Raw genomic sequence first — 288358 nt, forward strand, 5'->3', positions numbered from 1 at the left:
GAGCTGGCTGGTTGGAGCCCCAGGATGCCCAACCTTACATTCATCAGATCCTCCTGGATTTTCTCACAGAATCATTTATAACCAGAAAGGAATTTTTTTTTTCCCTTTCATTTTTATGACCAAGGTCAGAGATCTTGGGAAGTCAAGACTGACTATTGTCCTTGGTTGAGGGCAATTACCCTCTGAAGGCCTCAAAAGTCATTTTCAAATTTCATTCAAGAAATCTTTATTAGGTGGCTCTTACTGGGTCACGTTAAACACCCTGATCATTTTAGGTGACTTTCTGTGTCTGAGTTTCCTCATCAGTAAAATGAAGGAGTTGAATTGGTTGATCTAGATGGGCGGCTTCCAGCACAAACACTTTGGGATCTAAGGCTTCTTCCCTACTCTTTAGATTTTTTTTTTTCCTGTGGCAAGTGGGATTAAGTGACTTGTCCAGGTTCACATAGCTAGGGAGTATTAAGTATCTGAGGCCAAATTTGAACTTGGGTCCTCCTGACTTCATGGCTAGTGCTCTATCCACTTCATCATCTAGCTGCCTTATACTCTTTAGATTTTATTGACCTTAGGGTCTAATATTCTGTGTTCAAGAGTCAACTTTGACATTCTGTGTTCTAAAGACTCTCCAAGCTCTGAAATTCTCTGTTCTAAGGGTCTTCCCAACTCTGATATTCTATGTTCTAAGCTCCCTCCCAGCTCTGATATTCTGGCCTCTAACTCTACAATATTTAAAGTTCCTTCCTGTTCTAACTTTTTATGAATCCAGAGTTTCTTTTCACATTTTATGACTCCATAGAGCCTTTAATCTCTGTTTAAATATTCTATTTGACTCTCTTTTTATAACAGGCAGGGACCATATCTTGCACACTCCCTTAGTGCTTAATGGAGTGTTCAAAAATATTCCCTGCAAGTCTGCAAGTCCCTGAATGACTGGCTCTGCCCTTGTGACTTCACTTCCCACCTCGTTTCAGATAGCTTTGCATATAAGGTGTGATCTGTGTCTATTTCTATCTTCTTGCTTAATTTTCCTCCTCTTACAATGTAAGGTTTCTGAGGGCAGGTCTTGAGAGGTAGCAGCAGTAGAGTATAGTGTAGAGGACCCTAAACTTGGAGTCAGGAATTTTTGGATTCAAATCCAGTCTCACACATTTACTGACTGGATAATCACTTAACCAGTCCAAGTCTCAATCTCCTTATCTGTGAAATGCAGGGATTGGACTAGATGGCTTTGATGGCCTCTCCTATTTCTAAATTTTCGATTCTATAACTGTTCTTTTGGATTTTGTATTCTCAGAACCTGACACATTACAGGTACTTAATAAATACTCACTGAATAGCAGAAACTAGGCATAGACCAACATTTCACACTTTATAGCAAGATAAGATCAAAACTGGTTCATCATTAAAACATAAAGGATGTTCCCAAAAGCAAATTGAGAGAGCAAGGGATAGTTTACTTGTCAGATCTCTGGAGATGACCAAATAAGTAGAGAACATTGTGATATACAAAATGGATAATTTTGCGTACATTCAATTAAAAAGTTTTTGTACAAACAAAACAAATGCAGTCAAGCTTAGAAAGGAAGCAGATACAGACTGGTTAACTTATAAAAATACAAGTCATTCCCCCAATTGATAATTGGTCAAGAGATATGAACAGACAATTTTCAGATGAAGAAATTAAAGTCATCTATAGTCATATGGAAAAAATTCTTTAAATCACTATTGATTAGAAAAATGCAAATTAAAACATTTCTGAGATACCACCTCACACCTATTGGATTAGCTAAGATGACAGGAAAGATAATGATAACTGTTGGAGGGGATGTTGGAAAACTGGGACACTAAAGCCTTGTTGGTGGAGTTTTGAATTGATCCAGCCATTCTGGAGAACAATTTGGAACTATGTCCAAAGGGCTATCAAATTGTGAATACCTCCTGACATAGCAGTGTCGCTACTGGGTCTGTATCCTAAATAGCTCATAAAAGAGGGAACAGAATCCACATGTGCAAAAAAATGTTTATTGTAGCTCTTTTTGTGGTGTCAAGGAATTGGAAATTGAGTGGATGCTCATCATCAGTTGGAGAATGGATGAATAAATTACAATATATTGATGTAATGGAATGTTATTGAAATACATAGGAGCTGTTGGAATACACGGGAGCCACCTGACAGTGGCTGCTGGAGATCCAATCCAGACCTACAGAATGGATCTCCTCTTGTGAGAGGATGATACAAGGAGACTGAGAGGTCGTTGCTGTTCTCTGACCTCCCTACTGAGAGGCTGTTGTGTTGTCTGACCTCTCTCCTCTTCCCTCTGCCTCCAATTTATCTCATTCCAGTCTACAACACCTGTGTCAACAAAGGCTGCCCTGCAGCTCCTTCAGATGTTATGATCCACAGCTTTGGAGGCTCTCAGAGAATTAACCTGTCCCTTAACAGAATATTACTGTTCCATAAGAAATAATGAACAGGATGATTTCAGAAAAGTTTGGAAAGACTCACATGAACTGATGCTGAGTGAAGTGAACAGAACCAGGAGAACATTGTTCACAGCAAGATTATGTGATGACCTTCTATAATAGACTTACCTCTTCTCAGCAGTACAGTGATCCCGAGCAATTCCAATAGACTTGGGATAGAAAATGCCATCCAAATTCAGAGAAATAAACAACAGAAGCTGACTATGTATTGAAATGTATTTTTACCTTTTTTTGGTTTGTTTTTTCTTTTTTGTAGTTTTCCCTTTTGTTCTGATTTTTTTTCCACAGCATGAGTAATATGAAAATATATTTAAAACAATTGTACATCTATAACTTATATCAGATTGCTTGCTGTCTTGGGCAGGGAGGAAATAAGGAGAAAAATTTTAGAATTCAAAATTTTATAAAAATGAATGGTGAGAAAAATGAATGTTGAAAACTATCCTGATGATTGAGGCCAGTTCCAATGATCTTGTGATGAAAGAGCCAACTATACACCTAGAGAGAGGACTGTGGGAACTGAGTGTGGACCACAACATAACATTCTCACTCTTTTTGTTGTTGTTTGCTTGCATTTTATTTTGTTTCTCATTTTTTGATCTGATTTTTCTTGTGCAGCAAGTTAATTGTATAAATATGTATATATCTATTGGATTTAACATATATTTTAACATGTTTAACATATATTGGATTATTTACCATCTAGGTGAGGGGGTGGAGGGAAGGAGAGGAAAATTTGGAACACAAGGTTTTGCAAAGGTTAATGTTGAAAAATTATCCATGCATATGTTTTGAAAATAAAAAGCTTTAATATAAAAAGAAAACTATCTTGATGTGTTATTGGAAAAATAAAATACTATTGAGAAAAAAGAAGTGCTCACTAATTGGTTGATTGGCAGTTTACAAAGGTAGTTATTTTCTTAATCTAATTTTTAAAAATCAATAATAGTTTTTTTACTTCATCTCAATCTACAGAAAAAAGAAACACAAGAACAAAACTCTTGTAGCAAATAGACATAGTTATGCTAAACAAATGGGCATCTGTATTCTTGTCTCCATTTAACAGAAAAGGACACTGAGGTTTGCAAAAATGAAATGATTTGTCTAAAATTCTACAGGAAAGTGCTCAGAGCTAGACACAAGCCTAAGTTGCAGAGGGAGGGGGAAAACTTCTAATCTTGCTTTGGCTTCCCCAGAAAGAGCAGTGTTCCTGACTCCATCAGGAGAGTTACCTATTTTATTTACCAGGGAGCTCCTTCCCATTTTCCAAATCCCCCTGTCCATATCAGACATGGCCAGCAGGGGGCAGAGAAATACTGGGAGAAGTCATTTTCCCAGGCAGTGCAGGTCCTCGAGGCAGGTGGTTGGGGTGTCCATCTCCTTCCTCACTCCATCAGCAGTTTTGCTTAAAAGGGAAATTAGATGGAGGCCCTGGAGATCCCTGGAGTTCAGGTCCAGACGAGACCTAGTGGCTCATTTCACCAGGAGGCAGAGTCAGTACCAGCTGGCATGCTGCTCCAGCAAGAACCTAGGGCTCTTAGTCTCAAGGGCTGGGCAGTTTCTGGGGACACCTGAAGCTGCCTGACATTTTCTGATCACCAAAAGTTGGTTCAATATGAAGATGAATTTTCTAATAATTATACTTTTCAGCAGGTTATAAAGCTAGAGCTAGAAGAGACCACCTAGTTAACTTTGTCTATCTGATCCATTTTACAAAAGGGGAAACTGAGGCCCAAAGAGGTTAAGTGACTTGTTCAATATGATATAATCGGTAAATAGTTGATGGCAAATCTAGGGTGTTTTGCATCAAACTCTATGATTTCTCTTTGGACCTGGATTCAATATTATCAATGACACTTAGGATGCCAGGTTAACCTTCATTTGTCAAATGAGGGGAGTGGAATAGAGCAGGGCCTCTTAAACTTTTTCCCTTTTTTATCTAAGAAATGTTTTTGTGATCCCAGATATACTGGTACACAAAATAGGTGTACAGGGGGCAGCTGGGTGGCACAGGGGATAGAGCAGCCCTGAAGTCAGAAGGACCTGAGTTCAAATCTAATCTCAGACATTAAACATTTCCTAGCTGTGTGACCCCGGCAAGTCACTTAACCCCAATTGCCTCAGCAAAAAAAAAAGTGTATAAATCAAATACTCATAATAAATCATAATTTTGTGACCCCTCGCTCCCACATTCAGTTATAGGATCCTGTGTGAGGTTGCAATCCACAGTTTAAGAAACCAAGGACTAGGGGGCAGCTAGGTGGTGCAGTGGATAGAGCACCAGCCTTGAATTCAGGAGGACCAGAGTTCAAATCTGATCTCAGACACTTAATACTTCCTAGCTGTGTGACCCTGGGCAAGTCACTTAACCCCAGCCTCAGGGGAAAAAAAAAAGAAAAAAGAAAAAAAAAGAAACTGAGGACTAGATGACCTTTAACTGGCCTTTAATCCTGTGGTCCTACAAACCTCTTTAGGCTACAACTTTCTGACCTGTAAAATAATGGGCTTAGTCTAGGTTACTTTCTGACCTATGAGCTGTATCTACAATGCATAAAGTTCTTTGCTAGTCCTTAGAGTCTAAATGAAAAATGTATGAGACATTTATAAGACCACAAGGAACTTACAGTATGGGTGAAGAGAGGAAACAAACACACAAAAAGTTGTCATAAAAATTAGAATGTTTATTCCAAAGGAGAATGCTATTCACATCTGGAGAAAGAACTGATGGAGTCTGAATGCAGATTGAAGCATACTTTCACTTCATTTTTTCCCCATGTTTTTTCCCCCTTTTGGTCTGTTTCTTCTTTCACAACATGACTAATATACTAATAATACAATAATGACTAATAAAGAAATATGTTTTACATGTTTGCACATATATAACCTATATTAAATTGCTTACAATCTTAGGGCGAGGGGAGGGCAGGGAAGAAGGAAGGAAAAGAGAGGGAAAGATAGGAAAGGAGAGGAGAAAGGAGGAGAGAGGGCAGGGAAGGAAGGGAGAAAATTCAGAATTTTTTAAAATGAATGTTAACATATTTTTAACACATTTAATATATATTGGATTACATACTTTCCATTTTTTTATGTTAGATTTATCCAAAATGGAGTGAGGAATATTGAAGTCTTCTGTCACTATTGTGTTACTGTTTATGTCTTCTTGGACATAATTAGTTCAATTAATGTTTTCTTTATGAATTTACACATTAAGGCAACTAGAGAATTAAAGTTGATTACTGATAAATATATATATATATATAGGATTACTTGCCATCTAGGGGAGGGGATGGGAGTAAAGAGGGGGAAATTTGGAATACAAGGTTTTGCAAGGGTCAATGTTGAAGAATTATCCATGCATATGCTTTGTAAATAAAAAACTTTAATAAAAAAAAAGAATGTTAAAATTTGTCTTTACATGTAATTGGAAAAAAATAAAAAGGAAAAGAGTGACAGAAAAAGGCAGGAAAAAAGGGAGAAAGAGAAGAGGAAAATAAAGGAGAGAGGGAGGAAATCAGGAAAGAAGGAAAGTAGAATGTATATTCCCTGAAGGTAGAGATTTTTTTTGCTCAGTAGTGGACACTTAGGAGGGCAGAAAAAATGCTTAAAGAATGGATTGAATGAGTTTCTATGGCTTTTCTGCCAATCTTCCCCCCCACACACACATACACTCCTACCTCCCTCCTCAGATGGGAAAAAAAAAATCTTTTCTTTCTTGAGTCAAGTCAAGACAACAAACATTTACTAAGTTCCAGGCACTGTGCTGGGAACCAGTGGACAAGCAATCCTTACAGACCTGTTTCAGGTCTCCCTTAATAACAACGGATATTTATACACTGCTTTAACTTTCCACAACACCTTAACTCTCTGTAACTCCCACAAAAGCCTTTCCTGTTTTCTGAGGAAACTGAGGCTGGGACAGGGAGATATTAAATGCCTTGCCCAGAATCACATAACTACTAAGAACTAGAGGTCAGATTTGAACTCCATGTTTCCTTGAACTCTAGGTTTAGGGTAATTTCTGTAAAATGTTAAGCTGGCTTCTCTGGTGGCTTGTGGCTCCCAGCACAGACACTTTGGGATCTAAGCCTCCTTCTTACTATTTAGATTTTATTGACCTTATATTCTAATGGCTTATGGTCTAAGGCCCCTTCCAGTTCTTACATATTATGTTCTGAGGGTCCTCCCAGCTATGATATTCTGTGTTTTAAGACATTCCAAGCTCTGACATTCCATGGTTTTTGTTTTGTTTTCTGAGGCAATTGGGGTTAAGTGACTTGCCCAGGGTCATATAGCTAGGAAGTGTGACATTCCATGTTTTAAGAGCCCTTCAAGCTCTGTGTATTTTAATCCCCTTCTCCCCCCAATTCTGACATTTTGTGTTTTGAGGTTCTAAGGGCCTTCACATCTTCTAAGTGCTCTTCCAACTCTGATATCTTATGTTCTAAGCTCTGATATTTTGTAGTCTAAAAGTCCTCCTAGCTCTGATATCCTGTGTTCTAAGGGCCCTCCCAGCTCTGACATTCTATATTATAAGGACCCTCGCAGCTCTGACATTCCATGTTCTCTGCTTTTGATGTAGGATTTTTTTTTCTTAAAGTGTGAGTTTTTTGTTTCTCTAAAATAATGGTCTCTACCCTGCTATTGTTGGGAGTCACATCCAGAATCATGAATTCAATTATTTTCGTGTCCCTTCATTTACTTTGCAAGGAATATGCATCTGTTTCTGTGATTCGTGACCTCATATAGTTTCCAGGTTAGTGCTACTAACCTAAAGAAGGTCATTTCCTAGTTTTAGCTTCTCCTATTTGCCCACTTGAGGGCCAATGCTCTACAGAAGATGGAGAGAGGTTCTTAGAACCAGGAGGCCTTGGGTTCTAGTCTTGCTTCTGAAGAATATTGTGTGAATTTAAGCATTTCCCATAACCTCTGGGTGTTATTTTATTTTATTTTATTTTATTTTTGAGGCTGGGGTTAAGTGACTTGCCCAGGGTCACACAGCTAGGAAGTGTTAAGTGTCTGAGAGCAGATTTGAACTCAGGTCCTCCTGAATTCAAGGCTGGTACTCTATCCACTGTGCCACCTAGCTGCCCACCTCTGGGTGTTAAGCTGCAGAGAAAGGTTTAGTTAGCTTCTCATTGGTAGAATAAGTTCCCTTACGGGGGAGGTTCTAATGAAATTACAAGGCCAGACTCTTTCTAGAGCTGCCCACTCAAATTGGCCATTTGCTGAACATGTATAAGAAAGGAAGAGAGAAGGTATGGAGCCAGGAAGTGGCTGGGGCAGGGCCCAAGACAGGAAGGCATCTCTGTATCTGCCTGAAAAACATGCATCTAATAGGAATAGACAGCTTGAGAGCCTGGCTTTTGCCAAAACCCTGAGGGCTGGCAGGCTGGGTATTGAAGGCTGCTGAAAGATATGGGGAGATGCAGTGATCTAAGCATTAGTTAAAATGGCCTATGAGGCTTAACAGCAATAGTGGGTGGCCCTGTGTTCCCCCTCCCCCTGCCTCCTCCATCCCAAATACAAGCACCTTGAAAATACAGACTGTCATTTTTGTTTTTGCATAATTTACATAGTATCTGGGAACAATCATATGCCCTTAAATTTTAGTTTAGTTTCAATATTAATAGCAAAACTCTCTTTTGATAGCATTTAAAGGTTGCTAAAGCCTTTCCTCTCAATAGCTTCATGAGGCAGGGAATATAATTATTATTCCCATTTTATAGAGAAAACTGAGGCTTCTAATAATAATAATAGCTAGCAATGTGCTTCATAAACACTACCTCATTTTCTTTCCCCAACAACCCTGGGAGATAGGTGCAATTACTATCCTTATTTTGACCATTGAAGAAATCGAGACTTGACTATATAATAAGTGTCTAGTTGAATTTGAATTCGGGTTCTTTCTGATTCCAGATACATTCCCATTTTGTAACTTCTAGCCAATAAGAAACAAAGGCCCTAGCCTTGATTCTAGGACTTGATTCCTAGAACTTGATTCCAGGTTCATTGTTCCTTCTACTATCCCTTACTCCTCTCTAGGAGTACTACTATTCTATCCTTGATATTCCTGAAAATAATCACTTCATCTTTTTTTTTTTAATTCATTCATTCATTTGTTTGTTGAGGAGGCAATTAGGATTAAATATCACACAATGAGTAAATATCTGAGGCTGCATTTGAACTCAAGTCCATTTGAACTCCAGAGCTGGTGCTCTATTCATTGTACCACCTAGCTCGTCCTAGACATTCCATTTTCTGACTCCATGCCTTTCACTGACTGTTTCCCATGTCTGGAATTCTCCTTTTCTCTACTTTCTTTTTTCAAGTCTCCACCTATATCCTATTCTTTCTTAGTCCCCCTAAATGCAATTTGCCTTCTCTGAAATGATCACCAGTTTACAGAGCATGCATCTTGTTTGTACTTACTCATTTGTATGTTATCTCCCCTATCTGGCTCAAGTTCTGAAAAGTAGGGATTCTTTTTTCCCTTTCCTGTTTTAGGGCTTGTAAAAGAGATTTATAAAGGATTGGATTGGAGAGGAGAAATTCTAGATATAAGGCTTTCTAATAGCTCTCCAAGCTCTATTTCACGCTATTCTGATTCTCTGACATTCTCTGTTATTTGGATTCTCTGATATTCCATGTTCTAAGGGTCCTCCCAGCTCTGACATTGTGTCTTCTAAGAGCTCTCCTAGCCCTCTTTCATGCTATTCTGATTCTCTGACATTCTATGTTATTCTGATTCTCTGATGTTCCATGTTCTAAGGGCCCTCCCAGCTCTGACATTCTATCTCCTAAGAGCTCTGCTAGCCCTATTTCCTGTTATTCTGATTCTCTGATATTCTGTATTCTAAGGTTCCTTCCAGATTGACAGTCTATGAGCTAGCATTCTAAGCCCTGCCGTTCTATGATCTGCCACTCTCTCTCTCGTCTGCACTCACATGCTTCAAGGAGGCAGTCACTTTCATGAAATACTAATAGGACTGCACCAAAATCCCTGGACGTGAGCAGAGAGGGGAGGGGAGAAAAGGGGGTAGTATAGAACAGAAGGCTGAGCATGGAGTCAGGCAGACCTTAATTCAAGCCTCAGACATTTACTGACTGGGTGATCCTGGGCAAGTCACTTAACCTCAGTTTCCTCAAAGGTCAAATAAGAATAGTAATAGCAGCCTACCTCACAGGGTTGTTGTGAAATTCAATTAAGATCATATTTGTAGGGGCAGCTAGGTGGCGCAGTGGATAGAGCAGCAGCCCTGAAGCCAGGGGGACTTGAATTCAAATCTGACCTCAGACAGTTAACACTTTCTAGCTGTGTGACCCTGGGCAAGTCACTTAATTGCCTCGGCATTTAAAAAAAAATTATATTTGTTAAAGTGCTTGGACAATATCTGGCACATTTTAGGTGCTATGTATTTCTATAATTTCTATAACTTCTATAATCGATAGTGAAACAATTGGGCAAGGAGAGAAATTGGAGTTCTGATATATAACTGTATTCCCTCCACTCCCCTTCAAGCGTCACTGAATGGGAAGGAACCTTCGAGAGTAGAACGTTAGGGAGCTCAGGACGGAGAATGTCAGAGCCATGTTGAAGATCTCCCTCGGCCACTTCCTAAGTGTCAGTCCACATTTCTGGTCCTCTCCTCCATCCCTTGAAAACGAGGCTCTGAGGTAGAGTGTCTAAGGTGCCTTCCAGCCAGACGCTTGGCTTCTGTGATTCTGAGCTGAGAGGGGACTTTAGGATGTCCAAGTTAGAAGGAATCTAGGCCTTAGAACATGGAAGGTCAGAGCTGGGGGACACCTTAGTCCCGGTCCCCCACTGACATTGCTCCCGAAACCCAGGGATCCCGAGTGGATGTGGGGCCCCCGAGTGGATGTGGGCCCGTGGGTGGATGTGGGGCCCCCGGCTCCCCGGGTGCCTGCTTTACAACTGCAGGAAATAAAGTTGGCACCGCCCAGCTGAGCCAGGAGGAAATGCGGAGAATTCACCGAGCATTGTTTGTGCTTCCCATGCCCCGTCCGGGAGGAAGGGCAAAAACAGTCCCGTGTTAACACCTTCCTACTCCCGGCCTTCCCCGGGCTCGGCTAACAGAGCGGGTTCCCGGGAGCCTCTTTGCACAATGCTGAGGAACAGGATCCTACGTGATCCCCTTCTCTGCCCTGCCTGCATTCTCCCCAGCCAGCTCCCCAGGGAGAACACTGGAAGCCAGCGACCTTGCGGGTCTGGGCTCTGCTCCGGGGGAAATGGACCTAGCCGAGCGCCTGCGGGAGCGGGCAGTTAGTTCCCTTGTCCGCGGAGTAAAAGCGCCGCTCAGACCGAGTCCTGGAAACAGCGTGCTGCAGCCACTGAGAACTCAGCCCTCACTGCAGCAAACTTTGCTGGTTGGCTCCCCCTTTTCTCCCCTCCCCTCTCTGCTCACGTCCAGGGATTTTGGTGCAGTCCTATTAGTATTTCATGAAAGTGACTGCCTCCTTGAAGCATGTGAGTGCAGACGAGAGAGAGAGAGAGAGAGAGAGAGAGAGAGAGAGAGAGAGAGAGAGAGAGAGAGAGAGAGAGAGAGAGAGAGAGAGAGAGAGAGAGAGAGAGAGAGAGAGAGAGAGAGAGTGGCAGATCTTAGAACGGCAGGGCTTAGAATGCTAGCTCATAGACTGTCAATCTGCAAGGAACCTTAGAATACAGAGTATCTGAGAATCAGAATAACAGGAAATAGGGCTAGCAGAGCTCTTAGGAGATAGAATGTCAGAGCTGGGAGGGCCCTTAGAACAAGGAATATCAGAGAATCAGAATGTCAGAGAATGTCAGAGAATCAGAATAACATGAAATAGGGCTAGGAGAGCTCTTAGAAGACACAATGTCAGAGAATCACTATAACAAAGAATGCCAGAAAATCAGAATAACATAAAATAGAGCTAGGAGAGTTCTTAGAGAATAGGATGTCCGAGCTGGGAGGGCCCTTAGAACATGGACTATCAGAGAATCAGAATAACAGAATGTCAGAGAATCAGAATAATATAGAATTTCAGAAATCAGAATAACATGAAATAGGGCTAGGAGAGCTCTTAGAAGACACAAAGTCAGAGCTGGGAGGGCCCTTAGAACATGGACTATCAGAATAACAGACTGTCAGAGAATCAGAATAATATAATGTTCAGAGAACCAGAATAATATAAAATGTCATTCATATTATGTTAATGGGGAAGAAACTTTTGACTACACAAAGAAATATGATGTAATTCAACACAATTCAATACAATAAACATTTATTAAGCATCCGGTTTTTGTTGTTGTTGTCTTTTTGTGATCCCATTTGGGATTTTCTTGGTAAAGATATTAGAATTGTTGGCCATTTTCTTCTCCAGTTCATTTTATAGACAAGGAATTGAAGTAAAAAGGGTTAAGTGGCTTGCTCAGAGTCACATAGCTAATAAGTGGGTGAGGCTGGATTTGAACTCAGGAAGAGGAGTTCTTTTGACTCTAGGCTGGCACTCTGTACACTATACCACTTAGTTGCCCCAAGCATCCATTAGGCACGTTTATTATATATTCATTAGGGCATAGTGTGGGTAAATTTTAGTGAATAGAGAACTGGCCTTAGAGAATCCTGAAGATCAGCATTTGAATGTTGCCCCTGACACAACTATATGATCTTGGATAAATCACTTAATTTCTCAAAGGCAATTCTAATTAATGCTATCAAGGCAGTGGTAATGACTGATATTGGTAGAGGAAATATTTCACCAGAAGCTCCCTACATTGAGGAATTATAGGTCAAAATAAAAAAATTCACTACGCTCAGTGCTAGGGACATACAGGTAGATAATGAAATTATTTCTTTCTTCAAGTGACTTACTGTTAGCATAAAGAACCTAAGTAAACTTACAGAAAAAATTTACATATATACAGATAATTAAATATTAGGAAATTTGGGAAAGGAAAAAACAGTAACATTTGGGACAATTAAGGAAGTCTTTTCCAGGAGAGATGATTCCCGAGTTGAATCTTGAGCAAGATAAGACTTCTAGGAGATTGAAAAGAGAAGGGAATGTGTTCAAGTCTATGGGAAGGGTATGTCCAAAGACGTATCAATTTAAGCAAAGAGCGAGAACATCAGATGTTTGAGCTGCTTAGGGCTTTAGAACATGGAATGTTAAGAGATGAAGGGAATCTTAAGGAAGCATTTAGCTTGAAATTGCACCACTAGAAAGGTACAGAAATTTTGCCATGGCTGCACAGCAAATTAGCCTCAGAAGCAGAAACCGGTTTTCTGACTCAATGCTTTCCCCCACGTTCTCTTGCTTATCAGAGAAGGGGTATAAATGTTGGGGTCCAGTGGTATCCCAAAAGGGTTGTGATCTGGGCAAATCACACTGTGTACCACAGAATATTGCCACAATTATAGATAAATGTAATTGTAATGCTAATAAGTAACTTGGGTCTCTAGGATGGTATTTCTTGGCACTTTTTACAGTGGTGGGATAGCTAGTGAGGGGAAAAGACATAAAACATGTATAATCTAGTTTTTTTTTAAAAAAGGAACCCCAAATGGGAGACAGGTTTGAATGTTAATTCTCTCATTAACTCATTAGTGATCTTTGCTAAGACGATTTATTTCTCTGGGACTCAGTTTCCTGATCTGTAAAAAGGGGAGGTTGGACAATAGAATCTGATACAGCTCTCCCAGTTCATGAAATTCATATTCCAATGTCTTCTTCAGTCCTGACATTCAGTTTGTTGACATTCTGTTCTAACAATCTGTGTTCTGAAGTCCCTTCCAGCTTTGACATTCTATGTTCTGAAGTTTCTTCCATTTTGGACATATATTTATTATTGCTTTCTGTTATAAGAGAAGGGTGAGTGATATAGTAGAAAGAATGTTGATGTCAGAGTCAGATAGGAAGGCCTGGATTTGAATCCTGCCTTTGACATTTAGTAGTGCTTTGTTGTTATTCAATTGTTTCAGCCTCTTAGTGACTCCAACTAGGATTTTATTGACAAAGATAAAAAAGTGGTTTGCTATTTCTTTCTCCAGCTCATTTTTACAGATGAGGAAACTGAGGCAAACAGTGAAGTGACTTTTCCTGGATCACATGGCTAGTTAGTGTCTGAGACCAGATTTGAACTTCGTTCTTCCTGATTCTACTATAGTACCTAGTGACTCCCTTACCCCACCATAAACAGGTAGGTTGAAAACAGAGAGGTTAAGTGACCCAGAGCAAATCAACTTAATTGGGTTAAGTGACTTCTCCAAGGTCATACAGCTAGTAAGTGTCAAATGTCTAAGGCCACATTTGAGCTTAGGCCCTAGATTCCAGGGCCAGTGCTCTATCCACTTTACTACCTAGCTTAATATTTTCTAAGCTTCAGTTTCCTCATCTCTAAGATAGGAATGATCTTTGTCCTCCTTACTTTACAGAGCTGTGGTGAGGGAAATTCTTTGTAAATCATAAAGTGATACAGAAATACAATTTATTATTAAGATTTCATGCTCTCAATCGCTTTTCCAACACTGCCATTTTACAATTGTATGAAATCTAATTTTATGAGTGTTTATCTCCAGGACAATTTTTGGAAGGGATCAACGTGATTGGGAGGGCTGAGCGCCCTCCCCTTGGTATTTTGAACATAATGGTGGATCATTTCCAACTCTAAAATTTTATAACATTTTAATATTTCTAATTGGGTTGAACTGTAAGATAGACACATGTCCCTCCAGATGGAATTAGAAACTGCAACTCACTAATCCAAGGCCTTAGAAAAATTTGGCCATAAATCTGCTTCCTACTGTGATGCCATTGAATAGCAGTAATCCTGATTGGTCCCTAAGAGATCTCCAGGATCTGGAGCAAGGATGGACACCCATCAATTACTCATGTTTTGGCATCTAGTAAATCCTTCAAATAACACCTAGCATTCATTTATCCATCCATCCATCCATTCATTCACAGAGCAAGTTTCTCAGATTTTAGATGTAGTGGAATGATTCCCCCCAAATTGTTTTGGGCATTTTTCCTTGAGGATAATCATTTTTGCTCACGGAAGCTGTTCAGTAGGACCCCAAAGGCTTCCTTTCTCTAACATGAACCCAGCAGCTTCATGAATGCCCACTGCAGTTCTGCTGGAGGACTGCAGAAGATGCTACGTGCACTTTAAAAGACTTTTTTTTAGGGAGTCGACAGGCACGAGGCAGAAATGGGTCAGCTTTGCGGCAGAGAGTTAACAGGGAGGATGCTGCAGCAGTCACTTATGGACAGGTATTTGCAGTGATGGAAAAGTACTGACCAAAAGCTATGAGTTGGGTCATCACTTAACAATTCTCTTTTACAAACATGTAAAAATTGCTGTGAGCCAAGCAAAAAGAGAGGCAGAGGGGAGTGTTGGGAAAAATTAGGTCCAAGAATTGCCTGGAACTCAAGTTGTCCAGGGTGACCCTGGGCAAAGCATTTAATACCCCACCTCCACCTCTCCTCCAGAGCCAGTGAAACTGCAGAACAGAGTCGGAGAGGCAAGCAGAAAGGGAGTTTCCCCACTTGGCGTCTCTGGACCAATGAAATCACAGAAGTCACAGATCTTGACCAACCAAAAAAATAATGTGCAAAGTACTCAGCTGGAGGGCTCAGCTTGCTTCAAAGGCTCTCCGTTTAGCAAAAAAGAGTTCCTTGGAATACTGAGGATGTTGTGGAAAGAGCAGATTGGAGTTAGATGACACCGTTTCCAATCCCACCAGTGACACTCACAACCAGTGTGGAGCTTTGGACAAGTCCCAACCTCCCAGGGTTTCTAATTCCTCACCTGTAAAACGAGGTTTTGGGGCTAGCTGGCCTTCCAAGTCAAATCAACCAGCATTTATTAAGCCCCTACTAGGGACCAGGCACCGATACAAACAAAGGCCAAAATAAGCTCACAGCCTAATGGGAGAGACAACACAATTGTGTACAAATAATAAATACAGGCTCGTACCAAAAGTTTTAGTGCAATGTCAAGCTACTAAAGCTTCCCAGAAAAGAAAATGATTGGGAGGAGGTGAGTCCAATGAGAAATCTACTAAGTTTATTAAAGCTTAATCTATACAGGATAAACTTGTGCATGACATTTATTAGTGGAAAGTCATTTAATCTCTGGGACCCTCAGTTTCCACATCTGTGAAATGGGGGGAGCAGATGGCCTCCCAGGTCCTTTTTCTGCGGGACCTTAGGCCAGCGCTGTACCTCCCAGATCTTCCGTTTCCTACTCGGTGGAATGAGGGAGTTGGGCTAGAAGCTCTCGGAGGTGTCCGGTTTAGCTCTGAATCCCGCAGCCAATCCCAGGTCTCCCATGCTTTCCTCCCTCCCTTCGCGCTTCTTCTCCCCGCGCAGCCCAGACTCTTACCTATGGGTGCCGGGAGTGACTGTTTCCCTGGACTGTTCCTAAGTCCAGACTTGCCCTGGGGGGGGGGGGGGGAGAGGAAGGGAGGGATAAGCAGAGGAGGAAAAGTGGGAGGGGGAGGAGGAGAGGAAGAGTAGTGGGAGGAGGGAGGAGAGAAGAGAAGCTATGGAGGGGAAAGGACTAGAGGTGAGGTGGGAGGGGGAGTTCTGGAGAGGAGGTGGGAAATGGGGTAGGCCAGCGGGTGCAGTGAGGGAGGGGAGGAAGGAGAGGGGCAGTGGAAAGGGGGCCTCCTCCTCTTCCTCTTCTTCCTCCTCCCTCTTCTGCTCGCCCCTTCCCCCTCCTTCTCTTTCCCCCCTCCCCCTCGGGCCCGCCCCCGGCCCCCCAGCCCCGCCCCCGACCCGGCGCTGACGTCAGTTGCGGCCCGCCCCTCATTGTCAGTCCCGTGGAGCTGGAGCTGCCGGCCGCCCGGAGGAGCCCAGCGCGGGGAGCCTCCGCAGCGCGGGCGGGCCGGGCCGGGGCCGGGGCCGGGGCCGCAGCTGCCCAGGTGAGAGCGGGGCCCTGGGGAGGGCGCGGGAGCCTGAGGCGGAGCTCCTCAGGGGTCTCCGGCGGAGGCGGGCGGCCCGGGACGCGTGGACTGAGCCCGGGAAGAAGGAGCCGGGGCGGGCGCGTGGGGCGCTTGCTGAGGGCGCCGAGCCTTCCTCGCGGGGGCGGTTTGAGGCCGCCAGACTGCGACCACCTGAGCCGGAACTCGGGGCTGACAGTCCGGGAGGAGAGCGAGGCGGGTGGGTGAGTGAGGGGCGGGAGCCCCCCGGAACGGCGGACAGCGTGGGGGGGGGGTCCGGGGGTGCGAACGTGTGTGTGTGTGGTGTGTGTGTGACAGGCTGCGGAGGTGGAAGGGGTCGTATGGTGGGGTTGATCATCCCAGAAAAGAGACGGATTGGGAGGAGACTCCAAGGAGAAATCTGGGGAAGGTGAAAAGCCGAGGAGAGCTGGGGGAGGGGGAGAATCTGAAATGTGGAGGGGAGAAGCGGAGGGGAGAAGCGGAGGTGAGAGGGGACAATCTGAAGTGAGGAAGGGACAATCCGAGGTGAGGAGGGAACAATCCGAGGTGAGGAGGGAACAATTAGAAGTGGAGGGAGAAAATCTGAGCTGAGAGTGAGGTCGGGGAGAATTTGCTGAAGGGAGAGAGGAGGAGAATCTAAGGAGAGGAGTGGGGAGGGGGCGAGCTGAGAAGTTAGGTGGTGAGGTGAGGAGGGAGAGAATCCGTGGAGAAGTTATTCTCACTAGTAGAAATCAGAAGAGAATTAATGGAAAGTGGGAGTGGGAAGTAGGGAAGCCGGGGGTTTGGGGCGGGAAAATGAAGTCTAAGGAATTTGAGGGCGCGGTGATGGTGGGGTCCCCAATCGAGTATAGGGGGTCCTGTGAGGAGGAGGGGAGAACCCTGAGAGGAAGGAAGTGATCATACAGGAAGAGCCCGGGAGATCGAGGAGGGGAGGGGAGAGTTTGGGAATGGGGAAGGGACAGGAACAGGAATTGGGGGTGGGAAGGAGGCCTGGCGGGTCCGCAGAGAATCCCTACTCCCCGCCCTGGGAGGAGGCGAGGGGGGAAGATTAGAGGGGAGGGAAGGGAGTGGAGTGGAGGAGTAGAGTGGAGTGGAGTTCTGCGGTTGTAGCAGCGGCGGCGGCGGCAGCAGCAGCAGCTGTCTGCCCTGCCTGCTGTCCCAGGCGATGCTGGTTTCGGCTTAGACCAATGGGCTGAGAAGGAATTTGAGGCATTTGCTTTGTTTAAGTTGCCAGTAGACAGTCCTTAAAACTAATTAATGATGGAATCTGAAAGGAAATGCGGGGAGAGCTCGGGGAAGGGGCTAATTACCAAGCCGGGCGCCTGGGGAGGAGGCCGGGCCTGCGTTGGGGGAGCACCACCCCCTCTCCCCCCCAGCCCCGAGTCGCTTTAAACTTTTCCGAAGAGTGTGCGGCTTGTCTGCCTGCCTGCCTCCTGCTTGCCTCCTTCCCTCCCTCCTTCTCTCCCTCGGCTTCCCAGAGATCTGTGCCGATCTCCCCACAGGAACCCAGAGGGTAATCATGGCTTCCAGAAGTACAGCCATGAACTGTGGTTTCCAGAGTGAGTGTCCTTTTCCAGAGAAGGGAGGGCGTCTTCAGGGAATCTCATGTGCTTGGGGGCGAGGATTCCAGCTCCTGGGCCCCTCTTAAGTGACGTTCTGCTATCTTGCGGTCCTGGTTAATAGCTTGGGTATGCGAGGAGGACCGGCTTCTTCCTTGGGTCAGACCCCTTGCTGATGCCTGGGGAGAAGGGTTACGTATTATCTCAGCAATGCCCAAGCCGGTTCTCACACTCCGGGGGGCGGACACCCCCAAAGAGGAAGCGCGCTAGACTAGAGAAATACTGACCTGCCATTGCTAGTCCCACCTCCCTGACTCACTCGGTGACCTTGGGGGAAGGGACTTCTGTTGGCTTATCTGACAATTGAGGATAATACTCCCAGGCCCTCCCAGCCTCGTGGGGATGCTATGAGGGGCGGTGTCTCAGTGAGGTACATTTCTTTTACCCACTGACTGCTCTTCAGCTCTCATTAGCTGGCCTAGTTTCAGAACTGAACTCCTGGGAGTTAACTCTACCACCTGACAACAGACCCCAGAGTAGGGGTGTTAGATTTTCGGGGAACCTTAGAGACCCGTGGAATCGCACTCTCTCATTTTTTGTTGTGGCTCCCTGGTGTCCGACTCTTCTTGACCCCGTTTGGGGTTTTCTTGGCAAAGATACTGGAGTGGTTTGGCTTTTTCTTCTCATTTTACAGATGAAGAAACTGAGGCAGACAGGGTTAAGTGACTTGCCTAAGGTCGCACAGTTTTAGGTGTCTGAGATTGCATATGAATTCCGGTCTTCCTAAGCCTTTCCTTTTACAGAATAGGAAACTGAGGTGCTGGGGCAGGGGAGGAGTGACTTGTCCAGATTCACACAGCTAAGTTGAAACTCTGCCTCTGACAGATACAGTGCTCCTGTCATGGCACTACTTTCTGTGGGAGAACATGAGTTGTCATACTTTGCAAACACCTTTCCATCACCCCTTTGTGGGGAGTGGAGTGTTTTGAATGGCTAAGTAAAGTAACCAAGTAGAAAATTCTTCTGTCAGAAATAATTATTTTGGTTAGAATTTCTCCTCAGGGCAGATATGTTTTTGATCACTTTGCTTTGTGGAATTTTCCAAGTTTCTAAAATTAAACTATTTTCCTAAACATTGTAAGAAAATCTGCTTGAGCAGACTGGAAATAGTTTGTTGGGGGGGAGGGGTCTATGAGAACTTGGGGGCATGGGTAAACCAGCAAAAATCTTAAGTTTGCTGGATTGTTTCAATTTCTCAAATACTTTTCACTTTAGCCTTTTATAATGTATTTGTATAGATGTCTAATCACCCCTAACTAAGCTCTTTGAAGGTAGGGAACATGTTCTTATTATTTTCCCTTCCCCCAGTAACTAGTATATTACACATAGTAGTCACTTAACAAATATTTGTTGAATAAATGAATGAGCAGTTTTCCTTGAATTATAGGATGTTAGAGCAGTCCAGGACCTCAGAAGGAGAGAGGAAATAAACATTTGTTAATATGTAAGGCTTAAATATTTTGGCTACATAATGAGAAGACAGAACTTACTGGAAAAGACCCTGATATTGAGAAAGATTGAAAACAAGGAAAACGGGGCAGCACAGGAGAGGAGGTGCATAGATAATGCCTTCGATGCAGCAAGCATGAGCTAAGACAGACTTTGGGAGATATTGGAGGACAGAAGGAACATATATGCTTTGGTCCAAGGGTCATGAAGAGTTAGCCAGATAATATGCTAATTGCTTTTACAGGTCTCTTTGGATCTAAGAGGTTATCTAGTTCAGCATTATCATTTTGCAGAATGAGGAAACTGAGGCCCGAGGACATGAACTGACTTGTCCAGAGTCACACAGATTTCAACCTACTTCGCTTGACTCCAAGGGCTTTTCCCCTTACAAAATAAACTATATATATATATACACACACACACTTTTTTTTTTTTTGGGGGGGGGGGCTCTTTGTGCATTTGATCTAGCTTTCTTTAGGTCTTAGAAGTTAACTTTTCCCCATTATTTCTATCTAATTGAAAAAGAATTCTGGAAATAAAGTGACCTGGATTCTAGTGCTAGCTTTGGTGTCCAGTCATTTAAGTTATCCTCTAAAAAAGGGGGTTGCAAACATATTGCCAGAATCCACAAAATAAGCATTTATCAGATGGCTGCTATGTCTTAGTGTCATAGATTTAGGTCTGGAAATGATTTGGAGCACCTTTGCAGAGTAATTGCATGAAAAACCTACCTTTGTGGAACATCCTATTGGGGAAAATCCACCAGAAAATAATTTTTGTTGAAGTCTTCATGGTTTTGAGTTTGGGGCCATATAGAAAATTGATAGCCATACATAGTAGGCACTTTATAAAATGGCTGGTGATGGTGGTATTCCTCAGATGAAGATGGGATAATCTGAGAGTTTCTGTTGCTTTTATTTCATGTGGTTGGGGGCAGGGTGTGGGTCTATGGTTGTGGGGAGAAAGGTGTTGTCCAACTATTTTTCTTCACTTCAGAGAAGCCCTCTGGGACATTCAGGAACAGAAAGTGAATTCTTTGTCATGTTATGAACCTCTGGGAGCTTTTAAGGCAGTTCAATAAAGATAAGATATGGATCCAGGTGAAGACTACCTGACCAATCCTTAACCGAAAGCAGTGGTAGTCAGTTAACTATTCCGAATAGACTTTGACTTGAATTTTTAACATGTTTTGTGTGTGGGGGAGAGAGAGGTAATTTTTATTTTGTAGTTAAATTTATTTTGTATTTGGTAGGACACTCTTGGTAGGGATTTTAGCTAGTGCCTGAGGCTTTGATGAAATTTACAATTACAAGTGATTGTTTGGGCTGAGATAGTACTAAAGTGACTTGATTGGAGAAAACAGTAGCTCACTTTTCTATCTGGTGATTTAAGGTTTACACAGTACTTTATAAGAACTCTGAAGTGGAGGTAGGGAAAATACATTATTCTCATTTTATGGCTGTAGAAACTGAGGCTCAAAGCAGCGATTACCCATGGTTACCCAGATAGAAATGTTACAACCAGAACATGTCATAAGTCCAGTGCTCTCTTTCATACTTCTAGAGCCCAGTGTCTTAAACTCTGGATCTTGATCCCACTGGGGATCTCCTAACTGAATGTGAGAGAGAAGTTATGATTTGATTTGCATACCGATTTTATATCTATATACTCAGGTCATAAAAATTTCTCAGGCAAAAAAGGGATTGTGAGTAGAGAAAGTTTAAGAAGCCCTCCTAGAAGAAGGGTATCCTTTCTGATGAAACCTATGGATCTCTTTTTAAAACAAGGTTTTTAAATACAAGTGATAAAACACAGGATTATACATGTACATGTATAGGTTGTTATAGGATACTAATATACTAATATGTAACTAATATATAACATCAACATATAATATTTAAATATGCAGCATTGATACAGTTGGTTAGTTGGTTGTTGTCTTTCATTTTTGAAGATGACCAAAATGTCATCATTATGTTAGAGTTATTGTGGGTCCGATTGTGGCTGAACAGACCAATAGGAGCTCAGAATGCTCTGCTACATGTCGGACACAAATAGCCCCCATGAACATTTGGGGAGGATTCTCTAACTTTGTGTATCTCGAGTTTCTTCTGAGCTAATTGCTCATAGAGCACAGAACCTTTTCTGAGGGTACACCATGGCAGTATGTCTCAAATTATTCAATCAAATTTAAAGTTCTTGAGAGAGACCTTGAGAATAAATTGATATAATTTATGCTATAATAGGCAGATATGCTATTAACAATATAATACGAAATGAGACATCATATATAAAATATATATTTTAAACAAGTTCTTGATCCCTCAATTAAGAATCTCTATTCTAGAAAGATTCACTAAATAATTTGAGATATTAAGTTAAAGGTGGTGTGATGAAGCAAGGGAACAGGAGAAACGTAGATGATGCGGGTTGTTAAAGCTCACAGGGAGGGTGTAAGACAAGGAGAAATAGATAGGAACTCATGGAATCTTGGGGGCAGTGGCAATTACTAAAGATGCTTTGCAAATTAATCAGAGAACTAGGTATTATATGTTCCCTTTATGAGCTGTTAGCCTCTAGAGGACAAAGGCTAAGTTCTGATATTTTTATGAAGGACTGTCTCTATTTTTTGACTATTCCAAAATCTTGATATTTAGCCCCTGGGAAGTAATATTTCATAAATGCAGCATTTCAGGTTAAAAAACAAAATGAAAACCACAATATCTTAATTTTCTTAATTTCCTTTTTTCCCCCCTGAGGCAATTGGGGTTAAATGACTTGCCCACAGTCACACAGCTAGGATGTGTTGCATGTCTGAGATCAGATTTGAACTCGGGTCCTCTTGACTTCAGGGTTGGTGCTCCATCCACTGTACCAATTAGCTGCCCTAACATCTTAATTTTCTGACAAAATGGGTGGTTTTTTACCCTCTAATAATTCTTTTTTGATACATCCATAGACTTACTACAGCCTTGCTCCAGAGGAATCTCTAAAATTCCTGTGTTTACTTCTATTCCCACTCCCCATAACTTATTTCCTTCTCTACTGCTCTGTAATACCAACTCACACTTACAAAGGTTTATGACTACAAATTTTTTCCTCAGTATCACTGTTAGGTGGTGCAAACATTGCAGTGGCCACTTATTATTTTTTTAATTATTATTTTATTTTTACAAAAATTTTATGCATAGGTAATTTTCCAGCATTGACAATTGCAAAACTTTGTGTTTAAACTTTTCCCCTCCTTCCCCCCACCCCCTCTGCCAGATGGCAGGTTGACCAATACATGTTAAATATGTGAAAGTATAAGTTAAATACAATCTATGTATACATGTCCAAACAGTTATTTTGCTGTACAAAAAGAATCGGACTTTGAAACCGTGTACAATTAGCCTGTGAAGGAAATTCAAAATGCAGAAGGACAAAAATAGAGGGATTGGGAATTCTATGTAATGGTTCATAGTCAATCTCCCAAAGTTCTTTTGCTGGGTGTAACTGGTTCAGTTCATTACTGCTCTATTGGAACTGATTTGGTTGAAGAGACCCACATCCATCAGAATTGATCATCATATAGTTTTGTTGTTGAAGTATACAACAATCTCCTGGTCCTGCTCATTTCTCTCAGCAGCAGTTCGTGTCAGTCTCTCCAGGAGTGGCCACTTTTAAGATGAAAAATCAGTTTTAGAGAAGCTGCAAAACTTCTCCATTGTCACATACAACTAGCAATTTAGCATTCAAACCCAGGCTTTCTGCTCTTTTTGTATCACTCCTTTGCTCTTAATCTACTTTGAAGCCCCTATGTTAAGGTCAGATTTTAGCTTGTGTAGAAAGCCAAAACAGAATTCAGAGGTACCATTGATCAGCTCTCTCTTTTCCACCCACATTTGAGAAACTTTAAAAATCTTATTGAAAGTAACTTGATCGATTTAAATCATTGTATCATAATAACATTCACCTTTCCAGACACCATTGCTTTCCTTCTGCTGTTTATTTCTTGTTGTCCCGAGACCTCCTGTCCACTTCCCAAGAAACCCACAGAATTTCTCAGCTGCCCAACAGATCTACAAGTTATCACTTGTAAATGCCTGTCCAGTATTCACTATCTTCTCTGTCGGTTATCTTTCTTCTTTAGTATCTTAAGGTTCTGTGATCTCACTGGTGGTGGGGCAGAGATTTGCTCTGACAAACAATAACAGCTCCTCTGAACTTAGCCAGGCTGATTCTCGAACAGCCTTTGAGTAGCCTATTGCCTGACCTTTCTTCGCTCAATAGTGGGCCCAGAGCTCTACTAGTATAGTCTTTGAGAAGCCAGGTGACCTTTATGCTACCATGAAGCATTAGACTCCAATGAGTGAGGAATTCAGCAGAAGTTCCTTAGTTCCTATTATCTTCAGTATACAATTTGCTTGGTATTCAAGGCTTTCACAACTCTTCCTGCCCTGCTCTGATTAGTCACTAACTTTCAATTTTGACCAGGTCATCCACTTATCATTCCCAGAAAGTATCTCATGCTTGCCTATATCATTATCTTTATCTTTTCACTTTTCCCCTGAAGCTTTTCTAGTCCTTTAAAATCTTATCCATTCTTCCCTCTACCCCAGCTCATAATTTATCTCTTTTCAAATTTCTACTGCATTTATTTATTGCCTTTTGCCCCTATCACTCATTTGACATGTCTTTAATGGATTTTTTCACATGCTTATATCTTATACCTCCAAGGAGTTTTTAATTTTCATAATAGTAGAACTTAGCTTCTCATCCATCATCATCTTCCTGAATGTAGTAGGCATTTTCTAACTTTGATCATTGCTGTAATCATCATAAATTGACATTTACTTATCACTTCCAATTTTGCTAAATGCTTTACAGACATATCTCATTTGAACTTCACAAGAATTCTGTGAGATTGGTAAGCACTATGGGTATTATCACCATTTTACAGATCAAGAAACTGAGGCAGATTGAATTTAAGTGACTTGCCCATGGTTAGCTACTCAGTGGTAGAAGTATGAGAACATAGAAGTTTTAGTTCGAATGTGCAGTTTCTATGTGGATACTTAATTTTTGTTGCTTGAACCAGATTAATTATATAGACTTTATATATATATGAGAGAGAGAAACAGGCAGACACACAGAGAAAAGAAACACAAGATAGAGAGACAGAGACAGATAGAGATAGCCTTGGGATAAGGAAGCAAGATCATGCCTCTGACCCAGCCTAGGAGAGAGAGAGGGAGAGAGAGAGAGAGAGAAAGAGAAACAGAAAGGAAGGAAGGAAGAAAATAATTTGGTAATCAGGGATAGGAGATGTGATCTGAGGGAATCAAGAGATTCTACTAGGCAGAGGTTAAGAGAGCAAGTACATTCAGGATGAGAGAAGTGACTTTTATAAAGGCCCATAGGTGGAGTGTTACATATTAGGGTAAGAGATGGTAGGAGAAAAGCTAGCAAGCCAGTTTGGAAAGGAATTCGTGATGGGAAATTATATGAAATAACTGAAAAAGTAGACAGCCCAAATTATGAAGGATTTTTTATTTTTATCCTTGAGGTAATGAGGAACTATTGAATAGTTTTGATGAACTGGTAGTTAAAATCATTGTTGAAGTTGTATTTTAGAAATATCACATTTACTCTGGAAGAGAGAAACTTGCAACTTCCCTAATCTTTTCCTTATCTCTAAAGGGAAGAATTTGCCCCAAATTAGTGTTTTTAACTTTTTTGTGTGTTTTGGACTGTTTGGGTGGTCTGAAGAATAATGTAATTTTCATTATATTCAATATATATTCAAATTATTTTATTTAAAAAAAATCATTGAAAGTAATGCTAAATTTCATTTAGAGTAAGTTAGTAAAAATAAAGATGATAATTCACAGATTCCCTGAAATCTATTCATGGGATTAAAAGCTCTTGGTTTATAGTGTCCCTGAAGTCCTATCTACCTTGATGATGACTCTTTTCTCACACTTCTCTTTCCCTCAGTTGCTCATTACACTCCAGCCAGCCATTCTCTAGTAGTTCACTGTTTTTGTTCTTCCTGTATCCCCATTATCTGGGATGTGCCTTCTCTTATTGAAAGGCTGCCGTTCTTTGAAGGATCATCTTACTTTTACCCCTTCTCTGATCTTTTCTGCTCTTCTCCACTCACCCCAAGTTATGATCTCTGCAGTCACCCACCTTGGTGCTTTCAGTTGTGTACCAGACCTGTCCACAGATGCTCCTGTGGAGTTCTATTATTGACTGTGTGCTAGCTCTGCAAAGCACCTTCTTGGCCAATAAATAAATAAATGCTTGTTTGAGTTATTAATGCTTTCACTGTGGAGCTGTGGGCTAGAGGAGGTGTGAGGTTGGGGTAGGTTGAGGAGGGAGAAGCCGAGTTAGCTTCTTCAGCAAAATGCACTTTATTTTGATGACATCCATAAAAATCTTGAAGCCAAGTTAAGTCTATTTAAAGCTTCCAAGACTAGTCAGTAAATTCTTGCTAGTTTATTCTCTTCCCAGCCCTATGGTAGATTTTTTTTTTTTTTTAAATCTTAGTTATCTTAATTTGAGTCATCAGTTGGAAGATCCAATTTAATAATTTTTCTTTAAAAAAGTATATTTCCATTTCAACATGTCTGTGTATTTTTTCACAAATGAGATAAATATAGTTCTAATTATTAAGCATTAAAAATGTTATATCTAAAGCAATGATTCATCATTCTGATGATCATCACCATTCTTTTCCTTTATCACACTAATTTTATACCTTTATCAAGACTTGGTTATTTTCTTTGTTGAAGTTAATGCTAGTGGTTATTGGCCAATAGGCATATAAATTGTTTAATTAATTGAAACAGTTTCCTGGGGAAACTGAGGCCCAAGGAAGCTGTCTGAGTTCTCTATCCTTAAAAAGTATATCCAGTATAGTTTGGGTGACATACTTATCAAGGATGTTTAGAAGCATGACATCTAAACTTGAGGACTAGGGAACTTGAGGACCTTGCTAAAATTCTAAGATTCCTGAATTCTATTCTTGAAAATTGCAGGAAAAATTTTACTTTTTACTAAGTTAAGCATGTGTATGGTTTTTTTGTTTTTGTTTTTTTTAATTTTAAACTACATTCAAATTGTGTAAAATGTTTTCTGCACTAGATCAAAATGAGAAACTTAGGAGCAAAATTCATTTTTAATGAGAATATTCAACTCAGAAAACTTATTATAGAATAGGATAAAGTTATTAGAATTAGAAGGAATTTTATTACTTATCTAATCTCATCTTATGGATAAGGAAACAGATCTATAGAAATGAAATGACTTGCTCAACTTGTCTTCAAAAGAAAGGCATAAGCTGTCTTCCTTTGTTGATTTTCAAACAGTTTTTCTAAGAATTTAAGACTAGATCATCATTTAGTGACTGAATTTTAAAACATTTCTTGAAAATGTTTTCCTTGAGTGGTTGACACTTCATGCTGAAACTGGTTTAATGAATGGTGTCAATGAAGGTCAATAAGTATAAAGCACCTACTATGTGCCAGCACTGTTCTAAGTACTGGTGATATAATTGATAATTGAGAGATGATTGTTGGACATTTCTATGATAAGCAATCCCTTTTTCAGAGAAACCCTGGCATGGAGGGTGTTTCATCTCTGTCATCTTAGAGAAAATCACAAGAGGCACATTTTAGAGGTCATCTTGTCCAACCTGTTCTTGAATAAAAATCTCTTCTACATGACATCCCTGGCAAGTAGTCACATAGATTCTATTGAAGATATTCAGTGAAGGGGAACCCACTATTTCCTGAAATAGACAATACAGGAAGAAAACTCATTCTTCTTCCCTACACCACCCCACGCTGGTTTGTATCACCTACTTGCCCAAATCTTCTATGATCCAGGCTAAACATCCTTAGTTTCTTAATGTATTCTAGTATTCTATCTTGGGTTGTCTAAATGCATCAATGGCCTCCTTAATTGTCCTTTTCAGAATATGGATTCTTCTTTTGATTATATTAGACACCTTTGGTTCATCACAATAATTAATAATTTTGTATGTTGTAGCAACAAGAATAAGCTAAATATATCAATGTACTGAGAAAAATCACTTCTTTATTAGAGACCCTACATGGAATGTTTCTTTTCTGAAGTCTAGAAAAATGCTTTTTAAAGCATTAAATTAAAGATTAATTATACTCATTCTAGTTCCATTTAGATCCTAAATGCCTGACTGCTATTCCTTTAGAGAAACTAAATCTTTTTTTTAATAGCTTTTTATTTTCAAAATATATGCAAAGATAGTTTTCAACATTCACCCTTGAAAAGCATTGTGTTCCAAATTTTTTCTCACCTCCCTTAGCAAATAATTCAATATGGTAAATATATATATAATTTTTTCTATACATGTTTCCACATTTATTATGCTGCACAAGAAAAATCAGATCAAAAAGGGGGAAAAATGAGGGGAAAAAAGCCTCCAAACAATCACAAAAGAGGTGAAAATACTATGTTGTAATCCATACTCAGTCCCTATAGTCCTATTTCTGGCTGCAGATGATTCTCTCTATCATAAGATTATTGGAATTTGCCTGAATCACCTCATTGTTGAAAAGAGCCACGTCCATCAGAATTGATCATCATAAGATCTTATTGCTGCGTACAATATTCTCTTGGTTCTACTCATTTCACTCAGCATCAGTTCCTGTAAGTCTCTCCAAACCTCTCTGAAATCCTCCTGCTGATCATTTCTTACAGAACAATAATATTCCATAACATTCAGATGCCATAACTTATTCAGCCACTCCACACCTGATGGGTATCCACTCAGTTTCCAGTTTCTTGCCACTACGAAAAGGGCTGCCACAAACATTTTTGCACACGTGGGTCCCTTTCCCACCTTTAAAATCTCTTTGGGATACAGGCCCAATAATAACACTGCTGGATCAAAGGGGATACACAGTTTGATAGCCCTTTGAGTATAGTTCCAAATTGCTCTCTAGAATGGTTAGATCTATTCACAATTCCACCAACAATGTATCAGTGCTCCATTTTTTCCACATCTCCTTCAACATTTATCATTATCTTTGAGAAACTAAATCTTTACAGAAGTTGCTTTACCTTCCTGGGCCTTGCATTTCTAATCTCTAAAATGAGAGGTTTGGATTAGATGTTCTTCCAGCTGTAGATCTATGATGTAGTTTATGATACCATAGTTTTATTCCATCTAGTGGTGACCTATTTGCTAAACTTTTCTTACTAGATGAAGCACATATTGTCTCGTTCCAGAGAACCAGAAAATGATATTCTTGAATCTGTGATACCTTTTAAAACTAGTCATATAAGGTTTTTTTTTTTTTTTTTAGTATAGCATATTTCAGCAAAAGTAAAATTTCAATTAAAAACCAGAACTTTGCATTTTCCTTACCCTGCCTGGCCATTGTAACGTAGAAGTCTCTGGCACTTCTGCTACTCAAGAAATAGAATCTTTGCTAAAGGCTCAAGAGTATTGGAATTGGCCCCACTGTAATCACATAATGGTGTCAAGGAGGAAACATGATCTCCTGCAACTCATTCCACACACCCTTCAGAAAATGAAGCTGTCATTGAACTTGGATCAGAAAATGTTCTCAAACTGGTACCCTGGGAATAGCAAGTTCATGAGGCAGAAGTCTAAACCAAACTCCTAGTCAAGTTCTAGTTTCCAGAAATCTGCACAACAATTAGTGTGAATTTGTGGAAAGAGAAGTTTCCCTTTTTTTTTCAGGAGACTTAAATATCCATGTCTCAGTTGATGAAATCCGTATCTCCCTTCATGTTTTTCCTTGGGATCTACTTGCTATCTCATTGTGCCATTGATTGTACTATAAATGCATGGCAAAAGTCAGTGTTTCCCAAGTACTTTCCAGAAAGTACTTTGTAGTCAGAGAATCCTAAAATTTCAAACTGGAAGACAGGAAACCTTGGAGAATGATTAGTCCAATCTCCTCATCTTACTTGAAAATGAAGAAACTCATGGGGCAGGTAGGTGGCGCAGTGGATAGAGCACCAGCCTTGAATTCAGGAGGACCCGAGTTCAAATCTGGTCTCAGACACTTAACACTTCCTAGTTGTGTGACCCTGGGCAAGTCACTTAACCCCAGCCTCAGGAAAAAAAGAAAAGAAAAAAGAAAATGAAAAAACTCACCCAGAAAGATTAAATGATTTAACCAAAGATTTGAACTAGCCTCCTTTCCAATTGTATTGGTCATCTCTTCCACATTGTAGTAAGATGATGCAGTGGATAGAGTGCCTGGCTAGGAGTCAGGAAGACTCATATCTTCAGGTTCAAATCTTACTACCTGTGTGCCCCCCCCTATTTGCCTCAGTTTCCTCATCTGTAAAATGACCTGGAGAAGGAAATGGCAAATCAGGACAGTGTCTTTGCTAAGAAAATCCCAAGTGGGACTTATACAGAGTTAGACGTGACTGGACAATTACAGCAGTTGCTCTCCATATTCTTTACAGAGATCAGCATTTCTTTAAAAAACAAATTATCTTCCTTATTTATGAACTTAAATATCAACAAACGTGAACATTTCTATACATAAAGAACAGAGAAGAGGACTGTATATGAAACTGAATATCTTTTCTCCCTCCCCTCTCCCCAACAGCTTGAGAAATAGAAGCCCCCAAGCATTTTATCCAAGGCCAAGATGGAAGTCTGGCTTGGCCCTGAGCCCAGGATTTGTCTTTGACTCAGTCTTCTGCCCTAGACATGTTGTTATGCTATCTTTCCCCTTGTAATTTCACCTTTGTTCATTCACTTGGCACATGAGCTGATAGGATGCACAAAGGGCATAAGTAGCCATCATGAACTGGGGCCTGGTAGAAAAGACTGAAGATTAAGATTTCTTATTTTTGGATCAGAGATCCCCTTGATGTCCCCTTGGACAGGCTGGCAAAAAGCCATAGGTCCCTTCTCAAGTCATTGAGGAGATGCTAAATTTCAGTTGAAAATGAGTGAAAATAAAGATGTGATTTTCTTTTCCCCTCAACCAAGTTCAAGTTTATAGACTCCAAGCTTTGAATTCTGGAGTAATTGGCAATAGAGTCACTTGAGGACAGGTCAGAATAGAAGTTGTGGGCAGGGGTGGGGTTTGGCATCTCACTCCCATCTCACCAACTGAGGAGGAGAAGGGGATAGCTCAGAATGTAACCTCGAGGATGTCACATTATTTCCTTGGTGTATTTTTCCTTATCTGAAGCTCTGAGCTGCTTGATCTGGGTAGCATTTCTCCCCTTTTTACCTTTCCACAGAAGGGAGATGTCCTTGCAGCCTGAGGACTAAAAGGAGAATACCCTAAGCCTTTCCATAGTGTGCCTAGGGGACTTCCCCAGCCTGGGCTTCTCTCTTTTCCAAAAGTATTGCTTAGAAGCAGAGTAATGATGGTATTTGTGTTCTGTTTTTCCTGTTGTGCTAACAGTGGTGACCATTACCTCCCAGTGGAGTGGTTCCCCTTCTCTTTAGGCCTCAGAACTATGAGTTAATCATGGAAAATACCTTCACAGCTTTATAAGACTTTTCATTTTTACCATTATGTCTTCATTACCAAGATGAATTCAATTTAATTATTACTAAATATATAAATTAATTTTAAACCATATAAAACAAATGAATAATTACTTTGATGAGTAAATTTTCTGTAGTGTGAACATAACTTTTTCCTTTGAGCGGGAAGGGCAACAGACCATTAGCCTAGAACCCAAAGAATACTTTCTTATTTATTGCTAAGGTCCTTCGAATTTAATCGTTGTGGAAAGAACTGATTTTTTTGTGGTTGTATCCCCCCACAAGGCCTAGCACAAGCCATTATTCCATGGTAGGCAAATATTTGTTGGGTCATCTTGGCTCATCCACATGCTATGACCTGAAAACACAGAATTTGAGAGTTACAAGGATTTTCAGAAGCTCAAGTCCAATTTATTTCACAGAAGGAATGTTTACTGTGACCTACCCAGTAAGAGGGTCATGTTGCCTCTGGAGGTCTCAGTTTTGTCATCTGTACCAGGAGGTGTTATACCATCCCTGAGTTGCAGTAAACCTTAATGTATTAATTTGTTCACAATAAATCATTCTTCCCCTCAGGTTCTGCCCTGATACCTCAGGATAGCACTGAGGTAGCCTTGGGTTCCTGGAGCCTGTGCCAGGGGAGCAGAAGCTCTGGCAAGTCTCACCAAACTGGAAGGGTTTAGATTATGAACTTCAGGAGAAACTGTGTCTTGCTTCCTTGGAGCAGCCTCATTTAGCGCAGAAAGACTTATTACTAGTGAGGCTGACTACATGGGGATAACTTTTTTTTTTTTAAATAGTATTTTTTTCCCCAAAATATATGTAAAGATAATTTTCAACATTTTGCAAAATCTTGTGTTCCAAATTTTTCTCCCTCTCTTTCCCCTCCCCAAGACTGAAATCTGATTTTATACATGTGCAGTGCTTCTAAATTTATTTCCATATTTATCAGGCTGCACAAGCTGTTTTTTTTTGCATTTGATTGTGAGGTTTTATGATCTAGTACATGGTCAATTGAGTGCCAATTGAGGAAAAGGTATATTCTTTTCTATTCCCATTCAATTTTTTTCTAAGATATACCTAACTTTTTCTAAGATCATACCTAACTTTTCTAAAATTCTATTCTCCTTAACTTCTTTTTTGGTTATTTTGTGGTTAGACTTATTTAGTTCTGATAGAGGAAGGTTGATATTCTCCACTAGTAGAGTTTTGCTGTCTGTTTTTTTTTTTTGCAACTCGCTTAACTTCTCTAAGAATTTGGATGCTATACCTTGGTGCATATATGTTTAGTACTGATATTACTTCATTATCTATGGTATCCTTTAGCAAGATGTAGTTTCCTTCATTATTTCTTTTAGATCTGATTTTGCTTTTGCTTGATCTGATTTCAGGATCATTAAAGGGGATGACTTTTTCAGAGCCACAGAAATTCCTGATTGATCAACTGTTAAGCATAGAGAGTATACTGTCATTCAAACTGGTTGTGGAGTCCTCACAAATATAATAATAATAATAATAACAATAATAATAATAATAACTAGCATTTATAATATAAGGTTTTCTGAGGACTTTATAAATATTCTCTGATCTGATCTTCACAACAACCCTGATAGGAAGGTATTCTTATTAACCTCTCCCCATATAGATGGGGAAATTGAGGCAGACAGGTTAAGTGTCTTGCTCAGGGTCACACAGGTAGAAAGTACCTGAAGCTAGATTTGTACTTGTCTTCCTGCCTCCAGGGCTGGCACTCTAACCAGTGATATCTAACCCAGCTATCTAGGTTGAAAACCCTGATAAATGTATGATAGATAGTACCTTGAGTTTTATAAAATCTTTAATCACTTTGGAGTCATTTTTAAGCATAATAATTTTGAAGTCTTTCTTGAATAATCTGAATAAAATCAGTTTTTCAAGGACAAATGAATTGTGTCAAAAATTGCTTATATCTCCAAAATAGCAAATAACAGAAATAATTTCTTTTTGACTTTTGCAATAAAATTTGTCAGAAGATGAAGCATTATAGGTGAGAGTCTGATTTGAATATTTAGATAACTTTTTGCTAATGTATGATTCACTTACATTCATTATACCAATATAGTATGCAATACTAAAACATGTAATTCACTATCATATTCATAGTGTTACTATAAAGTAGTGGGAGTGATTTTTTCTTTTTTTTTTCTTTTTGGAAATATGTCAGAGCTTCTACAGCCAAATGTGTGTTGTTTCTTTGGAAGGACTGACATTCACATGGTGCTGCCCTAGCTCAGCATTTTTGGAAATCCCTTTTGGAAAAGATTTTTGAAGTCTTGATTTTTTGAACAACCTCAGTGCTGAGAGGTCATTCTTTTTTGAGTGTGATTTTGAACTTTGGAAATATCTAGGAGTCACAGAAAACAGGATTTGGGAAATAAGTGGCTGATAGTAACTGACATTTATATAGTTCTTTATGGCCAGCCAGGACAACTGGGTGGTGCAGTGGATGGAAGGCTGGGTCTGGAGTCAAGAAGACTCATCCTTGTGAATTAAAATCTGGCTTTATACACTTATTAGCTGTGTGACCCTGGGTAAGTCATTTTGCCCAATTTGCCTCAGTTTCCTCATTTGTAAAATGAGCTGGAGAAGGAAATGGGAAATGCTTCTTAGTATCTTTGCTAAGAAAACCCCAGATGGGGTCATGGAAAAGTCAGATATGACTGAATAATCACAAATACGGTTTCTAAGGCAATTGGAGCTAAATGACTTGTCCAGGATCGCACAGTTGGACAGTTAGAAAGTATTAAGTGTCTGAGGTCAGATTTCAACTCAAGCCCTCCTGATTTCAAGGTTGCGCCACCTACCTGCCCCCTATCACAAATATTTTTGAAAGGAAATTCTTAATGACTGATCATGACTGGTAAAACAAAGAACCAAACCAGTTGTGATGGTTAGAAATGAAATTGAAAAAAAGTTAGCTGCTTACAGTGTGCTAAGCACTATGATAAGCCTTTGGAAGTACAAACACAAGCAAACGAGCTCTTCCTTCCCCTTGAAGAGCTTACTTTCATATAGGGACAGACAGTATAAATGGGGGGAATAAACTAGCACCATAACTTGGACCTAGCCAAAAAAATGGCATGAAAGGTAACCTGCTCAGATGAAGTAAAAGCCCTCAGAATCCAGGGTCCCAGAGCCAGAAGTAGTTCTGCTAGGAGGAAAACAAGGAAGAACTGGAGTAAGAAAATGAGACTGATTTTTTTTTTTTTCCCTCTGTTAGTCTGTTCCAAGAATTCCAAAAATATTCTGAGCAGGGTGCCTTGTTAGAATGAGCATATGGTCTCCTTTGAAGGATACAACATTGAGTGAGTGCAGAGCATTTAAAAATCCGAGAAGACTGGTTTATACCCCAGCTCTGTCAGATTTTGGCTATGTGGTCTTGGGCACGTGATTTCTTCTTTGGAAGGGTTAGTTGGAAATGGTGTGACCTACCTGAATGGATTAAATAAGACTATGGACAGCGCCCTTCTGTAGAAGGTGCTCTGTCCCTTCTTTTCACACTTCATTATCTCTTTGTGGCTCTTCTGGGTCCACTTGAATCTTTCTCTTTTTCTTTCCCCTGAGACAATTGGGGTTAAGTGACTTGCCCAGGGTCACACAGCTAGGAAGTGTTAAGTATCTGAGCTCACATTTGAACTCAGGTCCTCCTGACTTCAGGGCTGGGGCTCGATCCTCTGCTCCAACTGGCTGCCCCTAGTAGCCTTCTCTTAAGGAACTTCTCTTGGCTTAGCTAAAATGGTCCTCAGAAAACAGCCACGTCATCTCTCGATATTGAAGCCTTTCTAACTTGGTAGATGCTGTTAGAGCTTGTCTTCTGCCGAGGTACATCATGTTAATGAATGAAAAAAGCTTCATCATGGCACCTAAGTGGAAGAGGATACTACATGAACTAGATGGCCTTTTCAGGGCCCTTCTAGAACTTAGTGACAGTAACTTTAGACAAACTCCTTGGATCATGTTATTCTATTCAAGCACTTTCCACTAGAATGAATGGGAATTTAAATTTGAATCTTGCTTAGCTGTGTGCCTCCTTCAGCCTCAGTTTCTTTAATTATAAAGATGATAATAATAGCACTTAACCTTGCTGGGTAATTGTGGAGGATCAAAATGAAATAACTTATGGAAACACTTTGTAAACCTTAAAGTACTCTATAAATGATGACTATTGTGGTTATTCTTGTTATCTTCATTCTTCCACAATTGGGCCCTAGAGGAGAATTTTATTGGATTATTATTGTCTTCCATTATAAATAGCTGGTTTTTTTCTTTCCCAAAGCTAAGTTGTTTAGTAAATATATATTAAGCACTTGCTGTATATATGATACTGTGTTGGATATTAGAAACATAAAGATAGGTCACAGTTGCCATTCTTAATAAGAGAGAGCAACTGTTTATATAGGTAACTATGAAATGAGGGAGAAAGTGACAAAATGTCAAGAAGAAATTAAGGGGATGGCTAAGTAGTGAAGTGGTGGATAGAGCACCAGCCCTGGAGTCAGGAGGACCTGAGTTCAAATGTGGCCTGAGGCACTAGCTGTGTGATGATGGGCAAATCCCTTAACTCCAATTACCTTTCAAAAAAAAAAAGAAATTAAACCTCTCTTTTTCCCTTCCCCCCCAAAACAAAAACAAAAACAAAAACCCATGAGGAATTTGTGGAGGTGCAGGGGATTAGGAATAACTTCTGGGAGGAGGAGGCGGCATCTGAGCTGGGCATGAAGTAATTGAAGGATGTAAAAGTCAGTTACATGCAGTCATAGATTTGGAGCTGGAGGGGTCCTTAAAAGTCATTTTTTAAGTGAGGAAATTGAGACTCAGATATTAAATTATTTGCCCCAAACCCCAGGTATTAAGTGGCAGAGTCAGAATTCACACTTGTGTCCTGCATTCTTTTGCTCCCCTATGCTGTGTACCGTACAGCCTTTAGGTGGAGACTGGGGATGTGACATGAGAGTCTATTTTCCAGGCATGAAAGGTGATATAAGCAAAAGTATGGAGAAAAGGGAAGGCAGGATGGAAATGGGAGAGAAGAGGATGAAGTCCATCATGTCTGGAGAGCAGAGAAAGTGAGCAGGGAATGATGTGTATGATATAAAGACTGGAGATGTAGGTTTGAGCTGGATAATGGAGGGCCTCGCTACCAAGATTATTTGTTTTAGTCAATAGGGACTCTGGAAAGTTTAAATGGAATAATATAATCCATGAAGTGTGCCTAAAGTCACTGTCACTAAATTCTAGAAGGGTCCTAAAAAGTTCACCTAGTTCGTGCAGTATTTGAATTTCCTACCAGCTCTGTCAGAGAAGTTGACCAAATTTCGTTAAACCCATTTAACGATGAAATAGAGGCTCACAGAGGAAGGGGTTGTCCCCTTGATCCATCTCCGTTGAGTGGTCCAGCTCCTACTTGAAGACTTCCAATGAGAGGCAATTCTTCTACTATCCCCTAGGGAAATCTCATTTCACTTTTGAATAGCACTAAATATTAGTATTGCTTTGCACCAAACCTAAATTTTCTTCTATGTAACTTGTACTCATATTCCTGCTTCTGACTACTTCTTATTAAGCAGAACTAGTCTAAATACTTTCTTCAAATAAAAGATTGAGCTAAATCTCCTCAGATTTTGTTCAAAGGGGATTGCTGCCTTCTTTCATCCTTTTTTTTCCCTCTGAAATTTAGTTTCTCAAATGTCATAAATTTCATTATATGTGACCCATTCCTCTTTGAACTGTTAAATCTTTTGCGATCCATAATCTATATGAAGGATTAGGACAGTCCTGTAGAGGTCATCCAGTCACCTAGAGCTGTAAGGGACTTCAGAGGCCATCCAGGCCAACCCCCTGTCCTACAGATGGAGAAACTGAAGCCCAGGGTATGGAGGGACTTGCTCAGGATCACACAGGTTAGCAAGTGGTAGAGCCAGGATTCCAGTGGAAGGCCTCTGACTCTGAAGCCATTGTACCCTTTAGATTTTTTTCACTCAAAGTGTTAGCTATCCTCCTTTGTGTCATTAGCAAATTTATTTGGGCAGCAGCTTGTAGGATAGCTTGGAGGGGAGCCAGACTAGAGGTAGGCAGAGAGCTGTTGCAGTAATCTCTGTGGGTGCTAATGAGGGCCTATATCACATTGGGGAATGGTTTTTATGGTGGTTCTAGGGAGAAGGACATGTGTTCATGACCAAATGAACATTGTTTTGGAAAAAGCCTTTAATGTGACTCATATTTTTATGCCACATGTGGTTATTTTTTTAAAAATCACTCTTTCTTTGATATCCCAAAAAGCATAGGAGAAATGAACATCTCCAATGTACTGATAAAATCTTCACCCAAGTAGAGATGAATTAAAATGGCCCCAGAGAAAGGCAAGTTTTCCTTGTCCCATTTCATCTTGCAGCAGCTGGATGGTGTGGGGAAGGAAACACAGTGACCCACCTTGGATGAGTGCATTCATTGGCTGCCTGAGCATGGAGAGCAGCTGGTCTTGTTTAGTTTTAAGGTGACTAAAAATAGTTAATTTCTGAGCAAGATGAATGGAATTAAATTTTGGTCTCTCAGTCTCTCAGGTTGTCTTTTTCAGAAATGTGTTCTGCTCCCCATTGCGTACTTGTGGGACACTGGTCTGATAAAGCCTATTCTGTTAATACAAGTGAATGAAACTCATTTCCATTTTTTGAACTGGAACCCTTTTCTGAAGATTCAGCCATGAAGACAAGCTAAGTCTCTGTTCTAATTAATTTAGTTTTGCACTGGAGTCAGGTACTGCCTTGCAAAACAAAAAATGGATGAAATTGTTTTGTTTCCCAGTAAAGGTAGAATGCTATTTAATAGGCTTGTTATTATTACTTTTTTTGTTCACACTTGTGATTTCATGGGAGATAGTCATGTGCAAAAAGGCTGTCATTTCTGGAACTGCAGGTTTGGAAACTCTTCATCGAAGCAATGGTAGTCTTAGATGGTTTGCCTGGGGCACTGAGAAAATTAAATGCTTTGGTCATGGTTACTTTGTCAGTATATTTCAGACCCTCATCTAACAGACTGCTAGCCTCCCTTTTATGTATTTTGCTTCTCCGAAATGAAACTAAAGGCACAGACCCAAAGGTTTAGTAGTATTTGGACTGGTGGTCCTAATGGAGATCTCTACAGCTGCTGGGTCCCAGTATACTTTGAGAGAGGATGTGGGGATTAAAGTAAGTGTTGGGATAAAGGGAGTTTGAGCATACTCTGAGGTCTTGAGTAGAGAGCTTAGGTCATAGGCCATAGTGGAATAGAAAATTCCAAGCACAGAGAGAGATATCCTTCTCAGCAAATACAGTAATCATGATGTCTTCCTTACTCAGAACCATTCTGTCAGGTAGGTAGTACAAGTTGGATCAGGTTACCCAAGAGATAAACTAAAGTTCCAGGCAGATGAAGAAGACTTAGATGATGACTTATCAGCCATGTTGTACGAGTTCATCGGATGAGAAGGCTTTTAAAGCCCCTTACAGCTCTGAAACTTGCTCAGATGCCCACAACAAGTAAATATAGATGAGGCAGGGTGCAGGGGATAAGAAGAAATGGAGTTAGAGCCCTGACTCCTCTGCTGTATCACCAGGAGCTGGCATTTAGGGTTAGAGTTACCCAGGTGGTAAAGTTGATAGAGTGCCTGAGCTGGGGTCAGAAGACTCATCTTCCCAAGTTCAAATCTCAGATACTTACTAGTTGTATGAGCCTGGGCAAGCCACTTTATCTTGTTTATCTCAGTTTCCTCATCTGTAAAATGAACTGGAGAAGGAAATGGCAAACCACTCCAGTATCTCTGCCAAGAAAACTCCAAATGGGATCATAAAGACTCAACAACAATAACAGCATGCTAGATACTGGTGAGCCATCATCATTCTGGCCCTCAGGTACTTCATATTCTAGTTGAGGGATAGAGATGGAGTCATGTGAAAATTCTCTAAGAATGACACACTACCTGACTGAAGGCCAAAATGAGTGGTAGGAGGTCAGAGTAAAACGAAACATTGTGGGCTGGAGTCATTGGGAAGAGCTTCATGAAGGGGATGGGATTTCAGTTTTGCCTTGAGGGATGGCTGGAATTTTATTAGTCAGGGAGAGTAGTGGGGAAGAAATTCTAGATTTGGGGAGAACTAGGAACAAAAGAAGTTGGAATGAACTGGTTGGTGTGTCTATGAGGCGATGAGCACATGGGGCTGCCTGGAGAGGGAGGGTTAATATTTGGAGTAGTGGGTGATAAGATTAGCTAAGTAGGGAACTGGGCTCAGATTATGGAGGGCCTTGAGAGCAAGACTGAGCAGTTCAGACTCCTTAATGTTTGTAATGGAGAGTGATGAAAAGCAAGGCTTTTAATGAGATTAAGCTGACTATTGTACAGTTGAAGAGACAAGAGGTAGGCAGTCTACTTAAGAAGTTATATTAGAATTCAGTTTTCAAGATGATAAAGTTTGGGTTAGAGCAGTGATCAGTAGAAATAGGAAGGGAGATATTGAGGAAAATGATAACTTGGACATTGGGGATGAGAGAACAGTTAATGGTAATTCTGAGGTTATGAGACTGGGGGGAATGGGGAGTGTTACTAACAGCAGATTTGCTATCTCTGTCCTCTGCAGTAGCATTTTGCAGCCTGACTAAATTCTCTCTCCATCTTATTTTGGTCCTGATTTAGTCATGTGTCCATCCCTTCCTTCCCCTCTGATTACTCCTGTGAGGGTTCCTGGGTTTGCCTCTTTTATCCTTCCCTTGGTGAACTGTTTCATTCCCCACCCATCCAGCCCTTCTTTTATATTAATATTCTTTTCCAAATCACCAGGGAATAAGCCACAAGTCGAGCCAGGCTTCCAGTTCTTGTATTATCCCTAAACAGACCACTGCATTTTAAAGTTATCAGACATTTATGAAGGCTACTTAGTATCATATAAATATCTACAAGTGGTTGCTGTATGTAAATATGAGAACAAGATTGGCTGCCAAATGGAGAAATGTGGGATTGTGTGTATCGCGTAGGAATTTTCATTTACTAAAATTTATCTTTGTTAACTAAGCAGCAGTGTTAGTGTGTACTATTGTCTGGACAGCTTTAGGTTGATGAGTTCTGTAATTTCTTCCCACCTCCCTCCCCCATACTACCTCTACAGTGATATAAGAGTGTTTAATCTCCTGCTAAATGGTGCTTAGGGACGACTGAATGAGGTAGGAATTCTGAGGGAGGAGGGGCTGCTGAGGGATGGGGTGATCAGTGCTGGATCTGCTCAGTCATGAATGAAGGCTGAATATTGCTGAGAGTGGATCGGAGCCTCTCCAGTCTAGTTTCACGTGTTTGTGAAACACGCAGGAGATGTTAGATATCTGGAATTGAGGGAACTTGGGTTTGAATTTGGCCAGTGCTGCTCTCTCTGCAGTCTGTCTCCTGAGATTATCATTTAACTGAAACTACTCTCCCAAGTGGTCTCTTCACTGCCTAATCTAATGGGCTTTTCTCAGTCCTCACTCTTCTTGATCTCTCTGTAGCCACTGATATTGTATCATTTGCTCTTTTCTTAATAGATTCTTTCATGACATTGTTTTTTGTTCTCCTAATTGTCTAATTTGTTAGAACTTCCTCCAGGTTACATCTGCTAGTTATGGTTGTGAGACCTTTTCCTGTTCTCCCTCTATACTCTTTTTTTTCTTGGTGATCTCATCAGCTCCCATGGATTCAGTGATCATTTCTATGCACCTAATTTTCAGATTTACTCTAACCAGCTCGAACCTCTCTCCTGATCTCCAGTCATGTATTTCCCACTGCTTATTGGACATCTTGAACTGGATATCCCTTAGACATCTTAAGCTTCAAAATGACTTACCTCAAGCTTAGTTTTTCCCTTGAACCCTCCCATGGAGAACACTCCCATCCTCCCATTTGCTCCATCTTGCACCCTGACTCCCTATTGCCTCTCTGCCTCCAAATAGCCAATCTACTGTTACCAATTCTACCTTCACAAACTCTCTTGTACCTTCTCCTTGATCTTGCTACTAGTGAGCATGTAGTCTCTCACATCTGGAGTATTGTAGCAGGCTTTTGGTTGTTTGGTTGGACTCTTGCTTGCAAATTTCTTCCTCATTAGCTGCCAAAGTAGGCTTTCCAAAACTCTGAATCTGTCACCATCATTCCCCCACCCAGCCATCTAAATAAAGTCCAGTAGTTGTTTATTACCTCTCAGATAAAATACAAGATGGCTTTTAAAGTCCTTTGTGACTTGCTCCTTACCACCTTTCGGGTATTATTAAACCTTTCTTTCCTCCTTTTCTGTCTGGTGACATGGGTCTTCTGGCTGTTACTTACCCAAGTTAAGCCATCTCCCCCATTCCATCCATTTTCACTGGGTGACTCTGATGCTAATTTGCTCAGTCTTACTTGAACATAGTTGTTTATATATTGCCAGCCCAAGTAGAATGTAAGCTCCTGGAAGGCAATGGCCTGGCTTTTGCCTTTCTTTGTATTCTCAACACCCGACACATAAGTAGACCATACTTTCATTCTCTGTAAAAATAGGTAGGACTAGATGGTCTCCAAGGTTTTTTCTAATTCAAAATCCCATGATTCAACATGCTGAAAAAGACAGTAATGTCTACTGAGTTTGCCTGTACTTGTATCCACTTTTTTGAATGCTTTAATTCTATAAACAATGATTAAGAACCTACACCCATCTGTAAGTGCTAGGAGGATGAGGATATAAAACACCATCCACGAGTTAGTTCCCACTTTTGATCCATATTTCCTATTTCCTTTTGTGCACTTGAGGATCTAACACCTAAAATTGACAATTTTTTATTTCTAAAAATGTACACTCCATCATATGTTTCCAGGCATTTCTATGAACTGTGGACTCCTAGACCAGGGCTTCTTAAACTTTTTCCACTCTCCTTTTCACCTGAGAAATTTTACTTGACCTTTAGTATGTAGGTATATAAAATAGATACACAAATCAAACATTTACTGATAATAAATCATAAAGAAATTTATTTAATTTATTTTTAAATAGCTTTTTTTATACAAAATATATAGTTTTCAACATCCACCCTTGCAAAACTTTGCATTCCAAATTTTTCTCCCTTCCTCTCCTTCTTCCCCCTTCCCTAGACTGCAAATGATCTAATATAGATTAAACATGCAATTCTTCTAAACAGATTTCATTTTTCTCATGTGCAAGAAAAATCAGGTCAAAAGAAAAAAGAGAAAAATATAAGCAAATATCATCAATAATAAAGATAAAAATACTATATAATGAGTCACAAACTTATTTTAAAACAATTCTTTATATTATATATATGTGTGTGTGCATAAATATAAATACTGTTACCATTTATTAAAAATGAAAGCAAATTATGCATTAATAAATTGGATGTGCTTATTTATTTTTACATAAAGAGTTAATCTTGGCAGAATATTTGATACTTTTTACTATTGCCAAATTTTTTTGAGAACTTCACATTCATTTACTTAAGTCACAACCCACAGTTTAGGAAGCTTTGGCCAGGTCTAGACTATAATTCTTTATCTCCACCTCAGAATCCTTGTTTTCTTTCAAGGTTCATCTCAGGTATGGAGTCATTTCCTCCATAACATCTGTCTTCCCTGGTATCCACTTGCCCTTGCCTCCCATTATCAGTGCTTACTTCTTCCTGCATTTTCCCTTTCTGTAATTGGGTACATGCTGTTATCTTTCCAATAGAATATGGTCTCCTAGAAGGTAGGAACTGCTTTTTGTTTTCATCCTTGCATAGCAGACCTAGCATGGTGCATTTAATAGATGCTTAATAAATACTCATTGGATTTTGTCAGATTTGTTGCAGAGCTTGTCAGCCAGTCTTGCAGATATCAAATATTTTGAGTTTCTTTAAAAAAAAAAAAAAAAAAAAAAAAAAAAAGACTCATTGGAGAAATTCAGCAAAATGTTGTTTGTATTGAAACCAGACTGATTAAATGAAATCCCTAAAGAAAAACATTTGAGAATGCTAAGTTAGAACAAGTTGGAGAATTTGTCTGCAATTCTCAAATGACCCCAATTTTGTTTCATTGATTGAAGTTCCTTGTTTCCTCTAGGGTGGGGATTGTATAGGTGTGGTTTGTACGTGTGTACATTCATGTATATGTTAGAACAAAGTTCTTTTGAACCATTTCCTGGGACATGGCTATTTCTTATTTTCCTCACCAGGATTAGGGTTCTCTCTAGTCATGATCTTCCTTGCTGTGGGTTTGAAGGTTGATCCTTTGGGTCTGTTTTTGCCCTTCTTTCACCCTATTTTCCCATTGAATAATAAAATGGGTATTGGATTTGGAATCTAAGGGTCTTGGTTGGAATGCTGACTCTTCTAGTTGCATTTTATTTTTCTTGGTCTCATTTTTTTTAAATTAAATTTTATTTGAAAAAAATTTACCAGAGTTCATTCACTTTTCATTTCCCCACCCCCTTCTCCTTATTTGAAAAAAGAAAATAAAACAAAGCCCTTATAACATGTATGATGAAGTAAAAACAAATTCCTTCATTGGCCATATTAAAAAATAAAATGTATTTCCCAACTTGTACTCTTGAGGTTTTTTCCGACCTGTAAAACAATGCTATGATAATAAATGTTATGGTAATAGATGATGGGGAAGGTAGCTCCCATCTGTTGATTCTATAATCTTGTGACTAAAATTGGCTGGACGTTGATCTCTGATCATTCTGTGGCCTACCGAAAATATTGGGTGGGCTTGGCTGGCATGGCGCCACTAGTGGGCCTCCCATAGGGCTCTCCCTTTTTTGGGCTAAATTACTACCATTGATTGGACTTTTCTCCTCCTAATCCCACTGTAGCCTTCAACATTGCTCTGGTAAACATTGCATTGTACAAATGACATTTTTTCTCATGTCTTGTGTTGTGATGTCTCGTGGAACTGATGATATGGTTTGAAATCATTAGAGAGCGCTCCCATATGATTTTGATTATATGATTTGTATTTTAAATCAACCATTTAAAAATAAGCATAGGACTCCAAGAAATCAGGGCAGGTCTAAAGAGAAATTTCTCATGTCCTAGCTTGATTTTTTTTTTTTTTTTTTTTTTCAGATTTTTCAGAGAGTTGAGCTAGATGATTTTAAGGGGCCCTTCCATCTGTCCTATGTCCCATGACCCAATGACCTTAATAGGAATCCCCTCTGTAGCATCCTCGACAAGGATCATCCACCCTCTGTTAGAAGATCTCCAACAATTAAGAGCTCATTATCTCTTCAGAAAAGCCATTCATTCAGTTTGTACTGTTCTGATTTTTTAGGACAGTTCTCTTTAGAAAATGAGATAATATTTGTAAAGTGCTTTACAAGCCTTAAAAGTGTTACATAAATTGCTAGTTATCATCATCATCGTTATTAAGCTGAAATATGCCCTTTGTTCCTTACAGGTTAGAGGCTATCATCCCCCAGCTCAAAATCTTTCTGTGGTTCCCTATTGGATTCAGCGCTCATTTATTACATGTCTGCTATGTGCCAGCCTTCCTGCTAGGGGCTGGGGATGCCAAAACAAACTCCAAACAGTACCTGCCTTTAAAGAGCTTATGTTCTAATCTGGAGGATACATCACACATACAAGTAAGTAAAGAGGAAATAGGTTCAAAGTAACAAAGTAATTTTTTAGTGGGGCAGGGATTGGGAACATGGTATGTAGGGATAGAGGAAGTGATATCTGAGCTGTGCTTTGGAGGAAACTGGGGATTCTGGGAAGTGGACGAGTACCACTTGTGCAAGGACGTGGAAGTGGGGGAATGGGAATTGTGGGGGCATGAAGGGTCTAAGATGAAATAAAATTGGAAAGGTCAGTAGAAGTCAGATTGTGACTGAGATAAAACTACTAGTCTATTTTCTCTAAGGTAACTATTTCTTAGTTTAAAACTTCAGGCCTTTTTACAGTTGGGTGCCTGGGGTTCCTTTGTTTTCACCCCTAGTATCTAGCACTGTGCTTTGTACACAGTAGGTGCTCAATAAATGCTTGTCATAGATGAAGCAAAGGACTCTAATTCCTTTTCCATATTTTTTTGAATACTTTGAAGCCAGCCATCATGTTTTCAGTTAAACATTTCTAATACTTTAGGTGATGGTATGATTTTCTGTTTCCTCATCACCCTTCAAGGTTCGATTAGATGTTACCTCCCACAGGAAGCATTTCTTTATTTTCCTTCCCCTTCTTAGAATGCTCCATTCAATCAAATCATTTTATATTAATTTAATTGTTGCATGTTGAGTCTCTCAGTAATTCACAATAGGCACTTAATGTAATACTTATTGAAATAAATTGTGTTCAGATTGGGCAATATAGCATTTAGGCAAAGCTGTGGACAAACTGGCAGGTTTCCAGAAGATATCTTGATATCTCTCCCTTTCCCTCCCTTCCTCCCTCCCTCCCTCTCTCCTTCCCTCCCTCCCTCTCCCTCCCTCCCTCCCTCCCTCCCTCCCTCCCTCCCTCCCTCCTTCCTTCCCTCCTTCCTCCCTTCCTTCCTTCCCTCCCTTCCTTCCTTCCCTCCCTCCCTCCCTCCCTCCCTCTCTCTCTCCCTCTCTCCCTCCCTCCCTCCTTCCCTTCCTTCCTTCCTTCCTTCCTTCTCTCCCTCCTTCCCTCCCTCCCTCCCTCCCTCCCTTCCTTCCTTCCTTCCTTCCTCCCTCCCTCCCTCCCTTCCTTCCTTCCTTCCTTCCTTCCTTCCTTCCTTCCTTCCTTCCTTCCTTCCTTCCTTCCTTCCTTCCTTCCTTCCTTCCAGAGAGGGCGAAGGGGAAAATGGGCTGAATGACCCTTAAATCATTTATTTCAAGCAGTGAGGCAAGGAATCTCACTTTGCCTTTGTCATTAACCTTTTCTGGCCTCATTTTCCCTACTTAAAAGTAGGTGTGGGATATGATCTCCACAGTTCCATCTCATATTCCATGTTCTGTGACTTCTCACTTCTATGGCTAAAGGAAAATTTGGCTTGGTCTGTTTTCTAACCTTTGATTCTCAACACCAGAACAACATTGGCAACAGAAGTCCTGGGCTGGGCAGTCTAGACATCTGGGGATTAGTCTCAGCTTTATCACTGACTCATTATGTGACCTTGAAAAGTTATTCTCTTTGCCTCTCAGTTTCCTTCTCTGTAAAATGAGAGGAATTGATTTGAATGATCTCTGTGCTTTCCAGTTCTGACATTCCTGTAACTAAGGTCACTTTCAGCGCTACATTCTGAGGCTGCAAGTCCTAGAAAAAAAAGGAGTGGTGGTGGATAAGTACAACTAGCTGTGATATTTTATATGGATTATCCTAGCCACTGAGTCCTGCTTTTTTCTTGGCCTCCTGTGGGTGTTGGACGTGATAGTCTGTGAGGGCCCTTCCAACTCTGAAATTCTGTTGTTTTTTCAATAATAGCCTCCTATCTTTTGTTCCCCCCCCTAACTACCCCCAAGTGAATTTCCCTTCTACATAGATCTACCCATCCTCCTTAGAAAGTTTCAGTGAATTCCTAGTACTTACCACATTAAGGGCACTCCTTTGGCATTCACAATCTGGTGCTGTTCTAATGTTCCAATTTTTCATAATTTCCTCATGTTCCTGAGCTCTCTAACCTCCATTATTTGTTCATGCTGCTATCCCCTGTGCTTGGAATGCTCTCCTCTAATTATCTGCTGAACTCCTATCCACTTTTTAGAGCAGTTTAAATACTGCCTCTTTCATGAAGTATTTCCTGATCCTCTCTTTTTCTAATAATCTTTCTCCATCTTTCCCTTCAGAAAGCATCTTATTCTTTACAACATACTTTTAGAGCTAGAAGGAAACTTGGAGATCATTTAGTTCAAACTTCTCATTTTACAGATGGGGAAACTGAGGCTAAGAAAATACAATAAAGATGTTATATATTACTGGCCATCTAGGTGGTACAATGGATAGAGCAATGAAGAAATTGAGGCTAGGGTCCTACAATGGAGATGGGATATATTACTGGGCAGCTAAGTGGGTACAGTACATAGAGCACTTAGCCTGGAGTCAGGAAGGCTTGACTTCAAATGTGGTCTCAGACATAGTTGTGTGACGATGGGCAAGTCCCTTAAAGTCTGCTTTGCCTTGCCTCAGTTTCCTTATTTATTTTTTTATTTTTTGCTTTTTGGGGTTAAGTGCCTTGCCCAGGGTCACACAAGCTAGGAAGTGTTAAGTGTCTGAAATCAGATTTGAACCCAGGTCCTTCTGACTTCAGGGCTGGGCTCTATCCACTGCACTACCTAGCTGCCCCACTTTCCTTATTTGTAAAATGGCCATAATGGCAGCATCTTTCTTCCAGGATTGTTGTGAGGATCAAATGAAAAAATTGTGAAGTGCTCAGCACCATGTAACATGTGCTATATATACATGTGAGCCATCACCATCACCATTATTGTTACATTTGGTGAAAAATAAATGTCTCTTATTTGTCTCATGTCCCCTTTTCTGAAAAAACAAAACAAAACATGGCCTGTATCTACATTGCTATCTTTCCTGGCATTGAATATACAGCAAGTACTTAGTAAATGTTTGTTGAATGGAATTGAATTCTCTTCCTGCTGCCAGGGGAGAGCCCACGGAGAGGCATCCTAGGATGTAGGATATTTCAGGGGCCCTCCCGTGAGAATCCAGCAGCCCGGCCAGCTGAAAAGGCACTTTCTGAGGGTATCAGGTTCCCTGTGAGCTAAGAAAGCAGCTTTAGCATTTCCACCTGGAAAAATGAGCCTCCCAGATGGTTTGCTGCTATTATGTGGGTTGCTCCAGGGAACTGAATCTGTTGGTGCTGCTTTTATGGGATTTCTGTTTTGTGGCCGGGGCCAGACGGCAGGCAGACTGCCCACCGTGTTTCCGAGGCATGTTTTTCAGGTTCTAAGGAAGTGTGAATCTGTTCTCCTTGGTTTCCCCTCTCTCATAGCTGGCAGCACGGGATTTTGCTGCAGTATTCCCTGCATGGGCTCTGCATCGCTGCAGAGGCTTTCACTGCCTATCTCTAGGATGAAAAGGGCTTATTAACCCTGCCCCTCCTCCAAGCTAAGTCTGCATCTGCAGAGATGAGGGGTTGTTTTTTTTTTCAAGTTCTCCTCTCCATTTTCCTCTCTTTTCTTTGCTCAGTTCTCTCTCCTCTCTTCCTCCCTTCTTTTCTTTCCCCCTCTCTCTCCTCTACTCAATCTTCTCTCCTTTCTTACCCTCTCCTCTCCCTCTCCTTCCAAAATAATTTTGGAGAGGAGTGTGGCTCTATATCCGGAGATAACTTTGATTCAAGGTCATGAAGGGATCCAAGGACATATAGGGAATGAGCATCTGAACCCCAATCCTGGCTCTGCTGCTGCACATTTCATAAATGATTTCCTTACTACACCCTGTCAGGTTGCTGGTGAGGGTGCTATTATCCTGCTTTTCACAGGTGAGGAAACTGAGGCTCATAGAAATAAAGAGAAAGCCACAACCAGAAGGAGGCAATTAACAAATAATTATTTAAATGCCCATTTTTGAGGTGAGAAAGAATAAAATGTCATCTCTGTCTTTAGGGAAGAGATGATGACATATACATATAAGTACAATAATACAAGACAAGAAGTGATTGGAGCACACATCATTTAGCATATAGTAGGTGAGATGCCTTTGTTACAAATTGGCATAAATCGTGATGCTTGCCTTTGAGCTTACAGTCAGTCAGGATGCATTTATGAAGTATTTACTGGGTGCCAGACACAGTGTTCACAGTCCACTTGAGGGGTCAGGTCTAGAGGGAAGTTAAATAGTTATACAAGTTGTTGTGTGATAACTGCCCAATAAGAATTATGTTTACTATGTGCTTTAGTGGTGGGAGAGATCCATATGGACTGGGTTGTTTAAAAGGAGTTCTTAGAAGAGCTGAGGTTTGAGCTGGGACTTGAAACATGGCTAAGAGGAGAAGAAAGGATGTTCCAGAGTTACATGGGGATGGGAGGATGAAAGAAGCAAAGACACATCATTGAGGCTTCATGGGGTGTAAGGGACTTGTCCATCATCACGTGAAACAGAATTTGAATGCAGATTTCTGAATGTAGCCCAAGTCTCTTTTTAGTTTTACTTAATATTCAACATATATTAAGGCTTTTGGCTTCTCTTTTTGGATTCCATGGCATTTCTGTAGTAATGACTATACCATCTCCCCTTCCCTCTACTTTCTTGCGTCCCTTTTCATATCGTCTGTCTTCCTTATTATAATGTAAGCTCATTGGGCAGGGGTGCCTTTTATACTTAGCACAGTATTTAGCAAATTAAGAATTTAATAAATATTTCCTTTCTTCATCCCTCCACCCTTTTCTTCCTCCATCCATCTATCTGTCATCCTCTGACCATCTCTTCCTCCATCTGTCCATTTCTTTCACATCTCTCCTTTTCTTTTTGCCTCTCTCTGTTTCTTTCTCTGAGCCTCAGCAATTTCATCTGTAGACACAAGACTCTGGGAAGGACCAGTAATTTCTAGTTTGGGAATTCTGTCCAAAAATGTGCATAATTACCTGTCTTTGTTTTAGTATTATTAAAAAATGAGTTTTTGTATTTATATTGACCATAAGCTACTTGAAGACAAGGTTATATCTTTTGGTGTCTTGTACAGTTTTTGCCCAGACCTATGATTTAGGTGGTTTAGTGGACAGAATGCTAACTTGAATCACAAAGAATTAAATTATTCAGTAAATTATCTTTGTAACTCTGGCTAAGTCATGTAGCCTCTCTGGACTTCAATTTCCTTATTTGTAAAAATGAAGGGTTGGATTGAATAGCCTCTAAGTTCTCTCCAACTCTGTATCTAGAATCTTACAATTTAATCTGGGTGTGAATTCTTGAAATGGAAACTCTCTACTGATAAAAACTGGCAACTTGACTAATGTGGAGCTTTAGAGAGCTATTTGGGGACTCTGAGAGGTTGAGATTAAGTTTATGCTTCCAGTATGTGACAGGGAAGGATCTAAATTAATGATTTCCCAACATAAACGATTTGTTTTTACACACAATAAGTGCTTAATAAATAAAAGTGTGGGGGGCAGCTCGATGATGCAGTAGATAGAACACTACTCTCAAGTCAGAAGGACCTGAGTTCAAATCTGCCTTGACACCTAATACTTACTAGCCGTGTGACCTTGAGCAAGTCACTTAACTCCAGTTGCCTCACCAAACAAACAAATAAAAAATAAATGTGTGTTGAATTGATTTGGTGTCATTTGAAAATGGTTGCTTTCTCATCCTTGCTGGGTTGCCAGCAAAAAGTACTGGATGAAGATGATAGGTTCTCTTGCTTTATAAAATGTCCATGGAGCTCAGTACCTTTCTAAGTGCCTTAAAGCACAAGCTGCTCAATGCTATTAGAATCTTTGTGAGTTTAATAGACTCAGTCTGCAAATTTGAGACTGCAGAACTGCAAAGAGAGATCAAGGTTCAGTTTTCCATCATGGTATCAGCTCTCACCATGTCTGGTGCTCCTTATCTCTTGTATTCCTACGGACTCAGGCAACTTTAGACTTGGAAAGTGCCCTTCCAGGTCACATGGCTCATCTTCTTGCCCGATGCATAAATCCACAAGTGGTCATCCCCACCATAAGATGTCCTCCAGGAATAGGGAAACACATACTCTTATTTCATATTTGAACATTGCTCATTGCTAGGAAGTTGTTACATTGAAAGGAACTGCCCCTCCCCGTGACTTTCATGCTTTCTGTAGTTGTGCAGGACAGAAACAATTCTTCCTTTTTGATGGAGCCATTTACCTGTTCACTTACTTGCCTCTTCTCCAGTCTGTAGTGTGTCTGATGTGTGATCAATGTTCTTAAATTTGTGTCTTCTCTACTGAGAGAATCTTGTAAGAGTTATAGGGTTAAATTAGCTTCAGGGGCTGGAAAATAACAACATTCATTCATAGTATAACCAAACTCATGTAGGCAAAATTGCTGTTGGAATGCAATGATATTATGGGAGGCTGACAAAGCAACATTAATGAGAAGAAGACTTTAGTGCTTGTTTTTGTTTTGTTTTTGGTGCTGGGCGGTTGGGGTTAAGTGACTTGCCCAGGGTCACATAGTTAATACGTGTTTTGTGTCTTAAAATCTGATTTGAACTCAGTTCCTCCTGACATCAGAGCTGGTGCTCGATCCACTGTGCTACCTAGCTGCTCCTTTGGTGCTTATTTTTAAAAAAAATTTTTTATTAATATTCAGTTTTTTATATCATCATAATTATTCCAAGTATCCTTCTTTCCTTCCCAAAGTATCATATGGCAAATAGTATTTGTTAAAGAGAGAAAAAAAGTAGCACAAATACTCGATACATTGAAAAACTCTGAAAACATTTGTAACAAGTCATGTAAACTCCCATCTCCAGGAGATATCTTTTGTCTTTCTATTTAATTCCTCCTTAATCTTTATAATTTTGTAACATCTGTTCTTCCCATTTCCATTGTGGTAGTCATTTTCTTGGCTCTGCTTACTCCACTTCCCATCTGTTCAAATTTATCTTTCTAGGCTTCTCTGGAGTCCTTACATACTTCATTTTCCAGTAATACTCTGCTTCATTCATGTGTTACATTTTGTTTGGCCATTCTTTAATTTTAATTGGTGGGCTTCTACTTTGTTTCACAAAAAGTGCTCCTATTAAGTATTTTAGTGTATATTAGGGCTTTTTTTTTGTCAGTGATGTTATATATACATGCCTTTTATGCTTACAACGCATTTTACATTTATCATCTCATTTGATCCCTGTACCAGTCCCCAAAATTGGTAGTACAGAAATTCATACTATACCTGGTAGTAACCAACTCACAGGGATGTTGTCGGGAACAAATGAGATGATGTATATAATGTATATATAGTGATCTTATTTTTTATTATCTCCCATATTTTACATTGGAGAATACTGAGGCACAGGGAATGACTTTCCACAAGTCACAATTAGTTTGTGGCTAAGTCAGGGCTCAAACCCAGATCTTCTAGATCCAAGGTCAGTGTTATGCTCACCATACTGTCCTGCCCCCTCATTTCTTTGGATTCCATACTCCTCCTCCTCATAAAAACTTAAATTTGACATGTATTTGATACTCAGATTGGTGCCATGGTAGCAACAAAAAATAACAACAAAAACCCTTGAATTGTTTCCATTCTGTCAGTAAAAGGAGATGGGCTCATGGAATTGGAAGGAGGCGAGGAGATAGTTTTTTCCTGCCCACAATCATTCAGTTTTGGATATTTCAGGAATTAGAGGGCAGTTTAAAAAAAGAAACTGGAGGGAAGAAGTAAACAAATGACTTTGTTGGATGAGGAAAGTGCCATTCATTTATCCAGTGAGTATCCAGTGTGTATACCCCATCAAAAAAACATTTATTAAATGCCTGCTGTGTGTCAGGGACAGTGCTAGGTACCAGTCTATATAAATAAGAGACAAAAATGAAACTGTCTCTGTTCTCAAATAGCTTCTGCTTTGTAAAAATGAGAGCTCACATTAAGTCTCAGAAAGTTTAACATCTGCTTTGCTAGACAGTTTCCATCCCAAGAGTTCTTGAATATGACTTTGTAGATCATTGGTGAATTAAAACAATGTATACACATAATTACTGTATTGTGTGTGTGTGTGTGTGTGTGTATACACAAAGTATAGTGAGGGAATTTCACCTTGAGGAGGCACTAGTTGCTGAGGGAATCATGGAGGGCAAGTAGAGTTTGGGTGCTGAGGTTGCATTTCAGATCTGTGGGACAATCAGTGCAAAGAGATGGGAGATAGAATGGTGTACATGAAGCACAGAAAGAAGGCTAGTTTTCTTCGACTCTAGATTGAATGATGGGGAGTAATAAGCCTGGTGGAAAGGCAGGATGGAACCAGGTAGTAAGAAGTCCTCAGATGCTAATTAGCTGTGTGATCCTGGGCAGTCATTTCATTTTGTCTGCCTCAGTTTCCCATCTTTAAAATGAATTAGAGAAGGAAATGACCAACCACTTCAACATTGCCAAGAAAACCCCAAAGGGGATAAGGGAAAATTGGACACGATTCAACAACAAGAGCTTCTTGAACAGGGGACCTATGTTTAGGAATGTCACTTCGGCTGCTGTTTGAAAGATGGATCTGATGGGAGGAGACACTCCTCTTAATGGGAGCCTGGGGCAGCCATTAAGAAGCTATATTGCTAGGTGCTGTGAGGGATGCAAAGAAGCCTGATCCTTAAGAAGTTTGAAGTAATAGGACTCCATGACCTGGTTCAGTTTTCAGTAAGGTTCAGTAAGATAGTAACAACTATCTTAGTTCTTAAGAGAGGAAGAACATAGTAGTCCTGGCCCTTGTTTTAAAAGGCCAGCAAGTTTAGTGCAAAGGATTCTGGACTTGCAGTCAAAATAATTGGGAGCAAATCTCAGTTCTGATTCCTGGAGAGCTGTGTGACATTGAACAAGTCACTTTACAGAATCATAGTTGCAAGGAGCTGATAAAGCCATCTAGTCCAACCTCTCTAGGAGGCCAGGAAAGAGTAAGGAGTCAGTTCTCCCGCCTGCCAGGCCAGTGCTCACCTCTTCTCTTGAGCCTATTAAAAAAAGGGATGCTGAAGCTTGTCCCGTCAGTGTCCACAGCTTTTGTGAGCACTGAGGAATATGAGTTATTTATTACTGTTAATAATAAATATCATTCACATTTCTAGAGTGAAATGTGACCAAGGAGATTTGTTGAATGGGGAAAAGCTATCATTCAATATTCATTCTTTCATTGTTTGTTAAGTACTCTTCTTAGTATACAGCAGATGCTTGGATGCTGAGGTCATATGCCCACTTTGTCTTTATGTAATAATAATAGATTTATTCTTAAGGAGAAGTAGTAATAGCTTATATATCTATGGCTGTTTACCTGTAATAAGTTGAATAGGAGGCATTAAATTAATGCTCACTAAATTGTCAGGAATACTTGAGGGTTTTCCTTTTCCCTTAAGGAATGTACTTAGTTGGAGGAAAAGCATAGATAGATAGATATATCAAACCTTATAACGTTTACGCACAGAGTGATTCCCAGACACTGAGGCACATCTGAGTCTCTATGGCTCCTTTTTGGAGTTTTCTCGGCAGAGATACTAGAGTGCTTTGCCATTTTCTTCATCTGTTCATTTAACAGATGGAAAAATTGAGGCAAACAGGGTGAAGTGACTTGCCCAGAGACACACAGCTATACATGAGGTAGACTTGACTCCAGGCCTGGCGCTCTATCCACTGCACTGTCTAGCTGCTCCATTGAGGCAACCTGGATAGGAACCTGAGAGTGTCAAAGGAAACACCTCCCTCATACCTGAAAGGAGGCGGGTCTTGAGCTGAGCAATGAGTTGAGATAAGAAGCACATCTTGGAGTCTGAGCTGAGGAGGGGGTGGGGCGTTATAGATGTGGGAGGAAAGCCAGAATGGAATGAATGAGGAATGACTTGAATGAGGAATGACAAGTGGGGCTGTAGTCTATAGGCAGTAAACCTGCATGTGTTAAGTGCCTACTGTGTGCTGGAGTTGCTGAGTGCTGGAGATTAAGACTGCCCCACAGGAGCTTATAAACCAATGGGGAAGATAACATTCCAAAAGAATCCAAGATGGGGAGGAGAAGGGGTAAGATAACTGTTTGAGACCTTAGTGGGGAAAGCAGAAAGAAATGGGGAGACTAGGGACAGAACTCCTTCCTGAAATGGAGAGTTGGAATTCATGGTCCCACCCTCCCCTTGGGAGAGGCAGAGGATATTGATATTCTTCTGCCCTTGCTAGGGCCCTGGTGGAGAAGTCACTCTGAGAAGTCCCAAAGTAGTGCAGCCAGTCTAGTGGTTGGAAAATTACTGAGACAATAGTGGATCCTCAGAAAGTGAGAGAGACCTTCCTAAGACCATATAGCTAGAAAATGATGGAGTAAGTAGAGGCAATTCTAGGGTCTGAAATGGGAGTTCTAAGAGTTCAGCTCTCAGGATTCTTAACCTTTTTTGGGTGTCTGAAACCTATTTGGCACTGCCTGGTGTAGCCTAGGGATTCGTTCTCTAGGTATACATAAAATAAAATACAAAGAATTACAAAGAAAGTCAAATACGGTTATCAAAATATTTCAAGGAACAAAACCAACCCAAGTTTCCAGACCTCAGGTTAAGAATCTCTGCTCTAAATTAACCCTTTCAAAATTACTGGTCTAGCCCTTACCTCCGGGCAGTTAAGTTTTTATTCCCATTTTACAGATAAGACTACTTCCAAACCCTTGATGTTAAGCAAAATCCTGGAAATTCCATTTCTGAACATAAAAATCCCAAGGTTGTTTTTTGGAGGGGTGGGCGTAAGGGGCAAATTTTTGTCAAGCCATAAAATGAAGAGAAACATCTATTGTATTACATCTAAGGCATTGTGAAGGAAGCACTATACCTTCTCCCCTTCTCTCCCCAGTTCAAGAAGTATAAAAATTAGTTGGAGAAAGAAAACTAAGGAGGTGTATACCATATCTTTTCTTTCTGAGGATAAGCTGGTTGCCAAGTTGAGAGTAGGAGAAGTTCAGGAGTTTGAGAAGACTAACACCTGCCTTATAGGTGTGGGCTTTGTGTCAGCCTCTTAGTCTCTCTGTAGTTGATGTGTCTGGGACATGATTTAACTTGCTCCACATCCAAATCCCTGTAATAAGGAACTGCATTATTTATAACGGGCCTCTCCATGCTGGTGAATGCAGGGTTTACTTGGCTCCACAGAGAGTTGCTGTTTTTTCTTTCCCTTACTTTTGGTCTGTCCCCCCTCAGATTGTTGATAGGAAAGCATGGCACCAGGTCCCAAGGCTTTTTTTTAGGGAGAGGTGAGCAGTGTAACTGCAGAAGTTCAGCATCACGCAACTTGTTAGTGGTTGGGACGGAGCCGCTCCCTGTGGGTTTGTATTGAAATAGCATTTGCCTTCTCTCCACCGGGGTCATTCATTCTTGGTTCGCCATAAGTCATTTGGTGTATCTAGCCTTCAGACTTTGTCTCAGGTTCTTCAGTGTAGAGAATTCTCATTGTTCTGTGATGATAAATGCCATCATTGGCACAGGATACCATTTGGGGCTTGGTTGCCTTTGGCAGTTTCATGATTCTTGCTACTTAATTGCAGTTTGCTTTCAATTAGAGTTGGACATCCAGGATTGAAAGTCCAGGGAACAGAGAAAGGAAGAGGAAGAGGGCTGAGGTTTCATGAACAAGTCTATACTATTTTTTTTTTTTTTCAGGTTGAGGATCTTGTTTTGATGTGAGGAAAGGAAATTGAGGAATTGAGACAGAGTTAAACAGTTGAACAGTGAAATGGAGTTCTAAAATTATGACCCATGCTTTTCTAGGTTATGGAGAGAGTTGCTGAAGGGACTGTTTGACTCTAAATGGTAATTCTTTATGGTTGTAAACACTATATAAATGTCAACTGCTATTATTCCCAAATAAAGTATACATCCTGGCAATCAGGCGCTCTACAATCTGGCCTGTCCCTACCTTCCAGCTTTTCCTTGTGCGACTTCCCATCTATTCATCAGCCATCCTGGGCTCTTTGCCATTCCCCAGTTTCTTCCTGCTTCTTTGTTCACACTGTCCCTCCTGCATTCCTTGAATGGATTCCCTGCCTATTGAAATCCAGCTCAGATGCCACCTTTCCCTGCCCTCTCCAGCTGGAAGGGATCCTTTTCTTCTTAAATTTTTCAACAAGGGTGAGAAGTGACTTGTCAGCTCTTCCAGTTGTCTGGAATGGGGTGGGAGGTGGTTGGACATGGTGAAAATGGGGTTCCGTGAGGGTCACAATCCAGTGTCCTCCGTTATACACAGTGACTTAACATTTAAGTCATGGTGTGTGTTTAGAGGTGAGGGGCTTGACATAATGGGGATTTTTCTCATAAATCCTGATGGTTTAGAGCAGCTACAACTTGGCCCATTTTTCCCCAGAGAAAGAACTCAAGATTCATGCTTTTTTTCCCACTGTAAGAGCTCGAGAGAGCAGTCACATTTCTTTGGGTATTGATTTAATCTTTGGCTTTAATCTCTGTTTCAGTGTGTCTGCATCAATATTTGTTGATGAAACAGCAGAAAACTGATCCCTCTTCTCCTTTTCTCCATTGTCTGGGGTCAGCATCACAAATCTTGGGAGGAGGCACTTGGAGAATGATAAAACTGCATTTTGTGTGGGGTATTTTAACTATTAAAGAAAAAAGCCTTATAAGTAATGATGACACATCTATTCTGTATTCTATAACATGAAACTTGACTAATAGAAAAGTCTTTGACAGTGAATGGTATATTTGAATTAACGGGATTTCCAAAATATTACTATTGAGGGCATTACCATGTCTTCCTACTATTCCTCAGCGACCTGTTCTTTCCAAGATGCCCTCTCCCAAACCCCCAGTATCCAGTTTGTTGCCAAATCTTGATTTTACTTTCACAAAGTATTTCTCATGCCTTTCATTCTTTCTGCTCATATAGCCACCACTCTGACGCTGGCCCTCATGATCTCCTTGCTTTAGGTCAGTCAATCTGTCCTCCATTTACCAGGCTTCCTATTAGTCTTCCTAAAACACAGACATGACCATGTCTTCTCCCAAGTCCCAATTTAGTAAACTCCACTTGCTCCATTTCTCTGCCAGAGTTAAATATAAATTTGCTTACCTTTAAAGCCCTTCATAACCCATTCCCTCCTGCTTTTCTAGTCTTTTTATACTTCATTCCCCACATATACTCCATGATCCAGTAACACTGGCCTCCTGTGGTGCTAGGTGATTGAACACCGAGGAGAGAATGGAATTGAGAATATGGAATATGGGAGAATCGTTCGGGGCAGTGACTAATATGTGATAGGTGCGCTATACATTTTTCTATTTGAACTGAAGGGGAAAAGCCTCAGTCTATGAGTGAGAGAATTCTAGGTGGCACCCCAGTAACTAATGACTTCATTAGCTCCCCTTTGTCCTCAGTTTCCTTGTTATCTCCGGTATTCATTGTCAGCATCTGGGCCTGGTAATTTCTTGGAGACAGGTTTCTCTCAGCCTCTCTATTCACCTGTAATTCAGGGCTATACTCAAATGTCAATATCTTGCCTTCTGGGAACTATCACTGATGTTCCCTTCTCCCAGAGGACTATTTCCTGGATATACAGAAAGAACTCTGGCTTAGGTATGGTGAGACCTGAGTTGTAGTCTTGGCTTGATGACTTTGGATAATTGTTCATTTTCCTTGTCTGTCAAATGATGTTGGACTAGACGATCTCTAAGATTTCTACCAGCTCCAAAATCATATGGGTCTATGTTTTGACAGAATTGTAGAGCTAGACTACTATACTCCTTTCAAAGGTGAGGAAACTGAAGTACAAGATGCAGGAAATGCTTTATCTAAATTTTCAGCTAGAAATGCAGTAATTAGTCATGTTATTGGAGACTGAAGTTTTATAGCTCTGCTTTTTGGGGGGACACCTTTCAAAAAAAGAAAAAAAATAGTTCATTTTTTGGGATAACCTAAGTGTATCCCTGCTTGAAAGCAGGAGGATGGAATACTGGATCAAAGAATTATGTGTTGGGAACTAAGGTGTTAAAAAAAAAAATTTGGAAAGGCAGGAGGGAGCTGTGAAGGGCTTTGATTGCCAAACATTTTGTGTTTGATCTGGTGAAGAGTGTGTGTTTTGATCAGACCTGACTGAATGGAAGATTGATTGGAGTGGGAAGATACTTGAGTCAGGCAGATCCACCAGTAGGTTATTGTGATAGGTATTGGTATCGCCTGGGCACTTCAGTAGTGTGAGGTCATGAGGGTCTGCTGGGGATGGGAGAGTCAGAGGAGAAAAGGTCTAGTTAGGAGATGCTGAAGGTGAAACTCATAGGCCCTACCCACAGTTTGGAAATAAGGGGCAAGAGGTAGTGAGGATCCAGGATGATTCCTAACTAAGTGGTGAGCCTGAGAAATGAAAAGTTCCTCTATAGTAATAGGGAAGGTAGAGGATGGGGAAGAATTGGGGGAAAGATAATGAGTTTGGATTTGGATGTATTGAGTTTAGTATATCTGTTAGACATCTATCTTGAGAGTCTGAAAAGCATTTGGAGATGGGAGATTGAAGATCCACAGTGAAGTTGGGGCAGATTTGAGAACCATCAGCATATCCAAAGGGTGATCAAACTGTGCATATCCTTTGATCCAGTAGTGCTACTCCTGGGTCTGTATCCCAAAGAGATCACACATATTGGGAAAGGACTCACATGTGCAAAACTGTGTTTTTGTGGTGACAAGGAAATTTGAGAGGCTGCCCATCAACTGGGGAATGGTTGACTAAGTTGTGGTATTTGAATGTAATGGAATACTATTGTTTTATAAGAAATGATGAGCAGGCAGATTTCAGAAAAAGCTGGAAAGACCTGATGCTGAGTGAAGTGAATAAAACCAGGAGAACATTGTACATAATAACAGCAACATTGTGCTTGATCAACTACCATAGACTTGGTTCTCCTCAACAGTATAGTGATCCAAGACAATTCCCATGGACTTGGAATGGAAAACAATATCCTTATTCAGGGAAGAGAACTATGGAGAGTGAATGTAGATTGAATAATACTATTTTCATTTTTTTTTTTCTTGAGATTTTCCCTTTAGTTCTGATTTTTCTTTCACAACATGACTAATATAAAGATATGTTTAAAATGATTGTACATGTATGATTTTTTTTTTTTTTTTGATATCTTGGGAATGGAAGAGGGAAGAGAAAGATGGAAAAAATTGGGAACTGAAAATCTTGCAAAAATGAATGTTGAAAATTATCTTTACATGTCATTGGGGGGAAAAAAGTTAGATGGTAATTAAATCCACAGGAGCTGATGAGATCATCAAGTAAAGTAATATATAGGGAGAAGAGAAGAGGAACCAGGAATACCTGTGGTTAGAGGCTGTAATCTGGAAAAGGATTCAGGAAAAAAGGTGGAGAAGGAGAAGTTGATGGGTAGGGTGAAAACCAGAAGACAAGAGAATATCAAGGAGAAGAGGGTGACCCACAGTGTTAAAAGCTGAGAGATGTCGAGGAGATTGAACTGAAAAAAGATCATTGGCTTCAACTCCTGAGAGATCACTAGTAACTTTGGAGAGAGCAATTTCGGTGGAATGAAAAGGTTGGAAGCCTGATTATTAGAAATTAAAAAGAGAGTGAGAAAAGAGAAGCGGATGTCTGTTGTAAATGGCCTTTTCAAGGAGTTTAGTCAAAAAGAGATGTAGGACAATAGTGAATGGGGATGGAAGGATCAAGTGAAGATTCTTTCAGGGTGGGAGAGACAGACATGGGCATGTAGAGAAGGCATCAGTCTCTAAAGAGAGAGATTGAAAATAAGTGATAGATTGAGGATATGGATGGAATTCTGATGGAGATGGTTTGGAATGGGATTGCTTCAGCAGGTAGAGAGGTTAGCCTTCTTAAGGAGTAGGGCCACCTTTGTTATGTGAGATAAGAGGTGAAGGAGGAGATAATGGTGGAAAGTATCTGAGTGATAAGAGATGGGGAGAGGAGGAAGCTCATAGCAAATGGCCTAAATTTTTTGGTAAAATTATGAGGGAAGATTTTCAGCTGAAAGGCTTTGGGGAGTCAGAGCCATGAGAGTTTTGAGAAGGAGTGAAAAGGTTTGGGAGACTCTCTGTGGAGAGGGAGTGGATGAGGGATATAGTGAGTAGATAAGGGAAGTATTGTAGGATTGTCCAGCAGCAGTGAAAGCCCAATTGATCTTGTGTAACATAAATTTATGATGGACCCAGTCTGTGATTTTCTCCATTTTTGTTCAGTAGCATGTCATGCATGTGGAAGCAAAGGTGGTGAATTGTGGGAGTGATCCAAGGCTGAGAGTTGGCAGGACATAATCAGTGATGAGAGGGCTAGGGAATCAACAGAGGGGAACAGTGGAGGGTTGAATTGACTCATCAAGGAATCAAGATGGGGAGAAAAGGATTGTGGCTAGTGCAGGGGATCGATCCCAGTAGAGTTTGTGCTGGCTCCAGACCTGGATTTTGCCTCTCTATTACTTAGCTTGAAAAGTTGAAATATACCTTGGGTGGTCTTGGATACAATTTTTGTGGATGAATGTTTCTATGAATACTCATTTGATAGGTGCCAGTTGTGGTTTTTTTTAGGGGGTAAGGGTGTGAATCAGGAGAGAGGGCAGATTGTTGGAGGTAAAAATGACCTTCTATTCTGCTCTGTGGGAAGCACATTTTTCTTCATGCTTCAGGTACGCACTGTAGGCCTGACAGCTGTATTGTCTGGGGCTGGAGTGGGTGGAGGCCACACTGCAGCTATCTTTGAGAGATGTTGCCAAGAATGAGGGGCTATAAGGAAGTCCACAGTTCATCATTAATTTTTTGTATTTGGAAGCCAAGCTGGCTCACTGGGTGTGTGTACAGGGGAGGGCTAGTGGAAGCCTGGGAGTGTTTTGGTTTGGTTTCGACTTGTAAGGAAGGCCGTCCCATTCTTTACTTTCTGTGAGTATATGATTTGAGGAGGCTTTTTGAAAAAACAATTGAGGGATTGGTGTACATTAACTTTTTACAGGACAATATCGAGGGAGTCTGGCAGGAAAGTCATTGTCTTTGGGGTTAGAACGGGACAGTCGGAGCTTGTCTCTACATTGCCCTGCATGCTGCCACACTAGCCGTGAGCTGGGACAAGTCAGGAAAGGTCTGTGTCCCCTTCTGCTCAGTGAAGGATGGTCCCTAGGTTATTATATAGAGCGAATAACCTGATTTCTGCTACTGGCACCTGGTGTTAGGGACTTCAGAAGTCTTCCCGTCTGATTCACCTCATGTTACACATGAGGAAATTAGGGGTGAGGAAAGTTAAATGAATTGCCCACCATCACTAAGGTGGTGTCTCTGGCTCCAGAAGGGGAAGGGAAGGGAATAAATTTTTATATAATGCCTACTATGTGCTAGGCATTAATACACAATAGTAGGGCAGCAAAGGGGTGCAATGGATATAGGGCAGTGTCTAGAGCCGGGCAAAATCATCTTCATGTGTTAAAATCCAGCATCAGACACTTAACTAGCTGTGATCCTGGACAAGTCACTTTACCTTGTCTGCCTCAGTTTCATTATCCATAAAATGAGCTGGAGAAGGAAATGGCTAAACCACTTCAATCTCTTTGCCAAGAAAATCCCAAGATGGATCATGAAGAGTCAGACATGATTGAAAAGTGACTAAATAAAATCAAACCAAAATATTCCGTCATTTGATACAACAACATTTCCAGGTAGGTACTGTTATTATTATTATTTTACAGTTGAGGACACTGAGTCAAATAGAAAGCAAGTGACTTGCTCATAGTTATATGTCTAATGAAACAAGATTTGAACTCAGGATTTCCTATTGTACTATTTTTCTTTTTCTTTTTAATTTATTCTGTTTTGTTTTGTTTTGTTTTGTTGTTGTTTTTTTTTTTTTTTGCTGAGGCAATTGGGATTAAGTGACTTGCCCAGAATCACACAACTAGGAAGTATTAAGTGTCTGAGGCCTATTTGAACTCAGGCCCTCCTTATTTCAGGGTTGGTGCTCTATCTAGCTGGTCCTGTACTGTTTTTCTAAGGACATTCAGATCCAGAATTTGAACGAAGCTTATGTGACTCTTAGCTTTTTTTTTTTTTTTTCCCTAATTTTTTTGTTATTTCCATCTGCCAGCACATAGTAGATGCTTAATATATACTTGTAGTTTGATTTCCATTGCTCTGTACTGGGAGCTGAGGATGGTTCTGGGGAGGAAAGAAAACATAGGTCAGTGAGTAGCACTGAATGGAAATGACCTACTTCGTATCTTGGCTTGGACCCATGAGGAGCCATCTTCCATGAGGACTGCAGGCCATCCCCTCCTCCTTCCCACCTAGGCCAGCTCTCCTTTTCCCTCAATTCTCCTTCCAGGTTTTTCTCTTAGCTTTTAGTGTTTCTTTCTCATGCTGATTTTATTCTTCCATGCTCAGCTGGGATCTTTTGAATTGCTGGGGCACAGTAGGTGCTCAGCCAGGATCATTTGAATTGCTGGAGCACAGTAGGTGCTCAGCTGGGATCTTTTGAATTGCTGGGGCACAGTAGGTGCTCAGCCGGGATCTCTTTAATTGCTGGAGCACAGTAGGTGCTCAGCCAGGATCTCTTTAATTGCTGGAGCATAGTAGGTGCTCAGCTGGGATCTGTTGAATTGCTGAGGGAGAGATGGGACAATCTTGGCTCCTAGTCCCAGGCTGGCCTTGCCCTGTGACGGCTGGAATTGGAGATCGTTTTCTCCTGTGTTTTCTGAATCTCCTGCCGGCCTGGTGGGTGGGGCCCCTTCCATTCCTGCGTGAACCCCAGGCAGTTTCCTGACTTCCTGCTCGTGCCTCGTCATGCCCAGGATTTCTGCCTCCCCGAAGCCCGGCCCTCCTTCCTGCCGGGGCTCTGCTTGAGGCCTGGCCCAGCTCTCTGCGCTGTACGTCTGGGGCTTGGAACGAAACCGAAGCCGGCAGCGTTAGCGAGAGTGGGACTCTCTGGGCATGTGCGTGGTCCTCGGCCTTGGGAAGGCGGGAAGCCGGGCTCCAAGGATTTGGGGAGATGGAACCTCGGGGAGCTGACGGTGCAGAAACATGTGTGGAATGTGCCTGTTTTGATAAATGGGCTATTTTTAGGTTGTAGAAAAGGAGCGGTTTCATCCATATAGTGGAATCTTGCAGTGGTGTTTGTAACCTAAACTAATCAGCTTAGGTTCTGCCAGAAAAGTATCAGGTGGCTGGTTCATTTCCTCCTAACCTTTGGTACCAGCCAGTTAACCCCTTCAGCCCAGCTGCTTGGAGGCCGGTCCTTTTTTTGGCCGGTTGCCCTAAGACATCCACGCAGGATTTTTGTGAGCCAAGGGGTACTCCAAGGATGGAATGAAATCTTTGCCTTATGCATGAGCAGGGCCATCGAAGGAAATCCGGGGTCGTGTGGAAGCAGCCCTGGATTTAGGCAGAGTGTGGTCCTTCACCATATCTGGTCTCAGTTTCCACCTCTGTAACATGAAGGACTTGGATAAACTACTCGCTACTTTGTACCTCTGGCACTTCACAAGTGTGATACATGGTGATTTCTAAGGTCTCAGCTCATCTTTCGATGGTGAGACTTGTCAGGTACCTTCCTAGCTGCCATTCCCCTCTTGGCTTTTGCCCCTCCCCCAGTACTCAGTAAAAGTCCAGTCTGCTTCTTAAAGTCCCATCTGTTAATTCTTTTTCCCCCTGAGGCAATTGGGGTTAAGTGACTGGCCCAGGGTCATACACCCAGAAAGTGTTACTTGTCTGAGGTCAGATTTAAACTTAGGTCCTCCTGACGCAGTTAATTCTGAATTGCTGCTCACTGTTCACCCTCCTAGTACCTTATGGGAAAAACAAGGGAATAATCCGGAGGATGTAGAGATTAGAATGGAATGAGAGGCAGGAGATACTCAAAACCAAACAAAACCAAAGCCTGAAGAAGAAACAAACAAGTGGAAACCAATATGTCCCGCACATAACTCCCTCCCCGAGTTTGAGAGGCTGTGTGGTCATTTGTGTTTATAGCTTCCTGCCGGGGCAGGTCTGCCTCTTAAATATTTCTGTAATGCTTCTTCCCACACAGTGGTGAGGTGCTCTTAGCAGGCAGCTTGTGGGGGTGTGGCAATTTGCAGCCCCAGGGGTCCTTCTCTCTAGGGTGGCCCTGTGTAGTGTCCAAGACTGAGTCTGAAAGAGCCCAACGATGGCCAAGCAGCCCCTATGTAGTAGTAGCTGATGGAACTTTCCCAGCTCTGCGGGAAATGGGGATGGGGGGTTTGTGTAGGGGAGGGATTCCTGTTCTCTCTCTCCTGAGCATTACAGATAGAGGTCTCCACTTTCAGGTTATTTTTGCTGGCTGCTTTTCATTAGTTTTCCCTGATAAATTTGCAAGGCAGCCCCTGGTGGACAGGGACCTATTTTTTTTTTGGGGGGGGGGTGGGCATTATTTATATCTTTGGATTTTCAGCAGCTAGCCCAGTGTCTGAAACACAGGTAGGGGATATGGATTGGGCCTGGGATTTTATCAATTTAAAGAACAGAATTTCTGAATGAGAAAAGCTATTCTTGCAGGTCAGTCAGAGCCTTTTCACAATGTATATTCTTAGAGGCTTGCCTAGAACACAGAAGCTTGTCTAGGGCCACACAACCAGTATGTGACCCAGGTGGGACTTCTACCCAGTCTGCCTCGCTCTGAGGCCTGTTCTCACCTGCAATGCAATGCTGGCTGGTGCATATGGAGCTTTTCACAAATGCTTATTAACTGAATGAAGGAAGATTGTGTGGATATTTGTATAGCAATGCACAAACATTTTCTGGAGCTTCCATTCTAGACATAATCTGAAGTATTGTTGAAGACAAAAAAAAAGGCATGAGGCATTTATTGGCCCCTCCTAGAAACTCAACAACCTAATTAGGGAGACAAAATGTGTCACTTTGGTCTGACTCAGGGTTCTATCAGGCCTTGGTTTACCTGAACTGTATTTCCCCTAACCCCAGGTACATTGCAGTGAATACAGGAGATGCTTTAGTGAATGTTTTTATTGGATAGAGGTTACAGCCTTTCTCCAAACAAGTTTGCCAAACTTTAGAGTAGTTATAATGGATATTATTTTTTGGTGTGTGAATATACACACTCTCTCAAAAAGATTTCAGATGAAAGGGTATAGACCATAGTGATCATTCTCTTATACATTTAGGTATTTCTTTGTACCTATTGCAATTATGTCCTTTTAGTATATTGCTCTGATGTGTTGGAGGTTCAGTATAAAATGATGAGCTCAAGGAGAGCAATTAGCATGAAATGGGGTTTGGTCACAATGGCCATTTTCTTTGACAAAAGGTAGGTTTATGAGAAAAGGTTTATTTATAAGAGGAGGTTACAGGCAAAATGAAGATATCAAGAATGATAAATATGAAATAAATTTGGGAGAACAATAGGGTTACCAAGGAAAGGAGTTTGGAAGAAACCATTAAAGGAATATATCTTGAGGTGGGAGTACTCTACTGATTGGCAGGGATTTAGTACCCTAAAAGAGTTAGCTATATGAAGGAAAAAGACATGAGGCAGCACACTGGGCTGACCCAAGAGGGATTCAGCAAAGAGGGTTTGGCCCGTGGACAGATAGATTTATAGGAGACATTTAACTTTAGGGGTTTGACGTAATTTGGATTTCTGACTCCACACTGCAAGGTAGAGCTACCCACGACTTCAACAGGAGGTGGGAATGTAAGGTTGAGCTGATCCTCAGCAGTGCCCTTCCCTGCTTGCCTCAGGGAGTAATCTTAACAGTACTTCAGGCTTTCTTTGCCAACCCCACTCAGAGATCCAGGACTTCATCAGTTCAACAACCATTTTTTAAATGAACCTTGACTGTCCATCGCCTTTCCCCACTGCCCTACCACCAGCTTCTCAAAGCCAGAGTGAATTTTTTTTCCCCTTTTGAACTTTGATGTCATTTATTTAATGTTCATTTAAGAACTATCTTAAACACTTACTGTATGCTAGCTCTAGGTCCTACTTAGGGTCTATGGATAAAAATATTAATTTAAAACTTAAGTCTGTGTCTTCAGAAGTTTATATTCTTTTAAAAAAATTAATAGTATTTGTTTTTCCAATTATATGTAAAGATAGTTTTCAATATTCATTTTTGTAAGATTTTGAGTTAGAAATTTTTTTCTCCCTTTCTCTCTTCTCTCCCCCCTCCCCCAAGACACAAGCAATCTATATAGGTTATACATGTACAATCATTTAAAACACATATCCATATTAGTCATTTTGTGAAAGAAAAATCAAAACAAAAGGAGAAAACCACAAGAAAAAGCAATTTAAAAAGAGAGATCAAAATAGTATGCTTCAATCAACATTCAGTCTCAACAATTCTCATTGTTGAGAAAGAACTAAGTTCATTACAGTTGATCATTATGTGATCTTGTTGTTACTGTATACAATATTCTCCTGGTTCTGCTAATTCTATTCTGCAGCAATTCATCTAAATCTTTCCAGATTTTTCTGAAATCAGTCTGAAAAGCTTATATTCTAATGGAAGTTAAAACATATAAAAATAACTTATTTGTAGTGAGATCAGAGCAAAGATAAAGGCTAATGTTTTGGAAGCAGACCATGTAGACCAAGCTCTCTCTTTTGGCAGATAAGGAAACTGAAAAGTTTAAGAGAAATTTGAAGTTAAGATAACTTTCTTTAAGAACTGGTCCTAGAAAGGAAGGAATCAAAGAAAACTTTTAATGGAAGAGGGAGCCCTAGAGTTGTAGAGACAAAAAGAGATATGGCCTAGATTGTGTTATAATAGGCGGTCAAGAAGGACAAATACATAATTATTAAATGCTAAGGATCATACAGGCAAAATGCTATGAGGAATATGAGAAAGGGGTAGGGCTCAGAGAAGACTTCACTGAGCAAGTAGCAACTGAATTGGACCTAGAAGGGTGTCAACAGCTGGAGAAGAAATGAGAGAGAATAGTCCCACTCAGACAAGGAGTTGGCTTTGAACAAAGGCTTGGAGAGCAAAAACTTGGTTGGGATGTAGATGAGAGGATGTAGGGAGGAGTGTGAATTTTGGACTAGACAAATAGGTTTGAGCCTGAGTGTGGAGGGTTTTTTGAATGCCATGATCAGGAGGTTGCTGCTTGATTTGGTAGGGAATGAAAGGAGATTCAATGCTGTGTCCTATCAAAAGCAAATATAGTTTGGGTAGAATGGAGTAAAGACGCCTAATGTATAATAAGCTTAGAAAGACAAACTTTTCTCTTCATTTCAAGAGGGTATGTATGACTAAAAGAAGGTTTGTGTTTTTTTCAAAACTATTAGCCACTGATTAGCCAAGGGAATGATATGGTTAGATATGAACTTTAGGAATGTTGATGTTAATTCTTGCTCTACCACTCCTGAGTTCATTGTCTGACCGCAGAAGTCATTTCTCCTTGCAAAGGAGTTCCAAAGGACTGGGTAAGATGGTGGTACCATGAAAAAAAAAAGATCATAGGATCCTAAAACATGAAATTGGAGGTGACCTTTGGCTTCTTTAAGCGCCTGACCCCTTAGTATTTTTTTTTTTTTTTTTTTTTTTTTTTTGCCGACGCAATTGGGGTTAAGTGACTTGCCCAGGGTCACACAGCCAGGAAGTGTGAAGTGTCTGAGATCAGAAATGAACTCGGGTCCTCCTGACTTCAGGGCTGATGCTCTATCCACTGCGCCACCTGGCTTGGCCCTCCTCTCCCTTAGTATGTTTTAAAGAATTGTTTCTTAATTGATTAATTGTAAGACTTCTACTTCTAGTCCAATCCACATCATTTTACAGATCAAGAAACTCAGAGCCCAGAAAGATGAGGTGACTTGGCCAGGCAGTATAGAGCAGAGCCAGGATTTGAATTCAGTCTCACTGCTGCTTGCATTAGAATATTTTGAAGAATCTGGAAGAATTTCCAGGAGGAGTCTCAGAAAGTTCAGTAAAGGGTGATAACAACAGCTCAAAGCTATGGGCCCTCACATTACTATATCCATTTTATAGATGGGCCACAAGAAAAGGTTAAGTGTCTTTTCATAGTATTTCATCAATAAGTTTAAATAAACTAGGATTTTACTATAAGTGTGAGAACTGGGCAGAGGTAGTTAAAGGGCTTATAAGTCTGTAGGTATTCTCTTTCCTCTTCCTCATCCCCATTGTACAACACTTAATCTCAGGGTCAATGAGAAGACCCCTAATACCTTTGGTCCTTCACTCTCTTTCTTCCCAGTGGTTTTGCACCTATCTGAGCTAGTCTTTTTCTTTCTTTTTTTTTTTAAATTAATTTTATAATTATAATTTTTTTTGACAGTACATATGCATGGGTAATTTTTTACAACATTATCCTTTGTACTCACTTCTGTTCCGAATTTTCCCTCCTTCCCTCCACCCCCTCCCCTAGATGACAGGCATTCCCATACATATTAAATATGTTATAGTATATCCCAGATACAATATATGTGTGCAGAACCGAATTTCTTGTTGCACAGGAAGAATTGGATTCGGAAGGTAAAAATAACCTGGGAAGAAAAACAAAAATGCAAACAGTTTACACTCATTTTCCAGTGTTCCTTCTCTGGGTGTGGCTGATTCTGTCCATCATTGATCAATTGGAATTGGGTTAGCTCTTCTCTATGTTGAAGATGTCCACTTCCATCAGAATACATCCTCATACAGTATCATTGTTGAAGTGTATAATGATCTCCTGGTGAGCTAGTGTTTTTCACAGGATATCATGGATCTTAAAGATCATCTAGTCCAATGCCCTTATTTGACAGATGAGGAAACTAACATCCAGAGAAGTGAAAGGTTGCACATATTCAGTGGCAGAGCGCAGAATTGAAACCCAGAGCTAGTCGCCTTTCTGGACTTAGTGGCCAGTTGTGCGCTATTTTAGAGAGAGATGGTACTGAAGAAATGGGAAGGATCTTTGTATCTGTGCAGAAGCAGTATTCAAACTGTAAACTCCACATGCCCTTTTTATTAAAGTACACTGCTCTATCATGATTACAGAGTTAAGGGGTAACAAAGTCATGACCTAAATTCAGCTCCTCTGACTCTAGCTCCAACGGCTCTTTATCCTTTGTTGATTTACTGATGGGAAGGAGAGATGACAGCAAGTGGTAGGGATGGTGTCCCCTTCTCCTTGTCTCTCTCCCATTTGGAATGCTCCAGGGGACATCCAGGCACAGATAGCTCCTCTTTGAGTTCTGAATACCCACTGTCAATATACTCAATCTAGATTCCATAATACCCGTTACCAGACTTTCCTTAACCTGCAGTTAGATTATAGAAGATGACTAATTAACGAGAGGCTCAAGGGATCTGACCAAGAGAGACAGATTAGGACTTTGTTTCCTGATAGAGAAGTTCTTCATTGATCAGAAGAAGCTATTCATTCTCCAGTTGAGCAAAGCTGGAAATTAGAAAACAGATCATAGCCCTTCAGCAGCTTTATACTTCATGAGAAAGAACTTTAAAGGGATTAAGAAATGAAATCGTTGTGGTGTAAAAGGAGGAAATGTTAAAATCCTTCTGTAGGCAGGAAGCTAATGAGTACCTGGACACAGCCTATAATTAAAAGTAGAACTAGATTGGTTTCCCAAGGGGAAGAAGACAGAGAGCCCTGGGTTGATTGTTTTAAGAGAATACTGGGGTTCTTCTAATAACCTTCATGCTATTCCTACTTGGTGATAGGTTGAAGTCATGGCCTTGTTCAGTCATGTAAAAGTAAGTTTCCAGTACCCAGTAGAGTTTTTATTAGTATAGATGGATGGTTTGATGCCCATTGGAGTGGACTGAGAATCTGCACTCTTCATAGAGGACTGAACATTTAGGGTTTGTGGGTAGGAACTTGAATAGATCTGACGTCTACCTCATAGAGTGAGGGTGGGAGCAGAGCTAGAAAATAGAATATAGGGTGTCAGGGCTGGATGGGAACTTAGAACCTTGTGTGTTGTAAAACAGAATTGTTATACCTAGCAGGAACTTCCAGTGTGGAATGTAAGTGCAGCAAGGGACCTTAATGATCCCTGAGTCCAGAGAGCCTTAGTTGAGAAATAGATTATCAAGCTCAGAGAAGACAGGTGGTGGTTGAAGTTGACAGAATGAGGTGAGGGCAGCAGCAGTTTTAGCACCCTAGTCTCCTGACTCACAGGCTGTTGTTCTTTTGGTGTACTGTGTTGTCTCTATAAAGAGCCCAGATCATCCTGCATTTGTCCTTCCCCTATGTGAGAATGATAGTTCCGTGGTCACGCCTTCTCTGCCCAATCTACTTAGCAATATCAGTTTCTCTTTAAGCACCAGAGGCTCTCCATCCCTTCTACCATGAAGTGAAAACTTCTGGGTTTGGCATAGAAAGTCCCTCCCAATCAAATTCCAACCCTACTTTTCCATTCTTACGACATATTTCTTCAGACATAGCCTAGCCACGCTGGCTGTCTTGTGTTCCTCACATGGAGCTTCTGTCTCTTTGCCTTGCATGGGTTACATGCCTGGAATGCTTTCCTTCTTACCTCCCTCTTTCACAGAATCCCTAGCTTGCTTCAATCTTTCCCAACTTTTTGTGACCCATTGTGGTTTTCTTGGCAGAGATGCTAGAGTACTTTGCTGTTTCCTTCTCCAGTTCATTTGACATAATGAGGAAACTGAGGCAAACTGGGTTAAGTGAGTTGCTCAAATTTACACACTTAGTGTCTGAGACTGGACTTGAACTCAGGAAGATGAGTCTTTCTGACTCTTGGCTGAGCAATCTAGCCCTTGCTCCCTTCTTAGCCTGGCCCCAAAATTATATGAGGTCCCTCTAATTGCCAGTACTTTCCCTTCTGCAAATTACTTGTAATATGCTTTGTATACTACATTTGGTACAAAATACAATGAGTGTGTTACATTATTGTGCATTTTGTGAATACTTGAATATACATTTACATGCTATTTCCCCAATGGAGTATAACCCTACTGAAGACAGGGACTTTTTTTGGGTCTCTGTATCTCCAGTACCTAGATATTTGGGGGAACAAGGCAGTGCAGTGGGCCTAAAGTCAGGAACATCTGAATTTATATCCAGCTTCATACACACACTTAGCAACTACTAAGTTACAATCCTGGACAAATCACCTAAACCCCGTTTGCCTCAGTTCCTTATCTGTAAAACTGGGATGTACCAGAGAAGACAAACGGCAATATCTTTGTCAACAAAGAGCTGAACAAGACTGAATGACTCAGCTATCTGGCCCAGTTCCTGTCACATAGTAGGCACTTAAAAAATGGTTATTGATTGAAGACTGTATTTTTTTGTTAACCAGTGCTGATTAAGAGTTAATTATTAAAAGGTGGATAACTTTGATCTTACTAAGAGAGGTGACCTAGTGTCAATAAATTCAATTCAATCCTATCTAAAAGCATCTTAGCTTTTTAAAAGCATCTACTGTGTGTAGTCCACTATACTATGAACTGGAGGTGTACAAAGAAAAAACTAAAGCGATTTCTCCTTCCTCTCTGCCCCTCCAACTGAATTGAATGACTTGTAGATTCTTTTTTTTTTTTTTTCCCTTAGGCAATTGGGGTTAAGTGACTTGCCCAGGGCCACACAGCTAGGAAGACAGTAGATTCTTTAACTAACCTTGAAGGCCTCTGTGCCCAGAAATATGAGATACTGACTTTATGATTCAATTAAGGAATTAAGCCATTCACAAATTTAAAAAAAAAAAGGCATGAGATAAGATTAAATAACAAATTGCGTGACAGATAATTAGCATAATGGTAGATAATAAGAATAATTTTTCAGTGACATGCAGCTTGGTATAGTGGATATTGTGCAGATTTTGGAGTTAGAAAGCTCTGGGTTAAAATTCTGCCTCTGATAACATAGTAACTGTGTAACCCTGGGCTCTAAGCAGCTTTCTAAGGCAAGAGGTTTTGATCCTTTTTATGTCTGAGAAAGTCCATTGAACCCCCTCTCAGAATAATGCATTCAAATGCATAAAATAAAATGCACCAAACTACAAAGGAAATCAATTATGTTGTGACTCACTTATCAAAAAGTTCATAAGGTTAAAGTTAAGAGTTTCTATACTGAGAATTCCTGCACTGATAAAGTCTAAGGTTCTGCCTTCTCTCATAGTTGTACATTCCAGATAGGAAGGACAAAAGGAGTGAGAGGGGAGATCATTATGTTAGACGGTCAGAAGAGAAGGTTTGTGGGAGGTGGGATAAGAGAGGATCTGGAGCTAGGAAAAGTTGGGTAAAGTTTGTATTGGCAAAAAGGAGGAGAGTCCATCATTCCAGTCCCTTCTGTCCTCCACTGTCTATGAAGTCTGTTCAAGATCATGCTTGTTGTTTCCACGATACTATATCCATCTCTTCCTCTGCCGTTCCCTTTTCCTTTTGCCTTTAATCTTTCCCAACATGAGGATCTTTTCCAGTGAACCTCGTCATCTTATTATGTGGCTAAAGAATTTAAGCTTAAGCTTTACTATTTGACTTTCCAGTGAATAACTTGAATTAATTTCTTTCAGTTTTGACTGGTTTGTCTCCTTGTTGTCCAAGGGACTCTTCCAAAAGTCTTCTCCAGCAACAGATTTTGAAAGCATCAATTCTGTGATGCTCAGCTTTTCTTTTAGTCCACCTCTCACAGCCATGCATTGTTACTGGAAAAACCAGAGCTCCGACTACATGGACCTTTGTCAGCAAGGTGATGTCTGCTTTTTACTATGCTGACCTGATTTGCCAGAGTTTTCCTTCCAAGGAACAAGCCTCTTTTAATTTCATGGCTGCAATCGCTGTCTGCAGTGATCTTGGAGTCCAGGAATATAAAATCTGACACTGCTTCTGTTACTTTTATTTGCCAGGAAGTGTTAACCTTCAAACCAGCTTTATTCTCCTCATCAAGAGGCTTCTTAATTCTTCATTTCTGCTATCAGAGTGGTATCATCTACATATCTGTGACTGTTAATATTTCTCCTGGCAACTCTAAAATCTGGTTTTTGATTCATCCAATCTGGTATTTTGCATGAAGTACTCTGCATATAAGCTGATTATATAAGGTGACAATATATAGCCTTGTATTTCTTTTCTAATCTTAAACCAGTCAGTTGTTTCATATTCAATTCTAATTGTTGCTTCTTGATGAATTAGAACCAGTCACTACCAACCTGGTCAGGTTATAAAAATCCACATCTCTAGCAAAGTAGGTTTCTCATATCTAAGACACTGGCTTGAGAGTTATTGTCCACTAGCTGTGTGATCTTACTAACCCCAATTGCCTCAGAAAAAAGAGAGAGGGAGAGAGGGAGGGGAGGAAGAGAGAGGGAGGGAGGGAGGGAGAGAGAAAGAGAGAGAGAGAGAGGGAGGGAGGGAGAGTTATTGTCCACCAAAACTATTTATAAGGAATCGATAAAATGATCAGAGGAAGAAGGAACCCCAAGCCTTAGGTCAACACAAGAAGACAAATACTTCATTCAGTTCCCCCCAAAGCCTCCCTTTAAAGAAGGTGCTGAATGTCAGCCACCTTTTCATTTCTGACCACCAGCTCTGCTTGATTTCAGCTTCACTATCCTGCCCCTGCACTGGGTACCCTTTGATAGCCACAGCCTCCTCTATACCTTTTCAAGTTTTCTTTTGTGTATTATCTGCCCCTCCTAGATTGTAAGCCCCTAATGGGCAGGGATTGTCCTTCTTTTCTGCATCTCTAGTGCTTTGTGCTACAAAGTAGGTTATTGTCAGGTACAAAGACACTCTCAAAGTCTCTCTGAAGAAACAGTAGTATCATTTGTGATACGTGGGAGCTACTGGCACAGTTCTGCCCAGACTCTCTGCTCCACAAGCAAAGGGGAATCATGGGATGTACAAAACTAGAGCCAGCTCTGTCCAGATGTTCAAATTGTGCCTGACCTATGGGCAGACTTAAAGACAACTCAGTCATAGCCATACACACTGTACCTTGGTCCCAACATTATGATATTATTGGTTCTTTTTTAAGTCTTAAGGACGCACAACAGCAGCTATTAATAAATGTTTATTGTTTTGCTGTTGTTCTTGGTACTTGTTCTAGGAAAGGCTCAGTCCTATCAGCTCCACCCTCTGTCTAGTTTACCCTTTCTATTCCTCATCACTCCTGATCATTCTGATTTATAATTTCATCCCAGAAGACCTCATTTGATAAATGGGAAAATGAAGAACCCCAAAAGAAGGACCAGTTCAAAGTCATTGAGCTTGTCAGCAGCACAGTGGAGATTTTAATTCAGATCCTCTAATTCAAATGTCAGCAAATATTTATGAAGTACCTACAATGTGCTTATAGAACTTATTCGAAGTGTGGTGGGGAGGATGTGGGAAGATGACAGAATGTATTGGAGCCAAAGTTAATAATCACTGTTCCTGTTCTCTCCTCTGAATTTCTGTCTCATTTACCTCTAAAGGTTTTTATGGTCATAAAATGAGGTGATCAATGGGAAGGTGTCTTGAGAATTGACATAACAAATTTCTTTTCCCAGCTAGTTCAAAGGAAAACTTGAACTGAATATTAGTTTGAGAAAAAAAGAAGAGTCTTAATGCATATTGTTGTTTTAATACTTTCTAGTTGTTCAGTTGAATGTGAACCAAAGCTCTCTCTGCTTCTCTGGATTATTTCCATGGCAGGGGGGCAGTGAGTGTACATTCCCAAACCCCTCACATTTCTGTATCTCTATAGATAGGCTATGTAGCACAAAACTGTTTTTCCTCATAACAAGTGGTTATGATCCCCATGCTTCAGATCGGGAAATTGAAGCCCAGAGGAGTTACATTGACTTGTCGTCCACAGGAGATGTTGGAACTCTTACTTGGACCGAGGGGTCCTGATTCTGAGCTGCTGTGCTCCAGATTTGCTACCATTCTCAGATTTCAGAGATTCACAGATTTTTAGCGCTGCAAGGGACCTTGCAATCTGAACCAATGTAATCCCCAAACAGACAGAGGAGGAAAAGTATTAGCAGAGAAATGATGCCTCCTAATCACACTGGGGGCAGAACCCAGAGTTCTCCAGCCTGCCTGTTCAGGGTACTTCCTGTTTAGACTTGAGCTGATGTTCTGCTTCTCCATTTAGCTGGTCCTGTAACACTGGGGCATGTCTCTATTTCTCTGCTCTATGTCCCCTTCCCCCCATATTCTGCCTTGGAGAGCCTCTCTCTTTGCCTTTGGATGATGAGGCATTGCAGAGTTGCCAGAAGGCATGGGGCAGCTTCTGGGAGAGAAAACAGAGCCAGCCTTCTCCTAGGGCCCAGGAGAGCTGCTGGGAACTTCCTAAGGCATTTGCCACTAGGTTTCCTTCAGCTCCAAACCCTGTGTAGGAACCAGCCCCACCCATCCTGTCATTCAGCCTGACTCTCCAGCCTGGTTCTTTGGAACCACTGCTTAAGAGTAGACAAACCAGTATACTCCTTTTGCTATTCCATCTTGCCTTAAAGATTATGGAGGAGAGACTATTCCCCATTTCCCCCTCTTTACTCCTACCATCAGATACGTTTAGGGGCAGCCTTGACTCTGCTGTGATTCCTATTCAATCATCCTTTCCCCTCTTCTGCAAAATTATAGAAATCTTGAGCAGAAAATAAAACATCAGGGCTAGAAGAGATCTTAGAACATAGAAAGGCAGAGCTGGGAAGGGGCAGAAAAGGCTTCTAGTGTAACTCCTTCACAGGGAAATTAAGAGCAGCATTTACGAGGCTTTCCATTGTCTTCTGCGAAATTTCTTCTCCACAGAAGACTGGCATCTGTGGTTTATTTGAGGGGACTCATTTTTGTAGACCTGGGAAAAAGCAAGTGGGTCAAGTAGGGCTCTGGGGCATCTGAATTGCTTGGTGCTTGTCCCAGTGTGACAACACTATTTCAATCCCCTTCCTTGTATAGTTTCACTTCCTTAACAAGATTCCTCTCTGGAGTCAAGAGAAGAAATCATTAAGCAATTGGGTGGAGGATCTGAGGGGAATGGCCCGTATGACTCAAGATGTACAGTTTTGACCTTTTTCTGAGGTCCAAAGTAGTCTGTACAACTGGGATTTAGGATAGAACCCAGTCTTGGGTAGGTGTATTTGTGGGAATGCTACCTTATTATAGTTATATTGTTCATGAGTAGATTCAGTATTGAAACTAGTATACAGCAGGTGATTTCTAAGTGCAGATAGTGGAAGTCTATATAGAGTAGACCTTTTTCACTGAATGATTTCCTTTTTCTTTCTTTTTTAAAAAAGAACATCACATTTAAGAATGTACTTGTTTCTCTTAATTAAATTATAAACTCCTTAAGGGCAGGTCCTGTTTCACTCTGCCTTTGTATCTATCACACATATATAGTAAGTACCTGGCACTCCTGGAACATGCTTAACCAATACTTGGTGATGGCTTGATGCAAGAGATTTGAGTTCTAATCCCGTGTCTGCTTTGCTTTGTAATCTTGGGAAGTCACTTTCCTTCTTAGAATTTCAATTTTCTTCCCTAAAATGAGGAGAGCCTAGATTAGATTATTTTTAAAGATCCTTTCAGTTCAAATATTTGATAATTTCTGTGAAACTAAAACCTGGGGGCTTGTCTGAATAGTTTCATTTCTCCTAAAAATTAGTCCAATTTGAAGTCCCTCTGGGACCAAATTCTGACACAGACCCCAAGAATTAAGCTTGAACCCTTCCCGACTAAGAATGTTGTCTTGGGAGATGGGTGATTAGGCTATTAGTTTTGTGGGGGGTTTTTGGAGAAAACCTATGGGATGTATTATCATGCTTTTTAGTGAGGGAAGTGCTATTTCCCAGATTTTCCCTTTTATAAAGCATAATAAATAGTACTCCCATACCTCAAAGAGTAGCCCCGGAAGGAAATGTGTGAAAAATAATTTGAATGAGGATTAATAGGATCGTAGCTTGATTAATAGGATCTTGCTTACCCTGACTAGAAGCCCAGATTAGGATGAGTGACTTGCCTAAGTTCACTGAGTCAGTAAGCATTAGAGATGGGTGGGATTCGAATTTAGATCCTCTGACTTGAGAGTGTTGGGAATGATGTTGGTGATGAGGAAATTACCAAGGACGTGATCAGAAACTTCTCCTGGTTAGTGCTGAGGACTGTTTGGTGCTAAGCCAACAGCTTACTGGTAGAATCTCTAAATAGTCAGTTACCTTTGCCCAGAGGAAACTCTTCTTTCTTTGGCTACAGATTCTAGTCCCAGCTTTTTGCCAGTCTTCCCACAAAATCGCTTCCCCTGTTTAGGCCCCAGTTTCCTCAGTTCTGAGATGGAAGGGTTGGAATAGAGATTCCTTCCAGCTCTAAAAATTATATCCTATGATAAAATTATATCTTGTACGTATAAAAATTATTCTGTAATTCTAAGCCATCTGCAAGCGAAGATTGTAGATTGTTATTATGGCCCATCTCCTCTGCTAAAGCCTGCTCTGAGCTTGCCTTATTAACTGGGTGCTGAGGCAACCAGAACAAGGTCCCCCATCTCCAGTCCAGGAGTGCTGGGAATGAAGAGGCCTGTCCAGGCACTCAGCAAGAAGGTAAAAGCTTCAGAGGTCATTAATTGCAGTTATCAAGGACCATAAAGAAGGGTGAGCAACAGCAGAACAAGTACAGCTTGTTATCAGAAGGATAGAAAAATGAGCTTATTACGGTTACATAACCAGCTTTTCCTGAGAAAACCTAAAAGCTTTCTGTATTCTACCTCATCCTATGAAAATTGTAGTTTTGATCTGAAGGAATAAATTTATTTTTAAAATATGAAGATGATCTCTTTTTGACTAGGACATTCAATTTGTGAGACATAAGGACCTTCAGCTACTTTTAAATTTATAGTTGTTTACTTTTTACAAAATGCTTTTTGGCCGTTTTGTTTTGTGTTAGGTCATGAGAGGCAGCCTAATGAATCGGAAAGTGAAAATACCGTGATTTGAGGTCTGGTTTCCATACTTAAATTTCACACTAGCTGTGGGGTTTTAGATAAGTCATTTAACTTCTAGGCCTCAGTTTCCCTGCTTATAAAATGGAAGTATATCAGCTACCTAAAGACCATTGTTGTGAGAATATTTCATAACCATACTTAAAGACCTATGGAAACATTGGCTGTTTTTATTACACATTTCTTACATTTCCAACCAATTATTTTGGGAAAAAGTCTTAATTTCTTGATTTTTTTTTTTTTTAATAGGCAAGTTACACCAAATTAAACTGATCTCCATATTTTAATGGGGTTAGTAGACTAGTGGGTTAGGAGAATGCTGTAGATATTATTTTATCTCCTTTTTAGCAAGGACTTTGATAGTTACTTTTGTTCTTAAAGAAAAGGTTGGATGATGGTACAAATAGGTGGATTTGGAATTGGTTGAATAGCTGGATTCCCCAAAATGATCCATTAATGGTTCAAAGACAATCCAAAAAGGAGGCTCTCCAGAATTTGGAGTATTTTAATATTTTTTCTCAATTACTTTGATAATGGCATAGATAGCCTGCTTAGCCGCTTATTCGGTCTTGTCATTTGCCTTATTGATCTTCTTTCTGTTAATGCTCTGTCTTGGAAAGCTCATCAACTTCCATGTTTTCAACTATTTGCACATCCTCTCGTATTTGTACATCCAGGTCTCATTCTCCATCTCTGTCTCAGTCTCTCTGTGACATATTGCAACCCTTCAGTAGAATATAAGCTCCTTGAGGGCAGGGGGTATCTCAGTTTTGTCTTTGTATCCCCAATGCTTAGCATAGTTCTTTGCAAATGCTTGCATACTTCATAACAGTCATGATACACACAAAAAAGACCTTGATACATAAAATATTGGATCTTCTCTAATAAAATGAAAAGTTAATAAGGATGGAATGAACTAAGGTTCAAAAATCAAACTTTGAAAGTATAAGATGGGAATTTTTTTTCCCCTGAGGCACTTGGGGTAAGTGACTTGCCCAGGTTCACACAGTAGGAAGTGTTAAGTGCCTGAGGTCAGATTTTATCTCAGGCCCTCCTGACTTCAGGGCTGGTGCTCTATCCACTGAGCCACCTAGCTGCCCCTGGGGAATGTATTATTAAGACATCAGTTATCTGGAAAAGATGTGGGGGTGGGGTGCTGAATGTTTAATGAAACAGCAGTTTCAGGTGGCAGCCAAAAATAGTCAGTACCGGCTTTAGATGATAGGTCCGTAGTCCTCTGCCGTAGTCAGGCCTCATATGGAGTATTGTGTTTAGTTCCCGCACCGCAGCCTAAGAAGGACCTTGCAAGCTGGAGTACTTCCAAACCAAGATGGTGGAGAGGCTCAAGGCCATCTCCTGTGAGGACTAAAGAAAGCAGGAATCCTTATTCTAGATTAGGGAAGATTTGGAGAACATGGGAGCCATTTTCCTACATTTGGGGGCTGTCACCTGCAAGAGGGAATTACCTTTTTTTTTTTTTTTTCTGGGTCTCAGGAGTAGTGAACAGATACTCCAGATTTTGTCAATACACAAAATTTAGGTTCAATGTAAGGGCATAATATGCCTGACCATTAAAATTATCTGAGATGGAAAGATCTGCCAGGAAAGTGATGCTTTCTTCTTGGGAGGCCATTGCATGGACACAAAGGGATCAGGTTAGGGAAATATGTTAGAGGTTCTCCTTTTCAGGTGCTTGATCTTTGGCCGAAGTTCTTCCAGCTCTGAAATTTTGTTTGCTTATCTCTCCTAGATTCCTCCTTGTAAATGGGATTTTCCCAGAATATGCAAGTAATTGTTAAATAAAAATGACAAAATATGAGTATTATTTGATATCTGCCTCTTTGTGATATTCCCTTTTGTGACTTGTTTTGTACTTAAGGGTCACATGGAATGTGTCATCTCTCTCCTACTTGAATGACTTTTATATCCTGGAAGGCAACTATCAGATCCCCTTGAAATGCTTGCTGTCTTCTCTAGATTGCACATCTCACTTTCTTTGTTCATTCATTGGATTGCATGGTCTCTAGCCTCATCATCAGCCTGGTAGCTCTTCTTAGGACATGATTCAACCTGCCCCAAATTGATCACTTAGAACTGAATTCAGTATTTTATATGTTGTCTGACCAGGACAGAATGAAATTGGCAAATTTCTCCCTTGTTCCTTCCCCTTCTCTTCCTCCTCTATTCTCCTCTTCTTTCTTCTACCTCTCTCCATCTTTCACTTCCTTTTCCCTCCTTCCTTTTTTCCTCTCTCCCTCCCTCTCTTCTTCTTTCCCTCCTTTTCCCCGAGTTTCACACCTGTATTACCAATTGTCTGCTGGAAATTTCAAATTGGATGTCTTAGAGACATCTTTAAATCAACATTTCTAAAATTGAGCTCATCACCTATTCCCCCAAACCTTACCCTCTTCTTCTTTTTCTATTGAAGGCACACCAATGTTTTAGGCTTATAATCTCAGCATTACTCCTCGACCTTGTATCCAGGCAGTTGCCAAATCTTGCTGTTTCTGTATTCATAACATCTACCTGGTCCAACTCTCTCTCTCCACTCACACGGCCACCACCTTAGTTCAAGCCTTCATCACCTCTTGCCCAGATTATTGCAACAACCTCCTAATTGGATTCTCTAACTCAAGTCTCTCAACACTCCAGTCCACCCCACACATCGCTGCCAAAGTAATTTTCCTCAACCACAGATCTGACCATACGACTCCTACTCAACCGAGTCCAGAGGTTCCAGAGTGAAACACATACTCTGCTGTGCTCTGTTTTTAAAATCCTACACAATCTGAACCCAACCTATCTCCACTCTGTCATGCAACCAAAGGACCTTTGTCTCTTCTCTGCTCCTCATGTACAATGTTCCTTTCTCTTTGCTTTACTACTGGCCATCCACCACACGTGGAATCATACTGTCTTTACCTCTTCCACCTCAATGTGTCTCTCTCTTTCCTAATATCAGTTGTGAATGCCCTCCCTCCAAATGACCTTGTTTCGAACTGTCTGGTATGTATTTGTATTCATTAACTTTATATTTATACATGTACATGTCTTCTCCATTATAATATAAGCCTTTTGGGAATCGAGATCATTTCATTCTTGATACTTGTCTTCCCAGGGCCCATATGATCTTTCCTAGATTAAAGTGGGAGAGTACAGTATTAGTTACTGAAGAAACTGCAAAAGACACCTGAGAAGAGGGTGAGATGGGGCTGTGTGAGGGTAAGACTAGGGGAGAAAAGGAGATTTGGATCTGAGGCTATGGAAGGATACACCTTCTTTGGAGGGGTCAGAAGGTGCTCGGGTAACGTTTAACTCAAAGTTAATTCAAGCCTGTATCAAGCACCATGTTTGCACAAGATCCTGGTGGTGCTGGGAGATTGGGGGGTAAATAATGGGAGCATTAAAGACTATTAATTAATGCATCTGATGGCATGTGCTGTCTAGTTGGGGAGGAATCGCTTGCAGCTCCTACAGAGCCTGGAGGTTTTGATAGCTCTGTGGGGCTCCCTCTTACAAGTCCGGAAGGAGAGCTGAGAGCTTCAAAACAAACTAGGACTTCTGTAGTTCCTGTTTGCTTGCTTGTTGGCACTGCATCCCTTCCTGTTTTGAAGGGAAAAGACCCCTAGGCCATGCTTGATCCTTGGCTGAGCAGCATGCCAGTGGTGGGGGATGGTCAGAGCCTGGGTGTACCTTTCTGGAAAACCAGATCCAAACCCTAGCCCATGGGAGCCCACAGGGACAGATAACACTCCTGCAGTTGAACTGTTCTGTGCACATGAATTGGCTTCTCCTGGTATCCCAGTGAATTGGGGTCTTATCATAGAATTTAGAATTTCAGGACATCTTTGGGGGAGGGGGGGTTGTCCATCTAGTTCAGCCCCCATCATTTTAAATTTGAGAAAACCAGTTTCAAGAGAGTAGAAACTTCCCCCCAAGGCCACACAGATTGTAAATAATTGAGCTGGGATTCATTCTTGGGTAATATCACAACTTCCACAATGCTGAAACTGGAAAGGTATATCAGGAACCACTCATTCTACCCAGTGCCTAAAGAAGAGAACTTCTACCAGCATCCTCAGCAAGGCTCATCCTTTCTTTGCCTGATGGCCTTCAGTAAGGAGGAGCTCATATAAGAAGTTAAAAAATAAAGTAGTTGGCACTAGCAGTTGGAATTAGGAAAGGGTTCGTGTAGGAAGGTTGTACAGGATTCCTAGGAGGAAGAGAGATTTTCTTGTAAGGAGGGCACACATTCTATGGCAAGGGAGTATTGTACATGAGGAGCAGAGAGAATGAGGGGGTCACAAATTACAGGAGGAGGAGAAATATTCAGTGAGGCTGGAAAGATATTTGAAGGCAGGCTGTATGGGGCTTTCAAAGCTGAACACAGAAGTGACTATGTTTTATTCTAGAAGCAACAGGAGGCCCCTGGATGTGGTTGAGTAGAGGAGTGATCTGGTTGGATCTCTGGGTAAGGAAAATTACTTTGGCAGTAGCGTGTGCCACTGGAGTGTTGAGAGGCTTGACTTGGAGAATCAATTAGGAGGTTGTTGCAATAATCTAGGCAAGAGGTGATCTGAACCAAGGTGGTGGCCGTGTGAGTGGAGAGATGTTGTGAATACAGAAACAGTAAGATGTGGCAACTGACTGGGTCTGGGGGGTAAGAGCAGAGTCAAATAATGCTGAGATTAGGAGCCTGAGACACTTTGCAGGAAGTCTGGAAGAGGGCAACTAGGGGAGCCATAGCATATAAAGAACTCGGGCCTGGATTCAGGAAGACTCAATCTCTGGGTCATAGTAGAGGGCCTTTCTGAGCCAGTGTGGTTCCTGACATTGCGTGACCTTGGCCCTCTTCTTGCCAAGATCAGAGGCCAGACTTGCAGACAAGAAAAGACTTGTTCCTCACCTTGATTGTTCTGAGCAAGGGGATCTCTCCAAGCCATAGGTATTTAACTCATAGCTATCATCCACATTTTTAAAATGCTTCAGAATTTAAAAAGGGCCCAATGCCTCTGCAGTGATGAAAACATTTTTCATGTCTTTTTTATGAGTGAGAAAACAGGGAGTTGGAGTGAGTGGTACCTGGTTCCATAGCTGATTAAAGGTCTGAACGGGGATTTAAATTTAAGCCTCCAGTGTCCTTTCCTGTAGATTGTGTAACTTCTTCCTCTGGGTCAGGAGCAGAATTACTGGAGTCCTTCCATCTCGGCCACCAGATAATTATATGACTTCTCTCTCTGGATCTCAGTGTCCCATCTGTAAAATGTGGGGAATGGACTAGAAAGTTCATAATCTCCCTTCCAGCTCTGGTATAATAATGATATGGATAGAGGAAGCCTTATATTTGAAGAGTACTCTGTACTTTATAGAATATTTAACATACATCACCCCATTTGGTCTTCACCACAATTTTATGAGGCAAGAGTGAGGGGAAATATTAGCCTCATTTTCCACTTGTGGAAATTGGGATACTTTTTTAAAAAATCATTTATTTTTAATACACATTGCTTTATGAATCATTTTGGGAGAGAAAAATTACAGCAAAAGGGAAAAAACCAAAAACCCCAGGAACAAGAAGGGAATATAGCATGTGTTGATTTACATTCAATCTCTATAATTCTTTTTCTGGAGGCAGATGGCATTTTCTGTCCAAAGTCTAATTGGGATACTTTTGTATCTTGCTTAGGGTATTTAAAAAAAACCCAAATATATAAATTTTTCTCCAGTATATTTTTAATTATTTTGTTAAATATTTCTCAATTACATATAAAACAATTAACAGTTATTTTAAAAAGTTTTTGAGTTCCAAATTCTTTTTTTTCCCTCCTCCCCCCTCCTTGAAAAGGCAAGCAATTTGATATAGATTATACATGTATGGTCATGCAAACTAATTTCTCGATTAGTCATGTTGTAAAAGAAAACAGACCAAAAAGACAAGAAAAATAAAGTTTAAAAAAAAAAAAGCATGCTTCCATTTGCATTATGTATCAGTTTTTTCTCTGGAGGTGACTAGAAATTTTTCAGCATAAGTTCTTCCAAATTGTCTTGAATCAGAATAGCTGAGTCATTCACAGTTGATCTTTGTGTGATATTGTTCCTATGTACAGTGTTCTCCTGGTTCTGCTGACTTCACTTTGTATCAGTTTATATGTCTTCCCATGTTTTTCAGAAATCATCTTGCTCATTTCTTAAAACACAATAATATTCCATCACAATTATATACTAACATTCGTTTAGCCCTTCTCCAATGGAAATCCTTTCAATTTTCACTTCTTTACAGTGAAACTGCTTTAAATATTTTTGTATGTGTATACACACACACACACACACACACACACACACACACACACACAACCTTTTCCTTTGGTTTTGTTCTGGTTGATATAGACCTAGTAATAATAATATTGCATGGTGCAGTGGATAAAGCACCAGGCCTAGAGTTAGAAAGACCTGAATTAAAAACTAGCCCTGCACAATGCAGTCTTCTCATCTATAAAATGAAGTAGAGAAGGAATGGCGAACTACTCCAGGATCTTTGTCAAGAAAACCCTAAATGGGGCCATACAGAGTTGAACGTGACTGAACAATATCAACAGTGCTGGATCAAAGGGTGTGCATACTTTTATATATAGCCTTTATTCTCCAGAATGGTTAAATCAATTTACAAGTCCACCAACAATCCCTTAGTGTCCCATATTTTCCACATCTCCACATTTGTCATTTTCCTTTTCTGTTATATTAGCCAGTCTGATAGGTGTGAGGTGGCACAGAATTGTTTTAATATGTTATTTCTTTAATTGATAGTGATTTAGAGCATTTTTTCCCATGACTGTAAAAAACTTTGATTTCTTCTGAAAACTGTCTCTTCATATCTTTTGACTATCAATTGTGAAATGATTTGTATTTTTTTTTATTAATTTTATAATTATAATTTTTTTGACAGTACATATGCATGAGTAATTTTTTTTTTCTTATAACATTATCCCTTGTATTCATTTTTTTCAAATTTTCCCCTCCTTCCCTCTACTCCCTCCCCTAGATAACAGGCAATCCCTTACATATTAAATGTGTTACAGTGTAACTTAGATACAATATATGTGTGTAAATCCAATTTTCTTGTTGCACATTAAGTATTGGATTCCGAAGGTATAAGTAACCTGGGTAGACAGAGAGTAGTGCAAACAATTTACATTCACTTCCCAGTGTTCCTTCTCTGGGTGTAGCTGTTTTTGTCCATCATTGATCAACTGACACTGAATTAGATCTTCCCTTTATTGAAGATACCACTTCCATCAGAATATTTCTTCATACAGTATTGTTGTTGAAGTGTATAGTGATCTCCTGGTCCTGCTCATTTCACTCAGCAGAATGATTTGTATTTTTATAAATTTGACTCAGTTCTCTACATATTTAAGAAGTGAAGCCTTTATTAGAGAAATCTGCTGTAAAATTTCCCCTCTTCCTCCTCTTCTACTTTCCTTTTTAATCTTGCTTCATTGGTTTTGTTGTGAAAGAATTTTTTAATTTAATGTAATCAAAATTATCCATCTTACATTCCATAATGATCTCTATCTCTTGTTTGGTCATAAATTCTTCCCTTATCTATAGATCTGGCATGCAATTTTTCCCTCATGCTTCCCTAATTTGCTTATGGTATCACCCTTTATGTCCCAATTATGTACCTTTTGACCTTATCTTGGCATATGATGGGAGATAATTGCTCTATACCTAGATTCTGCCAAATTGCTTTCCCTATTTCCCAGCAGTTTTTCCTCAAATAGTGAGTTGTGAATTAGGGGGATTTTGAGGAAAGAGCACGGGAATATCTATCTGTAATCTCAGGATCTGACTAGATTATGGGACAACCAGGTAGCACAGTGGATAGAGTATCTGGAGTCAGAAAAATTGCATCCAAATCTGGTCCGGACACTTACTCGCTGTGTAATCCTGCACAAGTCGCTTCTGTTTCCCTCAGTTTCTCTCAGTCATAAAATAAAGCTAATAACAGTACTTATCTTGCAGGGTTTTTGCGAGACTCAAATGAAATAATATTTGTAAAATACTTAGCACGGTTCCTGGCACACAGCTATGATGATGATGTTAGGTAAATCATTTAACCCAGGTTTCCTCTTTGTAAAGTGAAGGAGTTGAAGTGGATGGTCCATAATGTGACTTTGGAGCGGTTTCTTCCAGCTCGCAGTCCTATGACCACTGGAAAAGCACCAGGCTTTGGAGCCCAAGGAGCTAGGTTCAAATTAAAAAATAAAGCTTCTCATACTTCTTTTTATTACTTGAGTCATTTAATGGTATCATAGTATTGTAGTTTCAGAGCTAGAAGAGAGCTTAGAGGTCAGCCTGTCCTTTCCTTTCATTTTATAGGTAAGAAATTCAGGAGCAGAATGGTGAGCTTGCCCAGCATTTCACAGGGTCAGTAGCAGAACCAGAATTCAAATTCAGGTTCTCTTGACTCCAAACCCATTGCTTTTTTCACTGGCTAACAATGCCTCTCTGATTTCTTCATCCATCAAATGAGGGTATTAAATTAGATTATTTCCAAGATAGATGCCCTTCCAAGTCACATGATCTTAGTGCTCACTAACACCATATCCCCTTCTAGGGAGATCAGGATAATTTGGGTTCAAATCTCACTTCCTTCAGATATTAAATGTGTGATCCTGATTAAATGTAAAAACTGAGGGGCTTAGAACCCAGTGGCTTCTAATGGCTTTTCCAGTTTTGAATCTGTGGAACTTTGACTGCTGTTTACCCTAAAGTCTTCTTGGAACTTAGCTAGGTTCTTCCAGTGTCAGGATAGTTATAACTTGGTCTGTTCCCTCTTTGAGGATTATTCCTTGGCTCCCTGGAGGACTTTCTCTGTCATTTTGGAGCAGTCCACACGAGTCCGATGCCTTCTGCTCACTATGGCTCTCTCCTCTCTTTCCCACCCTCCCCTCTCCCCCATTTTTGGTGGCTCTTTTCAGGTCAAGATTTAGTCATCCTTGGAAGTAAGGATTAAGCTTGCCCAAAGTAGCTGCCAGGAGCAGGCAGAGGAACCTTCTGCGTCTGCAGAGCTCCAGGGAAATTAGATGACCTAGATGGTAAGTGTGCACAGCACAATGAGACCTGGACAAACCGGTAGAATGAAGGTGGCTTCTCATAGGGCTCCTTTTCTCCGGCTGCTGAGTGCCTTTCTGTTGAGCCAGCCCTGAGCACATTAGTTTGTGGAGGTTTTGTTTTGTTTTTTAAGTACATTTGACAAGTCACAACTAGTCCTTCTGACCAGCCTCCTGTGGGAGAGCAGCGTTACTTAGCAGAGTCCCGCTGAGTAATGGTTGGGTACGGCCAAGGAATCAGGAGAGAGATAGGAATCGGGACCGCCATTGTTCCTTCCAGCTTTTTGCTGTTGTCAGTGGCTGGCACGCTGGGAGGCATCGGTATGCAGCGGAGGGATCGCTTGCACCTGGTGTCAGAAGCCCTGTGTTTGAGGGCTGACTCTGCCACTTGCTATTTGTGCCCAACCTGTGGGGGAGCCTTCCGGGCTCCCATTGTCTGCTCAGACACACTGTAAGCCTGTTTTTGGGCCCCAGCATCATCATGTCCTTGGTCCTCTTGGAGAACAAAGGACAACAACAAAACAACTCATGTCCTTCTCTCTTAGGAGGAGGTTGGACTAGATGCCCCTTCTAGCTGTGTATCCTACAATTTTACAATCAGTTGGATTTTTGTGATGATTTCTAAGATCCCTTCTGAGTCTAACTTTCAATATGTTTTGAGGTTCCTTCTAGCCTTGACATTCTGTGATTCTGTGATTTTGATTCTGCATCCATCAGCACAGTCAAAGCAGTGCTGTGTCTATTACATAGTAGGTGCTTGATAAATTTTGGTTGATTGGAGGCAGAAATCAGGGAAGATCTTGGAAGAAACCAGAGAAAATGTCTTCCTTTGGAAAGTGATTGATCATAAGGCATCCACTTCATGAGAGAATCTGTCTCCCACTTCCTCTCCCCAGCCATTGTGCTTTCTAGCAGCTATGATTGCATTTAGGATCTTTGAATCAGAACCATAGCTGAACTCCAAGGGACTATCTTGGAGAAGAGTAGAGAACATTCCGAAAGCTGTAGTTCTGGCTTTCCTGTCCCCTCCCTTCCTTCCTCTTTCCCTCTCTTCTGTCCACTTTGCCTTTCTTCCTTTCCTCCCTCCCTTTTTCAAGAAGACTGACCCTAGGCAAGTCATTTAACCCCAGTTGCCTCAGGAGAAAAAAAAGGAATAGGGACTATTACTTTGAAAATCTTTGTATTCCTAGCTTCTAATACAGAGGCATGTGCACAGTAGGCACCAAATTATCATTTGTTGAAGTGATAGACCTAGAGTGAATGTCTTTGTCAGGGTATCTCTTGATTTTGGCTAGGCTTTTGAATAATATCTGGGGACATGATGAGTTGACCTGAAGGGGACATCTCTGGTGGTGTCATTCCCTAGGGAATTTCCCTCTTTTATTCCACACCTTGAACTGAGATTTAATTGAAAGTAGTTTAAATTTGAAGAAGTGAAACTGAAGACAAGAAATTGAAGACGAGATTGGGAGGCAATAATGTGACATTTGATAGAAATAAATAAAGTCCCATCTTTAGATTAAAAAAACAAAACAAAACAATAAAACAGCCCTGAGACAAGATGGGGAAGATACAGAATAAGAGCAATTTATGTGAAAAATTCTGAGAGGTTTTATTTGAATTTAAAAACACATCCCTAATAGTCTGCTGACCTCCAACCACTGCAAACCTTAGACTTCCTTTTCTGTGTTATCTTCTTCTACTAGAATACAAGCTCTTTGAGGGCAGGGACAGCCCTGTTTGTATTTGTGCTCCTTGTTGCTTCTGGGAAGTGATACCTTGACATGCAAGTGTGTTGGATTTAAGTGAGGGAGAGTTGTGCAGAGTTGCCATCCTCACTTTCTCCTCCAGTGCATCTAGATCTAGTGACAAGGTCATTACATTTTTTAAGCTAAGGTCTTTATTAGGTCTCAATTTGAGAAGTGCCTAGTGATGAGGTCCTGAGTAAGAGACTGAAGATCTGATAAAATTACTCCCTGAAGCAAGCAGGGAAGGGCACTTAGGGGGATCAGTTCAACCTTATAGTCCTACCTCTGTGGTGATCATGGGTAGCCCCACTTTGCTGTGTCCAGCCAGAAATCCTACTTGTGTCAGACCCTTGAGACTCCCACCTCATGCCATATTCCTTTAAAGGATTCTTCCAAACTCCTTTCCTTAGTAACCCTAATACTCTTCCCAGATCTATGTCATGGTCACCATTCCTGATGTCTTCATGTAATCTCTTCTCCTAAGCAATCTTGCCTTTTACAAAGAGAACGGCCATTGGGAATTCTTCACTTGACTGAACCTAATATCTGATCCTGAACAGCAATCTCAGTATTTGGCTCTGAACCCCAAACACATTATTTGGTGCTTGAAACCCTCTGGCCTTCTCCTTGACAAAAGCTAAGAAATGTGCACCCCGATATTTTTTCCCTACTCAGTAAGGCTTGTTGACTGACTGCTTGAAACAGAACCCTTCAAAACAGTTTCAGTAGTACCTGCTCTATTCTTTACCTGTCCCTGGAGTCCCATCTGCTCCGGCGGAAGCATGTATGGCATGGGTCTGTTATTGATCTTTGTGTGTGTGTGGTCTGGCTCTTGTTCTCGACTTCTGCCATTATGCGTATTGCTCTCCTGCTTCTGATTTCCTCACTCTGCATTACTCCATTCAAGTCTTCCTGTATTTTTCAGTACAGTTCTCGTTCATGACAGCACAGCAATATTCCATTCTCTTCACAGGCCCCGATGAGCTCAGTGTCTCTCTAACTCTCGGACACCTAATTTGTTTGCAGTTTTCAGCTGCTACAGAAAATGCTGCTATAACCCTTTTGGTATCTAAGAGACACCCAGGTTTTGGCTGACTAGAAGGCAGTTTAAATTGGGATGTGTGAGCCAAAAAATGATGCAATGTGAATCTTCGTTATTATAAAGGTAGCATGATTGCCTAATTGCACTTAATCCTGGCCAGACCTCACCTGGACTTTTGTGCTCAGTTCTGGGGCTGCAGTTTTGGGGTGACGCTGGCAAGTGTGTGCAGAGGAGGCCAGCCAGGATCTGCAGATGTTTTAGAATAAAGGCTAGCATTTATATAGCATTTATTCTGTGCCAGGCACTGTGCTAAGCACTTTATGATGATTATCTCATTTGCTCTTCACAGTAGCTCTGGGAGGCTGTTATTAGCCCCATTTTATAGATGAGAAAACTAAGGCAAACAAGCTAATTGACTTGTCCAGGATCGCACAAAAAGTATCTGAGGCTGGATTTGAGCTCAGGATTTTGATCAAACTGGGAATGTTTAGCCTAGAAAAGATTTGCCCCAGATAAGAAAGGACATCTTCCAACATTTGAAGGATGGTTATTAGACCTATTCTTTGTAGTTATAGATAATAGACTAGTTCATGTGGTTGGAAACCAGGGAATTGGATTTTGGCTCATTGGCTGAAAAAAACTTGCTAACAGAGCTGTCCAGTGGTGAAAAGGTAGGTACTAATTCTGAGACTCTATGTCCTAGATTCCCTGGGATGGCCCAGATTTCAAGGAAAATAAGTTTTACTTTCAATGAGAATTCGTAAAAGGAAAATCCTTTGTTAGATGATGTGTCCCAATTTTGATCTTGAATAATATGGTCCCCATTGATAGTGAGTGACCTTCACCAAGGATGGGGCAAAGATGGGCTCTGAGCAGGAGGATTTGTATTAGAGACTGCTCAAGGTCCATTCCAGCTGCGTGAAACTTTCCAAGCCAAATACTAATTGCCACAGGAGGTTCATAGAAATAGAGGCTCACGGGTTCTGGTTTGGAAAGGAAGGATTTTGGAGGTAATTTTGGCCACAGCTTTCCTTCAGCAAATGGCTGTTGTTTCTCCTTTGTTCTCTAAGAGGTGATATTTCACTTGCAAGTGAATTGGATTTAAGGGAGGGGAGGGCTCCAGCCTCACTTTCCCCTTCAGAGTCTCCAGCTCTGTGGCCCGACAGAGATCAGGATGGTTGGAGATGGCTGTAGATGCAGTGGGAGGCCTTGACCTTTTTAAGCTTATGGCCTCTTACCTACTTAAAAAAACCATATCAATCAAACCCTTAGAGTTTCAGGACCTAACAGAATCAATTGCTATTTTTGTTCTGAGTCATCTAAACCCAAAGGGCGACCCAGTGGGACTTGGGCTGGGATCTCTTGTTAGCCAATCAGTGACAGCCAGGTGATCTGGATTTAAGGCCTGGTCAGCAGCTCTATTTGAATCCTGATGGTCTTTATCAAAGCCTCTTTTTTAAATGCTGTATTTTATGCATATATTGAAGCCATCCCTCCCAAGACAGCCCATTGCCCTTCTGGACATGGCTTAGGAAGGCTTTTCCTTATAAGGAGCTGAAATCTGTCTCTCCATAATTTTCACTCATGAAGTCAGGGTGAAAGGAATGACACATTTTCTTAACCCCAGAGACCAAATGGGAAAATCCCAGAAGGTTCTGCTCTCCCAGAGCGCAGAACAAGCTCGGGAAGAAAGTCTGGAGTGAGAAGGCAGCCAAAGGCATTAAGGCTCATCACCAGGATGGTACTGCTAAGAAGAGAACCAAAAAAGACTTCCCCCTTTTTCTTTGTCTCAGAGCTGGAAACAGGCCAACTGGGACTGGGGCAAGAACTTGGGAAGATCCCTAAGTGAGAGATAGACACTCTCAGGGATGTCCTTAGAGGCCAGCTCCAGGTGAGTGCCCTTTAAATTCTCTCTCTCTCTCTCTCTCTTTCTCTCTCTCTCTCTCTCTCTCTCTCTCTCTCTCTCTCTCTCTCTCTCTCTCTCTCTCTCTCTCTCTCTCTCTCTCTCTCTCTCTCTCTCTCTCTCTCTCTCTATATATATATATATATATATATATATATATATATATTTTTTTTTTTTTTTTTTTTTTTTTTTTTTTTTTTATGAAAGTAGTGGGGATGGAGATTTTGGATACTGGGCAATGACTCAATGAGGCAGCTGGGAAAGAAGTTTGCTCCTCCCTCTGGTGGTAACTGGGCGTGAAGGCTCACAGAACACATCAAGAGCTCTAATCTCATAGCTCTGGAAAGAGTGTGAAAGGGCTTTCTTCCCACCTTCCTGTGAGGGAGCTAGTGGGGTGTTAATGGTATCATGAAGAAATCGAGACTAGGCTCAGCTAGTAAAAGAGCCTTGATTGGCCATGATTACATAGACAGGATTCAGACATGGCTGGAGAAGGTCAATAGAAAGAACATTATAAGCAAGTTCTCACTAGTAAAGTTTGGTGAAATACATGGACTACCAGTTTTGTAAAGCACCAAACAAAAATTATCATAAACAACTCATACGGCAAAATTAGAACTATTAGAGAAGAAATTAGTTTTACATCCCAGGATGCTAGCCATGATCCTCCCCTGCCCTGGAGAATGCCTGTCCAGCCTCTCGTAGTCCCACTCTTGGCTGGCTTCTTTCCTTTACAGGGCTCCCGGGTGCTCATTGTAGCCATATTTCTTAAATATTTATAGAATCACTGAATTTGAGAGATGGAAGAGCCCATGGTCATTATTTGGGTTCTTCATCTTTATCGGTGTCATAGGCTCCTCTGACAATCTGGCAAACCGTAGGGATTCTTTATGGCCTTAAATGTATAAAATGAGAGATATCGGGTTACCATAGAAACTCATTATGCTTAAACAATTTTTTAAAAGTTCATGGAGAGCTCCCCCTAATCCAAGGTTAAGGATCCCTGTTCTAGCCCAAGCACTCGTGGGAGGGTCAACTCTTAGAATCTAGTACCTTAATAGTCATGTTGTCTTGAGCAAGTCATTTACTATGTTTGCCTCAGTTTCCTCCTTGGTAAAATGAGGATAATAATAATATCATCTATCTTCTGGGATTGTTGGGAGGATGAAATGAGATAATAATTGTGAAGTGTTTAGCCCAGTACCAGACACATAGCATTTTTGACTTGTTTCCCACCCCCCCAGGTAAGAGTGAAGGGAGATGTGGGAGTGTAGGTGTGGAAGCTGATGTGGATCTGGTTGCGTATTAATCCTGGGCATCTCCAAAAGTATGGGGAGATGGCCGGAGCTGCTCCCGTGTCTCACTGGTGCTTAATGAGCACTTCTGCTGAGCACAACCTGCACACAACTCACTCGAGTCTCCATCCTCCCGTCCTCCTTCACACAATCACGGAATTTGGGAGCTGGAAGTACGGCTTCACTACCACATGTTCCCCAGCTTGAATGAAATGACATTTAATAGGAATGACATTTAATTGTTAATTATATTAAATGACACTTAAGGACTTAAAATGCTTCCATAAATGCAAGATGAGGGGGAAGTTCGGTTGGATTGCAGTTTGTGTGAAAGTGAACTGCAGGTTTTGAGGATTGGAAGCTCAACATGAGTCATCATTAATGGTACCTCCATCTTGGGCTACATTAGGGGAAGGATTGCTTGCAGGATGGCAGAAAGTTGTAGCTGCTAAAGGGCTTAAGTCCTGCCTGGGAGCTACAATGTGGGATCAAGGGGCAAGGCAGAGCCTCCACTTAGAGATGAGTCACTAGGCTATATCACCCAGAGGGAATATGGGATTATAGTAAATTATTTTTACTTTTGTGAATGATTTGAATGATATTTTGCTTTATTGATTGATCTCTGCTTGTCAGAAGCAAAGTTTCCTTCTGTGTTGCTATGAAAGGTTTAGCCTGGATTTATCTTTCGATTTATTTAAGCAAACATTAACTGTCTGCTGGATTCAAGGTATGATGGGCACTCCCTTTTCTTCCCTCCTGAATCAAGAGAATCCTAGGAGAGGCAGATTCTGTTTGGCAACCCGTGTAATCTGAAAAAATCTATATAAATTTTTGACCCTCCTCGCTCCCCTCCCCTTCCCTCCTTTTCCCCCTTCCCTTCCCTTCCCTCTCCTCCCCTTGGGGTTAAGTGACTTGCCCAGGGTCACACAGCTAGGAAGTGTTAAGTGTCTGAGACCAGATTTGAACTCGGGTCCTCCTGACTTCAGGGCTGGTGCTCTCTTCCCCCCTCTCTATTCTCTCTTTAACTTACAGAAGATAAAATAATGCGTTTCTGAGTTTTTAAACTTTTTCAGTGTCATCTGCTAGCCTTTGGGTGATGTCTACAGCTTCTAAAAAACTCCTCCCTATCTCCAATTCCCATTTCATTTCTTATGTGAGCAGCGACATAGTGAAACTGTAAGGGGAAAGTCGAGATGTGGAAGGGACAGTTGTATTCTGCTGGACTGCAGGAATAACTTGGACTGACTGATGAAGCTAGTGGGGTTTCCCAAGCAGTAGCCCCACATTTTCTGCAGCATCTTATAATAGCCAAAGGGCTGTTTGAGGTCCACGGCATTCCATTAAGAAGAGTATAGTGACCTCCGTCCGGAGCAGAGGAAGTAGTGTTAGTCCCTAGCCCTGACTTCTGCGGAAGTGGAATTTATGTTCCATTCTGGTACTTAGGAAGGTCAGACTAACCAGAGAACCTCTGGGGGTGGGAGGTCAGCCAGAACTGGGAAGGGACAGGAAGGAGATCCTCCCATAAAAAGGGAGAGTTAGCCTGGGAAAGGGAAGACTTGGGTGAGAAGCTGTGAGATTTGTCTCCTTATATTTGCCTGGCTCTCATATGGAAGCGGGATTAAATTTGTTCTGTTTGGCTCAGAGTGGAGCTGAAGAGAGGCAGGTGGAAGTACTACCTAGGAGCTAGAATATTCCAAATGGATGAGTAAGTTGCCTTAAGAGTAAGTTCTTGTCCTGTAGCAGAAGCCAGGTGACTTTTGGGGGGATCCTGGAGAATGAATTCCTATTCAACATGGATTTGAACAAAGGACTTATGAGTTGATTCCCCAAAATTTAGTGCCTTCTGTTGATTATCTACAATTTATCCTAGCTGGAGCTTGCTTGTATATAATTACTGCATTTTGCTTTTCCCATCAGACTTTACATCAGGGACTGTCTTTTGCCTTTCTCGATATCTCCAGTGCTTAGCAAAAAATATAGCAGAAAAAAAGATAGTTCAATACAACAAAACATCACATCAACTGAATCTTACTGTATATGCAGTGTTCCGCAACCATAGCCCCTCACCTCTGCAAAGAAGAGGAAAATTGCATTTTTTTCTGTGGGTTCTTTTTGGCGGGGGGGTGGGATGGGGTAGGGTGGAGGGGCAGTCTCTTTAACCAGCATAGAGAAGGAAGGTGGCTTGCCAGCATAGTATTAAGTTAGTAGAAGGAGCAGATATTATGATCCCAAAGCATTCCTGCCCTTTTTGTCACTAGAACAGAGGTGTTTCCAAGTGGGATTGATTTGCAGGAGAGAGGGGCCTACAAGGAATAAGAGGGGGGCTGCTAAGTTGGAGGGTACAGCAAGCTGAGAGGATAACTTTGAATGGCATCATGGGACTTCTGAGTCCTTCCTCAATTAATTCTGCAGCCAGTCCATAGGACTGTCTCAGGTCTTTCCCAAACTTTGCATGTTCCTCAGCACCCAGCCCATTGCTGTGCACACTGCAGACTCTTATTAAAAGTTTGAATGGACTCTAGGGGGGATGTGGCTGGTCCCAGCTCTCATTTTGCCAAAGGGAGGGTCAACTGCGCTCATCTGCTCTGCGCCCTGATGAGTTCATTTAAGGGGAAAGTGGCTTCTCACAGACACACCCTTCCCACACCCCCACCCTTCCCTGCAGCTGCTGGAACTGGACCTTGTCTTCTGCCGTTGGCTGGCCTTCCAGCCCGGCTGCCCTAGCTCAGTGCCTTTCCTCAGGGGCCTGGGCTCCCTCTGGTGACCATGGGCTCAAGGTGCAGCCCCTTAGCCAGGGTGCCGGGGCTGACTGCTAGGAAGGGCTGTGGCTTTGTGTTTGATGCTGATTTCAGCATTTTCTGCTTATTGGAGCCATAAAAGCCATCTTTCCATATTAAGATTCCACTACTTTTCGAGGGAGGGAGAAACGGAGCCAGGGAAGCCCACCCCTGGCTGCTAGTACCTAACCTCCCCAGCTGCTTCTCTTTTCCTAATTTGTATGTTTTATGTGCTAATCCTGGACATGTCTGTAGAGCATGGATGTTTTAGGCTGTGAGCATCTTCAAGCAGGTTTGATTCATTCTTTGTCTAGCTCCCAGAACCTAACACTTAATAAAGTGATTTCTAATTGATTTTGGTTCAGTCCTGAAAGAGATCACATAGTCTGAGCCTCTCATTTGAAAGATGAGACCCAGAGGTTTTCCCACCCTATGAGAGTTCTCTGATGATAAATTCAGGGTTCTTTCTATTAGTGGGATAAAGATGAAAACGAACAGGTTGTGTGGCAATTTGCTTCTCACCATCTGTAGGCTCAGATTCAAAAATCGTATCTTGTGTCGGGCACCGAGCTAAATTCTGGAGCTTCAGAGGTAAAGCAACATTGTCCCTTCCTTCAGAAGTTAGATCCTAATGAGACAGCATGTGCTTGTTTAAGTAGGCAAAAGTATGTTCAAAATAAATGCAGGGAGAGAAGGTGCTCAGGGATGGGTGGGTCAGGAAAAGCTTCATGTAGAAGGGGATGCTTGAGTTGAGTTTTGAGAGGACAGGGATTCAAAAACAAATTGGGGTGAGAAAAGTATATTTTGTCACTGAGAAGCAGCTTGTGCTAAGGCCTGGAGATAGAGAATTTATTTTGGGACAGAGGATTTAGGACATGGAATGTTAAGAGATAGAAAGAGCCTTAGAAACCGGAAGGTCAGAGGTGGGAGGGTCCTTAGAACATAGGATGTCAGAGCTGGGAGGGCCCTTAGAACATAGGATGTCAGAGCTGGGAGGGCCCTTAGAACATAGGATGTCAGAGCTGGGAGGGAGCTTAAAACACAGGAGGTCAGAGCTGGGAGGGCCCTTAGAACATAGGATGTCAGAGCTGGGAGGGCCCTTAGAACCCAGGATGTCAGAGCTGGGAGGGAGCTTAAAACACAGGAGGTCAGAGCTGGGAGGGCCCTTAGAACACAGGAGGTCAGAGCTGGGAGGGCCCTTAGAACCCAGGAGGTCAGAGCTGGGAGGGCCCTTAGAACCCGGGATGTCAGGGCTGGGAGGGCCCTTAGAACCCAGGATGTCAGGGCTGGGAGGGAGGAGGATGGGCACTGTTCCCATTTTACAGATGGAGAAGTTAAGGAAGAGGATATGAGCATTGGGAGGAGTGTGAAAAGAATGATTATCAAAAAAGAACAGATCTTAGAGATGATTTTGTTCTACCCTTTAATTTCCTAGACTTGGAGACTGATGCCCAGAGTGAGGATTTGTTAGCTATGTGTAAATTTAAGTCAGGTTTGAGGAGTACTGGTACTTGACCAAGAACTAAGACTCTTTACTAGAAGGAAAAAGATCCGTTCCCTCCCCTTTTGGCTGGCCAGCCCCAAAGAGCATGGGGGAGCATCGGGCTTCGGGGTGGCAGCCGACACCTCCCAGACTTTGGCCGTCCCAGCTCGGGCAGCCCTTGCTGCCTTCTGCTTGGCCATAGAGATGGATGGTCCGGCCATGTGAGCGTCAGGCTCCCGGCTCCTCCCCTCTGCCCAGCAGCCAAGGTCCGAGAGGAGCCCTAGCATCTGTTCCTGCTGGGCGGGAGGAATTGCCTTCCTCTGCCCACAAACTTCCTGCCGGAAGCCTGGGGTACTTGGGATCCAGCAGAGCCTTGGAACACACACTCTCTATGACAGCTGCCTCCGCCTCTGCCTCCATAGAATTGTAGCCAATGTCTAAAAGGAACCACTCCTAGAACATGCTTGGTGGAGTGAGGCAAGAAGGGGTTGCCACATAGGGCTCGGGGTTCCTGGGTAAGAGCCGAGGAGTTTTAGCTTGGCTGCCATTGTGGTGCTTCCTTAACTTCTCCATCTGTAAAATGGGAACAGTGCCCATCCTCCTTCCCTCATGGGGCTATTGTGAAAGTCAAGTGACGTAAGAGATAGGAACATACATTGGAAAATAAGAAACTGGTAGAGGTGAAGTGGTTAGTTTTCACGGACTGACTTCAAGGTACGGATCTCTCTCTCTGTCTCTGTCACACACACACACACACACACACACACACACACACACACACACACACTCACTCACCATTAATGAGCCTGTCTCCAGATGCCTTTGCAGTTTGATGGAAGACCTGCCAGAATGTTTGTTCTCCTTTGTGAATCCAAGGTAGCTTGTGCACCCATGAGGAGCTAATGATGGCAAAAAAGGGCAGGATTTATGGAGCACTTTCCGATGTCTTTTCTCCCCAGAGCCTTTCTGGAAGTGCTCTGTCTGGTTTCCACCCATCTTTCCAGTTTTCTTCCATGGAACACCTTTCACTTAAGTTTTCTGCCAAACCCTCCTACCAGTTCTTCAAAATCGGCATCCCAGCTCTTGCCACCGTGCTTTTGCCCAGGCTGTGCCTTTTGTTGAAATGTACTCCCTCCTCTTATCTTCCTTCAAGCCAAAGTGAATCATCTTATTGCCTTTCCCCTGAATACTCGAATTTATCCTTCATCCTATTTGTATGTCAGTTTGCACATTACCCCTTTAAACTAATCTCCTTGAACAGGGACTGAGGGTTTTGCTTTGTTTGGGTTTTTGCCCTTTTCTCCCACACCTAGAAAACACTTGACTTGATCTTAACTCCACGACATTTGAGAACTGACGGGCACGGGAAACAATGGAAAGTTAGGGCTTGCAGGAACTACAGAACATGCAATGGCAAAGAGGGAAGAAACTGGAGAACTTGGAATTTTAGAAGCTAAGTTGTCAGAGCTGGAAGTGACCTTGGAAATCCATTCTCTCTCTTCGACAGATGAGGACAGTGAGGTCCAGAGAAAATAAGTGATTTGGCCAGAGTCACACAGCAAGCCAGTGGTGGGAGTGGAAACGGGAATCCTCGTCTCCCAAGCCCAAGGCCATTCCTGTTGCTGCTATATTGCCAGACCAGGTGAGTTTGACGAATCCTTTTAGTTTCCGAGGGAAGAGTTAGGATTCTTTGGTCCTCATTGAGTTCTTACTCTAGAAGGACTGGCTCTTTCCACAAATACAAACTCAGATGTCAGAATTTTTAAACTTTTTGTGCCTTTCTAGAATGTAGCCTGGGCAATCACTCATACTAGCCAATAGTAACGACTTGTATCTAACAGTATCTCTTAGGTAAGTAACAGTAACAGAAAGCTCCTAGGACAATAATGAACACCTCCTTGATATGCGAAGGTGTGCTGTTTACACCTTTGGCTGGGGAGGGCATTGACTCCCAGAGAGGGACACAGCTGCCAGGCAGGAGATGTCACACCTGGGCTTGTGTTCCGTGATGCTTGGGAGTGTGTATTCCTACAACACCTATTGAAATGATTGATTTTCTGTATGATGGAAAAATTTATTTTTTTGGTTTTGTTTTTAATTTTAAAAATTATTTTTCCCAGTTATATGTAGAAACAACATTTTTTTTTTTTTTTTGGTTATGTATCTACATTTTTTTTTTTTATTACATATGTTGGGAGAGAAAAATCAGAGAAAATAAGAGAAAAAGAAGAAAAAAGTGAATATAGCATGAGTTGAATTTACATTTAGTCTCCATAATTCTCTCTGTATTTGGAAGACATTTTCCATCCATTTATTGGGATTGCCTTGGATCACTGAACCGTTAAGAAGAATCTAGTCCGTCATAGTTGATCATCACACAATCATGCTGTTGCTATGTAGAATGATTTTGGCTCTGCTTATTTCATTCATTCAGCATTAGTTCGTGTGAATTTTTCCAGGGCTTTCTAAAATCAGCCTGTTCATCATTTTTTATAGAACAATAATATTCCATTACTTTATTATACCATAACTTAGTCAGCCCCAGTTGATGGGCATCTACTCATTTTCTAATTTTTTGCCACCACGAAAAGAGCTTCTATAAACATTTTTGCACATATGGCTCCTTTCTCTTCTTTAATTTCTTTGGGTTACAGTAATGGCCCTGCTATCTCCAGCACATATCATAGAGCCTGGAACATAATAGGTGGTTAATAAACCCTAATTTAATCAATTGATTCCTGTGTTATGAAGTTTTTTTTTTTTTTTAACCCAACTATAAACTTATATTTGTTCCTACTAAGTTTCATTTTAATTCAGTTCAGCTCTGTGTTCAGGGTGGTCTTTGTGGATTTTGGCTTTGTTATTTAGCCTTCCATCCTTGTGTTACCCGTGAGGATGCAATGATGGGCCACTCTCAGTCTCTAACTCCTTCTATCCATTGCTGTTAGCCTTAGCTCCAGAAGGGAACCTCAGGGGTGCTTCTGTGATTTAGGGGGGTGCTGCCACCAGGTGGCGGTGACCAGTTCTTCACCCAAACAGAAAATTGAGCAAGTTCTCACTTTGCTTAAAGATGATGTATGGGCAGCCAACTCCCTGCATGTCCTGGGCAAGTTCCAGAGAAGGCTTAAGTCCAACAGTGGAGATGCTGAACTGAGACGGTGTGTTGGGAGGTTGTTTCCTATTCTGGTGGAATCACAAGCCCCCGTCCTGTGCCCTAATCCTCCTGCTCAGAGAACATGCTTCAGAGCAAACTTTTGAAAAAATCCAGGTTCAATTAGATATTTATCTCCTGCCCTGGATCACTTTAAGCTTGTCCTGTTTGCTTTTGCATGGACATTTGGATCACCAGCAGAAGGGGTGGCAATCAGTTTGCTCCCACTGTGCTCCCTCCGGACCCCCCAGGCCACCATTGCTCAGGATCTTGTCCAATTCTAGCTGGGTCCTTGCAGGCTGTTTATACTTATTTGATCCAAGCTAACAGTGTTTTTTTGCCCTCAGCAGCTGTTCTGATTTTTTCCCTCTTACCTGCAGCCCCCAATTCAAGTCCCATTCCATCAGTCAGCAAGCATTTATTTTTTCTTATTATTTTTTTTTCTCTGAGGCTGGGGTTAAGTGACTTGCCCAGGGTCACACAGCCAGGAAGGGTTAAGTGTCTGAGACCAGATTTGAACTCGGTCCTTCTGAATTCAAGGCTGGTGCTCTATCCACTGCGCCCCCTAGCTGCCCCTCAGCAAGCATTTATTAAGCAATCACTAAGTGCTAGGCTTTGTGCTAAACTTCTCCCATTTTCTGAAGGAAAACCAGGCCGTTGGCTAACTTTGCCCTGTGCCCCGAGAAGAGCTGAAGCTGTTGGAAGCATTTTCTTTTCTAATTTCTTCGTTTCTGTCTCACCTCCTCCATTCTGCTCATCTCCTCAGCTCCGCTCACCTTCACTCTCTTTCAAGCTATTCATTACTCTTCCCTTTCATTAGCAAGTTCTTAGAAAATCATTTCTCTCTTATGTTTACATGTATTTATCATCTGCTTATTCCTCAGTGCCACCAGTGTACTACGAGGGGATTCTTGAAGGTGACCAGTCTTAGTTACCAACTGCAATGTTTTTTGTTTTGTTTTTAGCCCTCATTTTCCTTAACCTTTCTGTAGCATTTGGCACTTCCCTCTGTTTCTTTGACACTGTTATCTCCTGCCTCCCCTGCATCTTTCTACTCTCCATTTATTTTACTTAGCTGGCTCATCCTCATCTCCCATCTCCCTATATGGGAATCTCCCAACTAACTGCCTCAATCTCTCTTCTCTTCTATATCCCCTTCCTCAGTGACTTTTTTTTTCCATTCCCATGGATTTAATTATTGGCTCTATGCATTCAGACAGCTCCTAAATCCATGTATCTGGCCCTGCTTTCTTGTATGTCTCTCTGTTTGCTGGACAGCTCCACTCAGCTTCTCCATCTCAGCATGTCTAAATCCTTCACTCCCTAAAACTGACCTTCCTCCCTGTTTCCCTGTTTATTGATAGCACCATTGTCCTTGCAGGCGCCCAGGCTTGAAATCTGACTCGTCTTCCATTCTATTTGTGTGCTGAGGGCTCTCTTATTTGTACCTGTCTTCTAAACATATCGTGTACCTGCACTCATTTTCCACTGTGCTCTCTGGAATGGCTGCTGCATAGTTAATAAACTTGTTTTCATCTTAACCTTTTCCTTTCTCACTCTATTTTCTTTAAATTAAAGCTTTTTAATTTTCAAAACATATGCACTGATACTTTTTCAACATTAACCCTTGCAAAACCTGGTGTTCCATTTTCCCTCCTAGATGGCAAGTAATTCAATATATGTTAAACATGGTAAAAATATGTTAATTCCAATATAGGCATACATATTTATACAATTATCTTGCTGCTCAAGAAAAATCAGATCAGACAGGAAAAAAATGAGAAGGAAAACAAAGCAAGCAAACAACAACAAAAAGAGTGAGAATGCTATGCATTGTGACCCATACTCAGTCCCCACAGTTCTCTCTTTGAGTCTGGGTGTAGATGCTCTCTCCATCACAAGATCATTGGAACTGATCTGAATTATCTCATTGTTGAGAAGAGCCACATCCATCAGAATAGATCATTAGATAATCTTCTTGTTGCCTTGTATAATGATCTCCTGGTCCTGCTCATTTCACTCAGCATCAGTTGATGTAAGTCTCTCCAAGCCTCTCTGTATTCTTCCTGCTGGTCATTTCTTACAGAGCAATAATATTCCATAACCTTCATATACCATAATTTATTCAGCCATTCCTCAACTGATAGGCATTCACTCAGTCTCCAGCTCTTTGTCTCTACAAAAAGGGGCTGCCACAAACCCATGACGTATCTATTTTCTGAGCCTCACTGAGAGCCAGCTTACCCTTTCTAGTACTTGCACTTTTATTCTAGTAGTTGCACTTTCATTCATGCACCTCAGCTCACTGATTGGGGTTAGGCTTTTGGCTCCACTTTGCTACTTTCATTACTTTATCACAGTCACTCCTCCCTCGAGGTTCATTCAATCCAAATTTGTCACTTAGTCGTGATTCTGATATTCTTTCTTCAGTATGTTCATTGCCCGACTCACAGTTTTCCTTTCCGTCCCCTGCCCTGATACTAGTTGATTTCAACATCCATATTTATATTTTGGAAGCATCCTAACTGCCCAGTCCATCAATCTACTTAATTTCCTACCTCATACTGTGGGCAGAGAGGGTCATAGCCTTGATCTTGTCGTCAACAGTAAATATCCTGCTTTCATGTTTATGAACTCTGAAATTCTCTTATCTCATTACCATCTTTTATCATTTTTTATATTTTATCATTCTGTCTTTTCCTTTGTCTTACCGACCCTAACCCTCTACCTCAGCTACTGACAGAGAGGGTCATATCCTTGATCTTGTCATCAACAATAAATATCCTGCTTCCACGTTCATGAACTCTGAATTTTTTTTATCGGACTACCATCTTTTATCATTTTGTCTTGCCCTCTCTCTAACAGCCCCTAACTCATTCTCACTTCCTTTCCTCAGTTCTTTTCCCATCATTCCTGCATCAACCTTCCTTAAATCAAGCTCCTAATGAATCATTTTGACCCTTCACTGTTCTCCATACTTTTTCCTTTTGTCCTGTCACCAATCAGATCTTGCCAAGCCCCAAAGTTGGATTATTCCCTTGCCTTCACTGATCTCCATGTGTTCTCTTAATTTATCATTATTTTTCTTAGTTTCCCCAGCTCTAAAATAGTCCCTGCCTCTTAGCGTTGTGGTGAGGATCAGATGAGAAAATCATTAAGAAGGCCTTAGCAGAGCGCCTGGCTGGCACAAGATAGGTGCTAATTAAGTGTGAGCTATTATCGCCAGCACGGACTCCCTTTCAGGGACCATTTGGCTTATGTGTTCTGAGCACCCTTCTACTGTAATACTCTTTGGATTCAGGTAGAGGGTTCGCTTCCAAACAGGGATCTCTTCCCTTGGCCCAGGAGACTGGACCTGGTGGTGCCAGTGTTTTGGAAGAGGAAATTCTGGGGTTTGCTTTCTGACACATGCCCTTATCATTTTCTTCCTTCAGACTGATGAGGGTCCCGGGCTGCCAGAAAGACCTGTGGATACAAGGAGAGAGTTGACTATTTCAAATTTCGTGGAGCTACACTAAAGAGAAGCCTCGTCATGGCTGAATATTCAGGGTACAAGGAGGTCGCCTCCAGTCGCCACCTGCGGTTTAAGCTGCAGAGTCTCGGCCGTCGCCTCGATGAGCTGGAGGAAGCCACCAAAAGCCTCCAGAAGGCCGAGGATGAGCTCCTGGATCTCCAGGACAAGGTGATCCAGGCCGAGGGCAGCAACTCGAGCATGCTGGTCGAGGTGGAGGCGCTGCGGAAACGGGTGTTGAAGATTGAGGGGAAAGATGAGGAGATCAAGAGGGCAGAAGACTTGTGCCAGCTGATGAAGGAGAAACTGGAGGAGGAGGAGAGCTTGACCCGGGAGCTGAAAGCGGAGATCGAGCGGCTCCAGAAACGGATGGCCGAGCTGGAGAAGCTGGAGGAGGCCTTTGGCCGGAGTAAGAACGACTGCACCCAGCTTTGCCTGAGTCTGAACGAGGAGCGGAATCTGACCAAGAAGATCTCCTCCGAGCTGGAGACCCTCAGGGTCAAAGTGAAGGAGCTGGAAAGTTCGGGAGACAGGCTGGACAAAACGGAGCAGAGTCTGGTGTCCGAGCTGGAGAAGCTGAAGTCGCTGACTTTGAGTTTCGTGAGCGAGAGGAAATACTTAAATGACAGGGACAGAGAAAATGAGAAATTAATCAAAGAACTGACCCAGAAACTGGAGCAGAACAACAAGGTCAACCTCGCGGACCATACCAGGAACGCCTCCACCCTCCTGGACAGAAATGACCTGCGCATTGAGGATGGCATCTCCTGCACGCTGCCCTCCAAAGAAGCGCGGAGGAAGGGCGCGCTGGACTATCGCAAGCAGGGGGAGAACGAAACGAGTCGGAACAAGTCGGAGAATGAAAAGAACCGGAACCAAGAAGATAACAAAGTTAAAGACCTCAACCAAGAAATCGAGAAACTCAAAACCCAAATCAAACACTACGAGTCTCTGGAGGAGGAGCTGAAGAAGATGCGGGCCCAGAACAACGACCTAAAGGACAGTTACCTGAGCGAGCAGAATAAGAACAAGCTCTTGGCCAGCCAGCTGGAGGAGGTCAGGTCGCAGCTGAAGAATCAGAGGGACCTGGAGAACGGGGAGGTGGAGTGCGAAGAGTCCTTTCTGGTTGGCAAGGGCCGGCAGCACGAGAGGCCCAAGTACCGAGGGCTTCTCAACGAGTCCCCCGGCTCCAAGTACAAGTCCCGGGAGCTCTCCCCCCAGCACAAAAGGGGGGAACGGCTTCGCAACAAGGACCACCCTCTCAGCAATGATAATGCTGCTCAGAACAGCAGACAAGGCGGAGGCTCCGGCTCCGCGAGCCGGAGGGCTGCCAAGGCTTCCAGCACCGTGGCGGGGACGGACAACGTCGCCCAGGATGCCAGCTTTGCGGCCGGCTCTTCTCTGAGCGAAGGCAAGAGAACCAGGGAGCAGCCATCGGTGCTGAGCCGCTACCCCCCGGCGGCCCAGGAGCACCGGGTCTTGAAGGGAGCCTCCAAGCCGGGACATGAAAACGGACTGAAGGGGAAGGTGGAAAAGGCGTCCCGAGTGTTTAACGATGCTGGCCACGGCCGCGGGTCCGAGGATAAGCCCAGCAGGACAGAGGGCACTGCGGTCCTGGCGGGGAACAAGGCGTCAAGGGTGAATCGCGTGGTGGCTTTGGACGCCTCCTTGGAAGCCATGCCGGCCAAGAAGCTCCTCAACTCCTCCAGTGGGAGTCAGGCACCTTCGGGCTCGGCCGCAGACCCGGGCCCCTCCAAGGCCACCGATCCTTCGGCCTCGTCCCGGAGGTCGTCCTCCGAAGGGCTGTCAAAGGGCAAAAGGCCCGTGAATGGCCCGGAAGCCGAGAGCAGCCCTCCGAGCATGAAGCCCCCAATTCTATCCAAGCCTTCCTACGCTTCCAGAAGTCAGGAAGACATCCTTCAGGGCTTTGCAGCCCTGAGCAAGGAAGAGCCCGACCCGCCCGTGTCCGTGGTGACGGAGGACAGCGGTCAGCATGAAGCCTTGAGGTGCAGAGTCATCAGGCCCGGCGGTAGAGAGAGACTGGACCTGGAAGATGACCCGGACCCAGACTCCCTCGTCACTGCCAAGCTGGTCAACACGACCATCACGCCCGAGCCAGAGTCCAGGAGGCAGCCCCGCTCCCGAGCCGGCCTGAGAGCTCCGCTGTTCGACGGCGACAGAGACGCCGGGGCAGAGCCGGACCCCGCCAAGCCCGGGAGAAGTGCCGCGGCGGAGTCGCAGGACGCCAGCAGCTCGGGAGGGAGAAGCCGGAGGCCCTTCAGCCCCAGGGAGGCCCTGCGGTCCAAGGCGGTCATCAAGCCGGTCATCATCGATAAGGACGTGAAAGAGGTCATGGGGGGAGTGGGAGCCGAGGCCGCCTCGGAGAAACCGAAGCCCGCCTCGCGGTCGGGGCCAAACAAAGTGATGAGCTGCATAACCATTTACCCCATGGAGGTGAGCGGCCCCCGGGGGGGCTCGGGAGAAGCCCCGAGGGAGAGGCACACGGCCACCAGCAACATCCAGGTGGTCCCCGGCGAGGCGTCCTCGGTCACCAACCACATCAGCCTGCCTTTTGAGATCTCCATCAACAAGAACGATATCACGCGGCAGATCACGGAGGGTGACCACATGGGGGACCTGCCCCCCCGGAGCCGGCCAGAAACAGTGGTCTCCAGGAGCAGTATTACCATCAAGCCGTCAGACTCCGCGGAGAGGAACGGCCAGGAGCCCCCCTCAGAGACCCTCAGGTGGAAAAGCCACCGGCCCTCTTTGGAAACGGAGCCATCCGACAGCAAGCACGTCACCGTGCGCAGCGCCTGGAGGACCAGGCGGGACTTGAATTCCCTGGAAGACCCCCCAGCCCACGGAGGCAAAAATGTGGATCCCCCTAATGCATATACGCAGAGATCTTCCACAGATTTCTCGGAACTGGAGCGGCCCAGGCCCTCTCCCTTTGAGCAGGGCGTCCGGAGGGGGCCGGGGAACACCGGGGATGCCCTTGAGCTGTCCTCCCGAAGAACCCAAAGCAGCCTCACGGTGTCGGAAGTTCTCACGAGGCGCGGCCGGGCTGGGGACTCGAGCCGCCCAGCGGGCCGGGTAAGCTCCCTTCGCTTCCCCTTCCCTCAGCGGGCAGCCGCACTTTCTCTCCCTTCCCAGGAACTTCCACAGTTCTTCCGAGTAGTCTGCCTTCTGGGGGCCGCGAGACTCAGATGGTCGCGCTAGGGACGTGGGTGAGTAGGTGGAGGACGGGTGGGCAGAGGAGCAGAAGAGGCAGAATTAGACCCGCTATTAAAAAATAAAACAAAATCCAAAACATTCTCAATTAACCATAAGAAGAGCTGTCCAAGGTGAAGTAGGTTTAATGGGAAGTAATGAGTTTCCCGTTTTAATGCAAGCCAGGTCCCTGTCTGTCTGGGATGTTAAAGAGTAGGAAATTTGGCCAATGGTCGTCCACATACGGCTTGAGCTTTATTCATTATTAGCCTTCCTCTCTGACCTTTTGTGACTTGTGTTAGTTCCCTTCCCACAGGGTCCCCGACTCCGGTTCGTGGAGCATCCAAGTCCCCTGCCGTTCTGGGCAGCTTGTCATTGCTGAGAGACAGTGGTCCTTGTTCTGAAAGTCATGTTGGATTTTCCATTCCATTATATGCAAATGTCCATTATTTACAATTATTTGTTCCATATATTCCTATAGAGATAGAAATTTCCTATAGAAAAGGAATTTATGGGGGTGATCAATAGGGAACATTTTAAAATCTCTTTCCCCCTCCAACTCCCTCCTCCCTCTACTTATACCCAAGACCTCTTATCATTCACTTTGTTTGAATGAAGGCCGCATGAATCCTGTCCAGGTTGGTTAGGGAGCCACTCCCAAACACCCAAGAGCGGACCTGGGGCGGGGGAGGGAGGAGATGAGTGTCTGCTGCCTGTGCCAGTGCGGACTTTGAAGACTTTGCCTCCCTTCTGGCCCGAGTCCGATGGTTTATTTATTTTAGGGACTTTATAAATGTGGATTTCATTCAAAATGAAATCCGGACCATTCACCCTGTGACTTAACTAGCTTTTGACCGTGGTCCTTAACCTCTTGCTAGGGATGGACTAGAGCCGTGATTGCACTGGGTCCGATAGGAAACCCTAGTACAACTTCTTAGAAAATTGCCCCAAGGTCACCGGGCTACATCCCCTCAGCCAGCACCTCAGGAGCCATTGGCGGGAGGGGCTTGTGCAAGATCACGAGGGGGGCTCAGACCGCCACCCCAAGGAAGAAAAGACTCATCGGTTCTCCTGTGCTCTGCGCTCACGTTTGCAGAGTGGCCGGGGGTGAATGTCCGTCACGGGCCCATTTCCTCATCAGTTATAGTCAACGTGGCTTTCCTTCCCTTTCCAAACAAGGTTTATCTATCTCTTTGGTGGTAACTTTTGTCATCATTGACTTAGGGAGGATCTGGAGGAAGGGAGACGGATTAGGATGAAATGAAGTGGCCGGGGGTGGGGGCAATAGAAAGGGACGCGTCAGGTCTGGGAGAAGAATGGGCGAGGGAGGGCATTAGGGACGAGGCACTCTTCTTCCTGGGGCAGTAGTAACGTGGGGGGCTTCTCTCTGGGAGGGAGAAATCTGATGGCGATGAGGCTTATTCTTCCCCGATCTCCCCGGTACAGGAGGAAGCTGAAGGCAGTAACCCCAACTCCTTTCAGTGGCAGCACAATTGCCTGGAAAGGCCGGAGCTGCCAGCCAAGCGGCCTCCGGAGCTCATGCGGGTTCGAGCTGAAGAACGGGTACGTCGGGCCAAGCACTCCGAGGAGAACTGATCTGACGGGGGTGAGACACTTTTCTGACCTTGTCTGGCAGAGCAGCTTGCTACCAGAAGCCCCAGCACTTGGCTGGCCTGCGGGGGCCTTTGCTCCTCTTCCACAGCAGCCCCCTCCCCTCAGTGCTGAGGTTACTTCCTGCTTTTCCCTTTGGGGGCTCCAGAAGGGCCAGGATTCTGAGTCAGTGGGGGAGGCTTACAGGTGGGCAGTAATCCAGAACGGGAGCCTTGGAGCAAATTGCCACGGAATGAGCCTGGGCTTTGTGTGCCGGGACAAACCCTGGCATTCCGGGCATTAAAAACACGGCGCCTTCTCGGCCCTCCCCGGCTCGCGGGTGGTGCAGCCTGGTCTCTCCGAGCAGCCGTAGGCCAGACTCGGGATCCAGGGGACCCTTGTGCCCTTCCCGGTGCCCTGGCAGGGTTCCCGCCGTGCCTGTCCCTCCTCACCCTCGATCTGCCCCTTTTTGTCTTGCAGGTGGTTCCCGCTCTGCTGGGTTGATTCCCAAGATTCTGACTCTCCTCCCAGCAGAGGCCTCGCCCATGGCCGCCCCGGGGGAACGCCCTGCGACCACCCACCCTTCAGCCACCAGCTGCAAAGCCATCTTCCATCCCTCTGTCCCTCTGAGCATCCTCGCCTTGGAGGTTTTCCCAGCAGACCACGGACAGCAGTGTCTGGCTGGAGCTTGCTCGGGGTCACTGAGCCCGTGCCCCAGGGCGGCGGCCTGGCCTTCTGGGTTCGGGCCGGCTGTGGGCCGAGGGGTCTCCAGCAGGGACGCATCCTAGCCAGACGCCCCCTAAGAGACGCAGAAGGGCCCGTACCCCTCCCCATCCTCTTCACCGAGCACTGGAGGCTTGGCGGCTCGAGTTTGCCTGCGGGATCCCGGGCTGCCTCGGCTCGGCTTCTCAGCAGGCTGTCCTCCCCTCCCGTCTGAGGAGGGGCGCGGCTCCTGAGACCGTGCCGGGCTGCCCCTGGCACTCTCCCCTCCCCACCGCCCCTGGTCAGGACGAGCCTGCCCCATTTGCCATCCCCTGGAGCAACAGATCCAAGGAGAGGCGGCCATTAGTGTGCTGCCCCTCTCCCCGGCCTTCTCCCCTGCCCCCTTTCCCCTCGAGAACCGCACTTTACTGAGTCAATGCAATCCTTGAAGGTTGGCTGGAAAGGGGATTTCTGTGGATTGTAGTTTCCTGTTGCCTCCATCAGCAAAATGAGGGGGGGAATCATGGAGTTGGGGGGAGGGTTGGGAGGGGAAGGATGCAGCATTTTGTTTCCAAATTCCAGATGTTTTTTATTGAACACTTTAGCGACCGGTAGCTTTGTTCGGATGCCAAACTTAGGAGTAGTCAGCCACTGACTTCGTTGGGTTTAACTTTTGCTCCTGCTCAGGAGCCCACGGCTGGGCTCGCCACGTTGGGAAGGGGGCGGTTTGGGTCTAGCTCCCGACCCTTCCCCCAGAATGCCGAGGGACGGGGGCCCAGCTAATGCAAGCGCCTCCTTCAGGGAGGTGGAAGACGAGGGCCATAGTCCCCAAGGTCACGGCTCAGCCATTTCACCCCACTCCGACAGCGCTCTCTTACCCTTGCTGGGGTTTGGGTGGGGGCCCCTTAATGCCCCTTTCATCCTCTTTTGTAAGAACTTTCCTGGTTTATGTTAAGGTTCTCGTCTGGGACCCGGCCGAATGGATCCTTGATTCTCTGGGGGGTGTCAAGGGCACACTTGCCCAGGCTGTGCCTGGGCGTTCCGGGTCCTGGTGCCCCGCAGGAGCCACCGCCATACTTCCATCTCCACGTTTGCCAAATTGGGCTTGTATCCCTTGGGCTGTCCCCCTTCCCCCTTCGTTGCCATAAGCCCTGTCTGACGTGCACAACCCACTCCCTGTCTCCTCACTGACCCAGAAGCGGGACCCCCAGTGGAGCTTCTGGTCTCACCACCTCACAAGCTGCTTGTCCCAAAGCACTCTCCACAAAGCCCGCCCAGGCTGGTCCTCTCCGCTGGCTGGGAGCTCCAGACCCGCTGGCCCCGGACCCTCTCAGGTAATAGCTGCTCAAAGTGGGGGAAGTGGGGGCAGGCGGCCAGCGGCTGCAGAACGAGTCTCGACGGCTTTCCTTGTGTCCCGGGTTCGGAGCTCGCACGGACTCTCGCGTCTCGTGCGTTCAGCTAGGTGCCAACGGTGACGCCCCCGAGCTCAAGGCGCCGCTCGCTGCCGCCGGGGAACCAAGATGCCAGGCGGGAGAGGGACAGCCATGGGGCCCTTAGTGGGACCACCGCCTGAAACCTGAGTGCAATAGGGTTTGATTGTAACTAATATTTCAGGATAAGTATTTCACCTCCCCAGCCCCCAACTTGCACAGTTCCTAGGACCCCTGATAGATTTATTTTTAAACTTGTTGGTGTTGCAGAAAATACCGGGTATAATTGTACAGCTGAGAGTCCGAGGCTGGGCTCCGGGGGCTTGGCACTGGTAAAGACCCTCGGGTCAGCAAATCCCAAAGTTCCGATGCTACATGCTACACCGAGGCATCGCTCAGAGCACCTTCCTAAGTAGCCGGAGGGCCGCGGGACGCGGCCCGCCCCACGCCTTCTCTGGGATGAAATGCCTGCGCGCCGGGGGTCCGGAGACCCGTTTGCTGCAAGTGGAAAGGGACTCTGGCCTGGCAGGGAAGCTGGCCCTTCCAGACCCAGTCCTCCAGTCCGAGATGACTGCTTTTCTTAAATGTTTGGATGAGGAGAGTGGAATGGAACGTGGCGGGAAGCCCCGGGGCATCCTGAAGCGACTGAATCCGGCTGGGGAATCTGGGCGAGGAGCCAGGCTTCCTCCCGTGCCTTCCCTCTGCACCCCGCGCCCACACCTTTGGTCACCGAGATGAAGCTGGCTATGGAGAGTGGTCCTGAAGTGGACTCAGAGTCCTCAGGTGTCCCAGGATGTAGAGAATGACTTGGGTGACAAGGACTTACGGGGTCACTGGACAGAGAAGCCCCTCCGCCTCCAGGATAGATTGCACACACTGCCCTGGTCCGGCACGCTGGGGCTGACACCGTTCTGGCCCCCGAGTCGGGAGCGAAGGGATCGATTCAGTGGCCTCTGGAGGGAATAGCCTAGTGTCTCTTTGGGGGGCCGGTGGTGAGCTTCCTAGGGCTGCTGCTGCCACCTCATGCTGTCACGTGAGGGTCTGAGTCACCGTAGCCACTGGGAGGTTTCCAAAGGCTGCTTCGGAACTGGTGCTTCCTGGCCCCCGGGGGTCCTTAAGACCCCCTGGGGGAACTCCACGGCCCGGCGGGCAGAGGGCCGGCGTGGCTGTCCATCCTGCAATAGGAGAGGTGCTGCATTCTCCCGCTGCTGCTTAGCAGTTCAGAACACGTATGAGTGGAATGTATTTTTAAAATAATAAAATATATTTTTTTGTATTTTAAAAGTTGGGTGGGGTAGGGAGGTAGTCCTATAAAGTTGTTACAGGCAGAAACTAGCCCTTGTTGCTGTGTGTTCCAGTCTCTCTCCAAGTCCACCCAGTCCAGCTAACTCGGTCCAGCGCCTCGCTCCAGGACAGGCCCCCGCCGCTCCTGGTCCTTCTGCTCCACCACTCTTGCTCTAAGCATGTGAGATAGGAGGGGGCCCGGCCGCCGCTGCCGCCCAGGGCCCCTGCCGGAGAAGGACGGAGCAGCAGCCCCGGGCCCCTCAGGTGCATGTTTAGTTGAAGCCCATTTGTCTGCATGTACCCTCTGGCTCTGAAGCTGTCTCTCAGCCCTACAGCACGATATGTAATCAATAAAGCTCTCCAATTTCTATGTGCCGTATGTGTCTGCTGCTTGGTGCTGGGTCAGCCTGGTGACAAAATCCGGGGGGGGGCGGAGGGGGGGCGCAGCGATTAACCATCTGCCCAAAATGCCGTTTGGGGATCAGGGGAGCCAAAACATTGTTTAGTCCAAGGCCTCTGGTTTTGCAGATGGGCAAGTGAAGCTAAGCAGCCTGAAACCCTGGAGCCCCGGATCTGGATACCAGGGGCATTCCTGGAAGCTCCTCCTTCCCCATTTTGCCCAGTCAGCGTGGTGGGCTTTGAGCACTGGAACCCTCAGGTTTGTAAACCAGTCCCATCTGCCATCAAAAGATTACACAATGCTCTGAAAGACTTGTAGGAGATCAGTTATTTAGATTAAAGATGGACAGGCCAAGGAAGGCCGAGTCCTTTCTAATTTCCAACCCAGATTCCCCTAAAACCTGCTGAGGGGGAGGGAGAATAATACACCATGGGGTGGGTCACGTTTAATCCCTCCTGAGCACTGAGTCTGATGTCCACAGACAGCACCACCAAGTGAAGTGCTTTCTGAGGCTCAAAAGTGTGACTCTTGTTTACCTCCCATGCTCGCCTCAGGGCAGTTCACACATTCTGGATGTTGCACTACACTCTCAGGGTGCCTGTTTACTTCACCCCCATGTCGTGGTTGGGTCAATGCTACTGGGCCTAGTCCTACCGTAAGACTCCCCTGACATGTCCTCTTTCTCCTGGATCGTGGTCCTTAGGTTTTCCAAATACATTTTGTGACCTATACTCCTGTCAGACAGGAATGCCAAGTTTGGTGGGGGTTAGTGGAACTTCCCCATCCAGGTTCTGCCTCAAATATCCTGAGGCCCATTTAGTGCACAGAAGCCACCGGAGTGGCAGGCGGGCTCCCTCGTGTCCCCCACCGTAAGCAAGGTGAGAATGGGGCCTTTGTTGGGTGTCACCCTCGTGCCTTTCACCCAGCAGGAGCACTTGCTAATCCCTTTAGGAGGCTGCACATCCATACCTGCCTCCGAAAACTGGCCATGCCCAAGGAGGAAAGGGGCTCATGGCCTTCCGAAGGGTCCTCAGAGAACCATGGTGCTTGGGGAGCAGGCACCACTAGGCTCAAGTGCAGACAAGAAGGAGGGAAATCCAAGAGGAGGATTTTTCATAGAAACATTTATTCTAAAAAAATTAATAAACAAAAAAATACCCAAGCCAAACCAGAGTCAGTAACTCTTTCAGCTGTATTCTGACAGCTGTGCTTTACAGTCCTCAAGCTGAGTGAAAGCAAATCTGTTGTGTGCTCCTTGTGGCCAACCTGAAGGCCCATGGCTCCGAGCCTCACAGACAGACTCCAGGAAGTCTTTCCTGGTGAGATCTACTATTGCTAGTGGAGCTTTGCTTTGCTGAAGCAAATGGACATCCCGTCTAAGGAGAGGCAGTCTCTTCAGCCCAGATTCACATAAACTTCACTTCAGCCTCACATGCTAGGGGGCTGGGGGGTGGGGACCCCAGGGGTCGCCTGGCGAGGAAGCGTGTACATAGCACCTAGAAACTGGTCTGCGATCCGCCCGGCCTCCCTCAGCCCGCTCAGCAGAGCGCCATGGACGGTTGCCGGGTAGTTACGGATAGTGTGCTCACCTGCAAAGAACAATCTGGGAATAGGCTGGGAAAGAGAAAAGAGAAAAAAAGTCAGTTGGCTTTGGGCTCCCAGGCCTGCTGGAGCAAGGCCCATCCCATCCAGGCTCCGAGCCGGCACCGGGTCAGAGACAGGTCAGGCCAGACCCCATCTTCAGCTGGTGGCACAGCCCCCTTGACTCATTCTAGGGCATTAAGGCAAGAGAGAAATGTGGAAACAGAGGAAGGGCTCTCAGATGGCATCTCATTTAATGCACACCTGAGCACTGGCCCATTCTCAAATACTTCCCAAAAGCTTTATTTCAAACTGAGTTTGAAGGCCTCCAGGGAGGGGAAATCAGCCTGCCATGTCCTGTCAATTCTAAAGAGTTTTAAAAGTTAGGAATTTCCGAAAATCTGTCTCTAGGCCCCCTAGTCCTACTTTGGCAGTTTGTGGCTGGAGAACAAGGAGTCTTGTCCATGAAAGTTCTTCAAACACTTGAGAAATGTTATCCTGTAACCTCCTACCAGGTCCTTTCCCCAACTGGTCCTAGTCAGTAAACCAGAACACGAAACCAGCGCTGTACCCAACCCCACTGCAATAGTAACCGCTTTCCTCACTACCACCAGGGAAATAATTCCTACAGTAGCATCCTGTTAGAGAAGAAACCCATGTTCAGAATTTATACCTGTGGTCGGTTGTAAATGAACCCTTTTGTGTAAATGAACCCACCACTTGGCTTTTCTTTCCCCTCGGGCCTTGCTGGCCCCCTGGGATACCGGCTGACACATGACAGACACCTTGCTCTTGGGGTGGAGAGGGCTAATTCTAAGCTAAACAAAAAGGAATTTCTGAGCTAGTGACTTAAAACAAGTTCTTGTGTGTTCTAAGCACACTTCATCTCTCTTCTCTGTAACTAACAGATGCAGTCCCTACGACCACAGCCTGATCTGGAAATGTGTACTCCACTTATTCAGACTACCTGAAATCCTGGACCAGGTGGAAGGGACCTCTGAGATTATTCCTGACAGATGGGCTCTGTGTGGCTTCTCACCTGGGGGGCACCTGGAATAGCAGGTCCTGGAGTAATTGGCTGAGCCATCAAGTCATAATCATTGCCAGATGATCCAGCTGCTACATAGGAGTAAGATCCTCGGGCCCAGGGATCAGCACGCCATCGTGACACCACTGTCTCTTTAGGCTAGGGAGGAAAAGAAAGACTCAGGATCTGATTATTAATGAAAAGAACAAATCAGAGTCAACTTAAGTTCAGTATGAGGTGGAGGGGAAAAGCCTCAAATGTCCCTGAGGGGGAAGGGGGTAAACAGATTCTCTCAGAGCCTATATGAGCATAGGGAGTGATGAAAATTGCTTTGGCAAAGTAATAGAGCCTTCTCCAGACCTGAGAACCTCCTTCTGTGACTTGTCTATGAATTCTCAAGTCCTCATGGGAACTAGACACCATCTGTAAGCATTGGTTTGGCCGTATTTGTGTAGGGGAGGGGCAGTGCCGTGTGGCTGATAGAAAACTGATCCTGGAGGAGCTCTGTTTATGTCCCACCTGTCATATTGGCCGTGTTGACTCCCAGGAAGACACTTAACACTCTTAGGACACCAGGCAACTTTCTGGGACTATGAATTGCAGGACTATGAATTGCAGAGAAGGCCTCAATATATGTGATGAGACCTCACAGAAAGCTGCTGATTCTCATGCAATCACAAACCTGCTCACCTCTCCTCAGACAGCCTTCAGAAACACCGATGGTTTGGGAAAGGGACATCTTTGACCTCCTCTGGAGCACTCTAAGGTTTTTAGATCTCCATGAAGCGACAAGCCAGGGACATATGCTACGCTTCTGGGGGAAGGCATGGTGCTTGCCCATATGCACCCAACATGGGCTGTAGGCTTTAGAAGAGATCACCAATTCAGAGACTCGCCAGTTGTTTCTGAGATTTCTTTCCCAATCAGTAATGAGCACTCCTTGGCAGACAGCTTACCTGAGGCACAGCGCTACTTCCAAAGATGCCTTTGAGGATGGCCAGACAACGGCCAACTATCACGTCATCACTGATGTTTTCCATGATCCCGGCTGCTTCTCCTGCCACAAGGGCCAAAAGGATAGGAGCTGTGGAAGAAAAAAAAGATGATTTAGATCCTTGCCATAAGCTCCCCCTGGAATCATTTTCCCTGCAATTCTTGGTCTTCTCAAACTCAAGGACTACATTCTTGGGGCCCCATCGATTCGCTCCTTAGTAAGACAAAGATGGCTGGCAATAAGCTCAGAGCAGAACTGCCAAGGCCCTAACAGGACTGGAGGCCAGGCTGCATAAAGATGAGGGAAAAGAAGTGGGGAGGTTCAGATGAAGATCTCTTTTTTCCTTATTTATTTACTATTTATTATTATTATTATTATTTGGGGGGGGAGGCAGGAGTGAAGATGCAAGGACACAACACTGACTTTAAATATCTGAAGGTGTGTCATGAATTAAAGGAACGAAGCTGTAGGACAGAGACAGGAGCAATGTGTACAGATGCTGTAGAGAAGCCAGGAGGTTAATGAAAGGAGAAGCGGACACACAATCCAAAAGCAAAAGGGCTGCCCGCAGATCTTGGTGAGCTTCAGTGGGTTGTGGGTTGGAAGAAAGGATCCTCTGTCTTTGTGGTTGTGCTAGGGCTTGGGAGGACGGCACAAGGATTGTACTACATGAACCTCAGAAACAAGCCAGACCTCCCATCCAACAGCAATGTGATGCAGAATGTGGTTTTTACTGAAAAATGAATCATCAGCATTCCAACATTTATGCCCTTGTATAGTAAAGCAGCCTTAGCGATGGCATTTCTGATAATGTTTAAAGCTTTCCTACATTTCACAATAAAACTTAAAACTACTGCACTACCACAACTTCCTAAAGATCCAGTCCACATCCTGGTTCTTTCTAGTCTCATGGCATAGCATGCTTTGCTTAGTTGTTCCTTTCTACCTTCAAGTCTGTAGGCTAGAAGTAAAAAGAGTTGGAGAAAGGCTTCCCAGAGATGAGATTTTTGTTTGGGGCAGAGATGAGAGAGTACTCCAGGATGGGGGATAGCCAGGAGGCCGATGTTACTGGATCAAAGAGCACAGTCGGGGAGTAAGAAGGCTGGAATGGTAAGAGGGAGTCGGGTTAGGAAATGTCAGAGGGTTTTGTATCACTCCTGGAGGCACCATTGGGGGTTTGCTGAGTAGGGAAGGGATCCGGTCGGATCTGGACTTTGAGAAAATCACTTTGATGGCTGGATGGAGGAAGGACTGGAGTGGGCAGAGTCCTGATTCTACAGATCCACCAGAAGTGAGGCGATGGGGGGCACATCCTAGAAATGCTACAAAAGGCATATGGACACGCCTTGGGGACTGCTTGGATTTGAGGCATAGAAAGGAATACAGGGCAGCTTCTAGGTTGAAGGACTGGGAAGATAGTTTCTTCCCCTACAGTAAAAGGGAAGGTTGGAGAGGAAAGCTGCCAAGTCCTCTTTTAGACACATTGAGTTTACTGAGCATCTATTCTGAGATGTGTGAAAGGCAGGCGGAGATGTGGGACTGGAGGTCAGCAGAAGGTTAGTGCAGAAGAGGTCAAGCAGCATAAAGGGAGAAAAGAGGTCCCAGAAAAGGCAATGAAGAAGGAGAAGTAAGACAGGAAGGAGCAGCCCCAGGAGAGGGCAAGGTCCCAAAAACCTGGAGGGAGGAGAGAGAGGGACGCACAGTCCAAGGGGCTGCCGAGGGCTCAGACTGAGGATGGAGAAAAGGCCATGCTATCTGGCTGCTGTTAACGAGGGAGAGCTGTGTCAGTGGGATGCCTGATGGTGAAGAAGAGCCAGAGAAGGCTTTTTTTTTGAGGATTTTCACTAAAAAAAGGCAGAAGAGATAATGAATTACACTTAGTGGGGAAGACTTCAGAGTGAGAAGAGACCTCTGGCAGAAATGTAGGTTCAAGAGAGAAAATGACCTGGCGGGTGAACCCATGTCCTGAATGCAAATCCAGGATCTTTGCCCCACACTAGTGCTCTGAAAAGAGAAGGATGCTTATAGGTAAAACATTGATATAAATGTCCACAAATGGACCTGAAGTCCAGAAACATTTCGAACTGCCTACTCTTCTCTTCCAATGAGAATTCTGTCTGAAATGACAGACATGGGAGCTAGGAAGGCCAAGCATGGCTGAGCGTCTGACTTCATTTCAAAACCAAGTGATGAGACTGCTTGAATTTGGGATTGGAAATGGCTGGTTCAAGACCCCTCCCCCCCAACTTCACTCAGCAGTTCCTATTCTCTCTGAGTTCCAGTCTTCCATTTCTAAGGCCCACGGAATGAACAGGCTCAGAACATTTCAGAGCACAAGGTAACTGGAGAAGAGCCAGGCATTTGGAGCGCATGGTTTTCTGCACTTTATCAACCTGAATTACCAGGCATTTATTTAGAGGAAAATAGCCAGGATACTTCCCATTAAGCCAAGTCATTTAAACTACAAGCTAATAAAATGTGACTTAAGCAGCACCCTGTCTTCAGTGGAGCACAGAACCATTTGTAATTAGCAGTTAATACTGAATTAGAAACAGAGAGCTTCTGTCTTGCTGGCTATGTCCTGGGACAGACTAAACAGTCCTCTCTAGGTTCTATGTAGGACAGGTAGATCCAGAAGTGGGAGACAGCAGAGAGGTGGAGTCTAATCTCTATCTAACAATCAGAGCTGGGTAAGCAAAATGCGCCACCTCCATGAGAGGCCATGGGCACCCTCTTTCCATGGAGGCTTCTCAGTGGAGCCTGTCACAAGAGAGGTTTTTCCCCTGACAGGACTTGGACTAGATGAGCTGGCAGAATCTCCCCAATTTCCCCAGTTCCAATGGGGAACAGATCCCCAATAAGACATGAGCCAAGCTCGGCTCCAAGGGTCATGTGGATTCTGCAGAAGGGGCAGCAGAGGCATGTGAAACAAAGCCAAACTGCTTGTGCCAGCCCTGCAGAAAATATTATCTCGATGAACAAAACGTGAAAGAAGTTACCTTTGTAGAGGTTCCAGAAGAGGAAAAGCTCCCCTCTGCTCGCAGTGGTGCTGCCCACGTGACCAAACAAATTGACACTTGGGTCCCAGAACACTCGGTCAAAACACAAAACCACCTAGGATGACAAGAACAGGACACAAGGGCAGGTCATGGGCGGCCCTCCTTCCCTACACAGGGCCGCAGCCAGTCTGTGCGAAGAAAATGCTGGCGCCCTCGCTTCTGCCCACTCTCCTGTCACCCTGGCAAGGCAGAGCTCTAGGCACAGGGCAAAGGACCTTGGGCTCTGAGAGTTACCACCTCGCTGGGTTTTCCCTATCTGTGAAACAGGGATGCTGCTACATGCTTTATCTCTTCACAGGATTACTGTAGACTGTAAAACTATTACTGTAAAACTAAAATAATCAAAAGTGATTATGGTCCAATCCTGAATATTTGTGTGTGTACTAAGTTCCAGAAGAGCAGGGATCAAGTATTAATTACCTTCAGAATATAAAGACAAGACTGTAATTATCCTTCCTCCCTCTCCTCAGCTCTGAACACTGAGCTCTGCACTCAGTAGTTGAGTTGCAAATGAATGGGAAATCAGGAGGAAGGGGGGGGAGGGGAGTCAGTCTAGCACCACAGGTGTGAGACAGTTACCTTGTTAAGGTTACCAAATCCCATTCTTTGGACTGCAGACGTTTTCCACTCAGGAAGAGGTGGCACAAACTGAACAGCAGGGGGCTGTTGTTTCAGTACACCCAAGGGAAGAGTACAGAGAACAGCATCACATTTATAAATAAAGGTCTGGCTGGTGGAGCGAGTATTCACAGCTATCACTTCACATCCTGCAAAAGTTTACAGAGAAAAAAAAACAAACAAAAGGTGGAGGTGCTCAACATGTAGTGCAAACAGTCCAAGCAGATGCCTGAGTCTAGGAAAAAAAAATACTGTCATTTAATCTAGAGCATCAAATAAATGCTTGACATTGATTGGCTCCTTTTGTTCTGGATAGACAACAAAGGGTTACAAATTAAGTTCAAGGAAAGGTTCTGAGATCAGTGATTTGCAAATTTTGTGATGACAGCTGAAGGAATGTGTGTTAAAAATTCTTTAACAGGCAGCAAACTGGGATTGAGCTCAGGGGATGGAGTCAGGAAGACCCAAGTTCGAATTCAGCCTCAGACACTTAGTTAACATTGTGGCTTTAGACAAGTCAGTCACTTCTGCCTCAGTTTCCTCAACAATAAAATGGAGATCTTAATAGTGCCTAGCTCAAAGAACTGTCATGAAGATAAGGTGAAATAACATTTATGAAGCACTTAGTATAATGTCTGGCACCTAGCAGGCCCTTAATGATAAGAATGACAACAGTAAGAGGGATGTATATGGCTCTCAGTGCATATCAAATATTGTGCTAAGTACTTGTTTCCTTGATGCCCCTTTAATAGTGTCTTAAGCATAAATAATCTTGTAACAAATATATTTTTCCTCTGTGACAACAAGCACAACCATGTTTAAAGCATTAAACACTTGTTTTTGTAGTGGTTCAAACCTTCAAGAACACACACACAATGATTTTGGTATGACAGTAACAGTCATCAAACTGCCATCATTTTAATTCTTATAGAATGCTGCATATAAAACATTTGTAATTATTTTATGACTTTATTAATTTTACATTTATAATTTTATAAGATAAATTTTAATTTGAAGCTTTTGGGGATAAAAGTTATCATAGTTACTGCAAGAACTTAATGAATAAATCTTAAAAAATAAGTGGCATATTAAATTATCATAGGAATTTATACCTTTTGTTTTTGTTGATGTTTGTTATTGAAAGGGGTCTGAGGAGCAAAAATATGTTGGGAATCAATGCACTAAATTACCTAAAGTCAGTTAGCCCAAACCTGCAGGCCTTATCAATATTGAGACCAAATACCGATTAACACCTTCAATGCTGACAAGATCAGAGTAAGTAAGAATGTGGGGGAATGTGGCCACTGGAGAGGTATGAGACAAGGTACCATTTATAAAGAACAAAAAGAAAGCCAGTTTGGCTGGATTGCTGATTTCAGGAGGAAGAAATGGTCAATAAGGCTGAAAAAATATACACGAGGGGTACCAGGGAGACAGTGGGGCTGACTAAATAGGGAAATGGCATGGTTAGCTCTGTGTTCATAGATCAACCAGTGATATAGGAATAAAGCTCAGGGAAGAGAATGGGGCTAGATTTTTAGTTCTATCCACAGAGACGATAATTAAACTGATGAAAAAACAGGTAAGATTTATCAGGAGGACAGACACGAAGAAGGAAGAGCATAGGATGAAACCCAACCCAAACTTAGGAAGCAGAATATGAAGGATGAATCAGCAAAGAAACTGGAAGAGTGGTCAAACAGATAAGAGAAGAACTAAGAAAGAGGAAAAAAAAAGACTATTTTGTGAGGAGGTAGTCTGCTATGAAAAAAAAAAAAAAAGATTATCACTTGATAATCAGAATTCTGCGACAATCTTTTCTAAAAATAAAAGAGCTACAGTGATCTTGGGTGAAAGAAACCACAGCCCCTAGACATGTCCCTAGGCCTTTCCCCTTGATGAGACTTATCAGATCTCGAATTCTGATAGCATCATATTTAAGTGTCAAAATCCTTCTCCCCCACATGATGAAGCAGAGATCTAGATACCTGCATAAAGTAAAGGAAGATATTTTCTCCATTCACTAATAAGTACTAAAACATATAAAACAGTATCAAGAAAAAAACCCCTTATACCCTGACTGAAGGGGACTTACCAGAAGCTGTGTAGCGCACCTGTCGAACTGCTGTATTCAATTTAATGTCAAGCCCTTCTGCCAAAGCCACTGGTACACATGAGTAACCATTCCTCACGGTCAAGTGACTTCCAGTAAACTCAAAATCATCATCCTAAAGTGAAGGCGATAAGTGATACCTTTAGACTTTCACAAAGGAGAAAATGTCCTCTTTTACCAGAGAATAGCCACTTACTTGTATCACGCTCTGCCAATTCTAAAATAACTAGAAGTCTGTTAACTCTAATGGGAGAATTTGTCAGTGTCATTGAAACGGTAATGATGTTACTGGAGAGGAAGTGAAGAACAACCAGGCACCTTAATGGCTCCAGTTGGCAGACAAACTGAAGGCAATAAGAGAGATCTGTCCTCTTTCAGCTAGTGAGTGATACACATTTGTTAGTGGGATACAGCTTCTGAACCTCCTTCTAATAAAGATGGTGCTCTCTCATACAGAGATATCCCATGCATGAGAAGGAGTTATGAGCCAGATAATCTGTAATACTATATCACCCATGGTTTCATTCTTTTTGGCCTTGGAGCATCTTTGGAGTTCAGGTGAGGGGAGCTTCTTGTCCAAAATACAAGTTGACTGAAGTGGGAACAAAATCAATTCCATTCCTGAAGCACACTGACTTCCCAGACAAAGGCGGTACATGGTTAGGAAGACACAGCCTATAACACTTCTCTAACACAGATGTTATCCAAGAACCCCAGTTTATATAATCAGAACAACATAAAGGTTATGATTGGTTTTATTCTTAACTGACCTTGGTCTTTTGAGGATGCCCTTTTATAATTTACTAGGGAACTTAATTATTAATAAAAACATATTGAAAATGGTTCTTACTTGCTTCAGTGTCTCTGGGTGTACAAAATTCCTGTTGGGAGAATATACTCTAATATACTCTATCCTTATTTCAATTCATTGATGGAATCTGAAAAAGCCTACAAGTATCATTTATATAAATAATGTACACATACACATACATACACACCCACACACCCACACACACCCACACACACACCATACATACATATATACGTACATTATTTATATAAATAAGGAGAACCTTCAGGTAATAGAGCATCTGCCATAAGGTAAAGGCTGAGAACATTTAGGTATGATGCCAATAAATAACAATTCAAAACCTATTTACAGGGGGAAACTGATTATGAGACAAAAATGAGAAGAAAAGCCAACATTTTCCTAGAACATTAGGGAAAAGTCCATGCTGCAGGGTGGCCAAAGGAAGGTTCTTTCTCCAGATGTGATACAAGAGAGTCTTTTTTTGGCTGGTTTGTCTAAACAATTACAATCTTTAAAGCAACATATAACACAGGTGACGAATTACCTGGTCCCAATGTTTAAGAGAGAGGGTAGACAGAGGTGTGGCATTAGCAAATTCGAGATTTGCAAAATGCCAGTCAAGGATCTGCCTGTCTCTTGAGGACAAATACACATCACTGCAAAATAAGAACAAAAAGAAACAATGGTTGGAGCGATTCTCAGGTAACTGCCTGATCTTGGTGCTTGGGGCTGACCCTTCAGGAGAATGTCTATTGTTCTTGTCCATCTGATTAAACAGACAAAAATGTAGCCTCGGACAGAGAATGAGAGTCCAAAGAGATGGAGTCATGTCTTCAACTCTCGGGCTCTCCAGTTTCTCACCAGCTGCCTGCTTCTCTTACATGGGTATTTTTGTCCCTAGCACCTGCTGCCTGGCACAGTGCCACTTCAAATATTAACTAGCGAGGGGACAGAGATCCAGGCAAGAAGGAAGACCTGAGACTGACTAGTTGGGTGATCGTGGGTAGGTGGAACCTCCAGTCTTGAAGGGAGAACAGGGGTTATCATACACCTCCCACCCAGGGCTGATGTGAAGAGAAAAGGAGATATATGTAAAGCATTTGGCAAATTTGAAAGGGCTATATAAATGCTGTTATTACTCTTATCTTACTTATTAATTGAGCTATCTAATTCACAGAAGGTATCATGAAGAGCATACTATACTACTTTGCAAATATAACTAGAAATTACAGTGTTATTTTCTTTTATAATAAGCCACTTGTTATACACTTCATGCATACTTCAACATAAATGTATGTAATAAGTATCATTCAGTCAATTAAACTGGGGATTAAACAAATGCTAATCGAGAGACACCACAACTTTTTATCTTCTATTTTCATAACAAAACGAAAACCCCATATTCTATCATTTCCTTTAAAAATCTATGAGAGTGAAAAAAAGTTAAGGCCACAAGTCCAAGCATTAATGTATACACAAATAAATACAAATGAGCCATTGGCCTTGGAGTAAGAAGTGACTGGATCTGAGGAATGCTGCCTCCTTTACAGAACACGGGCCCAACGCTCTGAAAACTACTGTTCTGCTTATAGCTTCTCAGACCATAAAACACTTTGGCCACATGGTGCAGCACTCTGTGAACATGGGCCCTTACCTTGGAGGGTTGGCTTCCAGTTCTTGTAGCTTCTCTTCTAGTTTTACTTGTGTTTCTGCCAGTTCATCATATTCCTAATCAAATCAAATACAAGCACAGTTTATCACTATATTCTCAAGAATTGTCACTTCATGGACACTGGCCCTTCACAAATGCTGTAACTGAACAATCCAATACTGAGTAACCAGTCATCCTTGCAGGGCTGAGCCACTTGGCACTGGGCAAGGCTGTTCCCTCACTAACAGTCCTATACTTGGGTAGAACTTCCCAGTGATCAGCACAGACGATGATGAATGAATGCTTACTGACTTGACTTGAGCTCTGTTGGCACTTCCTTTGAGAACTCACAGTTAGGGCTTACCATGGGAAGGTTTTTACAAAAACTATGGTAAGATTATCAATTAGTGACTTCCAGTAAACTTACACAGAATATAACAACTAACAATAAGAGCTAGCTATTATCTAGTTAGTCAGGAGAGTAAAAGTCCTTGGTTAAAATACTGTATTGACTGCTATGACTATGTGAAGTCAACGTTAATCTCATTACTGAGCTTATGATTAATTTACAAAAGTTACTTAGTTGTTGGAGAGAGAAAGTCTTGCCCTCTAATTTAATCAGAAACAGGCTGGAACTAATGAAGGAGGTAAGACCAAGCAAAAGATAAGATGAAATTGGTATAAATTTAGAAGAGAAGATGCTAGTGGATAAGAATAATAAAAGAGTAATCATATAAGCCTGGGTAAGTCATTTCCCTGGTCTGTATTTCTTACAGGTCTCTGTTTCCAGTTTGATAAGGCTATAAATTGGAGTAGGACTAAGGTCAGGGAAGGAACAGACTGAGCTTTTGGGGGTTGAGGGAGCTAAGGATGGGACAAAAGGGGTCTCATCTCCATATCATGAAATATTGCCAAGTTTCCCTAATTAAGCTTAGGGGGTCTGTTATGTACCTTGCACAGTGCTGTGAGATCCCGGTGTTTGCTTTTCACAAGGAATTCTGCGGTAATATCTCGAGGTGGCTTTACTTCAGATGCTTCTTTATATTGCTGATGCAGCTCTTTAATCTTTTCTTTCAAATTCACCATCTATAAAATAAAATTGTTGCAGAGTGAACTGCTACATCCTAAGGTCACCTAACTGATGGTTAGGTTTTTTCAGGTTGGCAAGTGGAGACTGGGCAACTTTTGGTCGCGTATGTCAGAATGGGGGCTCATTTTACGATCTGGATCAGGAGGCTACAAAGGTTCCTTCTAAATCTGAGTTTACATACTATAGGTCATGACAATTTTAAGTAAGTCACGACAAAGAACCTCACCTTATTAAGAAGTTCTTTCAGTTCTTCCTGAGTCTTTACTATCTTCTTCCAATGTTCGATCTGCTCATCTTTCACATGCTTCTCCTGTAACCTAAAGAAAAGATCAGGAAACTAAGTACCCAAAACAGTATTCAACTCAGCATGGGGCTTGATGCATTTTAACATTCAATTTAATTGATAAGATCTTTGGGTAATTCCAGGAACTCTTTCCCTTTTCTTTTTCCTGATAAACCATTTAGGAGAAATTTAATATATGCTGAAATATTTTAGTGAGTTTTGGGGTACTACTCTGAAGATTTCTTTTAAGTAAAAATAAAGTTTCAGGAATAAATAGCACTTAGATCACTTTCTTCCTTAAGATAGATAGAGCTATTGTTTTTGTGTGAAGGATAGGCAGTTTGAAAGTAATCCCAGAGAGAGAAGGAAAAAAATTGGTTATGTGGTTTGGAATTTAAATTTTATCCGAAACTCAATTAGCTGCTTCTTGCTCAAAAAAGGCAAAAAAAGAGGGCTCTTGTCTTTTTCTTGACCATGAAAAGAAAAAAAGCTTGCTTAAATCAGGAAGCAATTCAAAGATGAATAAAATTTAATTAAAGAATAAAAAGGGGGATTTAAACAGAAAAGGGGTTTAAGAGAATACCCCTGGGCTCCTCTACCATTCCCACCATTGCCTGTTCTGGATACAGGGATTAGATGTTCACATTAATGAGGTGGGTAGGAGTGAGAGGTGACCAAGAACTAGGAATGCCTTTTGGGAAGGCTGATGTGTTGTATTCTCTTCTCTAAAATATTATGTTCTATGGGAGCAGTTTTCTTGGGGAGCTTCTGGAGGCAGCCTTTGTTTTAGTTCAGCATAATCACCCCAAACGCAGCCAGGAGCTAAAGTCCAAATCATTTATTGTCTCCTTCAAAGTCTTGTCTCTTTTCCTGGGGCCCAGTTAGCTTTAATAGAGGCCTATCTTTCTCCTTGGTTCCAAGAGCTCCCTCTGAATGTCTCTGAATCCAAAGGTTTGTCCTCAGCTTCCAACCAGCACAAAGGTGGAAGTTGGAATGACTCTTGATTCTTCCTCCAAGAGAGTGGGCTTGTGGGCTTCTGACTTATGAATCTTCCAGAAGTCCAAGAGCAGGCTTTTTTTCCTAGTGAGCTTGTCAGCTCCTCCTTATATATGCTCTCTTAAAGGTGTGAATCTTGTGGAATTATAGTAAGTACTAAGTACATGTAAATTAGAGAATCATTATCTCATCAATTCCACTCTGAGTACCTTGTTTCAAGTTCTGGTCCATAACATCTCCTTGTAGGATCAGATCAACCATACTGAACCATGCTAAATTAGATAATTACTGTCTTTATCAATTTCAGTGAATCCTAACACTGATGTATAACTTTCAAAGCTTTACCTAACAGTATTAATTATTTAGGTAAAAGAAAAACAAGGTCATCAAATAAAATGAGAAAGAAACCGCGCATTTATAAGCTCTTAGGAACCAAGAAAAGTAGCAGCATTGCAACTTATCAGGGTTGTGTAAAATTTTGTGCTAAACTGCAAAGGAGAAATTCTATGGAATAAAATTAGTTATTTGGATAGTTTGGAATATGATTAGGAACATAGTACTCTGCCTCTGAAAGACCATTCTGGGGATGTATTTTCCAGTCTCTGGAATCTTGTGAGCTCCAAAACAAGGAGATTGAAATGAGAGGCTGCTACCTGGAATCTGAGGGTGCCTATCTTTTGCCTGGGTTAAAATTTAAAAGCTTCAGGGAAAGACAGAGTGGGGATATGTTATTAACACAAAAGGAAATGAGATGGCTCTTTGGCTAATTTTTGAGAGAAAATAAAAAGTTTATGGAAAGGTGAAAAGATATGGAACTTATGGAAGTTCACTTGAAAAGTGAAATAATTGTTAACTCTGGGCTCTACTTTTTAAAGCACATCTAATAATTTAATTTACATAATTTACACAATAAATAAATAAATAAATAATTCTGGAAAACTGACATTTAATTTTGTGGTTGTAATTTATATTGGGCTTGGCTGAGATTGTCCTATAACTAAATTATGACATGGTAATATGCGTTTTCCTATTAACAGTGGCATCAAAATGCAAGAAAGTATGGATCAGGTCTGAATTACATTCTAATCTCAGAAATTTATTAGACATGATCTTAAATAAGCTATCTTATCTTTGTTTACTTCAGTTTCCTGATCTGTAAAATAATAATAATAATAATAATAATAATAATAATAATAATGGCACCCCCTTCCCAGGATTGTTGTGAAGATCAAAATGATTTAATGACTGAGCCATTATAAAACTGTTAAGTAATTATTATTTCATTGATTGTACAATGAGATGACTCTACACTGACTTTTAGATATGATTAGTATGTCCCAAAAGTGATAAAATGCACGATTTTTAAATATAGGACCTGTGGAAATGCTATGGGGTGAAATGACCTCATCTTGACTAAAAAAGTTGTTTCATGTTTTAAAAACGAGATTGCTATGTTTCTAAATTGTGTTATTTTGTGAAATTTAAGAAACCTTTTCAGAATGTTGTTAGACAAATAACTTCTCTTATAATCTGGCTGCTGTTAGATTATGAATTGCTGCATTTTGAAAAATCTAAAATTCTGAAATTTGAGAAGCCAGAATCAAGAAAACAGGATCCCCTTATCCATTCCTTGTCAAAAAAGGAGAGGAGGGAGCAGTTAGGTGATGCAGTGGATAGAACACCAGCACTGAAATCAGGAGGACCCGAATTCAAATCTAGTCTCAGACATTTAACACTTCCTAGCTGTGTGATCCTGGGCAAAACACTTATTAACTTCGATTGCCTCAGAAAAAAAAAAAAAAAAGGAAAAAAGGAAGAGGAGGGGAGAAAATTACTTATAAAAATTATGAAAACAAAGTGGTTTAAAGATGTAATTTCAATACATTAATATGAAACTAACAGATATTTGCTCTATATCTGAAACCCCAAAATGTGATTAGTTTTCATTTATAAATAAAGGATAAGTAAAATATAAATATTAGGGAACCATGAGAAAATTAATATTCAAGTGAAACTTTGTTATCTGAGGTAAAATTGTTTTGAGTTTTGATTACAGGATTGGTTATTTGAATTGTCATGAAGCCAAGAGTATAAAATGGTATGTGCTGAAGCCTGAGAACTCATACAGATTGTCTCTTTGGGAGAAGTTGAGATGACTTTGGAGTAGCCTAAGGCAGGAACCTCTTGACTCTTGTTTTCCCATTATGTTATTTCTTTTCTGAAAAGAAAAATTTCCTACCTGTTAAAATCTGAACCTTGCTTTTGATATTCTGTGAATAATATGGAGCTTTATCATCTGAAGAGCTGTTATAACTCATTCCTGGACTGATACTGGATAGCTCTGAGTTGCTATAAGATGCAAGTATGAAAAACTTAAAGTTTTAATTTGTTTTTGTGGTTAAATTATAATATAGGGATGATATCCTGGGGGAAGGGAGAATTAGACAAAAAAGACTAATATGATTACATTATTTGCTCTAAGAACTATTTACATATGTATATGGTTGACTTCCAAATGTACCTAAATTGGAAATTCTGGCTTTATGTTCTAGTAACAAATTCTCAAAATTAGATTAAGGATTTTGCCACTAAAATAGCACTGATAATTGGGAAAGAAAAAAAAAAAAAAGAAAAAAAAAAGAAATTATCTTCTTATAATCTAATAATTTTAAAAGACAGAAAGTTTCATTTCTCAAATTATGCTCTTAGGCTTTTTTTTTTTCCTTTTTCTGCTGAGGCAATTGGGATTAAGTGACTTGCCCAGGGTGACACAGCCAGGAAGTAGTATTACATGTCTGAGATCAAATTTGAACTCAGGTCCTCCTGATTTCTTTTTTTTTTTTTTTTTTTTTTGGTTTTTTTTTAAATTTTATAATTATACATTTTTTGACAGTATATATGCATGAGTAATTTTTTTTATATAATATTATCCCTTGTATTTATTTTTCCAAATTTTCTCCTCCCTCCCTCTACTTCCTCCCCTAGATGACAGGCAATCCCATATATTTTACATGTGTTACAGTATAACCTAGATACAATATATGTGTGTAAATCTAATTTTCTTGTTGCACATTAAGTATTAGATTCAGAAGGTATAAGTAACCTGGGTAGAAAGACAGTAGTGCTAATATTTTACATTCACTTCCCAGTGTTCCTTCTCTGGGTGTAGTTGTTTCTGTCCATCATTGATCAACTCGAAGTGAGTTGGATCTTCTTTATGTTGAAGATATCCACTTCCATCAGAATACATCTTCATACAGCATTGAAGTGTACAGCGATCTTCTGGTTCTGTTCATTTCACTCAGCATCAGTTGATGTAAGTCTCTCCAAGCTTCTCTGTATTCGTCCTGCTACTCATTTCTTACAGAGCAATAATATTCCATAACCTTCATATACCATAATTTACCCAACCGTTCTCCAGTTGATGGGCATCCGTTCATTTTCCAGTTTCTAGCTACAACAAAAAGAGCTGCCACAAACATTTTGGCACATACAGGTCCCTTTCCACTCTTTAGTATTTCTTTGGGATATAAGCCCAATAGCAGAACTGCTGGATCAAAGGGTATGCACAGTTTGATAACTTTTTGGGCATAGTTCCAAATTGCTCTCCAGAATGGCTGGATTCTTTCACAGCTCCACCAACAATGCATCAGTGTCCCAGTTTTCCCACATCCCCTCCAACATTCATCATTATTTGTTCCTGTCATCTTAGCCAATCTGACAGGTGTGTAGTGGTATCTCAGAGTTGTCTTACTTTGCATTTCTCTGATCAGTAGCAGGTCCTCTTGATTTCAAGGATAGTGCTCTATGCACTGTGCCACCTAGCTGCCCCGGCATTTTTTTTTTTTATAAAGTTTCTTATATAACAGGTACCACATTTAAATCAAGATAGAAACAGTAAGGGATTGAGATTCTCTGAAATTTCAGGTGAACTATGGGTTCCTAATTTGATACTATTCTCATAGCTCTGTTGTTAATAGGTTCAAAATCATGATAGTTTTCATCATATGAATTAGCATTAAAAAACCAAATTTAAAAGACTGTACTAAATTGTATTATCGGCAGATTTTAGCAAAATTACCCAGGAATCCTTGGGACTGGAGCCTTCAGTGCTGTTCTGAGAATAAGGCCTATTCCTGAATCCACAAAAAAAAGATATTTCCAAGGACAAGACAACTACCTGGGACATTTGGGATTCAAGATGAAGTGATTAAATAGATATTGGGAGTGAGTTACAAGGGCACAAAGAGATTTGATGTTATTTTAAAAATTGATCATCATTGATTTGCTTTGACTTTTTGTTTCATGGCATTTATGTTTGATGAGGTGGTTTTTTTTAAGTCTTCCTCAAAATTAGTTCATTGCAAATATTCTAAGAAGTTTGATCTATGAAGCTGATTTAAACCTATAAAGTCTACTTAATAAGGTTTGTAATATATCATTTTTATTGTACTTAGACTGGATGCTTCCCAATGGTCATTTCTTTGTATGCAATGTTGATTGTGAGCACAAGCACATTAAAAACCTCATAAATTTGGCTAATAGGTAAATGATCTGTGGGGGAAAGAGCCTGAGTCAAAGGAGAAGGGGGAGGAAAAAGGGAATTGAGAGAACTTTGGGAATTGTATGACTCAAAATGATTGTAGCTTTGTGAAACAGATTCCATTTTGAGACCTAAGTTAGTAGGAATTGAGTGACATCCTGATTCATGTCCAGAAAAGTCTACTCGCTTGCTTTCCTCTTCCCAACTCTTGAAACTCACTCATCCCCCTCCCAGCTGAGCCCCTAATCTTCCTCTAGTTAGAAACCAGATTTCACCTGCCATATTATGTACTAAGAGCTATGCTAAGCCCTGGGATTACAAAAAAAAAAAAAAAAAAAAAAAAAAAAAGAACAAAAGTAATGACAGTCCTTGTTCTCAAAGAGCTCATATTGTAAAGTGCTTAGCCCAGTACCAAACATAGAGAAATTGCTATAGAAATCTTATTTTAATGATGGTTATTGTAATAGGTGAGACATGTAAACAACATGTAAGTACATACAAAACATATACAAAGCACACAGAAGGTAATAATGGAAGGTACAAGGACCTTGGGGAAATAGGCATAAGCCTCTTGCAAAGGTGAGTCATGTGCTAGGTTATATATGGAAGAAAGCCAGAGAAATCAGGCTGTATACACGAGGGACCAGCACATTCTAGGTATGTTGGAGCAAAGGCACAGAGAGAGGAACAATTCTATATGCAAGCAATAGCAAGGAGGACAGTGTGAGGAGAGGAATAAAATGTATGAAAACAGGAAAGAAAGAAAAGGGTCAGATCATAGAGAATTTAAATGTCAAAAATGCTTTTATTTGATTTGAAAGGCAATAGGCAGTCACTGGGGCTCACTAAACATCAAGGTGATGTGGCTTAAGGCCTACAGATTCCAATGGGAACATTATTATCATTGATTTTAAAAACAAAGTCCAGGCTTATTGTAATTTCATTTCACATAGGACACATTCAATAACCAGCCTGGTTGAAATATGTGCATAGGATATTGTCTACCCTATGTAGATTTAATTTTTCAAAACATAAAATATTGTAGTGTTGTGATATTATGTTAAAATAAAAATGTACAATAGCTTAAAAAAAAATAACAAATAACTGTTAGTACCAGCTCTGGACACAGAGCTCCGCCCTTAGCACAAACAGTACTTGGGGCCTCCTTGCCCAGAACTTCCCCCACTACGCCAGCCCCCTTTCTCCCATTGGTGAACGCCTCTGGGAGCTTCCAGGTGGAGCAGGGAGTCTGATCAGCTATCTTTTATTTCCCTTCCTGGTTTTGCTTTTGACCTCAACACCATGCAGTCTTCCCAAGGCAGGTACTTCTTCCCACCCTCCGGCTCCATTTAGCTCCTTTGAATGTGCTGCCTTCTCCTAATGGGGTGTAATCTCCTTGAGAGAAAAGACCGTCTTTTCTCCTTGTCTTTGTATCCCCAGTGCCAGGTACAGGGCCTGGCACACACTGGACAAGCACTTACTGCTTGCTGCATGCCCAACAACCTCTATGAGGTAGGCAGTAGGAATAAAAATTTCCCCTCATTTTATAGAGGAATAAGCTGACCTGCTCAAGATGACCCAGATAAGTGGGGGAAGCAGGATTCTAAGTCTGAGAACTTCTTATCCAGTACCCCATACTACTCCTCTAGGTACTTACTGGATGACGACCTCCAGGGCTTGACCAAGTGACACAGGCTTATTATTGAGGACATTGAAGTCTAGTTGATGACTGAGGTAGGAGGTGGCTTCCAACAGTCGATTAAATTCTTGTTCTACCATTTCATCTTTTTCTTTTGGAACCTGAAAATCCAAATAATGGGGTTTGTCCTCATAATGGAGAAACCATAAACAAACACAAAACTGTCCATAAAACATCACAAAATCAGGAAAGGTTAAAATGCATAATCTGGAAGGGGTAAATTTGGTTCAAGTTTATTTTCTTCTATCATTCCATTAAATTAGATTATGAAAATGCACTGTCTGTCTCTGACATCCCCCTTCCAGAGATGGGACTCTACCCAGAAAGAGGGCAGGCCAAAAGATTTCCACACGTGCTAACGGGACTGTTACATGAAGCAAGGCTTGCACTGGAGCTGGCATGCACTGGGCTAAGCTGGCATGCAGAACAACACACAGGGAAAGCCCCAGAAAGCAAAGGATGTAAAACCAAGGCCTTGGAATGTTTCAAAAACGTTAGGTTCTTGCAAAGGAAAAAAAAATGGTAGGGCATTTGGAGAAAAGCTCCAAGAATTTTGGAAACCCCAGCCTGCTTCCTCACAGGATTTCAGCTGAGGTGAGGAGGATGAAGAGGGTGAACAATGGCTGTTGACGGTGGAAGAACAAGGGTCTTGGAGTTAGGACACATGGGTCTTGGTTCCCATCCCTGCTCCTTGCCTGGGAGCAAGTCACAGAGGAGACACCTCGACTTGCACTGCCTAGCTCACAAAGTCATTGGGAAAAGAGTGCCTTTGTAAACTGAGAAGTACTTTTTAGGTGTGAGATGTTCATTAAAGGGCATATCAGCATTTTCTTTGTTTTTTCCTTTCTGACATCAAGAAATGTATACTGGAGTTAACTTGTCCCAAGGTCTTCGTGAGTACTTAAGAAAATGATGACTGAAGAACCTGGAGGACAGGCCCGGCAGGCACAGAGGCAGAAGGAGGGACCACCCCCCTCACCTCACCCCATCATGGGAAAAACCCTGCTACCCCCTCTTGCATCTCATGGCACTCACAGGGCTAATGTTTGCCCTTATAATGAACTGACAGCAGTTGTAGCCACGGCACTTAGTAAATGACAGCTACAAGGGGAAGAGCAGGCAACTTGGAACCAGCACTTTTGGCTGTACAACCTGAACCCCCTTCCTGTTGGAAATGCAAGTTTGGAGTTCTTTGCTGACAACTTGGCTGGTGTTTCAGGGTGAGTGCAGCCTTCCTTTTTAAGTACAAAGACTAAAAGGAGCTTCTGTAGTTGTTGGAAAGGATGTGTGAATGTGAACGGTACAATCAGCTTTAATCAATAAAGAACCATGAAATGGGATCACCAATGCTCCCTAGTTCAGGTGCAACTTCTTTATTCTTCTCTTTAAAAAATCTTTTTTTTTTTTTCTCTTCTAAATGGACCTGACTGTTTCAGAAAACTGGGATTTATTCCCTTACCAATTCACTAAGTAATTCTGGACCAATATTTTTATGGGATATAATGAAAGTTGAGCACCAAAGGAAAGAGAAAGAGCTAGAATTCTGTTTCTGGACACCTAAAACATGGCTGATTCTGCAGCAGGTTTAGAGTTGGCTGGGCAACATCAAATCCTGGAAACAGTGCTACTTCTAAAGGCCCTTCCAGGACAGCTTGAGAAATGAAGCAGGGCAGGGTTTAAATGTGGACATCTGCTTCCTCAACTGTATTACAACTGGTTGCCCACTACTCCATCAAGCTTTTTGAGGAGAAGGGAACTCCTTATGAGTAGAACAGATTATACTCTAAAATTCCTCTCAGGGATTCTATATTAAGTTCTAGCTAAATTTTACATTTTAAAGCTACTGCCAGCTTTGACACTATGTTCTAATTTTCTTTTTTTTTTTTTCCCTGAGGCTGGGGTTAAGTGACTTGCCCAGGGTCACATAGCTAGGAAGTGTTAAGTGTCTGAGACCAGATTTGAACTCGGTCCTCCTGAATTCAAGGCTGGTGCTCTATCCACTGCGCCACCTAGTTGCCCCCATGTTCTAATTTTCTAAGATTTTGTTATTTATATACCATAATTTGGTGGACCTAATATTATTATTTACTCAATCTAGAATCATGGAAAGAAAATAGTTGCCTTTGTCATTATCATAGTGGTTTTTAATATGAGAAATAATTGAAATCAAGAATTGTCTAGAGAAGCATTATTAAGGTGATTTTTGCCTTGAGTTATCCATATCCTATTCCATTATCATGGAATAAGTAAGTGCAGCACAGCCTCATATTAATACTGAAATAACTTCCTGCTTCAGTTCCTATAGGGCCTGCAAAATGCTATATGATATTTCCGTGCATGCTAGCTAAACTTGTGAAAACTTTTCAAGGAGAAATCTTCTTAGGCAGAGAGTTTGTCCCCAAGGTGTTTCAATGGAATTACTCAGCATCATGAAAAAGCTAACATTCCAGGACCTTGCATCAAGAATTGTGTTTTTCAAAAACCAACTGGTACCTGAGTGGTCAAATTTCCATAGCTTGTTATTGCTTCCTCTTAAAAAAGGAAACCTCATTCACTTGTGACATTTTTGCTGGGAATGTGAAATCCTCATCAAAAGGATGATGTGGTGACAGAAACAGAAAGGCTACATCCTCAAATGCCTCAAAAAATGAGGCATTTTCAATACAAAGATATGCAAACAGTAGCGATTAAAGCTCTTCCAGTACAAACTGGATGAAATGTTGCTTTAGACAAGCTTTAATCTTTGCAATTGGGATGGCAGTCACATAGGACAAGAAATACTGAAAAAGTCTTGCAGCACTCAGGATCAATAACTGGGCTCGAGGGTTTGTGGTTGAGAAATATTTAAAGGGACACTGTCAAGGTTAATGGGACCAAATTTACCCTCTTTTTTTTTTTTCTCCCCTTCAAGTGATTGCTAAGTTTGTGTAATTCATTATACTTTCTCCTTATGTCTCCCCACCATCAAAAAAAAGTTGACGCTTACATGCGCTCAATAACAAAAACTCAAATAGTACTAGCCCGACACTCAGGAGCAGCCCTACAACAACAAACCAGCGTGAATGTGGGATGAGGAGGAACTCTGGGAGGGAAACAGATTGAAATTTCAAGCTTCTAATGGGTTATTATAAACAGTGAGGAAAATGATTTGAAAAAAATTATGAAAAAAAAAATACCTTGACAGTGTCCTTTTAACCATTGCAGCAGAGAGAGAAATAAACTGTAAATAACAGCCCAACAGCCACGTCAAGTTTAGTTTTGTACATCAGCAGTAAAATTAACAAGTTTAAAAAACACACAGCATGACAGAAGCAGTCTGTTAGCCGCAAAAGCTGTGAACAACCACCAGGGAAATAAGGTGTACATTATATATATAAATATATGTATATAAACTAAAATGGAAAAAAAAAAATGGAAAAGAAAAACAAAAAAGGAAAAAGGAGGAAGGGGAGAAGTCAAGACAAAGAAATGGCCAAAAAGGAAGGCAGTCTTATAATTAAGGAAGGAAGGGTGAGGGTGGGTGGCAAGAAGCACTAAAGAGTAAGAACAATGCAGGACTAAATAAAACAATATATTAAGGAATAATGGGGGGGAAAAAAGCAGATGACAGACCAAAAAGATTGCTGCCCCATTGAAATAAACACTACAGGATGACATGTCTGCATCTCTAGTATACCAATATAAACATGTGGTTTATTAAAGCTTTGAGAAAATGGCATAAACAATATCATTCATGAAATCAGGACCCACTAATCTTTGCCACATCCAGCAATCTGAAGGAATGGGAAAAAGGTATCCTCAAAGAGGCTTCATATGCTAAATTAAATCTTAAGGTCAAATTGAGAATATAATTTTGAAAGATCATCAAATGGACAGATGGTATCTTGGATCTCGTTTTCTTTTAGGACATGTAGATTCCTATTTCTCCCATCTTAGATCAATTTCTAAGGTAGGAGAATATTTATTTAGGAATGAGCTGACAGTGAAAAGAACTTCAGAGACTACTAAACCCAGGCTAAACAATTAATCTTTAACTAACTAAATCTCTCCAAAGGTTCATTCCCTCTATGGGATTAGAACTCAAGGAATCAATACAGAATTATTCCTTTTCCCTCAATAACTTGTGAGAATTTGTATAATTTTTATAATTTCACATGAAATGTTCATTGTAAATACTTCAAAAGTAGAAATGTTTGACACAGTAAAATTCTTAGCAAAGCTTGATTAAAGCAAAACCTACAGGACCTTCATTTTTAAGGATAATTCCTAATCCTCAAACTATTATCTTAAAAAAGGTATTATAATATAAATGACCTTTAGAGATTCTAACTTTTCAAAAATAATTCAAAAACCAAGTTCTGGCTACATCACTTACCAGAGGTTAATTAAATGATCTCTTAAGTATGATAACTCATTTAAGCGGCAGTTCTAATGTTTTTAATTTTCCTATCTACTTGACTGAACCATAGTACCATACTTAACACTATGGACAACGAATAGGGGAGTAAGATCAAATCTTACTGACAACTTGCTCTACCATGAAACTAGCTGCTCTAATGGCTCATCATCATGTTGTATGAACAAAATACTATTGAGACAGATACATTGGAAGAATGAAAAACACAATGAGCCACTGAGTAACCAATCATCACATATACATTCTCTCTCTACCTCTCCCCGTGTCTCTTTGTTTTGTCTGTTTCTGTCTCATTCTCTCTCTTCTTTCTTTCTTTTCTCTCTATATCCTCTCTTCTCCTTCCTTTCTCCCATCTATCTTGTCTTTTCCCTTTATTTCTGTCTCCGACATATACTTTCTTTCATGTGATCCCATTTTATAGCCTAGAGAATGTTACAGTTAATGAATTCTAAAGACATATTAGTCTCACAATTATATATGTCTTGATACTTTGCTTAAGGACTAAGTATAAGTTAACTATGAGGTCTAGTCCACAAGCCTGAGAAAGCTTTGTTCTTGTTATAGATTAGGTTAGAATGATGGAGAAACCGAGGAAAAGGAAGCTATTTTATTTGCCTTCTTATCTCTGAAAAGTTCATTCTATAGAATTATACTTAAGATAGCACACAATTCTTTCCCAGATTGGAAAACCCTCAGTTAAGAAGCACCTTCAGTGCTACATATAATGGGGGTGACAATAGAATCTACCTCTCAGAGAGGTTGTAAGGATCAAATGAGATAAGATATATAAAATGTTTTGCAAAACTTAAAAACACTATATAAATACTAATTATTAGTATTATAATTATTATTGCACACATCAGCTTATTACATGAAATCTGTTTGTAAAGTTGAATGAGTATTAGAATTCACTGCATTGCACTCTAGACAAAATGATAAATAATTAACAGAAAGAAGATTCAGAGGGAGCTTCTGATAGGCCAGCATAGCTGTGAGGTCTACTAGTACTAAAATGGAAAGGAGCTATCATGTCCAGTATTAGCAAGAATGAAGGGAAGGCAATTTCCATGCACGAAGATGAGACTATGCCCACTGGGCACAGGTGAATAGAAGAAGAGGAGCAGTGGGTTGCCATCTTCAGGTCTGGTTTAAATAGAGCAATCTGCAAACATGCCCACTATGGACCAAAATCTGGTGGGCTCCAATTTCCTACTGACCATGCTGCTTCTAGATTTCTCTGGGCCTATCCATCATGCCTTCTTTCAATGCAGCAAACTCATCACTGGGAAATTTCATTATGCTACAAGACTGAATCTGCCTGATTCTCACATCTCATTAGGATCTCTTCTCTTTGTAACTGCCTCTGATTGCAGGGTAGAACATAGATTCTAAAGCTTCCATTTGAAGAAGTCTTCTCCCTATTTCCGCACCAACTACAGTGTTTTTGGAGGCCTTTATCATGGTCTGACTCAGGTACCTGTGCCCCCTGAGTTCCCTTTCCTTACATTTCACAGCTTCTTTTTATGCACTGTCTTCTTCCATTAGACTATAATGAGGGCAGCGATGGTTTTTATTGTTATGTGTATCCCTAGATCTTAGCACAGTGCCTGGCACATATGGGCACTTAATAAATACCTTGAAGAGATGACATTCCATTGATGAGAAATAGGGAGGAAGGCAGAGATGGTGGAGAAAATAAAATGGTCACATAGCTACTATATCTATATGAATTTATTTGTATGGGATCACCAAAATCAACAAGGAAAAAACAACAGATTTTGAGGGAAAAATCCTGGATATGAATAATGACTCTGTTACTTAGCAATAATGTGGTCTGATCAGGTCATCTAACTTCTCTAAGCTTCATTTTCTCATCATTACAATGAGGAAGCTGGCTAGACTGACTCTAAAATTTCTTCTGACCCTGCTTCTGAAATGAGGGAATTAAGAAAGATCTTAGAGGAGTAACAGTTGAGCTGAGTTTTTGAGGAACTTCGGGGCTCCACAAAATAGAGAAATGAGAGCATATGTCAAGCCTAGTATGGTAGAAGAAATATCTGCTATGGCTCCAGTCTGTCTCAAGAACACTGGAAGTGAGAAAGAATCATGTACAAGCAATCTCAGAAGGCAGGCTAGAACCACTCTGTGAAAGGAGTTCAATGCCAAACAAAAATGGACATATTTTATTCTAGAGGCACTAAGAAACTACCGAGATCCCCTACTGAAGGGGAAAATGGAATGACCTCATTAGATCTGTATTTCACAAATATCTATTTAGGTACATTTGGGGAAAATGTATTGGAGAAGAGAAAGGCTAGAGGCAGAGAAACCAATGAAAATCCAATTATAATAACCCAGCACCCAAGAAGTGATGAAAATTTGAACCAGGGTGGTTGTAGGTGACTGAAGAAATAGGTAGGAATGTAGAAATAAGCCAAGACTTAGATTGTGAACCGAAATAATTATAAGAACGGTGGTATTCCCACCAAAAAACAAAGTTAAGAAGAGCAGGTTTAGATGGTAAAACAATTGGTACAGTTGGGATATACAGAATCTGAGTTACTTATGGCACAGCCATGTAGGGATGTAGAAACACAATGAGATAAAAGTATATAGTGAATCACTAGTACAGAGATGACACTTGACTATATAGAAACCAATGAAATCACAAGAGAGAATAATATGGGATGAAAGAAGAGGGCCCAAGGTGGTACTTTGGAATAAAACTATACACAGGAGACAGAAAATGGTTTATTATCCTATAATGGAGACTGAGAAAGATTGGATAGGGAAGAAAGGAACCAAGAACACAACAATGAGCATTAACTTTCTGACAGATACAAATGAGCACGGACAAACTGGACTAGATCATAAAGGAAATTAGGCTTGAAAGAATGCTATGAGCAAATGAAAACAATAGTAAGACAGCACTTGTCATTTATTTTTAGGCAACCAACACACATTTATATTAGACAAATGCTACAGTTAAGACTGAGGTATTAACAAATAGTGGGCTTGAGATAGGTAAGTACTGCTTTGTAAATCTACCTACATGCATTACTTGGCTCCTATTCCATCCAAAATATAATTATGAATCCCAAAATATAGTCATAAGAAAAAGAAGCTGAGAAGTATACTAGGAGGCCCGGGGGGTGGAGAGCAAGAAAGGAAATGGCAGAGCCCTAAGACTTGGAGGTTACAGTTGTGAAACACTATTAAGTACCTGACATTCAGGATATTATACCATAACCAGATATGTATGTATGTTTATGTGTATAAAATATACCCAAATGTATTTCTATTATGATATACCCTAAATAAGAAGTCTATCTTATATCCCAGAAAATGGGAATGACTTATACTTTTTTATACTTCTTTTTTTTTTTTTTTTGAGAAGTAAAAAAGTTCCACCACCAATATTTCCTTGAATAATTTCCAATGGAAAGAAAGTCATTCTGAAAAGTTCTGTTTGTTCTTGACTTACAGCTTGTCCATTGGCTTCATAAAGTGGGCATTTTTGCTTGATCTTGGCCAATTCCATATTTACTTGTTTGCTGACCACAGCCATTGGATTCCCTCCTGGAAAAGAACTTCACCAGTTAAGTCTGGCACATTCACAAAAAGAACAGTAAAAGAGATTCCTCATCCATAACTACATCAGGCCTGATTACAATTAAATACAGTGTCTGGCAATAAGCAAAGGCATCTAGTAAGAACACAAGTTCAACTACAAAGATCCAGAGCACAAGATGACAAAATCCAAAAAAACAAACACTCCCCCCCAAAACACAAAATAACAAAAAATCAACAACAAAAACCCAACCCAAAATAAAATACCCCCCCAAACCAACCAAACAAAAAAACCCAACCAACCAAATAACTTCCCTCCCCCCCACAACTTTATACAAGCTGGAACCATGAGACAAAGCTAATAATATGAAATCTAAGAAAGAGGTAATAAATGTCAAACATCTTGCACTTACATTAAAAAATAATTATCTTAGTACATGGTCTGGTAAGTGTGGCTAAGGGAAGAGCTGATTACAAGTCAGACATGAGTCCAAAGCATGATGCAGAAGACCAAAAAGTTAGTGCAACATTAAAATGTATTATTGGCAGCATGTTTGGACTGCATTATTAGCAACCCAGCGGCTCCAGCAAGTGAGGTAATAATCCTAAAATTCTCTACTGAATAAACTATGACTGAAAGAATACACTCAACACTAAAAAGGAACACTGACAAACTTGAAATAGCATGTGCAGAAAGGAGATCAGGATGGTGAAGAGCTGATAAATTATGTCATAGGAGATGAGCTGATGGAACTGGAGGTGTTTATTCTGAAGAAAAGCCTAAGAAAAAATACTATAATTGTCTTCAAGCATCTGAGAATTTAATATGTACAAGATGGATTAGGCCTTTCATAGTTCCAGGCAACAGAATTTGAATTGGTGTACCCCAATTTTAGGAATGCATATTTTTGTTCTGATATAACAAAGTCTTTTCTAAAATGGGAATGGATCCCTAAAGAAGTCCTGAGTTTCCTTGTGCCAGATGTGTTCCAGCTATCTTCCTGCTATCTGAAAAGCTACAGGAGGAGTTCTTCACTTTTGTTGTGTCATGGTCCCCTTTGTCTGACGAAGCCTAAAGGGCATTTTTCAGAATTATGTTTTTAAATGCAAAAACAAAATACATAGGATCACAAAGAAAAACATCAATATTGAAGTATAGTTATCAAAATATTAAAAAAAAAAAAAAAAAAAAAAAAGTTCGTGAATCCCAGGTTAAAAATTCCGATTTACAAGGAAAATCCCAGAATAAATTAAAGGCTGGATTAGATAACCCCAGTTTCTTCCAGCTTTCAATGCTTTATATTAAGGATGGGCAAAAACAAATTTCAGAATCATCAGTAGACTCCATTTGACACTTTCATGTTGATATGACCGTGGAGAAAATATTTAAATGTTTTATTTTGATAAATACTTAGAACATAAAAAGGAAAAAAATAAGCCATGTTTCATCAATTAAGTTCTCTTTACACATTTATAAGCATTTACTCTATAAGTGAAAACATGGAAACTAATTGTATATATAGATGTTTTAATGTAAGGTCTCAGATAAAAAAATATATATATATATGTATATACATATATATATGAAAATTATCTCATATTTGGCAAACCACATTATACTGGATAACAATTTAAAAAGACTCACTCACCAAGACCTGTTACCACCATGGCTCCAAGATCAGCTACATAATTTCCTTTGCGAAAGGTAGCTACTCTTCCACCCACACGATCCTGGTTTTCAAGAATTAAATCACAAAATAAGCAATGGAAATTTGTCCTCTTGCCTTCTCCCCTCTACTTCTCCATCATATTAGCTCCCCATCTTCTATAATACTGAATAAGATGTATTGTTAGTAATCTTTATGAAATAAAATAAAAGGGCACTAAACACACAGAAATGAATCAGTTAAGTTTCATCAGGCTAAGTTCTATTTTGTTTGCAAACAAGGTGTAATATAAGAGGCTGTCTTATTATGGAATTTTATAAAGCAGCCAGAAAAAATAATTTAAATATCATGAAGCCACAGGTTAACACAAGATTTAGCAGTTTCTCTATTAAAGAACTGAAGGGCTTGGAATGATAGTCTGGAGAGCAAAAGAAATGAGGATCACAACCAAGAATCACCTACCCAGTAAACTAAGGGATAATCCTTCAGGGAAAAAAATTTAATATAACAGAGGCTTTCTAAGCACTCCTGATGAAAAGACTAGTGTTGAATAAAAAAAATAAATCTGACTTTCAAATACAAGATGCAAGAGAAGCATAAAAAGGTAAATAGGAAAGTGAAATCAAAAGGGATTCAATCAGGTTAAAATGTTTATATTCCTACATAGAAAGATTTACCTGTAACTCCTAAGAATTTTATCAGTATTAGGACAGTTAGAAGGAGTATATCTAGAGACATAAGCCTTGAGTATAAGTTGACTATAGGATAATATAAAAAAAAAAACCTAAATTAAATTAAGGAATGAGTGAGAGGCATGTACTGGAAAGGCAGAATTAGGTAAATTATCTCACATAAAAGAGTATGAAAGAATTTATGTAGTGGAGGGAATTATAGCAGGATAGGCATGGTAGACACCACTTAAACCTTCTCTCATCAGAACTGGCTCAAAGAGAGAATGAGAGGATAAAGAAGTCTATGTTACCTATAGGGAAGGGTAAAAGACACAAGGTGGGCAAGGTAGATTTGAGGAAGTGGTAGTGAGAAGAAAAACATTTTTGAGTAGGGCCAGGTTGGGCTGAGAAGAAGAAGAAAAAGGGAGAATGAGAGGGAGAGAAGAGAAAGAGAGAAATCATAAATTAAAAAGATTTTTATGGAAACTTGCTATAAAAATCTTTTAATTTATGATTTCTCTCTTTCTGCTTTTAAGGTCTCATTTTTCAAACATAGAGAGAACCAAATCAAATTTATAAAAAATATACATCATTCCCCAGTTGATAAATGATCAAAGGCTATGAAAACAGGCAGTTTTCAGAAGAAATCAAAGTTTTTTACAATCTTATGAAAGAATGCTCTAAATCACTACTGATTATAGAAGTGCATATTAAAATTCTAAGGAACCACCTCATACTTACCAAATTAGCTAATAGGACAGAAGAGGAAATTGATAAATGCTGAAGGGGATGTGAGAAAACTAGGACACTACAGCACTGTTGGTGATACTATGGATTAATCTAACCATTTTAGAAAGTAACTTGGAACTATGCCCCAAAAGTTATAAAATTGTGCATACACTTTGATTTAGTACCATTACTATGTCTTATCCCAAAAAGATTAAAAAAAAAAAAAAAAAGAATTTATATATACAAAAATATTTATAGCAGCTCTTTTAGTGGTGGCAAGAAATGGAAATTGAGAGGATGCCAATTGTGGAAAGGTTAAACCCATTTTGGTATATGACTATGACAGAATTTTTATTGTGCTATAAGAAATGATGAGCAGGCAGATTTCAGAAAAATCTGCAAAGATTTATATTAATGGATCCAAAATAAAGTGAGCAGAGCAGAGCACTGTATACAGTAAAAGCAATACTGTACAATGAACAACTGTGAATGACAACTTTCTCAACAATACAATCTGAGATAGTATGGAAAGGCTTAAAAAATGCTGTTCACTTCCTGAGAAATAACTGATGGAATTAATATAGATTAAAGCACTTTTTTTTAACTTTATTTTTCTTGTTTGTTATTTTCTTTCACAACATGATTAATACAGAAATATGTTTTGCATGACTACATATGTATAACTTATCAAATTGTTTATCTTCTCAATTGAGAGGAGAAAGGAGGGAGAGAATTTGAAATTCAAAATTTAAAAAAACAAATGTTAAAATTTTTTATAAGTAATTGAAAAAAATTTAATTATAATACCCATTTCCCTATTGCTTCTTGCCTCTAGCTATGTCTCAAACCAAAATTCTTACCCGGGCTTCCAGAAGTGTGACATCCATTCCAAAACTCTGTAATTGGCGAGCTGCTGCCAAGCCTGAGACTCCTGAACCAATAATAATAACTTTTCCTGTTTTTTTAGCTAAAAAGAAAAACATTAAATGAAAATTAAAACAAATGTTACTATTCCAAGTTTAAATATGTCATATCAAATTAAGTTTCTTTTATTGTTATAATCTATAAGAGCTTAAAATGCCACATTAAGAGGGATACAAAAAGAATCAGAATTGTAGTCATAGGTCTGGGGTTAAGCTTGGCTCACCCACTTGCCATATGTAACAATGTCCCATATCCTCTTTGGGGCCATTTTCTTATAAAATAAAGGGGATCCAAATCAATGACTTCTGAAGTCTCTTCCAGCACTAAAACTATCAATTGTTCAAACAACCATTTTTGAAAAACTACTGAAAAGCAGCTGCAGTTACTTGGAACTTATAAACCCACAGAATCTTTAATTCTGGTGTTGGGATTCACATTTACCGATTATCGACCTTGTTGGGGTGTGTCCCCCCCCAGTTCTCCTCATCTGATAATAAAGTGTTCTCAGGCTTGTTAAAAGTTCAAATGGATGTCCCTAAAACATTAATTCTAACAGAGCCTAACAGGGAACAAAGTCTGAGACAAAGTGTGCTAGAACTGAAGAAGGGAGAGATCATTTTTGCTGGAAATCAATTCAGGTTAAATCCCTTTGACCTCCCATGGGGTAGTCCATTAAATTATTGTTTCAAATATAAAGTAATGCACAACTGTGCCTATTTTGTGACAAATGTTGCTAATATTGTGTCATAGAATCTTAAGCCTGGAAGGAAGCCCTAGAGCTTTGCCTCAGATTTGACAAGTAAAGCCCCAAGAAGAGCAAATAGCAGCAGGGTTGAGGAGGCCACAGCAGAGCTGGAATCCCATTTCCCTCAGTTGATGAGGCTGCTATACTCTCTCAATGGAAATGGTCGCTTTAGCTTGAGGGAACTTCCAAAGAGGTGTTGTACTCTTTTTATTTTAATTAACCGAAGAGACAAAATCAATAGGAAAACAGGATTAGCCTGTGAGAGCCTGTAAGACATTTTTTCCCATCATGCAGTCACAAAGACAGGAAAGATTTCTGGTAAAGTGCTCATGTATTACTATTGTTTTGGACAATTTTGTGAGTTTTAAATCAATCACAAGGCAACTGTGAAATTTGGGGAGTTCACAGGCAAAAAATGAAACAAAAATGATAGCTGTTATTGTTGGATCATTCTTTTAAAGGGACAGGAACTAAAAAACAAAAACTATATTAGGCATGTTAATATCAATAAAGCTTTAATGTAAGAGATGAAAAACTTTAGAAGAAAGGTTCAATACTAAGGGGATGGGAAAAAAATTACATTTGGAAATGAGAATGATAAGAAAAGAAATGACATCAATAAAATCTTTTTTTTTTTTTTTTAATATAAATCCTTTAGCAGAGACAACACATACACAACACACACACACACACGTACTTTGGATGAAACTTTCCCTCTGTACATACTATAAAGGGGATGCTCAAAATTAACTCCCAAGTATTATAATGAATGCAAAATATCACAATGATTAAAAAAAAAATTCACTCCGCAGGGGTTAGAACCAGTAAAGTAAATGGTGCTGCCTCATATTATATACATGGTTCTACTTTTAACTAGGTTTATCTTTCTGAAAATTTCTATTAAACTATCTTTAATTCCAATATCTATCTCTGGCTCCTCAAAGTCAGAAACATTTGTTGTCTCTAATAAGATAAAAAAGGAGTGAATCTCTCTTCTAAAGAGTTAAAAAAAAGTGTTATTGACATCTTTTATTTTTATGTTATAATCATTTCAATTTTAAGATTTCTTTCCTTCCCCTCCCTTTAGTAGTGAACTTCCACTATGAAGGGTTTTTCTTGTACCATACTGTTTAAAAGTTTTACTGATATTAGAGTACCTAAGAGTCTTTTTAAGTTCTTTGGCACATGTTCCTTTAAAAGGATGGTGTATTACTTTCATAAATGATCCAATAGTAACAGCAGTTGTCATGTTTCTTTTCTCGAATGGAATTTTTAGAGCCTAACACAAAGTTTTAGAAATATGTTTTCCTACAATAATGTGACTTGGGATGAATTCACAGATCTACAATGCTTTAAAATTTATAAAGCATTTTCCAAACTCTGACCTGTGAGGTGGGTAGCCCAGATATCACGTCCTCTCACAGATAAAGAACTAAAGCTCAGAGAGGTAAGAGGAGTCTTGCCCAGGAAAGTTGAGATGTGAGCCCAAGTCTGACCTCAGAAGCCAGAGTTTTTCACTTTATACTACAGCCACTAATTGGCTTTGACAGCATTTCATCACATGAGAAAATGAATGTGAAAATACTGTGCACTATACAATGTATTACATATGAATTTCTATGTGGTATTTCCTTTCATCTTGTATGTATAACCAAGAAATCATGTGGTTTGCTTTTCATTGAGCAGTTTAGTCTCTGACAAATATTGTAAAAACTGCATAAATTAGAAACAAATTGCATAAATCTGAAACAAATACTTTTCATTGATTTTCAACCAAAACTTCTGAATTTAACTTGATTTCCCTATATTTGGGAAAATATCACCATCATGACATATATCAAGGTGGAAGCTTAGACAGCAAGGGTTTAAAATTCATGCAAGAGCAAAAAAGCCTCAGATGTACAAAGATAATTCATGTGCTTTTAATCAAAATGAATTCAGAATTTCCCCAATGTTTTTCACAAAATTAAAAGATAAATAGGGAAAAGGTTGGCCTTTTTCAACAATGAGGTGATTCATGCCAATTTGAATAGACTTATGACAGAGAGAACACCACTGCATTCAGAAAGAGGACTATGGAGAATGAATGTAGATCACAATGTAGTATTTTAGCCTTTTTGTTGCTCTTGGCTTGCTTTGTGTTTTTTTCTAATTTTTTTTCCCTTTTTGTTCTAGTTTTCTTGTGTAGAATGTGGAAACATGTAAACAAAAATTTCACATGTTTAACATATATTGGATTACTCGTTGTCTAGGGAAGGGGATGGAGGTAAGGGAGGGAGAAAAATCTGTAACCACAAGGTGTTGCAAGAATGAATGTTGAGAACTATATATGTATTTTGAAAATAAAAAGCAATTATTAAAAAAAATTAGTGTGAAAACAAAATAGTTTAAACAACTAATAATTCAACTTCATTGTAATTTGCTGGTTTCTTACCTGGTAGGGGTTTTATTCTCTTGTAGATGCCGAAGTTGATAAGACCATGACGTTCTAAATAACTGTGAACTCTATGAACAAGAACAGTATCACCTAAAGAAGGAATAAATTAAAAATAAAATTTACATGCCTTTCCTGATTCAAAAATTACAAAACCTTAACTGGAAGGGATCTCAGAGGCACAGTAAAGTCCAACTTATATTTGAACAAGAATACCCTCAACAACACACCAACTTTTGTTTGAAGATTTTCCACAAGGGAAGTCTCTACCTCTCACTTGAGGCAGCCCATTCCACTTTTGGATAGCTTTAATTACTGGGAAGTTCCCCTCCCCCCTTTAAAGCAAATTTTTATTGAGGTCTTTTATATCAGTATAATTTAGTCTAGTATCTTTCCTTCCCTGAAAGTCATCTCATATACCAACTAGTATTTTATAAACCTCCTCCAAAAAAATTAGGAGAAAAAGTAGCACAATTGATCAATACACTGAAAATGTCTGAAAATATGTGTAATACATAGCATTTCTGACCTCCCACCTCTGCAAAGGGGTAGAGGTATCCTTTCATATCTCTTTTTTCAAACCATACTTGTTCTTAATAATTCTGCAACATTCCTTTTTTATTTTGTGGCTCTTCTTTCCATTTATACTGTTAATTAATATGTACATTGTTTTCTTGACTCTAATTACTTTACAGCCAGTAAAGTAGATCTTCCCATACTTCTCCCAATTGAGAATTTCTTACAGCAAAGTAATAATCTATTATGTTCACACATCACATTTTGTTTCCAATTACTTGCTATTGTAAAAAGTGCTTTAACTAACAAAACCAATGTTGTCAAGATTAGAAAGGAAGCAGAAAGCTGGTAAACAATCTTTACAGCCATTATTTTTGACAATGGCCTCATTTCTAAAATATATAGACAACTGACATGAATTTATAAGAATACAAGTCATTCCCTAATTGATAAATGGTCAAAGAATATGAACAAACAATTTTCAAATGAAGAAGTTAAAACCATTTCTAATCATATGAAAAATGTTTTAAATCACTACTGATTAGAGAAATGCAAATTAAGACAACTTTACAACTCTCAGATTGGCTAAGATGACAGAAAAGACAATGATAAATGTCGGAGGGGGAGTGGTCACTTTTTTCCTAGGAATCAAACTCAAAGCTTAATTAAGGCCTCTAATTGTAGAACTCATTCTTTTCTCTCTTCTGAAAAGTGAGACTATGCCTGTCTCTTAAAATACTATCATACCTTTCATTCTCTAGACTTTCAAAAGCTAACTCAACCTACCAGTTTTTTTCACTGCTCTGGAATGTAGTTCATCTGAACCCGATTAACTGAATTTTTCAAAGGCAGTTCTCTTATTTGTTTACTTATCTTGGGTATAAATTCTCTATTTACTCATTGTTTTTCTGTCTTTTACAGGCCAAAGATGATGATTCTTGGCAATAATGATATTGATGACACTGATAAAGCATTTTAAAGTTTGCAAAATGATTTACCTATAGTATTTCATCTGGGTTAAAAAAAAAAAAGAGAGAGAGAGAGAAGCAAAGTTGGAAATGAGCAGGTCCCTTTCTTTTTATCATGAATTACACTGTCTCTTTCACCTTGAGCAGTAGCCTTATCACTTCTCTGATTATCCTTTTTATAATATAATTTCAAAAACCTTTTTTGGTTACTCTTCCCATTTCCTTGGTAGTCTTGGCTCATTCAGGGCAATTGTGCCAAGCCTTGATCTGCTTCCTTTGTTTTCTGTCTTTGTTTCTTCTTAAAAACCCCCAGTTACTGACTTTTCTGTTGATCCATATCAATCTCTTTCTTTTCTTGTACAATGTCAGTGTTTTTCTTACTTTTCAGGATTTTCTTCTTATAAGCTTCATATCCTTCTCCTCAGTTGACTTTCCATGGAAAATTCTAGTACACAGGATGCTAAATTATCTTTTCATGTCTGCTCTCTCTCATGCCAGAGACTATGTCTGGAGTTCTTTATCATAAATTATATACGAAGTGGTCCCTGCCCCTCAAGTTTCCCACCATGGATATCTCAGTAACTAATTTCTATATGTTAGTGAGGAGATCCAGAATAAACTTTTTTCCTTTTTTGTTCTTTTGAGGAATAAATTTATCATTACAGGAAATCAAGAAAATATACAATTGATACAGATCTTTTCCACTTCCCTCCTTTCTTGTCTTCTTTCAAGTTTCATTTTAAATGCGATTGGAATGATTCTCCCTAATTAGGCCTCTCATAAAATTTCCCACAAACTCATCTCTTCCCTCTACTTCTCAGGCTATTTCATGAGGTGATGTAGATAAACCTCGTCTGTTCCCCTCTTTTCTGTACAGTTCAGGTTATAGTCTAAATAAGTGTTGCTCTTGGCTGCCATCTTTACCTACCTTGTAGATAAGTTTGTCAAAGTAATCAAGTGTTTTTCTGGCTGATGTTATTTCTAGGCTCCTTTTAATATCTTTGTTGTAGTGATCAATTTACATTAAATTTTCTTAGGACAAGGTAATAATCTTTGTCAATATGTGCTTTTTGAATTATCTGCCATTTTTTGGCATCATCAGCATGTATAAATAGGTCCTATGTTGAAGTTGTCCGAATTATCCACTATATCTTTTTTCATTTTTATTCTTTCTTCCATTTTGATACTGATATTAATCTTTGCTCTAACAAGTTGAGACAATCAATTTTTCCCTCTCAAATTACCTGGAGATTGCCATGCCTACCAATGACTAATGTCTATCACTTTTTTTTTTTTTTTTAAATCAAGATATTCCTAATAGCTAAGTATACTCTTTATATATATGGGCCCATGTTGGTTTGTTTTTTGGCTTTTTTTTTACACTTAATGTATTCTACCATACCTTTTGCCATTCTTTGCTATGCCTACCTTTGTATGGAAGTCACAAAATATTAAAAATATACATTAGTTTGGAGAGTTTTACTAAATTCTTCATAGAACTTTCCCACTTATGCATCCTTTGCAACAGATAACTGACAAATAAGTTGCAAATATTTTGATGGTAGCCTTCTTACAAATACTTATCATTAATACTGCGTACGTAATGGCCCCAAATCCCAAGACATGTTTCTTGTTGCCCCACACATGTTAAACCATCCCCCCCCATTTCAATAAGAACTTCTAATCCATTTTGCTGCAAAAATATCAAGATTATTATGATTTAGTTCTTTTAATCTGTGTCCACTTGGTGAAAGGATAAGAAAACAGTTAAGATAATATCAATACATGATCTAAAAACTGTGATTTTTTTTGGTATTTTCTATCCTGTTTTCCACCATTCTACTAGAAACAGAAAGAGATAAATAAAACTGAATGCTTATGTTCTTCAGGCACAACCTTTGAAAATCCAGGGTCATCTCCACACCTTTGTGAAAGTTATTTTTACTTATCTGCTTTCTTGTGTATACAGTATGCCTTTCTAGAACCATATTCCAAGCATGGGCGCCTCATCCTTCTAAATCTCATTGATACTCTTGAAATCAAATTTATCTCCCCGGATCTCTAATTTATCTCGCCTATTAGGCACAAACATCAGAGGTCATAGGTATTATTACTAGTTCTTTTCTTGGATTTTACCTTCCATGAAAGCTCAATAACACTTCTATTTCCCAAAAAGCACAAGCTATCCATGCTCACTTTTTCTCCAAATGCCACTCCTGACTCAAGAATTTTCAACAGTGAATCACTCAGATACCTGTTTCAAGATATCTTCAAACACATAAAATGTTGACTTCATGTTCAAAAGTTTCTGAGCCAAAGAACATAAATATTAAACAGAAGCAGGAAAACATAAACAAAATAGCAAAGATAAAAATATTTGGAATTTTCTTGATATTCTTAAACTGAGAGTCTTAAAGAGAATCAAAAAGAATTTTTTTTCCTAAGAGAGTCCTAAAGATTTCAGTTACAGAGAGGCACTACAACTTCTTTCCTGTGACCAAATGGAGATCTAAATCCCTTTGAAGAGAAAAAAAAAGAAAAAAAAAATTAAAAATATATAAAAAAAAGTTGTACCAAGTCCATATTGATGGATAACTATCTCCTAAAATAACAAATGTACATCTGATACATAGTCATTCTTATGGACAAACAGTGGCTTTGGATAGAACCCAACAAGTTGCAACAATAACACATATTTATGTCAATTAGGTTACTTACTGTTATAAGGTGCTTCTAATTGCTGTAGAGTAGCCTCAAACGTCAATTGAATTTTTGGATTATCCAACCACAACTGCAACTGCATTTAAAATAATACAATACAATTTTCACAACAGAAATATATGTGCAAAACATAAACACATAAATTTTAAATCCTTTATCTCAATTTAGTTATTTATCTTAATTTTGTTTATTTAGTTGTGGAAGCCCTTCTGTTATCTATGTAAGCAGATCGTGGCTATCATCCAAAAAAAAAAGGCTTCTGTACTTCTATTAAATGGCCTATCATGCCGAGATTTGGGGCAGTAATATATCCTAAATTCCTAGGGAAAACCTGTGTGAACAGGTTTATCTTCTCTCAAAGTTTTATAACGGTGACTAAAAGTCTAAGAATATTCACCTCATATGTTACTCTTCATACTTTAAAATAGCTAAATAACAATAACACTAGCTCACATTTCTTTACCATTTTCTATATAAAATACTTTATAAAGTAGGTAGTGTCATTATTCACATTTTATGGATATGGAAACTGAAGGTCAAAAGTAAAGTGACTTGCAAATTTTAAAGTTACACAAAGTAATTTGAGTCTGAACAACTAAGAGAAGTTAAAGGCAGATTCAGATAGGGCTGAAGCACCTATATAGAACAGGGACAAAGTAATCCCAAAAGAAAGGCTAGAAGGCCAGAAGGTAGGATGGACTAAGTTTTGGACCACAGTAAGTGGTTCAAAATGAGCTGCTGGAACTGAAACATCTGACATTGTGTTATGTAATCTTATCAGAGGTTACACCCTAAATTCTGGTTCAATTGAACTTATACAAAATGTTTCACAACTACTACCAACTGTACAGAAGTTTATCAGTAAAATTTTGTTTTTAAAAAATATTACAAGTCTAGGAAATAAATTTCAAAAAAAAAAAAATCTATAATTAATAGTCAAAGTGAGCTGTTTAAACCTCACTGAAGTTAAGCAATTCCCTGATCATATAGTTATTTAAATGTCAAGAGAGGACAGCTAAAACTAGGTTGTCTTATCTCCTATTTCAACACTATTCATTATGCCTGATTCTCTCTCCAAGTTTGTAGAAACAAGTTATGATTTATGGTTAAAGTCTCAGTAATTACCTATAGTATTTTAAGTATATGTGATACCCATTTATAACATTCTTTTGATTTTCAATTTAAAATACAAAGAAAATTTTCCCCAAATATGTTATCAAATGTGGAGAATTCCATGCTTCTTACAGTTAGTGGAGAAGATTTAGGGAAAAGGAAGAAAGCAAAGAAGTAGTTCACTCAAACGCAATTACTTTCTGTTCTCATTTAAGCCACAAAGGGACAGTAAGTTTCTATACTTAATATTCAAAGTAGGGATTAAAGGCAATCTCTTTGGTGACATAGGTCACTTAAGAGATTCTAAATTGGCATCTTGGCATACTTACCAAATGTGTAAGATGAAGCTACAACATGATTATTCTGCAACTCACCACCAAATTGCAGTTTTAGAATGCTCGCCTGTAATAGTGGATTCTAAACACTGATAAAGGCCTATTAGAAATACTATCCCAAAAGACTCGGAGGGAGCCACTCTGAGCCTAAGTTTTCTCATCTATGCAAATAAGTGTTCTTTAGTTTCTCCCAGTAGTAAACACTAGGATTCTAATCTAATTCTAGATTAAATATTAAATTCTAAGACATTAAATGTGTGACCACATACGACAATAATTGAGACTAATTTTAAACCAATACCAGGTCAGGGAAGGTTCTAAATGTCACTTCTCTTCCCCTGAACCTGAATACCAAAGATATATATATGTGTGAGATGCCTTCTACCCTTTCTTAATTAAACATTTCAGAACTTACTGTGCGGTTCCTGATGAACAGAAAAACCTTCTGGGTTTGCTGTGGCCCACTAATAATATCGGGAAAACAGGCAGCTTCTTGTGATGTCATCCGATCATGAGGGAGTCTGCTCTGGAAAGCTGCACCCTCCACACCTAGCAAACAGAGCAACAGAGTTCTAGAAAACAGGTAAAGATGGACAATTGCTAGAAGACAATGATTGCTTCTCAAGCCCTTTCTCTTGGTAAAGAATCCAATAAAGCTCTCTGATGCAGTCTACGTGGACTTTGTTTAATTTTTTTAAATCTAGCTTGCTAACTTTAGAACTTAAAAGTTTCTTATTAATATAGCACTGTTTTAAGATTTAAATATAATTGAGATTACACAAATATTTAGATATACTCTCCTAATACTTGATAAACTATAAAAACGTGGGTCAAAGGTATAATAGTTGTCTCTAAAGGAGGGGAAAAAAAGCAAGGTCCATGGATTTTGAGCCAAATTTCTAACATTCAAATAAATTTCTTCGTGATGTCAGTAAAAAGCGAACTCCAAAGAGAAAGGACCAGAAAAAAGGGAAAGTAGACTAACTTAGGAGGAGAGAACAGGTAAAGAATCTGTAGTGAAAATATAAGCAGCTATTATATTACATGCCTTCTGATTAGTTAGTTTCCAATGTGAAACACAAAGAGCATTCTAGGTTTCTATTGTTCTAGGAACCATCCATCAGCTCCCATCTAAGTCAATCCGGGCAGTAAGTGAGAAGTTATGCAGAGTATTACAACAGAGAGAGCAGAAGAAAAAACAAAGAATTTACTATTTTCAGCCAAAAAACTAATTCTCCTCTACTACAGACTATAAGCCAGAGATCCAAGGAAAACATTTCATGAAGATGCTTGAATAATTTAAGCAAGCTGAAAGTGTAATTTGACATAAAAGTTAAGAATGATTTCAAAGCTTTTAAAAATGAAATTTTTAGAAAAGGTACTTAATCTTAGCCAAAAGGCAAAGTGATATTAAAGTAATTATGTACAGGTGACAAAACAGGACACTGAAACAAGAGGCTCTGAGGTGAAACAAGACTTATTTCAATTGTTCAAAGCAACACAAGTTGATATGCAAACATCAAGGAGCCGAAGCAATAGTTTCAAAAGGTGCAAGCAAGTTTAGGGGGAAAAGAATAACAGATTTAGCTAGGACACATGCTGATAAAATACCTTGGGATATGGGGGAAGAGGGTGAGGATCCAACAGAGACATTCAATGGAAACAATAAAGGTACAAAGAGGCCAAGCAAGCCCAATTATGCAATGTGAGGACTAGATGCGAGCAAGAGCAAAGATGCACAATCAGAAACACCCCATCTTGGAGCCAAGGAAACAAGACCTCTCTTTACAGCACTGATCAGACCACTAACTTTAGTTTATATATGGGTGCCATATTGTGAAAATGGACATCCCCAATAGTCCAACCAGCCTAAATGATTAAGGACCACAGAGAGTCATTCCTTAAGGTAAGAATGTAAAGACAAATCTAAAAGAATAGTAGAGATAGCTGTGCAAATCATAGAGATAAGTTGGAAAATTAAGCTGAAATTAAAGAAAAAGAAAAGCTGAATACAGCAAAGGGGAAATACTTTAGAAAATGAAAATTATAGAGCTTTAGTACTAGAAGGTAATGAAAGAAAACATTCCAAGAACATCCCAGAAAAGTGGACCACATATAATTTAATAGTTCTCTTAATTGCCAATATATCTGTGAAATACACCATATAACTGAGGCGAACATCAGAAAGTAAACTTTTGGAAGGTACAGACTGGGTTTTGCCTTTTTTTGGACCTGTGGTGCTTATTATTAGCACAATACCTCATATAGTAAGGGTTTAATAAATGCTTATGACTGGCTGAATAATAGAAAAACAAATGGTGGTCCCTTTAAAAACAAAACACACCATTTACCTTAGTTTAATTACAATTAGCACCTGGTTATAAATTACTTTCAAAATATCTTTAATAAAGAGCATTTATTAAAGATAGCCTGAAGAAGTTACAGATCAGTTGTAGCAAAATTCGTCTCTATTTTTATCATTCTGCACAGCACCTAAATGAGCACATACTAATGCTTTGCAAATGAACTGTCATTTTAAACAATGCAATACTGATTTTCAAAATGCAAAATTACCTTAACAAACCACTGCTGAGTCATTCATTTCCTGTAATTTGGTTTGTAGAAAAGCAAACAGTAATTAGAGAATAAGAATGTAATCCAGAAACCCAGATCAAATGACTGGACATCTAGCCTATGCTTCTCAGGATGTCTTGAAAGTGAGGTAATATATACCATTTCAGACAACCTAACTCATTTATGCTTTATTAAAGACTTCCTAGGCTGTATGTAAATCTTTAAGATGATGATAATCATAAACATAACTAGTGTTTAATAGCACCTTAAGATTTGAAGAGAGTCATATATGGTGTCTCATTTGATCCTCACGACAACCCTGTGAGGAAACTGAGGCTGAGAGAGGTAAATGACTTGTAGCTAAATGTCTGAGGCTGGACTTAACCTCAGGTCTTCCTAATCTTCATCTACTATGCCTCCTAGCCACCTATCAAATTATCCTTAGTAAAAAGAAGTGGGTTGGATTTGATGTCCCTTCCAGCTCTAGTATCTTATCACAAAGAAGCAATGGCAAAGATCTTCTTAAAGTGATATCACCTGGCTCTGAAACAGGCTTTTATACTTACACTGTAACAGAATCTGGCATTCTGGGAATTTAAAGCAAAAAGATGCCTAACAAAAACAGGAAGTCTAACAATTGCTCTATGCTCTTCCCAATCCCAGCTCTCTCGAGATTCAGCCCATGAAAATGAAGCCCCTTTAATTATCCAGTTCTTACCTACTCCAACTAGGAAAAGTAATTAAATACTGAGAGGAATAATTATGATTTTTGCAGGTAGCTGAATTAAAAAGGTGAGAATAAAGAAATGGATTCTGTTACTCCCTTAAATGCCTTCTAGATTCTGATAAGATGCAAGTAGCATCTTTAATAAATAGGCAGTAAGAAAAAACAAGCAATGTAGTCTTGTCTTTCTTGAGTGAAAACATAAAGAACTGATTTAGAGTATTTTAAATTCAGATTATCCATAAAAGACTGTAGGCAGATAAGCTCATCAGTGGCATTAAAAATTTGAATGTAACTTTTAACCATTCAAGAACTGAAGGACATTTACTTAAATATACCTAAAACCAGACCACACTAGCCCTCAGAATGGCCACCCCCCCAAAAAAAAACTCACACTATTTATATGTATTGCAATCTTTCCTATTTAGACTAAGCATGATTTCTACTTTTCATTAATCTACAAGAAGGTCTGCATTAGAAGACAGAAGACTTGGAACCCAGATAACATGATTATTAGTTGTGTGATCCTCTCTCTAAACCTCAGTTGCCTCAACTGTAAAATGAGGGTGTTACTAATTTGCCTAATAACAAGGGATTGTATCAAAAATCTTCAGTTCTCCTTGCCCTAAATCAGTGATTCTGTATATTATATCACTTGATGCTCATTTACAAGTGCCATTTTGAACAATATTCTAGGCCACTTAGTGAGCTCAACTGACTAAGATCAGGGTACTGATGAGATGGTCTGGGCTTCTGGGGTCCCCTCAAGAACTAGTTAGCTTCACATAGAAGACAACTCATGGCTACTGTCAGCAATGCCTTCCACAATGGGGAGCCACTGCACACAGGCATGCCTTTGAACACAAGGGAGACCAAAGAAGAAAAGTGGATGATTCAAAGCAACCACTTTCATTAAAGCAAAACCCTGAAAACTCACATTTTCATGCTAGTGGAACGGCAGCATCAAATTCCTTAGTTTTCCTAAGTTATGTTATGGTTTGCCTGACTTTATAAATTGTGTATATTCATGAATACATTCATGAATGGAGTAACATTAATTTTCTTTTCAAGATAGTAACTCAAAGGACAATTATTGATTCCCAACATCACAAAGAAGATTTCATTTAGAACCTTTTCAATTCTAACCATTCTGGTGGATCTACTTGCCATCAATCCAGACTTTATGAAAGGTATTTTAACTTCTACAAGATAAAATCAAGAAGTTGGATGACTATCAACCTTCAGAGCTTTGGGACATAGTCTATGAAGAAGTTGAAGGCCAAGTCAACATTCTAGAGCTGTCATGTGCTAATTCTCTTGCTATTCAGAGCCTTTTTTCTCTACTCTCCCTCCATCATAAAGTTCTCCTCTGATGCCTCATCATAGTATGGAGGTATCCTGTGGTTCTCAGAGCCTAAGGCAGCAGATAAGTTTTAGTAAGTCCTATTATCCTAGAAAAGCTGCGAGTATTGGCAGGATGACAGATGGTATGCTTGATGTCCAAGGACCAGCCCAACTAAGTTTGGAGAGGCGCATCACCAGGCTGGCTACAAGGTGATGAATTTTTCCAGTAAAGTTAATTCTTGAAGACCACCTATTGAGCTGTAGATAGCTGTCATCTGTGCCAGTGGAGGGAGTACCCACACCAACAAAATTATAGATCCCTCAAGTGTACTTATCTTCGATCCAAGAGAGCAAAACATGAACTCCCACAAATTATTTAAATGCAATAACATTTAATAAAAACCTGAAAGCAGAGTGAATAGCTAGCAAATGATGAGCTCTGAAATTTTAAATACCCTAAATTCTGCAGAAGTATCCATATGAACAGGATCTGGAATAAAATGCCTCAGGAAGGAAAGGACAAATTTTAGAGATGCTATCTTGAATAGATCAATGCAGCAAAGGTTAATTGTTCCAGGTTGTAGACTCATGGATCTGGCACCTTGGGAAAACATTTTAATTAAAGCCTCTACTTTCCCCTGGTAGTAGGGCTTTCATACTGCTTTGGTCTGAAAGGAAGAGGAGAATTACTGGTTGAGTTTTTTTGGAAGCCACTTTTGAGCAAGCGAAAAGCAAATGTTTAGATAATACAAGTAGTTGTCATGTGATACTTATTTAGTATGAGTACCTAATGCCATGAAATGAACATCCAATTTCAGAGGGATGTCATTAGTCTACACTTCATAGTCATACCTCCAACTAAAAACTGGACTACCTCTCTCCTAAATTAAGGATTTTCAAACCTGCAATTTTTCCTGCTTGTTGAGTTTTTGTTCTTATTGTTGTTTTTAAAGGTCCCAGGACTCCTAAAAATGCATTGCTTAGTACTACTGGAGAGATTCTAGGGAAGAAGGACCAACAATCTCCTCAAAACAATGAAGAATAGTGGAGGGTTGAGAGATCGGCCTGCAGATTTCTTCTGTCTTAGCTACTCTTTTTTCCTGTGATTCTATGTGACCCCCATCCTGCTCTGCAGGTCAATATATTTCTCTTGTACCTCTTGCTAAGATCTGAATACTCAAAGGCATACACACTTGCAAGCATCAATCCCTGACTTGGCGGCTCTTGCTACAAAGTGGCAAGCATCAAATGCCACCCTCACCTGATGCTTGGCCGTCTCCATACCCTCCAGAATTGTCGTCTTGAAGTCCTCCTGCTTGCCCTGTGGAAGGAAAGAGGAGAACTCAGGGACCTTACTCCATAAATTAAATTCATATCTGGACAAAAAGGCCTAGTAGCTGGTGATTCAGGAGTTCATCACCAACTAGTAAACCCATATTCAGCAAGTTCCTTCTTCTGGAATCATGGTCCAGGGCATCACATTGTAGTCTTCCAGATTCTGATCCATGTAATGGCAACTTTACACATTTGGTTCTTGTTGGAAAGGCAGGAGTACAAAAGTACACAGTATTTCTAATGCCAAATACTTGTAAATCAGTCTTACTTAACAGAGAGGGGATTTGGGGGCAGGAGAGGATGTTAATTGTTTTTAAAGACCCCAGTAAAAGATTAAAAGAATGGGTATTATCTGAGCTCTAGGGACCTACGTTGCAAACAAAGCAATCAACTCAAGAATCCATGAAACTAGCTAAAAAGAATCAGTACAAAATAGTCTGCAAAAGACTGAAAGATTCTCCCCTTCTCTTCAAAATGACTCAAAGCAGAGGCCATGGGGCATAAGACATTCAGATCAAAAAACCTGATGCTACAAGTGTGTCAGTATTACTTGCCATGCTTTAGAATATACCCAGCAGAATTATGTGCCAGAAAATTGTAGCTAGAAGTTTAATCTCATTCAGTATGGGGATAAGTGCTAGAATCCTGTAGAAACATGCACCAGTTTATGAAAACAAGTCTTGATAAGAGTTTGGCCTGATGACTAAGCAGAACAAGTAACTTCAAGAGATGTGTCAAGCATACCAAAAGGATCAATTGAAAATTTAGGGAAGATTATTTAATTAATACCAGAATTTATTACCCCCCCAAAAAAAGAGATGTTTTAAAGCTTTTATCTTAAACTTCTGTCCCTCTGGATAACACTGAAAGAATCAAGTTTAATGTTTGAAAAACATTGAAGTGCCACTCAAGTGCTCCAAATTTTGGTTTATTTGATATATGTTATTGGAAAAGAAATGTTCCAAGTTGGAAATAGAATTGATTATTCAATATTAAACAGAACCTCCTTCACATCAAGTAGATTTCAGAATCTTCATCCTTAGGTAAAAGAAAGGACTTATAGAGAGGATGATGACTAGCTGTTATCCCTTCAGTGATGATAAAATAAAAAGTAATGGGCTTAAGTTGCAATAATAAAGACCTTAAATTAGATATAAGAATTTTATGACAGTGACATTAGAACAGGATGAGAGGGAAAAAACAGTATAAGTCTCTAAAAATGAGAGATTTTATTTATTAAATTATTTGTGCACATTCTTGCCCTAAAGACTTCCAAGTTCTTTGACTGTATAATTCCCAAGTAAATACAACTTTGCCCACGGCAATGAAATGCATCAGAAATCTATCTTACAGTCATTGTGGCACTTGAAAAGAGCATGAAGTTATTTAGTAACTGAAAACACCTCACGCAAATAAAGCTATAAGTTCATCTTTAAAATATATAGTGCCTATATAACACATCTGATTTAAATATTAAGTAAAATTAACTCACAGGAAACTTATTCTTAGAGATTTATTTCTGCTGAGTTAGTTCTCTTTAGTCCCTGTTAGAGACCAATTAAAACAAATAAACAAACAAACAAAAAAATAAGATTTGATATACTTTTGTATGGACATTCCACATATAGTTCCCAAGCTTTTAAAATGAGGCAACATTTGTGTCTCAGAAAACCAAGGCTGGGCAGCTCCTACAGGTCCAAAAATTTTTGGATAATTTCCCAAATTTCCCAAGATCTTTCTTAGACTATCCAGCAGATGAGTTTTTCCCTATCTTTTTGCCTTTTCTTTCCCTATATCTCTATGCTTTCCCCTTCCTCTTTTCTTTAACTAATTAAAGGGAAAATTAAGTCTATTTTCTGGCATCAGCCATAATATTTTAAAGTTTTATAATCCCTGTTAACTTAAAAAGTAGATGAGTGAAATTTTATATCATTTTTCTAAGTACCTATCCCAAATGTATTGAAGCTTCCTTTTAGTTTGCTGGGTCTGTGATATGTCCTTTCCTAATTATTTTTTCCTCCGTGGGTCAGTGGTACTTAAGAGTAATAGGAATATTTTACTCTTGATTTAGTTGTTATGAATAGAAAATCAACAACTAAAAATTTGAAGGAAAAGGAAAAAAGGAAAGATGCTTCAATTCTGGTTCTGAAGAATAACAAAACCATAAATTTAAAAGGCAGTAAGGAATCCTGTCTTCTGATTAAAGAATAGTAGTAATGCCATGATCATTAAAACAACATTCAAGTCTTCTGAAAAGATAAAAAGTAAGTAGATTGGAACACAACTTTCTTTAAATAAAGAGAAGAAATAAAAGAGAATATATAACATGAGAATTGTGAAAAATAAAATGAGAGAACATAAGCAGATTTATCTTTGTTTTTCCATTTTATAAATTTAAGGTTTCCATCCAATTTAATTCAACAGGGAATTTTTATCAATACTATGTGTAAGGCATTGTGCTAGGCTCGAGGAATAGAAAGACAAAAAATTAGAAGAATCAAAGTACACATGTTAGTAGTAAATACAAAGTAATTTCAGTAGAAAGTACAAATAACTGGACATCGGCAAAGAATGAGCTATATTTTTAAAGATGCTAGGGATTCTATTAGAAATGAGGAAGCAGCCCAGTCCAGACAGGAAGGAATTACTTATACGAGGGAAAAGAAGAAGATGCAGGGTTATGTATGATAAACAGCTAGTGGGTCAATTTAACTAGAATACAAAGTACATGAAGGAGAGGAATATAAAAATAAGACAGAAAAATCAAGCTAAAGCCAGACTGTGATGGATTTTTAAATGTCGTGCTAAGGGTTTTGTATTCTGTCCTGGAAGGAAAAGAAAACCACTGAAGATTTTTAAGGCCTATGACCGATTAGATTTGTATTTTAGGAATATCAATTTAATAGCCGTCTACCTCAATTCATTGTTTTATCTTGTTGTTTTTGTTGAATATATAGTGCTTTAAAAACATATAAATATTTCCATTCACTTGTTAGTTATGCTAAGAATATAGATTATGACACATCTATCTGACTAGCCAACTAGCTTAGTATTTTCTAATAAAGACATGAAACAATGTATTGTAGGCATGAATGGTTGTCCATCCATGAAGCCAAACAGCAAAGCTCAAGGGGGGGTGCCATTGAAATTTCTAGCTTTCCTTTAGTAACCTATTAGAGTCATCATTCATGAATGTGAGTAAATACATTTGGAATCTATTTACATGTTCACTCTGATATCGCTTTGAAGTAAAATTTTCAAACATTATGTGCTGTGCCCTTTTGTCATAAAATCCTCTTGAGCTTCAAGTGAGTTACCCAATTCTATTAAATTACAATTGTAAATTGTGTTCACCCAAATATACCCACATCATTAGGGATTTCAATCATGTCCCTTCTGTTTTCCTTGGTCCAGAAAGAAGTCTTTTTAGTCTGTTCTTCGGTCTTTGTGATCATTTTAGGTGTTCTGTTATAGATTTATAGATCTAGTATTTCAAAACAATGCTTCCACCAGAAAGAGGAACTAAGGAGTTGCAACAGTAGGATTTTACATAAGGATGATATTACTTGCTTTTTGCTCCCATTGTTTTCCCTGAGAAGGAACATCATCTTGGATATCTTCCTTTAGGAGCATCAATGGATCAATATCTCTCAGAGCTATGGATTTCTTAGATTCACTTCAACTTAGCAAGTAAGAAAGAACTAGAAGGTACAGAGGAATGCTTTATGTTTATAGAGGGAGTATTCATATCAAATCAATTAATCAATCAGCCTTCATTAAGTGCTTGTTTGCCAAGCACTGTTCTAAGTGCTACAGACACAGAGCCATAACAGTCTCTGACCTCAAAGGGCTTACAGTCTTTGAAGAAATCATGAAAATATTACATTAGGCATGAAATTAGGACTTACTGGTTTGTAGCTCCCTGTGTTAAATTTGGAACCTTAATCACACTGGAAATTTGCTTATTGCTCATTTTAAAAATTAAAAAATTTTGACCAATTCAAACCACCAAGTTTCTTCAAAATTCTTGGTTCTATAAAGGGTATTTTCAGTAATGTACATAAAATACATAGAGGACACTTAGAGATTAGAGGTCAAATCCTCTAAAGGAAGATGGGTAATGTCAAGTATATCTGTAGACTTACCATTTTAGCATTTAGATAGAAATGCTGGATTGTTTCTCAAAACCTTAACAAAGATTTTCAAGACTTTTGAAAAATATCTTACAAAGGCTGCATGCATACTTATTAGAGAGTTGGCCTTGGAACTAGGAAGAACTGGTTTCAGGCCCTATCTCTGACACAATACTGGCTATGTGAATCTGGTCAAGTTATTTACCATGAGGTGCTTTAGACTTAAGGAATAAGCAAACTAGAGGCTGTGGATCAAATCCCGCCTGACATCTGTTTCGTGCTTGACCAAACTTAGAACAATTTTTACATTTTAAAATGAAGTTTTTATTATACTTTAAAATGCAAAAACTATCCTGAGCTCATATGGTGGGGGAAAAAACCAAAAACCAAAACAAAACAGTCAGCCAGTTTGTCAACCACTGCTCTAAACAATTCTGAAAGACTTAAGTTTCTGAGAAGGTGAGGATCTGTATTAGGAGAGGAAATTTTCCTTTTCTAGGAAATTCTATATATCAATGAAATCATAGGTCCAATCCCTATCAGAACCCTTTTAAGATTTCAATACAGCAAAATTTTCCTTTGCACAAAATGAAAAACAAACATGTCCCCATATTTTCAAATCTGATTGATGGATTGGCAGAGGTTGAAATTTTAAATATAATGCTAACAATTCTAACAGCTAAAAAAAAAACCTGCTTCTAGCAGGCATTTAGAATAGGTGCTCAAGACAAATTTAATGAATTACAATTTACATTTGTACTCTGTACAGGGTAAATGAAAATAAATGAAGTAATGCTAGAGGACCTAGTTCAAATAATGGTTTTGCCACTATCTATGGGACCCTAAATAAATGCCCTCAAGCTTCTTCATCTGTAAAATGAGAAGACTGCATTAGATAATCCCATGAGTTTCTTTCAGTTCTAAATCCACAAATCCTAAAAGTAGTACTTAAAAAAAGATGAAATGACTATACTCTGCAGAGAATAGACTTTATAGTAGATAGGAATCATGAGTTTGGGGTTCAAATCTCACCTCTCAGTCTGTGTAACAAAGAGCAAGTTATTTTACTTCTTTAAATCTCAGTTTCTTCCTCTTCAAAATGGTGACCATATCATCTGTACTGCCTACTTCTCAGAGCTGCAATGGGGAAATCAAATGAATGTAAAATGTAAATGTTGAAGCACTACATGGTTATCACCTTTTACTTTAGGAGGAAAGAAAGACTAGAAGAAGGTGAGTATTCAAAAGCCACTGGAATAATCTAGACTCACAGTATGAGAGCCTAGGATAAAATGGTAACAATGGAAATGGAGCTGGTAGTACTCAGCAAAGTGAAAACAAAGAATGAACAAGAAGCCTTGGTGCCAGAATGAATCTAGATGATGAAAGGAAAAGAGGGGGAAAAAAAAAAATGGGAAAAAGGACTTACAAATAAGCAGAGACTTTGGGGGATGAGGGATAAGATGATAATAAATTCAGTTTTATATATGCTGAGTTTGAGAAGACTATCAGTAAATTCAATTAAAAGAGAGTCTTGCAGGCAGCCAGAAATACCATATGAGAATTACCATAAAAGGAAAAGGGTGTTGTTATAGATTTTAGAGTTATTAGCTCTGAGGAGGTAGCTGAATGTGAGAGAATTCCCAAAGAAAAAAGCTCTTTAAATATGCCCAAGTTTCCAATAGAGTCTACTATTCTCGGCATCACCAAGAACCATGGCATGGCAGGACTATAAGCTTGCAAAGTTCCAAATATAAACTGGCCATCCTAAGTGCAGAGAGACCTGAGACCACACTACTCCCCAACAACCAATCTTTGGGGGCTTTGATTGCCTCTAGTATAAACTCCTCAATTACTGAAAGTTTCTAAGCCAACTTAGACTCATTTCTCATATTCTACATTTCAGCCAAATTGGTCTCTAAATTAATTCTATCCCTCATCTTCTTGCCTTCATGCATTACCATGAACCTGAAATGCTCTCCTTCCACACCAAGCTTTCTTAGAATCCCTGGCTCTGTTTGATCCCCTGATCTTCTTCTATTTGCGAGTAATCCTCTCAAAACCTCATATTTACACCATGAGCAAGCAAACCATCATAATCACTGTTCCTCAAAGTACTCAGATGTAGGAGAAATTGACATTCAAAAGGGGTCAGAACGCCAAAACAAAAAAAAAAAAAAAACAAGAACAGAACAATATAAGTATCAAGCATGAACTACTAATCAGGAGAAACTCTGATCACAGGACCTAAGAGTTGGAGCTAGAAGGAATCTCACTTACGAGTTCACTTATTCTAACCCTTATTCTAGAGTGAGGGAAACTAAGGCCCAGAGAGGGGAAGTGATTTTTGCCCACAGACTCACAGGCAATGGCAGAGGAGATATCTGAATATTAGCCTTCTCACTCCAAACCCAGAACACTCCCTCTCTCCCTCCTTTTCTTTCTACTCTCATTCCCTCTCTCTGCCTGCCCCCTAAACTGTACCATGTTTCATAAAGAAGATAGTATTGAGTTGGGATAATGGGATAAACAGGATTTCAACAGAGGAGATAAGAAGGGAAAGTAGTAGTGAAGAATATACTCCAGACACAAGAGATGGCATGAACAAAAAAACAAAAACAAACAAACAAAACACTTCAGGACTGACTTTTTGTATAAAATTCCTGTTTTACTTTATTCTTGCCTTTTATCTGTGGCAGGGTTTTTGTTTTTTGTTTTAAATTAATAACCACTTTGTTTTGGTCAGTTTCATCTTTTCGAAGTATTTTCACATGTTCACAATTATTTCACTTGTTCCTCACAATTCTGTGAAGTAGAGATGAGTAGTCTCATTTTAAAGATGAAAAAACAAAGAGATCCATCTCATAGGTAGTTTATAATAAGGCAAGTCCCCAAACTTGCCTTTCTCATTTCTCTTAAATCCAATGTTCCTTCCACTGCAGCATGAAAAAAAAAAGAACACTGAAATCCCAGGATACTATATTTACTAAAAATATTAGCTCATTTTTAAATCTTATATTTTGATTTAAAAAATGAAATAGCTAAAAAAAAAAATGAAATCGCTAAATTAAATCAAATCAAGTAAACCAACTTCACTAAGCTAAATAGCATTCTCTCCCAAAAAACAAAGATAAGGCTTTAGCACATAAAGCATACATTTATTAAGTATTCATACTGATTTCACCTTTAATAAAAGTTTTCAGAATTTCATGGAAATCAAGGTGATATATACAAAAGATATCATTAAAAGTAATTTATTTGCAAACTATATACAAAAAGGGCTTCAGTGAATTCAGATAAATTCTCTTTTGAACTCACTGGTGCATGCCTCTATATACCAGCTTTATACTTATACCAGCTAGCTACACTAGCAACATAGACAAAATCTAATACTTCAGATTAGTTGTTTACTGTATATGGGATGTTTTATTATAATCCCCCCTGTGAGGAAAGAGTGAGCAAGTTTCTCTTCAAATATATTCTAATTGCTTTTCCTTTACTGCGCAGACAACCATAATTTACAATAAAGAAAAGAGTTCAGCAAAACCAGTGAACATATTTTTTAAAAAAAGTGAGAATCGACATTTTAAAAGGTTCTATAAGGTTCTACTGCCATGGAGTTCCCTCCCAATTTCTACAGAGGAATAGTAGAAAGGGCCTTCTCATTTCTTTGGGTTCGAAGTAACTCATTATAATTTTGCATCATTCAAGTTTCATTGTTTTGTTGTTCTATTTATATTATAGTCATTGTACATACTTTTCCTTGGTTTTATTTTCCTTGGTTTATTTTTTCAAATAAGTCTTACCATACTTCTCTATATTTAATTCGTTTGTTTCTTACCATATAGCAATATTGTTACATTAATGTAACAAAATTTGTTTAATAATTTCCCAGTCAATGCACATTTGCTTGTTTTCAGTTCTTTGCGATCACAAGAGGTGCACAGTCAATATCTTTTTTTCCCCTTTTTTGCTAAGGCAATTGGGGTTAAGTGACTTGCCCAGGGTCACACAACAGGAGATGTTAAGTGTCTGAGGTCACATTTGAACTCAGATCCTCCTGATTTCAGGGCTGGTGCTCTATCCACTGCACCATCTAGCTGCCCCTCAGTCAATATCTTGATGCCTATGCTCATTTTTAGTTCCTAACAAGAGATTCTCTTGTCAAAAGTCAAATATATGATCATAAATTACCTTTGTTTTTAGTCTCAGGACTAGAGGACAAGAGAAGATGGGGAAAGAAGGTTCTGCAGAGGAACACTAGAGTATAAGGCAAAAGCCAAACCAAACCAAACCAAACCAAACCAAACCAAACAAAGAAGAAGCACAGTAAGGTTCCAAAACTAATATTCATGTGAAGTATTAAGTAATTAATTCCATTATGAGAACAAATCTGCACCAGCAGGATGATTTAAGCCCTTCTGATTTTAATAGTGTCAGGCAAGAGAAATAAATTAGGGTATTTGTCATTTGCAATTCTCTCCCTGAAGAAATAGATGTTAAAAATTATCTGAGGCTTTGGCATAGGGGTGGCTGACTTGCACAGGAAAAAAAAAAAGAGCAGCATTCTTTAAACCTGAATACTTCTTTGCCTTCTAAACTATAGAAATACTTTCAAGTTGTTTTTGTGTATGTGTGTGTGTTTTAAAATATACTTGAACCTAAAAAACTGTGGGATTAGAGACATTATTGAACAAAAATCTCTTTGTACTTAAAATTCAATTCAATAAATATTGTCTCCAATGTTGTTTTTATTGTTGTTCAATTGTTTCTACTATTTGATTCTTCTTTAAGACTCCTTTGGGGGTGTTTCTTGGCAAAGATACTGAAGAGGTTGGATAATTCCTCTTCCATCTCATTTTACAGATGAGGAAACTGAGGCAAGGTGGGTAATGTGACTTGCCCAGGGTCACAAAGCTAGTACATGCCTGAGGCCAGATTTAAACTAAGATAAGTTTTTCTTGACTTCAGGCTCAAGGTTCTATCCACTGCAACATTTAATTACCCAGTCTCTTATATGCCAGGCACTATATTAGGTGTTTGGCATATAAAGACAAAAATAAAACAAAATCTCCGTTAAAGGAATTTAAATTTCATAAGGAGAAAACATAAGACAGAAAATTAAATAAAAGCTCTACAGTCATTTCTAGGGAGAAGGCACTAGTCACTGGGGGAAGAGTCAGAACTGGCCTCCCATAAGGGGCACTAGAATAGAGCCCAAAGGTAGCAAGGAACTCTAGCAGACAGGTGTAGGAGTAAGGGGAATGAAGTACATTCCAATCCATACTAGAATGTCTGGGCCAGGGTAAGGGAATGGGAATTGGGTCACATACAAGGTACAGCAGGCAGACCAGTTTGGCTAGGGATGGGGATGAAATCCTGCGTCAGGCACTTCCTAGATATGTGACCTATGCAAAATCTTTTGGTAGTTTCCTGATCAGTAAAATGATTAGACTCTATGGCCTACAAGATCACTTCCAGATTGAATCTATAATCCTATAAATCTGCCTTTCATCCCAGAAGAAAGAAGCCTTTGGAGTTTCTTGAGTAGGGGTCAGACCTACACTTTAGAAAACCAATCTGGCAGCTGCAAGGAAGATAAATTGAGGATGAGAGAGTAGGAGGGAACCAAAACAGGAAGCTACTGTAGCAGTCCAGGTAAGAGAGGGTAAAGTCTCTTTGGGGGGGATACAGGGACACAGTTGGATAATTCCTCTTCCAGCTCATTTTGTGGAATATTGTGGAAGCAGAACTTCAGTCTGATCAATTGTAGGTAGCCAAATAGCAGCAAATGGCAAGTTGAGATTGAAATTCAAGAGAAACAGGAGCTTAATATGTAGATTCAAGTCATGAAGCATAAAGCCAATAATTGAACTCTTGGGAACTGATGAGATCAAGACAAAGCATAGAAAAGAGGATTCAGGACTAAAATTCTTTGGTTTATTTCATAAATAAGGATGGGATAAGGAGGATGAAAAATGATAAGAGGAGTAACAGAATTGAATAATCTCTCTTCCTGTCCTTCCCCCCCCCCCAAAAAAAAACAAAAAACAAAAAACAAAAAACAAAAAAAAAAAAACCTCACAACACAGAGAGTTGCCTAGAAAGAAGAGGTAGTTAATAGTTAATAGTGTCAAATGATACAAAGAAGTCAGAAAGAAGGACTGAAAAAAGGCTTTTGGATTTTTTTTCTTAAATCCTATTTTATTTTCAGTCCCCAATTCTCTTCTTCCCCCACCCCTTGAGAAGACAAGAAATATAAAATACATGAAAAATATGAAGTCATGCAAAACATACATCTCCATTAGACATTTCCTCTCTCTCCTCCTACCCCCAAGCAAGATAAAGAAAGAAGGAGAAAAAAATATTATGATTCTTTCAGCACTGAGTCCATCCATCTTTCTCTTTCTCTCTCTGGAGGTAGATAGCAAATTTTGTCTTGAGTCCTCTCTATGGTGGGTCAGTTAGTTGTTAAATCTTTCATACTATAATAGCTTTTGAAACATAGTTCCAAATTGGTCTCCAGAATAGCTGGACTAGTTCACAGTTCTACCAACAATGCATTAGTGTACCCACTTTCTCACAAACTCACCAGAATTTGTCATTTTCCTCTTCTATAATCTTGGCTAATCTGATAGGTGAGGTGGTATCTCTGATGCTGTTTTTATTTTTCTAATTATTAATTTTAGAGAATTTTTAAAAATGTGATTACATTTTAATAGCAAAAGGCCATTTGATTTCGCAATTAAGAGACTACTTGTAACCTTAGCAAGAACATTTTCAGTTGGATAAAGAGCTAAGAAGCTGTAATGCAAGGGAAAGTGTGAGATAAAAATCAATTCCAATAGAGCAGTAATGAACTGAACTAGCTACACCCAGCGAAAGAACTCTAGGAGATAACTATGAACAACTACATAGAATTTCTAATCCCTCTAATTTTGTCTGCCTGCATTTTGGATTTCCCTCACAGGCTAATTGCACACTATTTCAAAGTCTGATTCTTTTTGTGCAGCAAAACAATTGTTTGGACATGTATACATATATTGTATTTAATTTATACTTTAACATATTTAATATGTATTGGTCAACCTGCCATGGGGGGGGGGGGAGGAAGGAGGGGAAAAATTAGAACAAAAGGTTTGGCAATTGTCAATGTTATAAAATTACCCATGCATATATCTGGTAAATAAAAACTATTAAAACAGTAAAAGAAAAAAAAAGTGTGAGGTAAGAAAATAAGCCACAACAATTAGACATGTTCCCCACCTCCTGAATTTAGTTATGAAAGAAATAAGACATAGGATAGTAGCTTAAGGATATGATATGATCAAGTGAAGATTTATTTTAAGGATGGAAGCGAACTGGATATGCTTTTAAGTAGAAAAAGGAATATAGAAAAGACTGAAGAAATTCAAGGAAAAGTTATAATTAATCAATAAACATTTATTAACAGTTAAAGGAAAAGGGGGAGGGAATAAGCATTTATATAGATCCCACTTGGTATCAGGCACTGTGCTAAGCATTTTACAATATCTCATGTAAAATGCTTAGCAGATTTTACAATATTATCTCATTCAATTCTCAGAACAATCCTTCAAAGTGGATGTTGTTATATTAACCTCATTTTGCAGTTGAGGAAATTGAGGCAGACAACAATTAAATGTCTGAAGTCTTATTTGCTCTATTCTCTGCACCACATAAAGGCCTTTTGTACTGAATGTTCTCCTGTTTCAAGAGGAGATGGGATCTAGGGCAGAAATAGGGGCTATTGCAAGACAGTCACTTCCTTACTCTAACACTGATACAAACAAGGAGCTCAAGGGATGATATTGAATGATTGAGAAGAGTTAAGTTAGTGAAGAATGGGAAAAAAAAAAAATGAATCAAAAGATTTCCAATCCTTGGTGGTGATTTCCAAACGTTAAGAGGCTACCTAAATTTTTAAACCTTTCATCATCTTTGTTATGGAGAATCTTGAATGTAGAAAGTACTCAAATACTGGTTGAATAAATACAAATATTTTAATAAGGATAGTTATTGCGATGAAATTTAGCCATATTTCAAGATTTATATCAACAAATGATTGAAAAAAAGTCTACCCATTTTAAAAACAAGCTCAGTTTAAAAACAGTTCAGTATTTTTCTAATTCATACTGGACTTATCCCTAAAAATAAATCCAGGTTACTGATATTTTTATTTATAAATAGTACTAGTCTATTACATGGGGAAGTAATAAAGAAAATAGATTATATAGGATGTTTCTGAAAATTTGAAATAACCAGATCAGTATAATCCATCCACGAAATAACATTGTGAGAAGCAGATTCACTCAACAAAAATACTAAGTGACTACTATGTACAAATAACAAACAGTGCTAGATTCCAAAACTGAGATTTTAAAAAATGACAAATAGATGAAAGAGTTGAAAAGGGATCTTCAAAAGCTAAACCTCCCATTTTGCAGATGAGGGAACTGAGATGCAGAAAGGTGAAATCACTATAAATGTCTGAATGAAGCCAATGGTGTTTTTTTGGGTTTTTTTTTTTTTTTAAATGCTGAATTATCTGTGAATTTATTGTCTCTAGCTGACCTGAGATGGAGATGGTAATTCCTGTCTCATCTGGTGTAAATGCAAAGAGATCTCTGGCTTTTTAAGATTCCCTAATATAATTTTCCTAACCATTAGTTAAACCATATTCTCTCACTTCTATTTTATGCATAGTAATTTGCTAATCATTGAGAGGCATTAGCTTGTGAATTACATAGGCACTGTGAAGACCATCTTAACGTCTACTACTATGAAATGAAGTAACTGACCAACTCTTTATAATTCAGTTTCCTGCCAGTAAGACAAGTATTGTTATCTCTATTTTTATACAGGAGGAAAATGAGGCTCAAAGGTATGTAAATGAATAGTTCACAATCACATAGTTGGCTCCAACTTAGATCAGATCAGATCAGATCATCCTCCTCCAAGTCTGATTGGCTAAGTACCACAGTGGATAAACCTACCTTTTCTTGTTTATTTGGATTCTTTTTCCCAAGATCTAAAGGGGAAGACAAGGAAGGGGAAGGTTCTAGAGCGTGTAAATGAAAACAGTTAAATAAACCAACCATAAAGTAGAACAAAAGTAGGCCAGTCAAGTTCAGAAACCCTCACTCAAATTTCTACATAAGCCTTATGCCCTCACATATTCAGGTTTCACTAGAAATACAAGGAAAAAAGTTTTTATAAGAGGCCTCATGAAACCATCTGTTCCTCCCCCCCTCCCCTAATTCAAACTAAAACCCAGGACCCACTAAACAGCAAATTTCCACAGCCAGGAAGATGTCCAAGAAGAAAGAAGCAATATCTATGAAAAACAAGATCAATTCAAGCAGCTTTTGTATAAAAATCACAATTATAGGCATCCATTTGAACTTGGTTACTATAGTAGAACCTCACTTATCTGGACTAACTGAAAGATAAGTCTGAGTTTAAGAAAACTCTTCAAGAAATCCAATTTTTAAGTACTTTTAAGTGTGAATCAACAAAAATAGACTCTTTGAAGAAAAAAGACTCTTTTATTATTAATAAAAGTTCCTGCTGGAAAGAAGTACACATCATTAGCATATCAAAACACTAGTAGGCAGTATAGGTCTCTGCTCAGTAACTATCATTGGGCTTTTTGGTCCTATCTGGTGATTTCATCATAGTAACATGTACAGAAAAGTATATTCACTATAATGATGTAAAATTTGGTATCCATAATGGAGTTGTTTAGCAAATACTTTAGAGCTTATACAATGATCATTTGAGGTAAGAATTTTTCCAAATAGTTGCAAGACTGAAAAAAGTGACAGATTAATGAGATTTTACTACACTCTGAAGTATTCACTCAAATTCAAAGGCAACTTAAGACTCTGAGACCAGAATTCAAAAACACTTTCATCAACAAAGAATAAGGAAGAGAATAACTGTTTTAAAAATCACTTAGACATAGTATAAACAGAAAATTCAAAGTCCAAAGTACTGAAATTAAAAACAAAAATATTTAAGAAATAGTGAAACTACTTTTGTATAAAAGTAGCAATTTTAAGTACTAATAACATAACATCCATTAAAACTACAATTTTACAAGAAAGCTACATGCAAATACACACCAAAGTTACTAAACCGTTAACATTTTAAAACAAAAGATTCATCTTATTACTGAAGACTTAAAATAGTCATATCAAAAACATGCATGCAGAATGACAGCAAAGAATCTTCTGAAGCCTACATCAGCACAAATGTTTTCATATTTTATGAACAGCCTGCTCAATATCTCTACCTGGATCATCTGCTGATGTCTAAATTCAACATATTTAGCCTTAAATATCTTCTCTCCCAAAGCATTTCTATCTTCTGACTTCCCTGATAATGACACTACTATTTTGTCTCCAGTATACTACATGATGATCTGACTCCTCTATTTCTTATTGAATATCATATAATTGTTTACACCTCCCAAATCTAATCCCTTTGCTCTGAAAAGGGATTGAATCTGCCTACATGAGAGGTTCTTATTACATAAACTACTAAAGAAGGTTTCTGGGCTTATAGAAGACTTTTCTTCAGTCTCCTTTTCAGTTCACTTGCATACCAACACTGTTGGTACCATCCTAAAACAACACAGCAAGCATGTCACTTGTGGCTGCTAGATAGTGACATGGATAGAGCACAGGTCTTGGAGGCAAGATTCAAGTTTACATCCTGCCTCAGATACTTAGGAGCTGTATCACCCTGGACAAGTCACCTTACTCCCATCTACCTCATCTGTAAAATGGAGGTGATACTAGCAACTATTTCCTTGAATTGTGAGGATGATCAAATGAGATAACATCTGCAAAGTGTCTTGGAGACCTTAAAATGCTATAGAAATGCTAGTTATCATCATCATCCCCACCATCACCACTATATTTCTCTACTGCTAAAAAAAACCTTCAACAGATTCCCCACTGTTAATCAGATAAAGTCTAAACTCTTGTTATTAAGAATACCCCAAAATAACAGTAATTTGGGAAGAGGACTGAATTACAAATCAGGAGGCATATGTCCTAGCCTCAGTTATGTGTGATCTTGGGCAAACCCCTTTAAATCTTCTGGGCCTTAGTGTCTATATCTGTAAGAGAAAGAAAGCTACACTAAAATCCCTTCCAGCTCTAAAAAGCTTACCAACTCTATTTCTATACAAATCTGCTTCAATCAAACTAGGCTATCTACTCACAGTCCCTTAATATATTTTGTGTTTTTCTAACTTAGTTTATACCATTCTTCCTGTCTACTACTACTTCCTTATTCAAACCTGTTCAAATTCTATCCAACTTTCAAGGCACAGTGCTATATTTAGGATCTGTCTGCTATTTGAGCAAAACTCTGTACCTCACATAATCTTTGTTTCTTTGTCTATAAATTGAGGGGGTAGATTCCAATAAGACATTCTCTACAATTTCTTCCATCTTTGAAATGTGTGGTGGCTCAAATCCCAAGCCTCAAGAAAGTCTTATCTAACCAGTTACGTTGGAAGTATTTACTCCTTCAATTGGTACAGTACTATAAATCTAATCATCTGGGAAATAATATTAGCAATTATCTTTTAATATGCTATATCTTAACTTCTCAACTAGAATAAACTAAGAGACATGTTTTTTACTTCTCTGTATACTACTCTACTTGTGTATTAGGTAATGGGTGAGAAATAAGTGCTAAAAAAACAGGAAGAACACATTTATTGGTGAGTTCTTCATTTACTGGTACCTAAATCTTTTCAACAGAAACATTTTCAATATTATAATGAATATTAAATGAAAACTGATTTGATATTTAAAAAAAACATGCTTAGTGCAGTGCCAAATATAGTAGTTTCCTCAAGTAATACTTGCTAATCCACTGAGATACACCTCTACTGGGAGAGTGATACAGACTTTAAGAAGCTGCACATGAATAAAACTGTGGATACAGTTGAATTCAGCTCTGGATGGCCTTGGGAAAATGAGCAAAATTAGGATCAAAGGAGGCTTAGGTCCAAGGTGCTTCAGAACAGATGGCTCAGAGAACACTCTTTTCTTGAAAGAACCAGTTATCTCTTTCCTGCCAAAGCCTATGGAAAAGGTTGTGGGCCTGGCACAGGTAATCTTCAAATGTAAAGTCAATTTTCCTTTGTTTTGCTCGTAGATTATCTACTTCATTAAGCACATCCAGTAAAAGTGTAAGACCCATGCAGTTCTCAGAACCCCATTCAATCACTGCATGCTTTTTGTTATGTTCAGGAAATGTAGGTCAATTTGATTATCAGTCTAGGCAAAACAAGATCATTTGCTACAAATCATAATATAAATGGACATTATTTTGTATTTTCATTGTTTATCAGTACAGATTATCTATGGTTGGTTGAATTTGCAAAGTTAAAAACCGAAAAAGAATTAGGATAATTGAAAGCAATCAAATGTTGTTGTCAGTATACTCTTCTTTGACAGACAAAAGAGATCCTCACTTAATATATGCAGCTTCATTTTTCATTAACAGCCAAAACCTAGATAAGGACTAGTAACTGTTTCAGCTCTATATCCATGAGAATGCTTATATTTTTATACTTCTTAACTACTAACAGGGTAAAACAAAATTTCAAGTATAGTCCTGAGAGTCCTCTGGGATATTAAAGAGGCTCTTTGTAACTTTTTCCAATAATTATATTTCATTTCAAAGTTTTGACTGACAGCTCCTAAGAGCTAACTTATTAAGGTCCATAGGCCTCTCTCAAGTCATTTATCCCCAACAAATGACTTTTGTGGAAGCTGGTCGGATATATAGCTAGGGGTTCAGAAAAAGAAACCAATTGTACTACTACCACTTGAAAAATCTCTTTTATAGGGGCAGCTAGGGTGGCGAAGTGGGTAGAGCACCAGCCTTGAATTCAGGAAGACCGGAGTTTAAATCCAATCTCAGACACTTAACACTTCCTAGCTGTGTGACCTTGGGCAAGTCACTTAACCCCAGCCTCAAAAAAAAAAAAAAAAAAAAAAAAGTCTCTTTTACTGAGATGACACTTCGAGGCTGCACGGAAAATAATTTAGTACTTTTGTTTTTCTTCCCAGGTTATTTTTTAATTTCTAAATCTAATTTTTCTTGTGCAACAAGAGAACTGTATAAATATCTTCACATATATTGTATTTAACATATACTTTAACATGTGTACCATGTATGGGACTGCCTGCCATCTAGGGGAGAGGGTAGAGGGAAGGAAAGGAAAAGTTGGAACAGAATATTTGCAAGGGTCAATGTTGAAAAATTACCCATGCATATGTTTTGTCAATAAAATGCTATAATAATAATAATAATAATAATAATAATAATAATAATAATAAAAACTGAGCTAAAAAAAAAAAGAAAGAAAACTATGCATTGATTTTAATTATATGTTTTGGTATCTCATTCAACATTAATAATGAATGTTAGCTCATCAATTCTTTGGTATCAGGAAGGACAACTATTAGAAAAAACACAAATTTTTTTTAAAAAATCTAATTGAAATATTATTGTTAATATCTTACTAAAGTCATATTTTTAAAAGAAACATTCAAGTTAGTCATTTATCCTCTAAAATAATTAAACAATTTGATTTCACTGTGAAAACAATAGTGTTCTTTCACAAAGAAATAAAGTCTTTTCCTTACAGATTGGATAAATGAGGCATAAAGATGAAATGTTTAGGCTTAAGGCACATTCTGAACAAGTAAACCAGGACTTATATCTAGTTCTCTGAACTCCAAATCCAGTTTCCTTTCCATGCTGCCAATTAATTTAAAGGCTTCTCATGCCCAAGAGCTCTTTTAAGAGAGATTATAAGAATAACCAATCTTTTCAGAACCCAACATTCCTCCAGAACCCAATACTTTTCACAGCTGAAAATGAACCTGAAATCAATGGAAACAAAGGCTTCCTTAGGGTTGAGAATCTGGTCAGATGACATGCTTGCTATTTAAGTACCAAAAGTCAGTTTAACATATGACTAGATTAATAATTCTCAATTGAGTAATAAAAAATATCTGAACTACAAGAAAACATAGAACATTTTTATTTAACAGAGGAGAAAAACCTAAACAAAAAATAAACTCAGTTTAAAAAAAAATTAAGAATCCCTGGAAACAATCTGCCACTATTCAAAAGTAGCCACTATGCCCGTGGTGTAGGAATGACAGAGAACATGATGAGAAGTATTTGGGTACCCTGGCAATTCAGGGAGGCTTCCAAAAATCTTCCAGATGCCAAAAGCGGCTGGAAATGAGAAATGAAAAGGCTAATCTTTGATAAAAGAGACTAAAAATCAGTGGTGTATTGGTACTGGGGCTACTGTGAATATAAGGAAATTCAAGAAAGGCCTTTGTAATCAATAATAATTCAATAATTATCAAGATGCTTTTAGGGTGGAAAAAGCCACCACATTGAAAAAGATTTTTAAAAATTGTTTTAACTTTTCCTGAAAACATCTTAAGCTAAAAGAACCATGACTTCATACCATCAGAACTTAAGGCAGAATTTTCTATAATTGCCAGGGTTCACTAGGAATGTAAGGGTCCCCTTAGATTCCCAATACTTTGTATGTGACTAAGGTTCACTGAACCTAGACCTAGACACTGGAATGTGCAATAGGGTCTTATCTTGACACTGAATATAAGGCATGACTTCCAGGATATTTCCCACTGCATGCTAGTCACCCCAAGCTACACCATAAGTGTCTAGCGAGGTGCAGAGCTTAACTAGAACAATGTTAGACTCATTACTGTCACCTAAAGTTATTCTGTATCAGGGTAGCCACCACCTATATTGACCTTCAGATTTGTCCGGGGAAAAAAAGCCCTACATTTTTTGAAAAAACCTCAAATACAAAATGTTTTTATCTTCTACCCTCCCTGTATCTTCCCCCACTCACACCTACAATAAAACAATTATCAGACTAGTCCAGGCAACAGCAAAACTGCTATGATGATTCTAGCAGATAGGTCAAGAGGGGTGCTTAATTACATATGAACTTAGGTAAATACCCTTTAATACCCTTTAGGCACCACCCCCACCTGCAAAAAAAAAATGAGATAAAAATCAGTAATGGCTATTACCTTGCTTTCTCTATACGCTTAAGACATTTATAAGGTCTTGATCGCAATACAATCTTTCAAACTCTTTGAATCTGTGGCAATACTGATTATTTTCATTATAAGTTCATCTCCTTCAAGTTCTTTATTTTTTTCTACCATTTTCAGACTTCTCGTTCTCCCAGTAGTCTACCCCTTCCCCAATGCATACAAAGACACATCATATCAAAACCAACGCTTTATGGACACAGAGTCATAAAGACAACACATGACAAGAACCTCACAGCATAAGTAAGAAATCAAAGACGGGGACCTAAACAAGGCCAGTCATCACATTACTCCATTAATTTAAATACAGACGAAATTTGCTTCTGCAACTCACCAGATGGCTCTTCAGGCTCACTTTCATTCTCCTCCTCTGGAGGGGCTTGAGGAGGAGGTGGAGGAAGCTTCTTTTCCTTCTCTGCTTTAGCATTTCTTTCCTCTTCAGAATAGTACTCATCTTCAGAAAGGTTAGCCAAGCTCTCATCCATTTCTCTGTACTCTACCTATATGAAGACCATGTCAGGGAAAACAAGGTAAAACAGTACCTCAATTAATGCACTCAAATTTTAAGTACAACAAATTAGAAACCAGGCTTCTATCTATTAAAAAAAAAAAAAAAAAAAAAAAAAAAAAAAAAAAAAAGAACCTCCCATTAGTGCATTATACAGCACAACATTGTCATAATTTCATTCTCATAAATTCATTTATTCGACCAATTACATTTACTGTGTCTGCTATGGAGAAAGCTCTACGTTAGATGCTATTCGAGACATCAAAAGGAAGGACCCACTGGTTGCTTCATATCCCATCTGTCATTTTTCACCTCCAACCATAGGGGATCATTAATTGGAGGAGATATAAATCCATTCAGCTTTGAAACTCTCTGAGACTGATCTGATTTGATTGATGAATGAATGCAAGACAGTCTAATGGTAAACAATCTAAATAAAATGCACAATGAAGACTTTGAAATCTGAAGTCAACTGAGATAAACTAAAGAAAGACTTCTCAGAACAATTTCTATGGGTGCAAAGTGCTTCAAATTCACTTCTTCCACAATCTCAGTCCACCATGATCTTTCTGTCTCTGCACTCCTATTATGTTAGGATTTTTACAAGATGCTAAGTCACTGGAATGAATAGAATACTTAGAATCTTTCTGTATCATAAATTATATTGCTTCCTGCAAAAGTTCTTCTATCTACCTCTCCAACTCGATCTCTTCCTATTCACCTAGATGAACCCTTTGCTCCAGCCAGTCAGTGCAGAGCTAGCTTTACAAAGAGATTTGGGAAGCAATTTCATATTTTATTATCACATTTGATCCTCAAAATAGCTCTGCAAATGTGGTAGGTAGGAAAAATGGCCAAAACAATTGAAATACTCATTGAATATACCACTCCTCATAGCTTTGGTCACATATTCATTTTGCACTTACATTATAGGTGTTTTCCTATATAAATTAACGTCCCTATTCTACCATATACTGGCCAACATATGTACCTATGTATATGTATATCAAATCTTGCTTCCTAAATTAGATGGATTTTAATTTCTTTGAGGGTAGTGACTATCTCTTATATGCCTCTTAGCCTAGCACCTAAAAAACTGTATTTCACATAAGCACTACAGAAAATTCTATAATACAACTGTGTTTTACTATTCTCTAATGTGTCATGTTTTTTTCTATATAAATTATAACTCTAAGGGGAAGTACCCTAATTGTAAAGCACCCTTGCCTGTCTCCCAATTCCTCAACAAGTCTTCTCAGATTAAAAAAAGTGTCCATTTTTATGGCACTTTAAGAAATGTAGAAAGAGAAAAATCTGGAACACAAAAATCTTAAAAAATGAATTTTGAAAACTATCTTTACATGTATTGGGAAAATAAAGTACTATTGAAAAAGTATTTAAAAATTAATATTAAAAAAATATAAAGCACTTTCTTCTATGGAACATAGTTGCCATATTATGCCATATTAGGCAACCAAAGTTCAATGTTTTACCCAGGATCACAGAGGTAGTTAAGTATCAGAATAGGGATGAGAAGGCCACTCTTTTCTGACAAAGCAGTGTTGGGTAAGACAGGTCTAACCTTTCTAGAATCTTATTTTCTCATCATACCAAATCTATTTATTTATTTATTTATTTAATTGATTTTTAAAGAACTGGCAGGTAACAGCCCATTTGCTTTGTTCATGGCAGAGGCACCAATAAGAGTTCACATTTACATTATACTTAGTTTTCACAAATTCTTTTGAAGGGATAGTGTAAGTACTGCCTTGTTTCTGTAGAAATGAAAGTGTCCTGCAGGAGAAAGGCCTGGCTCTCTCTGGCCCCTAAAACCACAATCCTTTCAATCTGCCACTAAGTTTGAAGAAGTGCACTGAGTGCCAATGGTTTTCAAATACAGTCAGGGACAAGGAAATGGCGAGCAACAAACCCAAATCCTCCTAGACCAGATTCCCTGCCCCACCATTCACAGGACCAGAAAAGGACTTTTTTTCCTTAGTATTTTTAAAAGATCTGTTTATTTTATCTCTGTAGACACAGTGTCCATGATACCCCTTATACCCTATGTCATAGTAAACTGTCTCATGAGTTACAGTAGATAAAACCCTTCATCACTTGAAGACCAACTCTGGTGATGAGCAAAGAAATATAACCCTGACAAATGTGAATTGATACCACCTCTACTTGTATTGCAATTTCTAGGTCCTGCTTTTAATTCAAAATTAAGAGCTATAACACAAAGAGCATGGGAAAGGAAGAACGAACAATAGATACAGAACGCTATAATCTGGGGTAAACAAACATTATGGTACTTACAATCTAGGTTTCCAATGATGTGACCTCTTTTAAAGACAAGTTTTCTGGCAGTGATATGGAAACCCTCAGAGAAAGCCTTTTACCTTTCCCTCTCCTTCCCAGCCATTGAATCACTGGTTTCCCTCAAGTATCCTCATCATAAGAACCAAAATAACCCTGGGGCTTGTTGGGGGCTAAATGGAAGCTTCTATCTAAGCTCAGGAGTGTCCTGTAGCTTTGAGCTGCAAAGAAGGGCCCTGCATTGATTGGAAGATGCTGTCTTGGGTCTCTAAGCAGAAGGGGAGGAGACACTCACGAGAGGTTTCTGAGCAGGAGATATTTGCGCTGGAGTGCTACAGTGGAGATGTAGAAAAGAGGAAGATGGCTGGTGGGGGGCAGTCGGATTGATATTGAGGGAGAAAGGCTAGTGTGATTTAAGATAACTTGAGTATTCCTTATGCTGAACCAGATGAAAACATGGTTGGGGGAAGACTGCATTTGATCCTTTAGGGTTATTGATCAAGAGAGTTCCTGTACTATAATTAATGGGCCATAGGTTGTTGGAGGCATTTGGATCCTCAATCAGGACTTGATTGTGACTAGTTATATGACACTGAGCAAACCACTTCCTCTTGTTTGCCTCAGTTTCCTTATCTGTAAAATGAGTTGCACTGTAGTACCTTGGTCAAGAAAACCCCAAAGAGGCACCAAAGAATAAGCCACCACTGAACAACAACAACAAAAATCTGACAATGCTCCGACCCAGTAACTCCAAAGGGCAACGAAGAAGCTACCCACCTTTTAAGAAGGAATACTGTACTTAAGATAAGGAATAAAACATTTTTGGCTATGGCCAATCTGGAAACATGCAGTGCTGGACTATACACAACTGTTTGTTAGGATTCTGTTGAGATTTTTTTCCTCCCAAATGAAAGAGGAGGGAGAAAAAAGTACACGCTTACTGAAGAGTTTAAAACCACTACAACCAGATCCTACTGTCCTCCCAAACAGCTCTTTCTTCTCCGCCAAACCCTTTAGAAAAAGCTAACCACCCTCAACTGCCCAGCTCCTTTCCTCTCACTTCTCTGCAGTTTACCAGGGATCTCTTAATTGAGAGACGGATGGTCTTTTTTTCAGTCGTTCTCCACTTCACTGTCCGCGAGTGACACTGCTGAGCACTCTCCTCCTCCTGACTCTTTCCTCCTCTCTGGCCTTCACAACATCACTTGGTGTTTAGCAAAGTCCTCTGCTGGCTCATCACTCATGCCATGCCTCCTAATCCTCCCTAAGATTCTGTCCTGGTACCCAACTCTTCTCTCCCTAACCTGGCTCTCCGGTGAGCCCATCAGTCGCAATGGCTTTTAATTATGTAGATGCAAACTCACAGCTTCAATCCCACATCCTCAATCTGCCCTCCCGGACATTCCAAACCCAGCAAGTCCAAAAGAAAGTTTCTCCAGCTTCTTCCTCTCCTTCCCCCACCCACATTTTCTACTCCCTTAGTTTCGCCGTTACTTCCCCTCCCGGCCCTCGAGCCCCCACTCCACCGCGGGTCCCTTCTCCAAAGGCAGACTCTGAGGCACGGCGCTCTCCAGGGGGTCCCCTCCAGCCTCCAGCCAGAACGGAGGCTCTCCTTCAGTCCTTGCCAGGCTCGCTGGGCATTAGGGGGGCCCCCTCCGGCTCCCTGGCTTTGTCCCTCCCGACCCGGCCTCCTCCCTCCCTCACAGTCGCCCTCTTGCTTCCAGGCCCAGCCCAAGCATCCCCTTCTGTGGCCTTTTCTGCCGCAGACACCCTTCTCTCCCCTAAGGCCTCCCACTGAACGACTCCACATTCTCCACCCCTTTATCTCCGCTTGGACATGGAAGCCCGGCTCTAGAGCCCAGAGCCCGGCCCGGGCCGCTGCTTGCCAAGTGCTCTGTGCTTCTGGAGAACAGCGGGGCTCCATGATGGAAGGGGCGGCCAGGCTTGGGGAGTCACTGTGCTGGAATGGGGGAGTTGGGGGAGGGGGCAGGCCAGACAGGTTCTTCCCGAGTCTCCAAGGCAGAGAGGTGCTGGAGGAGCCTCCATGATTTCCATGGAGGAAGGCTGGGGGGGGAGGGGACATCTCCCAGGACCCCCAGGAGAACTGGAGTTTCCGGGGGATAGCGCCTCCCTAGGTCTCCGAAGGGGGAGGAGGAGTTCTTCACACGGGGTAGGGTTTCTCAGTGGGGGACCCTCTCGAAGGAATCTCCCCTCAGTGGGGAGGCCTTTTCGAGGGGATCTCCATTAGGAGAAATGGGGACTGACTCTCCACAGATCCAAGAGGACCTCTCGGTGGGGGGCCTTCCCTGATAGAGCCTCCCTGGGTCCCCGAAGGGGGAGGGAGAGTCCTCGAGAGCTGGAATGTTCGTGGGGAGGGTCTCTCGGTGGGGAGCCCTCTGGAAGGGTATCCATGGGAGAAGGGAGCGGGGGGAGGGCGGGGGGGGAAGCCTCCCGCGGGAACCACCCTGGGGGTCATGGGGGGATGGCTCAGGTGCCCAGACGTGGGCCTCACTCACCTTGGCCCGCTTACGTCGGCTGGTCCGGCGGCCCTCGGGGGTCTCGGCGATGCCCGTCTCCATGGGCGTCCCGGCAGGTCCCGGCGCTCCGGCCGGCCCGGGCTGCGGCGCTCCGGCGGGGCCCGTCGGCTCCGCCAGGCCCCCGGGAGGCGAGGCCCGCAGCGGCTCCTTCTTGCGGGGCGTACGCTCCCCACCGGGCCCCGGCCCGCTCCCAGCTCCGGCCCCGGCCCCGGGCCCCGCCTCGGCCGAGCCCGCCAGGCCGGTGGCCGGGGGCGCCGCGGTCACGGCAGCTGCCGCCACGGCCGTCGCCGCCTCGGAGCCGTTCTCCGCACCGCCTGCAGCCCCCGAGCCCGCCTCGGCCCCCGAGGCCGCCGCCGCCGCTGCTGCCGCCGCCGCCGCTGCCGCCGCCGCCGCCGCCGCCGCCGCGGCCGCCTTCTTCCCGGTCAGCATGTCCCGACGCCTCACGGACCGCCGGAGGCCACGCGCGCTCGCACCCTACGGTCACCGCCTAACGCCGTCGCAGCCCAGGCCTGCTGCGCGCTCCCGACCAGCGCCGGACAAAGCGTCCCACACCTGGCGGCGGCGGCGGCGCGCACGCTCCAGCACGCCAGGTCAGAGAGCCGACGTGACTGGCTAGAGCGGCAGCGCACCATGGAGAGCGTGCTTAAAGACCAGTGCGTGGAGACACTGTCCTAGAGCGTCCCCTGGCGGCCAGAGTACTCCTCGGGCGCCGCCTAGGTGTTCGTCTCCACGCTTAGTTGCCTGGATTTGAAATTGGTAGTATTGGTGAAACTCGCCCTCGAGGAGCGGAGCTGGCCTGACGCCTACAGGCAGCTGCCAGTCAGCGCGTCCTGAATTCGGAGGGCGGGACTCCAGACTCCGACTCCCGCTGCTCAGATTCACTACAGAATCACCGCGCTCCAGTCTCCGAGGCGCTCGGGTCCCTCCTGGTCTGCACATCCCCGACGGGCAGCGCTGCTGGCCACTGCTTAAGGCCCCGGGAGGGGCGTCGGGCCCTGCTCGCAGTCTCTGTACCTGCAGCCAAACGAGAGTGGGGGCCTGTCCCCTGCAGAGGCCCTGAGTGGGAAACCGGCGGGGAAGGCAGTTAGCAAATAAATCACGCGCGACGTGACTGAGTCCAGACGCGAACAGTCAAGGGCAGAAGTGAAAGCAATGAGGACCATGGGGATTTAGAAGAGGAAATTCACCGATTGCTGCAGAGGAAGGAAGGCACCCCGGAAAACAGAACGGAGACCCGAAAAATGAAGGGATGTAGGACGTCAGAGCTTGCGAGGTCCAAGAGAACATGACGTAACAGACAATATGGCGTCACTGCCGTGCGGACGTGACCTCATAACCAAGAACATCCAGAAACATCGAATGTCAGCACGTGGAGTGCTGGGATATCAAAGTGCCCCTCTGAGGGACATCCCGGGTATAGAACGTTTAGAATATCTGCGATGGAAGTAGCTTCCTTTGGGGTCTGCAGATAGCTTTCAATCCATGAACTAGAACACTAATCTTTAACTGAAATGAACATTTCCTTCGGTTATCTGAAAAAAAGTTCCATGGGCTTCTGGATGGAAGATGGAATCCATGACACAAAAACAGTCAAACTCTCTTTTAGAGCCGCATTCTGTGTTCTAATCTGCATTCTCGCCCGTCTTGTGCCATGGGCCCCGTGGCAGTCTGGAAAAGAGGTGTGGACCCTCTTTTCGAAATCATATTTTTAAATAACTCGAAGGAATTCTAAATTTCAGTGAAAATGAAGATTAATTTTTTCCATTCATATTCACAAACAACTTGAAATTCATCCTTGGATTCCTCCTGCCTTACAGCACAGAACATCAGATCTAGAAGAATCTTAGGACAATGTTTAGTTCAATCCACCTAATCTGAGGAAACTGAATAGAAAGAAAGAAAATGGAAACTTCTGGACGAAATAGAGTGAGATGGACATTAGTGTTGCTGTTGAGTCACTGGGGTTTTCTTGGCAAAGATACAGGAATGGCTTTTTATTTCCTTATCCAGCTCATTTTACTGATGAGGACTTGCCAGGGCCACAGAGCTAGTGAGTGTCTGAGGCTGGATTTGAATTTAGGACGATGGGTCTTCCTGAATGGGGCCTAGCACTCTGCCCACTGCAATTCCAGTGTCATCTGCATTCAGAGAGAGAATTGTGGAGATTGAATGTGGATCAAAGATTGTGTTTTATTTGTTGTTTGTTTCCTTATTTTTTTTCCCTTTTTGAGCTGATTTTTTTTTTTTTTTTTGCTCAGCGTGACAAATGTGGAAATATGTTTAGATGAACTGCCCACATTTAACTTATATCAGATTGTCTGTTGTCTTGGGGGGGATAAGAGGAGTTGAGAAGGAGAAAAATTTGAAACACAATCTTTTTGAAAGGTGACTGTTGAAAACTATCTGCATGTTTTTGGAAAAATAAAATGCCACTATAATCATGCTACATTAAAAAAAAAAAATTTATGTGATGAGCAACTATGATGAAGTCATCATTACCATGGGACATCTACCCTTTGTTGTTCCTGAAGGAAATGAACGAAAAGGGAAAGGGGTAAATAGCTTCATTTCTGAAAAATAAATGAAGAACATACAAAATCACAATCAGAATAGATAAATCTTTGTTTTTCTTGCTTTTTTGCAACATGGCTAATATGGAAATATGTTTTTCATGATTTCACATATTTGATTAATATCACATGTCTTGTCCTCTTAATGGATGGGGAGAGGTGGGAGGGAGGATGATTTTTACTTTCCAGCATGAATTATGCAATTTTTTAGCAATAATTTTCCTGATGATTCTGTCAGTGTGTGATCTTTGTCTAACAACTAATAATATGACATTCTACTGAAGTAATTGGATTATATTCAGGTTGATATTTACTCTATCATTTTTTAAAAAAAGAAAATAGATTATCCTGAATCCAACCAGGTATATGCAAGAAAATAGCAGGTTCACAATAATGCTGGGGTGCAGAGAGGTGATAAAGAGCTGTGGATTATGCATTGGAATTTGGAAGAAATCACTTCAACCCCTTTAGAAGGAGAAAACATGAAAGCCTAAGACATAGACGTAGTGAATTCCCACAGAGATAATAGATAGCAGAGTTGGATTTTGAACCAAGGGTCTTTGATGCCAAAGCCAATGCTGTTTTCTACATCAAAGTTTCTTAAATTTTAAGTCACGAAATTATGATTTATTATCAGGAAATGATTGATTTGTATACCTATTTTACATATCTATATACCAAGGATTGCATAAAAATTTCTCAGGCAAAAAGGGGTTAAAAGCAGAAAAAGTTTAAGCTCTGGTCTATATTATTAGTAACCAGAAAGTCACATGGAGGGGGGAACTAGAAGGCAGGAGGAGTAACTAGTCTTCTCCATAATGGTACAGAGCAACACTGCAATAGACCACACCACTGATAAATATTTCATATTTATTAAAAAAAAGAACTTATCAATGGAACAGATTAGAAGTAATTGCTCAATCAGCACATTTTTTTGAAAATTAACTATAAGTATGGCAGAAACTAGGCATGGACCCACATTTAACACCACATACTAAAATAAGATCAAAATAGGTCCAAGATTTAGGCATAAAGAATGAGATCATAAATAAATTAGAGGAACATAGGATAGTCTACCTCTCAAACTTGTGGAGGAGGAAGGAATTTGTGTCCACAGGAGAACTAGAGATTGATCACAAAATAGAAAATTTTGATTACACCAAATTAAAAAGTTTCTGAACAAACAAAACTAATGCAAACAAGATTAGAAGGGAAGTAACAAATTGGGAAAACATTTTTACAGGTAAAGGTTCTGATAAAGGCCTCATCTACAAAATATACAGAGAATTGACTCTATAAGAAATCAAGCCATTCTCCAATTGATAAATGGTCAAAGGATATGAACAGACAATTCTCAGATGATGAAATTAAAACTATTTCCACTCATATGAAAAGGTGTTCCAAATCACTATTGATCAGAGAAATCCAAATTAAGACAACTCTGAGATATCATTACACACCTGTCAGATTGGCTATGATGACAGGAACAAATAACGATGAATGTTGGAGGGGCTGTGGGAAAACTGGGACACTGATGCATTGTTGGTGGAGTTGTGAAAGAATCCAGCCATTCTGGAGAGTAATCTGGAATTATGCCCAAAAAATTATCAAAATGTGCATACCCTTTGACCCAGCAGTGCTATTACTGGGCTTATATCCCAAGGAAATACTAAAGAAGGGAAAGGGACCTGTATGTGCCAAAATGTTTGTGGCAGCCCTTTTTGTAGTGGCTAAAAACTGGAAAATGAATGGATGTCCATCAATTGGAGAATGGTTGGGTAAATTATGGTATATGAATGTTATGGAATATTATTGTTTTGTAAGAAATGACCAACAGGAGTAATACAGAGAGGCCTGGAGAGACTTACATCAACTGATGCTGAGTGAAATGAGCAGAACTAGGAGATCATTATACACTTCAACAATGATACTGTATGAGGATGTTTTCTGATGGAAGTGGATATCTAAAACATATAGAAGAGCTAATCCAATTCCAATTGATCAATGATGGATAGAATCAGCTACACCCAGAAAAGGAACACTGGAAAATGAGTGTAAACTGTGAGCATTTTTTGCTTGTTTGTTTTTTTGTTTTTCTTCCCAGATTATTTTTACCTTCTGAATACAATTCTTCCTTTGCAACAACAACAACAACAAAATTTGGTTCTGCACATATATATATTGAACTAGGATATACTATAAGATATTTAATATGTATGGGAATGCCTGCCATCTAGGGGAGGGGGTGGAGGGAAGGAGGGGAAAAATTCAGAACAAAAGGGAGTACAAGGGATAATGTTGTAAAAAAAAAAATTACCTATGCATATGTACTGTCAAAAAAATGTTATAATTATAAAAATTAATTATATATATATACATATGTATATAAAGAAAATTAACTATAAGGTTTTAAAGCCTTGAGTCATGTTTTTCTCTGCACCTGGACAAGTAGTATTGTTTAATCAATTAGTTATGGCTGACCCCATTTGGGGTTTTCTTGGCAGAGATACTGGAGCGGTTTGCCATTTCCTTCTCCAGCTCACCTTACAGATGGGAAAACTGAGGCAACTAAAGTTAAGTGACTTGCCCAGGGTCACACTTACTAAGTGAAGTTGAACTAAAGAGCATTTTGTTAAGTGCTAGTAACACAAATTAGTAAACGAACTGCTTAATACTAGGAATAGAAATGCAAAAAACAAAACACAGTCCCATCTCTCAAAAAGCTTACATTCTAAGGGAGAAAAGAATACATAAAAGGAACATGAGAAAAGGAGGGGAGCTTAAGAAGAAGAAAATATGATGGAGGATGATGGAAAGGTCTGGAGGTTAAGAAATGAAGAGATGGCTGGGCTGGGTGCCCTCAAATGGAACACATTATAATGAATTGAATATAGTACTATAATGTTGGATAAACTCAAGGACATTGAATGAATCTTACTCCAAGGAATTGCTAGGGAAAAAATTAGAAATTAGATTCAGACCAATATGTCACACTATCACAATAAATTCTAAGTGGATAGATGATCTAGATATAAAATATCATAACAAAGACAAATCAGAGAAGATTAGAAGATGATAGTTTTCAAAACTGTGGAGAGAATATCTGACTAAACAAGGAAGAGATGATCATAAAGGAAAAAATGGACAATACTGACTCAAAGTTTTCAGTACTGCTTTATTTTTCCCAATTACATATGAAGATATTTTTTAAACATTAATTTTAAAAATTGGGGGTTCTAAATTTTCTTCCTCACTGCCTCACTCCCTCACCCACCCAATAAGCAATTTTGTATAGATTATATATGTGCAATCATGTAAAATTTATTTTCACATTAGTCATGTAAGAAAAAAAGAAAAGAAAGTGGAAAGTAGTATTCTTTGATCTGCATTCAGATTCTATCAGTTCTTTCTGTTGACATAGATAGCATTTTTGCTTCGAGATTGACTCACAAAGTTGAAAAGGTTTTACACAAACAAATTCAGTGTGTTTAGAATTAGAAGAGAAAGCCCTTTGGGGTTGGGGGAGGGATGGGAAACCTTTGAAGCAAATCCATTCTCGAATAAACATCTGAAGATACACAGGGAATTAAAACAAACATCTAAGAACAAAATCCATTTCCCAATAGATAAGTGGTCAAAGGATATCCAATCTACCAACAGCTACATTAAAAAAAAATGTTCCAAATTATTAATAATAAGAAATATGAACATTAAAACCACTCTGAAGGTATATCTCCTACCCATCAGATTGGGAAAGAAGCCAAAAAAAAAAAAAAAAAAAACAAACCAAAAAAAAAAACCAAAAAAACAAAAAAAACCAGTAGAAATTGTTGGAATGGTTTTGGTAAGACATGTAGTTATCTGCAATTAGTAGATCTGGGAATTGGTCCAATCATTTTGCTGGGTTTTTTTTTTTTTTATTATTCTATTCATTTTCCATTATGAACTTCACAAAACTCACCAACACAAACATTTCCATATACAAAGAAGAGCAGAAAAAGACATTGTATATGAAACTGTGTATCTATTATGTTTAAAATACATTTAATATAGTAGTAGAAACACTGATGGTTATATTTGAAACTATATATCTATTATGTTTAAAATACATTTAAGATAGTAGAAACCCTGCCTTCTTTGTCTTTGTCCTTTATGACTTCTTCCACTCTCTTGTGTAGGTCTGTGTATATTTATGTTTCACTAAAACTTTTTTGGGGGAGGTGAGGAATCACTAACTCCAGTTTTCCACTCTTCCTCATAATATTTTCCCTTTCTCCTAAGAAAAGTTCTCTCCCAAAACAAATAAATATAGTCAAGCAAAACAAATTCATATATTGGCTATTTCTGAAAAAAATTACATACTTCATTCCGAATCATTCTCTTTGTCAAGAGATGGGGGCCACATTTCATCATCAGTCTTCTGTAGTAGAGATTGATCCTTGAATTAATCAAAGTTCTTAAGTCTTTCAAAGTTTTTCTTGACAAAATTTTAGTCTTTATACAAATTGTTCTGTTGACTTTACTTAATTCACTCTACATTAATTCATACAAGTCATCCTACAAATTTCTCTGACAGCCATTAGGAATTTCTCACAGCACATTCTATAACATTCATATTTAATAATGATTAGTTTAGCTATTCCTTAATTGATGGATACCTAATTTGTTTGGATTTCTTTGCCACCACCACAAAAAAATACTGCCAAGATTGTTGTAAAAATATTTTTTTTTACCGATTTATTTGAGAGATGTACCTACCAGTAATATAATTGTGTCGAACAGTATGCAGTTTAGTTACTTTTGTTTAGGTTTAGTCAATTTGTTTAGTTAGGTTTAGTCAATTTGTAAAAACAATTATCACATCTTTGCAATGCAATGCTATAAATCAGGACTAAATTTATTGTTTTGTTGATTGTCTAGACTTTAGAAAGTGTTAACAAAAAAGATCAAACTTAAAAGAAATATATTTGCATACATTTCCCCTTCACCGAGTTAAACTTTCACCAGTATTCCCCTTCTTTGATCTAGAAATAGTGCTTATGCAGAAGGGTACAACAGAAGGCTCAGGAAATGAAATTATCACCAGACTGGAGACCTGATAAGTGCATTAGAATGTAAACCACAACTACCATCACTACAACTCCTGCTCCTCCTCCTCCTCCCACCACCACCACCCCACTACTACGGTCGTTGCTACTGCTACTTACTAAATAATTACAATAATAATTGGCATTTATATAGTACATTAACCTTTGCAAAATGCTTTATATCCATTATCTCATTTGGTCCTCATAACATCCCTAAGTATAGATCTGCACTACCTTTCAGAATGGTTGGCCTTTTGTATGCATTCTTTCCTTCTTTCCCTCCCCACCCCCCAGTACAGTAACATTCTATTACATTCCTCTACCACAATCAAAACAGAATTCTGACCAAATAAGAGATAGAAAACATTGTAAAATGTAAAATAAATCACTGATTATATCAAGTTTAAAAGGTTCTGCACAAACCAAAGTAACCTCTTTGGGACAGCAGGAAATTGGGGGGAAATTTTACAGCAAGTATCTCTGATAAAGGCCTAATTTTTAAAAATATATAGAGAACTAAGTTAAATCTGTTAAAAAAAATACTTACCATTTCCCACTTGATAAATGGTTAAGGGATATGAACAGTTTTCAGAAAAAGAAATCAAAGCTATCCATAGTCATATGAAAAAATGCTCTGTCACTATTGATTGAAAAAATTCAAATTAAAGCAATACTGAGTTACTATTCCCCACTTATTAGATTGGCTAATATGATGGAAAAAAAGAATGATAAATGTTGGAGGAGATATAGGAAAATCGAGACACTACTGCACCATTGGTAGAATTGTTGGAACTATACCCAAATCTATATAGCAGTTCTTTTTAGTAGCAAAGAATTGGAATTTGAGGGAATACTCATCAATTGGAAAATGACTAAACAATTTGTAGTATATGATTGTGGTGGAATGCTATTGTGATATAACACATGTTGAGCTTGATGCTCTCAGAAAAACCTGGAGACACTTGCATGAATTGATGCAAAATGAAATGAGTAGAATAAGAAGAAAATTCTACACCGTAACAGCACCATTATGAGATGATCAACTGTGAATGACTTAGTTATTCTAAGCAATATAATGACCTAAGACAACTCCAAAGGATTCATCATGAGAAAGGATATCTCAGAGAAAGAACTGATGGAATCTGAATACAGATCTAAGCATACTTTTAAAACTTTATTTATTTGTTTGTTTATTAATTAATTTATTTATAAATCTTACTATAGGCACATATGCTATTATATAGCAGTATTTATAATATTTATTATTATTATTATTATAACTTTTTATTGACAAAATATATGAATAGGTAATTTTTCCACATTGACCCTTGCAAAAACTTCTGTTCCAACCTTTCCCCTCCTTCCCCCCACCCTCTCCCCAAGATGGCAGGCAGTCCAACTTTAATTATTTTCTTGGATTTTTATTTTGGCCTATGTTTTCTTTTGGAACATGACTAATGTGAAAATATGTTTTGCATGATTACACATGTATAATTTATATCAAATGACTTGTTTTCTCAATGAGGGGGATAAGGAGGGAGGAAGAGAATTTAGAATTCAGTTTTTAAAATGTATGTTGAAAAGAACTTATGATGAAAAAAACTATTTAAATTACCTGCAGAGAAAGAACTGATAAAAATCTAAATTTAGATCGAAGCAGACTTTTTCCTTTTTTTCTTTATTCTATTTCTTCTTCTTTTGGTCTGCATTTTCTTCTACAATGTGGCTAATATGGAAATGTTTTGCATGATTGCACATGTACAATTTTTATCAAAATGTTTGCCTTCTCAAGGGAAGGGAAAGAGGGAGAGAATTTAGAATTCAAAAATTTTAAAATGAATGTTAAAAATTTTATGTCATTGAGAAAAAATTAAATGTTTAAAAAATTGAATACATAGAGGGAGCAGTTTTAAGGAGATTCACTTAGGGTTAAGTGGCAATGCTGGCAATGATTTCTTCATTCAGTAATCCTAAAAACCTTAAGTGAAACCATGTTCTATTTTTTTATCTTACTCTGAAATTTCTTTTGTTTCAAAACTGTTATGAAATAATTATGAAGCAGTTGGAAACTATTGAGGGGAGAGGTCTTTTTTGAGTTGGTAAGAGAAGGCTTGCTACTCAGAAATTTCTGGATTTATCAATAAAACTACATTTTTTACACATTTGATTAAAAGGATTTTTTTTTTCTTTCATGATATGTAATGGGTAATAATTGCATTAGAATTGTCAATAACTGTCTTATCCTTCCTGGATGCTAAACTACATTCGAGTAAGGATCGGGTCTTGATTAAACCTTATAATTTTGCATCCCCTCCCCTAAGTGCCAAGAAAAGGGCTGCATACAATTAGCAAATATTTAATGAATGCTAGAAGAAAATCCTACAAAAGGAAATATGAGAGGAGAATTCAGTTATTCAACCAAACACTTGCTTTGTGTAAGACATCAGGGAAGCAAATGTACCTTTAGCAAAGACCCAGTTGTCAAGGAATTTATAATCTAATCAAGTAGGTCAGAAACGTGACACATCTACTATGTACCAGACACTGTACTAAGTGCTGGACATGCAAAGGAAGACAAAGACAGTCCCTGATTTCAAGAAGGTTATAGTCTAAAGGGGGAGGTAATATGGAATCCACTATATGTACAAACAAACTATATATATAGGATAAGAAGGAAATAATCTGCAGAGGAAAACACTAGAATTAGGGAGGTTGAAAGGCTTCCTATAGAAAGTAGGATTTTAGCATCACTTGAAGGAAGTCAGGAGGCAGAAATGGGGAGGGGTACTGTGTATGATCTAGGAAGGGTGTGGCCCAGCCCAGCCCATGTCACAGAAGCACTTTGTTAGGGATAGGGGGGAGTGAAGAACCAGAGTGGAGATGGGCAGCCACAGAGCCTTCCTGCAAAGCATGCTTCCCTCATCTATTAGGAAGCCTATAGGCAATGATGGATTTATCAGACTCCATATGGACTATTATCGTTTGGCTGCTCAACTACAAGCCAATCTTGCTCCTGGTCCTGATCGTATTGCTGTCGTTTAGCAACTGGTTGGTCAAACAAGACGTCTGGTCAAATAGGACGAAGCATGAGACGGTGAGGGGAAGCTCAGTTGGGGAAGATGTTGGGGATGCTTGAAAAGCAGGGAACGCAGCCAGCTAAGGGAATATTGAGAGGGGATATCTCAAAGGTATGGAGACATACACCTAAGGAAAAAAAAATGCCAGGAGCAGACGGACTAGAGCCATAACTAGTAACAGGGCAAACAGCAAGAAACGCCCTCAAAGCAACCCTGTACTGGGCGAGGTGAAAATAATTAATACACAAAATTTAGACAAATTTAATTGCTCACAAGGGGAAGGGGAATTAGTTGCTACCATAAAAATTCTAGGCCTTCTGGGGCTCATTTTATTCTGCTGTCAAATGAGAGGTTGAACTAGATGGCCTCTGAGATCACTTCTGGCTTTGAAATTCTACGATCTTACACTAAATTTCTAGTGCCCCATGACAAAGCCCCAAGTTACCACATTCTAGTTATGGCTCTAGTGTGGACATAGTTATATTGAGTACAACAATGAACATATCTATTAAGAGAATTTGGAAAGTATTGAATATGGTTGGGAGCTGGAAATAAGCACTTAGAGCTCAGAGGGAATTGAAGATTATCTAATTCAACAGAGGAGGAAATTATGTCTCAGAGAGAGAAAATTATTTGCCAAATGTCAGTGCTAAGAGCCAGGAATCAAACCCACAGTCTCTGACTCCACATCTGTGTTCTTTTCAATACACTCTAGTACCTCCTCTCTGCAAACTCTTGTGCCTGGTGTCCTGAGTGGTGGTGTACATCTTGCCAAGATAGATTGCTCATTGTTGGTAGTCCTTCTGTTAACAGATTTCTTATTGACTTTAAAAAATATTTTTTATTTTATGAAAAGCAAAAGGATCTATCAACTCCTATGTAAATGCTTTTTCTGGTAATTTTGGAAGAGATTATGCCTCTAAGGATGGAAGGTTTCCTACCTGGCAGGTTACTGAGAGGATGGGGAAATGTAAGGAAGAAACACCAACAAATGCATGTTAAGGGCTTATGGGAAACTAGTATTGGATGTGGAATCTACAGTCCCCTGGTTATCCAATCTCAGCAGAAGAACAAAGGAGATCCCTTTAGGTACTCAAGTACAAAATCCTAGCTTCACCCTTGACTTTACCCTCTCCGTCATCCCCTTCCTGTATCCCAGATTGTTGCCTAGTCTTGTCAGTCCTACCTCCTCCACATCTTTTAAATTCATCCCTCCCTTCCACTAATCCTAAACCCTAATCCATCCTCTTATCACTTCTCACATCCCTGCTTCCATAGCTTTTTATCTCTAATTCATCTTCCTTTCAGCTACTAAAATGAGATCCCTATAGCCCAGGTCTGACCATGTCACTCTTCTGCTCCAATTTAATATTTAAAATCTTTTACAATCTGGTTCCAAATTATCTTTACAGGATGATTTCATATCGCTCCTTTTGGCATATATTCTATTTCACCAAAATCATCTTACTTGCTGTTCCCTAAACATGGAATTCTATTTTCTACCTCTTTTCATATGTTTATATTCTCCCAGATCAGGGGTAAGCAATTAAAATAAATTCTCATAGACCACTCTTGACAACTTCAGGAGAATCAAATGTTACTGTTCTTACTGTATGAAATGGCTATGAATAAAGTGTAATTTTTGCTTTGTTCAATCATTAAAATAAAGCAATTCTTGCATTAAAAAAGCAACATAGATCTTGACATTATAAAAGACTTAATCTTATTTGTGGACATTTTGTTTAGCTTTCATCAGCGAGGTGTGGGATCATATAGTTTCTATTACTAGAGAACTGTTAGCCTGTCTTGATGAAGGGAGAGGCTTTCAAGTCACTACAGTCTAGTAGGCAGGAGAACGCTGGTGGGGCACCTTGAAGAGATGAAGTCCAGAAGCTGGTGTCAGGGGTAATATCTAACAGTAAATAGAAGACTGTCAGAGTGAGAAAAGTCCAAGAGAAAAATAAATAGTCACAGGGATGCAAGACCCAGCAGGGAGCAGAAGAGACACAATGTGATGGCCAAGTGTGTCCCCAGACTTGAAGAGTATAACCCACAGGGAACAAGCCCAAAGAGAAGAATATCACAATAACACTGACTTTGCAGTATCAGAGACACATGGGGCCTTTCTATGCAGGTGCCCTGGGTTCTTTACATGATAATCCCATGATAATGTCTATTTGTGAGAAAATATACCTCGAGTTTATAGTAGGGGATGTTCTATCTCTACATTTCTTGCTGGGCTTTTTCATTGATGTTTTTTCCCCTCTGGTCTCACTGTGTCTTCTGACTGACTAGTAAGAAAGAACAACTACATCTGGGGAGAGTTGTGATACAGACCCACAGAGTACCTATGGAGCCACACACAAAAGCATGAGTGCTATGGTTATTGAACTGTGGAGAATCATTTAGGAGAGTCATTTCAGATTTACTGCAAGAATCCTTTAATTTTTTTTATTGGATGATAATTAGAAAAAGGGTTTTCCAACAAAAATATCAATCAAAATATCAATGCTTCAGAGCACTGCATTTTCAAAGCTTAAGCAACATCCTACGCAGATCCAGTAACTGCCCAAATTTCTCTGCCCTGGTACTGTACTACTACATATCCCACCTGTGACATGCTCCAGCCAAGACATAAAAGGTTTATTCTTTTGTGATTCTTCAGGAAAGCTCCCCCCCAAAGCACCATAAAATTTCATACTAAATCCCTTATAGTAGGGATGATAGGCAAAGGCCTGCGCTCCTTTACCACCATACAGCACCTGGATGTTGAGGTCTATGCCATCCCTGTATCATGATCTGCTAATAGTGCTCTGGGCTCTCTTCTGACCTCGGTCATTCCTTTGGCTGGGAAAGGACTTGAATTTTCTTACTCATTCTTGATCATCATCAACATCATCATCATCATCATCATCACTACTACCTCCAGAGGATTTAAACATAGCCGGGTAATAAACTTTTCTCACATGGAAATGAAGCTGGGCCTGGAGACTCCACCAGAAAGATCTTATACATTTTGCCTCAGTTTTCTCTGGATATCTGATATTAAGTGGATGAATATATAATGAAGGGCTCAAGGAAGTGATATAATCCAAGAAGAGAGAGAATGAATCCTTAAGTTCAAGTTTGGCTCCTTAGATGAAATTTGCTACTGATACTGGTGGAAGTTGGTGCTATAGGATGGAGTGACCTTACTGGTCCAAAACTGATCTCACATATAGCATCCTAGAGGACTGGATATGGTCCAGCTCACCTTGGTTTATGACCATGATAGCACTATATCATAACTTTGGACAATGAAAAAGTCAAGAAAGGATATTTAATTTGTAAGAAGTAGATTTTAATGGTCCCAAATGGTTATGCACACAAACCACATGCAAAAGCTCTTCCTGCCTTTAAGAATCTTACAATCTAATGAGGAAATAACATGTAAATAAATATACAATATGCAGAAAATTGGAAATAATGAACAGAGGGAAAATATTAGAATTATTAAGGATTTGGGAAGGCTTCCAAAAAAGATTGGATTTCAGGCGAAGCTCAGAAAAAACAGGAAAGTCAGTAGGTGGAATTGAGGAGAGAGAGAATTCCAGATATGAAGGACAACCAGGAAAAAACACATGCAGAGTGGAGAGATGGAGTGTCTTATCTATGGAATATCTGGGAAGCCAGCATCACTGGCTCAAAGAACATAAGATCTCAGGAAATAAGGTGTAAGAAGACTGGAAATGGAAAAGAAGACTAAGTTATGTAGAATTTTTAATGTCAAATAGTGCTTTTCTGCATTTGATCATAGCATAGGTTGCTACTGGAGTTTATTGAGGAAGAAGAATGACTTGATTAGACTTGTGCTTTATGAAAATCACTGTAGGAATAGAGGGAAAAATGAAAGGGAATTTGTTACCTATGGAACAGGCATTCCAGAGGGCACAGCAGAAAGTCTGGGTAGCGTTAGAATGAAATTTTGGTGTAGGAAGGTTGAGGGAGACGATAATAAGGAGTCAAATGATGGAAAGTAGAGAATGGGATTTGGATGATGACTCACATGGAGTTCAGAGTCACTGGGACATGAAGGTAAATGATCAAATGTGAGGATATTCATCATTTAGTGTAGATTGCCACTCCTCTTTTCCACAGAAGTTGAAAATCAGGCTGGAAGCTCGTACAATATGAGATATATGCCTCAGTTTCCTCATTAAAAATAAACTTTTTATTTTCAAAACATATGCATTCAACATTAACTTTTTTTCTTTTGCTAAGGCAATTGGGATTAAGTGATTTGGCTAGGGTCACACAGCTAGGAAGTGTTAAGTGTCTGAGGCTAGAGCATTCGCTCTTGCAAAACCTTGTGTTCCAAATTGTCTTCTTCCTTACTTTTCTCCATCCCCTCCCCTAGACAGCAAGTATTTCAATATATGTTAAACATGTGCAATTCTTCTACACATATTTCCACAATTATCATGCTGCACAAGAAAAATTAGATCAAAAAGGGGAAAAATGAGAAAGAAAACAAAAAGAAGCAAGCCCCAAAGTGAAAATACTATGTTGTGATCCTCATGTAGTCCTCATAGTCCTCTCTCTGGATGCAGATGGCTCTCTCCATTACAAGTCCATTGGAACTGGCCTGAATTACTTCATTATTGTAAAGAGTCAAGTCCATCAGAATTGTGTATTGTATAATCTTGTTACTGTTATGTACAATGTTCTCTTGATTTTTTTTTCTCTTTTTTTTTAATTTTTTATTTTATTTTATAATTATAACATTTTTTGACAGTACATGTTTTCTTGATTTTACTAACTTCACTTAGTATGAGTTCATGTAAGTCTCTCCAGGCCTCTCTGAAATCATTCTGCTGGTCATTTCTCACAGAAAATAGTATTCCATAGCATTCATATGCCACAACTTATTTATTCATTCCCCAGCTGATGGGCATCCACTCAGTTTCCAGTTCCTTGCCACTACAAAAAGGGCTTCCACAAACATTTTTGCACATGTAGCTTCCTCATTTGTAAAACGAGTACATAATAGTACTTTAAATGAGATATTTGTGAAGGATTTTGCAAATCTTAAAGTGCTATATAAATACTATTATTATTGTCCTCTATTTGGTACGGTATTATGGGACAAGCATTTTTCTGTATGTGGATTCCATACCAGAATCCAATCTGACCACGGTATGGATTTTGAAAACAGATAGCTTAAAGAGATTTTAGCCTTGTCAGGAATCAAGTCTAGAATTATATTCTATCATCCTCAGGGAGACCCAGAACAAAGCACATTGAATACTGTATGTACTGTGTATAGTGCTGCCAAGAATGTTACAGAATTTATACTCCATAAATCTCAATGTCTAGGCAAGGACCAAATTTGCTTAATGATGTGTTTTGGAGTCATAATAGATGGGAAAAATATGGAGACTCATAGTAAATGGGGAAAATATGGAGACTCGTAGTAAATGGGGAAAATACAGAGACTCATAGTCAGTCTATCACTGCACTGAAAAATTGGTTGAAAGAGCCCAGCCAGCTATGGTTTTAATCTGGAAAAGCAGCAATAAGCACAAGGAATGGTGTGTCACTTGAGTTTACTGTCAACATCTTCACTGAGAGGATGGATTTCTACTAAAATTTAGCATGTATAGTACACACAGTAAGGTGATCAAGAAGCTTTTATTAAGTACTTATGGTATGCCAGGTATCATAAGAGTTACTCCCAGGATACAAAGAATAAAAAGAAACATTCAGTGTCCTTAAGAGTTTACATTCTATCTAATAGATGCAAGATGACAGACTGAGGAGAAATCATTTTATCTGAAAAATTTGAAAAATTAAGCAATTTGCCAGACTTTTTAGTGGAGCATCTGTAAAAATGAGGGGATTGGTCTCCATGAGCTCTGAATTTCCTTTCAGCTATCATCCTAAAGGTAGCCCCAGAGAACAGCTGGAACCCTGCAAACACAATCTCTTACACTCCTCCATTTCCTGTTGAGGAGTTTGTCAGACTTCCTTCTGAGTAGAAGGAAAGGCAAGATGGAGAGGTAACCAAATGGCCTTGGGGGAGAAGATCCTGATTACCAGTTGTGGAGAGACTGTCAGAGCCTGATAACAGCTCAGAATGTGCTGACTCATAAGAGGAAGAAACTGGATGTTGCAATCTATCAGAGCTGGGGAACTCGCCCAAGATTCTCCCAGCCCCAAGAGGACCTTTCCTTATACAAGGGGGAGGGATGAACCTCGGAACAGCCCCTTTCTTTGCTAATGCTCCAGTCATGGAGGCTCTAAATAAAGAGAGAGGATATGCGCATCATCTAAGGAGAGTGACATCCTTATCCATTCTCCTGCTCAGCAAGGTTCTCCTGGCCAGGGGATGGGAAAATGCTGCCAGGTGGCCTGGGCCAGCCACAGGCTTAGGCTGAGATCCCGTTTGAGTGTAGTCAGCCAAGCCAGGGATTATTACTTTAGAAGAAATCAGACAACAAGTGGGTCTTCACTCGATATGTGTTTTGTGGTTTATCAAAAGAGTATATATATATATATATGTATATATAAATATATATGTGTGAAAGTCAATATTGCATTATGACTTTATGTGTTTGCTATGCAATATGCTTTTATAAAAATAAATGTATACGAATATTTTTTCTACATCTCCTAAATTTCTTCTTATATTCTTTCTCTGCTCCCTCTCAAAAAATCATTCTTCATGACAAAGATTTTTTTTCAACAAATTAAAAAAAAGAAAGAGAAAAAAAAAGAAACAAAACTGATCAATGCATTTAAAAAAAATCACAATATATGCAGTGTTACACATCTAGAGACTTCTCCCAGCAACCCCCACCCAGCTCTGCAAAGGAATGGAAAGAGCGTTTTCTCATATTTCTTCTTTGGGGCTGAATTTATTCTTTGCAGTTTTATGTAATATATGTTCACAGCTGTGGTTCACAGCTTCTTTGTTCTTTGTATTAGCCAGGGGTATACTAGAGCCAAGTTCTAAAGAGTTGATTGTTGAATTTTCATTTTGAGTATTTTTACCATGGAAATTGACAAAGACTACACATTAGGACTTGGTTTATTATATTAATGATTGCTTAGACTGAAGAAAACGATGGAGAAATGTTAATTATGAGCAGTAAACTAAACAGTGTCATAGATACATTTTTTTTTTTTTTTTTTTTTTTTTTTTTTTTTGTGGAGGGCTGGTTGTTAAACATTTATCAGCACACTCCCATATGTCAGGCACAGTCCAATATGCAATGTTGTGTGTGTTCTCCTGCCATATGTATATGTAATATATTTCTGTAATTAATCTCTGAATTTCATCAGTAGCCCTTTATATATTGCTCTGTTTTATACTACATGGAGATTTGTATCTTTGCTTTGATACAGGATTTGGGTACAGTGAATAGAGCACTGGGCTTGGAGTCAGGAAGATCCGAATTCAAATCTGACCTCAGACATTTATTAGCTATGTGTGACCCTGGGCAAGTCACTTAACCCTGTTTGTCTCAGTTTCCTCATCTGTAAAATGAACTGGAGGAGGAAATGGTAAATTACTCCAGTATTATTGCCAAGCAAATCCCAAATGGGAACATTACTGAAAAACAACGGAACAACAAAAAAAAAAATTATGTTCATCACATGAACCCAAGTTAGAGGTATTCAGTTCTAATTTGAATGCTACATGTTAAGTACTTTTATAACATGGTATTACTTGGAAAGAATGCTGGATTTGAAGTCAGAGTACTTGGGTTTTAATCCTTATCCGACCACCTGTGTGATTAGGGAAGTCACAACTCCTCAAGCTCTCATTTTCCTCATCTATCAAATTAGGGAAAGTTGAGGCAGATAGTCTCCAAGGCTTCTTGGTTCTATGATTCCCTATCACCACTAATTATTTTTCAGTTTATGTTGCTTATTATGTAGGTTTCTAGATATTTGAATGGATACCATGTGATTTATTAGGGCTGCAATTTTTCTCCTCTTCAGGGGAGAATGTTGGGAAACTGGATTTTTTGCTTTCTAAAATACACTAATAAACCCATGCAGTTTTCTGCTGACAATATAATAATAAAGGCAGGAGCAAGGGGTAGGTAGTTAGAAAATAAGGACTTTGTCGCCTTAACTTTTGCTCTAACTCAAACTGATTTTCATAGCAGATCAGAAAGGATCTTGGGAAATTCTAACCCGAAGTCAGGCATGGGACAGAGATACAAAGGTTAAAAGACTTAATCTTATCCTGAAATCACCCTGTCTGTTTTTTGTTAGCTGGTGGTTTCTGGTTTCTGACTATAACTAAAAAGCTATCAGTCTGCCCTGGTGAGGGAAAAGATTTTTTAGTAACAGAATCTTAGCTGACTGAGATAAGTGGTAGATGTCCCTAAAGAGATGAAGTCCAGAAGCTGGTGGTGGGGAACAATACCTAGCAGCCACTAGGAGAGCAGAAGAATGGGCAGAGGCACAAAGAAAGAGATAGACAGGAACAGAGACACACAGAGACAGAGAGAGATGGGGGTCTTGGAGAAGAGCAGCAGAGACATTAACCATGTAATGCTCAGGAGCGTGCTCAGCGTAGAGCAGTGCCCTGCAGAGAGCAAGTCCAGAGAGAAAAGAATTGTGACATCCCGAGAAGATACAAGCGACCCTGCTACACTGGAAATGTGAGGTGACCCTCTATGTCTTTTCTCAATTGTTTGTGTTCTATGTAAACTCCTAAATGAAAGCACTGACCACACATATAACTTGGCTCTGTGTCCTGACACCCTTCCTACTGCTGGGGTGTGTAATTGTGGGAAACGTTGCCCCTGATTTATTGTGGGGGAGACTCTGTTGCAATTTTTCTTACTATGCTATTTAATTTGGAAATAACTGTGCCCTTGGGGGGACAAGTAAAGGTAGACACAGATGGAGGAACTTAAAAGCTGTGGCTTTCAGTGGGTGTGGGTCTCTTTTGGGGAGTTCCTTGTCTAAGGAGGCTACACATATTTAGTATACATCAGGGGTTCTCAAACTACGGCCTGAGGGTCACATGCGGCCTGCTGAGGACGTTTATGTGGGTTATGGAAAATGGGCTGAGGGGCGGAGACAGAGTGGGAGCTTTTGATTTTACTGTAGTCGTTCCTCCCACAGTCTGAGGGACAGGGAACTGGCCGCTATTTAAAAAGTTTGAGGACCACTGATATACATTATAGTATTCAAAAGCCACTAGCATTGAATAGCATTCAAATGTCACCATGGATAGAGCCTGGGCTTGAACTCAAAAAGACTTGAGTTAAAACCTAACTTTAGATACTAGCTCTGTAACACTGGACAAGTTACTTACCCTTTGCCTCAGTTTCCCCAACTGTAAAATGGAGGACCATGTAAAATAATAATAAAAAGCATTTAGCACATAGTAGGTATCTGATAAATGTAGTCTCTTCCTTCCACTCCCTCCACCTCTCCCCCAGCTTTTGTATCTCTTTGAATGCTTGTTGTTTTCCCTGGATAAAATGTAAGCAACTTTTGAGCACTGCTTATTTTTTGTCTTTCTGATCTAAGTGATACAGTAGGGACTTAATAAATGCCCACTTGAATTAAGAAGATGAAGTTTTTTTTAGAGGGCCAAGTTAATTCCCCCATTTGGTACCTCCTGAATGTGGGATTTTTAATCTTCTCAAGCCTTAGCTTCCTCAATTACAAAATGAAGATAAACATACGTGTGCTCCCTATCTTAAAGGAAAGCTCCCTGTGAATTGTAAACTGACAATGAAAATAGATAATCTTTAGGGATCCCATTGACATCATAGATTTCAGGAGTGGACTTCTTCTAGAACAGGGTTTCTTAAACTTTTTCTACTCATATCCCCTTTTTGCTGGAGAAATTTTTATGTGACATTGGCTATATAGGCATAGGTATACAAATGAAACATTTACGATGATATCATAAAAAGACTTATTTTAAAATAATTCTTTGGAATATATATAATTTTATCATTTATTAAAGGTAAAAGCAAACTTGTGTGCTATGACATACAGATGTGCTTGTTTATTTTTACATACAAAATTAAATCTTGGCTCTCAATATTCAACATTGTTGATGTAGAGTATTTTACTGTTGCCAATTTTTTGCAACAATCAGTTATGTAATTCTAGAATTCTAAACCCTAAACCCAGAACCCTAAATGAGCAACCCACAATTTATTTTTATTTTATTTATTTATTTTTAATTAAATTTTTTTTTATTTTATAACTTTTTTTTTTGAGTACATATGCATGGGTAACTTTTTACAACATTATCCCTTGACAATCACTTCTGTTCCGATCTTTCCCTTCCTTCCCTCTATCCCTTCCCCTAGATGGCAGGCAGTCTTATACATGTTAAATATGTTATAGTATATCCTAGATACAATATATGTGTGCAGAACTGAATTTCTTGTTGCATAGGAAGAATTGGATTCTGAAGGTAAAAAATAACCTGGGAAGAAAAAATAAAAATGAAAACAGTTTACACTCATTTCCCAGTGTTCCTTCTCTGGGTGTAACTGATTCTGTCCATCATTGATCAATTCAACCCACAATTTAATAAGCTTTTTTTTCCTAGACCATTTGTCTTTTCCCTCAATTATATGTTATCATTTCTAATCTAGGGAAATCCCTCCAAAAATCAGCTAGAGAAAATGGCAGCTGGGTATTAGGAGATGGCATTATCAACCTGCCACTCTTGTTATACCAAGTTGAGGGGGGTCAGAGTCCCTTAAGGGAAAAGCCCTCTGGGGATTGGACCCAAATCTTATGGAGCTCTAGGAGAGTTATATGTGCATCTTCCCTGCCACAGCAAAGACCCTATACCTCCTTCCCTCTAGTTACTATGGTTAGGCCTTTCCCAGGGCCCAACTTTTTTTTACCATCCTACTTTCTATTATTCCAGGCTTTTATTTAGAATTATAAACTGCAAAAGAGATGCCAAATATGAAAGGAGTTTCCTCACCTGGAAGTTCCCTACACAAAAGATGCTATCCTCATTCCTAATTATAATAGTTAAGTAGGTATCATAGTTTAAACATTAAAAAATAATATACTAATAACAATTAAATGGAAAAATACATATATAACATTACATTCATACATCAAAAAGTACAGAATCACTTTATATGGGGCTCAACAATGAATTATATATAGCTATATTAGTCATCACTTTTTCTGCAACATCTTAATTTAGCCAACTTACAATTTTGAGTTGTTAAATTCCTTCAGGTGTGCCCAACTCTTTGTGACCCTCATTTATGTGTTTTTTTTTTTTTGGCAAAGATACCAGAAGGGTTTGCCATTTTTTCTCAATTACAGATGAGGAAACTGAGGCAAACAGAGTTAAGTGATTGGCTAGGGTCACATAGCTAGTAAGTGTCTGAGGTCAGATTTGAATTCAGGAAGAAGCTGAATCTCCTTGACTTCAGGCCCAGAGCTCTGTGCATTATGGCGTCACTTAACTGCCTCTGTCGGACTGACAAAGTGCTTTCTTCACAATATTCTTGGGCTGTCTGCAGCCTATTTCCCCTCATTTTATTCTTGAGGAAACTGGTTCAGAGGATGCTGGCAGGCCCAGGGGAAAATGGAGCATCTTTTGCCAAAGTGCTTGTATCGTCAGCCTGGGCAAACAAAATTCCAACTTATTTTCAAGTCACTGGAGGTAGCAAAAAAGATGGAAACCTGTAACATCTTTGGCAGAGAAGGAGCAGAATATTATATTATGTTATTGCTATTGAGTCATGTCTGACTCCTTGTGACTTATTTGGGGTTTTGTTGGAAAACATAGTGGAATGGTTTGCTATTTTGTTCTCCAATTCATTTTACAGATGAGGAAACTGAGGCAGACAGGGTGAAATGACTTGCCCAGAATCATGCAGCTAGGGCACTCTCTTCACTGTACCATCTGGCTAATTAGGAGTTGGAGGAAATCACTCAAATTCTAGCTTTGGTAGGATTATGTCCCTTTGCCCTTTCTAAGCCTTTGTCTTTATCTATAAAATGAGGCATTTGGAGTAGATCAGGGGCTTTTAACCTGGAACCTGAATTTTAAAAATAAATATTTTGAAAACTGAATTTTACATAATTTCCCCCTTTATAATCCTATTAATTTTATTATACACCTTCTTCTGAGAAGGAATGCTAAGGCTTCACCAGAGTGTCAAAGGGTGGATCAAAACATTAGGAATGTTAAGGATCCCTGGAATCTAGAAGATTACTGAGGCAGAAAAGGTCTAACACATATGTGTACCTGTCCCAACCTATATTGTATATAGTATATATATATATATATATAAATATATATATATACATACATATATATATATATATGATATATATTGAATATAATATATATTCAGTACATTGATATATATATCACATATATATATATTTAGTGTATTTAGTGTATACATATACACATACATACACATATAAATGTAAATATATGTACACATTTATATTTATAAATATATACTCATATATTTATATTTGCATTTATTTATATATGTGTATATGTATATATATATATATATTTATATCTCAGAGGTGTCAAACTCACTGCTTCTGCTATTGAAAAAGTCTCTGGGGTAGGCTGAACAAGAAATTTTAATAAAATAAATAAAAATACAACACAGCATCAATAATGTTAATTTGTGGTTTTCTATCTCCCCACTGGAATATAAGCTCTTGGAAGTCAGATTCTGTTTTCTCTTTGAATCCTTAGTGCTTAGCACAATGCCCCAGCATATAGTAAGCAACTAAATGTCTGTTGAATGAGAAATTGGTGGATTTTATGTTCTCAGGTCTTGAAGAAGGCCATAACATCAGGGAGGGATGCCAAAACATGCAAGTGAGCTGGATTGAAGCGAGGGAGGGCTGTGCAAGATCACCTGCCTCACTTTCTCCTCCAGAGCCATCTGGGTCCAGATATTGATCATGGAGATGGCCCTGGATGCAGTGGGAAACCTTGGCCTTTTTAAGTTAAAGTTTTTTTCTGGATTTCAGTTTGAGGCAACTGTGGGATTGTGACATTGTATAATAAGTGCTGATAAAAGAGCTAAGTCAGAATTGACAATTTATCATGCTTAAGTAGCCTTTGCAAAGTGCTTTTTCATATCCATCTTCTTATCAGATGCAGCCTTTGCAAAGTGTTTTCATATCCATATTCTCATCTGATGTTCTCAAATGTCCTATGAACGAGACAGGGAAATTAATATTAACATCATGTCATGAAATTGTAATTTGAAATCACACCAGTCAAAGGAGATAGTTGCAAAAGCACTTGGCTCAGTGTGTGGCACTCAGCAGGTGCTTAATAAATGCTTGTTCACCCCCATCCTGACTCCAAGCCTTTTGTAGAGGCCCAGAGAGGACTAATACTTTGCTTGAGATCACGGATGTGGCTGAATGGGGTTTTGTACCTGGAACCTGGAAGCTAAGAGGGGAGAGGTGGGTAGTATATATTTTTTATATTTTTATTTTTTGCAAACAATTGAGATTAAGTGACTTGTCCAAGGTCACCCAGCTAGTAACTGTCAAGCCACTAAAGCTGGATTTGAACTCAGGTCCTCCTGAGGGTTGCTACTCTATTCACTGTGCCACTTAGCTGCCCCCTCGGGTATCTTTTGGACAGTCCCTTTGCTGTCCCAGAAAGCTGTCCTCTCGCTCTTTGCGTTTGTCCATTTCTGGAGAACACACTTTCTTTTTTTCTCTGCTTCTTATACTTCCCAGCGTACATTAAAGCTTAGTCCCAACCCCTACCCTCCATGAAGTCCTCCCTTAACCCTACTCCTAGCTGCAGTAGACTCCACACTGCTGACCCTGGTAAAACTATTTTCTGTAAAAAATTGGAACTCAAACTCTTATAAAAATGAACATTGAAAATTACATGAAATTGGAAAAATAAAATACTATTGAAATAGTTTTTTAAAAACCAACTATCTTCTATTTATTGGAACACTTTTTGGTATTTATGCCGTGTTATTTGCCCCAGTAGAGTACAAAGTCCTCAAAGCTTCTCTATCCCCAGCACAGCGCTTGACACATAGTGGGTGGGCATTTCATAAATGCTGGCTGAATGAATGGGTGGATGAGTTAGATTCAGAAGAGTGAGATTATCCAGTCCATCCCCTTCTTTTTACAGATAAGGTAGAAAGACATTTGTTGATTTATTTAACTTTTCCTCCAATGTCCTTCCTTGGCACTATATTTCCCAACCTATGATTTCATTGGTTGTTCAACAGCTGCCGGTCTTGGCTGACAAGAGCCATGATAGGGGCTGGGTATGGGGAAGGACGTTTGCTCTTCTGCAAGTTCCTTATGAGACTTCCCTCAGCTGTCATCTCAGAATCCATGACCCTCTCCTCCAACCTGACTGACACCTTCCCTTCTTGCCGCTCCTCCCATAGCAATGAGAGTTAACCTCTTCCAAGAGATTTGCATGTTCCATCTCCACCTGCTGCACTTCTGGGCCTGGGGATCCCCACAACGTGCCTCTCACAGGGACCCCCAAGGTTAGGGGTGACGGCATTGGAAGGTGATGATGGAGGGGGGATCCTGAATCTTTCCCTCCTCTTCCTCCCCCCCCCCCCAGTTTACCCTGGATGCCAGAATTCCTTATTGTAGCTCTGGCTACGTCTCTGTTTATTCCTATAAACTAAGCTTTCATCTTTCTGGGGGGCTGGGGCATCTTAGGAGTATGTAGAAAATCCCAAGGTGTCTGAGTGTTCCAACGGCAGCGCCATTCTCACCGCTAAGGAAGTCGACAAGATGCACGCCTGCTTTGCTGTCCAAGACAAGCTCATGGAGCGGCTCATGTTCAACGAGATGAAGCTGAAAGTGTTAGAGAATCAGATGTTCATTGTTTGGAATAAAATGAACTTCAAGAAGAGGTGCCAGAGCCGGGTTCCTTGCTCAGCCAAGTTCCTCTCAAGGCGAAATGCCTTCTCCTCTGCCTCTGGCTTCAGCTCCAATTCCCATGGGCCTTGCTGACTTCCCCCCCTCATTTCCCCCTTTCCCCCAAGTGATTAGTAAAACTTAATGAGAGATGCTCGCCTTCTTTTGAGTAAACTTAAACCTGGCAGGTGATAGGGAGTGGGCCAGGAGAAAGGCCTTCTCAAGGGCAATCCCTGACTATTTTGAGGTCCGGGACCCAGCTGGAGCCCCTGCCCAAGGAGTCCTGGGGGAGATCTAAGGAGGCAGGGGTTTGGGGAGGACAGAGGATGTCCTGGGGAAAAGTGCAGGAAAATCTGTCTGGGAAAGTCCCCTAGAAAAAGGTAGGGAGTTCTGGGGAAAAGCCCATGAGCAGCAATGGGGATGAGTCATAGGAAGCTCTTGTGTTCCGGGGGATCTCCTAGGGAGGGGGAAAACAACAGGGGAGGCCCTGGAGGGACACTAGGGAAAGCAAGACATGTGGGGAGCTGTTAAATTCTGGGGAGGAGGAGGAGGAGATCAGGATGGGAAGCCACTTGGAAAAGAAATCTTCGGAGGAGGGGGAGTGCTCCGGGGAAACGGAAGGAGACTGGAAAGGGGGAGAAGGCTGCTGGGATGAAGACTTGGGAGAAATCCTAGCATAGGGGGTCATAGATTTGGGGCCAGAAGGGGACTTAGGAGTGATAGAGTCCTACCTTCTCATATTTCAGCCCCAGAGTGCTTAAGTGATTTTCATAGGTTTAGAACTCCTGAGGTCAGGAGATCCACCAGCCTGAGCTTCTCTTAGAGCAGGGAGGCCAGGCAGGGAGCATCAGTCCTAGCTGACACTAATATTTTCTATTTGAATGACCTCGGTGTCAAATCACTGATTTTCTCGGATACTCAGTTTTCTGTCTTGGAAAAATCAGGGGATTGACCGAATAGTGTCTGAAATATCTTTCTGTGGTAAATCCTATGATATCTCAGGGATATCATAGTAAATATACTATGTATAAAATATACCAGTAAAATTCAGAAAGCTAATAAGTCTTATTGAAAGAAAGTATATACATATAGTGTATATCTGTACACACATTCACATGTATATATTTTTCCTCATCCTAATTTCAGATCATTCTTCTACTTAATATCTCGTGCTAGAATCCTTCTTTCTCCTGAAGAATTTGGGAATGTAAAGCAGTGTGACACAGTGGAAAAAGCATGAAATTAAAAATTTGAAGTTTGTAAAATTAAAAATTTGACTCCAGGGAAAGGATGAAAACACTTCCTTGCTTCTCTTCTTTGTAGAGATAGGGGACAGTGGGTATATAAAGTCTGACTCAAGTGATTATGCTGGTTCATTTTCCTGACATGCTCTCTCTGTCTCTCACCCTCCCTTTTTCTTTCTTTCTTTCTTTTTCTGTTGAGCCATTGGGGTGAAGTGACTTGCCCAGGGTCACACAGCCAGGAAGTGTTAAGTGTCTGAGACCAGACATGTCCCTTTTTTATTTTTATCTTTTGTTGCAACAAATGATTCGCTGGGTAGAAGATTTTACATATATGTATGTATATACTATATTTTTGTATACTATATATATAGTATATATACACACTTGTACCCACAAAAAAAGGCTTTTGCTTAGCCAAAGAGGCGATACAATTTAATATTTCAGCTCCTTGAGAGTTTTAAAACAGTGAATATACAAAATTTCCAAAAAATGTTACTACATCTACATAAGTACAAAAAATATTTCAACATTTTAATGCTAAAACAAAATTAGTTCTCTAAAACCAGAAGAAAATTTTCTTTAGAGCAATGAAACATATTCAAAAAAGATTTCGATTAAAAATGAAAACTTCCAAACATCCCACAAATTCTAATTTTGGACAGACCAAATTTTTCACCGTTATGCACAAAATATAAGACCTAGAAGAAGGACTCCAGCTTGATACAATTTTGTAGAAGATTTATGGGATAATATGGTCCTAGCTTAGCCAGCTATGACCTGGGTCATAGTCATTTGGCCAGATCATTTCATTAATTCTGGTCTTTAATGTTCTCATCCTTCAGATGAAGAAGCTGACCTAGGGGACCTCTAAAAGTCTGTCCAGTTCTGTAGTTTTGAGGCAATGTAAGAATTTTGAGAAAAGAGGGTAGCTACAAGGCAATGAGAGAAGAGCCTGAACCTTCTCATAGATGTTCAAAGAAAGCAATAAGGAGAGGAACAGGAAGGAACTAAGGAGAATAAGAGGGGGACAAAGATGTATAAAGATTCCATTCCATTCCAAACAAAGGTTGGATGACCACTTGTCCCAGCTAGCATTGACAGGTTTAGTCCAAATGGCTGCTGAGGCTCCTTACACTTCTAAAATTCTATATTTCTCTGACTCCTTTATCTAATATGGGAGCCAATATTTTAAACACACTTCTCTAGACTTCCAGTCATTAGTCTATTATACTTTTAGCACAATTCTTCATGACTTGTATCAAGTCCCACTCAATCTGTATTGGAGTGGTCCTTGTGAAGTTGGGCCATTGCTCAGGGCGTTTCTGGTGACACAAGAGTTCTGACTTCTTGATAGAGAAGGTGTTCTCTTGGTACTTGTGTCTAGAAGACAGGGAGAGTGAAAAGTGAGGATGTATTGGTCAGGATCAACAACTGAGCTAGGAAGAGGTTCGAACTCTGTAAGCTACACTGAGGCAAGACAACTATTTGTCTTCTGAGGATGTTTCTTTGTAGGGACTCAGGTAGCCTCTCCTTGAGATTTTTTTTTTTTTTTTTTTTTTTTTTTTTGAGGCTGGGGTTAAGTGACTTGCCCAGGGTCACACAGCTAGGAAGTGTTAAGTGTCTGAGATCAGATTTGAACTCAGGTCCTCCTGAATTCAAGGCTGGTACTCTATCCACTGCGCCACCTAGCTGCCCCTCCTTGAGATTTCTAGCCAAGGGAAAGAAAGTATCTCTCCTTCCTCCTCCTCAGCAGCAATATTGACTGTATAGATGTCAGTGAGAACATGCATGGTCTAGAAGGATCTGAAATTCTCTCAAATAGGAATGTGCTGATAAATATTTAAGGATTTTTAAAAAATTTGAAAAAATGTAATTCCAACATACTTTTAATTTAAATTTTAAAATGTATTAATATTTTCTTGATCACTTAAGTCTAGATGATTAACACAATGATGGGTTTGTTCTGATTTGATAAAAATAAAAGCCTTGATATATAGCACTCACTAATTCACTATGATTCACATAGAAAGTCAGCTCTCACGGATCTGTTTGAGCTGACTACAGCACCCTTCTCCCTATCTTAAGTCCCTAACTGCCTCTTGTACCTCTTCTGTTTTATGATTCTTCCCCAAGTTGAGAAGACTGAACACTGATATTAAGTGGATGCTTTTCAGTTTGAATACCTTCTCTATCTGCCCAATAAGCATCCAGGATCTCCTTGAACTTATGAGGTAGACACCAAGGCTAGAATCATCCATCTCAGCATCTCTGTTTGGTCACCAGTACTCAGGGAAAGAGATACAAAGCAGAGGAATGAGCCAGAGAACTTGAGATCCAGGTTCCACTAGGAAAGTATCTGTATTCAGGGTCACATACATGTAATTACTCCGGCTGCTGCTGAGGAAGGGAAGGGAAGAGGAACCTCCGTCATCCTTTGCTGGATGTCTGAGGGAGAAGTAGCGGTGGGAAGGGTCTCAATTCAACCTCCAGCTAAGGAAGGACATAGGAGAGATGCAGACAAGGTACTGGACTGAAGAGGGTGAGAGAAATTCTGCCTGAGGAGGAGAGAAGGCTTCATAAACAAAATGGCACCTGAGCTGGGCTTTACAGATGTAAGATACTTAAAGAACACTAAATGAGGATTCAGAAAGAAAAGAAGGGTTGGAGATTTTGGAGAGTCTTAAAAACTTGATGAATGAGCTTAGACTTTATTTGCTAGACAAGGGGGAGCACTGAAGATTTCCAGCATGGGGGGAGCAACATGGTCAGAATTGTGCCTCTGAAAGATCATTCTGACAGTTGCATGAATCGTGGAATGAGAGACTGGAAGGAAGCAGGCTATTGTTATCCTGATGAAAGGAAACAGGGATTTGGATTAGCATGGTGGCCATGGCAACAAGAAGCAGAGAAATAATTGGAGACATCTTGTGTAGGTAGACATAACAGTTTCAAGGCTAGAAAAGAACTTAGAGCTTACCTGGTTTGACATTTTCCTTTCAGAGACTAGGGAAAATAAATTTTGGGGAAGGGAAGAGGATTGTTCCAAGAAGGAGCAATGAATTAGCAGTGAAAGGATAGGGGAGTAGCCACTTGGATTCTGAGGCAAAGGGAGGTGTGAGAAGGAGAGGGGATGGGGGAAAGAAGAAAAATAAAAAATAGAGCCAAGAGCTAATACAACAGGATTAAACAAAGGACTGGAGGACCATTTATGGAGTTTAGATGGCATTCCTGCTCAGATATGAGCTGGTCTAGATGCTCTTTGAGGCCTTTTCCAATTTTTGACATCCATAGTAATTCACCTTTGTCTGGTAATTAAAAGCATTACATGAAAGAAGTGGATGGCACAGGAGATTAGAACATTGGAACTGAGTTCAAATCTAGGCTTGGACCCTAGATGTGTGATCTTGAGCAAGTCACCTAATCCCCATATTTATTCTATTGGAAAAGGAAATGACAAACCACTCTAGCATCTTTGCCAAGAAAACTCCTTAAATAGTATGGTCTACAGGGTCATGGAAAGTAGGACACAAGTGAACAATAGCAAAGAGCTACATACAGGTATCCCCAAAGTCCCACCAATGTAGAAGAAACCCCAATAGTAGTAGAGACCCCAATACTTTTCAAAAAACCCCAGGTCACCTGACCTTGTTACCTTAGAAATGTAGCCTTTGGGAGTAATATGGCACAGCCTTGGAGAATGTGTATGGAAGAAAGGGATCTGGGCCTGAGATCTTTATTCCACCAAGCGCAAGACACAAGGATGTCTGATTTGTCACCTAGAGGTCTGGACATACCTGGACACAAACAACAAATGATGTCATTTACCCTGCTCTGTTCTTTATTTTGTACTCCCCAAATCCCTATAAATTTACCCGATTGCTTCTTATTCTTTGCTATCTTCCTCTCTTGTAAGTTAACCCATTTTAATTAGAATTATAGTAAAACTATATATAGTAAAACTTTGCCTCTTGACTTAGTCTAGAGTGAAGCTTCCAAATTATTTTGCGACACCTGCGAGACTGCGATATATTTTGGGGATTCCCCTGTACCTCAACATCAGGTTCATTTCAAACTCTAGTGATTCAGACTTTTGAAATATTAATCAATCAACATTTATGAAGTATTTACTAGGGGTCAGGCAATGTGTTAAGCAATGAAGAATACAAAAAGAGGCAAAAGATGCAGGATTATGAGTCCTCAAGGATCTCATAATCTAATGGAGGAGACACCCTCACAGCTGCCATTATCACTCTTTTATTTTATAGATAAGGAAGCCACAGACCTGTAAAAAGACCAGTTTTTCTTTGGGTCCTACCTCGGCTGGATTAGCTTTTCTTTTGGTCCTCCCACATAAAGATGAGCCTACTTATTTCCCTACATCATTATTGAAACTCTCCTTGAGACTCAATTGGTGAAGGAGGCTGGTCTAGGCCAGAATTTCACAGGGCCCTAAGGAGTTCCATCTCCATTCCTCACCCTTCATGCCCAATGGCGTGAATAAAACTGGGAAGCTGGGGTCACCAGCATCCAAAGGCTATCTTCACTGAATAACCTAATTGAACCCTTTCTTAGATGTGGATAACGTGTTTTCTTAAGTTTTAAATGAATTACGAATTTCTTTTTTCTAGTATTATATCTAACACTACGAGGAATCCAAGTCAGTCCCAGCTCATGACAGATTCCCAGAGATTAAACTTGCCCACAGTCACACAAAACTATGTGCTGGAGGAGGAATTGGACCCTAAGTCTCTCTGACAATCAGTCTGGCTTTATCCTCATGCATCAGAGGATCGCTCGGAGATATTTGGAGAAATTCAGACCATTTATTGCTGAGTTATTACCTTCTATTTGTTTATGTAGGTGTCTTAATAACATTCCTTTTTTTTTCTTATTATTAATTTTTTTTTTCACATTTTAATAAGGAATTACTGATTCCTTACTATGTGGAAGATACAAAGGGACAGAGTCCTTGCTCTTAAGGACTTCCCAGTATGGTTGAGGACACCACACATAGTCACATGCTCACATACATGCACATAGGAGGATAAGTAAAAAGAAAATATATATCCAATGCCCAATGAGTGGGTGCTGGAACTCTGTCTTCCCAGAAATCAGCCGGAGTCAGGATCACTAAACGTCTTTATTCTGGATCTTTTACGGTCACCCTCCAACGCCTGGTCACGAGTTCGAGAGAGCGTGAATTCCGAGACCCAAGTTTCTCCTCCTCCTCCTCCTCCTCCTCCTCCTCCTCCTCCTCCTCCTCCTCCTCCTCCTCCTCCTCCTCCTCCTCCTCCTCCTCCTCCTTCTCCTCCTCCTCCCACACACAAGTCACTTCCCCCTCTTTGTCTCACCAATCAAGTCAGCACAGAACAGCTGGGGAGGGTCAACCTTCAAACAAGTTGATAGGGAACTGTCCAATTGGCAATTAGTCTCATGTGCTCCATTATCCAAGTGCATTTGCTCAGTTCTAGCCCTTTACAAGCGGGATCGATAATTAACAGCTACAGCAATCCAAGAGGAGTGAAGGAGGACACCACAGGTTGGTACAGTCAGGGAAGTTGGGATTTGAGGTGGAGGTTGAAAGATAGGGAAGGAGGACATCCCTCACTGCCTTTTCCTCAGGAATCCCAGGGGAACCAGAACCATTCATCCTTTTCTCCATTGATAAAATGAAAGGGTTGAACTTCTTATTAAGTGAACTAATGGATATTAGCACACCATATAAACCAAAAAATGATCTACTTGTTCATGGCCAACCACAAGTGACCCCATGGACTTTGTTTTCTTGGCAAAGATACTGGAGTGGTTTTCCATTTCCTTCTGTAAAGTGTCTCCATTTTACAGATGAGGCAATTAGGGGCTAAACCATTTGTCCAGGCACACACTAAGTTTCTGAGAGTTGACTTGAATTTCTGGAGTTCAGACCTGGTTCCCTATCTACTGTACAACCTAGCGGTGCCCTAAGTGTTAAACAGACATTAACAATTGTGATCCTGTTCATTCTGCATTCTAATGTTCCCTTTAGTTCTGACATTCTATATTCTAAGGTTCCATTCAGCTCTGACATTTTATGTTCTAAAAGTTTAGCTTTTAGCTTGAACAGTCTGTGGTCTAAATCCATGTTAGTTCTGATATTCACTTTCTAAAGTCTCTTTTAGTCCTTCCTTCCTTCCTTCCTTCCTTCCTTCCTTCCTTCCTTCCTTCCTTCCTTCCTTCCTTCCTTCCTTCCTTCCTTCCTTCCTTCCTTCCTTCCTTCTTTCCTTCCTTCTTTCCTTCCTTCCTTCCTTCCTTCCTTCCTTCCTTCCTTCCTTCCTTCCTTCCTTCCTTCCTTCCTTCCTTTCCTTCCTTCCTTCCTTCCTTCCTTCCTTCCTTCCTTCCTTCCTTCCTTCCTTCCTTCCTTCCTTCCTTCCTTCCTTCCTTCCTTCCTTCCTTCCTTCCTTTCCTTCCTTCCTTCCTTCCTTCCTTCCTTCCTTCCTTCCTTCCTTCCTTCCTTCCTTCCTTCCTTCCTTCCTTCCTTTCCTTCCTTTCCTTCCTTCCTTCCTTCCTTCCTTCCTTCCTTCCTTCCTTCCTTCCTTCTTTCCTTCCTTCCTTCCTTCCTTCCTTCCTTCCTTCCTTCCTTTCCTTCCTTCCTTCCTTCCTTTCCTTCCTTCCTTCCTTCCTTTCCTTCCTTCCTTCCTTCCTTCCTTCCTTCCTTCCTTCCTTCCTTCCTTCCTTCCTTCCTTCCTTCCTTTCCTTCCTTCCTTCCTTCCTTCCTTCCTTCCTTCCTTCCTTCCTTCCTTCCTTCCTTCCTTCCTTCCTTCCTTCCTTCCTTCCTTTCCTTCCTTCCTTCCTTCCTTCCTTCCTTCCTTCCTTCCTTCCTTCCTTCCTTCCTTTCCTTCCTTCCTTCCTTCCTTCCTTCCTTCCTTCCTTCCTTCCTTCCTTCCTTCCTTCCTTCCTTCCTTCCTTCCTTCCTTCCTTCCTTCCTTCCTTCCTTCCTTCCTTCCTTCCTTCCTTCTTTCCATGAGGCAATTGGGGGTAAAGTGCCTTGCCCAGGGCCACACAGCTAATAAGTGTTAAATGTCTGAAGCCAGATTTGAATGTAGGTCCTCCTGAATTCAGGGCCAGTCTCTATCCACTATGTCATCTAGCTGCCTCTGATATTCTCCTCCTCTCTAAGATCCTTTCTGACATTTGATGCTCTCAGGGCCTTTCCAGCTCTTGAGATTTCATATTCTATGGCCCATTTCAACTCTTAGCAATCTGCATTCCAAAATCCATTTAGTTTTGATTTTCACTTCCTAAGCTCTCTTTTAGTTCTGACATCTTGCTTTCTAAGCTCTCTCCTGACATTCCATTTTCTCAGGTTCCTTCCAGTTCTTGAGATTTCATGTTCCATGACGACTCTGAGTCTGCGTTCCAAGAGCCATAATATTAGTTCTGGCATTCTACATTCTAAGGTGTCTTCTGGCTCTGACATTTTGGATTTTAAGGTGCTTTCTAGTTCTAATATTCTATTCAATCTTCCCAAATTTTTTTTTGGATAGACCAATTAATTAACTTTATTATAAAAATGAATGGATCAAATTCGGTTCTGCACATATATATTGTACCTAGGATATACTATAAGATATTAATATGTATGGGAATGCCTGCCATCTAGGGGAGGGGGTGGAGGGAAGGAGGGGAAAAATTCGGAACAGAAGGGAGTATAAGGGATAATGTAAAAAAAAATTATCTATGCATATGTACTATCAAAGAAAATGTTATAATTATAAAAATTAATAAAAAAATGAATGGATCCAAAAAAATCCTTAGATACTTTTTAAAAAAACATGGCAGAGACACTGACGCCAGGGCACCCTCAAACTCAGGTTTTATAGGAGGGTGTTTCCTCTCCCTCTCCCCCACAAAGATCAAACTTCAATTTAAGGGAACATAAAAATTGAGATGGGAGAGAAAAGAGAGGAAGACAGAGAAAAAAATGGAAATGGAATTAAAAAATGAAAATATTAAAAGTAACTAGACATGCATTGAATGTCACTGCGCCCCTACCTAAGCCTTATGGCAGCTGGAAGATAAAGGGTGGAAGGTGGACTACAGCAAATCTCCCAGCAGAGACTCAAGCAACAGAAGGTAATTTCACCTGAACTTCTATCGCCATCTTGTGACTGAATTCTTGCATGATGCTCTGAGTCCAGCTCAGCCTAATTCCCCCAAGCTCAGTTCTAGCTGTCATCAAGATCTCTGTGTTTGGGGATGGGGCTGTCTCTTAGCTGGACAGAGCTTACTGTGCCAGGGCTGGATATGAGACGGAATATCTGGGGCTCCCAGAATGGGGAGCCTGGCTAGGAAAAGACAGGACAGTGATTTTGGATGCAGACGGAGAGGGATGTGACGGGTCAGTTTCTCTCCTTTCCAGGCTGGCCCGGCCACGGCCGTCTCAGGGCAACATGGGAAGTCATCAGACACAAAGTAATGACAATAAAGGGGTCCATTTAGAGGATCCCTTTTGAAGTTTACAAAGGCTTTGCTTCAAAACAATTGTGATTTGGCTAGTGTTAATATGAAAATCCTTATTTTATAGAGGAGGAAATCAGTTCTCTCAGAATGGAACTTCTGCATAAAGTCGAGCAGCTTGCATCAGGATCTAGATTCGAACCCAGGCAATTTGATTAAGAACAAAGTGAGATTATTTAACCATTTAAAAATTGTCATATCAAGGAGGCTGGCCCTTCCATCCTTCAATCCATGGTCTACAATATCATAAGCTTTTGGGGAGCTCTGATGGCTATATCACAAAGTAGCATGGCTTTTGAAGAGTGAAAGCTGTGGGTGAACCAAGGGCAACGGAGAGATGTCCAGTAGACATCCTCATTAATGATTTACTTTCTTGAAGGTGCTACTTTATGATATAGCCACTGCAGCTCCCCAAAAGCTTGGAATATTGTAGAATCATAGATTGAAGGATAGAAACGTTTTGAAAATAAAAAAGCTTTAATTAAAAAAAAATTGTCATATCAGGAAGTTGACATCTCTCCATTTCCCTTGGTTCACCCACAGCTTTCACTCTTCCAAAGCCATGCTACTTTATGATATAGCCATCAGGGCTCCCCAAAAGCTTGTGATATTGTAGACCATGGATTGAAGGATGGAAGGGCCAGCCTCCTTGATATGACTATTTTTTATTAAAGCTTTTTATTTTCAAAATATATGAATAGATAATTTTTCAACACTGACCCTTGCAAAACCTTGTGTTCCAAATTTTTCTTCTCCTTCCCTTCACCCTCCTCCTCTCCATTGCCCTCCCCTAGATGGTAAGTAATCCAATATATGTCAAACATGTTAAAATCTATGTTAAATCCAATATATGCATACATTTATACAATTATTATGCCGCACAGATCAAAAAGGAAAAACAATGAGAAAGAAAACAAAATGCAAGCAAACAACAAAAAGAAGAGTGAAAATGCTTGTTGTGATCCACCCTCAGTTCCCATAGTCTTCTCTCTCTGGGTGTAAATGACTCTCTTCAGCACAATACCATTGGAACTGGCCTGAATCATCTCATTGTTGGAAAGAGCCACGGATATGAAAATTTTAAAAATTAATCCTGAAGACTAGCCATAGAGATTCCACTTTACTCTTTCCTTCATGGAGTTCAGTTTCAATTTTTCTCATTTTTTGATCCAATTTATCAATTGATCTGGAAGAACTTCCCTGCTTCTTTTTACTTTGGGTATCTTTGTCTGCTTTGACAACCACCTCTGACTAGAAGTCCTTCTGACTTCAAAGCTAGTACTCTATCCACTACACCATCTAGCTGCCCCAACATTTAAATCTAAACACACACACACACAACACACACACACACACACACACACACACACACACACACACACACACACACTAAGGATCTAAGGCTGGATTTGAATTTAGATCCTCCTGATTCCAGGGCTGAGGCTCTTTTCACTGAACTACCTAGTTATCCCTTATTTCTTATTGAGTTTTAACATACATTTAAATTTTTTTTGAATTCTAAATTCTTTTATTTTTTCAGTCTCTCCCACACCCATTGAGAAGATAAGAAATATAATATCAATTAATGAAGATAAAAGCATGTAAAGCACAATGCTATATTAATAAGTCATTGCAAAAAAAAGAAAAGAAATAGAGTGAAAATATTATATTTTAATTTGCACTCAATTCACTAGTTCTTTCTGGGGACAGATTAACATTTTTTTTTATCACAAATCTCCCAGAATTGTCTTGGATTGTTATTGTACATTTAGGCTGAACTTGGAGTTGGAAAGACTCCTCATTCTGAGTTCAAATATAGCCTTAGACATTTACTTGCCATGTGACCCTGGATCAGTTGCTTTACCCTGTTTGTCTCAGCTTTTTCATCTGTCAAATGAGTTAGTAGCAAAGCACTCCAGAGCCTTTCTAATTTTATGACAGGGTTTGAACTCTAAGCATTCTTAATTTGTTTTCATCTGGTCATTGAATGTTAGAGCTGGGAAAGCTCTTAGAACATTTGATTTAGAAGGAAATTTAGGTCATAGAAAGTTAGAGTTGGAAGGGCCTTTTCTTATGACACAGGATCTCAGAGCTGAAAGAGCCCTTAGAATACAAAACAAACAAACAACAAAACAACAATAACAACAACAAAAACAGAGCTTGAAGGGCCCTTAGAATGCAGGATCTCAGAACAGGGAGGGTCCTTAGAACACAGGATGTTACATTTGAGGGACTTTAGAACCCAGGATGTCAGAGCTGGAAGGTCCATTAGAACCCAGGATGTCAAAGCTGGGAGGGCCCTTAGAACAGAGACTATTAAAGCAGTGAAGGACCTTAGAACACAGGTTGTGGAAGATCCCTTAGAATATACAATATCAGAGCTTGGAGGAAACTTAGATGCCATGTAGTCCAGTGCACCCACAGAGCCTGGTAAACAAAGGACCCAAGCTAAGGATTTGCCTTTGGTGACTCCCACCTTCCAATCAATGTCTTTTCCTTCTCAATGATGTCTCCTTCAGATGTCCTCAGGAACCCTCTAGTCCTCAAAAATTGTATCTTATTTAAATCAGAATCATATTCACATAGAAATGTAAATTTAAAATACTGCTCGGTAATTTTTGCATTTAAACAGATACCCAAACCTAAAGGGAAGGTGCTAGGCTTGTGGACTTAATTTTTCAGTTAATTAAATTGTGCTTTATTAAGCTTTTATTAAGCACGCACTATAAGCTAAGCTCAGAAGCTAGAAAGTGGTGATTAAAAGAAAACAAACATTTTCTGGCCTCAAGGAGCTTATATTTCATTAGTTTTGGGGGCATTAGCCATCAGGTAGCAGGAGTCTCCCTTTTCTGCTGCTCTCCATGCTTCCTTATGACCCAGGAAATTTACTAGTCTGTAAGCTAGCAGATTCTGGTGACCAGAAAGAAGGGGACCCATGGGCAGTGGGGTGGAAAGAACTTTGACTTGGGGTCCAGAAGACCTGTCATTTCTAACACTAGGAAGCTTGGACAATCCTTTGGGCCTCAGCTTTCCCACACGTAAAATGGGAATCATAATTTCATCAGGTTGTTAGGCAACCTCTTTGTAAACTATAAAATACAAGAAATAGAAATGTTGTCACTTGTCACCAAAGGACCTGGAATCCAATCCCAGCTCTGTCACTTACTGCCCAGGTGATGCTGAAGGAGGGCAGAGCCTCCATGGGTTTCCTTTAGATGAAGAAATTGGACTAGATAGTCCTTCCAACTCTAAACCCTGTTTCCTGCCTGTCCAAGAAGGCAAGGCCAAAGAGAAAGTAGGCCTGAAATCTCTCCTCCAATTCCTTTGTCAAGGAAGAGATTTCTTTTTTTCTCTTTTTAAAAATTAAAGCTTTTTATTCTCAAAACATATGCATAGATAATTTTCAACATTCACCCTTGCAAAACCTTGTGTTCCAAATTTTTCCCTCCTTTCCCCACCCCTCCCCTAGATGGCAAATAATCCAATATATGTTAAACATATGTGATTCTTCTATACATATTTCCATTTACCATGCTACACAAGAAAAATCAGATCAGAAAGGGAAAAAATGAAAAAAAGAAAAAACAAACAAGCAAACAACAATAAAGTAAAAATATGTTGTAACCCACAATCAGTTCCCACAGTCCTCTCTCTGGGTGCAGATGACTATCACAAGACCATTGGAACCATTGGAATCATCTCATTGTTGAAAATAACCATGTCCATCAGAATTGATCATCATATCTAATCATTCTGGAAAACAATTTGGAACTATGCTCCAAAAGTTATCAAGCTATGCATATCTTTTGATCCAGCAGTGTTAGTATTGGGCTTATATCCCAAAGAAATACTAAAGAGAAAGGGACCTGTATGTGCAAGAATGTTTGTGGCAGCTCTCTTTATAGTGGCTAGAAACTGGAAATTGAATGGATGTCCATCAATTGGAGAATGGTTGAATAAATTATGGTATATGAAGGTTATGGAATATCATTGTTCTGTAAGAAATGACCAATAGGATGATTTTAGAAAGGCCTGGAGAGACTTACATGAACTGATGCTGAGTGAAATGAGCAGAACCAGGAGATCATTATATACTACAACAACAATACTATCTGATGATCAATTCTGATGGACATGGCTCTCTTCAACAATGAGAGAATCCAAATCAGTTCCAATGGATCTATAATGAACAGAACATCCAGAGAAAGAACATTGGGAACTGAGAATGGACCACAACATAGCATTTACACTCTTTCTGTTATTGTTCGTTTGCATTTTTATTTTTTTCTTCTTTCAAAATCCAATCTTTCTTGTGCAACAAGATAAATGTATAAATATGTATACATATGTTGTATTTAACATACACTTTAACATACTTAACACATATGGGACTACCTGCCATCTAAGGGAGAGGGTAGAGGGAAGGAGAGGAAAAGTTAAAACAGAAGGTTTTGCAAGGGACAATGTTGAAAAATTGCCCATGCATATGTTTTGTCAATTAAAAAAACATATAAAAAAGAATTGATCATCACACAATCTTGTTTCTGTATCTAATATTCCCTTGGTTCTACTCACATCATTTAGCATCAGTTCATGTCAGTCTTTCCAGGCCTCTCTGAAATCATCCTATTGGTCATTTCTTACAGAACAATAATATTCCATACCATTCAGATACCATAACTTGTTCAGCCATTCCCCAGCTGATGGGCTTCTGCTCAGTTTCCAGTTTCTTGCCAAAGGGCTGACACAAATATTTCTGTACATGTCGGTCCTTTTTTCCTTTTTTATGATCTCTTTGGGATGCAGGCTCAATAGAGACACTGCTGGGTCAAAGGGTATGCAGAGTTTGACAGCCAATTGGGCATAGAAGGAAGAGATTTGTTAGGGAAGCATAGGCTTTTAATACTGCAAGGGCCCTTAGATTCTGACTGTCTCATTTTATAGATGAGGAAACTGGAGCCTGCAGAGATCAAGTATTAAGAACATACAGAGAGCATCCAAAACTCTGCCTTTTAACTGTAGATGGAGGTCTCTTTCCTTTCTATAACACTGTCTGGAAGCACCTTTCTATGTCTCCTGGATCCTTTTATTCCTGATCTAAGAGGAATTATGGAGGAGAGCTCCTGCCTTGCCCTGTCTCCCCCTCCCCCAGAGGCCTCTGCTCTCCCCTTGGCACTGCCCACACAGATGTCCCTCACTGCTCTCCACCCTCATCCGCACAGCAGCACTAATCTGCCCATCAGGGATTGGACACCTGGATAGCCAGATGGAGGAACGCTGGGGAAAGTCATTTTTTGCCCCTAGCAGAGGACTGGCTCCGGGGCCACAGCGGGATGAAGTCTGTTGGGTTTGCAGAGGAGTAGGGGCGTGAGGGCTCCGTCCTGGTGGGAGCCCGGTGCAGAGCTTCTGATGTCCCTTCATCCACCTCTGGAGGCCTTTTGGGAATGGTGAATTTCCATTTGTGCTTTGGGGGGTACTTGGGGGTTGTTTTTTTTTGGGGGGGAAAGACTGATTCTAAAAGTCTACTGGGGATCAGGAAAGGGACTGGAGAAGAGGGGAAGTTCTGGGGATTAAAGACAGGTGAGAGAGTGTCTGAGAATCTTTCTTAATCCTATGGGCAAATACAGAATAGAGAAATATGGGAGGTTTTTTGTTTTTTCCCTTTATTTAGCTTTATTCTCCATTCTGCTAGATTCAATCACTCCTCTGTCCATGATTTCCTCCTCAGTCTCAATCCTGGCTTTCTCCCTAGCTCTCTGCTCCTGAGTCTCCCTCTGCCCGGTCCCTGCCCTGCATCCTTAGTGCTGATATCATGTCTCTCTCACCCAACCCCTTAGGTTTCTTCATTTCTTTGTCATTACTACCTCCTTTTCAACCTCTTAGGTCCCTCTTTTTTGCTGATTCAGTTTCCCTGCTCACAGAGTGTCCTGGATTGTATTGCTGAGCCCTCTAAGGACTAAGAGCCTTCTTTGGATTCATGGCTAGGTCAAAGCCTCAGGTAAGGAGCCCCTTTGAAGGAAGTCTCACTAACCTGTAAGCCCTCCACTGTGACCCCTCTGAGTAGTTAGTAATAGAACTGGGATATTCTCTAAGCTCCTTTCCAGGAATGAAATTCAATACCCATCTTCACACAAAGGTGGCAGGGCCCTTAGCACATGGGATATCACAGCTGAAAGGACCCTTAGAACTCGGGATGTCAGAACTGGGAGAGCCCTTAGAACCCAGGAGGTCAGAGCTGGGAGGGCCCTTAGAACCCAGGAGGTCAGAGCTGGGAGGGCCCTTAGAACCCAGGAGGTCAGAGCTGGGAGGATCCTTAGAACCCGGGAGGTCAGAGCTGGGAGGACCCTTAGAACCCGGGAGGTCAGAGCTGGGAGGGGCCTTAGAACCCGGGAGGTCAGAGCTGGGAGGGGCCTTAGAACCCGGGAGGTCAGAGCTGGGAGGGCCCTTAGAACCCGGGAGGTCAGAGCTGGGAGGGGCCTTAGAACCCAGGAGGTCAGAGCTGGGAGGAACCTTAGAACCCAGGAGGTCAGAGCTGGGAGGACCCTTAGAACCCGGGAGGTCAGAGCTGGGAGGGCCCTTAGAACCCAGGAGGTCAGAGCTGGGAGGGCCCTTAGAACCCGGGAGGTCAGAGCTGGGAGGGCCCTTAGAACCCGGGAGGTCAGAGCTGGGAGGGGCCTTAGAACCCGGGAGGTCAGAGCTGGGAGGGCCCTTAGAACCCGGGAGGTCAGAGCTGGGAGGGCCCTTAGAACCCAGGAGGTCAGAGCTGGGAGGAACCTTAGAACCCAGGAGGTCAGAGCTGGGAGGACCCTTAGAACCCGGGAGGTCAGAGCTGGGAGGGCCCTTAGAACCCAGGAGGTCAGAGCTGGGAGGGCCCTTAGAACCCAGGAGGTCAGAGCTGGGAGGGCCCTTAGAACCCAGGAGGTCAGAGCTGGGAGGACCCTTAGAACCCGGGAGGTCAGAGCTGGGAGGACCCTTAGAACCCGGGAGGTCAGAGCTGGGAGGGGCCTTAGAACCCGGGAGGTCAGAGCTGGGAGGGGCCTTAGAACCCGGGAGGTCAGAGCTGGGAGGGTCCTTAGAACCCAGGAGGTCAGAGCTGGGAGGGCCCTTAGAACCCAGGAGGTCAGAGCTGGGAGGAACCTTAGAACCCAGGAGGTCAGAGCTGGGAGGAACCTTAGAACTCAGGAGGTCAGAGCTGGGAGGCCCCTTAGAACCCAGGAGGTCAGAGCCGGGAGGGCCCTTAGAACCCGGGAGGTCAGAGCTGGGAGAACCCTTAGAACCCGGGAGGTCAGAGCTGGGAGGGGCCTTAGAACCCAGAAGGTCAGAGCTGGGAGGAACCTTAGAACCCAGGAGGTCAGAGCTGGGAGGACCCTTAGAACCCGGGAGGTCAGAGCTGGGAGGGGCCTTAGAACCCGGGAGGTCAGAGCTGGGAGGGGCCTTAGAACCCAGGAGGTCAGAGCCCGGACAGGTATTAAAGATAATTTGTTTACTCCCAATACCTACTCCACGAGTTGGGTGGAATTGATAAAGAAAGGACCATATTTGCTTTCTGGGAACTTTCTTAAGGACAGATATATAGGGTCTGATAACAGAATCTGGATGATTGGGAGGGATGTCATACTAAGTCTAAGATCTGATTGGTCCTGAGAAGCAGAACCACAATTGGGAAGGGAGGAGAAGGATTCCCATAGTCTGAAAATCACTTTCCTCTTCTGGGTCTCTAAGAGGCGAGAAGCTGCAGAGGACACAGCTGGCAGATTAGATAAAGACCCATTCCCTCAAGAGAGAGATTATCGGAACAAATCCTGGGGTTAGAGCCTGATGCCAGGTCCCTGCTCAGGGGGAGGTGAGGGTGATCCTTGGCAGGACATCAGGACTGACTGAGTTAGTGACCTGTTTCTGCTTCAAGATGGAGGAAAAGTTACCCTCCTCCCCCTCTTCGTCCTATTCCTCCCTCACCTCTTCTTCCTTCTCCTCCTCCTCCTGCTGCTGCTTCTGCTCCTCTTCCTCCTCTCTTCCAACCTCCCCCCCCCCGCCCCCTCCCACAATCACCAACTGAGATTCTATGCTAGGCTGGCCCAGTGTTTAGTACAGAGCAAAGTTTCATTTCATCTGGTGGCTGTGAGTTCTGGGATCCTGGGAAAGAGATGTGGCTCCCAGGTGGGTTTGAGCAACCTCCCCTCAGCCAGTTCAATCAGCTCCCAGGAAACAGGGATGGGGCAGGCTCCCAATAAGCCTCATGGCCTTTCAGTGTCCCTAGAGCAAGGTTGGGAGTGGAGCAGCAGTATGTATGCCATTCCATATGTTTTATGCCCCAGCTCCCAAGGAGCTGCAGGGGACTCCTTGTGATCAAGGTGGAAGGAACTTGGCAGTGAAAATGAACATATTTGGGCTCTAAACTTTGTTTAGCTATGAACTGGCCATGCGATTCTGGGAGTCTGATCACCACTAAGGAATTAAATTGGTTTGCCTGTAACAGGGGGATAGAGTAATAATAGATTCATTGACCTCCAGGCTATCTCTGAGCCCTGACCTCCCGGGTTCTAAGGGCCCTCCCAGCTCTGACATCCTGGGTTCTAAGGGCCCTCCCAGCTCTGACCTCCCGGGTTCTAAGGGCCCTCCCAGCTCTGACCTCCCGTGTTCTAAGGGCCCTCCCAGCTCTGACATCCTGGGTTCTAAGGGCCCTCCCAGCTCTGACATTCTATCCTTCTATGATTCTAAGTCATTTTCCTTGTTTTCCATGAGCATTAGGGCACACAGGGCCTCTGCATTAGTCACACATGGACTCTCACCCCAAAGGAAAGCACAGCAGACAGATATTACAAGAATGCTCGCCTCCGTCCCACTTCCTTTTCTTGCTAACTGGAATGACCTGGATGTCACTCACAAAGAGTAAGCACAGCAGGGGGAGGTCCTAAGCAGCCCAGGAGACTGAGTATACTTGGTGCAAGTTGGTTGAAGGGTATCAGGAGATGAAGGCTGAGAGCGTGGGGAAACAGAGCATGAGACAAACTCCTAATCTGACCTTCACCATGGTTGGCTGAGTGAACTTGGTAAATTAGATGCCCTCCATGGGCCTCAGTTTCTCCACTTGTAAAATGGTTTGGATCCAGGAACCCCTAAGAGCGTCCCTTTCACCCCGGGGTGACTGATTTTTCTTTCTCCAAATTCTACCACTTGTATCTTGTGTGTCTGTGTCTGTGTGTTCATGTGTATGTGCACGTGGGCACATGGGCTGCAGGTCTGTCCAGGATTGACACTGTCTAAGGTGAAGGGAAAGTTCATTCCAGCCCTAGCTGGCTTCTTCTTCCTCCTGTCAGTCACGATGATCGGCTGCTTTCTGTGGCAATATCACCTTCAGAAGGCAGAGGTTGGTGAGTGTGGGGACCCGGGCTCCCAAGAGCCTCCGAGAGGAGGACCTAGGACCTAGAAGTGAAAATAGTCCTGGCTTTGAAGTCAAAGGTACTGAATTTGAATTCTGCCTCAGGTATTTGTTATATGAACTTGGGCACTCTGTACCTCAGTTTCCTGATCTGTAAAATGAGGAGTTTGGAGCAAAGGCTCTCAGAAACTCAATCCAGATAGAACCCCTATAATCCTATGTTCCCAGATATGTTATTAGTAATTTTTGTACTTTGGGCAAATGGCACAAAATAAACCTTCATTTCACTTGGGAGAGAGAGGATGGCTGCAGTCATAGGAGAGACCCTTGGGTCCCATGAGCGCACTCGCTGCTGGAAGGCCGCTGTTGCCCTGGGGAAGAGCTCACTGAGAATTCTGTGATTGACTGCTGATGGGAGTGAGGGGAAGAGAGAGCATCTCAATTGACAGCTTCCTATTTTAACCAACTATTCCTGCTGGGTAGCTACCAAATAGTTAAGTGGGGACTGCAATTGCTATTAATGCCTTCTGAATTTCAGCACCCTGGCCCAAAGTCCCTACGGCACTGTTCTAGTTATGTTTGATTACAGCTCTTAAAGGAATCCTGTGCTTTCTCTCACCCAATCCCCTGCCCCCGTTGACTCAGGGAGGCAATAGGTAGGTGGTGATTTTCTCAATTGATGTTCCCTCCCCCAAATTGTCAGTTCACATATGTGTGCATTGAGGGGGAAAAACAAAACAAAACAAAACTCACTTTAACAATAGATAGAGTTTATTATACCAATGAGATTCTGGATCCAGTCCCTTTCCTTCAGGGCAATCTAAATGAAGTTATCATAACCATTGAGTCCCCCATTCACACCAGTCAGATAGGTTAACAATAATAGTTATAGTCTTCTGCAAGCTCCAAAGGGCTATTCTCACAACCCCACTGGAAGGTAGGAAGATTAAACAAGCATAATTTATCCCATTTTAGAGATGAGAAAACTGAAGTTCAGATTTGGGCATAATTATTTATGTTAGGTAATACCTATTTATGTTAGGTAATAACAAAGACAAAAATGAAACAAAAATCCTGAGGCTTTATATATATAATCCTATTCTTGTCTTTTTTATTTTATTATTTATTTATTTTTTTGCTGAGGCAATTGGGGTTAAGTGACTTGCCCAGGGTCACACTGCTAGGATATGTTAAATGTCTGGTCACATTTGAACTCAGGGCTGACTTCAGGGCTCTATCCACTGCACCACCTAGCTGCCCCAGTAATCCTATTCTTACGGAACTTGAATGGGAGAGTTGAGATTTGAACTCAAGTCTGATTTCAAATCCCTTGCTCTTGCCAGTATCCCTAGTGACTTCTTTGTATCTCTAGGGCTCAGCACAGTTCTTGGCACCTAGTAAGTGCTTAATAAATTATAATAAAATTAGAATTATATTTACATACATAATATATTATTATATTATTTATTTTATTGTTCTAATTTGTAATAATTTACTGTTACTATTTGTAATAAAATTATAATAAAATAGATAAATGTTGACCGAGTAGCTGGCCCTCTAGCCCTCCCAGTGGATGATCTCATTCACTGCCTGGCCAATGGGTTATATTGGAAAGACCCTGTTCCTGAGATCTGAGTTCTTGCCTCTGTCTCTCGCTAGGTGTGTGACTTTGAGCGAGTCATTCTGGGACTAAGATTTTTTCTTCTGTAAAATTGAGATAATAATACTCACACTGACTACCTTGTAGTGTTATGGGCAACTGAATGGCGCTCTACTTGTTATTCAGACTCCTCTGACATGGAAGTGACCTCAGAAACTGTGAGGATGTGTCCCCGTTATCCAGAGCCTGTGCCCCTCCAGCATCCCCTCCCTGTGTTGAAGGAAGCCTTGGAGAAGGTCAGGGTAAATCAGGGGAAGTAATTTATACAATAACCACAAAAACAGAAAGGGATGAAATAAATGATAGAGAGGTGGGGGGATTATGGTTACTGGATGAGGCAGATATGGCCAACTTCTCATCGTTTCAGTGAATTTCCTTTTTGTTACAAAGGAGGATTCTGTTCTGTTGGGCAGAGGGCTCCATTTCTGGAGGATGGGGAGGGTTTTCAGTTGTTGTTTGTACTTTGTTCTCTAAGAGGACTCGGATATCAGGGAAGGAATGCTATGACCTGCAAATGAATTGGATTTAAATAAGGGAGGGCTGGGCAAGGTCACCGGCCTCGCTTTCCCCTTCAGAGCTATTGGGGCTAGAGAGAGATCAGGACGATTGGAGATGACCCAGGATGAAGTGGGAGACCCTGCCCTTTTTAGCTATGGTCTTTAATAGATCTCAGTATGGAGACAGAGAAACAGTGGTCTGGCCAAGAAATTCAGGGAAAGGTGTGTGCAGTACGGGGGAAGCTGGTGCTGAGGGTAGAGGGGTTCTACATGGGAGGGATTTCCAAGGAGTGTGCTCTGGGGAAAGGGGACTATGTGCTGGGCCAGGCTGTGGTCAATGGGAATTTAGTCCCTGTTCTAAAATCGCATCTCTGATCTCCTTAAGGTGGACAAGCTTCTGCAGCAAACAATGCCCACTGCCCCTGGTCTCATGGCCATGTCTGCTGTGGTCATCTACAATGACACTGTGCTGTGGACTGGGAACTTTGGCAAGAAGAATGGCTCTGACAGGGCCTCAGGGCCCCCCACCGAGTATACCATCTACCGGTAAGCTTGCCAGACTTTGGAGTCCTACACTGAGTAGATGGTAGGATGGGGGTAGGAAACAGAGGATGCTGTCAAGGAGAGCAGGAATCTTGGCAGTGGATCTTGAGTCTCAGCCACAAACCTCTGAAACAGAAGAGACTGACATCCTGTGTTTCAAGGTCCCTCCCAGCTCTGACATCCTGGGTTCTAAGGGCCCTCCCAGCTCTGACCTTCTGGGTTCTAAGGGCCCTCCCAGCTCTGACCTCCTGGGTTCTAAAGACCCTCCCAGCTCTGACCTCCTGGGTTCTAAGGGCCCTCCCAGCTCTGACCTCCCGGGTTCTAAGGGCCCTCCCAGCTCTGACCTTCTGGGTTCTAAGGGCCCTCACAGCTCTGACCTCCTGGGTTCTAAGGGCCCTCCCAGCTCTGACATCCCGGGTTCTAAGGGCCCTCCCAGCTCTGACCTCCTGGGTTCTAAGGGCCCTCCCAGCTCTGACCTTCTGGGTTCTAAGGGCCCTCCCAGCTCTGACATCCTGGGTTCTAAGGGCCCTTCCAGCTCTGACCTCCTGGGTTCTAAGGGCCCTCCCAGCTCTGACCTCCCGGGTTCTAAGGGCTCTCCCAGCTCTGACCTCCCGGGTTCTAAGGGCCCTCCCAGCTCTGACCTCCTGGGTTCTAAGGGCCCTCCCAGTCCTCACATCCTGTGTTCTCAGACCCCTTCCAACTCAGACATTCTGGTCTCCTTTCCCTACCATAAGATCACTGAGTATTAAAACTCACTCTAGAGACCATCTGGTCAAATCATGTCATTTTAGAAGAAAAACTGGTGGTCTGGATAGGAGGCATACATTAGCCTCAGAGATCCAGGGCTAGAAGGGCATTTGGCACATCCCCATCATTTTACAAATGAGGAGACTGAGATTAAATAATTTTCCTAAGATCATACAGCTACTAAGTGGCAGAGCCAGGATTTAAATTTAGATCCTTTGATTTCCAATTCAGTGTTCTTCCCATAGACACCTGAGGTTTAGCATGAATCATTTATCTTGCCATTTCAGTCTATACCTGGGAAGCATGTGATAGCGTGGAAAGAACAGAGAACTAGCTCCTCTATCTATCAAGACCTTTAGAGATACAAATTGCAGTTAAGGATCTCCCCCTTATAACAAGCCATGCCTTCTCTAGAATCAGAGGACCCTCATCCTCTTGTTTATTTATAAATACTACAGTAACCAAAGATTTCAAAGTCAACATCAAGTCATAGCCATAAAATATTGAGGAAACAGATTAGAACACAATGCAAAAATTAAGAAAGCTAAAGCTAGAAGATGCCTTAGAACATAGAATTTTGGAGATGAAAGTGACTTTAGAATACATTATGTGTAGATTGGAAGGGTCCTTAGAACACAGAATCTTAAAGTTGGAATAGACCCAGGACAAAATTCCAGAGGAAAGGTACTTAGAACACAGAATGTCACATCTTCGAGGGGACCTAGACCCCAGAAGGCCAGGTCTGGGACAGACTTTAAAATACAGAATGTCAATAGTGGGAGGGAACTTAGAATAGAATATCAGAGATGGGAAGCCCTTGAGAACACAGAATGCCAGATCTGGGAGGGACTCTAGAATAGAGAATGTCAGAGGTAGAAGGGCTTGTAGAACAGGGGATATCAGAGCTGGGAGGGCTCTTAGAACACAAAATGTTAAAGATGGGAGGACCATTATTACACCAAATACCACAGCTGGGGGGAGAAGCTCTTAGAACCCAGGATGTCAGAGATGGGAGGGCCCTTAAAGGTCACCTTGATCAATAATCCCTTCTACACCTGAGACTCTATATGTTATAAAGCAGCCCATTCAGTGGAGTAGAGAGCGCGTACTGTTAGATATTTCTTTCTCACATGAAGCTGTACTTTGTTACCCTGTAACATACACCCATTTCTCCTGGTTCTACCCTCTGGACCAGGAAGAACAATAACAATCCCTCAAACCCAGGATAACTCCTCAAACACCTGAGCACTACTCCTCTTCCCCTGCCTCCCAGTGCTCTCTTCACTAAGCATCCTTAGTTTTCTCAATGATCCTCCAATGATTTTAGCTCCTCCACCTCAGCTTCCTGCAGCCTGTAACGGGTAGCATGGGAGATGGAGTGTGGGGAATAACGGTGCCGCTTCTTGGACAGGATTGCCAGCATCTCCAAGATCTTCCCCACGATCATGCTGTACCGCCTTTGGGAGGAAGGCATTGTGGCATCCCTGGATGACCCCCTGGAACGCTATGCCCAAGGCTTCAGAATCAAAAACCCCCTTGAAACAGGTCCACGCCCATTCTGGGGAAACCTGATGGATGGACTGGAGGAGGGGGCTCTACCCTTCAAACCTACCACAGTAACTCTCCGAAGAATGGCTAGTCAACTTTCAGGTGAGGAGATGCCCTGTACCCATAAACTTGGGGACAGCTGTGGAAATCCAGGAGGGTGACTGAGACACAGTACTGGAATGGGAACATCTTTAAAATGAAGCTAGGCTCAGTGGATGGAGCACTGTCTCTGGAGTTTGGAAGCTTGGACACTTATGCTGTATGACCCTGGTTATCACTTACCTCCTGCCTATCTCAGTTTCCTCAACTGTAAAATGGGGATAATAATAGTATTTACCTCCTAGAGATATTGTGAGATCAAATGAGGAAATATATATAAAGCCCTTAGTAACAGTAGGTGATTTATAAATGCTTATTCCTTTTCTCTTCTTCCTCATAAGTGTTTTTGTGAGGATCGAATCAAGTAACTAATATATGTGAAAGTGCTTTGAAAAATACAAGATATACAGATAATACAGATTGTTGGGAGCTTGGAGTCAGACAGAATCATCTTCCTGAGTTCAACTCCTGCCTCAGACACTTCCTAGTTGTGTGATCCTGGGCAGGTTACTTCACTCTGCCTCAGTTCCCTCATCTGCAAAATGAGCCAGGAAGAAAATGGCAAACCACTCCAGTGTCTGCCAAAAAAAAAATCCTAACTCAAATGAGGTTGGGAAGAGTCAGACAGAACTGAAAGGACAGACAACCTATTCTCTTTCCCACACATTTATGTACGCTTTTGTGGAGTTCCCTGGCACCTCGGAAGAGAAACTGGGGACTGGAACCTAGTTCTCCTGACTTTTAGCCTTTTGCTTTCCTACTAGAAGATATCTGCCCTTCCCTAGTCCAACCACTCACTACTGGGTCTGCTGCATTATCTTCCCTCCCTTCTTCTGCAGGTCTACCCAGGAGACTCCGCTCAACCACCTTGCTGTGGAGGGGGAGCACGGAGGATGCCCTGGCTCTTCTGCAGGATGACGTCCTGGTGGCTGATCCTGGGACCAGGTTAGGGAAGCCCTTCAAATTCTTTCCCTGGGAGAAAGTTCTTCCCAACAGGACCAAGGAGCTTCCTGGGGCTCTTCTCAGGCCCTGGAGGAATTATGCTTGAGAAAAGCATAGAATGTTGGGATGAGGAGGGCTCTTAGAACAAATGTCAGAGCTGGGAGGGCCTTTAGTACAGAGAAGGTCAGAGCTGAAGTAGACTCTAGAATATAGAATTTCAAAGCTGGGAGAGACCTTACAAGAGAGGATATCAGACCTGGAGAGACTTTAGAATAGGGAATATTAGAGCTGAGAGGGACTCTAGAACACAGAATGCCAGAGCTGGGAGGGACTCTAGAACACAGAATGTCAGAGCTGGGAGGGATTCTAGAACATAGAATGCCAGAGCTGGGAGGGATTCTAGAACATAGAATGCCAGAGCTGGGAGGGACTCTAGAACACAGAATGTCAGAGCTGGGAGGGATTCTAGAACATAGAATGCCAGAGCTGGGAGGGATACTAGAACACAATGTCAGAGCTGGGAGGGACTCTAGAACATAGAATGTCAGAGCTGAGAGGGATTCTATAACATAGAATGTCAGAGCTGGGAGGGATTCTAGAACACAATGTCAGAGCTGGGAGGCACTCTAGAACACAAAGTCAGAGCTGGGAGGGATTCTAGAATACAGGCTGTCAGAGCTGGGAGGGACTCTAGAACACAAATGTCAGAGCTGAGAGGGATTCTAGAACACAAATGTCAGAGCTGAGAGGGATTCTAGAACATAGAATGTCAGAGCTGGGAGGGAATCTAGAACACAAATGTCAGAGCTGAGAGGGAATCTAGAACACAGAATGTCAGAGCTGAGAGGGATTCTAGAACATAGAATATCAGAGCTGGGAGGGACTCTAGAACACAAATGTCAGAGTTGGAGGTGCTCATTTCACAGATGAGGAGGTTTAGATTCCAGAGTGAGAAGTAGTCTCCTGCTTTCCCATTTACACCCTTGTGCACCATATTCCAGGTCACTTTGCTCTCATTCCAGGTGTCATTACAGCACCTTGGCCTTTTCCCTGCTGGCCCACGTGTTGACCAGGCACACTGGCATTAAGGACTACCAGCGATGGGTGTCTGAGAACATCCTGGACCGGCTGGGGATGGAGGACACGGGCTTCGACCTCGTGCCCTGGGTTCAGACCCGGATGGCTGCAGGTTTCTATGGCAGTGGGCACCCTGCCCCACTCTATGACCTAGGCTGGTACCGCCCCTCTGGTCAGATGTACTCCACACCCGCCGACTTGGCCAAGCTGGCGATGGTGCTCCTTGGAAGCACGCCACAAGGTGTCCTGGCACCAGATACACTAAAAACTATGCTGACTCCTCTCCTCACCTGTCCAGGGAACTACTTTGCCAACCAGACCGGCACACCGTGGGAGTTCCACGCCCAGCGGGGCTACAGCATCGTCCGGAAGGACGGGGACCTGGATGGCTATGCGGCTACCTTCTCCCTGGTCCCTCAGTTGAAGCTCAGCTTCATCGTGCTCATGGCTGGGCCCCGCCCGCCGGGGCCGGACATGGTGGCCCAAGTGTACGACATCCTCATCCCCGCCATGGAGCTGGCCTTCCGGGAAGTGGAGAGGAGCCTAGCTTCCCCGCCCAGCCCAGGCCCTTACGTGGGCTTCTACACCTATGCTAACCTCACCTTCTACGAGATCCTCCTCGGGCCTTCAGGGATCCTTTGCATGAGGCAGTTTGGGCCCCAGGTGGAGAAGCTGATCCCAGTCAAGTTCCGGACCCTGAAGCTGCATCACCTGCAGGGCCGCGTCTTCCAGATGCTGGTGGACAAGGAGTTCCCCTGCGTCCTGCCTCTGGGGGAGGCCTGGCTCCCCTTGGAGTCTCAGCATGGCCAGCTGCTCAACTTCTATCCCTTTGACCAGAGGGGGCTCTCCCCGGGCTTCGATGCCCCTGGCTTGAACACCTACAAAGTCCTGCGGATGGCCCAGAAACCCGTCTTCAAGAAGGCAACTTGAGCTCCCTCTGCCTCGCCTCTGACTCCTCGGTCTTAGCTGGAACCAGCCAGGGAAATCAGAGTCGGGAGGGAGGGCTCGTGCTCTGGCCCAGGGAGGCCAGAATGGAAGGAAGCGGGAGCTTGAACGCCCCCAGGACGCCTTCGGCTGTGCAGCTTTGGAAAAATTCGGCTCCCTCTCTGGGGCCCAGTTTTATAAGCCTGGGACTAGAGCTCCCCAGGCTTCCTCGCTAATACTCTGGGCTCTTTGATCAAGAAGGGGATCCTAGACCACAGCCAGTCTCCATTTTACAGATCTGCAGGGACTTGGCGGTTTGCTCAATGTTCTATCCAGAGTCATACAAATGGGTCTGACTCCCCGGGGTTGACCAGCACTCCCTTCCTGCTAGAGCTGTTATGTCCTGGTGGTCTGGGACTGAGATGGCCGGCCCCGCCCAGGACCCCTTTGGTGTCGTTGCTAGATCTGACCACCAGGTGGCAGCGTTGTTCCTCGGAGCACTGCTCGGCAGGGTGTCCCCAAAGGTAACAGTAGCTTGAAACTGTGCAAAGATTTTGAAACAGTTTCTCTTCTTTTGTTACATGTCTCTGCCTCTGGGCCATCATTTCGCTCCTGTCCTCGTCTGTCCTGTGTGAGAGGCAGCAGCCAGACTTAATTCACAGAGCCCTTTGTAGAATCCGACACAGCTTTCCATCAAATCTGGGAAAGGGCCGCTTGGGAAGTCAGTCAATAAACATTACTAAGACCTACTGTGTGCCAGCCCTTCCCTCCTGCCACCCTCTCTCCTTGACTCCCCTTTCCCTTCTTTAGGAGAAAAAGCTCTCCTCCCCCGATCCAAACTGGCCCTCTCTCGCGAAAGGCTCCAAAATCAGGGCTTTACACCTGAGTATGGATTAATAATCACTAGGGCTACTCCCTAGAAGTCATTGTTAGCCAGTCAGAAGGGTCTTAGAGCTTGAACTTTGGAAAGAATGGAAAGGGTGTTTAAATAGCCCAGGATAAGGTTCCACAGAGACAGAGTGGCTGATGAGAGAGACAGAGATACACACAGAAAGAGAGACAGAGACACACAGAGAGAGGAAAGACAGAGAGGAGAGATAGAGACAGACAGACAGACAGAGACAAAGACAGAAAGAGACATAGACACAGAGAGAGAGGAGAGATAGAGAGGAGAGAAAGAGATAGACAGATAGACAGACTGACAAAGACAGAGACACAGACACAGAGAGAGAAGAGACAGAAAGAAGGTAAGACAGAGAAACAGAGTCAGAGAGACAGAGACAGAGGTTTTCTTGGCAGAGATAATGGATCATTTTACAGTTGAGGAAACTGAGGCAAACAGGGTAAAATGACTTGCCCAGGATGACACAGCCAGTAAGTGTCTAATGTCAGATTTGAACTTGGGGAAGCTGACTCTTCCTGACTTGAAGCCCGGAGCTCTATCCCCTGTGCTGTCTGGCTGCCCTTAGGTCACATGGAATGGAACATAACAGGGCCTTGTCTGACTCTTTGCTTGGGTTAATAAGTAATCATATTTTTATAGTGTTTCAAGGTTTACAAGAGGCTAATAATTCCATGAAAGAGGAAGAATATATCCCCATTTCACAGAGAAGGAAACTGAGGCCCTGAGAAGGTATGGGATTTACCTAATATCACACAAGTAGAAGAACTGGCAAGGACCACGAGTCTTCATTCTTTGCCTAACCCTGTTTTTGCTGGAAACTTGGGAAGCATCTGGGAAACTCCTTTCTCTGCCTTGGGCCAAGCTAATGGCTTCTACCTGAGGAGTCTAGGTCATCACTGAGGTACCTGGAGCAGTATACGGGCTCATCCTAAGAAATAGATGCTCATGCCCGCCTGAGCACTGGCAAGGGCATCTGATCTCCGCAGAGCATGAGGCTAGGGGCTGGGGTTACTCCATAGATAATGTTTGTGGGGGGGAATGGAAACTGCTGCCAATCATGGCTACCTGGTGTCGCCAAACTGAGGAAGGGCCAGTCATCACAGTCATTCTCAGAAGTGGACAGAACCTGGGGTCCCTCCAGCCATGTCCAGCTGCTACCTCTGATCAGGGAACTCAGGCCTGGGAGTCTCACAGCTCAGCCAGCATATGCCTAGGACTCTGGGAGCCCCCAAGGGATGGGCCGAAGGGCTCAGGGCTGCCTGTAGATGGCCCAAAGCCCCTCAATAACCCCCTTCTGGACCCATAGGCACAGCTTACCATTTCCCTTTGAATTCTGCTTCCTCTCTCTCTCTTGCTCTCCTAATTAGACTAAATGATGGAACCCCTTCAACTGGGCCATCATCATGGAGGAGCTTCACTTAAATTGAATTCACTCACACCCTGCGGTATGTTCTCTTTGAGAAGGAAGGATGAGCAGCTCCAGCAGAGCCCCTTCCCCTCGCTAGTGCAGAGGGTGTGTGTTTTTCTATGAGGATGTTTGTGCAAACGTGTGGTATGGATTATGTGTGTGTATATATGTATATGAGAACGATATGAGTTTATACAGACATGTAAGTGTATAAATGCATGATGTATATATTGTGAGTATGTTTGTTTGAATAACCTTCTTTTAAAAAAATCCATTTCTAGCAGATTCAGGGGTAGCTTGAGTATTGCAAGCCAGGACCATTTTTTATAGATCTTGTTCATCAACAAGCATTTATTAAGAACCTTCTGTGTGCCAGATACCGTTCTAGGTGACAAAAATACAAGAAAAGGCAAAGACAGTTGGGAGCTCTGAGTTTAATGAGGGGGACAACCACCAATGACTCTTTACATAGAAGATGTGGCCAGGGTACATGGGAGGTGATCTCAGAGAGCGGTACCAGCTGGGCTGGGTGTCCGGGAAGGCGAGACTGGAACGGGGGCCTGAAGAAAGCAAGGGAAGTGAGCATCTGGGAAAATACCCAGCTCCCATGTGGGGCAGGAATGAAAAGTCTCCCATCCATATATCAGCGTATGTGGGTATATGTTTATGTGTGTGGATGGGCACGAAATGTGTGTGTTTATGTATGAGGGCCTGGAAGTCTGGCTTTGTGTACGAGGCTGGGTGTGTGTTTGAGAGAGTGTGTGTGGGGCCATTCGTGTGTGAGTCCAAGATGAGGGGGAGAGAGGAGGCTGGGCAGTGAGCAGACTTCAAAGGGGCTCTGGCTGCTGCCTCGGGTGTCTTAGTAATGAGGTGCAGGAGGACAGGGGAGGCAGCAGGGCCCTCTTTGAAGTCTTCCTGTCCTGCTCCCCTGGGCTCCAGCGCTAGGGGGAAATGGGGCATTGGCAGCTGAGCCAGGGAGGGGGACTGGGTCCTAGAGTACCCCAGCTCATGTGGGGGGGAAGGGAGGCGAGAAGGAAAGGGACCAAGGGGGGGAGATGAGAGGAGCCTCAGGACTGGGTAGGCCCAAGAAATGCTTCATCCTGAGGAGTGTGCTCCTTCTCAAGTGGGCTGAGTTCAATTTCTGAGAAAGAGGAGTCTTCTGGCTCTTTTGAATCACCGGGATGAGTGAATGGGAGCCTTAGGACCATGAGATTTGGAGGTAGTGAAGGCTGTAGTGATTCTTGGGAAGGGAGCATGGTTCTAGGGAGCAAGGGCTGGATTTGATGTGGAGGACCTATCCATCTCTGTTCTAAGCTCTATGATCTTGTTCAGTCTCTCTGAGACTCAGTTTCCCTATAGTAAAATGAAAGAGTTTGTACTCAATGCTCTGTGATGTTACTTCCAGCATTAAATCTGTGATCTTATCTAACCTCTTCAGACAGTCGAGGAAACAGAGGCCCCGAGGAGGAAATGACTCGATCAATGTCACACAGCTAGCAAGATCTTTGATCAAAGAAACTTAGGGGGAGAAAATAGGAGCGATGAGTCAGATTTCAGTCTGATATAAAGAAGACCTTCCTAAGAGTGAAAGTGGTCAATGAGTCAAATGGTTTGCCTTGTGAGTAGTGAGCTCCCCATCACTGGAGATATTAGAGGGTCTGCTGTGGTGGGCAGCAAGATAGATTGGGAATCTGGAAGACCTGGTTTCAATTTCCATTGTTGTCGTTGCCCCGCCCTGTCTGACTCTTCATGACCCCATTTGTAGTTTTCTTGGCAAAGACACTGGAATGGCTTGCCATTTCTTTCTCCAGCTCATGTTACAGGTGAGGAAACTGAGGCAAACTGAGTTAAGTGACTTGCTCAGGGTAACTAAGCATTAAGACACATTTAAACTAGGGTCTTCTTGACTGGCACTTTGGGCATTAGGGTTCCATCTAGTGGTCCTAACTATAAGGAATAGTTTATTATTATTATTATTATTATTATTATTATTATTATTATTATTATTATTAATTTTTTCTGTGTCTTAGAGTGTATCATTTGAAAGCTGTGCCTCTCTATCATTCACTGGAGCATGATAAGCTAAGAACTAAGAAAAGATAAAGTGGGATTGGGGTGGGGGCGGGGTTCCCTGCCCTGGGGGAGGAGAGATCAGTGTGAAGTAGGTCAGGAGAGAGGAAAGCAGGATGGGGTTAGGAGGAATTAAGTCCTAGAGAAAGTGGGGGATCAGGGAGGGCAGAGTCTGAGTGTCCCTCGGGCAGTGCGGGCAGTGCATTGGAGAGGATTCAGGAGCTACTGAGAGTGCCCCTGTTGTAGTGTGGCCCACTTGGAGCGCCTGCTTGGGCTGCCAGGAGGAAGGTGATTTCTCTGAGAAAAGGGGCCAGGCCGGGCACTGGTGGGTCTCAGATGGAACAGACTGAATAGCCTGCTGGGCCGATCCTGTGCCAGAGGAACACGTGGCAGGGGGTGAGGGCAATTGGAAGGAGAGGCAGGGGGATAAGGGCACAGAATATTGAAAAGCAGCAGGCGGGTGCTTAGAACATCTGTGAATCTTATTTACCTTGTGTGGACATGGGCAGTCAGTTTCCCTTATCCTCAATTTCCTCATTTATAGAATAAGGAAGTTGGATGGATTGGATGCCCTCCGAGGTCCTTGTTGATCTATGATTCTATGATTTATCGAAAGACATAATACCAACTGACAAGTATACAATAGGTTTCAAAAGCCTTGGTTGTTTAATGCCATCACAGTGTCATCCGCACATTACCTCACCTTAACCTCATAAGAGCCCTGTAAGGGAGGCTCTGAAGAGAATCTGCCAGCCTCTGCTTTGAGGTCTTTCAGGGTGGAGAACTTACCACCTCTTGGGAAGGCTCATTCAACTAGACTTAAAATCAGGGTTCGAATCCAGCTCAGATTCTTAGTAACTGTATAACCTTTGATAAGTCTCCTCTGAAATGTCATTTCCTCACCTGAAAACTATGGATAATAGTAGTACCTTCTTACAGGTTTGTTGTAAAGATCAAATGAGCTGCAATATAGAAAACAACAACAACCTTAAAACCTATTTAAATGTCAACATATTTAGAGTCCCAGCCCTGCAATCAGGACCTGAGTTCAAATCTGACCTCAGACACTTAACACTTCCTCGCTGTGTGACCCTGGGCAAGTCACTTAACCCCAATTACCTCAGCAAAATAAATAAATAAAGGTCAGCATTTTAATTCTATAAATAGCTTAGCACAATGTCAGGCACATAGTAGGCACTAAATGAATGCTTGCCGATTATAAATTGCTTCAGATTACTACATTGTACATGGGCGAAAAATATCTCCTGAGTTGAACCGTTTTGGACTTTATAACTCTTCTGTGTATTTGTCATTTCTGATCTATGTTTATTCTGTGAGCTGACCAGTTCACATTTCAGGAGTTAATACCCTGGAAAGTCATAATCTGAAAAAACCTTGACCAGGATATACTAGTAAATATAAAAAAGAATATATGTATTGCCTGCTTTTCAGTAAAAAATAAACATTTTCTCCATCACCTTCTTAAGTCTAGTCAATCAACAAAACAATAAACCAAACCCTGATGTGGAGCATTTGCCTATTTCTGGGATGTAAATGCTCACCCTGAATTTTTTTTTCTTTTTTTTAGTGAGGTAATTGGGGTTAAATGACTTGCCTCAGTCACATAGCTATTGTGTCAAGTGTTTGTGCTCTATCCATTGCTCTACCTAGCTGCCCCCACACTGAGTATTTAACAATTAGCTCTTGAGATCCAGTTTAAGCTGGTTCCAGCATACTTTGTTCTTGACAGGCTCCAATATTGTGATGAATGACTGAAATTTTCTAGAGATAAATGAAAACTTCTGAATCTGGGTTCAAAAAATCAGTTTCATAAGTACTGAATGGAGAAAGTGTGGTTAAACAGTGGTTTCTCTGGGAAAAAAGCTGGGGATTTCAGTTAATTACAAAGGGCATTTGCGCCAACAGATTTATTTGTTTATATATATAATTAATATTATATATAATATATAATATACATATTATATATACATATATATATGTGTGTGTGTGTGTGTGTGTGTGTGTGTGTGTGTGTGTGTGTGTGTGTTTTATTGCCGGGGAAGGTCATGTTATTAGCTGGGGCTGCATGGAGAAGTATAGCTTCTGAGAGAAAGGAGCTAAGAGTCTTCTTCCCTTAAGTGAGCTACATCTTAAGTAATAGATTTGGTTTGGGGCACCCCAATTTTAAAAAGATGCTGGTAGAGAACACTGGGAGGAAGATCAACTACCAGGAGTGTCTTAGGAGTGTGGAGGCAGCCAGGCTACTGGATGAAGGGAAGACTCCACTGAAGACCACATCTGGGCACCCTAAGCTCTTAGTTCTTGCCTCCACCTGAAGTTTAAGTCCTGCATCTCCCCCAAGTCGCTCTACCTGAAATGCCCTCCCTCCTCACCTCACAGGCTCCTTAAATACTGTACAAGTACCACTTACACTATGAAATCTCATGACTACCAGGGTTTCCTTTTCAAAAGTGTTTGCATTTATTTTGTGTGAACTTTTTTTTTTTTTTAAATTAATACTTTCATGTACATGTGCTTCCTCCCCCAATGGACTTGGAGGTCAAGGACTATTTCCCTTTTGTCACTGCTCAGTATCTAGCATAGTGCTTGCATACAGCAGGTACTTAATAAATGATTGCTGCTTGCTTGATTGTACCACATCCCACTGGAATCTTGGGGGAGTCCTTTGGTCCAAAGAAGAATAGGAAATGAGTTGGGTAATAAAGTTAGGTGCTTTCCTTCCAGTTGCAGGCTGGCATTTCTAAACTTCCAGGCCCTCTTCTGACCTCACTTTCCAAGAAGAACCATAGGATTTGAGACCTCCCAGATATGGGTTGGCCAAGAGCCTCACTGTAAAGAGAAACAGAGGCCCTTGTGGAAAATGGTTGACCCAAGGTCACTGACTGTTTACTGGGAGAGGCTGGTTTAGAACTCAGGTCTCCTGAGTCTCAGTCCAAGAATCTGTCCCTGGTTGGTTTTGCATTTTAATGAAAGGAAGAGTCCTGGGTCCGGAGCTAGGAGACAGCTGTGTGACCTTGGACAGAGCCTTTTCCTCCTCCCCTCAGCTTCACTGAGTTGGGGACTCGGACTAGATTTTTGTCTGAAGCTCTTTTTTAGCTTCTAACGCCCCTGGTTCTAAATCTGGGGCTGAGCTCAGGCTCGGGCTGTTGGGAGAGAGGTTCAGGCCCTGCTGACTCCTGGGATAAGGGTGTTTATGGCTGGGTGGAGGGCGGGAAGGACAGCTGGTCTCCCAGGGAACCAGAGCCCAGAGGGGATTGTGTGGGCTGGGGTCACCAGGAGAGCATTGTGGAAATGAGGGCCCCAGGGAGCTAGGTCTGGGGAAGAGAGGAGGGGGGGATGCATCAAAGCAAGGGGGGGTCACAAGGGTCTTTGGGAAGGGGTTACCATAGCAACCCCGAGGCCTCCGCAGGATGGAAAAGCACCAGCCTGTGAGAATGAGCTTTGTGGCAAGAACACGGATGGATGCATTGGTGTTTAAAAATCGAGATTTCAATGGGGAGTGCTGTGAGCAGGGTCCATGGGCAGGAGATGCTTATTAATGGGGCCCCAGACACAGAGACAGAGTATGTGGGGAGAGGCTGGATGTGGGCACCCCTCTGGTTGGGGGAAGGGCAAATATTGCCCTTGGGCTTGGGCATCATGAGGATGAATCCCAATTCTGCCATTTACTCGCTGTGTGACCTTGATCAATCACTCTGGGAGCCTCAATTTCCTTATCTGTAAAATGAACAAATCGTGTCTAAGGTCCTTCTTAAAACATTCCATGTTTTAGGGTCGATCAATAACTGAATCAATCAACAAAGCATTTATTATGCACCTATTCAAGGACACTGTTCTAGGCTCATTAAAGAATGAATCATTCGTACTCTGGAGAAATTGATACTCTAATAGAGGAGACCAGGTTCCCTTCAGCTCTGACCTTCTGTGATTCTGGGATTTCCCACATGGAAGGGAGTCGACCAATCTCACCGGAAAGGACGATTCGGGCCTCCCAATTTGGCAAGGAGGACATTTGCCACTCCGTTTTGGCCTCCAATTCCATCAATTCTGCTCCTCCTTGACCAGCATCTCTCCCGCTCTGGATACACAGTTTCTGAATTTTGGGGTCTTTTCACTGAAAGTGAGTTTCATTCCTGTCCAAGTTGCTTCCTGTCTGCCTTATGCCATCACCCTAAACATGGGGATGTGGACTTTTGGGACTTGCCCCCTGAGTTTCAATTTCCTAAATGACCTCTCACTTCCTTTCCAGTTATAACCCCTGACCTTTTGCTTCCATTTTAATTTAGTTTTCTTCTGAACCTAAATATCAAAACCAACAAATTTTTTTTATACATAGCACATGATCTGGCATATAGTAGGCACTTAATAAATGTTTATGAATCGATTATGTTTTGGGACAAAAGGAGTGTATTTGAAACTATAATGTGCAGTTTTCTCTTTAAAACTACATCAAATTAAGTATTTAACTTTCAGAATCGTCTTACTTATTTGGGATTCATGCTGGCTTTTTTTGTTTTCTTTCTTTTTGGGGGGAGGGAGGTTAAGGGCAATTCTATCCTCAGTCTGTCTTTTCTTTTTACTTTCCCTCTTCAATGGAAAAAAAGCCCAAACAAAACCATGTAATGATCTATGACCTTCTAACCTTCAGCCTTAAAAGGGAAAATCTTAGGTCAGGATCAATGATACCCAGCACAGATGGTCTTCAAAATAGATGTCCTGTAGTCTTAGACGCAGAAGCCCTGAGTTCAGATCTTCCCACTTACTAGTCATGGGAATACATCCAAATAGCTTCACCTCTTTGGGCCTCAGCTCCCTCCTCTGTAAAATGGGATCGATAATTCTTGTATTACATTCCTCACACAACTGTGAAGAATTTACTTAACGAGCTGAAGAAACATGACCAGTTCGAACTATTAATAAACACTGCCATTTATAGAGGGCTTTAAGGTTTATAAAGCAATTTCTTTACAACAATTATGTGAGGGAGGGAGCATATGAATGATCAACCTCGTTTTACAGATAAGGAAACTGAGGAAAGGTGAAGGAATTTGTCCAAGGTTGCAGAGGGAGTAAATAACCAATAAAATGCCGGTGTCACAGAGAGCTAGACCAGAAAGGAGTCTTAAGAGATTGTTATTGAGACCTTATTTTTTAGATGAGGAAAGAACTTCAGCAAGATGGGGTGAGAATGGAAGGTCACCCAGTTAATTATCATTAGGATTGGGACTGACCCCCAGATTCCTCTGGAACTCAACCAGCTCCCCATCTTCCCCCAATCAGTCAGCTCGCTAGGACTTTTCTTCTGAAAGGAGGCACTGTGTGGCTCTGGACAGGGCTCACGGCCTTAGTCTTTCCAGGCACACTTGTCTCTTGGCCTGACCACTTATAGGTGCCCAGCCTGGGTCTGGGCAGAGACCTGGGGAGCTGCTGCATAAGCCTCTCTGAACATCTGGAACAGCTGCAAGCTCCCCTCACCCCTGGGAGGCATTCCCTAGCCCAGCTCAGCCCAGTTCCTGTGGTCTTTAGACAGAACTAGAACCCAGACTCCCACAGACAGGGGCGGGAGAACCTTGTTCAACCCCCCACCAAAAAGAGATCTCCTCTACCATGTGGCTGCCAATGGTGTATCATTAAAGCTCACCAGGGATGAGGAACTTTCTACCAACCAAGACGGCCCATTCCACTTTGGGCCAGCTCTGATTGTTAGGAAGTGCCTCCCTACAGAGAACAGGAAATCTGGCTCTTTACATCTCTACCCATTGCTCCTGCTCTCTGGGACCAAGCAGAGGGAAATCAACTCTCTTCCATAATGGTGTTTCAGTGTTAGAAAAGATCCCTCTCTCTCTCCCTCCCTCTGTCTGTCTCTCACTATCTCTCCATTACCCCTCTTCATTTCTGTCTCCATTTGTCTCTCCCTTTTTCCATCACCCTCTCTCTTTTCCTCTATCCCTCCTCTCTCCCCTCTTTCTTTTTCCTTCCTCCCCCCTCTTTGTCTGTTCTCTCTCTCTCTCTCTCTCTCTCTCTCTCTCTCTCTCTCTCTCTCTCTCTCTCTCTCTCTCTCTCTCTCTCTCTCTCTCTCTCTCTCTCTCTCTCTCTCTCTCTCTCTCTCTCTCTCTCTCCTCTCTGTCTCTCTGTCTCTCTCTCTCTCTCTCTGTCTCTGTCTCTCTCTCTCTCTCTCTCTCTCCCACCCTCCCTCTCTTTATTTGTTTGTCTCTCACTATCTCTCTCCATCTTCCCACTTTGTTTCTCTGTCTCCATCTCTGTTTCTCTGACTCTCTCCATCTCTGTCTCTCCCTTTCTCCATCTCCCTCTGTCTTTTCCTCCACCCCTCCTTTCTCCCCTCTATTTCTCCTTCCTCCTCCCCCATTTCTGTTTCATCTCTTTTTTCCCTTCCTCCCTCTCTTTCTCTCTCTCTTTCCCTGTCTCCCTCTCTCTATTTCTGTCTGTCTCTCACTATCTCTCTCCATTTCCCCTCTTCATTTCTGTTCCCATCTCTGTTTCTCTGTCTCTGCCTTTCTGTCTCTCCCTATTATTCCCTCTCCCCTTTTCTTTTCCTCCAGCCCTCTCTCTTTCTCCTCCCTCCCATCTCTTTGTCTGTTTCATCTCTGTCTGTCTCTCTCTCTCTCACGCACTGAGGTCTCTTCTGCCCTTTGATGGCTCTCGGCCTCATCTGGTCTCCAGTCCTCCCCGCGTCCCAATCGAGCTCCTTTGATGGAGTCTGCATCTTTCTCAATGACACTGACCCACTGGGTCATAGAGCTGTTTGTCTTCCTGGTGGCCAGCCAGTCCCTGGAGCTTCCTCCTGGGTGGGCTCTTGAGGTCAGAGGGCCCTTCTGAAGCCCTGGGCCTCCGCCCTGCACACACCCAGGGCAAAATCCAATATCAGGTTTCCAAAGGGAAGCCTTTTTTCTTTTTCTTTTTTTTTTTTTTTCCTGGGAAACTGTCCTCTTCCGACGTCCCCACTAACGCAAGTCCAAGTGGGCTCAGCTCTTTCCCTAGAACTAGCCCCTGGCCTTCTCCTGTGCCCTCCCTCTTGCTCCCAAAGCTTGGGCCTCAATCTCCCATGTGTGCACTGGGGCCGTGTGGGAGTCTCTGCAAGAATGGGACAGTGGTGGGAGAGAGAGAGGCTTTCTCCCAGACAGGCTCAGGGGCCACCTTCTTGGAGACGCCTTTCCACATCCTTTGGCTCATGAACACACTCTCCCTCTTGGGACCATTTAGTATTAATTTCTATGGATTGTGGATATATTTGTGTCACAAGTGAACATAAGGTTCCTGAGAACAGGGATGCCATCACTGTTGTTTTGCATCCCAAGTACCTGGCATTCAGCAGGTGCTTAAGAAATGCTTGTTGATTGAGGGATTGAATAAAGATTTGTGGAATTGAATCGATATAGAGTTTGGCTTCCCTCTAAATTCTAATACTTGAAAAAATATTCTGCTTAAGAGAGAGGAGACCCGGCTTTTAATTTGAACTATGACACTTTACTAAATTGCTGAACTGTTTGCCTCAGTTTCCTCATCTGTAAAATGAGCTGCAAAAGGAAATGGTAAATCACTTCAGTATCTCTGAAAACCGCAAATGGGGTCATGAAGTGGTGTTCACAACTGAAATGATTGAACAAGAACCACAAAAAGAGGCACTCTGACCCTTCTTCCAAAGGATAAAGAGGAAGGGATTAGCATTTTTATAGCACCTCCTGTATTAGAACAGGTGGGTGCTATTATTATCTTCATTTTACAAATGAGGAAACTGAGTCAGGCAGATATCCAATTCTCCATGATCCCATTTGGGGTTTTCTGGCAAAGATACGTATTATTTGCTATTTCCTTCTCTAGCTCATTTTTACAGATGAGGAAACTGAGGCAGACAAGATAAAGTGTGTGGCTAGATTTGAACTCAGGGCTCCCTGATTCCAAGCCTGATGCTCTATTCATTGTGTCATCTTCAAATATCCCTAATAGTGTCCAAATCCCAAAGAGATATGGGATCTTTTGAAAACCCTGTGTCCTTGAAGGACCTTCAAATGCCCTCAGACAGCTATTGTGTCTTCCCCAATTTGGACCAAGCACTCCCAGATCCTGTTGAGCCCATCTCCTATGATATTCATGGTCTCTAACCTTTCACCATCCTGCCCTTCGTCTTTTGGATGCTTCCCAGCTTATTGACAGTCCCAGGACTGAACACAAGCCTGCAGATATTCCTGAGCATCTCTGGGCACTACCAGGGCAGGGGACAGAGCAATAGTTACCTACCAGATCTGGGCACTAGCCTTTCTAATTGTAGCCTGAATTGATTATTCAAACCCCAGATGTTCAGCCATAAAATGTTATATTTCTTGTCCTACAGAAGCTGGAAATGTGGGGCCTATCCCAAACTCAGGATCATAATATCTAGAGCAGGAAAAAGCTCTTTAGATACCATTTAGTGCAAGCCATCCATTTTTCAGATGGATAAACTGAGGCTCAAAGGGGTCCAAATGGACTCTAATACACTTTTCCTATATCCACATCCAATAGTCTTTCCATTCTGTCATGTAGCTGCCTTTGGGACCCATTAGAATTATTGAGTAACCCTAAGAAGACTTCCAAGCATGCAGATTTAAAAGACTCCAAGAGAATGTTAGTTAGATATCAGGTTCTGAGGGAAGCCCACAGGTCTGGCTGGGCTGCAAGCTGGACAAACATTTGCCCCACTTCCTGCCCTCGGTACCCTGTGGTGTTTCAAAGAAGTCTGGGATAGAGCCTTCTTTAGATGGATGGAGGACAAAATATCCCCCTTCAGTTTTTCCCTTCTGGCTTCAGATCTTTCATCTGCACTCCTGCTATACAGAGGAGACCCCTCCCCTACTAGACTCTAAACTCTTTGAAGGCTGAACCCATTTTCCATTTATTTTTAGATCTCATCCAATGACCAGAATAGTGCTCCCTGATAGGGACCATAAGCAATAATAATACCAGCTAACATTAATGGGATATTTTAAGATTTGCAAAGGACTTTACATGAGTAATCTCAATGAACTCTTATAATAACTCCATGAGGTAGATGCTATTATTATTCCCATTTTACAGATGAGAAAATTGAGAGTGAGAGCAGTTACATGACCCATGACTACAACAGTGAACCAGTTTTTCCTTATTTCAAGACCAACGATCTATTATTTTATAGTACTTATTCACCACAGAAAATATTAAATAAATGAGGGGTACACTCCAGGTGTCCAAAGCACTTGTCTCACAAGGCCCCTGGCTTTTGTACTTGACATATGGGGAGATGAAAGTCAAGAAAGCCCAAGGTCAGATAGCAAGTATTAATCTCATCTCATGCAAATCACGGAACCCCTCTGGACCTCAGTTTCTCCATCTGTAAAATGAAGACTGGCTGGCCTTTGAGGTCTCTCCTGTTATAGATATAGAGTCCTAAGACTTTTAAGTTTTTTTCTTTCCATTGTACCAAACTGCCAGGTTTGGCTGGGGTGGCTGGGTGCCCCCTCTCTTCCCAGTGATGATGTTGCTGCAGCTACCTGAACTGATGACAAGCACTGGGCTTTCTAGGGACCCTCGATGGCTTGGCCACATTTCACCCTCTTCTCCGTCTGCCTGTCTGGCTCACCTTTCTCGACTGTCCTGACCACTCTGCTCAGTCTCCAGGGAACTCTTACTATTCCACCACAAATGAATGCCCCAACTCTGTTCTCTTCTGCTTGGCCACAGCTCTCCCAGACTCTCGGCCGGCTGTCCATTAATGGACACCTGGGAAACACAGCTCGGCTTCAGTATTAGCCCAAGCTCCCAAACTAATCTTAGGCTACCTTAGGGAAGTGTGATGTTCAGGGTGAGATCACACGGTGGTGATCCATCTGGAGGGCTGTGTCCAGGGCTGGGTACCACATTCTAGCAAGGACATCAATGACATTTCATTGTGTTGGGGAGGTCCTGCTGACAAACTCCCTTCACTTATGCAGATTGGCTACTCATTTGTGACCTATGTTCTCATAAGGTTGCTCCAAGACAATGAGAGAGAAGTACCTGACATTGTAGGGCTAGTAGTAGAAAGAGCAAAGATTTCAGAGTTCTGAGGTCCTGGATCAAATGCTACCTCGGACACTATAATAACAGTCTATCTGGGTTCTGGTTCCTCATCTGTAAAATGTAAGGATTGGACTAGATGTCCTCTGAGAGTCCTTTTAGCTGCAAATGTATCATCCTATTGGTCAGAGGCAGAATCCTCCTGGATGCTTCCCAGCTTTCCAACTAGAACTCCAGTTTTGGAGTTGTCAATAAATTGGGAAGCATCCAGGAGGATATATATATATCCTATGCCACCTAGCTGCCCCGGTATATTTAAAAAACAAAATAAACATCCTATGCATATGTTTCAGTGTTAAATACTTTTAAAAATTATTTCAGCTATCTGCATCCAGAGAAAGAACTATGGAGAATGAATGAACATAGAATCTGTTCACTTTTCCTCCCCCTTTTTCTTTTTTTTTCCTCTTGTGCTTTTCTCTCCCAACATGATTCACAAAGAAATACGTATTAAGGGTCAGCTAGATGGAGTAGTGGATAGAGCACCAACTCTGAAGTCAGGAGAATCTGAGTTCAAATTTGACCTCAGACATGTAACACTTCTTAGTTGTGTGATACTGGGCAAGTCACTTAACCTCAATTGCCTCAGGAAAAAAATTAAAAAAAATTGTGTATTAAAATTAATATACATGTATAACCAGAAAAAAGGAAACAATAAAAATTAACGATTTCATTTGATCTTCATTACAACTTTTTAAGATAAGTAGTTACTATGCCAATTTTACAATTGTGGAAACTGAGGCAGACAGGGTGAATGAACTTGCTGAGGGTCACAAAGCTAGTAAGGGTCTGAGGCTGGATTTGAACTCGGTTTTCCCAACTGCTAAGGCTGGATCCCTGTCCAATATACTACAATGTCTCTCAAGAACAGATGAAGAAAGGTTCAAACAAAGGCCATCAAGATGGTGAGATGTTAATTTAGCCTGGAAAAGAAAGGCCCAGGTCTCCTAGAACCACTGCCTCCATGTATTTGAAGGGTGAGTTCATGGGAGAAAAGTCAGGCATTCTGCTTGGTGCCAGAAGGGAATGGGGGAGAATTGGGGAGGGGGGCTCTGTGGAGATGTAGAGTTGTTCAATGATGTCCCGCCCTCCATGACCCCATTTGGGGTCTTCTTAGCAGAGATGCTGGAGTGGTTTGCCATTTCTTTCTCTAGCTTATTTTACAGATGAGGAAACTGAGGCAGACAAGTGACGTGTCCAGGATCACATGGCTTGTAAGTATCTGAGATCACATTTGAATTCTTGGCTGCCTGACTCCAGGTCCAGCATTTTATTCACTATTCCTGCCATTCTGAGTTGTGCCAGGAGTATGGAGGTCCTGGGTTCCCTCTCTACAGCAGGGGGATAATTATACCCGCTCTACCTGCTTGTAGTAAGGAAAGTTCTTTGTCAAGTTTGGGGTGTTAGAGGAATGGAAAGATTGTGATGCACTTTGGGGCCCGTGGTAGCACAGGAATACTGCTCCCACTGCCTCCCTTGTGGAGCTGTTAGGAGGAAAAGGTTTCCTGGTGTGAATGAGGAGGCTGGAGATGCTGAGTGGCTTCCAGCCTTCTCCTGTTCTTATCTGCCCTCACTCCCCCCCGCAGACACAGGAGGCTCTCGATGCACTTTCTCCTCTTCCCTCTCTAGTCCCCAGAGTTCAGATTCTCTCATTCTCCTACCTCGTCTCTCCCCACTTCAGGCCATTCTTGTCTCCACTGCCAAGTTCTTCTAAAATCTGGATCCGATCACTCCCTCTCCTTTCCTCCAACCCCCACTCAAGGAGCTCCCAAGGGTCCCCTTTACATCCAGGATCTAAGAGAAAGTCTTCTGCTAGCACTTAAGCCCTTCACAACCTGGTCTTGGCCTACCTTAACAGGCTTTCTGCACCTTGCTACCCTATCTGCAGGTTCACATGCTCTCCCTCCAACTATGCTGACCTACTTATAGGTGCTCCAACACAACACGAGGCCTCCTGACTCTGGACATTTCCCCTGCTTGTCTCCCATGCCTGGATGTCCTCCCCTTCTCTTCCTGTCTCCTGGCTTCCTTCCAGGCTCAGCTCCAATGCTGCATTTCACAAGAGGCCTTTTCTGGTTCCCCTGAGCAGCCTGCCCTTCCATGTTGTCTTCATAAAAATCAGTATTGTATATACCCAGACTGCACTGCTTGTTCTATTGGAATATATATTTTCCTTGAAAGTAAGGACTTTAAAAAAACATTAAAAACTTTAGTTATATCCCTAGCACTTAACCCAAAGTGTGGTGCTTAGCAAGTGCTTAATAATTGCTTATTTTTGGTTTGACATTGTCTTTTATTGTGACTGTAGATGAGCTCTGACATTCTCTCTCAGCTGAGATTCATTTTGCATTCTAAGAGTCCTCTCAGCTCTGACCTCCCGGGTTCTAAGGGCCCTCCCAGCTCTGACCTCCTGAGTTCTAAGTTCTCTCCCAGCTCTGACCTCCTGAGTTCTAAGTTCTCTCCCAGCTCTGACCTCCTGAGTTCTAAGTTCTCTCCCAGCTCTGACATCCTGGGTTCTAAGGGCCCTCCCAGCTCTGACCTCCTGGGTTCTAAGGGCCCTCCCAGCTCTGACCTCCTGGGTTCTAAGGGCCCTCCCAGCTCTGACCTCCTGGGTTCTAAGGGCCCTCCCAGCTCTGACCTCCTGAGTTCTAAGTTCTCTCCCAGCTCTGACCTCCTGGGTTCTAAGGGCCCTCCCAGCTCTGACCTCCTGAGTTCTAAGTTCTCTCCCAGCTCTGACCTCCTGGGTTCTAAGGGCCCTCCCAGCTCTGACCTCCTGGGTTCTAAGGGCCTTCCCAGCTCTGACCTCCTGGGTTCTAAGGGCCCTCCCAGCTCTGACCTCCTGGGTTCTAAGGGCCCTCCCAGCTCTGACCTCCTGAGTTCTAAGTTCTCTCCCAGCTCTGACCTCCTGGGTTCTAAGGGCCCTCCCAGCTCTGACCTCCTGAGTTCTAAGTTCTCTCCCAGCTCTGACCTCCTGGGTTCTAAGGGCCCTCCCAGCTCTGACCTCCTGGGTTCTAAGGGCCCTCCCAGCTCTGACCTCCTGGGTTCTAAGGGCCCTCCCAGCTCTGACATCCTGGGTTCTAAGGGCCCTCCCAGCTCTGACCTCCCGGGTTCTAAGGGCCCTCCCAGCTCTGACCTCCCGGGTTCTAAGGGCCCTCCCAGCTCTGACCTCCTGGGTTCTAAGGGCCCTCCCGGCTCTGACCTCCTGGGTTCTAAGGGCCCTCCCGGCTCTGACCTCCTGAGTTCTAAGTTCTCTCCCAGCTCTGACCTCCCGGGTTCTAAGGGCCCTCCCAGCTCTGACCTCCTGGATTCTAAGGGCCCTCCCGGCTCTGACCTCCTGGGTTCTAAGGGCCCTCCCAGCTCTGACCTCCTGGGTTCTAAGGGCCCTCCCAGCTCTGACCTCCTGAGTTCTAAGTTCTCTCCCAGCTCTGACCTCCTGGGTTCTAAGGGCCCTCCCAGCTCTGACCTCCTGAGTTCTAAGTTCTCTCCCAGCTCTGACCTCCTGGGTTCTAAGGGCCCTCCCAGCTCTGACCTCCTGGGTTCTAAGGGCCCTCCCAGCTCTGACCTCCTGGGTTCTAAGGGCCCTCCCAGCTCTGACATCCTGGGTTCTAAGGGCCCTCCCAGCTCTGACCTCCCGGGTTCTAAGGGCCCTCCCAGCTCTGACCTCCCGGGTTCTAAGGGCCCTCCCAGCTCTGACCTCCTGGGTTCTAAGGGCCCTCCCGGCTCTGACCTCCTGGGTTCTAAGGGCCCTCCCGGCTCTGACCTCCTGAGTTCTAAGTTCTCTCCCAGCTCTGACCTCCCGGGTTCTAAGGGCCCTCCCAGCTCTGACCTCCTGGATTCTAAGGGCCCTCCCGGCTCTGACCTCCTGGGTTCTAAGGGCCCTCCCAGCTCTGATCTCCTGTGTTCTAAGGGCCCTCCCAGCTCTGACCTCCCGGGTTCTAAGGGCCCTCCCAGCTCTGACCTCCCGGGTTCTAAGGGCCCTCCCGGCTCTGACCTCCCGGGTTCTAAGGGCCCTCCCGGCTCTGACCTCCTGGGTTCTAAGGACCCTTCCAGCTCTGACATTCTATCTCCTAAAAGGATGCTGGGGTGGTGCTTTTGTACTCCAGTCAGATACCCCCTGGAGACACTTCCTGAATCTGTAGGTCTACCATGGGCACAAGGGATGCCTTGCTCTGCTTTACCATTAGAGGGCGTGCCCAAGACAGACAAGACAAGTCACAAGGCAGTGGAACCATCTGCAGCATCAGGAACCCCGAGCTGGCCCAAAGAGTCTCTGCTGACATTGCAGACTTTTAAGTGGCTGCTGCACTGGCAGAGAGATTCTTGCCCAGGTCTGGCTTGTCAGTGACTTCTGGGTAATTAGGATGGATGTTTGGAGACAATTAGACTACAAACCTGTACCTCTGGCCAAGGAGAAATGATTTGTGGATCAGCCATTTTGAATTAACTATTTAAAAGCCTCCCCCTAGAGCTCTCCTTTATCCTTCCAGGTTGTGTCGTATCTTCTCCCAGTCTTGTCCCTGTCAGACTGCCCTGCTCGCTGGTCCTTTGACATGAAATTTCCTCTCTTACCTTGGGTGCTTTTGCACAAACGGTCCTCCATATCTGGAACATACTTCAGCTTATCTCCTGCGTGTGAGCCTTCCTGACTCCCTTCGTTCCCCCTCCAGCTATCAGCCCTGTCTTCCTGAAGTTATATTACTTTACCCTGGGTTTGTCTTTATTCACCAATGCATAGATGTTGGATTCTCTCAGGAGAATTGACCTTGATGACAGGGAAAGTTTGGGGATTTTTTGTTTTTAAATCACTGGAGTAGCATGATGCATTGCATACAGTTTATCTTGTGGATGACTGAGGGCACCCATGAGGACACAGTTTTTTAAAGGATGGTTACCCTAGAACACCCATCTTGGGCAGCTTGCACCATACTGGACAACGCCAGTGAAGGTAAACACAGAACACAAGCTCATCTAGGAGCTTAATAAATGCTTGTCAAGGGGTTCCAGATAATGTGGCCATAGGCAACTCATGTCATCTCTGAGCCTGTTTCATCACCTGTAAAGTGAGGATGAGAATACTTCCCGGGGTGGAGTGGGAGGTGGGCCGGGGGCCCTATTTTTACCTCCTGTCTCTTTCCTCTCTGCCTTTGTTCATGTTTTTTACTATTCCCTCCCTTTGTCAGCCTGATTAATTTCTGTTTATCCTTTAAAATTCAATTTAAATGCTTCAGGAGCTTTCTCTGATGAGTCCGCTATTCCTTCTCAGGCTCGACAGAATATGTTTGTAACCTTGCAATGTAGCTGATAGTGTAGTATTGTCTATGAAAGGAAAGTCCTTGAGGGGAGGGCCTGGATCCCCAGGATCAGCACAGAACCCAACTTACAGGAAGCACCCAGAGGATGCTTACTGAGTGACTGAGTCTCTGTCAGATCCTCCTCTTAGACTGGGAACTCCGTGAGGTCAGGGCACTACAGCTTAGCCAGATGGTGTATTTTCCAGTGCTTCTTTAGTGTAAGATGTTGTATGTGCTGAGTGCTGAATGGGTATCTGTTGTATCGAACTACAATGCAGTTGATAGGCAAACAAAGCTAAATTATGTATTTTTCACAGTGTTTCTTTAGCGCAGGACCTTGTATATTCTGCATACCGAATGGGTATTCAATGTATTGAACTACAACAAATCAACTGCAGTTGGAAGGTTAGCTAAGCTAAATTATATATATAGTTTTACAGTGCTTCTTTAGTGCAGGATCTTGTATGTTCTGTGTGCCGAATGGGTATCTGTTGTATCGAGCTGCAGTGAACTCCCACTGCATTTGGAAGGCAAACAAAATTAAATTATGTATTTTTCACAGTGCTTCTTTAGCGCAGAACCTTGTGTAGTCTGGGTGCCGAATGGGTATCTGTACCAACTGTGTTTGGAAGGCAAGCTAAGGCCCTTGGCTCAGCTCATCCAACCGCAGGCTCCTGACTTGTACACATGGTACTTACACAGAACAGGGCTCCAATATGTAACTAACGTGTTTATTCCAGTACCATTCACTATACTTGATTGTTCCATCGAAACATCTGCATTTGCTCCTGGGAGGGACCGAGACACGGCAGCACCTGTGCCCTAGCCCGTGGGCCAAGGACGGCCCCTGGGCCATACAAAGCCTTTCTCTCCCGGCCTCTAGTCCGGTCTTAGGCTGGGAGAGACACCCTGGAGAGGGAAGCGGCCTGTTACCTGCAGAGTCTCCGAGGGACAGGGAAGCCCATCTCATGGGGTATCACAGTGAATGATTCAGGTCCTGGCCTCTGACACAGAATGCTCCAAACTCCTGGGGCGCTTCCTCGGGGGGCCCTCCGCTATACTAAACTAGGCTTGCTCTTCTCAGAGCAGTCAAGGGGAATGCTGGTGGCTCTGTCGGACCTTTTCTCTTGGGGGGCCGGTCCCAGAACACTGAATATCAGGATTAGTGACTAAGTTTTGCTAGTCAGTCCCGGGTCCTTCTTGCTTCCCTATTCTTACTCCACCTGCTAATTTCCAAATAGGTGGGGCCGGCACTGACCTAATTTCTTTTTCCCATCCAAGGACATTTTTAAGAGTTGTATCTTGGGGCATGGAGTGATACCTCCTTGCCTGAAAGTCTGCCTGCGTCTCCCCCACCCCAAGTCCTGCTCGGTCCTGGAGTGGCCTTTGCTTTGGTGACATGGGACAGACCGGGTGGATGGGAACCCTACGGGGTAGTGGAAATCATATGTTAAAAAAATCAGGAAATGGGCATATAAAATCTTGCCCTTGGTATATTGCCTAGTCAATAAGTGTAAATGTCCTCCTGCCAGAAGGACCGAGTCCTTAAAAGATAGGAAACGTCAAAGTGTTACTTCATTGTCATTTAAAAAAAAAACCCCGACAAAACAACCCCAACCCCACAAAATTGGTGTAAACAAACCAAGCAACAGGACAAATCTTCCCCGAAGGCAATCACAGCCAACGCTTTAGCACCAGTCACCGATCTGCTCGCTCCCGGACTGCGCCCGAGGAGAAGGAAGAGGTCATTGGCACATGGTGAAGACCCAACTCCAAATTTTGTGCATGTGATATGTATGAGAAGGTGGTGCCGTAGGGTGAACGGAGATGCCCAGGCAAAGGGGGCTCTCACAAAAGCTGTCTTTTGCAAGAACTGGGCCATTGCTTGTGTACGGTGTCCTCCCCCTTTTGTGGGGAGTGGGGGGGCTGTGCCCATCAGCCCCCTGCAAAAACAAAAAAAGTCTTTCTCTCTCTCATTCTCTCTTTTTTGTTTTCCTTTTTTAGTTCGTTAAAATCTTCAAAGCTGAAGAATTCATCAGTTTGAGTGGGGGCAGGTCCACTCTGGGGGGAATGGTTCCTCAGGCCTCCTGGGCCACCTGCCCACTTCAGTGTCCCCAAGGGGAAACTGAGGCCTCATGGAGGGCTGGCTGTCAGGTGATGTGAGGGATAGCAGCCTTCTGAGGGAGAAGAGAAGTTACATGTTCACCTCCATCTTCCTGAAAGCTCCCCTCTCCTTCTGGTCTTGGTCAAGCAGAATCATTCTCTTTCTTAGAGGGAGATGAAGAAACGGCTTTTGGTCTCCAACTGGAAAAAAAACTAAATGAGCCCTTTTCAAAACTGTCACTGCTGTTCTTCATTCATTATTTGTCCTTTAAAAATAGTTTTCATATGGTTTTCCCCAAAATATCTTTTTTTTTTTTCCCCATTCCCTTTTTTCTTTCTTTTCTTTTTTTTCCCATTGCTTAAGTTGTCGGCGTTTCTGATGACTTCTCACTGCTGGAGTGGTTCCACCCGTTGCCACTGTCCTCAGAGCAGGTGGGTGACTCTGTGGTTGGACATAGGACGCTCAGAAATTGGGACCGGGGCACACAGAGGCAAAGGGGAGCAGGGCCGTGAGGAAGAGGAGAGTGAAAGTGGGATGAAGGTCAAACTTCCACCGACTGGATCTGGTTCATTTGCGCTCGCATCACCTGAATACTGTTTAGAATTTTCTTTTGATGACCAGCTAGAGTGACGCCCACACGAAGAATGTCCCTTTGGGGAAGAAACACAAAGATAAGTATTGGATAAAGGAGCCAGAAGGCTAAAATGTGCCAGTCTGCCTTGAGAAGGCCTCTCCCTGCTCTGAACTCACGGCCCTTCTTTTCTGGGCTTTGGAGAAGTTTCTAATCTATATCTGAGCTAGATTCTCTGCAAGATTCCCTGATCAAGAAGCCCAAGCTCGAAGATGTCGGATCTCCTGAGATAGCTCATTTGTCTTGGAGAGCTCTCATTGTTAAAAATTAAAAATCTTCTCAGCGCCTCTCCCACTCCGCACTGCTGTTAATTCTGACCTCCGGGCAGCCAAGCAAGACAAGGCTGCTCCATTTTCCACATGACAGCCTCCAAATACTTGAAGATGGCTCCCAGGTTCCTCCCAAGCCAAACACTGCCAGTTCTTCCAGTTGATCCTTACCTAGTCTGATCTCCAGGTCCCTTACCAGCCTGGCTCCCACTTTTTTGAGTTTTCTAATTTAAGGCTTTGTTTCTGCTGCTGAGTAATTTTTTAGTCATGTCTTACTCTCTGTGACTCCATTTGGAATTTTCTTGGCAAAGATACTAAAATGTTTTGCCATTTTCTTCTCCAGTTCACTTTACAGATGAGGAAACTGAGGTAAACGGGGTGAAGTGATTTGCCCAGGGTCACCCAGCAAGTATCTGAGATCCTATTTGAACGTAGGATGATTATGAGTCCTCCTGATTCCAGGCCTGGGGCTCTGTGCACGAGGGCTCTATCCAGCTGCCCTTAAAGCTCTATTCTACAGTGGAAAGAGAGACTTGGATTTAAAATCCATTTCTGACACTTACTAGTTGTGAAACTATGAGTGACTTCTCATCCATAAAATGGGTTTATTAACACCAGCAGAGCAGCTAGGTAGTAACAATAGATAGGGCACTGGGTCTGGAATCGGGAAGACACAAGTCACTTTAACCTCACTCAGACTCAGTTTCCTCTTTTGTAAAATGGGGATAATAGCAGCACCTACCTTTCAGGATTGACTATTTTAAATATTTTGGAGAATATTTTAAATTCTCTCTCTCTCTCTAATATATATATATATATATATATATATATATATATATATATATATATATATATATATATATATATATATGTATGTATACACACACACACACACAAATGCTATTATTGTTGTTGCTAATGTCCTTTCTAAAAGGAGAACAATTACACACTGCCCACACTTATTTCACGCTTTACAGTCTGCAAGTACTTTCTATGTCCATGATCTTATTTGGAAAGCCGTAGGGGCTTCATTGTTACCTAATACTCATACTATTTTTCGACTCTTCCTGTGGCTATGTCTCAGCTCTCTAATGAGATGCTAAGCTCCCTGGGGCGAGGGACCACTTTTTCTACTTCTTTGTATCCTACTACCTTGGGGCACATGGGAGGTGTTTCATAAATATTTGCTGATTCCATTGCATTGATTGTTTGATGATGATGGGGCCTATGACTTACTGCGAAGGGCCTGGGCTGTTAGGAGAAGGTAGGATTAGGGGTACACAAGGCAGGCAGCTTGCCTAGGGCCCAACACCTGGAGAGGTGTGACAAGGGTCATTTTTTATATGACTTTTTCTAATTCTCTTAATACCAAGAACTGTGGTTCTCTGTGGCTCAGATGTATTGATTCTGCAATCTGTCAGACTGCCTGGGTTCCGGCAAGGGCTCAAAGCCTCCACTGGTCAGCCACAATTTTCCTTCTTTGCCTCAGGTATAGAAACACCTTGTTCTATTTTGTGGTTGGATGGCTTGCACCCTTGCTGGGCCTCCAGATCCTGGACCTGCTTCTCCCTCCCTCCCAGCCCCCCAAGTCCATCTCCTGCCTTTCCTTTCTCTGACCGAGCGATGGCTTCAGGGAACTTGGAGATCTCACCTCTCCTTGCTGCAGATTGCTTTCTACATGAGTAGAGTAAATGCCTCATCGGATACTCAGGTACACATTAGCTACCGGGGCCTGGGGCCAGATCTCCTCACACTCAATTTCCCATTGTAATCTGACCGCTTTCCTAGCTTATTCCTACAACCTGAAGACAGATGGACAGCGGCACATCCCTCTCCAGAGACCCCCACAGAAAGGACTGATCCCCAGAGCCCTGCAGCTGAATCTGAGGAGAAATGAAGAACAAAGCAAAGTAATGAAGGAAAGGACATGGGAAGCTGCTCTCCTCCCCAGACCACTCTGAGCTATGTTATCTCTCTTCTGGGTATGTAGAGAGGTTATGTCCACTGAGAGAATGGGAGCTCCTGGAGGACAGCAGTGGCTTTCCCTTAGTTTTTGTGTTCCCAGCTCTCAGGAAGGGGGTCTCAGTAAGTGCTCTTTGATTATGGGAAGCTGCCCTGCGCTCCTCGCCTCGGTCAGCCACCTGTGAGATGGAGCCCCGAAATGCGTGGCAACATGGCCAAGAAGCTCGGTCCTCCTCAGCACTCCTCTCAGGCCGGGAAGGGAGCAATCACCTGGGCCTGCCTGACACCTTCATCTCCCAGGCTAGCAGCGGGGCAGGCCCACAGCACTGTGCTTCCCAGAGCTGCGAGGGAACGGGGGGGAGCCTGGGGAGGCCCGACACTTACTCCATCATCATCTGGGAGACGACATCGAAGGACGTGAAGCCGGCACTGGCAAAACTCTCCTTGTACTGGCCCATCTTGATGGCCTCCAGCCACTCGTCCACTGTGTTAAAGCTGGTGTAGTCGGGGACCGTGCGGTCCAGCAAGGGGAGGTTGATCCTAAAAGAGGGTCAGAAACAGTCAGTGTGTGGCTTGTTGTGGACAGACCATGGGCGTGTGCCTCTGTGTAGAGATTCACATACATGTAATCTGCACACACGTGTGCAAAATAATGCATGGGTGTCTGTGATACAAAGCACATGTACACGTTTTAAATATGTTGGATATGTGCGTAATGCACACATTGTGTGTCATGTGTGCAAATGTAGGTAGATAAAAAGATTGTATATATGTGTGTATATATATAATGCATATGCATTTTATATATATATTATATATATTATTATATATATTATATATATGTGCATTGTGTATGTGTAAGTGTAGGATCTGCTGGGCTCATCTGGAAGCACAGAGGGGCATGAACAAGTTCCCCAATGGATTTAAAGTGAAAAGAAAGCTCCTAAAAAATGACTAGATCTGTGAAAGACGTGTATGTTGGAAGTGGGGTCAGAAGGTTTGGTCACTTTCCCAACAAAAACTGAGGAAGCCCTAGATATAGTAATATGTATTATATTATAATTATAATATATTAATGGATATTAATATACACACATATGTATATACATGTATGTATGTATATATGTTTTAACAGGTTTAACATATATTGGGTTACTTGCCATCTAGGAGAGGGAGTGGAAGGAAGGAACACAAGATTTTACCAGGGTGAATATTGAAAATTATCCATGCATATATTTTGAAAATAAAAAGCTTAATTAAAAAGAAAAAAAAAAAAAAGAAAAATAACTTCCAGGAATAAGGAAGAGATGTCCCACTCTGCTCCCAGCCCTCATTTGGAGTAATGTGTTTAAACCGAACAACAATGAAATTCTCAGTAATAAAGACAGTTGTATAGTCTTATTAAAAAAAAGCAACATGTTTAGTCCTGGGTGCAAGGGTATGCCCCCAGCTCTAACCCATTCCTGAGAGCCAACTGTTAAATTTTCAGTGTGAGCATTTGTCCCTCATAAATGGGCAAAAGCTGCAAAGCTGGTCTTGATTTATTGTTTTATCTCAACTTAAGAAAGTGGTAATAATGCATATCAAATGTTAAAAGAAAAAAAAAAAAAAGAAGAAGAGCATGGGATCCGAAGTCACAGTCTGGGATCCGGGTCTCTCTTTGACCTATATGACCTTGGACAGGGAGCTCATCCCGCTGTAGGCTGGAGTTTCCTGAATGAAAAGAAGGAAAGCTGGAAGGCACAGTGGACCAAGGCTTAGATTTGGGTCAGGAGGACCTGGCTCCGGCAGTAACTAGTTGTATAATCCTGGGTAAGTCATTTCAAGTGAGAAGTGAGAACAATAATAGCACCTGCTACATAGGAGGTTGGAAGGAGAAAGTGAGATCACATGTGGAGAAGGCTTTGCTTCTAGCTCTGGTCTCCTCCATGGACTCTAGCTTGAATGAGGAAACTTATCCTCCTGGATGGTGACCGCAAGCTGATTCTCAACAATGTTTTAAGCATCTGGAGGGCCTGGACCATGTTCCTCTTCCTGGGTTTTTTCAAAGTTTTAGGTCCATAGTGAGCTCAAGACTATGTGCTGAGATGAATAAGGCCTTCCTGAGTTATACACTCCCTGCCCTGGTAGAGAAAGAACCAGAGTGGAAGGCTTTCATGGTGGAGGGAAATGCAAACTAGGGGCCAGGATATTGGCCTGGGGTCCCTTGGGGGAAAACAAGAACAGTTTAGAATCAAAATATGAAGAGTTGGAAAGGACCTTAGATTAGAAAATGTTAAGAGCTAGAAGTGATGTTAAGCTACAGAAATGGAAGGGCTTTTGAATCATAGAATACCAGAGCTAAAAGGGGCCTTAGAATACTCAGAATATAGACTGTCAGAACTAGAAAGGGTCAAAGAGCTGGGAGGGAACCTGTGGATGCAGAAAATGTGGCTTGGGAAGGATCTTAGAAGAGAGAATGTTGAAGCTGAGCAAGACCTTAAAACAGGGGTTCCCAAATTATGGTCCACGGGCCAGATACGGCCCACTGAGGATGTTTATGTGCCCGCCGGGTTATGGCAAATGGGCTGAGGGGCGGAGACAGAGTGGGAGCTTTTGTTTTTACTCTAGTCCGGCCTCCCACAGTCTGAGGGACCGTGAACTGGCCCCTATTTAAAAAGTTTGAGGACCACTGCCTTAAAACATAGATTGTCAGACCTAGGAGAGAACTTAGAGCACAGGGTGTCAGAGCTGGGAGGGGCCTTAGAACATAAAATGTCAGAGATGGGAGTGAGCTTAGATTAAAAGCTATCAGAGCTCAGAGGCGATTGAGAACACAGGATGTCAGCAGAATCAGAGCTGGATGGGCTCTTTGGACAATGAATGTCTGAACTGAACACACTTGAGAACACAGAATACCAGAGCTAGAAGAAAAAGTTCAGGGTCTCCTGACCCAACCCCCTCATTTTGCAGGTGATAAAATGGAAGCCCAAAGAGTAAGACTATTATAGTTGATCTAGTTCAACCTCTTGTTTGAAGCTTGAGCTGCTTCTCCCACATCCTCAATTGGTACCCATCTGACCTTTGACCTCAAGCGTCAGGGAATATTCCACCTCTCCATTCTACTGTTGGATGACTCCAATTTTTAGGAAAATTTCCCTCCATATCAGAGAAGTCCATAAACTTTCTGCTTTTAATATCTGGAAAACTGTATTACATATAATTGGAGAGAATTAGAGCTGCATATGTACATATCTCCATAAATGGATATATATCTATATTTGGACTCCTTTGCAATCCCAGGTAGTTTATTTTATTAATTTAAAAACATTACTTTAAGAAGAGCTCCTTAAGTTTCACCAAAGGGTCTGGGGCGTAAGAAAGGTGAGGGACCCTTGTGCTATATCAGAGTGGCGTGTGAGCCATACCCAGAGGAGAGGGGCGCCATAGCTTTGAGGCTATTGGGGTTTCGAATCATTTTGTCCAGCGTGTTCACAATCTGCCCAAACTTGGGTCGGTGGTTCCGGTCCTTCTGCCAACAGTCCAGCATGAGCTGGTGCAAGGCGTTAGGGCAGTCCATGGGAGGGGGCAGCCGGTAGTCTTGCTCTATGGCATTGATTACCTAAAAGACAAAAAAAAAAGATGATAGTGATGATCATAACAATCCTTTATAACTTTAAGGCACTGACAGCACTTCCTTCACACCAATCTTGTAAAGTGGATCGTACAAGTTTTATTAACCCCCTTCTACAGATGGGTAAACTGAGGGCTGGTGATGGGAAGTGCCTTGGCCAAGGTCACAGAACAGAATTGATGCCTAAACTCAATTCTTCTGACTCCAGGTTTGATGCTCCTTTCATAATACCAAAATAGTAGAAGTAACAGAGAGAACTGTAAAAATTATTCAATGAACAAACATTTATTATTAAGCTCCTTCTATGTGCAGGCACTGGGGATATGAAGATAAAAGTGAGATAGCTTCTGACCTCAAGAAGCTCATAGCCTTTTGGGGTACAGGATACAACATGTGCCCAGATAAGCATCAATAATAACGGGGCCCCTTCTCTTCTCTACAATAGAATCTAAACTTCTAGCTTTTAAGGATCTCACAATTTGGTTCCAAATTAATTCTCCATCTTTATTTCTCTTTGTTCCTTTTCACCTACGTGAGAGTCAGAAAGGATTACAAGGACCTTCTTATTCTTCCCCTTCATTTTACAGATGAGGAAACTGAAAGTCAGAGAAATCAAGGGACTTTACATAGTTATATGAACCAAGTGAGTGGCAGATGGGACTTTTCCCCCCAAGACTCAACTTCTCTCTGTTTCTCTATCTGACTTCTCGTTGTTAGTGTTTTTTCCATACCTAAAAACTACTCATCCCTCTCAGGCCAGCCTCTCTTTTGGTGTCCCCACTCCATTCCCCACATTATAATACACTTATCTGTTCTATCCTCTTGCTAGCATAGAAGTTTATTGAGGGTAAAGACCGTCTACTTTTGGTCTCTGGAACAGTGCCTGACACATAGTAGGCACTTCCTAGTGCTTGAATGGGTGCAAAGCTCCTAGCATGGTGCCTTGTGGAAAGTAGGTGCTTAATATATGGATCAGCATTCAGTTGTTGCCTTGATCTGCCATAACTAGAAAAATCATCCCTGGATGGTTTGTCCGTTTCTTGGTCAAGAACCTGCAATGGCTCCCTAGTTCTTCCTACAACAAATCCAGCTTTCTTGGCCTTGGATTTGGGGGCCTTTCACAATCAGATTTCATTGAATTATTTCAACCTTACTTAGTTCCCACCACTCTCCGGTTTTTCTCCTTGACTCTAGGGAGGTTAGATGCCTGTAATGTCATAAGCATATTGTGTTCATTTCCTGCTCTAGATATGTGCTTATGTCATTACCTTCCAATATCCTCCTTAATCTTAGCATCTTCCCTCTGATACTACTGTTAATTCATCCTGTGTCTGTCTTGTTCACAGTCATTTTCACATCTTTCTCATTAGATTGTGAGCTCCTTGACAACAGAAATTGTTGTTTTCGATTCTTTGTGACCTCAGCCTTTGGCACAATGTCTGGAACTAGAAAGTGCTTAATAAGTGTTAGCTGAGTGACTGATTACTTGACTTCTGCCCATCCTTCACAATCCTGCTCAGTCCTATATCATACCTCCATGAAGTCTTCTCTGACAACTCCAGTACTTCAGGACTCAGAAAATAATTTTTCTTTGGGCCTTAAGTTTTACCATTTGACTAGATGGGAAATTCTCTGTATTAAAGTTCTTTCAAGGTCTAATATTCAATGTTCTAGAGACACTGCCAACTCTACCATTCAATACTTTGATATTTCTTCTAGTCCTCAAAGTTCTAAGGGCCCTCCCAGCTCTGACCTTCTGTGTTCTAAGGGCCTTTCTAGCTCTGACCTCCTGGGTTCTAAATTTTGGCAGGCTATGATTAAATGTGTGCTAGTCTTGACTCTCTAATGAGATTTTTGAGAGGTGGTAAGGTGCATGGAGAGTACACTAGACTTGAATCTGGAGTTGAAACCTACCTCTGCCGCTTGTTACCTGTGGGACTTTGGGCAAATCTGAACCCAGCTTCTGGATCTGTTTCCTTCTCTGAAAAATAAGGGGTTTGGACTAGCTGGCCTTCTAAGGCCCTTTCTAATCCTATGTTTATGAGCCTATTATTATACCTTCTTGAAGGCAAAGACCAACTGCTATATTCCTTTTATTTATCCCTTACAAAGAACAGAGTTGATGATGCAGCAGGTCCTCTCTGAATACCTGATCATTGTCTGATCACCTGACAGCTGATTCCAAAGCCTCACTCTATTAGATTCTGCCATTTAAGAAAGCAGAGACCTGTCAGTGCAAACACTATCAGGCAACTTGTAGGCAGATGTTGGGCTGTGTCCCGGAAACAGCCAGCATCTGGTAGACACCTGTGAAGGGACTGGGGCCAGAGGCTTTCAACAGTATCATCTCCCACCCCCGGGTATCTGCACCAGCCCCATGACTCTGGCCTCCCCCCCCCCCCCCCCGAGACTGACTGCAGTCAGAAAAAAAATGTGGAATCCCGTTGTTGAGTGTTTTGGGAAAAGATCTTGCTTATTTCAAAGGTTCTGATTCTGTTCCCCCAAAAACTTACATCTTGATTGGTCATATCCCAGTACGGCCTCTCCCCATAGGACATGACTTCCCACATGACTATTCCATAACTCCACACATCACTGGCAGATGTGAATTTCCTGTACTGGATGGCCTCTGGAGCTGTCCAGCGTATTGGGATCTTCCCACCCTGGGGAGAGAGAAAAAAAGAATTGCAAATGTCCAGATTTTTAGTTTTAGAAGGGACCTTCTAGTCCAAAAAAGAAAAAAAATATATCTTACTATAATATACTATGTAAAATTATATAATGTAATATATAATGTTTAATATATTATAAACTATAATATAACTGACATGTGGCCAGCGTACTCTGTTTGAAGACTTCTAGCAAGAGAGAACCCACTATTCCCCACTATCTCATTTCACTTCTGGCAGCTCTCAAGGTTAGGAAATTTTTCCTGACTTCCAGCCTAAATTAGTTTCTTTATAGCTTTCATTCATTGTTCCTGAATCTGTCTCCTAGGGCCAGACAGGCCTCATACATCCTTCGTCCACATGACAGCCTTTCATTGAGTCTTCTCTTCTCCAGGGTAAATACCCCCAATTCCTTTAAGTGGTTCCCTTATTGAACACACTTTCACCACCTACTGAGGAAGAGCTCTAGGTATGACCAGGAAAGAACACAGGGTTTTTTTTTTTTTTTTTTTTTTTTTTAATTTTTTTTTTTATTATATATATATATATTTTTTTAATAATATTATCCCTTGTATTCATTTTTCCAAATTACCCCCCCTCCCTCTATTCCCTCCCCCCGATGACAGGCAATCCCATACATTTTACATGTGAAGAACACAGGGTTTTGAGGAACTCATTCTCTAGGCTTATTTTAAAACAATTCATCAGCCATCTCCCTTTTTTCTCTTAATTCAGATCTAAATTTAAATCAAAAATTATTTTACTTTTCTTTCTTTCTTTCCTTCTTTCTTTCTTTCTTTCTTTCTTTCTTTCTTTCTTTCTTTCTTTCTTTCTTTCTTTCTTTCTTTCTTTCTTTCTTTCTTTCTTTCTTTCTTTCTTTTAGTTCTCTTTCCTTCCTTCCTGTTCTTGTTCTTCTTCTCTTTTTTTTCCTCCTCCTTTTTTCTTCTTCTCTCTCTCATTCCTCTTCTCTATCTACTATTGTTAATTAAAAAAAAAAACCCTAAAGTTTGGAACTTCAATTTCTTTCCTATTACATTTTATATCTTATTAGACTTGGTCCATTTTTCCAGTCTCTTAAAAAAAAAAAAGAGCTTTTTAGTCTCCAGAATGGAATCCATTGTATTGTTAGTTTTGTTTCATCTTCAAATTTGCATTAATTCTATCATTTATCTATCATTCTATCAATCTACTCATTCGATCTATGCATTCATTCAGATCATTGATAAAAATGTTCCCACTTCACGGTGGAAGATACTGGGCATACAATCTAATGGTCTATGTGCTAAGATCCCTTCAAGCTCTGATTTCCCATGTGCTAAGGACTCGTGTAGCTCAGGTATCTGCTTTCTTTGACTTTCACAGCAGAGACAGTCCATGTTCTACAGTGCCTCTCATCATGGATGCTCTCTATGATGGCTATTCCATGATGAATATTCTATGCTTTAAGGTCCTTTTTTGCTCTACATTCTATTCTAGAAATTTTTTGGTCTAATGTCAGCTTCAGTTCCGACATTCTATAATCAGAAGTTCCTTCCATTTATAATTCCTTTATGTCTACTGCAAATTTTCAATTGTACTGAAGGTCCATGAAATTTAGAAACCTAAGGATCCACTGAGTCACTCCGAGAAAAGGACACATGCAGATTTTCTTGTCATTCTGGAGCTAATCTTTCTTTTGCAATCTCAGTTTCCAGTCTCTAAAAATCTACATAAAAAAATAAAAATAGTGAACTTTATTCTCCATCCTGCATATGAGAGGATCATTTGTCAGAAATCTATAGGGGAAACCCTTGTTAGGTTTATGGAACAATGGAAAAAGTGGTTCAATGGTGTTTTTTTCCTGTCTCCCTGATATTGCTGCCCCAAGCTTTGCTAACTTATATATTGCTCTTTAAATAACTATCCTTTCTCTTTGCATTAATTACCGAAGTCATTGTTTCAAACAGACTTTAACATAAATAGAACAAGGTCTCCCACTCCATCCAGGCCATGTCCAGTCGTCCTGGTCTATATCTAGCCACTGGACCCAGAGGGCTCTAGAGGGAAAGTGACGCAGGTGCCCTTGCCCAGCCCTCCCTCCCTCAAATCTAACTCCCTCACATGTCCCGGTATCATCTTCCGTCTTGGAGGAGGAAGGACAAACAATTACCAGGGCACTTGTATAGGTGGGGTCAGAGGTATCATCTTCCAGGAAGCGTGAGAGTCCAAAGTCAGACACCTTGCAGACCAAGTTGCTATTGACCAGAATGTTCCGGGCAGCCAAGTCTCGATGTACATAGTTCATGTCTGCCAGGTACTTCATGCCTGCAGCGATGCCCCGAAGCATGCCCACTAGCTGGATTACTGTGAATTGCCCATCATTTTGCTTTAGAAAAAAAGAGAGACAAAAGCAAAACAAGAAAGGTATTAATCATGGGCAATAGGCCAGGATTCGTAGACTCTCATTGTTAGGAGACTTTCTAGAGATGGGATGAGCCCTGGTTGAACTCGTTCCTGAAGCAGGAATCCCGCTGAGAGCAAAGTTTCTCAAACTGTGGGTCTTGATCCCTTATGGGGTCATGTAACTGAACACGGGGGTTGAGAAAAATGTGGCGACAGCAAAAGGTTTCTGAATGCAGCGACCGAAAATTAATTTAGAATCAAAAGCGTGAATCCGAGGAGTTTCTGGCAGCGCTTGCCCGCATTGTATCGCTTGACTTGACTGCAGCATTGGTTCTGAACACACAATACATGTAGTTAGCAGTGCACATGCACGAAGGCCAGCAGAAACACCCTGGCTCAGGTTCCAGACAGGGCTCAGTGAACATTTCCCAGGATGACATGTCAGGAGTGCAAAAAATTTCAGAAGCCCTGCTCCAGAATATCCCCGACAATATCGTTAGCCCAGATGGGAAATTCATTACCAAACACAATCTACTCAACTGTTGGACAGATTAATTAGGAAGCCTGTCCTCCAACTGTGTAAAAGTCTGCTTCTTTATTCATTTTAATCTATACCCAGCCCCCTTCCACAAGCCTGGAGTATGTGCAATAACCTCCTTTCAGATCTTCCTGCACAACTGACTATCACATAGGACTTTCTCTACCAGATACTGTAACACTTAAACACTGCCAAGGGTGTTACTTTTCCTTTTAATGTGACATTTTGTGTCCTTCCAGCTCTGACCTCCTGTGTTCTAAGGGCCCTCCCAGCTCTGACCTCCTGTGTTCTAAGGGCCCTCCCAGCTCTGACCTCCTGGGTTCTAAGGGCCTTCCCAGCTCTGACATCCTGTGTTCTAAGGGCCCTCCTAGCTCTGACCTCCTGGGTTCTAAGGGCCCTCCCAGCTCTGACCTCCTGTGTTCTAAGGGCCCTCCCAGCTCTGACATCCTGTGTTCTAAGGGCCCTCCCAGCTCTGACCTCCTGGGTTCTAAGGGCCCTCCCTCTGACCTCCTGGGTTCTAAGGGCCCTCCCAGCTCTGACCTCCTGTGTTCTAAGGGCCTTCCCAGCTCTGACATCCTGTGTTCTAAGGGCCCTCCCAGCTCTGACCTCCTGGGTTCTAAGGGCCCTCCCGGCTCTGACATCCTGGGTTCTAAGGGCCCTCCCAGCTCTGACATCCTGTGTTCTAAGGGCCCTCCCAGCTCTGACCTCCTGGGTTCTAAGGGCCCTCCCAGCTCTGACATCCTGTGTTCTAAGGACCCTCCCAGCTCTGACCTCCTGGGTTCTAAGGGCCCTCCCTCTGACCTCCTGGGTTCTAAGGGCCCTCCCAGCTCTGACCTCCTGTGTTCTAAGGGCCTTCCCAGCTCTGACATCCTGTGTTCTAAGGGCCCTCCCAGCTCTGACCTCCTGGGTTCTAAGGGCCCTCCCTCTGACATCCTGTGTTCTAAGGGCCCTCCCAGCTCTGACCTCCTGGGTTCTAAGGGCCCTCCCAACTCTAACATTCCAGGTTCTAAGGGCCCTCCCATCTTTGACCTCCTGGGTTCTAAGGGCCCTCCCAGCTCTGACCTCCTGGGTTCTAAGGGTTCTCCCAGCTCTGACCTCCTGGGTTCTAAGGGCCCTCCCAGCTCTGACCTCCTGGGTTCTAAGGGCCCTCCCAGCTCTGACCTCCTGGGTTCTAAGGGCCCTCCTAGCTCTGACCTTCTGGGTTCTAAGGGCCCTCCCAGCTCTAACATCCTGGGTTCTAAGGTCCTTTTCATTTCATCTCACTCTTCTTTTTTTTTTTAAGCATTCTATTAGAATGTAAAATCCTAAATGTAGGGACTTTCTTTGTGTCTCACTCTTTGTGATTCTATTTAAAGTATTGGCAGAGATTTCAGCATAGTTTGCCATTTCCTTCTCCAGCTCATTTTATAGATAAGGAAATTGAGGCAAACTGGGTAAAGTGATTAAGGTCACACAGCTTTTAAGTATCTGAGTTTGGATTTGAATTTAGGCCCTCCTCACTTCAGAATGGAAAGTTTATCCACTGAATAATTAAAATCTACCATTGTTCCTGAATGGGATGTGCCTGTCTCTTTCTCAGTGGCCTCCACATCCAGGTAACATTTTTTGCACCAAAATGCCCCCCCCCCAATCATCAGTTCCCCCAAGAAGTATGTTATGTCTCCCATTAGAAGTCCCTTGAAGGTTGGGGTTGTCTTTGCTTTATTATTTGTAGGCAGAGGAAACGGGCCCATGAGGTTTAAGTGACTTGTTGGTATCATCTGTTCAGAGCCCAAGGTTTTTGTTTATTTTTTTTAAACTACAAATTCACAGTCTGACTCCTGCTTCAATCTTTGGTCATAGTCAAAGCCTGAATACCTGGGGAGGGGGCACCTGGAGTTCAGCCCCAGGGCCTTCACATTAGGGACTTTGGGCCCACCAACATGTGGCAGCAGAAACAAAGGAATTTAGCACTTAGTGAGAATAATTAGTCAAAATAGCAAACTACCAGACCTGTGCATAGTAAATAATCTGTGAGTCACTGTCTAATTAATTTCCCCTCTTGCTCAGATGAATTTATCTTAATTGCTCCTGGTATTAATTTCTCAGCATGAATTACAAAGTTGGTTTGAGAGGAGTTTGATGCCTTGAGCATTCTTTGTGCCGTTTGCCCAGAGGCCAAAATAACTAGTATGGCTCTCTCCTCTGAGGCCCTACTGGAGCTCTCTTCTCTAGGAAGACTAATGTCTTCAATGTCCTTCAAATATAATATAAGGACCCACTGTTTTGCTCATTTCCCCTACTTTGGAATACCTTTCTCATCTCTGTTCACTTAGCTCAGTCCTATTTGTTCTTCAAGGCTCAATTTAAGCCCTACCTCTGGAGGAAGCTTTCTTTCACTGCTTTCATCCAAAGGGATCTCTCCCTTCTTTAAAATTTAGCAATATCAATGTGGTATCACTAAAATGGCACTTAGCTTACACCGTCACAATAAGTGGCTGTTACTTACTTTCTTTATATATGTGATATTCTGAATTCTAAAAGTCCTTTGAGCTCTGATCTCCTGGGTTCTAAGGGCCCTCCCAGCTCTGACCTCCTGGGTTCTAAGGATCCTTGCAATTCAGCTATTCTCTTCTTGCTCTAAACTCCCATATGTTAATATTCTACTAAAATTAAAGTCCCTTCTGGTAAAATTCGAAGGGATTTCAGCTGTAAGCCTGAGTGGAAGAGAATTCATAGTTGTCTACAGTTGTGAATAACACTTCTCACATCCCTGCTTCCAGTGTCCTGACACTGGTAATCAGTGAAAGAGAATGGGTCAGGAACTCTGAATTCCTGAGTATTTCTAACAAGAATGAAGCAATGACTGAGTATATTAAGAGAATAGATGAGAGCTATTAGTGTGAAAAAATAAGGAGGGATCAGAATATGGCACAACTATATCAAAGCGGCGAGAAAGTGAATTATTTATCTCAGTTTCCTCATTTTAAAAATAAGATGGAAAAGGAAATGACAAACACTCTAGTATCTTTGTCAAGAAAACCTCCGAAGGGGTCATGGAGAGCTGCTAAACACAATCTGAATGACAAAGTTATAATAAAACAAGTGATTTGGCTGTGAAGTAGCATGAATGTGAGTGGATCCGAGCTGCCATTTTGCTTTGACATTCTATGTTCTAGTAGTTTATGGTTGTGGACCTCATTGATTCCCTTTCTGCTTCCCTTCCCTTAGTCTGTGGCCCTGCTCTGCCCTTTCCTACCCGGAGGAAGGAGTCCAGAGAACCATTCTCCATGAACTCCGTGATGATCATGACTGGTGTGCTCTTGGTGACCACGCCTTCCAGGTGGATGACATTGGGGTGGTCAAACTGGCCCATGATGCTGGCTTCACTCAGGAAGTCCCGGCGCTGCTTCTCTGTGTAGCCTGATTTGAGGGTCTTGATGGCCACAAAAATCTCTCTTTTGCCTGGCAGCTTCAGGTGGCCACTGCAGACTTCACCAAATTCCCCTGGGATGGGCAGAGCAAAAGGGAGAGCAGATCACTCACAGGATGGCAGTTCTGCCGTAGTTCCCTCTTCCATGTCATCCCCACTCACATGGGTTTATAGAGATTGTTGCTCTTCCTTCCCATGGACCAACCCAATCTCCTCAGACACAGGACCCTAACCATATTCCCTTCCATTTACAGGAATGAGACCTCTGGGGAAGGAAGATCAGAAGTGGTGTGACAAATGGCCTCCTCATCAAGTTGACTTTGGTCAAAAGGAGAAATAAAGTAGATGATTTGAGCCTGGTCCCCCAGGGACTCTCAGGCCAGGCCAGCCCACCTCCCCCCTAACACCTACACATCTGCTGGATTTTCCCAGCAAGTGAGGGGGATCCCGGAGGGCAGAGGCCACGGGGTCCGGGAGGGCCCCCGCCCACCTACCTGCTCCAATCACCTGCTCAATTTTGACACAAGAGATGTCAATTTCCTTGGCAAACTCTCGAACAGCTTCGTTGGGGTCCTCATAGGTGAAGGGATCAATGTAGATTTTCATGCCTGGAGTCACTGGGAGGGGGGGATGAGATCGGGCTCAGTCACACCGAACTGTGGACACTGACAGACGGATGGACAGACAGACACAGCTGGGAAGGGGCACTCAGCTGCAGGCAGACACTCCTGGGCAGGGCAAAGCCATTCCTGAGTGTCCTCCCAATGCCAGCCTATGCAAATTGGCCAGGAGAAAGGCACGTCCCAGAACAAGAGAGTGAGTGGGGGTGACGAGGAAGGGGGGGAGCTGAGAAGGAAGAGGGAGACTTGAGGAGAAAAGACCAGCACACAGTAAAGCACATGTGTTCATAAGGATTTAGTGCTAGAAAGTACCTGAGAGCTCCTCCCCTCCACCCCTTCATTTTTCAAGTGAGGGAACCACAGGCCACAGTGTTTCACATAATTAATAAATGTGGAGTCAAAATTCAAACCCATTATGTCTGAATTTCCAGATCCAGGCTATTCCCATGATACCCAACTGCCTCCTTTGGTTCTAAGAAACCCGTGCTTGTGAAAGTGGCTGTTAGGAGAGTTCCATGGCATCTGCTCTGATCCCCCCATTCCAAAGACTCTCTCTCTCTCCCCTGCATTCTGCCTTCATTTATTGTTTCTACTCTTGCTTCTCCCATATTGCCTGCTTTTAAGTGTCGGATATTTGTTTGTATATTTTATTATGCAGGGGCTTGTGCTTTACATTACAGTTATACCAAAGCAAATAGCCTTGAAAAATAGATATCCACTGAAAAAATAATTTTAAAAATATTTACTTATTTAAAACTAAATATAAAATAAGAAAAAACAAAATAAAAAGACAGAATAAGGGAAAAAATCATTGTCATGTTCCCAGCAGAACATCACAGAGGATTCAAAATATAACAGTAAATTTCCATTTTAAGAAAGTATATATAATCATAGAAGGGATTATAATCATGACTGTCCATCTTCTCTTTCCTGGAGATTAAAAAAATATTTTTAAAAGAACAACCTACAAGGAAGCAAAGAAAAGATGGATACTCATGAATATAATTTCTTCTATGATTATATATCCTTTCTCGAACTGGAAATTTATTGTTATAGCTTTTGAATTCTCCATGATGTTCTGCTGGGCACATGGAAATGTTCTGTTCTATTTTGTTTTCCTTTTCTGTCTTTTTTTTTCTTTCTATTCTGTTTTTTAAAAAATAAACAGAAAATTAAAATAAATATTTAAAAAAAATCAATGACTGTGAAAGTTATTCCCCAACATCTTTCACTTCAGTTGAAGAAATTTCCTTCTTCATCCCTGCTTTCACCTGTATTCACAATTTCAGGGTTTCTTTATTGTCCGATGAGTCAATTCACTTTCTCTGAGATGCCTTTTTTTTTTCCCCCCGAGGCTGGGGTTAAGTGACTTGCCCAGGGTCACACAGCTAGGAAGTGTTTTAAGTGTCTGAAACCAGATTTGAACTCGGGTCCTCCTGAATTCAAGGCTGGTGCTCTATCCACTGCGCCACCTAGCTGCCCCTCTGAGGTGCCTTCTAAGCCTTCATCTGTGGTCAGTGTTCAGACTCCTGGGTTCTGGCATTCAATGCCCTCTACCACTGCACATCTATCTACCTTTTCAGCTTGATCTCATATTAGGGTCTTAGATTCAGAGCTGCTCCCAGCCCTCTTATTTTACAGATGAGAAAGTTTAATCGCAGAGAGGAAGTGACTTTTCCTCAGTCACACAGTTAATAAGGATTTGAATATAGGATCTCTGACTCCAAATACTTTCCACTGAATCATGTCACTAACCTATAAACTCCCTTCAAATTTGGGCAATTCTATCCACTCCCCAAACCCCTAACACATCCTGCTTCTCTTGCCTTGGTGGATTTTTCCACCTAAGATGGGTAGCCAGGTAGCATGGTGGATAGAGCACTGAGTTCATACCCCTCCCTCAGACAGTTACCAGCTGCATGACCCTAACCAGGTCATGTCATTCTGTTTGTCTCAATTTCCTCATCTATAAAATGAGCTGGAGAAGGAAATTGCAAACCACTCCAGTATCTTTGCCAAGAAAACCCCAATTGGAGTCACAAAGAGTTGGATATGACTGAACAAAAGCCTAAAATAACAATTACAATTGACATTTATACAGCACTTGATTGCTTGCAAATTGATCACCACAAAGACCCTGTGAAGCAAGTACTATGGTACTAAGTGATCCCTTTTACACATAGGGAAACTAAGGGTCATAGTGGTTCAGTGACTTGTTTAGTTACTGTTCAGATATGTTTTCTTTCTTTCTTTCTTTCTTTCTTTCTTTCTTTCTTTCTTTCTTTCTTTCTTTCTTTCTTTCTTTCTTTCTTTCTTTCTTTCTTTCTTTCTTTCTTTCTTTCTTTCTTTCTTTCTTTCTTCCTTCCTTCCTTTCTTTTTCTTCCTTTCCTCCTTTTTACTTTCTATAACAATAGCTTTTTATTTTTCCAAATACATGCAAAGATAGTTTTCAACATTCATCCTTGCAAAACCTTGTGTTCCAAAATTTTTTCTGTCCTTACTCCTTCTCCCATAAGTAATCCAATATATATTAAACATGTGCAATTCTTCTAAACATATTTCCACATTTATTAGATAAATCTTTCTGACTCTAGGTCTAAGGCTCTATCCACCACATCACTAGCTGCCTCCGATTTGAGGCAAGTAGTAGCAGAGCTAGGCTTCAAATCCAGGGCCTTATTTATGAAGTTCAGAGCTAGAAAGGACCTCAGAGATCATCTTGTTTCACTCTTCCATTTTACAAAGGGGAAAAACAGATTTTGAGAAGGAAAATAACTTGCTTAGGATCAGATAATTTGTAAGTAGCAGCCTGTGTCTGAACCTGGGACTCTGCCCCTTGTGAACCCTAAAGCGCTCAGAGAAATGGGAAGCACTATTACTGTATTGTTCTCTGGAGATCCTTGAGGTTTGGCTGGCCGGTAACTTAGCTCACTCTCATTGCACAGATTGGCTGTAAAAGGCAGATTCCTCCTAGAAAACGGCCCTTGGATCTGGGGCTAGCTGCATTCACAGTCAGGAAGCGAGTGGAGACTCTCCCTGGAATAGTCCCTCAGCCTGGTTTTTCCCTTCTTGAATTAGTCCTAGTCAGGCACTGGTGTCAGCTTCTCAGGGAAAAAAAACCTCAAACCTCCCCTTTCTTCTCTAGGTTTCTAGCTTCAGAAGATTTACAGATTCCTCTTCTTGCAAAGGCCTGCGGCTTACCTGCCCGTACCCAGCTCCAAGGCTTTGATCTTCTCTCCCTGCAGAACAGGGGGAAAATCTCTCTTGCTCTAATTGCCAGCCGGGGCTGGGAGCTTGGTGGGTCAGAGCTTGGTGCTAACGAGGCCCAGTTTCTAAATTCAATCCCCACGAGGGCTAGTTAGTGCTATATGGAGAGAAATTCTCTTCCTCAGTCGCATGCCTTGTCCCTGCCTTCCAGAAATCCTAACCGTCAATCCAACTGAAACCCTGGCTATTGGCTGTAATGTGGTCTGGGAGTGGGAGTGGGAAGGCTCCAGGCTAAGCCATCATGACTACTGGAAACATAACTTGAAGCCTGAGTCCCATCTTCACAGACCGTCGGTCCTGGTGAATCAGCATGCTCAGGGCATGGAGCATTCTGATGATGTGAGTGCCTTCTAGAGTGGAAAGTCAATCCAATGTCAATTAGGGGGCTTGGATTCTAGCAGTTGCACTAACTTGATCAGATAATATTTGTACAGCACTTTGCAAAGTCTAAAGCATCACATTTTTTTGGAGGGGGGTTTAGTATTTTTGGTTGTGTCCAGTTCTTTATGACCCCATTCGGGGTTTTCTTGGAAAAGATAATAGAGTCGTTTGCCATTTCCTTCTCATTTTACAGATGAAGAAACTGAGGCAGCTAGGGTGAAATGACCTATCCAGGATCACACAGCTAATAAATAGCATCTGAGGACCAAAAGCCTTATCCATTGTATTCCTAGATGCCCCAGAGTATTATATACATACTGGCTGCTGCTGCTGCTGCTGTCACTTTGCTTCTGGATATAAATTTGTTTCTCTGAAAAATGAGGCCTAGATGAATTATAAGGTCTTTCCCAGCTCTGTTCTATGTCCTAATATTCATTTGAACTTTGTTGTTCTTTGCTCTAATACTCTACATTCTAAGATCCCTCCCAATACTAACATTCTGTTTTCTTTCTCTTCTGAGATTGGGTCTCTCCATCTTATCCAGGCTGAAAGTATGGCAGCCATTCTTGGGCCTGATCGCACCATTGGCTGGTACAGAAACTTTGATCCAGTCTATTTCTAATCTGGGCTAGTTTGTCTCTCCCTAGACATCACAGTGGCCCCTTGATCTTGGAGCTTAACCATACTGGTACAAAATAGTGTGGATATTTGATTGGCTATAGCCCCAGCCTCTCTAGGTGGATAGGACTGGACTCAGTAAGAATCATCTTGCTCAGTTTAAATCTGACCTTAGACTATCTATGTGACTCTGGTCAAATTATTTTAACCTATTTGCCTTAGTTTTTTCATAAGTAAAATGGGCTGGAGAAGAAAATGGCCAACCACTCTAGTATCTTTGCCAAGAAAACTCCAAATGGGGTCGTGAAGAGTAAAACAACCGAACGACAACTCTAGAAGCGGAAATTACAGCCGTTTTTTTTTTTTTTTTTTTTTTTAATTTTATATTTTAAGGTTCCTCCCAGAACTAATATTCATTTTTTTATTTAAATTTTTTAATTTTATAATTATAAAATTTTTTATGACAGTATATATGCATGAGTAATTTTTTTATAACATTATCACTTGTATTCATTTTTCCAAATTTTCCCCTCCATCCCTCTACTCCCTCCCCTAGATGACAGGCAATCCCATACATTTTACATGTGCAGAACTAACATTCTATATTCTAAAGTCCTTTCCAGTTCTTTCTATTTTCTAACATTCTATTATTCCTTCCAGATCTCCTTTTCTACAACTGATTTTTTTCCCCTCCATAACTAAAGGTTTAATTCTGTAAATATTTCTTGTTTTGGTTCATTGAAACACCTTCAAAAACTATAAGAGCCCACATTTGTGATTCAGTTAAAATAGCATGGTGAACACTACGGGATCTTTGCTGACTTGAGACTGTTCTGAGCCATCGCTTCATCCTCCTTGATAGAAATGGCAGGTACAGTCACGGGATGTGACAGGCTCTAGATCGGGCATCTGGAGGCGCTCATTGCTTTTCATCCGGCAACTGAAATCTCCTAATATACAGTAATGGCCCTTTCCGTTACGATGACCACCACCATTCTTTCCTTGCTCCAAATGCCAAATTGGTGGCTGGCTCTAAACCATGTTGTTCTCCCATTCAAAACTCAGAGGGACTCTACTACCTCTAGGTTAAAAGAATTTCTCAGCCTGGCCTTTAAAGTCACTGGTAGTCAAGTTCATCATGGGTTTTTTTTTGTTCTAACCATATGAAAAAGAGCTGGCCCACCCTCTAGCTCTAACTTGCCCAGCCAGGCTTTCTTCACAATGGGGGAAAGGAATAAAGGAATAAGTATTTATTATAAGCACCTACTGAGTGCCAGCCACTGTGTTAAGCGCTTTATAGATAGTAATTCCATTTGCATACTTTACATGCCAACTAGTCCCTGAATTCGACATTTCTCATCTCTCACCTCCAAGCATTTGCACGCTTGGAATAGTCTTCAAACTGCCCTCTCCACAGATCTTCCCTGATGCCCTCCAGCTCCAATATTCCCCTAGTATCCTGATGTCTTTGACCCCTGTCACAATCTATCACTTGCCTTGTTCACATTTGTGGATTTTTCTTAAAATGAGTAGGTAGACTCATAAATTATAACTTGTATGTTTCCTTATGAGGGAAATATAGAATGAAAACATTTCTACATAAATAACAGAAAGGGAAATATGAAATAAAAGTGCTTTCTTCCTATATGTGTTCATTTTTATAAGGCACAAAACATTTCACATGGATAATTTCATTTGATCCTTCAAACACTCTCTGATCATACTGATTCATTCCCAGAAATAAAAATTCTACTCATTTCATAGATGGGGGCTTGGAGAAGTAAACTGTCTTTCTTTTGCCTGAGGGTAGCGGGCTAGCAAGGACTTAAGCCCAAATCTCCTGACTTCAAATCAAGTTTCTATCATTTAAAATAGCTGCTCATTTTATAAATCAGGAAACAGGGATCCAGAGAAGGCACATTTCCTAAGGTCACACAGTAAGGAAATAGCAGAGTTGGCCCCAGGTGTCTTGGTTCTCAAGCTAGAGTTCTTTCTAAGGACACCGTCTTTAGTTAAGCTCTGGCTGCATGATATTTTTACCACAAATGGGCCAGTTCTATTTTTTCCATTTGTAAAAAGTTCTATTTTGTTCCAACAATCCAGCTTACATAAAAATGATTTATCAAATGTTCACATTTGTGGATTTTTCTTAAATTAGTAAGTAGGCAGACTTACAAACTATAACTTATATGTTCCCTTGTGAGGGAAATAGAATGAAAACATTTCTATATAAATAACACCTCTGAAAAGAAAGGGAAGGCTGAAATAAAAGTGCTTTCCCTTCCTATATGGAACAGGATAATGATTTCTTTATTAATTTACTTCATCAGTCATCCTTTATCTCTTATGAACTGTCATTCTTTCCTTCATCTATGTTTATAACCAGGCAGCTCCTAAATGTGTTTCTTGAAAGCAAGAACTGACCTGGTTTCTACTTCTATAAGCTACTACTACATTGTTGGTGAAGCTGACATACTCAGAAAAAGAATTAACAACTTAGAGTTGAAAATTTGAAGTTAAAAAAGTCACTAAACTCTTCACACTTGGTAGAAGCAGGAAAGCAGTTTCAGGGAGACACAGAAGGTGGTATGTAAGGTCTATACTAGGTGGTCAATCTATCATTGCTACTTGACCACTGCTGACAGTAGAGATGGCCTAGTTCACTGAATTTAGGGGTCCTTAGAATAACAAGGCCTTGGCAGACCATTCCCCCCTCATCCAATGAAACAACCCTTAAGGAGATGTAACCTCTATAAATTCTGTAGCCCCTTACCTCCTCAGCTACTGAACACCTAGAAAAGCAAGTTCTCAGTTCTAAGGTTCTTACAGGCAAGTTCTTTTTCATTGGGTCAGAATGAAAAAGTCCCATGTTTCTGAAATGGGGTTCACTGCCCTTGGGGGAAGGAGGGGATTTTAGACAGTGCCATTTTCTTTCATAGTCCAGGGAAAGACTGGAGTTGGAATTGGAAGGGACAGGGACAAAGAAGCAGCTCCCACTAGAGAGCCTGGGCTGCCTTTGGGTTCTAGGTAAGGAAAGAGAGATAGGGAGAATGGGAAAATGGAAAGCCTTCCTCTGCTCACTTCTCTGGGGCTGGCTCCATCCCCTTGGCTTCCTTTTCCTGCTCTCCCCTGATCTCAAGGGTGCCTCATCTTATCTCTACCCCCTCTTCTGGTCAATTCCTCTTCACTGCTTCCCTTCTAGTCCCCCCCCCCTTGGGATCACTCATCTTCCTATTTCTACACTCTGGGGGCTTCTCCACCCTTTCCCAAGCTCTTCCCCTATTTATTCCATGTACTTTGTCTTCCATCCCTTCCCTGCTCAGCTACTTGTCTCATCCCCTGCTTATACTTTCTCTCCATTCTTTTCCTCAATTTACCATCTGGCTACTTTCCTGTCTGATCTCCTAAGCCATGACCTCTCTGCCCTTCCCTTGTGCCACCAGTCCTTTCTGCTCACCTCTGCCTCCATCTACTCTGTAACCTTCACCTACTCCCCTTTTTGCCCCATCCCTAACCTCTAGTCCCTCCCTTTCCTCTCTATCACTTCTGTGATCCATGTTCTCAGCAGCTCTCAGTTCACTTGTGAACATCTGCTTACCTTATCCATTTCCTTGTTCTCTTGTTCTCTCTCTCTCTCTCTCTCTCTCTCTCTCTCTCTCTCTCTCTCTCTCTCTCTCTCTCTCTCTCTCTCTCTCTCTCTCTCTCTCTCTCTCTCTTGCTTCAGTGCTTCTCTATACAGTGACCACCTCCTCTCATCACTCCCCATACTCCTTTTCTAGCCAGTCAGCCCTTCCACCTTCTGGTCTCTCTCAAACTTCCAGCCTCCATCTCTGCTCACCATCCTGCTCTCCCCTCACCTCCCAGTCCTTCTCCATGCTACCCATCTCCATCTCCTTAAAGAAAGCCCAGAGATAGAGGGGACCCCACGTCCCCCCTGAAAGCCCGTGCTGGCGCTGGTGGATACATACTGTGGCCGCTGGTGTAATGCTGTAGTTTGTCGGTGTACTCGGAATCGGCACGCTCAAACCCCCGTCTTCTGGAACAAAAACCACCAGCTGAAGCAACCGGAACAAGCAGGGAAGTGGCTGAGGGCCTTAGTCTGGAGGGTGGGCTGGGCTGAGCTTCCCAGGCCCACTTCCTCAGGCTGCAGACCCCCTTTCCCACCACAACCATCTCTTCACCCAAGCCTTCCAACCCCAGTAATCCCTCCCTGCTCTTTCTGACTAACCCACCATCTTCCCTCCTAATCCCACGGAAATCACAGTCAAGGAGCGTGTCCTCCTTTATCACATCTTCCTGTCTGTCTGGTAAGCTTCTGGAGAACAGAGACTTATGCCAGATTTTTTGCACCCCCCAAGCCAAGCATGGGACTTGGAAGCATCCCAATACTTCAATTCAATGAGCATTTATTAAGTGTCTACTATGTACTTGGGGAAAAGCCATGAGAAAAAAAGAGAACAGGTTTCAAAGACATTAAGACCCTAGAGTCAATTTAAAATCTTACCTCTGATAAGATACTGGCACCTTGAAGAGAAGGTGCCATCCTACACTGGTCAGGGGAGCTCTCTAAACAAATGAAATCATAAATACATCCCTCTGCATGTCCTATAGTGTGCCAGACACTGTAATGGAAAAACTAAAACTAAAACACAATCCCTGGGCTTGCCCTCAAATAACTTACATCATGCTTAATAAATGAGGTGGATGGAATCATCTGTGACCAAGATGGTGTCTGACACACAGTAGGTGTTTAATAAATCTCTATTGGTTGATTGAGAGGGAGGGACTTTTATAAGCTAGAATGGACAACTTGGAAATTCTCTTATTTTAAAAATGAGGAAAATGAGACCCAGAGAGATCGGTAGAGTCACTTTCTCAGGGCCACAGGCTAGTAAGTGGCAGTCTGTGAGCAGCTTGGTCTTTTTGGACAGAAATCTGACCAGCTTCTTCCTACTATGATACAAGAATCTCAGAGCTAGAAGGGACTTAGAGGCCTCCTCCTCCAGTATCCCTGACAAAAGGCCTCTTACTTCATTCTCTCCTAAAGAGAGCACCCACTGCTAGGAAACAGCTCTGATTGTCAGATACTCTCCCTCCTGGTTTTCACCAATTGGTCCCCGGGACATATTTCCCTTCTCAGTGAAGACTTTACTTTTTTTTAAAAAGAAAAGTCCAAAGAAAGCAATCTTGAGTGGAAGAATTCTGGACATCAATAACGGGCCAGTTGGGGGAGGAGGGGATAATCAAGAGTCATCCATCATGGCCCTTAGATCCCCGGCCACCTGATGGATCATTTAGTCTAATCCCCTAGGAGGAAGCCGAAGCTGGGAAAGTGTTGGGCTAGCACTTAGATAAGATCGTGTAGACAAACACTTGCTCTGTTCTAAGGCTGGAGGTGGTACAAACACGGGGAGGAGGCGTACCTGTAGTGCCTGGACAGAGAGACAGAGCCCGGCACTCGGGTGGACAGACGGAAGGGGCCAGGGCGGGGGGAGGCGCACCTGTTACACACGATGGCAATGACAACCACGGCGATAAGGAAGACCAGCCCTGCCGCGGACGAGCCGATGATGAGAGGCAGCTTCTCCTGGATGCTCGTCTGGTACTCGGCTGCAGAAGATGGGAGACGCATCAGGAAGGGGGCGAGTGTGGGGGGCATTAACCCCTCTTCCCCAAAAGCTCCCCTCCTTCTTTCTTCCCACTCTTGCCCCCTATCCTCCAGCAGTACTGGGGGCTCTTCCAGAGAAATCAATCAGTCAATAGATCTTTGTCACCCCTTTTCTCTCCTGAACCCAGTGTTAGGTGAACTGTGCACCTTGGAAATGCCTTCTATGTCAACAGACCATGTAATCCCTTCCTCCTCTGAATTCTTAGAGTTTTAGGGAAAGCATTACATGCTCTATTATATATTAGACAACTTGTCTCTGCCATTAGACCATAAGCTCTTTGAAGCCAGGTCAGGCTACCTCCAATTTATCCTGTAAATGGCTTGTTTATACATAATCATTTATATGTTTCCCCACTAGATTGTGAGCTCCAGGACAGAAGGAATTGTCTTTTGCTTTTCTTTGCACAGAGCTTGGCACATAGTGCTGAGATTAATAAATGCCTGACTCTGTTTACCCACGCTAGGTACTTGGTAAAGTCACTGATAACTTATTCCATTATATGATTCTGGACTCAGATTCTAGAGCATAGAATGTCAGTTAGGAGGGTCTAGAACATAGAATATCAGAGCTAGAAGGGATGTTAGAACATAGGATATGAGATTTTGGAGGGGGTCTTAGAACAGAGAATTAGAAAATATGTCAGAGCTAAAAGAGAATGGAATGTCAGAGCTGAAAGGTTGTTGGAATATAAGATATCAGTGCCTTAGAACACAGAATGTTAAGATACAAAATATCAGTTGTTAGAACATAGGATCAGAACTTGGGGAGAGCTTTAGGACACAGTGTTGGAATATAAAGTCAGAATGGGAAGGGCTTTTAGAACATAGGATGCCGGAGCATGGGGAAGCCTTTAGAAGAAAAAAATGTTAGAATATAGAATGTCTGAGCTGGAAGGGATGTTAGAACATAGGATATCAGAGTGTGGGGAAGCCTTTATTTAGAATACAGAATGTTAGAGCACAATGTCAGAGCTTGGAAGGGTCCTTAGTATAACATTAAAGCTAGAAGCTCAATAGGATATAAAATATCAGAAGTGGAAGGGATATTAGAATGCAAGACATCTTAGCTGGGGGGAAAGGCCTTAGAATATGGACTGTTTGAATATAAAATGTCAGAGCAAGATAGGACCTTGGGGATCTTTTAGTCCAGCCTGCCCATTCTATAGATGTGGAAACTGTGGTTAAAAGGGTGCAGTATTTCCCAAGGTGATTAACAGCAGAACTAGGCAAGGAGCCGTGTCCTTTGCCTGGCATCTCTGAGGCTGAGGGATGGTGAGGGGTTTGGGTGAGGGAGTTTGGCACCCAGAGCCCAGGTGCCTCAAGTCTCCTGGCTCCTGCTGTGCCCCCTGCCCAGCTCGCCCGCCCTGCCCAAGGCTCCTGAGAAGGCCGCCGCCTGGCATGGGCACCTCTGCCAGTGTCTGCCTCACCTTCAGTCATCGTCTGGAAGTACATCTTGCCACTGTAGCGCCCGTAGCCCGCGACGGTGCGTGCCCGCACCTGGAAGACATAGATGGTGCCCGCTTTGAGGCTCTGCACGGTCACTGTGTTGGTGGGGCTTTTGACCGCAGTGGCGTTGTGCTCACTCAGGTCCTGCCAGGGAACAAAGAGAGGGCAGAGGTCAGCACAGAGGAGATAATCATCGCCAATGATGGGAACCAGTCCTGTCCAGTGAGCAGAGGGTCAGAGGCCGGCGGGGCCCAGGGAACGTCCCTGTGGTCAAGAGGAAATCGAGGCTCCTGATTCAGAGTCAGATGGTCTGGGCGGAAGCCAGCCCTGCCACTTATTAGCTGTGGGACCTTGGATGTCACTTTCTGGTCCTAATTTTCTGAACCTATAAAATAAGGGGCTGTGGAGGGAATGAGCTCTAAGGCCTCCTCTAGTCCAAAATGACTGATTCTGTAATCCTTTGACTTGCATGAGGTCACATGGCTAATATCCCCCTCCCTCATTCCAGCTCTGACATCCTGGGTTCTAAGGGCTTTTCCAGGTCAGGCATTTTGTTCTAAGACCCTTCAGTTCTGATATTCCATGTTCTAAGTTACAATGACCTAATTCATAAGGGGATCTCATAACCTAAGAGTTAAGAAACAGTTAAAAAAAAAAAAAGACCTGGGCAGCCAGGTGGCACAGTGGACAGAGCATCAGCCCTGAAGTCAGGAGTTCAAATCTGGCCTCAGACACTTAGCACTTCCTGGCTGTGTGACCCTGGGCAAGTCACCTAACCCCAGCCTCAGGGGGAAAAGACCTAAGAAATGGGTATAGATGGATGTGCTGTAAACTATAGAGGATGATATAGAATGATCTGGTTTCAGTGGAGGAAGGGCACTTTCAGAGCCAGAGAAATGGCATGGCTACTTGCTACAGCTGCAGTAGTTTCTCCATCACAGTCCTGTGAAGTAGATCATCCGGGTATGATACACCCATTTAATGATGAAGTGATTCCTGAGGTTCAAAGAATGTCTATAGTGACAACGAAAGCTAGAGCCTGAAGCTAGAGCTCTTGATTCTAGGCCCAGTAAGCTTTCGACTTTACCAGTCAAAGGCATTCACCAAGGATGGGTGGATTGAGTTCAATTATCACTTCCAGGCAGATGTCTCCTAATTC

The 288358-nt window shown here is 41.5% G+C and overlaps 5 protein-coding genes and 1 long non-coding RNA gene across 16 annotated transcripts in view; 3 read left to right on the forward strand and 3 right to left on the reverse strand.

Annotated features, from left to right (window-relative positions):
• Positions 1 to 16276: 16276 nt before the first annotated feature.
• Positions 16277 to 113111, forward strand: LUZP1 (leucine zipper protein 1). Of its 5 annotated transcripts, XM_074305907.1 has the most exons (7): positions 16277 to 16394; positions 44461 to 44647; positions 87481 to 87597; positions 99368 to 99502; positions 104446 to 107618; positions 109182 to 109341; positions 109806 to 113111. In XM_074305907.1, the coding sequence occupies exons 5-6, from the start codon at positions 104544 to 104546 to the stop codon at positions 109329 to 109331; spliced, it is 3225 nt and encodes a 1074-aa protein (XP_074162008.1). In that variant the 5' UTR covers positions 16277 to 16394; positions 44461 to 44647; positions 87481 to 87597; positions 99368 to 99502; positions 104446 to 104543; the 3' UTR covers positions 109332 to 109341; positions 109806 to 113111. The 5 variants fall into 5 exon arrangements, with proteins under 5 accessions (XP_074162008.1, XP_074162007.1, XP_074162011.1 ...); XM_074305906.1 differs by lacking the exon at positions 87481 to 87597; XM_074305910.1 differs by lacking the exon at positions 87481 to 87597 and having other exon boundaries at positions 109182 to 109298.
• On the reverse strand, positions 17616 to 18313 carry LOC141564012 (uncharacterized). The gene is made up of 2 exons (XR_012488556.1): positions 18259 to 18313; positions 17616 to 18150 (listed from the first exon to the last, which is right to left on the reverse strand). It is a non-coding gene; the product is annotated as an uncharacterized LOC141564012 (long non-coding RNA).
• A 1135-nt stretch (positions 113112 to 114246) lies between the features above and the next one.
• On the reverse strand, positions 114247 to 185600 carry KDM1A (lysine demethylase 1A). Of its 2 annotated transcripts, XM_074305911.1 has the most exons (20): positions 185028 to 185600; positions 180022 to 180187; positions 160320 to 160379; positions 154832 to 154965; positions 152966 to 153044; positions 148764 to 148856; positions 145521 to 145627; positions 143243 to 143324; positions 141508 to 141602; positions 133565 to 133707; positions 126312 to 126402; positions 125947 to 126081; positions 124999 to 125072; positions 123889 to 124000; positions 122516 to 122648; positions 120382 to 120569; positions 119743 to 119857; positions 116706 to 116833; positions 115762 to 115908; positions 114247 to 114755 (listed from the first exon to the last, which is right to left on the reverse strand). In XM_074305911.1, exons 1-20 carry the CDS (start codon positions 185475 to 185477, stop codon positions 114570 to 114572), a joined length of 2718 nt encoding a protein of 905 aa, XP_074162012.1. In that variant the 5' UTR covers positions 185478 to 185600; the 3' UTR covers positions 114247 to 114569. The 2 variants fall into 2 exon arrangements, with proteins under 2 accessions (XP_074162012.1, XP_074162013.1); XM_074305912.1 differs by lacking the exon at positions 160320 to 160379.
• Positions 185601 to 195542: 9942 nt separating this feature from the next.
• TEX46 (testis expressed 46) lies at positions 195543 to 210832 on the forward strand. Of its 3 annotated transcripts, none has more exons than XM_074297630.1 (3): positions 195543 to 195799; positions 204338 to 204439; positions 210480 to 210832. In XM_074297630.1, the coding sequence occupies exons 1-3, from the start codon at positions 195650 to 195652 to the stop codon at positions 210774 to 210776; spliced, it is 549 nt and encodes a 182-aa protein (XP_074153731.1). In that variant the 5' UTR covers positions 195543 to 195649; the 3' UTR covers positions 210777 to 210832. The 3 variants fall into 3 exon arrangements, 2 of the variants coding, with proteins under 2 accessions (XP_074153731.1, XP_074153732.1); XR_012487598.1 differs by having other exon boundaries at positions 195576 to 195799; positions 204338 to 204444; XM_074297631.1 differs by lacking the exon at positions 204338 to 204439 and having other exon boundaries at positions 195577 to 195799.
• An 18832-nt stretch (positions 210833 to 229664) lies between these two features.
• LACTBL1 (lactamase beta like 1) lies at positions 229665 to 237983 on the forward strand. The gene is made up of 6 exons (XM_074297632.1): positions 229665 to 229791; positions 231586 to 231695; positions 232342 to 232502; positions 234658 to 234896; positions 235733 to 235838; positions 236858 to 237983. The coding sequence occupies exons 1-6, from the start codon at positions 229743 to 229745 to the stop codon at positions 237840 to 237842; spliced, it is 1650 nt and encodes a 549-aa protein (XP_074153733.1). The 5' UTR covers positions 229665 to 229742; the 3' UTR covers positions 237843 to 237983.
• A 22027-nt stretch (positions 237984 to 260010) lies between these two features.
• EPHB2 (EPH receptor B2) overlaps positions 260011 to 288358 on the reverse strand; it is a 267166-nt gene continuing 238818 nt past the window's right edge. Inside the window, exons 7-16 of one of the 4 annotated variants that reach the window (XM_074305917.1) lie at positions 287181 to 287343; positions 285509 to 285695; positions 284054 to 284121; positions 275694 to 275816; positions 275026 to 275273; positions 271017 to 271232; positions 268712 to 268861; positions 265993 to 266186; positions 262970 to 263125; positions 260011 to 260373 (exon numbers count right to left, since the gene is read on the reverse strand). In XM_074305917.1, the coding sequence (XP_074162018.1) occupies positions 260265 to 260373; positions 262970 to 263125; positions 265993 to 266186; positions 268712 to 268861; positions 271017 to 271232; positions 275026 to 275273; positions 275694 to 275816; positions 284054 to 284121; positions 285509 to 285695; positions 287181 to 287343 (1614 nt within the window). In that variant the 3' untranslated portion in view covers positions 260011 to 260264. The remainder of the gene's footprint in view (positions 260374 to 262969; positions 263126 to 265992; positions 266187 to 268711; positions 268862 to 271016; positions 271233 to 275025; positions 275274 to 275693; positions 275817 to 284053; positions 284122 to 285508; positions 285696 to 287180; positions 287344 to 288358) is intronic. The other 3 variants (XM_074305913.1, XM_074305915.1, XM_074305914.1) reach the window with 3 other exon arrangements.

This window comes from Sminthopsis crassicaudata, chromosome 3 (genome assembly GCF_048593235.1).
Source record: "Sminthopsis crassicaudata isolate SCR6 chromosome 3, ASM4859323v1, whole genome shotgun sequence".
Lineage (NCBI taxonomy): Eukaryota > Metazoa > Chordata > Mammalia > Dasyuromorphia > Dasyuridae > Sminthopsis > Sminthopsis crassicaudata.

Coding starts and splice junctions, on each gene's coding strand:
- LUZP1 (XM_074305907.1), top strand. CDS start 104,544: ATGGCTGAATATTCAGGGTACAAGGAGGTCGCCTCCAGTCGCCACCTG. Junction 107,619..109,181: donor CGAGCCGCCCAGCGGGCCGG/GTAAGCTCCCTT, acceptor TCCCCGGTACAG/GAGGAAGCTGAAGGCAGTAA.
- KDM1A (XM_074305911.1), bottom strand. CDS start 185,477: ATGCTGACCGGGAAGAAGGCGGCCGCGGCGGCGGCGGCGGCGGCGGCG. Junction 148,857..152,965: donor ATTAGAAGCACCTTATAACA/GTAAGTAACCTA, acceptor TTCCTTCTTTAG/GTGATACTGTTCTTGTTCAT. Junction 124,001..124,998: donor CTGGAAGCCAACCCTCCAAG/GTAAGGGCCCAT, acceptor CTTATTTTGCAG/TGATGTGTATTTGTCCTCAA.
- TEX46 (XM_074297630.1), top strand. CDS start 195,650: ATGATGGATTTATCAGACTCCATATGGACTATTATCGTTTGGCTGCTC. Junction 195,800..204,337: donor ATAGGACGAAGCATGAGACG/GTGAGGGGAAGC, acceptor TGTAATGCTCAG/GAGCGTGCTCAGCGTAGAGC. Junction 204,440..210,479: donor GACCCTGCTACACTGGAAAT/GTGAGGTGACCC, acceptor GGGGCATCTTAG/GAGTATGTAGAAAATCCCAA.
- LACTBL1 (XM_074297632.1), top strand. CDS start 229,743: ATGATCGGCTGCTTTCTGTGGCAATATCACCTTCAGAAGGCAGAGGTT. Junction 231,696..232,341: donor TGAAGGAAGCCTTGGAGAAG/GTCAGGGTAAAT, acceptor GATCTCCTTAAG/GTGGACAAGCTTCTGCAGCA. Junction 234,897..235,732: donor AATGGCTAGTCAACTTTCAG/GTGAGGAGATGC, acceptor CTTCTTCTGCAG/GTCTACCCAGGAGACTCCGC.